The sequence below is a fragment of the Hyla sarda genome, chromosome 11 (assembly GCF_029499605.1).
Source record: "Hyla sarda isolate aHylSar1 chromosome 11, aHylSar1.hap1, whole genome shotgun sequence".
NCBI classification, from domain to species: domain Eukaryota; kingdom Metazoa; phylum Chordata; class Amphibia; order Anura; family Hylidae; genus Hyla; species Hyla sarda.
In genome coordinates, this window is record NC_079199.1 from 102,830,081 (window position 1) to 103,068,371 (window position 238,291).

Below are 238,291 nucleotides of genomic sequence, written 5' to 3' on the forward strand. Positions count from 1 at the left end.
CCATGATCACTGTAGGGATGGTATTGGGCAGGTGATGGGCAGTGCCTGGTTTCCTCCAGACATGATGCTGCCCCCACCATGATCACTGTAGGGATGGTATTGGGCAGGTGATGGGCAGTACCTGGTTTCCTCCAGACATGATGCTGCCCCCACCATGATCACTGTAGGGATGGTATTGGGCAGGTGATGGGCAGTACCTGGTTTCCCCCAGACATGATGCTACCCCCACCATGATCACTGTAGGGATGGTATTGGGCAGGTGATGGGCAGTGCCTGGTTTCCCCCAGACATGATGCTGCCCCCACCAGGATCACTGTAGAGATGATATTGGGCAGGTGATGGGCAGTGCCTGGTTTCCCCCAGACATGATGCTGCCCCCACCAGGATCACTGTAGAGATGGTATTGGGCAGGTGATGGGCAGTGCCTGGTTTCCCCCAGACATGATGCTGCCCCCACCATGATCACTGTAGGGATGGTATTGGGCAGGTGATGGGCAGTACCTGGTTTCCTCCAGACATGATGCTGCCCCCACCATGATCACTGTAGGGATGGTATTGGGCAGGTGATGGGCAGTGCCTGGTTTCCTCCAGACATGATGCTGCCCCCACTATGATCACTGTAGGGATGGTATTGGGCAGGTGATGGGCAGTGCCTGGTTTCCCCCAGACATGATGCTGCCCCCACCATGATCACTGTAGGGATGGTATTGGGCAGGTGATGGGCAGTGCCTGGTTTCCTCCAGACATGATGCTGCCCCCACCATGATCACTGTAGGGAGGGTATTGGGTAGGTGATAGGCAGTGCCTGGTTTCCCCCCAGACATGATGCTGCCCCCACCATGATCACTGTAGGGATGGTATTGGGCAGGTGATGGGCAATACCTGGTTTCCTCCAGACATGATGCTGCCCCCACCATGATCACTGTAGGGAGGGTATTGGGCAGGTGATGGGCAGGACCTGGCCTGAGATTTGCAGATTATCAGCATTTTACCATCTTATGTAAACTTTCGAAAAACATCCCCAATAAACTTGAGACGACACAGAAACACAGCGAGATATTGTTGCGAAGGAAATGATATTTACGGATCACATTATTACAGATTCCTATTGGTAAGAACATCACATACAGAGGGAGATTCCTTAGAAATACAATTCTACATATTCGGGTTGAAATGTACAAATACAATCTTATTTTTATTTTATATATATATATATATATTTTTTTTTTTTTACCTTAAAAAACTTTATTCGCATTTATTTTACTCCACAAAACGTTCTCGGCTGCTAAGAAAGGAACCGGTGACAATAATTCAGCATCAGGATTGTGATACACAAAGGACAAGAATACCTAACCCTAGGTGATAGTCACGCGTCCATAGATCGCGCGTGCGCAGTCTTTTTTATTTTTCAGCGTTTTCATTCGTTTTTTTTGCGCTGTGCATAAATTCTTATTGTAGCTATGACGATGATGGAGAGAACGGGAACAGATTTCGAGGAGATGTAGAATTATTGTGTAATAATAAGATTTAAAAAAAATAATAATTTAAATAAATCATAAAAAAAAAAATTTTTTGTAAAACTAAAGAAAATTGTCTGTACAAAAATATAAATTTATATTTTGTATTTTGTCTTATTTATGCCGAAAAAAGGCATAACTGTATATAAACTCTAGGATTTAGGTTTATCCCCTAAATGAAGTGTTTTCCAAAAAGTGTGTCTCCAGCTGTTTCAAAACTACAACTCCAAGCATGCCTGGACAGCCTTCGGCTGTCCAGGCATGCTGGGAGTTGTAGTTTTGCAACAGCAGGAGGCACACTGTTTGGAAAACACTGCCTTAACGATCGGGCCAATTTTTGTTCTTTCTTTCTGGCCTTTTAATAGCCATTTTTATATCCACATATGAGGGTTCGTTTTTTGCGGGACCAATTGTACTTTGTAATGACTTGGGATGTGAAATGGAAAAAAAAAAAATAACGAATTTTTGCAAATTTAGGTGGGCGGGGCTTCTTAGTTACGCCTTTCGTCGTGTGGTCGAACTGACTTGGTGATTATCCCCTAATTACAGGGGTATTACAACGATACCCAATTTGTATAGTCTACGGCATGACTAATAATTTTGAGAAACTCTAAGCTGGGACAACGAACCATCGGGCCACAATAGCGCCGCGGCCAGGAGATCCGACCCACTGCACCACCCAATGTTGGCTTTAACATGCGTTTAAATGCATCTAAAGGGTTAATAGCCGTCTGTGGCGATCACCGCATGTTGGCTATTAGCGGATGCCCCCAGCTACTGAAACCAGCTAGGGGGTCGCCTGAAACGGAGCGGAATTGAGTCAGGAATTCAAACCACACACACCCTTAGCAGCTCCATGAACGTTCAGAACCGCCACGGGTCACGAAGGGGTTAAAAATCCTTATTCGTCGGCCGCACATAGCCTTGTGTAATGGGGCATGTGGGTCCAAATAATAAGAGAAGTAAAGGGGCTCGTGATAGATCCAGTGATCGCTTACGAGTCCTTGGCTGCCCAATACCAAGCCAATCCCTGTGGTCTCCAGAGCAGTGTTCCTCAACTTTTGGATCTCCATTCTGGAGGCCAAAGGTTCTAGGGATATTGCTCTAGAGCAGGGACGGGCACAGACATTTTGGGGGGCGGGGCCTGAAGTGAAAAAGGGCACTTCTCATAATTATTTAAATGCCCACATAATGATGCCCCACTGACCAGTGTCAACAGGACAGGGGCTCAAGCCCCCTTTCTTGTCAATGTGTGCACGTCCCTGCTCTAGAGCAGCGGTCTCCAACCCAGTCCTCTAGGCCCACCAACACTTTTTTAGGTACTCCTTTGGAATAGACCAGGGAAAAATTCTAATCCTGGACTGCTGGGTTGGGGACCTCTGCTCTAGAGGTTACTGACATTGTACACTATATGGCAGTACAGTGTGTGATCATAGTGTTGGGGGTACTTTGATTTAGTTTATAATACTGTTCTATGGTATATACATATACACAGTGGTCCCTCAAGTTACAATATGAATCGGTTCCAGGATGACCATTGTATGTTGAAACCATTGTATATTAATACAGGTAAAGAGTACAGAACATGTAATACCTCCCTGTACTGTAGGGGGTGCTACCAGACACCAGTCAGTGCATGCACTTCAGTAATACAGGTAAAGATTACAGAACATGTAATACCTCCCTGTACTGTAGGGGGCGCTACCAGACGCCAGTCAGTGCATACACTTCAGTAATACAGGTAAAGAGTACAGAACATCTAATACCTCCCTGTACTGTAGGGGGCGCTACCAAACATCAGCTGCTGTATGCTCCACAGGAAGTTGTGTAATTCTTTACAGTCTGACCACAGTGCTCTCTGCTGACACCTCTGTCCATGTCAGGAACTGTCTAGAGCAGGAGAGGTTTGCTATGGGGATTTGCTCCTACTCTGGACAGTTCCTCACAGGGACAGAGGTGTCAGCAGAGAGCACTGTGGTCAGACAGGAAGGAGGTTCAAAAAGAACAGAACTTCCTGTGAAGCATGGAATAGCTGATAAGTACTGGAAGGATTACGATTTTTAAATAGAAGTAATTTACAAATCTGTTTAACTTTCTGGCACCAGTTGATTTACATTTTTTTTTCCAGTGGAGTACCCCTTTAAGGGGTATTCCTATCCCACAGGATAGGGGACAACAAATTAATTGGTGGGGGGGGGGGGGTCTGATAAAGTGATAAACTGTTCCAAGAGTGAATGGTGCCGACCAGGCATGCACAGCCAACATGATCTTCATTCTCTATGGGGCCGCCGAGCATTTCTAATTTAAAGGGGTATTCCAGGAAAAAACTTTTTTTTATATATCAACTGGTTCCAGAAAGTTAAACAGATTTGTAAATTAATTCTATTAAAAAATCTTAATCCTTTCAGTACTTATGAGCTTCTGAAGTTAAGGTTGTTCTTTTCTGGCTAAGTGCTCTCTGATGACATGTGTCTCGGGAAACGCCCAGTTTAGAAGCAAATCCCCATAGCAAACCTCTTCTAAACTGGGCGTTTCCCGAGACACGTGTCATCAGAGAGCACTTAGACAGAAAAGAACAACCTAAACTTCAGAAGCTCATAAGTACTGAAAGGATTAAGATTTTTTAATAGAAGTAATTTACAAATCTGTTTAACTTTCTGGAGCCAGTTGATATATATATAAAAAAGTTTTTTCCTGGATAACCCCTTTAAGTGCTTGGGATGGTTCCGTGCTGGTTCGCGCATGCGCAGTGTAAACCGTTCATTCTGGTCGGACTCCCACTTCCCAGCTTGGCGCTCCCTATGATAACGTCATCACATGGGAATGGGACTATGACAATGCCGTCTATTTCAGGTGTATTCAGGGACCTACTCTCACCAGTCTATATGTAGGTGGATTTTAGACCTTTTTGGGTTTTTTTTTAATGTAAAATAATTTTTCTTTTAATAAGGAGGAATAAATAACATGAAGTTGACTTATGAAAAGAATTAACCGTGGTTTAATGATAAAATCTAAAAATGGGATCTTCAGTAATAGATCCGCACCTTCTGGGTGTTGTATTTGCCGGTTTATAAGGCACATATACTGTATGTTAGCTAAGGTTTAAAGGGGTACTCCACCCTTAGACATCGTACAGTGACCGCCCGACCTACGATGGCCCCGACATATGATCATTTCAACATACGATGCTTTTGTATGTCGGGGCCATCGCATAAACGGCTATCCCACAGCGCAGACTGCTTCAGCTGCCCCCGGATAGCCGTTTACGGTGCCCCGTGTGGTCCGCTGACGATCACTTACCTGTCCTCGGGGCTCCGGCGCGTCCTCTTCGGGATCCCCTCCATCGTCGGCGCTCTCCATCGTCGTCATCACGTCGCTGCGCACGACGTCCCGTCATCCAATAGGAGCGGCGTGCGTAGCGACATGATGGCGGCGACGGAGAGCGAGGATGCCGGGGAAGCAGAGGCCTTGCCGGAGCGTCGGGGACACCCCGGGGAAGCGGCGACAGCGATGGAAGGCGACATCCAGGGCAGCGGTGACGAGCGGTGAGGGTCCGGAGCGGCGGGGACAGGTGAGTACAACTTCCTCTAACAGTGGTCTACAACCTGCGGACCTCCAGATGTTGCAAAACTACAACTCCCAGCATGCCCGGACAGCCGTTGGCTGTCCGGGCATGCTGGGAGTTGTAGTTTTGCAACATCTGGAGGTCCGCAGGTTGAAGACCACTGTCCTATACTTTACATTGCACGGATCCCTCAACATACGATGGTTTCAGCAAACGATGGTCCATTTGGAAAGGATTACCATCGTATGTTGAGGGACCACTGTATTCCTTATACAGAGGATAGGGGATAAGATGTCTGATTGCGGGGGTCCCACTGTTCAGGACCCCCGTGATCTCAGCTTTGGCACCCCAGGCATCCGGAGCATGGAGTGAACTTCGCTCCGTGCCTGATGACTGGCGATGCGGGGCGGAGGCTTGTGACATCACAGCCACGCCCCCAAATGCAAGTCTATGGGAGGGGGCATGGCGGCCGCCACGCCCCCTCCCAAAGACTTGCATTGAGGGGGCGTGGTTGCAATGTCACAAGTGGGGCGCAGCCGTGATGTCACGAGCCTCCGGAGCTCCACCCGATGCTCCAAACGAACGCCGGGTGCTGCAAGGAGATCGTGGGGGTCCCCCGCAGCGGGATCCCCCGTGTTCAGACATCTTATCCCCTGTCCTTTGGATAGGGAATATGATGTCTAGGGGCGGAGTACTCCTTTAAAGACCACCAAACTAGTGCAGATTGTAGAGCGGTGACCTGTTCTCAAATTATTTGTATGAAAATTTCCTTTCCCCCGAAATATAGAAAATAATTAACTATTTGTACATAACTCTGTCCGGGTTCTTTGCCCTCCTCATCACAGAACAGGGTATGGATGAAGCTCGGGTGTGGGGGGAGAACCAACTTTCTTTAAAGGGGAACTCCAACTTGTAAAACATACAAGTGTCTGATCACAGGGTTTCCGACCACTGAATCCCCCCACAATCTCCTGAACGGGACATGATTCACCTCCCTGAGCGCTATGGCCACCACTTTCCGAAATGAACTGGTTTCGGGAGTGACAGCCTTCTCATTCAAAGGGGTGCCAGAAAGTTAAACAGATTTGTCAATTACTTCTATTTAAAAATCTTGATCCTTCCAGTACTTATCAGCTGCTGTATGCTCCACAGGAAGTTGAGTAGTTCTTTCCAGTCTGACCACAGTGCTCTCTGCTGACACCTGATGCCCGTATCAGGAACTGTCCAGAGCAGGAGAAAACCCCCATAGCAAACCTATGCTGCTCTGGACAGTTCCTGACATGGACAGAGGTGTCAGCAGAGAGCACTGTGGACAGACCGGAAAGAACTACACAACTTCCTCTGGAGCATACAGCAGCTGATAAGTACTGGAAGGATCAAGATTTTTAAATAGAAGTCATTTACAAATCTGTTTAACTTTCTGGAGCCAGTTGATTTAAAAAAAAAAAATTCCAGCGGAGTACCCCTTTAATCCCTAACTGAGTCAGGACATCACTGCGGCCAGTGAATGACTAAGTGACCCCTCACTCCTGAGACCAGTTCATCTAGGAAGGTGGGGGCCGGAGTACTCAGGAAGGTGAGTCGTGCCCCATTCTGGAGATAGCTGGAGGCCCCCTGGTTGGGAAACCCTGGCATAAGCTATGGGCAAATCATGGTGGCCTAAGTGTCATTAAAGGGGTACTCCGGTGGAAAACTTTTTTCTTATATATATATATATATATATATATATATATATATATATAAATCAACTGGTGCCAGAAAGTTAAACAGATTTGTAAATTACTTCTATTAAAAAATCTTAATCCTTCCAGTACTTATTAGCTGCTGAATACTACAGAAGAAATTCTTTTCTTTTTGGAACACAGAGCTCTCTTCTGACATCACGAGCACAGTGCTCTCTGCTGACATCTCTGTCCATTTTAGGAACTTTCCAGAGCAGTATATGTTTTCAATGGGGATTTTCTCCTACTCTGGACAGTTGCTAAAATAGAAGTAATTTACAAATCTGTTTAACTTTCTGGCCCCAGTTTATTCAAATCAAATAAAAAGGTTTTCCACCGGAGTACCCCTTTAAAGTTCCTGTTTCTGAAGGTTGATGACCTCAAAATCTTTTCATTAGGAGTAAAAACAACTATAAAAGATGAAGAGTAGAGATGTTTTTTCTCAGCGATGCCCACAGGACTATTAGAAAAACCTTCTAAATGGTAAAGCAGTGTCTCCCAACCAGGGTGCCTCGAGGGGTTGCAAAACTACAACTCCCAGAATGCCCAGACAGCCTTCGGCTGTCTGGGCATGCTGGGAGTTGTAGTTTTGCAACCCCTCGAGGCACCCTGGTTGGGAAACACTGCGGTAAAGGAACCTTTCAGCTAATACAGCCGGAACTATGTTCATTAGTCCTCTTAATCCACACGTCAGGCATATCTGGTTCGCTGTTAGGTAGGACAACCGGGGGGTCGCCATCTTGGTTGGACTGGATTTTCCATAACATATTAGTCTGTTTCGAGGACGTAGGGGAATCGAACACGGTCTCCCTTAGAGCCAACCTCAACGTTTCTCTCTTCCCGTTCAAATGCCCCCTTTCGCCATGACAGGGGGAATCGGGGACGTCGAGAAAATCGGAAGAGCATCTGGTGGAGTCGGCCAGTTTCGAACTATGGTCGAAGTCGGTAAGACAAGTTTCGTTGGAGTCAAGGGCGTCGAAGGAACTGCCCACCGAACATAGGCACCTGGAATATTCGAACATACGGATGTTTCTCTCGGGAGAATAATTCACGGGACTGGAGATTTTCGGACTTTGTAAGGTACTAGATTGCTTTCGGCCATGTGTGTCGTGTACGTGGGTGTCATCCACCACGGATCCATTCCAGTTCTTGCTGTTTATTCTCTGGTAATCGCATTGACTGCACGCTTGTTCGCACCTCTTGGTCCTATCTTCAAAGCTACTTTGTCTGTAAGGAGAAGAGGTTTGGAAAGCAGGACAACCCTTTTTCCCCATTGTGTTCCCCTGGTAATCTTGATCTTCTTTTTGACTGTGTTGGGATCCTATTCTATGGCGCTTATTCTCCGACAACTGCATATCTTCCGATAGAATGGACGGGCGTTTGGAGAGCCTACTAGTTGTAGTACTGTTGTCGAAACTATCACTCAAGTTCCTGGCTAAAGGCTGAAGCTCGTATTGTTCATTTTCGGTGTTAGATTCCTGAACTTTCCTTAGCCGACTCTGTTTCTCATGCCCGCCGCATGTGTAGGTGCCGTTTAACCTGGGGTCATGGGGACAGTCCCTTAAGACATTGGTGCAAGGCCATAGTATTTGTCCGCAGTTCTTTTCTGGGCCAAAGAAACAGCAAAGTGACTGGAAGAAGAAGGTGGCGAAGCCACAACTAATGCATTTAATCATCATTATAAAAATTCCCAGTTTCCTGTATGCCAACACTGTGGCGGGCAGCATTATTACCCCGGCAGAAAACAACCCGAAGGCTCCCATTGCCGTGGCAGAACTCATTTGCTTTAAGGAGAACGCCACGCGGCTGAGGCGGTCAGAATGGGGACACAGATGGTAGGAAATGCAGTAGTTTACTGTGAAGTCCACGGAGAGGCCGACAGATGCCGAAACGAACAGGGATTCTACGACATTCAATTGCCACTCCAGAAGAACTAAAAGACCCACGGTCACCAGAACCGAGCCTCCAATGGCAGCCACTGAAAATAAACTGAGGAACACGTTCCATGTAGTTAGAAGGAGAACCACAAATGAAATCGCAACGGCAAAGCCGGTTATCATCATGATCTCGGTACTTAGTGTATGCTGGAGGTTAAACAGGGAAAGGTTGCTGGTAAACCATCCATTCTGCAGCCCTCGAGGGGCGTTCTTTAACTCATTCGTGAGCCATTGGTTTAAGGTGTTGTAGAATTTCCTGCTTATGCTATAGTTGAAACTGTAGTGATACGTCGTCTGGAATTCCAGAACCAAGGCGGTCAGGTTCCCTTTGGCGTTAAATCTGGGTCCTATGTCATAGGCCTCAGAACCGCCGCCGCCACCTTGTTCGGTCACCATCATTTTGATGCAGTGGAGAAACAAGTCTCTCGAATAAGGAAATGAAAATTGGTTACAGCATAGGTTATGGTCTTGGTCACTCTGCGAGCACTGCCGGCTTTCCATCCACTTGTGGAAGTCTTCCATGAAGCAGATGTTTGGCTTTTTGGTCTGATCAGAAAAGTAAAAACTTTGGTTTTTCACCTTTTGACAAAGTTCCATAAGCCATCGCTGATCCTCAGCGCTGTGGATGCTAAAAGTAGTGTCCCTGATGAGAGTCCCATTCATCTCTGGATTGAGATGGTCTCCATTGTCCACAGGCATAATCCCCCAGATAAGTGTTATGGACATATGTTGACCTTCTCCGTGTTCTTGGTGCTCAAACATGAACTGGTGGCAGTATTCGGCATCATATCTCTCGAATGGATGGCTCAGCCGAAACATCTGAACCGAAGACATGTCTGACGATGGCAGATTTAATTTTGGGCTCACACATGCGATATAGGCACCTCCTGCCGCCAGCGCGGCAAACCAACAAATCCAGATATACCGGAACTTTATCACTCCACACGGAAGGAGCTTTTCGAAAAGTAGTTTTGATGTTTCAGACAAGGTGCCGTGGACACTCTTAAGTTTTTGGTACAAACTGAAAACAACTCTTTTGTGTCCATTGCTGTTCCAGTATTCTTCAGATTTGTAAGCGCAGTTGACACTAATGTATCTCTCGTAAAGGACCATGGTGGCGGGCAGCCACGTTATCATAAACGCCATGTTTACCAGTACAGATGTTCCCATGTAAACAGAAAAGCAACGAATTGAGGTAACGCTACTCAGGTACCCGGCATAGAAAGAAGCTCCGGTTGTCAAACAAGATACCAACATAAGATATACAAAATGGTGCATAGTATGCTTCACCCAATGTAACATGCCGCCTGCTGAGTGTTGGATTTTGCTGAGATTCCACAGGTCGAAGAAGACAAAAGTGTGGTTGGCGCATAAACTACTGAGGATGATGATGGCGATCAGGTTGACAAAGGGAAAGAAAGTCATTCTGAAGACCAGTTTGTACAAAAAGAAGGAAATCATCAGTGAGCCGACAACCGACATCAGGACCATAAAAGTAATAAAAAAGGAACGTAGGTAAAAAGACATACTTATAAAAATAGACAATATTGCCAGGACAGGATACACGGTATCCAAGACAAGGTAGTGCTGGAAGAGTTTCTGCTTTATCCCCAAGTCCATTCCGGTAATTGCTGTAAAATTATCAAAAAGTTCCCAGGACTCCAGGTTGTCCATATAAATGTCCATCATGGAGGGTCCTTTTTTGGCTGGTGAAAACAACAAGCTGTACTTCAGTGATGGGACCTGGTAATCTGTGGTCTGGGGGCTCAAAAAGTCCCTGTCTACTAGAAAATGGAGCAGCTGGTACACTGCGCTGGATCGGGTGCACTTCTCAGGCACTTTGGCACACTGGGAATGTTTTTCCCGCTCTGTACTTGAACCTATGCAGGAAGGGGTGAGGGCTCCGCTGTAATAATTTGGCGCGCAGGAACGCAGCAGAGCCAAGGTGTGGGAAATGTCGCTCTGTGTGATCTCCAGGCACGATGTCCGGTTGTACATGACGGAGATGTAGTTTCCCAGAGACCAGCTGGGGCAGCATTCCTTCTTGTTGTTGCGCTCGCACAGCTCCGAGAAGGTGGGATGTGAACGGATCTGCAGAGAAGACAGAGAGAAACACTGATGTCATATGAAGAGAGAACAAAGAGATTCGCATCAATGTTAGTGGACCCTCTCTTTGAAAGGATGCACTTCTTTTTTTTTTTTTTACAATACTTGTCCCGCACAAAACAAGCCCTATGCGACTACATTAATGGGAACATAAAAAAGTTATGGTGTGTGTCTGGGCATGCTGGGAGTTAAAGGGGTATTCCAGGCAAAAACATTTTATTCCCTTTCCAAAGGATAGGGGATAAGATGTCTGATCACGGGGGGCCAGACTTCACAGACTTTGGACTCCTGCTGGCCTGGCAGAAAAAAATCAGGAAATGCAGTCTGAATTGCTGAGGGGGGGGAGGGGGGTGGGGGTGTTGGGTGCAGCCTTATCCAATCACAGCTCATCTCACACTGAACTGCTCCGGCTGTGTGTAGTAGAGTGAGGGAGGAAGTTCTCCCCTGTATGGCTTCAGATGATTCAGATGATGTCACGCCTGCTGGGGAACGCCCCCTTCCCAGTCTGTGAATCTGACTGAGCAGAAAATACAGAGCAATATCAAGGTAGAAAACTAAAAAATAATAAAAATAAAGGCCAGAGGTGGTTTATCATGATGGAGGCAGTGACCTGGGAGGATTATAACATTTAACAAGATCATGACAGGTAATCTTTAAGGTGGCTGTCTGTTCAAGATCAGCAGCATGAGACACGGCCACTTTAAATCAGTGAGCAGCGGTGGCTGCTGGGACTGAGGAGTGACAACCCTGATGTCAACTCGAGAAGCTGCTCAGAGGACATCACTCAACAGGCCCCCCAAGAGGCCAAGTCTGCAACTGACTTGACCCCCCAAGGCAGGGTAATGAAATGGCACAGTGGGTAATAAAGGGGGGTAATGAAATGGCACTGTGGGTAATAAAGGGGGGTAATGAAATGGCACAGTGGGTAATAAAGGGGGGTAATGAAATGGCACTGTGGGTAATAAAGGGGGGTAATGAAATGGCACAGTGGGTAATAAAGGGGGGTAATGAAATGGCACAGTGGGTAATAAAGGGGGGTAATGAAATGGCACAGTGGGTAATAAAGGGGGGTAATGAAATGGCACAGTGGGTAATAAAGGGGGGGTAATGAAATGGCACAGTGGGTAATAAAGGGGGGTAATGAAATGGCACAGTGGGTAATAAAGGGGGGTAATGAAATGGCACAGTGGGTAATAAAGGGGGGGTAATGAAATGGCACAGTGGGTAATAAAGGGGGGGTAATGAAATGGCACAGTGGGTAATAAAGGGGGGTAATGAAATGGCACAGTGGGTAATAAAGGGGGGGTAATGAATTGGCACAGTGGGTAATAAAGGGGGGTAATGAAATGGCACAGTGGGTAATAAAGGGGGGTAATGAAATGGCACAGTGGGTAATAAAGGGGGGTAATGAAATGGCACAGTGGGTAATAAAGGGGGGCAATAAAATGGCACAGTGGGTAATAAAGGGGGGTAATGAAATGGCACAGTGGGTAATAAAGGGGGGTAATGAAATGGCACAGTGGGTAATAAAGGGGGGTAATGAAATGGCACAGTGGGTAATAAAGGGGGGGGGGTAATGAAATGGCACAGTGGGTAATAAAGGGGGGTAATGAAATGGCACAGTGGGTAATAAAGGGGGGTAATGAAATGGCACAGTGGGTAATAAAGGGGGATAATGAAATGGCACAGTGGGTAATAAAGGGGGGTAATGAAATGGCACAGTGGGTAATAAAGGGGGGTAATGAAATGGCACAGTGGGTAATAAAGGGGGGCAATAAAATGGCACAGTGGGTAATAAAGGGGGGTAATGAAATGGCACAGTGGGTAATAAAGGGGGGGGTAATGAATTGGCACAGTGGGTAATAAAGGGGGGTAATGAAATGGCACAGTGGGTAATAAAGGGGGGTAATGAAATGGCACAGTGGGTAATAAAGGGGGGGTAATGAAATGGCACAGTGGGTAATAAAGGGGGGTAATGAAATGGCACAGTGGGCAATAAAGGGGGGTAATGAAATGGCACACTGGGTGATGAAGGAGGAAATTAAGTGGCACAATGGGGAGATCAAGGGGGAATTAAATGGCACAGGGGGTTGTAAAATTGGGGTTGAAGTGGCACAGTTGGTGATGAAATGGCATATTGGGGTAGTTAAAGCCCCATCCTGTGGATAGGGGATAAGTATGAATATTTGGAGTACCCCTTTAGGAAACAATACACCATATGGTACTGACCTTCTCCTTCTCTATACGGCACATGGACTGGATGGCCTGGAGGTTCCATAAACTTCCTGCGGTTTTGGACATGAACACGAGCTGCGAATAGCTCTTTGCTGAAAAAATAAATAAATAAAAAGATTTTTATAAAAAAATAATTTAAATGTTTTATTGGTTTTTCTTTTCAACAATAAAAAAAATCATAGAAAGAAAAATCTCATATTGAACAGTGAAAAATAGACAAGATAAAATCCTAACGTGGTTAAACCCGACAATTTCGATGGGACTGGCCGACCATCTAGTGTGGTGTTTCCCAACCAGGGTGCCTCCAGCTGTTGTAAAACTACAACTCCCAGCATGCTCGGACAGCCAACGGCTGTCCGGGCATGCTGGGAGTTGTAGTTTTGCAACATCGGTAGACACACTGGTTAGGAAAGACTGATCTAATGTGTATGGTGTCCTCCTCACTCTCCATTAGAGAAGAGTCGGGTGTGTTGGTGAGTCGGGTGTGTTGGTGAAGAGTCGGGTGTGTTGGTGAAGAGTCGGGTGTGTTGGTGAAGAGTCGGGTGTGTTGGTGAAGAGTCGGGTGTGTTGGTGAAGAGTCGGGTGTGTTGGTGGAGAGTCGGGTGTGTTGGTGAAGAGTCGGGTGTGTTGGTGGAGAGTCGGGTGTGTTGGTGAAGAGTCGGGTGTGTTGGTGAAGAGTCGGGTGTGTTGGTGAAGAGTCGGGTGTGTTGGTGGAGAGTCGGGTGTGTTGGTGGAGAGTCGGGTGTGTTGGTGAAGAGTCGGGTGTGTTGGTGAAGAGTCGGGTGTGTTGGTGAAGAGTCGGGTGTGTTGGTAAAGAGTCGGGTGTGTTGTTGTCAATAGGCCCCATCCTTTTGGTGACCAATGGTGGAAGTCTTCCTAGACGTTGGTTGGTTGTCGTGCCCCACCGTAGAACCAGACCATATGGTCCCGACATCGTCACATCTAACGTTCCACACATGGTCTCTTCCCACCCCAAGTGTCAGCACTTACATGGGGGTCCACAGAAGACGCCGTCTACTCCGTCTTTTTGATCCACCATTCTACGGTGACGGGTGTCCCTCTTGGTTATCTGGAACAGCTTCTCATTTCTTCTGATGAAGTCCAGGTTGTCCAAGCTGACAAAACGCATACAACCAAATGTTATATATCATCCTGCCATCACTCCTTAAAGGGGTACTCCGGTGAAAAAAAATATTATTATTATTTTATTTTTTTAAATCAACTGGCACCAGAAAGTTAAACAGTAATTTGTAAATTACTTCTATTTAAAAATCTTAATCCTTCCAGTACTTATCAGCTGTTGTATGCTCCACAGGAAGTTGTGTAGTTCTTTACAGTCTGACCACAGTGCTCTCTGCTGACACCTCTGTCCATGTCAGGAACTGTCCAGAGCAGGAGAGGTTTGCTATAGGGATTTGTTCCTGCTGTGCCATTTCTTCTCCTCTTCCTTATGAAGGAAGACTATGGTATATAGCATGGCGGATTTTCATTAGGGTGTGGACTACGCCCTCAAGCCCCGGCCCTTAAAGGGGTACTCCCGTGGAAAACTTTATTTTTTATTTTTTAAATCAACTGGTGCCAGAAAGTTAAACAAATTTGTAATTCACTTCTATTAAAAAATCTTAATCCTTCCAGTACGTATTAGCTGCTGAATACTACAGAGGAAATTCTTTTCTTTTTGGAACACAGAGCTCTCTGCTGACATCACGAGCACAGTGCTCTCTGCTGACACCTCTGTCCATTTTAAGAACTGTCCAGAGTAGGAGAAAATCCCCATAGAAAACATATGCTGCTCTGCACAGTTCCTAAAATGGACAGAGGTGTCAGCAGAGAGCACTGTGCTCGTGATGTCAGCAGAGAGCTCTGTATTCCAAAAAGAAAAGAATTTCCTATGTAGTATTCAGCAGCTACAGTAAAAGCATTTTTAAATATTACCACAGGTCAGATCTGAAAAAAATGGGGCCCGTTCATTAAAGGGGTACTTCTATTAAAAAATCTTCACCCTTCCATTACTTTTTAGCAGCTGTATGCTACAGAGGAAATTCTTTTCTTTTTGAATTTATTTTTTGTCTTGTCCACAGTGCTCTCTGCTGACACCTTTGTCCATGTCAGAAACTGTCCGGAGCAGCATAGGTTTGCTATGGGGATTTTCTCCTGCTCTGGACAGTTCCTGATACGGGCATCAGGTGTCAGCACAGAGCACTGTGGTCAAGATAAAAAAGAAATTAAAAAAGAAAAGAATTTCCTCTGTAGCATACAGCTGCTAAAAAGTACTGGAAGGGTAAAGATTTTTTTTTTTTATAGAAGTCATTTACAAATCTGTTTAACTTTCTGGCACCAGCTGATTAAAAAAAAAAAAATTCCACCGGAGTACCCCTTTAAGGTCCAAACCAGCGGCGTCCTTAAAGGGTTTAAAAATGAAAGGAGAAATCTGATTGATTGCTATGGGCATCTGCGCCAATCTTCCTCTAGACAGGTTTTGATAAATCCCCCGGGTGTTAGTCATCAGGACCTCCCGGGGGCTCCATAAACAGGTTTATAAAATCAATGGGGGAGATTTAGCCAAACCAGTCCTGAGGAAAAGTCACTGGGTTGCCCATAGCAACCAATCAGATCTCTGCTTTCATTTTTCAGAGGCCTTTTCAAAAATGAAAGCAGCCATCTGATTGGTTGCTATGGGCAACCCAGTGACTTTACCTCAGGACAGGTTCTGATAAGTCTCCCCCTATATCTATACATGAGAGCATTATTATAATTTCAATTATTTCACAGAAAAATTAATGTTTTGACGAATCTAACAATGATAAATAATTTATTTAGTCATGGAGTTACCCTTTAAGGATATTACTATAAGTAATCATGATACTAATTCCATTATATACCTGCTTTTCTCACCATGCGGATAGACAGACAGGACCTTTCTGTAGCCCGTGTTGCTTTGGATATTTTTCCACGTTGTTAGTTTGCTTCCGATGTCGGTATCTCTGGGCTCGAAACCCTGCAACGTTCCGGAGGAAAAAAAGATGAGAGCACTGTCGAAATGTCACTAGCCCGCGTAATTCGTCTACAACAGGGTTTTCTCCCAACCATGGTGCCTCCTGCTGTTGCAAAACTACAACTCCAAGTAGGCCCGGACAGCCATGCTGAGAGTTGTAGTTTTGCAACATCTGAAGGGCCACAGTTTGGAGACCACTGCTTTATAAAATTGTTCTGTTCATTTCAATGGGAATGGTGTAATTCCTTAAAGGGGTTATCCAGGAGAAAAAAAAACTTTTTTTTAAAATATATATATGAACTGGCTCCAGAAAGTTAAACAGATTTGTAAATGACTTCTATAAAAAAAATCTTAATCCTTTCAGTACTTATGAGCTTCTGAAGTTAAGGTTGTTCTTTTCTGTCTAAGTGCTCTCTGATGACACGTGTCTCGGGAACCGCCCAGTTTAGAAGCAAATTCCCATAGCAAACCTCTTCTAAACTGGGCGTTTCCCAAGACAGGTGTCATCAGAGAGCACTTAGACAGAAAAGAACAACCTTAACTTCAGAAGCTCATAAGTACTGAAAGGATTAAGATTTTTTAATAGAAGTAATTTACAAATCTGTTTAACTTTCTGGAGCCAGTTTATATATATATATGTATATATATATAAAAAAGTTTTTTCCTGGATAACCCCTTTAAACCCCCTGAGGAGGCACTGTAGGGAAATAGAACACTTTCTGCTGCGCTTCCTCAGTGAAAAATAACTTATCCCCTATCCAAAAGATAGGGGATAATTTATAGATGGGACCTCTGGGACCCCCGCGATCTCCTGAATGGGGCCCCGGCAGTCTGCCGTATGCGGCCGTTCTGACCCCGCAGGAAGCCGCGGCTGACACCCCCCTTCCATGTCTCTCTACCGCAGTGGTCTTCAACCTGTGGACCTCCAGATGTTGCAAAATTACAACTCCCAGCATGCCCGGACAGCCAACGGCTGTCCGGGCATGCTGGGAATTGTAGTTTTGCAACATCTGGAGGTCCGCAGGTTTGGAAACCACTGCTCTACAGGATACATAGAGAGGGAGTGTCGGCCGCTGCTCCGTGCGGGGTTCGGTAGACTGCTGGGGCCGCAGCGACCGGAACCCCCCCACGATCTATAACTTATCCCCAGCCGGTCACCGAGGGTCCCAGTAGAGCCATTGGGGGCCAAAACTTTTAATGAAGAACTTTTTTCCATAGCTCCAATGCATTCAAAATGGAAACAACTTGCAAATAATCTTGATGAACTATCCAAATTTTTATGTGTGAACAGATCTGATGCACACCAATGTATCGTCATGGTAACAGACTACGAAGTGTGTAGTCAGAGTGTGAAATCGTCACTCAGAAAGAACTGGGGAGGGGGGGGGGGAGACAGGTGGAAAGGATCATTAGACTACACAGGGTTAATAGTCTGTAACCATGGAGACACATTGGTCTGGGTGGGAGCTGTGTATGGAGACTGTCTGGGAGTTGTAGTTTTGCAACAGCTGGAGGCACACTGGTTGGGAAACACTGGTCTAAAAGAATCCTAAAACAACATGGATTCCTTAGAAACCGGTCCAGGATTGGTTACTATGGAAAAACATGGCAGCTCGTGTTCTGAATAAGATTGGTCCATCTGGGCTACCGTATTCAACTATGAAGAGACTAGATGGGTCTATGGGTTCGTTCACACCGGGGCAGCTTACACACGGATTTCCACACAGATTTTACCTCACAAATCCGCCATGAAATTCAAACTCAGAGCTGTGGATTTCGATGGGAAATCTGATGAGGATTGACATGTCGATTCTCTGAGGAGGATTCCGCGTGGAATGATTCCCTTAGGCCATGGTTTCAGTGGTAATCCTGCGCACAAGGTGGAATTTCCACAGTGGAAACATCTGTCGTGGTAATCCCGATTCCGGCCTCCGCCAAAAGAATTGACATGTCAGTACTTTTGGCGGGAACCCTCACGGAAATGCATTGTCGTCTATGGAGACGGCACGTTTCCCAGCATTCCTAGCGCCAGCATGTCACAGCCGGCACCCGCCGTGTTTTCCAGACAGACATTCTGTAAAAATTTCCCCGGTGTGAACACGACCTTACACTTCCGCAAACTCTGCTCCAAATCTGCTGTGACAAGGAATTGATGGCGATTTCTGTTAAGGATATTTGGGCGAGGAATTGAAGAGGATTTTGGCAAATTTGATGAGGATTTTTCCTTGTCAATTCCTCAGGAAATGTTTTGGCTCCTTTAGGCTAAGGGTCTATTTACACGGCAGAATTTCCGCACATCCGCACCAGTTCCGCTTCCGTATTCATTTGGGTGTTTTCTGGCTTGTGTGAAATCTGTGCGGAAACCGCATGCGGAAATTTAGAAGTGTGAACAGGAGTGCGGAATCCCATAAAAGTCTATTGGGCTTTAATGTCAGGTGGAATCTGTGCGGAAATTCTGCCGTGTGAATAGACCCTAAATTTCCCCATGTTTTTTTCTTTCTTTTCTTTCGTTTTTTCGTCCTGAAAAAAAAAAAACAAAAAAAAACCTGTCCTGCCGTTTGCCGCTCCCAAGATGCAGTTTCTGGAGGTCTCAGTGCATTTCTCTTTTCGGTCGTATTGCGGCGGTGAAAAGGACCATCCACCCTAAGCTACTCTAACTATTTTGATACACTACCGGTACGTGTCCCCTTAGCTGCGCTACGCTCTTTTCAGGAGGCTATTTCCCGGTTTATCTGTGATGCCCAATGACACCGTCGTCTCCCTTTGTCGGTAATGATTGGCAGTAAGTTTCTGGGAGGGTTGGGAGTTCCTGATGTTATTAAATATTATTGGGCTGCGCATTTACGCCATCTTGCAGCATGGTCTACGTATAATGTCTACAGTAAATGGATGGAATCAGAGAAACTGTGGTTGGCCCCGATCCATCCTAACTCCTTCCTGTGGCCTTTCCTCCCCCTTCCCCCATGAACCCTCTTTTGGGACCAATGTCGTTCTCTCTTATGTGTGGACTTATTGTTCTCAGCGGTTTTCGGCTCCTCTCCTCTTTCTCCCCCTTGTAGTCTTTTCTATATCCCCCTAATTTCTCTCCGGGATGGTCCTCCAGTATGGTTAGGGAATGGGGTTCCAGGGGTCTTGCTGGGCTGATGTTGTTGACCCCCTTTCACGTTCTCTCCTATCTTTTGATCTGTTAGGATTAAAAACCACGTAGGGAAGGGAGGGGAGGAGGGGGGGGGGACACACTACGGAATTCCCCCCCCCCCTTTCTCCCTCCCCCCTCCCCCCCCTCCCTTCCCTACGTGGTTTTTAATCCTAATGTGTGTTTTGATAGGATTTTCAAAATAACTGCAATTGTTTGGCAAAGAGACGCCATTTTGTCTGACTTGTTTTAGTCACTGCTGGTACCATTCATGCTGGTTGTTTTGTAATTTATTGGCTCTGTGATTTTGTGATGTCCCAGTACGGGATATAGTCCTGTCAGGTTGAGTCCCTCTGTGTCCTAGGGGCCCTCCTGCAGTGTCTCCCCCATAGTAATATATATATTATGTATAGTGTTATGTGTGTTATGTATAAAGGACCTTTAAGGACCTTTAAGTTAGTCACATGATAATGTGTTCACCTGATGTGTTTGTTACCCAGAGAGCACCAGCCAACCAGGTGACCTGCAGCTTGACCTATGGGCTTCTGGCTCCGCCCCCCTTTATAAGAGCGGCGGCCATTACAATCTCTCTCATAGATCCTGAGATATAGTAAAGACATCTCAGAGCCAGTGTCCAGCACATCTGGAGGCCTCAAGCCCCCTCCAGCCACATGTCAGTAAGTCAAGTCTATGTCTACTGTCACTACCTACAGTCAGGTCAAGTCTATAGTCAAGTCTATTATAGTCAGCGTGGCTGAACTAAAGTCTGTCAAAGTCACTACAAGTCCCAGCAAGCTGCGAGGTCCTTCTGTGTTACTGGTCACCTCTCTGGGATCCTGGCCGAGCTGTAAAGACTGTTACCATCTGTCTACCTCAGTAAAGCTACCGTTAACCCTAACCTTGTCTTGGACTCTTATTGCTCTGCCTAACCTAGAGATAGCGGTGCTCCCATTTGGGTGGTTACCGGGAAAACCACGCCCTGGCGTCACGAACATCTGCCCCTGGGCTATAACATCTGCCCCATACACCTCACCTTCACATCCGAGACACCACAATTTCTTTACCTTACTTGCTTGATTGTATATTTTTCTGTTTATGTAAAAACCTCAATAAAAATTTACAGTTGAAAAACAATTGATGCAGAATTTACGCCGTGTGAACGCGGCCTATGTCTCCTCTGATGCAACCCTTGTTTTCCAGGTGAAACCCGTCCTATAAAATGCCCATGTTTCCTATGATCGTATGCATTGTGACTGGGATACGCGCCTGCTTTCTGTCCTAAGCCTATAACATGTGTAGTCTCCAGCTGGAGAACGCTCACCATCAGAGGGTTGGAGAAATCTGGAACGTGTCCAACCAGGAGGCCTGCCAAAGTACACACCAGCATAAGGAGCGACCAGACGGCCAAGATTGGGAGAGGCCAGTCACTGATCAGCTGGAAGTAACTGCAGACAGATCACAAGAACGGGATTTACTGAGAAATAAGAACAGATTCTATACATTTATCCCCTGATGCAATGAGGGAGATCTATCAAAACCTGTGGAGAGGAAGTTGCCCAGTTGCCCATGGCAACCAATCAGATTGCTTCTTTCATTTTCAAAAGGCCTTGTTAAAAATGTAAGAAGCGATCTGATTGGTTGCTATGGGCAACTGGTCGACGTTTCCTCTGCACAGGTTTTGATAAATCTCCCCCCCCCCCATGTATATACATAACATTAATAGAATAAGACAACCTGATGCGACAACTGTTCAGAATAATCTTAGAGGGAAAATAATGGTTTCAAATCTGGTGCCAAAAAGTCATACAGAGTTTTAAATAACTTCTATTAAAAAAAAATCTTAATCCTTCCAGTACTTATCAGCTGCTGAAGTTGTGTAGTTCTTTTCATTCTGACCACACTGCTCTCTGCTGACACCTCTGTCCATGTCGGGAACTGTCCAGAGAAGGAGAAAATCCCCAGAGCTAACATCCCCTGCTCTGGACAGTTCCTGACGCGGACAGAGGTGGCAGCAGAGAGCACTGTGGTCAGAGAGAAAAGAACTATACAACTTCCTCTGGAGGATTCAGCAGCTGATAAGTACTGGAAGGATTAAGATTTTTTTTTTATATAGAAGTCATTTACAAATCTGTTTAACTTTCTGGCACCAGTTGTCCATTCAGGCCTTTTAGAGGCTTTCCGGCCATGCTTTATATTAGTGGTCTCCAAACTGTGGCCCTTCAGATGTTACAAAACTACAACTCCCAGCATGCCCAGACAGCCGTTGGCTGTCCGGGCATGCTGGGAGTTGTAGTTTTGCAACATCTGAGGGGCCACAGTTTGGAGACCACTGCCTCATATAATTGCTCTGTTCATTTCAATGGAAATGGTGTAATGCTTTATACCCCCTAAGGAGGCGCTGCAGGGAAACAGAACACTTCCTCTTAAATTACAGCCAGTCACTGAGGGTCCCAGTGCTATTGGGGGCCAAAACTTTCAATAAATAACTTTTATTTATTGCTCCAATGCATCCTAATTTTCATGCGGGGACAGATCTGATGCACACCAATGTGTCGTCATGGTAACAGACTACGAAGTGGGTAGTCAGAGTAGTCAGAATTCTCACTCCCACGATTCGTGATAGAAAGAACTGGGGAGGAAGGGGCGGGGAGGCAGGGGGAAAGGGAGTATTAGACTGCACAGGGTTAATAGTCTGTAACCATGGAAACACATTGGACTGGCTGGGAGCTGTGTATGAAGAATATCATCAATATGGGAATTGTTTACTGTAGAGTTGTAGATGGAGGTTTCATACGTACCTTTTTGGCATCCGGAACGCTTTATCATGTCTTCAAAAAGAATGAAACACAATATTAGTATAAAGAGATTCATAAAACACACAACGAGTGAAGAGAATAGTATAAAAGCGGCAATGCACAATACAATAGACATCTAAATGATGTAATAAGTGTATAAAATCCACATACACGGGTAATACATCCATATATACAGGTAATACATCCATATATACGGGTAATACATCCACATACACGGGTAATACATCCATATATACGGGTAATACATCCACATACACGGGTAATACATCCATATATACGGGTAATACATCCACATACACGGGTAATACATCCATATATACGGGTAATACATCCACATACACGGGTAATACATCCATATATACGGGTAATACATCCACATACACGGGTAATACATCCATATATACGGGTAATACATCCATATATACGGGTAATACATCCATATATACGGGTAATACATCCATATATACAGGTAATACATCCATATATACGGGTAATACATCCACATACACGGGTAATACATCCATATATACGGGTAATACATCCACATACACGGGTAATACATCCATATATACGGGTAATACATCCACATACACGGGTAATACATCCATATATACGGGTAATACATCCACATACACGGGTAATACATCCATATATACGGGTAATACATCCATATATACGGGTAATACATCCATATATACGGGTAATACATCCATATATACAGGTAATACATCCATATATACGGGTAATACATCCACATACACGGGTAATACATCCATATATACGGGTAATACATCCACATACACGGGTAATACATCCATATATACGGGTAATACATCCACATACACGGGTAATACATCCATATATACGGGTAATACATCCATATATACGGGTAATACATTCATATATACGGGTAATACATCCATATATACGGGTAATACATCCATATATACGGGTAATACATCCACATATATGGGTAATACATCCACATACAAGTGTAATACATCCACATACAAGTATAATACATCCACATATATGGGTAATACATCCACATACAAGTGTAATACATCCACATACAAGTATAATACATCCATATACAAGGGTAAAACATCCACATACAAGTGTAATACATCCATATACAAGGGTAATACATCCACATACAAGGGTAAAACATCCACATATACGGGTAATACATCCACATACAAGGGTAATACATCCACATACAAGTGTAATACATCCATATACAAGGGTAACACATCCACATATATGGGTAATACATCCATATACAAGGGTAATACATCCACATATACGGGTAGTACATCCACATACAAGGGTAAAACATCCACATATACGGGTAATACATCCACATACAAGGGTAATACATCCACATACAAGTGTAATACATCCATATACAAGGGTAATACATCCACATATATGGGTAGTCAATCACATACAAGGGTAATACATCCACAAATACGGGTAGTCATCCACATACAAGGGTAATACATCCACATATACGGGTAGTCATCCACATACAAGGGTAATACATTCACATTCAAGTGTAGTACATCCACATACAAGGGTAATACATCCACATATACGGGTAGTACATCCATATACAAGTGTAATACATCCACATACAAGGGTAATACATCCACATATACGGGTAGTACATCCACATACAAGGGTAATACATCCACATATACGGGTAGTACATCCACATACAAGTGTAATACATCCACATACAAGGGTAATACATCCACATATACAGGTAATACATCCACATACAAGGGTAATACATCCACATATACGGGTAGTCATCCACATACAAGGGTAATACATCCACATACAAGGGTAATACATCCACATATACGGGTAATACATCCACATACAAGTGTAATACATTCACATTCAAGGGTAATACATCCACATATACGGGAAGTACATCCATATACAAGTGTAATACATTCACATTCAAGGGTAATACATCCACATATACGGGTAGTACATCCACATACAAGTGTAAAACATCCACATACAAGGGTAATACATCCACATACAAGTGTAATACATTCACATTCAAGGGTAATACATCCACATATACGGGTAGTACATCCACATACAAGTGTAATACATCCACATACAAGGGTAATACATCCACATATACGGGTAATACATCCACATACAAGGGTAATACATCCACATATACTGGTAGTCATCCACATACAAGGGTAATACATCCACATATATGGGTAGTCATCCACATACAAGGGTAATACATCCACATATACGGGTAATACATCCATATACAAGTGTAATACATTCACATTCAAGTGTAATACATCCACATACAAGGGTAATACATCCACATATACGGGTAGTACATCCACATACACGGCTAATACATCCACATACAAGGGTAATAGGGTAATACATCCACATATATTGTAAGACCCCTTTTACAGCTTGTGCATTGGGCCCGGAGGCCCCCATGTAGAATCCATTTACCTTACAGTTACTACGTGGCGTTGCAGCGGCTGTTTCACCCTCTGTTCATTGTCCCACTGCTTCCAGATACAGCCAGTGGGCGGGTGGGAGACATCCGTAGAAGTGGTAACACTGGAATGGTCCTCATGTCCCGGCAGTTGCGGCACGGTGTAGCTTAGTTTGCGCTCTTGGTGGTTGCAGTGGCAGCACTTTTGATGCTGACGTGAGTCACATCCGCGGGGGGACAGCTGCCCGTTGGATCTGCTCATCGGTGGTTGGTGGTAGTGACTGGAGGTAGACAGACGGTCTCTAACGCCAGTGGGCGATTCCTTCGGGAAGCAGTGGTGGACCTTCTGCAGTGTGGCGGTGTTTGGCGTGAGGTTACCCAGAGCTATGTTCTCTTTTTCATTCCCTTCGTAATTTTCTTCATCGATCAGGTTTCTGGGAAGTAAAACCAGAAGAATTATCAGAGAAGGACGATGTACGATCTAAAGCCAACACCAAACATACAACACACTATCTAAAAACAGCCGGGCCTGAGACCCCGTACATATTATAGGGATATTCCTTGAAAACTGGCTCCAGAAAGTTAAACAGATTTGTAAATTACTTCTATTACAAAATTCTTAATCCTACCAGTTCTTATCAGCTGTTGAAGTTGAGTTGTTATTTTCAGTCTGTCCACAGTGCTCTCTGCTGACACCCCTGTCTGTCTCAGGAACTGTCCAGAGCAGGAGAGATTTGCTATGGGGATTTGCTGCTACTCTGGACAGTTCCTGACCTGGACAGAGGTGTCAGTAGAGAGCACTGTGGTCAGACAGAACAACTCAACTTCAGCAGCTGATAAGTACTGGAAGGATTAATATTCTTTTAATCTGTTTTTTCATGGAATACCCCTTTAAATACATCTGACATGGACTCTGTACACAGCTTGTTTCTCTACAGATCCGGCGCTGTGGCACGCCATTTCCTGCAATCGCTCGACTGTCATTATCATCTCCATTAAATGAAGTAGCGGCTGTAATTACACATTTCTGGAGCTTTCTCCGATGGGGATGAAGGCTCCTCTCTGGGACGGAGCGCGGTGCTGGTTTAGCTGCTAATCCAATGACTTCCTGACTCTGCGTGATGAGACAATCTACATCTGCCGGCGATGAGGGGAATAAACAATCCCGCCCCAGTAATCTCCTCGGTGCTCTGTCCGTAATCACCGCAGCACATGACCCCGCAGCAGTTCAGAGCTATTGGACTCCTGCCATTCGTACTATTTCTCACATATGAACACAAAGAAGCGCGCTCTAAGTGCCGTCATCCAGGTGGTGGATAACATTGTTCTAGGGTGAGCACTCACCTTGTTGTGTTGTGGGCCCAACACCATCGTAGACCTCACACCAATACTGGTGCGCAAACCAAGATCAGCCAAACGTCCAACCGCAACTCAGAAGCCTTGAGGGAAACCTTAGTAGACCAGAAGATCCTCGGAAGCCTCAGCAAGTAGATGGATGTCATGGAATGGCACCATTCCGTGACGTCCATCTACTTGCCGAGGCTCCCGAGGATCATCTGGTCTCATAAGTTTCCCTGTGAGTCTGTCCTTGTAACATTTGTCCTATTAGTTCCATATGAACACAAAAAAGGGCCGTCATCCAGTTTGTAGAAAATAATGTTTTAGGGTGAGTAGTACGCACCTTGTTGAGTTGTGCTCTGGGCCCAACACCAAGGTAGACCAATACTGGTGTGCAAACCAAGCAGGAGGTCAGAATCACAAACCTTGAGGGAAACCTCAGGAGACCAGACGTTCCTTGGAAGCCTCGGCAAGTAGGTTGACGTCACGGAATGGCATTTAATTATTTGTGCTGAAGTTGCCCTCTGCATGAGGAACCCCCACCGTAAATCTATATTCCCCTTTGACCAATAGGACAAATGCCACAAGGATAGACCCATGGGGAAAACCCAAGAGACCAGAAGATCATTGGCAAGTAGATGGACTTCATGGAATGGCACCTAATTATTTTTGCCTAAGTTGCCTTCTGCATGAGGAACCCCCATCATAAATCTATATTCCCAAAAGGATAGAGCCATGGGGAAACCCCAAGGAGACCAGAATATCCTCAGCAGCCTGGGCAAGTAGATGGACGTCACGAAATGGAGCACCCGTCCATGATGTCCACCTAATTGCTGAGGCTCCCAAGTTTCCCTATGAGTCTATCCTTGTAAAATTTGTCACATATGAGCACAGAAAAAGGGTGCTCTAAGTGCCATCATCCAGGTGGTAGATAATATCGTTTCAGGGTGAGTAGTATGAGCACTCACCTTGTTGTGGGCCCAATACAACGTAGACCTCACACCAATATCGGTGCGCAAACCAAGATAAGCCAAACGTCCAACCGCAGTGATCAATATTATCGGCGATCTTCCATCTAAGACCAGAGGAGAAGACCCCGGGATGACGGCCTGAGCAGGTAAGGGGACCTCTGTCCGCCATCTTGGATGATCGGATCCCCGTGGCAGTGCTGCGTGTGATCCGATCATCCATTCAAACGACCGCAAGATGCCATGATCTGTAGTGATCACTGCATCTGAGGGGTTTACTGGCGGACATCAGCGCGATCGCTGATGTCCGCCATTACAGGGGGGTTACAACTATTTATAGCGTCAGCTATTGTTACACTGTTTGCTATGGTTAAGTGTTAGGGGAAAATGTTTTTTTAGGCTGCGCTGAGCACACGGTGGAAACATCTGGCACGAAAATGAAAATCATGCGTCAATTTCCTCTGCGGGATCCGCTGGAAAATGCATTTCCGTGTATAGAGACGGCAATGCATTTCCAAGCGGTCCTAGTGCCGGCATGTTCTGCTGGCACCTGTTGTCTACGGAATGGATTTCCGGGAGGACATTCTGCCATGTGAACATACCCTATGATGGGTTCCAATGGCACCTAATGGACCTCGTTGAGTTATAACAGGTCCGCAGGGTTCTCCCCATGGTGTCCATTGTTGGAGTGCGGTAATGTTAGTGTCGGTATACACTGCGGTCTTCAAGTTCTCGTCATTTCACAGTGCTTCATCGACTTTTCGAGTGATGGTTTATTGACTATGTTAACTATATCTTTACAATATCATATGTGCCTTAAAGGGTTACTCCGGTGGACAACTTTTTTTTTAATTTTTTTTTAAATCAGCTGGTGCCAGAAAGTTAAACAGATTTGTAAATTACTTCTATTGAAAAATCTTAAAGGGGTATTCCAGGCAAAAACTTTTTTTTATATATATCAACTGGCTCCGGAAAGTTAAACAGATTTGTAAATTACTTCTATTAAAAAATCTTAATCCTTCCAATAGTTATTAGCTTCTGAAGTTGAGTTGCTGTTTTCTGTCTAACTGCTTTCTGATGACTCACGTCCCGGGAGCTGTGCAGTTTCTATGGGGATATTTTCCCATCATGCACAGCTCCCGGGACGTGACATCATCATTGAGCAGTTAGACAGAAAACTTCAGAAGCTAATAACTATTGGAAGGATTAAGATTTTTTAATAGAAGTCATTTACAAATCTGTTTAACTTTCTGGAGCCAGTTGATATATAAGAAAAAGTTTTTGCCTGGAATACCCCTTTAATCCTTCCAGTACTTATGAGCTGCGGAATACTACAAAGGAAATTCTTTTCTTTTTGGAACACAGTGCTCTCTGCTGACATCTCTGTCCATTTTAGGAACTGTCCAGAGCAGCATATGTTTGCTCTGGGGATTTTCTCCTACTCTGGTCAGTTCCTAAAATGGACAGGGATGTCAGCAGAGAGCACTGTGCTCATGATGTCAGCAGAGAGCTCTGTGTTCCAAAAAGATAAGAATTTCCTCTGTAGTATTCAGCAGCTAATAAGTACTGGAAGGATTAAGATTTTTTAATAGAAGTAATTTACAAATCTGTTTAACTTTCTGGCACCAGTTAATTAAAAAAAAAGTTTTCTACCGGAGTACCCCTTTAAATTAATCAGGGGAGTATACAGGAGTTTACACTAGAGCCCCGCTAGGGTACTTGACCACTAGTGGGCACAATTGCTAATACAGCACATTGTGTTACTTATGTTTTTCAGTGTAAACTGTAATCCTAGCAGACCTGGGGCCTCCAGTAGGTCCATGGCTGCCAAATGAATCCCTTGACCCTTGATTGCATTGTGGGGGCCCATTGGGGGGACAGAGGGCACCCACTGAATGTGGCATCTAAATGGTTACATGACAGAGTTATCTCCTATCCCAGCTGTTGCAGGTGGGTGTCAGCCGTAATACAGCGTGGGGTTAACAGTGATAAGGTGTAGTGCAGTGGTCTCCAAATGGTGGACCTCCAGCTGTTGCAAAACTACAACTCCCAGCATGCCCGGACAGCCAACGGCTGTCCGGGCATGCTGGGAGTTGTAGTTTTGCAACATCCAGCCGGACTCTAAAGTGGTACTCCGGAGGAAATAAAATGTTTACATATCAACTGGCGCCAGAAAGTTAAACAGATTTGTAAATTACTTCTATATACCAATCTTAAATCCTTCCAGTACTTATCAGCTGCTGTATGCTCCAGAAGAAGTTGTGTAATTCTTTTCTGTCTGACCACAGTGCTCTCTGCTGACATCTCTGTCCATGTCAGGAACTGTCCAGAGCAGGAGAGGTTTGCTATATGGATTTGCTTCTACTCTGGACAGTTCCTGACACGGACAGAGGTGTCAGCAGAGAGCACTGTGCTCAGACAGGAAAGAACTACACAACGTCCTGTGGAGCATACAGCAGCTGATAAGTACTGGAAGGATGAAGATTTTTATGTAGAAGTAATTTACGAATCTGTTTAACTTTCTGGTACCAGTTTATTTGAAAACACTTGTATGCCACTTGTTTGCCTCCGGAGTACCCCTTTAAGCCCAGTTGTTGTTCCGCCCACTGGACAGACACATAGAACATAACGTTCTGATCGCACAGGCTGGCACTAGGGAGACGCAGTGAATTTTCGGAGTCCTTCTGTAACGCCAGAAGTTGTTTATCATCGGCTTTATATCAAGCAAAGACTCTTTGAACGTTTTGGATGAGATATTAAAACCTCCCGACCGCAGATAGATTGCCTGGCAGTCGCTCCCCGATTTGGCTCGTGTGCCGGGATCCGCTCAAAAACTGTAATTAAGATCTGATTCTTCCTCTGCGGGCGGATAAAAATAACTCAGAGGGAAAATCTTCAGACCCCATTTAGATATTTAACCCCTTAACAACCGCTGTATAGTGTTTATATGGAGGTCGCTCAGGGGGCTGTCTAAATCAGTGGTCTACTGCCAGGAGCGACTGGGGAAGACAGGGAGAGTGAACCCTAAAAACACTCTCCCTGCCTACTTACCCATCCATCCTAACCGATGGATCGACAACTGGGTGCCGGTCCCTCCCTGAGCTAAAGTGCAGTGGCATAAAAACAGATAATAATGCACGAGCCAGAAACATTACAGGAACATAGAACACTATAAATACTGGACTCAGATAACTAACATAAACAGATAAAGTTAAGAGGACACAGATAAGTGAGTAAGCACGGAGGACACTATAGACCAGTGGTCTTCAACCCTAGGATCTCCAGATGTTGCAAAACTACAACTCCCAGCATGCCCGGACAGCCGTTGGCTGTCCGGGCATGCTGGGAGTTGTAGTTTTGCAACATCTGGAGGTCCGCAGGTTGAAGATCACAGCTATAGACCAATGGTAAAGCTCGGAGGAAACACTAATTCAGTGATCATGAACTCTATGATAAGTACATGTACTAACAAATAGGGATCGACCGATATCGTTTTTTTAGGGCCGATACGATAATCGGTGGAGGTTAGGGCCGATAGCCGATAACTTATACAGATATTCTAGTATAAGTTATCGGCTATTTATCCCCCCGCGACACCGCTGCAGATCATTGATTTAAAGCGGGCGCTTTAAATCAATGCACTGCAGTGGCTTTTGCGGTGCCATAGACCGCCGCCGCCACCACCCGCTTCTCTCCCCCTACCTGTCAGGGTGGTCCGGGCCATCCTTCCTTCCTGTAGTGTCCGGCGGCATTCCGGGTGGAGGGTGAACCGGTCCGGGCTGTCCTTCTTCTCCGGGGGGCTCCGGCCTAGTAAAGCAGCATAGACGCTGCTGCGCAGTGACGCCCGTGCGCAGCGACGCACCTGACGTCACGGCATAGCGGCGTCTATGCAGCGTACTAGGCTGGAGCCTGCCCGGAGTGGAGAAGAGCACACCCGGAGAAGAAGGACAGCCCGGACCGGTTCACCCTCCACCCGGAATGCCGCCGGACACTACAGGAAGGATGGATGGCCCGGACCACCCCCATTACGGGCAAAAATCCATACCGGTATACCGCCCAGCACTACGGTGGGGGGTGCAACGCTGTGTACATGTACAAGACTGAGCTGGAGTTATCTAGACACACACGCACTGGCACTGCCATTGGGTGAAAGGATAAAAGCTTTAACTATTCCCTAGCCAGGAAACAACAAACTGTTCAGACACAACCTAAATCCAATGGCCGTGTCTGAACGTAACCAAGACAGACATTACATCTACGTCTCCTACATGCACAAGTTGAGTTCTCCTCCCTCGCTAATGACCGTGGCATCAAAAGGGTTAAGCAGTCAGAGACCAACTATATTGTTCTGTGGTCAGTGCCCTGATTCCCAAAGACATCAGTAAGATAGGGATTGTGGGGCCCACTCATTCTTCTATATGGATGTAGAAGGACACCTGTGCAGGTACTGCTTTATGAAGGTGGCCATACATATAAGGAGGTTTGTTTGGCAGACAGCTATCTTGTCTTCCATGCTGCTGCAGCTACTAAGGGTTAACTTCATTTTTGGAGTTGTAGTTGTGCAACAGCTAGCGGCACTCTCGAGTATGTTTTATATCTCACCCCCAGAGTTGTATTCACAGCTTACACCGCTTAGTACTGCTCTATAATGTCTTCCATGCTGCTGCAGCTTCTAAAGGGTTACTACATTCTTGGAGTTCTAGTTGGGCAACAGCTAGCGGCACTCTCTAGTAAGTCCTATATCTCACCCCCAAAGCTGGATTCCCAGCTTACACCGCTTAGTACTGCTCTATAATGTCTTCCATGCTGCTGCAGCTTCTAAAGGTTTACTAAATTCTTGGAGTTGGAGTTGTGCAACAACTAGCGGCACTCTCTAGCAAGTCCTACATCTCACCCCCAAAGCTGGATTCACAGCTTACTCTGCTCATAATGCTCTATAATGTTTTCTATGCTGCTGCAGCTTCTGAGGGTTTACTTAATTCTGGGAGTTTTCAGTAGTGCAACAGCTGGAGGCACTTTGGTTGGGAAACACTGTAACAGATCAATGTAATAGATCAGTTATGTGGAAACACTGATCTATTAGGCCACCGACTCCTCGGGATACACTGGCAACCAATCACCCGGGTGGGTGGGCCGCAAAAACTGTTAAATAGGGCCCGGCTCCCTCATACGTAAATGTTCATTATAGGTCGGGAAGGGGTTAAAAATAGTAATACATGACAAAAAAAAAAAAAAAAAACATTCGCCATATTTGTAATGACCCACAGAATAAAGTCATTTTTACCCCAGAGCCGTAAAGATAAATTAAATCATGAAATGTCAGAACTGTTTTGGGTTCATGCATTTTATTGTAATATAATGTACGACGTCTCCTTCAAAAAATAAAGGGTGCCATTAGAAAGTAAAAAAATTTGTCAAAAAATTCGCTAAAAAATTCGCTAAAAAATTCGCAAAAAAAATTAATACATTTTTTAATTCGCCTCATGCGGCCCTGTTGCAAAACTACAACTCCCAGCATGCCCGGACAGCCGTTGGCTGTCCGGGCATGCTGGGAGTTGTAGTTTTGCAACAGCTGGAGGCACCCAAGGCCTGATGCTACCCAATCATCACCTTCCAGCAGAGTTGTGTTTGTGGCGCAGTCCTAATACGTGACCTCTGGACTGTGGGGACGGAGGCCGAGTAAACATTAAACCATCCACAGATTTCACCGGAAACACTTAAAACCTCCATAAAAAACAACCAGAGAGGAAATATAGGAAGAGATAAGGGGAAGACGACAGATCGCAGCCCCTGGAAACGAACGACGGGGAAGGAGAAATGTCCTATGTAAAGAGCCGTATACACTGGCCAAGTCAGATCTATACACAGTGACGTCTATACACTGAAGGGAGGAGAGGCAGCCATTCCTACAATAGATAGCCGGCTGAATGTATCTCATATAACTACATCATGAAGGGTTAATAAAGGGGTACTCCAGTATCAGTAAAATGTAATTAAAGGTGTGTTCCAGGAAAAACTTTATATATATATATATATATATATATATGTAAATATATGTATAGAGATATAGATATATCAACTGGTGCCAGAAAGTTAAACAGATTTGTAAATTACTTCTATTAAAAAATCTTAATCCTTCCTGTACTTATAAGCTGCTGAAGTTGAGTTGTTCTTTTCTGTCTGACAACCGTGCTCTCTGTTGACACCTCTGTCTGTCTCGGGAACTGCACAGAGTAGAAGAGGTTTGCTATGGGGATTTACTTCTACTCTGGACAGTTCCCGAGACAAGTGTCATCAGAGAGCCTCTTAGACAGAAAACAACAACTCAACCTCAGCAGCTCATAAGTACTGAAAGGATTAAGATTTTTTTTAATAGAAGTCATTTACAAATCTGTTTAACTTTCTGGAGCCAGTTGAAAAAGTTTTTTCCTAGATAACCCCTTTAAAGGACAACTGCAGTGGTATGACACTTATCCCCTATCCACAGGATAGGGGATAAGTGTTTGATTGCGGGGGGGTCCGACCCTGGGACCCCCGGAGATCTCCCTAACGAGGGTGCGTAGCGTTGACCTAGAGGTCGACGGTGACGCCCCGTCTCCTCCCCGTCCCCATACAGTTCTATTGGGGGAGGCACGAACGCTGCCTCCCACCTCTCCCAAAGAGATGTATGGAGGAGGCGTGCCGGCTACAACGTCATGCTGCGGCCAGCACGCCCCCTGCACGGGACAGCCCCGGCCCCGTACAGGAGATCACAGGGGGTGCCAGCGGTCGGACCCCCCGCGATCAAACACTTATCCCCTATCCTGTGGATAGGGGATAAGTGTTAATCACGCTGCAGATGTCCTTTAAATGAGAAAATAATCAACCCAGATATATCACTTACTTATATAGTGTTATGACAAATTGTACTGGCTTCAGCATGTTTTTCCTTCAATTACCCCAGACAGGAAGTTGTGTAGTTCTCTTATTGTCACTGTGGTGTTATCGCCGCAGCTTCCCGGCTCCTCCCTTTTTACTCACAGGAAGTTGTGCAGTTCTCTTATTTTTATTGTGGAGTTGTCTCATCAGCTTCTCCTATTCTCTTGACAGGAAGTTGTTTAGTCCTCTCGTTACAGTGTGGTGTTGTCTCAGCAGCTACCCGACTCCTCTCCTCCTGTTCTCCTGACAGGAAGTTGTGTAGTCCTCTTATTGTCAGTGTGCTGTTTTCCCTTCCCTCTCTCCCAACAGGAAGTTGTGTTGACTTCTCATTGTCAGTATGTTGCCTCAGCAGCTCCCTCTCTCCTGACAGGAAGTTGTGTAGCCCTCTCACTGTCAGTGTGGCATTTTCCCTCTCTCTCAACTGACAGGAAGTTGCATTGTCTTCTCATTGTCAGTGTGTTGTCTCAGCAACTGCCTTTCTTCTGATGTGAAGTTGTGTAGCCCTCTAATTGTCAGTGTAGTGTTGTCTCAGCAGCTCCCCGGCTCCTCCCTCTCTCCCAAGACAATGCATCACCCTTTGCTGTCTCAGGAGGCATTGCTGGATTTTATCTCTCACCTCGAGCCCTAAAGTCAATACCTCTGATTGCATGAGCAATCCCCATAGCAAACCTTTCCTGCAAACAGTTCCTTACACAGACAGAGGTGGCAGCAGAGAGCACTGTGGTCAGACTGGAAAGAACTCCACAACTTCCTGTGCAGCATACAGCAGCTGATAAGTACTGGAAGGGTTAAGATTTTTTAATAGAAGTAATTTACAAATCTGTATAACTTTCTGGCACCAGTTGATTCGAAAACAAAGAGTACCCCTTCAATGCCACTTTATACCCTAAAAGCAAGAGTATTCCCTTATATATCACAAACCCAACCCACTAAATGGATACAAGACCCCAAAAAAAGAACAAAAGGGAAAAAAAAAAAAAGACGGAATCAAATAAAAAAAGTAGAAAAGAAATAATAATAAAAAATACTTCTCCCCTAGTTGATGCCTGAAGCCCCTGCTATTGGCCTTATAAGAGCCGCATACATTCCTAATATATAATGTTATGTATCCCACACGGTAAACATCATAGACAAAACAAAAAAGCATAAAAAAAACACAATATTTCAGACAACAACAAAAATTGAGAAAAAATTGATCAGAAAGTACGATTTACTCCCAAATGGTGTTATTAAAAACAACAGATTACGGCGCAAAAATAAAGCCTCCACATAGTGTCATAAATGGAAAAAAAATCAAAAAGTCATAATATTAGAATAGTTTTTGGTTTAGTAAACTGTTACCTAACAAACAAACATAATACAAAACATAACAGAAAAAAACTGTATAAATTTGGCATCTCAGTAATAAATAATAACAAAGTAAAAATTCTAGGGTATATAGGGGGAGATTTATCAAAACCTGTCCAGAGGAAAAGTTGCCCATAGCAACCAATCAGATCGCTTCTTTCATTTTTTTTTTTAAAAAGGCCTGTGGAAAATGAAAGTAGTGATCGTATTGGTTGCTATGGGCAACTCGGCAACTTTTCCTCAGGTTTTGATAAATCTCCCCAGCACCATAAAATAACCCCAAATAGGGCAGAATTGCATTTTTTTCTCATCGGTCCTTTCATTCCTCACAGGCCTTTTCAAAAATGAAAGCAGCGATCTGATTGGTTGCTATGGGCACCTGGTCAGCTTTCTCTCCACACAGATGTTGATTAATCTCCCTCCCCCATATGTATTATGAGATGGAAAGATGAAGGAGCTTATGAAGCGTTCGGGCTGTCAGGACATGATGGGAGTTGTAGTTATACAAGAGGCCCAGGTAGGGAAACTAATGTATTATCTGATACATAACAGATATCGGAGATGGAAACATGGAGGTACTAGTGATGTATTATCTATACAGGAGAGGACGCGGGACGTAAGGGACATAAATGGGTGATCACAAGGCAGGGTGCAGAATGGAGAAAAGGGGGCACAGGGCAGTGCACGGGAGAAGGCACAGGGCAGGATACAAAAGTGGGAACAGGACAAGACACAGGACAAGACACAGGACAGGACTGAACACAGGACAGGACACAAGACAGGGCGGAGGACAAGACACAGGACAGGACACAGGACTGAACACAGGACAGGACACAGGACAAGACACAGGACAAGACACAGGACAGGGCAGAGGACAGGAAACAGGACTGAACACAGGACAGGGCACAGGACTGAACACAGGACAGGACACAGGACAGGGCGGAGGACAAGACACAGGACAGGACACAGGACTGAACACAGGACAGGGCACAGGACAGGACACAGGACAAGACACAGGACAGGACTGAACACAGGACAGGACACAGGACAGGGCGGAGGACAAGACACAGGACAGGACACAGGACTGAACACAGGACAGGACACAGGACAAGACACAGGACAAGACACAGGACAGGGCAGAGGACAGGAAACAGGACTGAACACAGGACAGGGCACAGGACTGAACACAGGACAGGACACAGGACAGGGCGGAGGACAAGACACAGGACAGGACACAGGACTGAACACAGGACAGGGCACAGGACAGGACACAGGACAAGACACAGGACAGGGCGGAGGACAAGACACAGGACAGGACACAGGACTGAACATAGGACAGGGCACAGGACAGGACGCAGGACAAGACACAGGACAGGGCAGAGGACAGGAAACAGGACAGAACACAGGACAGGGCACAGGACTGAACACAGGACAGGGCACAGGACTGAACACAGGACAGGGCACAGGACTGAACACAGGACAGGGCACAGGACAGGGCACAGGGAAGGGAAAAGGACAGGACACAGGACAGGACACAGGACTGAAAACAGGACAGAGCACAGGACAGGGAAAAGGACAGGACAGAGCACAGGACTGAACACAGGACTGAACACAGGGCAGGGCACAGGACAGGACACAGGACAAGACACAATACAGGGCACAGAAGAGGACACAGGATAGGACACATGACAGGGCAAAGGGCAGGACACAGGACAGGACCAGGGGAGGGCACAGGACTGAATAGGATACTGAATAGGACACAGGGTAGGGCACAGGACAGGGCACAGGGTAGAGCACAGAACAGAGCAAAGGAGAGGGCACAGGGCAAGACACAGGACAGGGCACAGGACAAGACACAGGACAGGGCACCGGACAAGACACAGGACAGAGCACAGGATAGGGAAAAGGACAGGACAGAGCACAGGACAGGGCACAGGACAGGGCACAGGACGGGACACAGGACAGGGCACAGGACAGGGCACAGGACAGGACACAGGACAGGACACAGGACAGGGCACAGGACAGAGCACAGGACAGGACAGGGCACAGGGCAGAACATAGGACAGGGCACAGGACACAGGAAAGGGCACAGGACAGAGCACAGGACAGGACACAGGACAGGGCAGAACATAGGACAGGGCACAGGACAGGGCACAGGACAGAACAGGACACAGGACAGCGCAGAACATATAACAGGGCACAGGACAGGACACAGGACAGAGCACAGGACAGGACACAGGACAGAACATAGGACAGGGCACAGGACAGGGCACAGGACGGGACACAGGACAGGACACAGGACAGGGCACTGGACAGGACACAGGACAGGGCACAGGACAGGGCACAGGACAGAGCACAGGACAGGACACAGGACAGGGCACAGGGCAGAACATAGGACAGGGCACAGGACACAGGACAGGGCACAGGACAGAGCACATGACAGGACACAGGACAGGGCAGAACATAGGACATGGCACAGGACAGGACACAGGACAGAACAGGACACAGGACAGCGCAGAACATATAACAGGGCACAGGACAGGCACAGGACAGAGCACAGGACAGGACACAGGACAGAACATAGGACAGGGCACAGGACAGGGCACAGGACGGGACACAGGACAGGACACAGGACAGGGCACAGGACGGGACACAGGACAGGACACAGGACAGGACACAGGACAGAACAGGACACAGGACAGCGCAGAACATATAACAGGGCACAGGACAGGACACAGGACAGAGCACAGGACAGGACACAAGACAGAACATAGGACAGGGCACAGGACAGAGCACAGGACAGGACACAAGACAGAACATAGGACAGGACACAGGACAGAACATAGGACAGGGCACAGGACAGAACTGGACACAGGACAGGACAGAACATATAACAGAGCACAGGACAGGACAGGACACAGGACAGAGCACAGGACAGGACACAAGACAGAACATAGGACAGGGCACAGGACAGAGCACAGGACAGGACACAAGACAGAACATAGGACAGGGCACAGGACAGAGCACAGGACAGGACACAAGACAGAACATAGGACAGGACACAGGACAGAGCACAGGACAGGACACAAGACAGAACATAGGACAGGGCACAGGACAGGACACAGGACAGGGCACTGGACGGACACAGGACAGAACATAGGACAGGGCACAGGACAGAACTGGACACAGGACAGGACAGAACATATAACAGAGCACAGGACAGGACAGGACACAGGACAGAGCACAGGACAGGACACAAGACAGAACATAGGACAGGGCACAGGACAGAGCACAGGACAGGACACAAGACAGAACATAGGACAGGGCACAGGACAGAGCACAGGACAGGACACAAGACAGAACATAGGACAGGACACAGGACAGAGCACAGGACAGGACACAAGACAGAACATAGGACAGGGCACAGGACAGGACACAGGACAGGACACAGGACAGGGCACTGGACAGGACACAGGACAGCGCAGAACATATAACAGAGCACAGGACAGGACACAGGACAGAACATAGGACAGGGCACAGGACAGGGCACAGGACGGGACACAGGACAGGACACAGGACAGGGCACTGGACAGGACACAGGACAGGGCACAGGACAGGGCACAGGACAGAACAGGACACATTACAGGGCACAGGACAGGGCAGAACATAGGACAGGGCACAGGACAGGGCACAGGACAGGACACAGGACAGAACATAGGACAGGGCACAGGACAGGACACAGGACAGAACATAGGACAGGGCACAGGACAGAACTGGACACAGGACAGGACAGAACATATAACAGAGCACAGGACAGGACACAGGACAGAGCACAGGACAGGACATAGGACAGAACATAGGACAGGGCACAGGACAGGGCACAGGACAGGACACAGGACAGGACATAGGACAGAACATAGGACAGGGCACAGGACAGGGCACAGGACAGGACACAGGACAGGACATAGGACAGAACATAGGACAGGGCACAAAGCATATACAAAGGGTCAGGGTGACATGGAGCTTTATTGGAGGGGTAGGGGGCACTGATGCAGGTATGGTAGGGGGCACTGATGCAGGTATGGTAGGGGGCACTGATGCAGGTATGGTAGGGGGCACTGATGCAGGTATGGTAGGGGGCACTGATGCAGGTATGGTAGGGGGCACTGATGCAGGTATGAGGAGGAAGCAAGGAGACACATCACACCCTGCAGATGGAGGAGAGAGCACAATGATGGGGGAATGGATTCTACCTGGGTTCCTCCCTGTGGCTGTCACTGCTGCTTCCTGCAGGCTCCTCATCCTGGCAATGGCGTCTGTCCATATTGTTCCCAGACAGGTTCACATCCAAGGCTGTATACACTGAGATGGGCAGGTGATCAGCAGCCCCCTACCCCCAGTGATCAGCAGGATGCCCCCATGAGATCAGCAGCCCCCTACCCCCAGTGATCAGCAGGATGCCCCCATGAGATCAGCAGCCCCCTACCCCCAGTGATCAGCAGGATGCCCCCATGAGATCAGCAGCCCCCTACCCCCAGTGATCAGCAGGATGCCCCCATGAGATCAGCAGCCCCCTACCCCCAGTGATCAGCAGGATGCCCCCATGAGATCAGCAGCCCCCTACCCCCAGTGATCAGCAGGATGCCCCCATGAGATCAGCAGCCCCCTACCCCCAGTGATCAGCAGGATGCCCCCATTAGATCACCCTCACGCTGCCCCCTCTCCTGACTAATCCACAGGATAATGGGGCTGGCGCTGTCCAGAGCATCTGTAGTGCTGACTGCTGCTGAGATCTGCCCGATGTGCTGTGTGCTGCCCCCGACTGAGGAGGAGGAGGAGGAGAGGAGGAGGAGGAGGAGAGGAGGAGGAGGAGGAGAGGAGGAGGAGGAGGGAAGCAGCTGCAGGAAGACCCTCTGCTAACCTCAGAGACAGGGCTACAGCCTATAGGACAGGGGGAGGCTGCTGATGGACAGGAAGGTCACCCCAATACCAGAGGAGACCCGGGAGACATTATTATTATTATACCGAGGGAGGAAACGTCTCCTGTATCCAGTGAGGAGGGATATTTATAGACAATGGGGAGATTTATAAAACCCGTCCAGAGGAAAAGTTGCTGAGTTGCCCATAGCAACCAATCAGATCGCTGCTTTCATTTTGCAGAGGCCCTTTTAATAATGAAAGAAGCGATCTGATTGGTAGTGATGAGCGGCATTGGCCATATTCGAATTTGTGATATTTTGCGAATATATAGATGAATATTCGTTTTATATTCGCGAATTTCGCATATTTGTTATATTCGCATATTTGTGTATTCGAGGAAGAAAACAGTGGGGGGGGGGGGGGGGGCAGCTTTCCTATTGGTTGCTAGGGATGTTGTTGATAACCTCTGACAAGTGTATTTGCATCATTCTAATTGGTCCACAAGTGAAAAGATGGAATATGCGGAAAAAAGTGAATATTCGTAATTTCGAATATATAGCGAATATATTCACAATATTCACGAATTTGAGATATTTGAGATAAAAATTTGAAATGCGAATATTCGCGCCAAACACTACTGATTGGTTGCTATGGACAACTCAGCAACTTTTCCTCTGGACGGGTTTTGATAAATCCCCCCCCCCCCCAGTGTATAATATATATGTGCAATAGATCATCAGCTGTACATGGACTCTGCTTATCTATTATATATCTCATATCTATTATCTATCTATCTATCTATCTCATATCTATCTATCTATCTATCTCATATCTATCTATCTATCTATCTATCTCATATCTATCTACCTCATATCTATCTATCTATCTCATATCTATCTATCTATCTATCTATCTCATATCTATCTATCTATCTCATATCTATCTATCTATCTATCTATCTCATATCTATCTATCTATCTATCTCATATCTATCTCATATCTATCTATCTCATATCTATCTATCTATCTATCTATCTATCTCATATCTATCTATCTCATATCTATCTCATATCTATCTATCTCATATCTATCTATCTATCTATCTATCTATCTCATATCTATCTATCTCATATCTATCTCATATCTATCTATCTATCTATCTCATATCTATTATCTATCTATCTATCTATCTCATATCTATCTATCTATCTATCTCATATCTATCTATCTATCTCATATCTATCTATCTATCTATCTCATATCTATCTATCTATCTATCTATCTCATATCTATCTACCTCATATCTATCTATCTCTCTCATATCTATCTATCTATCTATCTCATATCTATCTATCTATCTATCTCATATCTATCTCATATCTATCTATCTCATATCTATCTATCTATCTATCTATCTCATATCTATCTATCTCATATCTATCTCATATCTATCTATCTATCTCATATCTATCTATCTCATATCTATCTATCTCATATCTATCTATCTATCTCATATCTATCTATCTATCTCATATCTCTCTATCCATCTATCTATCTATCTATCTCATATCTATCTCATATCTATCTATCTATCTCATATCTATCTCATATCTATCTATCTCATATCTATCTCATATCTATCTATCTATCTATCTATCTCATATCTATCTCATATCTATCTATCTCATATCTATCTATCTCATATCTATCTATCTCATATCTATCTATCTAAATTGCAATAGAAACAGCACATCCAAAAATATATGGCAAGAAGAGAAAAGGGGTGCACGCATCTTCCGAACCTCGGCCCACTGGTTCTTCAATCCACAGAAAAAATGCCGGCAGCACACCACAGCTTGTATCAAAAAGGAAAGTAAGTTTATTCCATGATGTGATAGAGACTACGTTTCTCCAGCCTCACGCTGGCTTTCTCAAGTTTCTATTACAATTTTTGATACAAGCTGTGGTGTGCTGCCTGCATTTTTTCAATCTATCTATCTATCTATCTCATATCTATCTACATATCCAAAATACATGCAGCACACCACCGGATTCAATACAAAGTGAGGACGTTTATTCCATGATATATTACAGACAACGTTTCACCAGCCTCACGCTGGCTTTTTCAAGTGACAGGTGAGTGATAAGTGCACAGCGTGAGGCTGGTGAAACGTTGTCTGTAATATATCATGGAATAAACGTCCTCACTTTGTATTGAATCCGGTGGTGTGCTGCATCTATTTTGGATATGTGGATGAAGGAGCTAGCTGTCACGCCCCCTCCCATAGGCTTGTATTGAGGGAGCGGAGCGTGACATCACACGGGGACGGGGCCGTGATGTCACAATGCTCCGACCCCGTGATCGCCAGTGTGACATCACACTCCGCCCCTCAATGCAAGCCTATGGGAGTGGGTGTGACAACTGTCACGCCCCCTCCCATAGGCTTGCATTGAGGGGGCGGAGCGTGACATCACACGGGGGCGGGGCCGTGACGTCACAATGCTCTGGCCCCGTGATCGCCAGTGTGACGTCACGCTCCTCCTCCCTTAATGCAAGCCTATGGGAGGGGGCGTGACAGATGCCACGCCCCCTCCCATAGGCTTGCATTGAGGGGGCGGAGCGTGACGTCACATGGGTGTGGAGCTGTGACATCACAATGCTCCAGCCCCATGATCACCAGTCATCAGACCCGGAGCGAACATGCTCAGGGGACTAATTGTAACATGGTGCTGCGTGCAAGATCACGGAGGTCCCCAGCGCGGGACCCCCGCGATCAGGCATCTTATCCCCTATCCTTTGGATAGGAGATAAGATGTCTTAGCGCCGGAGTACCCCTTTAAATCTACCAATGATAGAGATACCAGTAGGAAAGTGGAGGAGGTTGTACACTTCAGATTATAATGCGAGGAGGGAGAAAAAGCATCCAAGTCTTCAGGGAGGGCAGATCACATAGGCTATTTAGTATCAAAGTGAAGATAAAGAGAAGAGCACAGCTGTGAAATGTACAAGAGAGAGAGAAGGAAGACTCACACAATCCTCACCATCAGTGTCTGTCAGCACAAGAGAGGAAGAAAGAAGCACATTGCATGAAGTTTTTGGACGCACGATCTGATTAAATAATATTATCCCATACAGAAATAAAGACATCGACAACCATAGATGTTTAGTTGCTGTAATCACAATAGAATTTTATTATTATGCTTTGGAAACAGATACATTTCAGAAGATAAAGGAACGGGAGGTATCATTGGGTATATATAGGTATTCAGAGATATCGGACTCTTTAGCACAAGTCTAGTGCTTATCTTTTCCTTGACTAAAGTAGGAAGAGGATGAAGTAGAGGATGTGGTAGAAGACTGTCCACTACCTCCAGTTTGGCTGCTGCCCCCTTGGATCTGTATTCCACTGGTTGTATCCTTTCCTTGAAGATATCCACTTCCCTGCTGGCTACTACCCTGACTCTGTCCTTGTTGAGATCCACTTCCCTGCTGGCTACTACCCTGGCTCTGTCCTTGATGGTGTGAACTACCCTGCTGGCTACTTCCTTGACTTTGTCCTTGAGATCCACTGCCCTGCTGGCTACTGCCCTGACTTTGTCCTTGCTGATATGTGCCTCCCTGCTGGCTGACGCTCACACTTTGTCCTTGAGTTGCACTTCCTTGCTGGCTACTGTTCTGGCTACTGGTTTGGCTACTGCCCTGCTGGCTACCGCTCTGACTACGTCCTTGATATGTAGCTCCCTGCTGGCCACTGCTCTGGCTACTGCCCTGCTGACTGCTGCTCTGACTTTGTTGAGATCCACTACCTTGCTGGCTACCCCCTTGGTATCCCACACCCTGTGGGCCGATACCTTGATTCTTTCCCTGCTGGAATCCACCAGCCTGCTGGGCACTGCTCTGATTTTGTCCTTGCTGGGATCCACTGGTTTGACCACTGGTCTGGCCTTGGGAATAGCTGCCCTGGTTCTGTTGACCACTGGTCTGACCTTGGGAATAGCTTCCTTGGTTCTGTTGACCACCGGTCTGGCTTTGGGAAGAACTGCCCTGGTTCTGTTGACCACTGGTCTTATCTTGGGAATAGCTGCCTTGGTTCTGTTGACCACTAGTCTGGCTTTGGGAAGCACTGCCTTGGTTCTGTTGACCACTGGTCTGGCTTTGGGAAGCACTGCCTTGGTTCTGTTGACCACTGGTCTGGCTTTGGGAATAGCTGCCTTGGTTCTGTTGACCACTGGTCTGGCTTTGGGAAGAACTGCCTTGGTTCTGTTGACCACCGGTCAGGCTTTGGGAAGAACTGCCTTGGTTCTGTCGTCCACTGGTCTGGGAAGAGCTTCCTTGGCTTCCTGAACTCCATGAGTTCTGAAAAAAGAGGCAGACATTTAGAGAACGTGCAATGTGGAATCAAAGTTGACTCTCCGTCTAGGAGATACAAGACTATCATAAAGTACTGATATAACAAACTAACATTCCTCCATTAAAGGAGATATCCAGTGGTGAAAAACGTATCCCCTATCCTTATCAGATCGCGGGGGGGTCCGACCGCTGGGGCCAGCCACGATCTCCTGTACGGGGCCCCGACAGCCCGCGGGAAGGGGGGATGTTGACCACCGCACGAAGCGGCGGCTGACACATCCCCTCAATACAACTCTATGGCAGAGTCGGAGTACTGCCTTTGGCAATCTCCGGCTCTGCCATAGGGTTGTATTGAGGGGGCGTGTTGGCCGCCGCTTCGTGCGGTGGTCAACACCCGCTATCTGGTCAGTGAGCCTGGCCCTCATACAGAGAGCCCCATCGGTCGGACCCCCGCGATCAGAAACTTATCCCCTATCCTTAGTATGAAGATACGTTTTTCACCACTGGACTACCCCTTTAAACAAACAGTACGCAGCCTCAGGTCATACTAATAGTTAATATGAAGTCTCACTTACTGAGCTCTGGTTGCTGCTGGAGGGCTGTAAGAAACGAGATATTAAGATGAAATGAAAGATTGGACTCATTGTTACATTCAAACCCACTATATCATAACTGTATCAATATTGTATGCATCTGCATTTGCTGGTTTATGCTGTATAGCGCCCTCCTTGGGTAGGGACTGCACCTGGTATTCTGATTCAGCTCCGAGGTACTCCGGTGGAAAACATTTCTTTTTAAATCAACTGGTGCCAGAAAGTTATACAGATCTGTAAATTACTTCCATTTAAAAAATCTTAATCCTTCCAGTACTTATCAGCTGCTGTGTGGTCTACAGGAAGTTGAGTGGTTCTTTCCAGTCTGACCACAGTGCTCTCCGCTGACACCTCTGTCCATGTCAGGAACTGTTCAGAGCAGGAGCAAATCCCCATAGCAAACCTATCCTGCTCCGGACAGTTCCTGACACACGGACAGCAGTGTGAGCAGAGAACACTGTGGTCAGACTGGAAAGAGCTACACAACTTCCTCTGGAGCATACAGCAGCTGATAAGTAATGGAAGGATTAAGATTTTTTAATAGAAGTCATTTACAAATCTGTATAAGCTTCTAGCACCAGTTGATTTGTAAACATTTCCTCCGGAGAACCCTTTTAGTGTCCGTCTGGATGTTGCAAAACTACAACTCCCAGCATGCCCGGACAGCCGTTGGCTGTCCGGGCATGCTGGGAGTTGTAGTTTTGCAACAGCTGGACAGTTCCTGACATGGACAGAGGTGTCAGCAGAGAGCATTGTGGTCAGGCAGAAAGGAAATTCAAAAAGAACAGAACTTCCTGTGGGGCATAAAGCAGCTGATAAGTACTGGAAGGATTAAAAATTTTTAATAGAACTAATTTACAAATCTGTTTAACTTTCTGACACCAGTTGATTTAAAAAAATAAAAAATAATAATGTTTTCCAGTGGAGTACCCCTTTTACCCATTAGCACATAGCACATTTCAAAGACTAATCTTGTCCCCATATAAGTTCAAAATCTTATCTCACCTTCTTGGAGGGGTTTGGTGCTGAAAAAGAATAATAAAAGAGTCAATATACAGACTAAAGCCACCATTTACAGCATATAGTTCGTCCTATGTGGATTAGGATCCCTTTATGGACCTTACCTCCTTCCATTTCTGTGGTTGGGGGTTTGTAGGTTCCTAAAAAGGATGGGCTGAAGAAAAGCTGTTGAGAAATGAAAAAAAAAAAGGGTTAAATATTATGCAAAAGTCATTAACCTTATAATACTATTATCAGTGGTGCGTAAATCTGTTTAGAATACATCAGGATGTAAAACCTATTCTTTTATCATCTAGACAACTTGACCCTTTTGCTGGGTATTGATTGATTACTTTTCGGCTCACTTTAAAGTGAGCCATTGTGAGTGTGCCTGGCCAGATTTAGGTAGTATTAAAGGGGTTATCCAGGAAAAAACTTTTATATATATATATATATATATATATATATATATATATATCAACTGGCTCCAGAAAGTAAAAGAGATTTGTAAAAGATTTCTATTAAAAATTTTTTATCCTTTCAGTACGTATGAGCTGCTGAAGTTGAGTTGTTCTTTTCTGTGCTCTCTGATGACCAGAGTAGAAGCAAATCTCCATAGCAAACCTCTTCTACTCTGTGAAGTTCCCGAGACAAGCAGAGATGTCAGCAGAGAGCACTGTTGCCAGACAGAAAAGAACAACTCAACTTCAGCAGCTGATAATTATTGGAAGGATTAATATTTTTAATAGGAGTGATTTACAAATCTGTTTAACATTCTGGAGCCAGTTGATATTAACAAAAAAGTATTTTCCTGGAATACTCCTTTAACCCACCAGTTTTGGCAGGACCGGCTGATCATCTAATGCATATGATGGCCACCTGACTCCCCGATTGCTGATATTGTGGGAGAAAAGCGTTGGGTATTCTGGACTTCAACTTGCCATATCCTTTTGTTTTCAGGGTATTCTGTTAAAGGTGTCTGGCAGCAGCTTTCTATCTATCCAGAATATATGCGTTTTTGATTAAATATATAGGTTCGGAAGGGATTGTAGAAAACATGCTATAGTAAATCCAATAATTTTGGCTTTAATGTTGGCTGTCCGGGCATGCTGGGAGTTGTAGTTTTGCAACAGCTGGACAGTTCTTGACATGCAACAGCTGGACAGTTCTTGACATGCAACAGCTGGACAGTTCCTGACATGGACAGAGGTGTCAGCAGAGAGTACTATGGTCAGACAGAAAGAAAATTCCAAAAGAAAAGAACTTCCTGTGGAGCATACAGCAGCTGATAAGTACTGGAAGGATTAAGATTTTTAAAAAGAAGTAATTTAATAATCTGTTTAACTTTTTGGCACCAGTAAAATAAAAAAAAGTGTTTTCCAGTGAAGTACCCCTTTAAATAAATTGTTCAATTGCTGTTAAAGGGGTACGCCGGTGGAAAACTTTTTTATTTTTTTTTTTTTTTATCAACTGGTGCCAGAAAGTTAAAGAGATTTGTAAATTACTTCTATTAAAAAAATCTTATTCCTTCCAGTACTTATTAGCTGCTGAATACTACAGAGGAAATTCTTTTCTTTTTGGAACACAGAGCTCTCTGCTGACATCACGAGCACAGTGCTCTCTGCTGACATCTCTGTCCATTTTAGGAACTGTGCAGAGCAGCATATGTTTTCTATGGGGATTTTCTCCTACTCTGGACAGTTCTTAAAATGGACAGAGATGTCAGCAGAGAGCACTGGGCTTGTGATGTCAGCAGAGAGCTCTGTGCTCCAAAAAGAAAATAATTTCCTCTGTAGTATTCAGCAGCTAATAAGTACTGGAAGGAATAAGATTTTTTAATCGAAATCATTTACAAATCTCTTTAACTTTCTGGCACCAGTTGATAAAAAAAAAAAAGTTTTCCACCGGAGTACCCCTTTAAAAAAAAAATTAAATAAAAAAAAAAAGTGTTTTCCAGTAGAGTACCCCTTTAAATAAATAGTTCCATGGCTGGTAAGACTAAACAGATGCTAGGGCATAAGATTGAACCTTTCCTTCCATATGTCGATCCAGAGGAAGACAAAGAACCCGAGACATCAGACCCAAGAAGCAGAAGAGCAGTCACCAGGCTGTCCCCTGAGGAAGTCACTTACCTTGAGAAGGCTGCAGTAGACTCTGAGGTCTGACGGTCCATGGAGCTCTATTTATACTGGGAGAATAGGTGGATCTAAAGACGATGGAATCCAGCCAAACTGAGGCGTGTTCTCCAAGACTTGACTGACACCACGATATTGCGGTATGATGTGTGTAAAAAACTCGTAAAAATTAATCGCTCGGCAAGGACAGAAATGGAGCAGCTGAAACAAGGCGGGGGTTAATAATAGTAATTTCGGCCGTGATTTAATTACTGTGATTATTTCAGGTCCTCTGCAGCCATAGACGAGATGTTATACCTGTCCCAGGTAAATACCGGAAATTAAATGGACATAAAAAAAATAATTGTAACAATCAACTTGTGTCCAAAAATAAGCTGTAAAGTATACAGTAGATTTCATAGGCGTTCAGCTCGGCATCCTGGGCACCATTTTTCAATGTTCCTTCAAAGCGTAAAGAGATCAATAGTTGTTACCACGATGACAAAGTTCTTGAAAGTTTTTCACATTTTTTTTTTAAACAAGGGATCAGGATGTCTTAAAATAAGCAATACTTACCTGCCTGATCCCCTGGTGATGCCCGTGTCTTCACTCCTCATCTCAACCCATAGGAGATGCCTGTTCAAACCATCAATTGTATCTTGTCTTAGCCATACCATTCCGATCAACAGGGGTCTGACTATAATTTTAGGTAATCCCATCAATCCATAAAAGGCAGGGATAGATGTCCCTGCAAAATAGTCCCCCCGGGCCCCCGCTAGGGTCGCCCCCTGGCTGGTACCTTACCGGCACAGCTGGTATTTTGGCCACCCTGCCAGTATTTTTATATTAAAATATCCAGCCAATCCTCCAACTCCCGGAAGGTTGCACCGTATACTATACCAGTGTTTCCCAACCAGAGCGCCTCCAGCTGTTGCAAAACTACAACTCCCAGCATGCCCGGACAGCCGTTGGCTGTCCGGGCATGCTAGGAGTTGTAGTTTTGCAAAAGCTGGAGGGACCCCTGGTTGGGAAACACTGACCTATTCTATATACTACTATATAGTCCAACATGCTGGGAGTTGTAGTTTTGCAAAAGCTGGAGGCACCCCTGGTTGGGAAACACTGACCTATTCTATATACTACTATATAGACCACACATGCTGGGAGTTGTAGTTTTGCAACAGCTGGAGGCACCCCTGGTTGGGAAACATTGACCTATACTATATACTACTATATAATCCAACATGCTGGGAGTTGTAGTTTTGCAAAAGCTGGAGGCACCCCTGGTTGGGAATCACTGACCTATACTATATACTACTATATAATTCAACATGCTGGGAGTTGTAGTTTTGTAACAGCTGGAGGCACCCTTGGTTGGGAAACACTGACCTGTACTATATACTACTATATAGTCCGACATGCTGGGAGTTGTAGTTCTCCAACAGCTGGAGGCACCCCTGGTTGGGAAACACTGACCTATACTATATACTACTATATAGTCCAACATGCTGGGAGTTGTAGTTTTGCCACAGCTGGAGGCACTTCTGGTTGGGAATCACTGACCTATACTATATACTACTATATAGTCCAACATGCTGGGAGTTGTAGTTTTGCAACAGCTGGAGGCACCCCTGGTTGGGAAACACTGACCTATACTATATACTACTATATAGTCCAACATGCTGGGAGTTGTAGTTTTCCTTTGGGGCAGCTGCTGAGTCACAGGTTGTATCAGGGCATGCTGGGAGTTGTAGTTAGTAACCAACTGTAACTCCCGAATTTAATATAAAACTAAAAAAAACAAAAAAAAAACGATCAAAAAGTCCCATCAAAACAAATATGCTCCTACTAAAAACTACAGATCAGGGCGCAAAAAATGACCCTCATCAGGGATGTGGAATTCCTATCGCCCGACGCCCAGGACATGCAGTTCCGAGCGCCGGGCAGGTGAATTTTTCCGCCACTTAGCCTGGCTTTGGGCAAGCAGGGCCGGACCTGACAAGCGTGGCGGCGCTCTGCAGTCTGTATGGGTTGGGCTCCGGACTCCTTCCCGCTCCATACTCTGCAGCCCCCGGCTGTTTTCAGTAGCCGGGGGCCGCCGCTAATAGCCAGCATGTGGCGATCGCTGCAGCTGGCTATTAACCCTTTAGATCGCCGCTGTCAAAGCTGACAGCGGCGTCTAAAGGGAGATGTGAACGCTCCCTGGTGGGCTAGTGGGGTCGATCGCCCCCCCCCCCCGCAGCACGATCGCGGGGGGAGATCCACTATAGAGGTAGCCGGAGGACTTACCTCTGCTTCCTCCTGTCCCGCTCTGTCATTGATAGATCGTGGCTGGACCAGACTCTATCAATGGATCACAGAGCACACAGATCAATGGAGTTCAATAGAATCTATTCATCTGTCTGAGGAATCTAATGATTCCTCCTATAAGTCTAATAAAGTGTAAAAAAATTAATAAATAAAGTTTTCATAAAAGTTAAAAAAAAAACACACCTTAACCCTTCCATGTTAAAAGTTCAAATCACCCCCTTTTCCTATATAAAAACATGTAAACATAATAAAAATAAACCTATTTGGTATCGCTTCGTGCGTAATTGTACGACCTATTAAAATATAACATTCTGTATCCCGTACGGTAAATCTAAAAAAAAAAAAAAAACACAGAATTGCTATTTTTATAATACGCCAGAAAAAAAGTTAAAAAGTGATTAAAAAGTCAGATCAATACCAAAACTGATTATGGCGCAAAAAATGAGCCCTCATACAGCCTGGTATGTGGGGAAAAAAAATAAAGCTACAGGGGTTAAAAAATGGCAATGAAAAAAAATGCAAAAAAGTCCAGAATTAGTAAAACATGACGTAAACGATACAAATCTGGTATCGCTGTAATCAGGCGCCTAAAGTATAAAACTAACGTTACCTCAACCACAAGGTAAATGGCGCAGAAAAGAAAAAACACCAAATCTGCTAAATTATCTTTTACTATTTCAATTTCACTTCACCTAATATATATTTTTTGGGTTCGGAGAATATGTTCTTGAAAAATTTAAAAGGTGTCATTATAGTAGGTAGTTATGGCTATTATAGGGCGAGGAGGAAAAAACGAGAGCGTAAAAGCGAAAATTGGCGCGGACAAGTGGATCGTCAGTAGATTTTGCTCCTTTTTAGTCCTGCGGACAAGTCGTTTTTTTAATAACATTTCCACACCCCTGATCACACAGGCCCCGTATAAGGAGAAATAAAAATGTTATAAGGGTCAGAATCGGACAACATTTCCCTGCAGATGTGTATCCTGTGATGTCACGCATATATAATTAATTATGCAAATTAGAAAGGCGGCAACACTAACCCCCGCAGTGAAGGGAATTGCAACAAAGCTCCATTCAACCGAATGAGACTGTTTTGTAATTCCCTGCGCAGGTGGCTGGGGGCGCAAATCAGCGAAAGATGCCCCCACAATATCAAACAGCCTGAGCCATTGTTAGGAATCCGGTCTAGTCTAAGCTTATACTGTCTAAGAAAAACAGGGTTTTCCTAAATCTGAGCCAAATAATACTGATCGTAGCCGTCACTCCCTGCCTATGAAGCGAGCGCAGCTCCTGGGCCTGCATACACTTACCACTCCAGGGTGGACAGACTGCCCAGGCATGCTGGGAGTTGTAGTTTTGTCAGTGGTTGCCAAACTGCCAAACTGTGGCCCTCCAGATGTTGCAAAACTACAACTCCCAGCATGCCCAGACAGCCAAAGTCTGTAAGAAGGTGTGTGATCAGGGCAGCCTATGGTAAATATCTTAAAATCTCATGTTTTTTGGGGAGGGCCCAAATAGAAAAACAGAGCTAATTTGTTTCAAAAACCTCTCCCCGTCTGTCTCCAGGTTGGAGGTGGTTCTGCAGCTCAGTTCCATTGAAGTGAATGAAGCCAAGTTGTAATACCAGCATCGACTAATCCCTCATGAGTCCCAGGCTGGACTAAACATACATTCTAAAACCCTTTGGAGGACTAACCCTCCTCAGGGACTAATACCCTTCTCTAGGGTCTCATTAAAACCCCTCTTTTATTGGTATGCTTTAAAACCCTATATTCTTCAATGGATTAACAATTTTTAAAACTTTCAGAGACTCTCTATAGTATACATTATGGAGATTATAGTACTGAACTACTGGGCTCTGCTCCTGACCTTAAAGGGGTACTCTGCCCCTGGCATCTTATCCGCGGTCCCGCTGCTGGGGACCCCGGGGATCGCTGCTGCAGCACCCCGCCATCATTACTGCGCAGAGCGAGTTCGCTCTATACGTAATGACGGGCCATACAGGGGCCGGAGCAGCGTGACGTCATGGCTCCGCCCCTCATGACCTCACGGCCCGTCCCCTTAATGCAAGTCTATGGCAGGGGGCGTGACGACCGTCACGCCCCCTTCCCATAGACTTGTATTGACGGGGGCGGGCCGTGACGTCACGAGGGGCGGAGCCATGACATAACGATGCTCCGGCCCCTGTATTGCCCGTCATTACGTGCAGATCGATCTCGCTCTGCGCAGTAATGATAGCGGGGTGCTGCAGCAGCGATCCTTTGGATAGGGGATAAGATGTCTAGGGGTGGAGTACCCCTTTAATACCAGTTACTGCTGGTTCATTAGGGGTTAAGGATGATAGGGATTGAAGGCCTCTCACTCCTTCTTAACTTCGGGGGTCTAACTTGCCCTCCGTATTGTCCCTATTCAGTAATCCTTCCCCATTGTCTTATATCATATTGCCCAGAGTTTTTACGGTCCCATGAGTTTCAACTTTTCATTGTAATGCTCCTTCCTATAGAGAGTCTCTGTCTAAAATCGTTTTCACCAGCCTCCCCAACGTTTCGCCAGATGACCTGGCTTTGTCAAGGGCTCTAGGCTGCATTATTATTATTTATTAACCCATTATTACATACGAAAAGAATAGAGCGATTCATGATGATCTAAGAAGAGCATTAAATAAAAAACAGCAACAAAAGAAAGATTGGTTATCAATATCCAGGCCCACAGGGAATTTTCCATGTGGAAATTGTTCCTGTTGCTTATTAAATTCAAAAGCTAAAGAAGTCACGCTAGGAGTAGAATTAAACAATTTTTGACATGTAAATCTAATTATGTTGTTTACTAGAGATGAGCGAACTTACAGTAAATTCGATTCGTCACGAACTTCTCGGCTCAGCAGTTGATGACTTTTCCTGCGTAAATTAGTTCAGCCTTCAGGTGCTCCGGTGGGCTGGAAAAGGTGGATACATTCCTAGGAAAGAGTCTCCTAGGACTGTATCCACTTTTTCCAGCCCACCGGAGCACCGGAAAGCTGAACTAATTTATGCAGGAAAAGTCATCAACTGCCGAGCCGAGAAGTTCGTGACGAATCGAATTTACTGTAAGTTCGCCCATCTCTATTGTTTACACCCTATACTGTACCTGCGGTCAGTTTTACATAGGGAAGACCATACGCCCATTGTATCTTCGCGTCCGTGAACATGTCAGGTCAATAACGACAGGTATTGGAGCAACTAGGTTAATAGGCCATGTAAGACTTGTTCACAATAGCGACGTTCAAGCTCTGCGGTTTGCTGCCTTGGAAAGGGTTAATCAGCCCAAAAGAGGAGGGGATGGGCACCGTCAGCTTCCAATCAAAGAAGCTCGTTGGATAGCCAAACTGAACGCCACAAGCGCTATTGGTTTGAATGATAGAACTGAAATAGTATTATAACAATCTAACATACTGTTACCTTTAACCCTCCAAGTATAATTATTAATAGGGATCCACCGATTATTAATAGGGATCCACCGATATCGTTTTTTTAGGGCCGATACCGATAATCGGTGGAAGTTAGGGCCGATAGCCGAAAACTTATACCGATATTCCGGAATAAGTTATCAGCTATTTATCCCCCTGCGACACCGCTGCAGATCATTGATTTAAAGTGGGCGCTTTAAATCAATGCACTGCAGTGGCTTTTGCGGGGCCAGAGACCACCGCCGCCACCACCACCCGCTTCTCTCCCCCTGCCTGTCCGGGGGTCCTGAGACCTATCACCGCCACCACTCCCCCCGCCGCACCGCGCCTAGGGGTGCCTCCAGCTGTTGCAAAACTACAACTCCCAGCATGCCCGGACAGCCGTTGGCTGTCCGGGCATGCTGGGAGTTGTAGTTTTGCAACAGCTGGAGGGCCTACTGTAGGTATAGTATATTATACAGACCCCTGACCATCCCAGAACCCTGACTCACCTTCCCAGTTGCTGCAGGGACCGTCCGGGGAGGGTGGTCCGGGCCATCCATCCTTCCTGTAGTGTCCGGCGGCATTCCGGGTGGAGGGTGAACCGGTCCAGGCTGTCATTCTTCTCTGGGGGTCCTCTTCTCCACTCCGGGCCTAGTAACACTGCATAGACGCCGCTGCGCAGCGACGCACCTGACGTCACGGCGTAGTGGCGTCTATGCAGCGTTACTAGGCCGGAGCCTGCCCGGAGTGGAGAAGAGGACCCCCGGAGAAGAAGGACAGCCCGGACCGGTTCACCCTCCACCCGGAATGCCGCCGGACACTACAGGAAGGATGGATGGCCCGGACCACCCCCATTACGGGTAAGTTTAATTTTTTTTATTGACTCGGAGGGTGGGGAAGGGGCACGACTGGTATAGCGGTATGGGCAAAAATCCTTACCGTGGGAGAAAAAAAAAATGGTATCCGGTTCATACCGGTATACCGCCCAGCACTACGGTGGGGGGTGCAACGCGGTGCGATGGGTCGGGGGGGGCGGTCGCGGTGCGGTGCAGCGGGTCGGGGGGGGGACTGTCGCGGAGCGGTGGGGGCGGTGCAGGGGGCGGGGCATTATCAGCTTATCAGATAATACCCAAAATCGTGTTTATCGGCCGATAATATCTGCCATACCGATAATCGGTCGATCAATAATTATTAACCCTCACATGAACTGCGAATTGTTTTTATCATGTTCTCCTGTTATCTATGTTGGCCGTCTTTTGGTTTGTATGTCACTATGGTAACGGGCATCAGGTGATATAAGCACTCCACACTCGGAAGTACGTCAGGGGCCGGAGGAAGCGCACTTTAGCGCGAATACGATCCGTTGCCCTACCCCCCCACGCCACAGCCCCTGTCCGCTCTCCCGTAGCGCTCCGGTACCTGATGTACGCTTGAATAAAGAAAAGACGTTTAACTGCATAATCCTGGGTGAGTGCTCCGTTCTTCTAATCTTACACTAGGAATTGATTATCCTACTTGTAGACGTGAGCACCACCAATATGCAGGACACTACACATCAGTAGTACATACGACCGCACGCTAAAACAGTGGGACACCAACTTAGAGGCTACAGCAGTGCCAAGGATTTGTCTTTCTTCTATCGTATACTACAGATGCCACGGAGGGAATAGTAAGCCCTCTGGCTACCTCAACAGCCATGATCTAAAGGGTTAATAGTCTGCTCCATACCTTCTTAAAGGGGTACTCTGCCCCGAGACATCTTATCTTCTATCCGAATAGGGGATAGGATGTGGCGACCCCTCAAGATCTCCGGCGAACTCTTCTCCATGCCGGAAGACGGGCGACCACTCGACTGTGAAAACGAAACAATAGTATTGGGCGCGAATATTCGCATTTGGAATTTTGATTGCAAATATCGCAAATTCGCGAATATATTCACTATATATTCGAAATTGTGAATATTCACTTTTTTTTCAGCATATGCGCATATGTGAACCAATAGTAAAGTTGTCGTCCCCTCACTGTTTTCTTCCTCGAATACGCGAATATAACGAATACGCAAAATTTGCGAATATAGGACGAATATTAGTCTATATATTCGCGAAATATCGGGAATTCGAATATGGGCAATGCCGCTCATCACTACTAAACAATTAGTACGTTTATTTATTTATTTATTTAATTCGTTTTTTTTTTTCTATTATTTATTTCAAAAGGAAACATACATTTTCCTGCTGTCAGGAAACCCCTTGAAGCACTTATAAAGGGGTTATCCAGGCAAATAAAAACTGAGCTGATTTCTTCCAAAAACAGTGCCACCCATGTCCTCAGGTTGTGTGGGGTATTGCAGCTCAGTTGCATTGAAGTTAATGGAGGCCAGTTGTAATACCCCACACAACCTGAGGACAGGGGGTGGTGCTGTTTTTGAAAGAAATCAGCTTCATTTTTCTATGACAGGATAACCCCATGAAGACTCAATCACTCAGGTCTCGGCACGCCAAGTGGTGAAAAGCTTCGTAGATGAATATGTCGCTGCTCTACGCACAACAAGATGACGCAACCGTTAATGAGAAGAAGAAAGGCATTCCGAGCGATTAACGTCCGAAATGGATGATTTATTTCTCATCATAGATGGAAATTATCAAAGAACTGAGCAAAAGTATTAGTTATAAGGGAACAGCTGCCAAGTCCTATGGAAGAATTTAATTAGCGGTGAGCAACCTGTGAGCAGGGCGTATGTGTATGACAGGACGGCCAAAATACACATCATTACCAGTGACATTGGATTGTAGAATTGTTTTAATTATGGCCAAATAATAATTAACCTGCAAACAGACACATATTAAAAACACACCTGATGGATCGTCAGGCGGGGTGGAGCTTTACGATGAAATGATTCGGGGCTGTACAGACAAGCACATGTGGCAGCTCATCATAACAGATTAGGGCATCAAAGGGGAGCGGGCAACAATGGTCTTATGGGGCTTAAAAGTTGTGGGAGGACATTTTTTGGCATCCTGTGCTACCGAATAATGCTTTATCCTTACACAATGGAGAAAAACGCAAAGTAGCATTGGCTACTTTTTCACCATTTCTAAATAAGCTGGCATTGGACAGCTTTGCGTAATGGAGGCGGGGAGCCGGCTAGCCGGCTCCCCGCCTTCATTTCGCAGAGCTGGTCAATGACAGCTTATTTAGAAACGGACCCAACTCCAGAATTACGGCACCTATAAATGTAAGTAACCAGCTTTTACGCTATTCACATATGGAAGCTCATCATGCAAGATAAGGCCTTAAAAGGGGAGCAGGCTACTAGGGTCTCATGGTGCTTAAGAGTTGTGGGAGGACATTTCTGGCATCCTGTGCTACCGAATAATGCTTTATCCTTACACAATGGAGAAAAACGCAAAGTAGCATTGGCTACTTTTTCACCATTTCTAAATAAGCTGGCATTAGACAGCTTTGCGAAATGGAGGCGGGGAGCCGGCTAGCCGGCTCCCCGCCTTCATATCGCAGAGCTGTTAAATGCTAGCTTATTTAGAAACGGCCCCAACTCCAGAATTACGGCACCTATAAATGTAAGTAACCATCTTTTACACCATTCACATATGGAAGCTCATCACATGACAGATAAGGCCTTAAAAGGGGAGCAGGCTACTAGGGTCTTATGGTGCTTAAGAGTTGTGGGAGGACATTTTTTGGCATCCTGTGCTACCAAATAATGCTTTATCCTTACACAATGGAGAAAAACGCAAAGTAGCATTGGCTACTTTTTCACCATTTCTAAATAAGCTGGCATTGGACAGCTTTGCGTAATGGAGGCGGGGAGCCGGCTAGCCGGCTCCCCGCCTTCATTTCGCAGAGCTGGTCAATGACAGCTTATTTAGAAACGGACCCAACTCCAGAATTACGGCACCTATAAATGTAAGTAACCAGCTTTTACGCTATTCACATATGGAAGCTCATCATGCAAGATAAGGCCTTAAAAGGGGAGCAGGCTACTAGGGTCTCATGGTGCTTAAGAGTTGTGGGAGGACATTTCTGGCATCCTGTGCTACCGAATAATGCTTTATCCTTACACAATGGAGAAAAACGCAAAGTAGCATTGGCTACTTTTTCACCATTTCTAAATAAGCTGGCATTAGACAGCTTTGCGAAATGGAGGCGGGGAGCCGGCTAGCCGGCTCCCCGCCTTCATATCGCAGAGCTGTTCAATGCTAGCTTATTTAGAAACGGCCCCAACTCCAGAATTACGGCACCTATAAATGTAAGTAACCATCTTTTACACCATTCACATATGGAAGCTCATCACATGACAGATAAGGCCTTAAAAGGGGAGCAGGCTACTAGGGTCTTATGGTGCTTAAGAGTTGTGGGAGGACATTTTTTGGCATCCTGTGCTACCAAATAATGCTTTATCCTTACACAATGGAGAAAAACGCAAAGTAGCATTGGCTACTTTTTCACCATTTCTAAATAAGCTGGCATTGGACAGCTTTGCGTAATGGAGGCGGGGAGCCGGCTAGCCGGCTCCCCGCCTTCATTTCGCAGAGCTGGTCAATGCCAGCTTATTTAGAAACGGCCCCAAATCCAGAATTACGGCACCTATAAATGTAAGTAACCATCTTTTACACTATTCACATATGGAAGCTCATCATGACAGATAAGGCCTTAAAAGGGGAGCAGGCTACTAGGGTCTTATGGTGCTTAAGAGTTGTGGGATGACATTTCTGGCATCCTGTGCTACCGAATAATGCTTTATCCTTACACAATGGAGAAAAACGCAAAGTAGCATTGGCTACTTTTTCACCATTTCTAAATAAGCTGGCATTGGACAGCTTTGCGTAATGGAGGCGGGGAGCCGGCTAGCCGGCTCCCCGCCTTCATTTCGCAGAGCTGGTCAATGCCAGCTTATTTAGAAACGACCCCAAATCCAGAATTACAGCACCTATAAATGTAAGTAACCATCTTTTACACCATTCACATATGGAAGCTCATCATGACAGATAAGGCCTTAAAAGGGGAGCAGGCTACTAGGGTCTTATGGTGCTTAAGAGTTGTGGGAGGACATTTTTTGGCATCCTGTGCTACCGAATAATGCTTTATCCTTACACAATGGAGAAAAAGCAAAGTAGCATTGGCTACTTTTTCACCATTTCTAAATAAGCTGGCATTGGACAGCTTTGCGTAATGGAGGCGGGGAGCCGGCTAGCCGGCTCCCCGCCTTCATTTCGCAGAGCTGGTCAATGCCAGCTTATTTAGAAACGGCCCCAAATCCAGAATTACGGCACCTATAAATGTAAGTAACCATCTTTTACACTATTCACATATGGAAGCTGATCATGACAGATAAGGCCTTAAAAGGGGAGCAGGCTACTAGGGTCTTATGGTGCTTAAGAGTTGTGGGAGGACATTTCTGGCATCCTGTGCTACCGAATAATGCTTTATCTTAATGCAAATGAAAAAAACGTAAAGTAGTATTAGCTACTTTTTCACCCGTATTTCAGGAGTTCAGTCTGTTTCTAAATAAGTCGGCATTGCGCAGCTCTGCGAAATGAAGGCGGGGAGCCAGATAGCTGGCTCCCTGCCTCCATTGTGCAAAGCTGCCCAATGCCAGTTTATTTAGAAACGCCCTGAACTCCAGAAATACAGCACCTATTAATGTAAGTGATCCCGCTTTTTACAGCTATTTACTCACACTATTCACATGTGGCAGCTCATCATGACTGATTAGGCCTTAAAGGGGTCTTATGGGGCTTAAGAGTTGTGGGAGGACATTTCTGGCATCCTGTGTTACCGAATAATGCTTTATCCTTACACAATGGAGAAAACCGCAAAGTAGCATTGGCTACTTTTTCACCCATATTTGTAGAGTTCGGGCCATTTCTAAATAAGCTGGCATTGAGCAGCTTTGCGCAATGGAGGCGGGGAGCCGGCTAGATGGCTCCCCGCCTTCATTTCGCAGAGCCGGGCAATGCCAGCTTATTTAGAAAAGGCCCGAACTCTAGAAATAAAGCACCTATTAATGTAAGTGATCCCGCTTTTTACAGCTCTTTACTCACACTATTCACATGTGGCAGCTCATCATGACTGATTAGGCCTTAAAGGGGTACTCCACTGGAAAACATTTTCTTTTAAATCAACTGGTGCCAAAAAAGTTTAACAGATTTGTAAATTATTTCTATTAAAAAATCCCAATCCGTCCCATGCCCCCTCCCATAGACTTGCATTGAGGGGGCGTGGTGTGACGTACGAGGGGGCGTGGTCATAATGTCACGACCCCTGCCGCCGGCACCCAGCGTTCTAAATGAATGCCAGGTGCTGCACTGAGATTGCGGGGGGTACCAGCTGCTGGCCCCCCGCGATCAGACATCTTATCCCCTGTCCTTTGGATAGGGGATAAGATGTCTAGGGGCGGAGTACCCCTTTAATATAAGGTTAAAGAAATAAAACAGGCATAACCTACATGTGTATAACAAGGCTGCAATTTGACTGTGATGGCCTTGTGTCCACGGGTAACTATATACAGGCGGGTACAATCACTGCAGAGCTATATATGCACCCAACCTGTCATTATATAATCCGGCCCTAGGAACGCACTACATCGACTTGTTGTGCATGACACATGGTATGGACTGTTTATAGAATGGATTGGTTTATGTTGGGCGTCTATCTGCAGAAATAGCAATTCAGCACTTACACTTATTATTAGAAATAGGCATCTCTCCAATAGCAAAGTAGGGTAGTGGAATAAAGTGATGTATGTGGCGGATATACTAGGAGCTGGGGATCATGAACGATTACTGAAGTGAAAAGAATGCACCAAGAATTTTAGGTTTGGTTATTAAACGGTTACTCCCATGGAAAACATTTTTTATTATTTTTATCAACCGGTGCCAAAAAGTTAATCCTTCCAGTACTTTTTAGGGGCTGTATACCACAGAGGAAATGTTTTACTTTTTGGATTTCTCTTCTGTCACGACCACAGTGCTCTTTGCTGACCTCTGCTGTCTATTTTAGGAACTTTCCAGAGCAGCATATGTTTGCTATGCCTCTGAAAAATAAAAGAAGCCATCTGATTGGTTGCTATGGGCAACTGGTAAACTTTTCTTTTTAAAATAATCTCCCCGATTGAGTTTAAAGGAGAAGTTGCATGGAAAAAAAAAAACTTGCGAGGTAAAGTTGTGAGGTAAAGATGTGAGGTAAAGATGTGAGGTAAAGTTGTGAGGTACCGTTGTGAGGTAGAGTTGTGAAGTAAAGTTGTGAGGTACAGTTGTGAGGTACAGTTGTGAGGTAAAGTTGTGAGGTACAGTTGTGAAGTAAAGTTGTGAGGTAAAGATGTAAGGTAAGGTTGTGAGGTAAAGATGTGAGGTAAGAATGTGAGTTAAACGTGTGAGGTGATGTTGTGAGGTAAAGATGTGAGGTAAAGTTGTGAGGTAAAGATGTGAAGTAAAGATGTGAGGTAAGATTGTGAGGTAAAGATGTGAGGTAAAGATGTGAGGTAAAGATGTGAGGTAAGGTTGTGAGGTAAAGATGTGAGGTAAAGATGTGAGGTAAAGATGTGAGGTAAAGATGTGAGGTAAAGATGTGAGGTAAGGTTGTGAGGTAAAGATGTGAGGTAAAGATGTGAGGTAAAGATGTGAGGTAAAGATGTGAGGTAAGGTTGTGAGGTAAAGATGTGAGGTAAAGATGTGAGGTAAAGATGTAAGGTAAAGATTTGAGGTAAGGTTGTGAGGTAAAGATGTGAGGTAAAGTTGTGAGGTAAAGATGTGAGGTAAAGTTATGAGGTAAAGGTGATGTATGTGAGAGATTTGGACACAATGCGCCACAATTGAGAGGTACTCTCAGGAAATAGATTGAACATAGTTATAAGCAGACATTAAAGAGGTACTCCACTGGAAAAAAAATATTTAAATCAACTGGTGCCAGAAAGTTAAACAGATTTGTAAATTACTTCTATTAAAAAATCTTAATCCTTCCAGTACTTATCAGCTGCTGTATGCTCCAGAGGAAGTTCTTTTCTTTTTGAATTTCCTTTTGGCCTGACCACAGTGCTCTCTGCTGACATCTCTGTCCATGTCCAAACCAGGATAGGTTTTTTATGGGGATTTGCTCTTACTCTGGACAGTTCCTAAAATGGACAGAGATGTCAGCAGAGAGCACTGTGGTCAGGCAGGAAGGAAATTAAAAAAGAAAATAACTTCCTGTAGATCATATAGCAGCTGATAAGTACTGGAAGGTTTAAGATTTTTTAATAAAAGTAATTTGCAAATCTGTTTAACTTTCTGGCACCAGTTGATTTAAAGAAAAAGTGGAGTACTCCTTTAAACCCATTAACCTCAGTGGGCTTACAGGTATAATGTCTCCAAACTTGATTGACAGGTTGCCAACATATACCAGGGATGAGGGCAAAATGGCATAGTCTGTATCAATAGCCGAGTCATGGCAGGCGGCCTGCCCTGACGCCCTGTGATTGGGGTGCCGACAAAATGCCCGGACAGCCAAAGGCTGTAAAGTTGTGAGGTAAGTTTTGAGGTAAAGATGTGAGGTAAAGATATGAGGTAAAGATATGAGGTAAGGTTGTTTCCCAACCAGAGTGCCTCCAGCTCTTGCAAAACTACAATTCCCAGACAGCCAAAGGCTGTAAAGTTGTGAGGTAATGATGTGAGGTAAAGTTGTGAGGTAAAGCTGTGAGGTAAATATGTAAAGATGTGAGGTAAAGATATGAGGTAAGGTTGTTTCCCAACCAGAGTGCCTCCAGATGTTGCAACACTACAATTCCCAGCATGCCCGGACAGCCAAAGGCTGTAAAGTTGTGAAGTAATGATGTGAGGTAAAGTTGTGAGGTCAGTTTTGAGGTAAAAATGTGAGGTAAATATGTAAAGATGTGAGGTAAACATATGAGGTAAGGTTGTTTCCCAACCAAAGTGCCTCCAGCTGTTGCAAAACTACAATTCCCAGCATTCCCAGACAGCCAAAGGCTGTAAAGTTGTGAGGTAATGATGTGAGGTAAAGTTGTGAGGTAAAGTTGTGAGGTAAAGCTGTGAGGTAAATATGTAAAGATGTGAGGTAAAGATATGAGATAAGGTTGTTTCCCAACCAGAGTGCCTCCAGATGTTGCAACACTACAATTCCCAGCATGCCCGTACAGCCAAAGGCTGTAAAGTTGTGAGGTAATGATGTGAGGTAAAGTTGTGAAGTAAGTTTTGAGGTAAAAATGAGAGGTAAATATGTAAAGATGTGAGGTAAACATATGAGGTAAGGTTGTTTCCCAACCAGAGTGCCTCCAGCTGTTGCAAAACTACAATTCCCAGCATTCCCAGACAGCCAAAGGCTGTAAAGTTGTGAGGTAATGATGTGAGGTAAAGTTGTGAGGTAAAGTTGTGAGGTAAAGCTTTGAGGTAAATATGTAAAGATGTGAGTGTTACGCCGAGCGCTCCGGGTCCCCGCTCCTCCCCGGAGCGCTCGCTTCTCTCTCTCCGCTGCAGCGCTCCGGTCACGTCCTCTGACCCGGGGCGCTGCGATCCCGCTGCCAGCCGGGATGCGATTCGCGATGCGGGTAGCGCCCGCTCGCGATGCGCACCCCGGCTCCCCTACCTGACTCGCTCCCCGTCTGTTCTGTCCCGGCGCGCGCGGCCCCGCTCCCTAGGGCGCGCGCGCGCCGGGTCTCTGCGATTTAAAGGGCCACTGCGCCGCTGATTGGCGCAGTGGTTCCAATTAGGGTAATCACCTGTGCACTTCCCTATATTACCTCACTTCCCTTGCACTCCCTTGCCGGATCTTGTTGCCTTAGTGCCAGTGAAAGCGTTCCTTGTGTGTTCCTTGCCTGTGTTTCCAGACCTTCTGCCGTTGCCCCTGACTACGATCCTTGCTGCCTGCCCCGACCTTCTGCTACGTCCGACCTTGCTTCTGCCTACTCCCTTGTACCGCGCCTATCTTCAGCAGCCAGAGAGGTGAGCCGTTGCTAGTGGATACGACCTGGTCACTACCGCCGCAGCAAGACCATCCCGCTTTGCGGCGGGCTCTGGTGAAAACCAGTAGTGGCTTAGAACCGGTCCACTAGCACGGTCCACGCCAATCCCTCTCTGGCACAGAGGATCCACTACCTGCCAGCCGGCATCGTGACAGTAGATCCGGCCATGGATCCCGCTGAAGTTCCTCTGCCAGTTGTCGCTGACCTCACCACGGTGGTCGCCCAGCAGTCACAACAGATAGCGCAACAAGGCCAACAGCTGTCTCAACTGACCGTTATGCTACAACAGTTACTACCACAGCTTCAGCAGTCATCTCCGCCGCCAGCTCCTGCACCTCCTCCGCAGCGAGTGGCCGCTCCTGGGCTACGCCTATCCTTGCCGGATAAATTTGATGGGGACTCTAAGTTTTGCCGTGGCTTTCTTTCCCAGTGTTCCCTGCATCTGGAGATGATGTCGGACCTGTTTCCCACTGAAAGGTCTAAAGTGGCTTTCGTAGTCAGCCTTCTGTCCGGAAAAGCCCTGTCATGGGCCACACCGCTCTGGGACCGCAATGACCCCGTCACTGCCTCTGTACACTCCTTCTTCTCGGAAATCCGAAGTGTCTTTGAGGAACCTGCCCGAGCCTCTTCTGCTGAGACTGCCCTGTTGAACCTGGTCCAGGGTAATTCTTCCGTTGGCGAGTATGCCGTACAATTCCGTACTCTTGCTTCAGAATTGTCCTGGAATAATGAGGCCCTCTGCGCGACCTTCAAAAAAGGCCTATCCAGCAACATTAAAGATGTTCTGGCCGCACGAGAAATTCCTGCTAATCTACATGAACTTATTCACCTAGCCACTCGCATTGACATGCGTTTTTCCGAAAGGCGTCAGGAACTCCGCCAAGATATGGACTCTGTTCGCACGAGGCGTTTCTCCTCCTCGGCTCCTCTCTCCTCTGGTCCCCTGCAATCTGTTCTTGTGCCTTCCGCCGTGGAGGCTATGCAGGTCGACCGGTCTCGCCTGACACCTCAAGAGAGGACACGACGCCGTATGGAGAACCTCTGCCTGTACTGTGCTAGTACCGAACACTTCCTGAGGGATTGTCCTATCCGTCCTCCCCGCCTGGAAAGACGTACGCTGACTCCGCACAAAGGTGAGACAGTCCTTGATGTCTACTCTGCTTCTCCACGTCTTACAGTGCCTGTGCGGATGTCTGCCTCTGCCTTCTCCTTCCCTGCTGTGGCCTTCTTGGACTCTGGATCTGCAGGAAATTTTATTTTGGCCTCTTTCGTCAACAGGTTCAACATCCCGGTGACCAGTCTCGCCAGACCCCTCTACATCAATTGTGTAAATAATGAAAGATTGGACTGTACCATACGTTTCCGCACGGAGCCCCTTCTTATGAGCATCGGATCTCATCATGAGAGGATTGAACTTTTGGTCCTCCCCAATTGCACCTCAGAAATTCTCCTTGGACTTCCCTGGCTTCAACTTCATTCCCCAACCCTGGATTGGTCCACTGGGGAGATCAAGAGTTGGGGGCCCTCTTGTTCCAAGAACTGTCTAAAACCGGTTCCCAGTAACCCTTGCCGTAACTCTGTGGTTCCTCCAGTAACCGGTCTCCCTAAGGCCTATATGGACTTCGCGGATGTTTTCTGCAAAAAACAAGCTGAGACTCTACCTCCTCACAGGCCTTATGATTGCCCTATCGACCTCCTCCCGGGTACTACTCCACCCCGGGGCAGAATTTATCCTCTCTCTGCCCCAGAGACTCTTGCCATGTCCGAATACGTCCAGGAGAATCTAAAAAAGGGCTTTATCCGTAAATCCTCCTCTCCTGCCGGAGCCGGATTTTTCTTTGTGTCCAAAAAAGATGGCTCCCTACGTCCTTGCATTGACTACCGCGGTCTTAATAAAATCACGGTTAAGAACCGCTACCCCTTACCCCTCATCTCTGAACTCTTTGATCGCCTCCAAGGTGCCCACATCTTCACTAAATTGGACTTAAGAGGCGCCTATAACCTCATCCGCATCAGAGAGGGGGACGAGTGGAAAACGGCATTTAACACCAGAGATGGACACTTTGAGTATCTGGTCATGCCCTTTGGACTGTGCAATGCCCCTGCCGTCTTCCAAGACTTTGTCAATGAAATTTTTCGTGATCTGTTATACTCCTGTGTTGTTGTATATCTGGACGATATCCTAATTTTTTCTGCCAATCTAGAAGAACACCGCCAGCATGTCCGTATGGTTCTTCAGAGACTTCGTGACAACCAACTCTATGCCAAAATTGAGAAATGTCTGTTTGAATGCCAATCTCTTCCTTTTCTAGGATATTTGGTCTCTGGCCAGGGACTACAGATGGATCCAGACAAACTCTCTGCCGTCTTAGATTGGCCACGCCCCTCCGGACTCCGTGCTATCCAACGCTTTTTGGGGTTCGCCAATTATTACAGGCAATTTATTCCACATTTTTCTACCATTGTGGCTCCTATCGTGGCTTTAACCAAAAAAAATGCTGATCCCAAGTCCTGGCCTCCTCAAGCAGAAGACTCCTTTAAACGACTCAAGTCTGCCTTTTCTTCGGCTCCCGTGCTCTCCAGACCTGACCCTTCCAAACCCTTCCTATTGGAGGTTGATGCCTCCTCAGTGGGAGCTGGAGCTGTTCTTCTACAAAAAAATTCTTCCGGGCATGCTGTCACTTGTGGTTTTTTCTCTAGGACCTTCTCTCCAGCGGAGAGGAACTACTCCATCGGGGATCGAGAGCTTCTAGCCATTAAATTAGCACTTGAGGAATGGAGGCATCTGCTGGAGGGATCAAGATTTCCTGTTATTATCTACACCGACCACAAGAACCTCTCCTACCTCCAGTCTGCCCAACGGCTGAATCCTCGCCAGGCCCGGTGGTCTCTGTTCTTTGCCCGATTTAATTTTGAGATTCACTTTCGTCCTGCCGATAAGAACATTAGGGCCGATGCTCTCTCTCGTTCCTCGGATGCCTCAGAAGTTGATCTCCCTCCGCAACACATCATTCCACCTGACTGCCTGATCTCCACTTCTCCTGCCTCCATCAGGCAGACTCCTCCAGGAAAGACCTTTGTTTCTCCACGCCAACGCCTCGGAATCCTCAAATGGGGTCACTCCTCCCATCTCGCAGGTCATGCGGGCATCAAGAAATCTGTGCAACTCATCTCCCGCTTCTATTGGTGGCCGACTCTGGAGACGGATGTTGGGGACTTTGTGCGAGCCTGCACTATCTGTGCCCGGGATAAGACTCCTCGCCAGAAGCCCGCTGGTTTTCTTCATCCTCTGCCTGTCCCCGAACAGCCTTGGTCTCTGATTGGTATGGATTTTATTACTGATTTACCCCCTTCCCGTGGCAACACTGTTATTTGGGTGGTCGTTGATCGATTCTCCAAAATGGCACATTTCATCCCTCTTCCTGGTCTTCCTTCTGCGCCTCTGTTGGCTAAACAATTTTTTGTACACATTTTTCGTCTTCACGGGTTGCCTACGCAGATTGTCTCGGATAGAGGGGTCCAATTCGTGTCTAAATTCTGGAGGGCTCTCTGTAAACAACTCAAGATTAAATTAAATTTTTCCTCTGCATATCATCCCCAGTCCAATGGACAAGTAGAAAGAATTAACCAGATCTTGGGTGATTATTTGCGACATTTTGTTTCCTCCCGCCAGGATGACTGGGCAGATCTCCTTCCATGGGCCGAATTCTCGTATAACTTCAGGGTCTCTGAATCTTCCTCCAAATCCCCATTTTTCGTGGTGTACGGCCGTCACCCTCTTCCCCCCCTCCCTACCCCCTTGCCCTCTGGTCTGCCCGCTGTGGATGAAATTTCTCGTGACCTTTCCATTATATGGAGAGAGACCCAAAATTCTCTCTTACAGGCTTCTTCACGCATGAAGAGGTTCGCGGATAAGAAAAGAAGAGCTCCCCCCGTTTTTTCCCCTGGAGACAAGGTATGGCTCTCCGCTAAATATGTCCGCTTCCGTGTCCCTAGCTACAAGTTGGGACCACGCTATCTTGGTCCTTTCAAAATTTTGTGTCAAATTAATCCTGTCTCTTATAAACTTCTTCTTCCTCCTTCTCTTCGTATCCCTAATGCCTTTCACGTCTCTCTTCTCAAACCACTCATCCTCAACCGTTTTTCTCCCAAATCTGTTCCTCCCACTCCTGTTTCCGGCTCCTCGGACGTCTTCTCGGTCAAGGAAATTTTGGCTGCCAAAAAGGTCAGAGGGAAAAATTTTTTTTTAGTAGACTGGGAGGGTTGTGGTCCTGAAGAGAGATCCTGGGAACCTGAGGACAACATCCTTGACAAAAGTCTGCTCCTCAGGTTCTCAGGCTCCAAGAAGAGGGGGAGACCCAAGGGGGGGGGTACTGTTACGCCGAGCGCTCCGGGTCCCCGCTCCTCCCCGGAGCGCTCGCTTCTCTCTCTCCGCTGCAGCGCTCCGGTCACGTCCTCTGACCCGGGGCGCTGCGATCCCGCTGCCAGCCGGGATGCGATTCGCGATGCGGGTAGCGCCCGCTCGCGATGCGCACCCCGGCTCCCCTACCTGACTCGCTCCCCGTCTGTTCTGTCCCGGCGCGCGCGGCCCCGCTCCCTAGGGCGCGCGCGCGCCGGGTCTCTGCGATTTAAAGGGCCACTGCGCCGCTGATTGGCGCAGTGGTTCCAATTAGGGTAATCACCTGTGCACTTCCCTATATTACCTCACTTCCCCTGCACTCCCTTGCCGGATCTTGTTGCCTTAGTGCCAGTGAAAGCGTTCCTTGTGTGTTCCTTGCCTGTGTTTCCAGACCTTCTGCCGTTGCCCCTGACTACGATCCTTGCTGCCTGCCCCGACCTTCTGCTACGTCCGACCTTGCTTCTGCCTACTCCCTTGTACCGCGCCTATCTTCAGCAGCCAGAGAGGTGAGCCGTTGCTAGTGGATACGACCTGGTCACTACCGCCGCAGCAAGACCATCCCGCTTTGCGGCGGGCTCTGGTGAAAACCAGTAGTGGCTTAGAACCGGTCCACTAGCACGGTCCACGCCAATCCCTCTCTGGCACAGAGGATCCACTACCTGCCAGCCGGCATCGTGACAGTGAGGTAAAGATATGAGATAAGGTTGTTTCCCAACCAGAGTGCCTCCAGATGTTGCAACACTACAATTCCCAGCATGCCCGTACAGCCAAAGGCTGTAAAGTTGTGAGGTAATGATGTGAGGTAAAGTTGTGAAGTAAGTTTTGAGGTAAAAATGAGAGGTAAATATGTAAAGATGTGAGGTAAACATATGAGGTAAGGTTGTTTCCCAACCAGAGTGCCTCCAGCTGTTGCAAAACTACAATTCCCAGCATGCCCGGACAGCCAAAGGCTGTCCGGGCATGCTGGGAGTTGTAGTTTTGCAACATTTGGAGGCCCTCTGGTTGGGAAACACCGTTCTATTGATCGCCTTAAATGTGTACAACTAGGCGCGCACGAGTCTGCAAGCAATTCTGAAGATCTGAGACTCCCTGCGCGTGCACTGTTATACCACAGACTAACCACGGGTCCGCCGCAGGGAGACAAGCCCTGCGCGTCAATCCATAGGAGGAGCGGGCATGATGTCGGCAGAGAGAGGCGTTGTGGACCTGGGGGATAGTGGACCCTGGACCATGTATAAAAGACGTGACAAATGCACTTTAGAAATATAAGGAATACATGAGGGTCTACGACTTACACGTACATGTCACATGTCGGGAAGGGGTTAAAAGGGGTACTCCGGCGGAAACATTTTTTTTTTTTTTTTTAAATCAACTGGTGCCAGAAAGTTAAACAGGTTTGTAAATTACTTCTATTAAAAAAATCTTTACCCTTCCAGTACTTTTTAGCAGCTGTATATTACAGAGGAAATTCTTTTCTTTTTGAATTTCTTTTTTGTCTTGTCCACAGTGATCTCTGCTGACAGAACTGTCCAGAGCAGGAGAAAATCCCCATTGCAAACCTATGCTGCTCTGGACAGTTCCTGACACGGACAGAGGTGTCAGCACAGAGCACTGTGGACATGACAAAAAAAGAAATTAAAAAAGAAAAGAATTTCCTCTGTAGCATACAGCTGCTAAAAAGTACTGGAAGGGTAAAGATTTTTTTTTTTTATAGAAGTAATTTACAAATCTGTTTAACCTTCTGGCACCAGTTCTAACCCTTTTAACCCCTTTAATTCTGGAACGCCCAATAAATAAACAATAATTTTGCTATGAAACTGCAGTGCGCTTCTATAAGTAAGCCGTCAATAGGAACAATTTACATCCCTCATGTTTATATAAATTGTGTTGTGTTGGCGGTAACCGTATCTACCGTATTTTATGTGACTTTTACCCCAATAAAGGTGTCAGTCACCTGTTGAGTCAAAACAAAAACACATCGTGGATTACAAGGCAAATATGACAGGTTTATGAGGCCGTAAACTACAATGGAGTAATGTAATCCTCGCTAATCGTCTTATTTCCTACCCGTGATCCATATCAGATATCACATTGAGAGTTTTAAAGGGGTACTCCGGTGGAAAATCTGATAATCTTTCTGAGTACTGTAGTCCTCCCATTCCCCGTATTACCTTGGTTGCCCGTCTTTGAACCCTCTCCAGCTCCACTATATATTTCTTGTACACTGGTGCCCAGTACTGTACACAGTATTCCATGTGTGGTCTGACCAGTACTGTACACAGTATTCTATGTGTGGTCTGACCAGTACTGTACACAGTATTCTATGTGTGGTCTGACCAGTACTGTACACAGTATTCTATGTGTGGTCTGACCAGTACTGTACACGGTATTCTATGTGTGGTCTGACCAGTACTGTACACAGTATTCTATGTGTGGTCTGACCAGTACTGTACACAGTATTCTATGTGTGGTCTGACCAGTACTGTACACGGTATTCTATGTGTGGTCTGACCAGTACTGTACACAGTATTCTATGTGTGGTCTGACCAGTACTGTACACAGTATTCCATGTGTGGTCTGACCAGTACTGTACACAGTATTCCATGTGTGGTCTGACCAGTACTGTACACAGTATTCTATGTGTGGTCTGACCAGTACTGTACACAGTATTCCATGTGTGGTCTGACCAGTACTGTACACAGTATTCTATGTGTGGTCTGACCAGTACTGTACACAGTATTCTATGTGTGGTCTGACTAGTACTGTACACAGTATTCTATGTGTGGTCTGACCAGTACCGTACACAATATTCTATGTGTGGTCTGACCAGTACTGTACACAGTATTCTATGTGTGGTCTGACCAGTACTGTACACAGTATTCTATGTGTGGTCTGACCAGTACTGTACACAGTTTTCTATGTGTGGTCTGACCAGTACTGTACACAGTATTCCATGTGTGGTCTGACCAGTACTGTACACAGTATTCTATGTGTGGTCTGACCAGTACTGTACACAGTATTCTATGTGTGGTCTGACCAGTACTGTACACAGTATTCCATGTGTGGTCTGACCAGTACTGTACACAGTATTCTATGTGTGGTCTGACCAGTACTGTACACAGTATTCTATGTGTGGTCTGACCAGTACTGTACACAGTATTTTGTGTGTGGTCTGACCAGTACTGTACACAGTATTCCATGTGTGGTCTGACTAGCACTGTACACAGAATTCCATGTGTGGTCTGACTAGTGATTTGTACAGTGGTAGAATTATTTCCTTGTCGTGGGCATCTATGCCCCTATTTATGCCCCCCATTATTTTTTTAGCCTTGCCAGCAGCTGCCCAACACTGGTAACTACAGCTAAATTTACTGTTAACTAAGACTCTTAAGTCCTTTTCCATGTCAGTCGTCCCAAGTGTTCTCCCATTTAACACATAATCCCCGCCCAGATTTTTCCTCCCCATGTGCATTACCTTACATTTATCAGTGTTGAACCTCATCTGCCACTTCCCAGCCCAAACCTCCAACCTATCCAGATCCATTTGTAACAGTGCACTGTCCTCTATAGTGTTATCTACTATACACAGTACACTGTCCTCTATTGTGTTATCTACTATACACAGTGCACTGTACTCTATTGAGTTTACCGCTTTACAGAGTATATTTATTTTTATTTTTATTTATATAGCGCCTACAGATTCCGCAGCGCTTACAATTATGGGGTACAAACAAAGACAAGTATCAGACATAATATTACACAATAACTATTCAAACAAGGGGTGTGGGGATATGTTGGGGATATGTTGGGGATATGTTGAGGATATATTGAGGATATGTTGGGGATATGTTGAGGCCAATTAGAGACTGTTATAGGCCTGTCTGAAGAGATGTGTTTTTAGGCCACGTTTGAAACTATGGATGTTGTTGTTGAGTCTGAGGGATTGAGGGATAGCATTCCAGAGAACCGGTGCAGCACAGGTGAAGTCTTGGAGACGGGAGTGAGAAGTTCGGATTATAGAAGATGTTAGTGTGAGATCATTAGCAGATCGGAGAGAACGTGTAGGATGGTAGACAGAGATGAGAGAGGAGATGTAGGGAGGTGCAGCATTGTGGAGGGCTTTGTGTGTGAGACTGAGGATTTTGTACTGTATTCTGGACTGAATTGGTAACCAGTGTAGTGACTGGCATAGGGAGGAGGCGTCGGTGTAGTGACTGGCACAGGGAGGAGGCGTCGGTGTAGTGACTGGCACAGGGAGGAGGCGACGGTGTAGTGACTGGCACAGGGAGGAGGCATCGGTGTAGCGGCTGGAGAGGAAGATGAGTCTGGCTGCAGCATTAAGGATGGACTGGAGAGGAGAGAGTTTGGAGAAAGGAAGGCCTATTAGTAAAGAGTTACAGTAGTCGAGGCGGGAGGGAATCAAAGCAATAATGAGAGTTTTAGCAGTTTCAATAGTGAGAAACGGGCGGATTCTGGAAATGTTTTTGAGATGCAGCTGACAAGAACGTGAAAGAGACTGAATATGGGGAGTGAAAGAAAGATCAGAGTCAAGTATAACTCCAAGACAGTGAGCCTCCTGCCCGGGAGTTATGGTAGTACCACATACCGAGATGGAAATGTCAGGGTTAGGTACAGTATCATTTGATGGAGAAAAAACAAGAAGTTCTGTTTTAGAAAGATTTAGTTTCAGATATAAAGAGGACATGATGTCTGAGACGGCAGAGAGACAGTCACTGGTATTCTGTAGGAGTGCAGGGGTGATGTCTGAGACGGCAGAGAGACAGTCACTGGTATTCTGTAGGAGTGCAGGGGTGATGTTGGAGGAAGAGGTATAGAGTTGGGTGTCATCAGCATAGAGGTGGTACTGGAAACCAAATCTACTGATAGTTTTTCCAATGGGGGATGTGTAGCGTGAAAAGAGTAGAGGACCTAGGACCGATCCCTGAGGAACCCCGACAGCAAGGAGAAGAGGAGAAGAAGTAGAGCCAGAAAACGAGACGCTAAAGAAGCGGCCAGAGAGATAGGAGGAAAACCAGGCGAGAGCAGAGTCCTTGAGACCGATGGAGCGGAGACTACTGAGGAGGAGTTGGGGATCCACAGTGTCAAAAGCCGCAGAGAGGTCCAAGAGAATCAGTAAAGAGAAATAACCATTGTTACGCCGAGCGCTCCGGGTCCCCGCTCCTCCCCGGAGCGCTCGCTACACTCCTCTCACTGCAGCGCTCCGGTCGGTTCCACGGACCCGGGGCGCTGCGATACCGCCTCTGGCCGGGATGCGATTCGCGATGCGGGTAGCGCCCGCTCGCGATGCGCACCCCGGCTCCCGTACCTGACTCGCTCTCCGTCAGTTCTGTCCCGGCGCGCGCGGCCCCGCTCCCTAGGGCGCGCGCGCGCCGGGTCTTTGCGATTTAAAGGGCCACTGCGCCGCTGATTGGCGCAGTGGTTCCAATTAGTGTTTACACCTGTGCACTTCCCTATATCACCTCACTTCCCCTTCACTCCCTCGCCGGATCTTGTTGCCTTAGTGCCAGTGAAAGCGTTTCCTTGTGTGTTCCTAGCCTGTGTTCCAGACCTCCTGCCGTTGCCCCTGACTACGATCCTTGCTGCCTGCCCCGACCTTCTGCTACGTCCGACCTTGCTTCTGTCTACTCCCTTGTACCGCGCCTATCTTCAGCAGCCAGAGAGGTTGAGCCGTTGCTAGGGGATACGACCTGGTCACTACCGCCGCAGCAAGACCATCCCGCTTTGCGGCGGGCTCTGGTGAAAACCAGTAGTGACTTAGAACCGATCCTCTAGCACGGTCCACGCCAATCCCTCTCTGGCACAGAGGATCCACTACCTGCCAGCCGGCATCGTGACAGTAGATCCGGCCATGGATCCCGCTGAAGTTCCTCTGCCAGTTGTCGCTGACCTCACCACGGTGGTCGCCCAGCAGTCACAACAGATTGCGCAACAAGGCCAACAGCTGTCTCAACTGACTGTTATGCTACAACAGTTACTACCACAGCTCCAGCAACCATCTCCTCCGCCAGCTCCTGTACCTCCTCCGCAGCGAGTGGCCGCTTCTGGACTACGACTATCCTTGCCGGATAAATTTGATGGGGACTCTAAGTTTTGCCGTGGCTTCCTTTCCCAATGTTCATTACACTTGGAGATGATGTCGGACCAGTTCCCCACTGAAAGGTCTAAGGTGGCTTTCGTAGTCAGCCTGCTGTCTGGAAAAGCCCTGGCTTGGGCCACACCGCTCTGGGACCGCAATGACCCCGTCACTGCCTCTGTACACTCCTTCTTCTCGGAAATTCGAAGTGTCTTTGAGGAACCTGCCCGAGCCTCTTCTGCTGAGACTGCCCTGTTGAACCTGGTCCAGGGTAATTCTTCCGTTGGCGAGTATGCCGTACAATTCCGTACTCTTGCTTCTGAATTATCCTGGAACAATGAGGCCCTCTGCGCGACCTTTAAAAAAGGCCTATCCAGCAACATTAAAGATGTTCTGGCCGCACGAGAAATGCCTGCTAATCTTCATGAACTTATTCACCTAGCCACTCGCATTGACATGCGTTTTTCCGAAAGGCGTCAGGAGCTCCGCCAAGATATGGACTCTGTTCGCACGAGGCGTTTCTTCTCCTCGGCTCCTCTCTCCTCTGGTTCCCTGCAATCTGTTCCTGTGCCTCCCGCCGTGGAGGCTATGCAGGTCGACCGGTCTCGCCTGACATCTCAAGAGAGGACACGACGCCGCATGGAGAACCTCTGCCTGTACTGTGCTAGTACCGAACACTTCCTGAGGGATTGTCCTATCCGCCCTCCCCGCCTGGAAAGACGTACCCTGACTCCGCACAAAGGTGAGACAATCCTTGATGTCCACTCTGCTTCTCCACGTCTTACTGTGCCTGTGCGGATGTCTGCCTCTGCCTTCTCCTTCTCTTCTGTGGCCTTCTTGGACTCTGGATCTGCAGGAAATTTTATTTTGGCCTCTCTCGTCAACAGGTTCAACATCCCAGTGACCAGTCTCACCAGACCCCTTTACATCAATTGTATAAACAATGAAAGATTGGACTGTTCCATACGTTTCCGCACGGAGCCCCTTCTAATGAGCATCGGATCTCATCACGAGAGGATTGAACTTTTGGTCCTCCCCAATTGCACCTCGGAAATTCTCCTTGGACTTCCCTGGCTTCAACTTCATTCCCCAACCCTGGATTGGTCCACTGGGGAGATCAAGAGTTGGGGGCCCTCTTGTTCCAAGGACTGTCTAAAACCGGTTCCCAGTAACCCTTGCCGTAACTCTATGCTTCCTCCAGTAACCGGTCTCCCTAAGGCCTATATGGACTTCGCGGATGTTTTCTGCAAAAAACAAGCGGAGACTCTACCTCCTCACAGGCCTTATGATTGTCCTATCGACCTCCTCCCGGGCACTACTCCACCCCGGGGCAGAATTTATCCTCTCTCTGCCCCAGAGACTCTTGCCATGTCTGAATACGTCCAGGAGAATCTAAAAAAGGGCTTTATCCGTAAATCCTCCTCTCCTGCCGGAGCCGGATTTTTCTTTGTGTCCAAAAAAGATGGCTCTCTACGTCCTTGCATTGACTACCGCGGACTTAATAAAATCACGGTTAAGAACCGCTACCCCTTACCCCTCATCTCTGAACTCTTTGATCGCCTCCAAGGTGCCCACATCTTTACTAAATTGGACTTAAGAGGCGCCTATAACCTCATCCGCATCAGAGAGGGGGATGAGTGGAAAACAGCATTTAACACCAGAGATGGACACTTTGAGTATCTGGTCATGCCCTTTGGCCTGTGCAACGCCCCTGCTGTCTTCCAAGACTTTGTTAATGAAATTTTTCGTGATCTGTTATACTCCTGTGTTGTTGTATATCTTGATGATATCCTAATTTTTTCGGCCAATCTAGAAGAACACCGCCAGCATGTCCGTATGGTTCTTCAGAGACTTCGTGACAATCAACTCTATGCTAAAATTGAGAAATGTCTGTTTGAATGCCAATCTCTTCCTTTTCTAGGATACTTGGTCTCTGGCCAGGGACTACAAATGGATCCAGATAAACTCTCTGCCGTCTTAGATTGGCCACGCCCCTCCGGACTCCGTGCCATCCAACGTTTTTTGGGGTTCGCCAATTATTACAGGCAATTTATTCCACATTTTTCTACCATTGTGGCTCCTATTGTGGCTTTAACCAAAAAAAATGCCGATCCCAAGTCTTGGCCTCCTCAAGCGGAAGACGCCTTTAAACGACTCAAGTCTGCCTTCTCTTCGGCTCCCGTGCTCTCCAGACCTGACCCATCTAAACCCTTCCTATTGGAGGTTGATGCCTCCTCAGTGGGAGCTGGAGCTGTCCTTCTACAAAAAAACTCTTCCGGGCATGCTGTTACTTGTGGGTTTTTTTCTAGGACCTTCTCTCCGGCGGAGAGGAACTACTCCATCGGGGATCGAGAGCTTCTAGCCATTAAATTAGCACTTGAGGAATGGAGGCATCTGCTGGAGGGATCAAGATTTCCAGTTATTATTTACACCGATCACAAGAACCTCTCATACCTCGAGTCTGCCCAACGGCTGAATCCTCGTCAGGCCAGGTGGTCTCTGTTCTTTGCCCGATTTAATTTTGAAATTCACTTTCGGCCTGCTGATAAGAACATTAGGGCCGATGCTCTCTCTCGTTCCTCAGATGCTTCTGAAATTGAACTCTCTCCTCAACACATCATTCCTCCTGACTGCCTGATTTCCACTTCTCCAGCCTCCATCAGGCAAACTCCTCCAGGAAAGACCTTTGTTTCTCCACGCCAACGCCTCGGAATCCTCAAATGGGGTCACTCCTCCCATCTCGCAGGTCATGCGGGCATCAAGAAATCTGTGCAACTCATCTCTCGCTTCTATTGGTGGCCGACTCTAGAGACTGATGTGGTGGACTTTGTGCGAGCCTGCACTATCTGTGCCCGGGATAAGACTCCTCGCCAGAAGCCCGCTGGTTTTCTTCTTCCTCTGCCTGTTCCCGAACAACCTTGGTCTCTGATTGGTATGGATTTTATTACTGACTTACCCCCATCCCATGGCAACACTGTTATTTGGGTGGTCGTTGATCGATTCTCCAAAATGGCACATTTCATCCCTCTTCCTGGTCTTCCTTCAGCGCCTCAGTTGGCTAAACAATTTTTTGTACACATTTTTCGTCTTCACGGGTTGCCTACGCAGATCGTCTCGGATAGAGGCGTCCAATTTGTGTCTAAATTCTGGAGGGCCCTCTGTAAACAACTCAAGATTAAATTAAATTTTTCTTCTGCATACCATCCTCAATCCAATGGACAAGTAGAAAGAATTAACCAGATCTTGGGTGACTATTTACGACATTTTGTTTCCTCCCGCCAGGATGACTGGGCAGATCTTCTACCTTGGGCCGAATTCTCGTATAATTTCAGAATCTCTGAATCTTCCTCCAAATCCCCGTTTTTCGTGGTGTACGGCCGTCACCCTCTTCCCCCCCTCCCTACCCCCTTGCCCTCTGGTCTGCCCGCTGTGGATGAGATTTCTCGTGATCTTTCCATCATATGGAGAGAGACCCAAAATTCTCTCTTACAGGCTTCTTCACGCATGAAGAGATTCGCGGATAAGAAAAGAAGAGCTCCTCCCATTTTTTCCCCTGGAGACAAGGTATGGCTCTCCGCCAAATATGTCCGCTTCCGTGTCCCTAGCTATAAGTTGGGACCACGCTATCTTGGTCCTTTCAAGATTTTGCGCCAGATTAATCCTGTCTCTTACAAACTTCTTCTTCCTCCTTCTCTTCGTATTCCTAATGCCTTTCATGTTTCTCTTCTTAAACCACTTATCATTAACCGTTTCTCTCCCAAATCTGTTCCCCCCACTCCTGTCTCCGGCTCCTCGGACATCTTCTCCGTCAAAGAAATTTTAGCATCTAAAAAGGTCAGAGGGAAAACCTTCTTTTTAGTGGATTGGGAGGGTTGTGGTCCAGAAGAGAGGTCCTGGGAACCTGAGGACAATATCCTGGACAAAAGTCTGGTCCTCAGGTTCTCAGGCTCCAAGAAGAGGGGGAGACCCAAGGGGGGGGGTACTGTTACGCCGAGCGCTCCGGGTCCCCGCTCCTCCCCGGAGCGCTCGCTACACTCCTCTCACTGCAGCGCTCCGGTCGGTTCCACGGACCCGGGGCGCTGCGATACCGCCTCTGGCCGGGATGCGATTCGCGATGCGGGTAGCGCCCGCTCGCGATGCGCACCCCGGCTCCCGTACCTGACTCGCTCTCCGTCAGTTCTGTCCCGGCGCGCGCGGCCCCGCTCCCTAGGGCGCGCGCGCGCCGGGTCTTTGCGATTTAAAGGGCCACTGCGCCGCTGATTGGCGCAGTGGTTCCAATTAGTGTTTACACCTGTGCACTTCCCTATATCACCTCACTTCCCCTTCACTCCCTCGCCGGATCTTGTTGCCTTAGTGCCAGTGAAAGCGTTTCCTTGTGTGTTCCTAGCCTGTGTTCCAGACCTCCTGCCGTTGCCCCTGACTACGATCCTTGCTGCCTGCCCCGACCTTCTGCTACGTCCGACCTTGCTTCTGTCTACTCCCTTGTACCGCGCCTATCTTCAGCAGCCAGAGAGGTTGAGCCGTTGCTAGGGGATACGACCTGGTCACTACCGCCGCAGCAAGACCATCCCGCTTTGCGGCGGGCTCTGGTGAAAACCAGTAGTGACTTAGAACCGATCCTCTAGCACGGTCCACGCCAATCCCTCTCTGGCACAGAGGATCCACTACCTGCCAGCCGGCATCGTGACAACCATTTGATTTGGCCATCAGAAGATCGTTAGTGACTTTGGTTAGGGCCGTTTCTGTGGAGTGAAGGGAGCGGAAACCAGACTGTAAGGGGTCAAGGAGAGAGTTCTCGGAGAGATAGCGGATAAGGCGGGAGTAGACCAAGCGTTCCAGGAGTTTGGAGATAAAGGGGAGATTTGAGACGGGTCGATAGTTGGCTGCACAGGACGGGTCCAAAGATGGTTTTTTCAATAGTGGGGTTATGATAGAGTGTTTGAAGGAGAAGGGAAAGACCCCAGAAGAGAGGGAGAGGTTAAAGATTTTAGTTAGGTGACAGCTGATAGCAGGAGAGAGAGACTGGATGAGGTGTGAAGGCATGGGGTCACTAGAGCAGGTAGTGGAGCGGGTGGAGGAGAGGAGCCTGGAAACCTCTTCCACCGTTACAGGCTTGAAAACTGAGAGTGATGAAGAGGAGACGTGGCTGGGAATTGGATCAGAACTTTTAGGGGACTGGGAGAGGATTTCATCACGAATGTCATCGATTTTAGTTTTGAAGTATTTGGCCAGATCTTCAGCACAGAGATTAGTGATTGGGGTCTGTACTTTAGGCCGAAGGAGAGAGTTGAACGTGTCAAAAAGGCGTTTTGGGTTGTTAGACAGAGAGGAGATGAGGGAGGTAAAATATGTTTGCTTGGCGAGATGAAGAGCGGAGTAATAGGATTTAAGCATGAATTTATAGTGCAGATAGTCTGAAGAAGTCTTCGTTTTCCTCCACAGACGTTCAGCACACCAGAGTTTAGTATCATCTGCCACTTCTCAGCCCAAACCAGGTACTTGGACCACTGCCTTCCGATGGTTGCGCCAATGGTTCATGTATTCAACTGTGTCCAGTCTTTTGCAATTTTTCCAACGCTTCAAGGGACAGTGCACTGAGGCCTGGGTACCCGGACCCCTGGAAAAGGGGGTTTCCGATTTTTTTGTAATTTCCATTATCAAAGTGACTCTGCACTAGCCTCTGAGACAGGTTCTTCGGCTTCCACGGCTTACCCAGGACACCTAGGACCGGGTACTCAGACCCCCCGCCTTCCATTGCCAGGTGTTTATGTGTTTGAGCGGATCAGACGACTGTTGGCTAGCTGCTAGTGAAGGTGGCCACCTTAAAGATGACGGCCATGTTTCCGCCCAATCTAAAGGGAATGGTGCAGAATAAATGGTGAGCACCATCCGTCTTTATTATAATCTCCACCGTGCAGGACATTGTATTCCTCCATCCTCCCTCGGGGGGCGCTGCGCTCCCCACCACCATGACGCAACCTTTTTAGGTAACCACAATCTACACAACAATGACTCTGTCCCATACATACAAAACCAACATCTTTCCAAAACATATGTGTAATAAAGGTATTTTTATAGATTTATTTGCTCTTTGACATCATTATGAAGAATGAGCAGTATGAACGGTTGATGTTATACCGTACAGTGATAGATGGGATAATAGGGACATGTCAGACAAATATTCAGCGACATTCCTGGGGTTTATGGGAGACAGAAGACTGGACATTGGATGGATTAGAATATCCATGACTCAGCGTAAGTCACCGAGGACGCCGGCCGTGAATCAGCCTCCAGGATAATAATCTGCCGCTACCTCCGCGGACAGAGATGTTCTGCACTTCTTGGTTTATAGCTGTCAATCATGTGAAAAACTACAGCTGCCAATCATATGCAAAACTGCAACTCCCAGCATGCCCGGACAGCCAACGGCTGTCCGGGCATGCTGGGAGTTGTAGTTTTGCAACAGCTGGAGGCACCCTGGTTGGGAAACACTAGTATGTGCAACATGGTATCGGTGAAGTATCTGGGCGCCATGTTTAGAAGCGGGGAAGCTACAGTCACAGACATCATTTCAACATTTAATTTATTTTTTTAACTCCGCCATATACATATTTTCAGTTTGCAATCTTATATTTTAGCCTAAAACCTTAACTTTTTTAAACTATTTGTGTTCAAAACTGCACACAGTTAAAACTCCCTCTATGGCCTAGAACCAGACCGGCACAACTGGCGCCCTACAGATGGTATAAAGCGACATTCCATTTTCTGTGGGATACACAAGGACATAGATGCGAATATAGATGTGGACAAAGATGCGAACATAGATGTGGACCTAGATGTGGACATAGATGTGACCATAGATGCGAACATAGATGCAAACATAGATGTGGACATAGATGCGAACATAGATGCGAACATAGATGTGAACATAAATGTGGACTTAGATGTAAACACAGATGTGGACATAGATGTGGACATAGATGCGGACATAGATGTGGACATAGATGTGGACAAAGATGTGGACATAGATGTGGACATAGATGTGACCATAGATGTGACCATAGATGCGGACATTGATGTGGACATAGATGCGGACATAGATGCGGACATAGATGTAGACATACATGTGACCATAAATGCGAACATAGATGCGGACATAGATGTGACCATAGATGTGACCATAGATGTGACCATAGATGTGACCATAGATGCAGACATAGATGTGGACATAGATGTGACCATAGATGCGGACATTGATGTGGACATAGATGTGACCATAGATGCAGACATAGATGTGACCATAGATGTTAACACAGATGTGACCTCACGAGCACCTACACCGCATTTCACTCCCCAATTCTTGGTGTCTTCCATTCAAGGAACGTAACAATCTGAGAATGTTGGCAAAGCAAGAACATCAATTATTATTCTGATTCCTTCTGAGGAATTCTCTTTACTCTGGCCCATAAGTATGGAAATGACTACATGGACAGGTAATGATGGGCGCTATAGAGCGTTAGTCAGAGGTTCACAGAAGGTTGGAGACAAGACGGGCAGGTCGGGCCGGTGCTTCTCTTTCATGGCTGCAGTAATCGATATGTAATGATGGTTTATGGCGTCTTGTAACTTGCTATATAAGGTTTATGCTCACGGTGATATTTTTAGGTCTAAGTTGTAGGGATCTGCAGTAGGAATCTATGGGCCCTGCTGGGCAGTAGGTCTCCAGTCTGGCAGATACTTTTGAGGTTGGATCTCTAAGGTCCACTCACTCGTTTTTACTTTACGTCACCGATATCCATTGGTTTACCAGATCTTAAAGGGGTACTCGGGTGGAATTTTTTTTTTTATAAATCAACTGGTGCCAGGTTCCTGACATGGACAGAGGTGTCAGCAGAGAGCACTGTACTCAGACTGGAAAGAACTACACGACTTCCTGTGGAGCATACTGCAGCTGATAAGTACTGGAAGGATTAATATTTTTAAGTAAAAGTAATTTACAAATCTGTTTACCTTTCTGGCAAAAGTTGAATAAAAAAAAAATGTTTTACATCAAACTAAAGGGGTTCTCCGCCCCTAGACATCTTATCCCCTATCCAAAGGATACGGATAAGATGTTGATCGCGGAGGTCCAGCAGGATAGATATACTATGGGGATTTGTTCCTACTCTGGACCAAAATAAAATGAACAGAGGTGTCAGCAGAGAGCACTGTGGTCAGACAGAAAGGAAATTCAAAAAGAAAAGAACTTCATGTGGAGCATACAGAAGCTGATAAGTACTGGAAGGTTTAAGATTTTTAAATAGAAGTAAATTACAAATCTGTTTAACTTTCTTGCTCCTTTTAACTTTGGATCCAAAGAAAAGGTTTTCCCCTACTGGGTGATGAAAGACGACCCTTACGGCGTCCATATAGAGCTCCATACAATGCACCTTCATCTATATACAGTATATACACTGCTCAAAAAATAAAGTGAACCCTGCGATAACACATCGTAGATCTGAATGAACTAATCGTATGAAATACTTTCCTCTTTACATAGTTGAATGTGACAACAAAATCACCAAAAATTATCAATGGAAATCATCAACCCCTGGAGGTCTGGATATGGAGTCACCCTCAAAATCACAGTGGAAAACCGCACTACAGGCCGATCCAACTTTATGTAATGTCCTTAATACAAGTCCCAATGAGGCTCAGTAGTGTGTGTGGCCTCCACGTGCCCGTATGACCTCCCTACAATGCCTGGGCATGCTCCTGATGAGGTGGAGGATGGTCTCCTGAGGGATGTCCTCCCAGACCTGGACTAAAGCATCCGCCAACTCCTGGACAGTCTGTGGTGGATGGAGAGAGACGTCCCAGATGTGCTCAATCGGATTCAGGGGAACGGGCGGCCAGTCCATAGCATCAATGCCTTCCTCTTGTAGGAACTGCTGACACACTCCAGACACATGAGGTCTAGCATTGTCTTGTATTAGGAGGAACCCAACCGCACCAGCATATGGTCTCACAAGGGATCTGAGGATCTCATCTCAGTACCTAATGGCAGTCAGGCTACCTCTGGCAAGCACATGGAGGGCTATGCGGCCCCCCAAAGAAATGCTACCCCACACCATTACTGACCCACCACCTAACCGGTCATGCTGGAGGATGTTGCAGGCAGCAGAACATTCTCCACGGCATCTCCAGACTTTGTCACTTGCTCAGTGTGAACCTGCTTTCATCTGTTAAGAGAACAGGGCGCCAGTGGCAAATTTGCCAATCTTGGTGTTCTCTGGCAAATGCCAAATGTCCTGCACAGTGTTGGGCTGTAAGCACAACCCCCACCTGTGGACGTCGGGCCCTCATTCCACCCTCATGGAGTCTTTTTCTGACCATTTGAGTGGACACATGCACATTTGTGTCCTGCTGGAGGTCATTTTGCAGGGCTCTAGCAGTGCGCCTCCTGCTCCTCCATGCACAAAGGTGGAGGTAGCGGTCGTGCTGCTGGGTTGTTTCTCTCCTCCACGTCTCCTGATGTACTGGCCTGTCTCCTGCTAGCGCCTCCATGCTCTGGACACTACGCTGACAGACACAGCAAACCTTCTTGCCACAGCTCGCATTGATGTGCCATCCTGGATGAGCTGCACTACCTGAGCCACTTGTGTGGGTTGTAGACTCCATCTCATGTTACCACTAGAGTGAAAGCACCGCCAGCATTCAAAAGTCACCAAAACATCAGCCAGGAAGCATAGGAACCGAGAAGTGGTCTGTGGTCACCACCTGCAGAACCACTCCTTTATTGGGGGGGGGTCTTGCTAATTGCCTATAATTTCCACCTGTTGTCTGTTCCATGTGAAATTGATTGTCAATCAGTGTTCTTCCTGAGTGGACAGTGGGATTTCACACAAGTGTCAGAGACTTGGAGTTACATTGTGTTGTTTAGGTGTTCACTTTATTTTTTCTGAGCAGTGTAGTATGGGGGCAGATTCATCAAAACCTGTGCAGAAGAAAAGTTGACCAGATGCCCACAGCAACCAATCAGGTTGCTTCTTTCATTTCTCAGAGGCCCCTTTAAAAGTGAAAGAAGCGATCTGATTGGTTGCTATGGGCAACTGGCCAACTTCTCCTCTACACAGGTTTTGAGGGCTGACTTTGCCTAAATGTTTCTGGTCACTTTCCATATACTGTCCCCTGTAAATAGTTTCTGTTCTGCTTAATATAGAATGTTCCGGATTGTGTTTCTGGGCCGGTGCGGTTGCGCTCTGTGCCGGAGTGGTTGGCTTGGTTCTCGTTGTAGGATTATACGTCATGTTCACTAAACTAAAAAGTCAAAGTGCAAGATGAACATATAAAATGTCACTTAGATCAGTGTTTCCAACCAGTGTGCCCCAGCTGTTGCAAAACTACAACTCCCAGCATGCCCAGACAGCCGTTGGCTGTCCGGGCACGCTGGGAGTTGTAGTTTTGCAACAGCTGAAGGAACGCTGGTTGGGGAACACAGATCTAAGTGACATTGTATATATTCATCTTTTACTGCCTCTCCTGTCTGCTTAGGACCAGACCAGTGATGTGAAGATGGAAGATCATATTACTACTCATTAGATAAGGCAGCAGAAAGCCTTTCTCAGTCACAGTAGTTTCCATCAGAACAGGTTCTCTGCTGCCTTATCTGAGAATCACTTCCTGCTGCTATAACATCTAATAAGTATTAATTCAATACATAATTAAAAGATTTAAAAAAATATATATAAAATAAAAATAAATGCCCCTTTCCCAATAAAGCCCTGTATTGTCTTGTAAAAAAACCAAAACTATACATCATATGTATTGTCACGTTTGTAAGGATGTGCGCTAGAAAACAATATTGTTATTTATGCTGTAAAAAAAAAAAAACTATTTTGGTTAAAAAAATGGAATAAAATTTATCAGAAGGTAGCATGTACCTAAAAAATCTAAACAACCCCAACCCTGCGTCATTAAGGGGTTAAACTACATTATTGCTTTAATCATGCTCCTCAGCATAATACGTTGATCTATCTATCTATCTATCTATATATATATATATATATATATATATATAGATATATTTACTACAGCGGCACCTAGTGGTGATTTTGTATAACTACAGTTGTGAGTTTTTTCCATTTATATTTTTTGCTTAATAAATGACACCATTTTTTTTTTTAACATTTTCTCTTTACATTACTTAGATAGTATTTGTTATGTTTTACGACTTTTCTAAGAAAAATCACTTTTTAATCCATCCTTTATTTTGAAGGTGAGATGACCGGGGGCAATCCTGGCATTGTTTATTTTTGTTGGCCTTTCTAGACATCGCCATATAACTTTTTTTTTTTTCTTTTTAGTGAGTGGAGTAGATGTCTTTCGGATTTTTAATCTTTGTATATTTAAAAAAAAAAAAAAATTCTTTTTTCTTTACTCTTTAACCCCCATAGGAGATTCTAGCACCTTGTACATTAAACTTTGATACTTATGTATTATCATTTTACTGATCACCTGTTATATCTTATCATCACCCAAAATAGATATCAATCAGTATTGATGTCAACATAGTATCTCCTAGGGCAGTGTTTTCCAATCAGGGCAAAACTACAACTCCCAGCATGTAGTAAACCCTAAGAAGCTGCAGCAGCATGGAAGACATGATAGAGCAGTACTCAGCAGCGTAAGCTGTGAATCCAGCTCTGGGGGTTGGATACAAAACTTACTAGAGCAGTGTTTTTCCACCAGGGTGGCCCCAGCTGTGGCAAAACAACAACTCCCAGCATGCCCGGACAGCCGAAGGCAGTCCGGGCATGCTGGGAGTTGTCGTTTTGCAACAGCTGCAGGCACCCTGGTTGGGAAACACTGCCCTAAGGGATTAGCTATATCATAGACACTATTTGCATTTATAGAAGGCAATGGTCTCAAAACTGTGCTCCTCCAGCTGTTGCAAAACTACAACTCCCAGCCTGTAGTAAACCCTAAGAAGCTGCAGCGGCATGGAAGACATGATAGAGCAGTACTCAGCAGTGTAAGCTGTGAATCCAGCTCTGGGGGTTGGATACAAAACTTACTAGAGCAGTGTTTTTCAACCAGGGTGCCTCCAGCTGTTGCAAAACTACAACTCCCAGCATGCTCGGACATCTTTCGGGTTTCCGAGCATGTTGGGAGTTGTAGTTTTGCAACAGCTGCAGGCACCCTGGTTGGGAAACACTGCCCTGAGGGATTAGCTATATCAAAGCCACTATTTGCATTCACATAAGGCAATGGTCTCCAAACTGTGCTCCTCCAGATGTTGCAAAACTACAACTCTCAGCATGCCCAGACTGCCCTTGCCATGCTGGGTATTGTAGTTTTGCAACATATGGAGGGCCACAGTTTGGAGACCACTGATATATGGAAACCATATTAATTTCCCCACCATAATAAATACCAGTACTGTATACTGTTCACTACATGTCATGTACACAGTGGTTGAGCGCCACCTAGTGGCTGATCTAACAATACACTGGTCAGTTCGACATAGTTTCTATAAAGCGTCCCTGTCAATAAAGAAAATACCTTGGACTTATCCTGCGGACAGGACTCTTACAACAGCTGCTATGTCGTTCCTTTGTGTTTGCGACAAGCTATCGGTCACCATACAATAGCAGATGATCATACGTCTCTGTGCACCCGTCGTACGGATGCAGCAACTCATTAATAAAGTATTTTCAAGTGTTTTTTTTATTTTATTTTTTACTTTGGTGCATGTTCCAATAATATAGTATTTTCAATTTTATTTATTTATTTATTTATTTTTTACTTTGAAATGTTCCAATAATAAAGTATTTTCAATTTTATTTATTTATTTATTTTTTACTTTGAAATGTTCCAATAATAAAGTATTTTCAATTTTATTTATTTATTTATTTTTTACTTTGAAATGTTCCAATAATAAAGTATTTTCAATTTTATTTTATTTTTTTATTTTTTTTACTTTGAAATGTTCACATAATATAGTATTTTCAATTTTATTTATTTATTTATTTTTTACTTTGAAATGTTCACATAATATAGTATTTTCAATTTTATTTTACTTTTACATTTTTATTTTTTATTTTTTTTACCTTGGCACATGTTCACATAATATAGTATTTTCTATTATATATATATATATATTTTTTATTTTTATTTTTTTTTTACTCTATGGCACATGTTCACATAATATAACATTTTCAATTTTATTTTATTTTCATTTATCTTTTTACTTTGGTGCATGTTCACATAATATAGTATTTTCTATTTTATTATTTCAAATTTTTATTTTTTTTTACCTTGGCACGTTCACATAATATAGTATTTTTAATTTAATTTAATTTTTATTTTTTTACTTTGGTGCATGTTCACATAATATAGTATTTTCTATTTTATTCTATTTGTTTATTTATTTTTTATCTTAGCACATGTTCACATATTATAGTATTTTCTATTTCATTTTTTTTTATATATATATTTTTTTTTACTTTGGTGAGTTTCTGCCATGGTAGATCATCATTACATCCCACATTTAAAGGTTCATTCCATTCCAAACAACTCCCTGTTGGTCGCTCAATGGCTCCTTCAGCAATGACGCGTCACGTTTATACAACATTCACCTTTTCTCCATTCTATACGTTTGATTGGTAAATGTCAGTAGAACAGGATTCTGTTATATATACATTGGGCTGATAAAATCCCTTGTATAAAGATTATTTTTATATTCTCTATTTACTCTAGAAATAGATTTTTCTTGATCATCGTAAACCTGGGATCAGCATATATCTACCCCTAAAGGGGTTGTCCAGTACAGTAAAATATCATTTATTTAATTCCCTCATGTAATGATAAATATATCTTCCCAAGCAAGTATTTATAAGTAGTGCACCGATGCAGAGCTTAAAGGGGTACTCTGCCCCAAAGGATAGGGGATAAGATGTCTGATCGCGGGGGTCCCGCCACTGGGGACCATTGCAATCTAGCATGCAGCACCCACCTGTGTGCACCAGGAAGCGCTGGACGCTCTCAGTGTTATACCTCCCGACCATGGGGACGGAGTATCATGACGTCACGACTCCGCCCCCGTGATGTCACACCCCACCCCCTCAATGCAAGTCTATGGGAGGGACCTGACGAAGAGTGGAATCCCCTCTCAAAACGTGTTGTCCTGCAAACTCGGCTATCTGTGTAAACTATGTAAAAAAAAGAAAATGGCAGCAACACACTTGGTCAACAAAATGGAGGCTCTTAGCGCACTTATTGATCAAAACGTGTCCCCCCCCATCCACCACGCGGAGGTGGCCTCATATCGGATTGGACCCTAACACAACTACTGAGCCTAACACTCATAACACTCACCTCTGCTGGGCATACAGCCTCTGACTGGGTGACATGTTGGATCCACTATCAATCCAAACCACCTCCTGTGAAATAGGGGAGGGGATGCACGGCTACAGAGGGAGTCACTCCCCCCAAATTGCACAGCAAAAACAAAAAAAACAAAAATGTAGCCAGCACCTATACCCAATACACGTAGGCTCAGTATTTGTGTTAGGGTCCCATCCGATGTGAGGCCACCTCCGCGTGGTGGATGGGGGGGGGGGGGGGGACACGTTTTGAACAATAAGTGCGCTAAGAGCCTCCATTTTGTTGACCAAGCGTGCTGCTGCCATTTTCTTTTTTTTACATGTTTTGTACTTGGCAGAGCAGCGTGCGCCCGTGTATTGGGTATAGGTGATGGCTACATTTTTGTTTCTCTTTGTTTTTATCTGTGTAAAGTAATTTGCCTCTGTATAACTTATACTCTGGTGAATAAAAAAAGTTTTTCACAGTAAACTGCCTGTGAAAACTTCTTCTACATCCCAGTAAAGCGCCGATCCCGCATGTCGGAATATTGGGATAACCCCCGCTAGGGATTCCTGCAATCTGCCTCCAGCTAGATGCCTCTTCCCAATGAAATAAGCCAAGACCAAGCCTCCATGTATAGGAGGAGATCAGGAGATATCATAAGGGAGTACTGAGCCTGTGAGCGGCAACGGCCGAACATCAATACAGGAAGAAAACAAAAAAATCACTCATCCTTTATAGGGTTAAAATCAACCAGGAAACGAAAAGTGACTTGTAGAGGATCCTCCCATTCTTTACACTCCTCGTCTTCTACATTCTCCAGAGATTCTGTAATTCTACACCGTACACCAGTAAGACGTTCATCTCCTTTTTACGCTGTACAGTGACCCCCCGACCTACGATGGCCCCGACATACAATCATTTCAACATACGATGCTTTTGTATGTCGGGGCCATCGCATAAACGGCTATCGGATACGTTTACGGTGCCACGTGTGGTCCGCTGACGATCACTTACCTGTCCTCGGGGCTCCGGCGCGTCCTCTTCGGGATCCCCTGCATCGTCGGTGCTCTCCATCGTCGTCATCACGTCGCTGCGCACAACATCCTATCATCCAATAGGAGCGGCGTGCGTAACGACGTCATGGCGGCGACGGAGAGCGCGGATGCTGGGGAAGCTGAGGCCTTGCCGGAGCGTCGGGGACGCGGTGACAGCGATGGACGGCGACATCCAGGGCAGCGGTGACGAGCGGTGACGGTCCGGAGCGGCGGGGACAGGTGAGTATAATCTCCAATACCAGTGGTCTTCAACCTGCGGACCTCCAGATGTTGCAAAACTACAACTTCCAGCATGGGGCTGGAGCATTGTGACATCACGGCTCCGCCCCATGTGACATCATGGCTCCGCCCCTGTGTGACATCATGCTCCGCCCCCTCATTGCAAGCCTATGGGAGGGTGCATGACAGCTGTCACGCTCCGCCCCCTCAATGCAAGCCTATGGGAGGGGGCGGAGCGTCACACAGCTGTCACGCACCCTCCCATAGGCTTGCATTGAAGGAGCGGAGTGTGACGTCACATGGGGGCGGAGCCGTGACATCACAATGCTCCGGCCCCATGATCGCCAGTCATCAGACCCCGAGCGAACATGCTCCAGGGACTGATTGTAACGGGGTGCTGCGTGCAAGATCAGCAGCGGGACCCACGCGATCAGGCCTCTTATCCCCTTTCCTTTGGATAGGGGATAAGATGTCTTAGCGCCTGAGTACCCCTTTAAGAACGTGTCACATCAGGTAGTAAATAGTGTTGGGTGCGAATATTCGCATTTTGAATTTTTATCGCAAATTCGCAAATATTGCGAATATATTCGCTATATATTCGAAATTACGAATATTCCTTTTTTTTCCCACAGAACCCATCACAGTGATCATCATCCTCCCCGCTTCCAGCTTGTGATCTAATGAACGCTCCAATACTAGTTACTGTGTGAGACTGCGGAGCGCAAATATTTCGCATATTCGCATATTCCTTCTTTTAGCTTGTGGGCCAATGAGAATGATGCAAATACACTTGTCAGAGGTCATCAACATCCCTATCAACCAATAGGAAAGTTCCCCACCCCTTCACTATATAAGATTCCTTCATGCAGCGTTTTCTTTTGTAGTTTCATGTGCAATTACGCGAATAGGCAACGAATACGCAACGAATATAACGAAAACGCGAAAATCGCAAATATAGGACAAATATTCGTCCATATATTCGCGAAATATGGCAAATTCGAATATGGCCAATGCCGCTCATCACTAGTAGTAAACATTGCAGCCCTGAACTGACCCCAGCCACAGTCTCTACATCATTCGATGATCCAGTGGCCCCCCAACTGGGCGATGGCCCCTACACTGGACTATGTGCTTAGAGGTACAGGGGAGGTCAGGTCAAAACCAAATGTACACATAAAAGACCAAATTAGAGTGCTAAACAGGAAAACCAAAAAAAGCAAAGCAGTACAGAGACAGAGACAGAACAAATGGGCTGGGGGACAAAATGGGTAACATCAGGCCCAAATCGGCAGGAACAATCAGAGTCAGGGGACAGGCAAACGATCCTAATTCAGGGAAAGCTGAGTAGTATAGAACTCTAGTGAAGGCTAAAATAGACCATAACAAAGTAAAGAGAGGCATGGGACACTGGAGCCAGCTGTGATTGGCCTGGCATCCCAGCCTCCTGATTGGCCAGCTCTCCCTGCCCATTGTACAATGTTTCCAGCGTGGGGGGAGGGGGTGGGGATGGGTTTCATGTAAGCTCCTGATAGAATGTGACAGATTTATCACAATGGATTACGCTGTTTAACATATTTTTTGTGTCGTGTCCCAGTACAGAATGTGCTTCTGTACAGTTCCCATACAACCACATCCTGGCGTCACGAACACTAGGGTTAACAACATCTTGCCCCAGGGGTTAATACCATCTGGCCCCACCACCTTCATCTCTTCTTCTTATTCTTACAGATTGGCTCATAATAATCTACCAGACGCTTCCTGCACCCGGATGGCATCTAGAATAAGCAAGAACCAGAAGATACTTGACCTGTCTCGTAACCGTCTATCTGATCCTGACTTCAGGGACTTGGTGGACGCTCTGTCCAGTCCTGACTGCAGGATAGAGGAATTACAGTGAGTATAAGAGATGTGTACAGGACTGAGACATGTGGGGCACAAGTAGGGCTGCCACCTGGCTGGTATTTTACGGGCACAGCCGGTATTTTGGCCACCCTGCCGATATTTATCCAACCCATCCTCCAACACCCAAAATGTGGCACCATATACTATACCAGTGTTTCCCAACCTGAGTGATTCCAGCTGTTGCAAAACTACAACTCCCAGCATGCCCGGACAGCCAACGGCTGTCCGGGCATGCTGGGAGTTGTAGTTTTGCAACAGCTGGAGGCACCCCTGGTTGAAAAACACTGACCTATACTATATACTACTATATAGTCCAACATGCTGGGAGTTGTAGTTTTGCAACAGCTGGAGTTACCCCTGGTTGGGAAACACTGACCTATACTATATACTACTATATAGTCCAACATCCTGGGAGTTGGAGTTTTGCAACAGCTGGAGGCACCCCTGGTTGGGAAACACTGACCTATACTATATACTACTATATAGTCCAACATGCTGGGAGTTGTAGTTTTGCAACAGCTGGAGGCACCCCTGGTTGGAAAACAGTGACCTATACTATATACTACTATATAGTCCAACATGCTGGGAGTTGTAGTTTTGCAACAGCTGGAGGCACCCCTGGTTGGGAAACACTGACCTATACTATATAATACTATATAGTCCAACATGCTGGGAGTTGTAGTATTCCTTTGGGGCAGCTGCTGTATCAGGGCATGCTGGGAGTTGTAGTTAGTAACTAACCTCAACTCCCGAATTTAATTAAAAAAAGCGATAAAAAAGTCACATCAGAACAAAAATGGTTCTGTTCTGTTAAAAACTACAGATCGGGGCGCAAAAAATGACCCTCATACAGGCCCCGTATAAGGAGAAATAAAAAAGTTACAGGGGTCAGAATAGGACAAAATTATCCCCGAATATGTGTATCCTGTGATGTCACGCATATATAATTAATGATGCAAATTAGCATGGCCGGAATTTTTTTTTTTTTTAAAGGTGGCGACCCTAGGCACAAGTTATACAGGGATTTTATTCTATTTTATGCTCCATTGTTATGTCTATAAGTCAGTCGTCCAGAGTCCGGTTACTTTAAAGTGTACCTGTCGTCAACAAAAACTTTTGATATAATGGTGATAATACCAATATATTAATATTTATAATATACATTGGTTAAAAAATTTGTATAATTTTGGGGTGAAAAATTCTGTCCCTGCAGCCATTGCATGTGTGTCTCTGTGAGGAGTCCAAATACAGGAAGTGAGGGCAGGACAAGCAGGGCTCTGTGCAGGCTCCTGGCTTGTCAATCATACTGATGTGTGAGCCCGGAGTGTGTCACAGAGCGTTAGTGCACAAAGTCTTACTTGTGCTCAGTGTACAGAGCCCCGCTTGTCCTCAGTGTACAGAGCCCTGCTTGTCCTCAGTGTACAGAGCCCTGCTTGTCCTCAGCGTACAGAGCCCTGCTTGTCCTCAGTGTACAGAGCCCTGCTTGTCCTCAGTGTACAGAGCCCCGCTTGTCCTCAGTGTACAGAGCCCTGCTTGTCCTCAGTGTACAGAGCCCTGCTTGTCCTCAGTGTACAGGGTCCTGCTTGTCCTTAGTGTATAGGGCCCTGCTTGTCCTCAGTGTACAGGGTCCTTCTTGTCCTCAGTGTACAGAGCCCCGCTTGTCCTCAGTGTACAGAGCCCTGCTTGTCCTCAGTGTACAGGGTCCTGCTTGTCCTCAGTGTACAGAGCCCTACTTGTCCTCAGTGTACAGAGCGCCGCTTGTCCTCAGTGTACAGAACCCTGCTTGTCCTCAGTGTACAGAGCCCTGCTTGTCCTCAGTGTACAGAGCCCTGCTTGTCCTCAGTGTACAGAGCCCCGCTTGTCCTCAGTGTACAGAGCCCCGCTTGTCCTCAGTGTACAGAGCCCCGCTTGTCCTCAGTGTACAGAGCCCTGCTTGTCCTCAGTGTACAGAGCCCTGCTTGTCCTCAGTATACAGAGCCCTGCTTGTTCTCAGTGTACAGAGCCCTGCTTGTCCTCAGTGTACAGAGCCCCGCTTGTCCTCAGTGTACAGAGCCCCGCTTGTCCTCAGTGTACAGGGCCCCGCTTGTCCTCAGTGTACAGAGCCCTACTTGTCCTCAGTGTACAGAGCCCCGCTTGTCCTCAGTGTACAGAGCCCTGCTTGTCCTCAGTGTACAGAGCCCTACTTATCCACCCTCACTTCCTGTATTTGGACTCCTCATAGAGACACACATACTATAGCTGTAGAGACAAAGATATGCAAATTTTTTAACCAATGTATATTACAAATATACATATAATGTTATTATTTACATTATATAAAAAGTTTTTGTTAACGACAGGTACACTTTAAGCCGCCATATTTTGGTTTCTGGGCACAGCTTGTCAGAAGAGACTCCGCCATGAGTAGGGGAAGTGTTCTTTATATTTGGAGGGGCACAGCCCTCTTTGTCAGGTATGTGACACCCCAGTAAAGGTGGTGAGTTAACATTTTAAAGTGTGTGTGTCTCTTCCAGTAGTTAGGCGTGTACTGCAGACAGGTCCCGGCACATTCCTTTACTAGCCAATATACAGGAGGGACGGCAAAGGTTTGTATTAGGGTGTAGCAGATTGGCTCATTTTTCCACTTTTTTCTCTGATCGACTCCTAATACCCGGCCAAAGTTACCAACCGATGAGGGCGACTCACGTACAGATTTGGTTCTGATTGGACAATTTCTTTTGTCTCCACTACTACTGTACATGGGAAATGGGCCTTGAATTGTGCAAAAATTATTCTTATGCAGCTCCTCACCCACTTGATTTATGAAGTGACCCCGTGCCCACCACGTGGTGGTGGCTGCGTTTCGGGCTCCTCCAAAGCCCTATCCAACCAACCAACCAACCAACCGTATGTAGAGCTTGTGCGACCTAATCTCAGCCGTCTTCAGCAGAAAAGGATGAGATCAAATTGACCCTTATTGTCGAAATTGGGCAAGGCCTGCCTGGATAAGGGGGAGATAGAATTTGGGGATGACGTTCCTCTTGACACCTCTGTCACAAGTTTCACTGTCCTCTCCACTGTAGTATTTATTGACAGACCTCCCTGGCACTGTGTTATCAGGCAGGGAACGCTTGTCTATGAGTCGTGGTGCTGCTATCTGGATTATCCTTTTAATCATTTCAGTATAATCCTTTAAAGGGGTACTCCGCTGCTCAGCGTTTGGAACAAACTGTTTTGAATGCTGGAGCCGAGAGCTTGTGACGTCATAGCCTCGCCCCCTCATGACGTCACTCCCCGCCCCCTCAATGCAAGTCTCCCATAGACTTGCATTGAGGGGGCGGGGAGTGACGTCATGAGGGGGCGGGACTATGACGTCACAAGCTCCCGGCGCCGGCTCCAGCACCCGGAACAGTTTGTTCCGAACACTGAGCAGCGGAGTACCCCTTTAAAATTAGCAAAATTCAAGGCACATTTCCCATGTAAAAGATAAAGCTCATAGTGGAGTCAGAAGATATTGTCCAATCAGAACCGAATTTTCCCGTAAATTGCCCTTATGGGTTGGCACCTTTTTCCAGGTATTAGGACTCGATCAGGAAAAAAAGTGGAAAAAAATGAGCCACACTACTGTGTAGTTCATCCATTTATAAAGCTTTTAGGATTGTATAATATAATTGTATTAAATGGGGAATACAGTGTACTTGTGACCACCGACAGTAGTTTTTATAATTGTTACGACCCTATTGCTACCGGTCCCTTGCTTGCAGACGTTCGGGACATTTTCTCTCCACATTCACAATCTACAGATTTTATACTAACGCTCTGTGGACGTCACCATCATCTCTTCTTCTTATTCTTATAGTTTGGATAGAAATGATCTACAAGACACTTCCTGCATCCAGTTGGCATCTGTAATAAGGAATAACCCGTCCCTCAAGAAACTTGTCCTGTCTGATAACAATCTGTATGGTCCTCACTTTATTGACTTGGTGGACGCTCTGTCCAGTCCAGACTGCAGGATAGAGGAATTACAGTGAGTATGAGAGATGTGTACAGGTCATATATTTTATCCCTTTTTCTGTCATTATCTCTTTTATCTGTTTGTGTTGGGTAAAATGTTTTAATGTCTGTTCTGTGCTGTTCTGAATGTCCCCTTGCATTAAACCTGCCACTTAATTGTCTGGCATGATGATGGACTTTCCTTTCTAAAGAACCGGTGTGGCAAACACTCGAGTATATTTGGGGATGCTGTTACAGACATAAGGAGGATGGTGACTGGCCGAAGAAACAAACTGTTAGTTGCTATAGGTTAGCGCTATATAGATGATACTAACTTATGTGTTTCTCTACAAGAAAGTCAAGGTAGGGTAGTTTCATAGGGTAAACCTTAGATGGATGGACTTATGTATATAAGTAGGGCTCATAAACAAATTGAATTCATTATTAATACGGCTCCACAAGAGAAAAATGTCGTCTATATAACGCCCAGAGTCCAGAATAGGACCTTACTGATCAGCGTAACTGGGTGCACAGGTCTGCCCATACCTGTCTCGTCTTTTTCTTACAGTTTGGATAGAAATGATCTGCCTGACACTTCTTGCACCCAATTGGCATTTGGAATAAGGGAAAACCAATTCCTAAGAAAACTTGTCCTGTCCAGTAACCATCTGTATGGACCTCACTTCATTGACTTGATGGACGCTCTGGGCAGTCCGGCCTGCAGGATAGAGGAATTACAGTGAGTATAAGAGATGTGTACAGGACTGAGACATGGGGGTGCACAAGTTATACAGGGATTTTATTCTATTTTATGCTGCCCACCATTGTTATGTCTATAACATAAACTGAACATATTGGAGGAGGATGGGACAACATATCCAAATGTATGACATATTTATACATTTTACATGAGACAAGGCAATGTCTTCAGCCTTAAAGGGGTACTCCGCCCCTAGACATCTTATGCCCTATCCAAAGGATAGGAGATAAGATGTCTGATCGCGGGGGTCCCGCCGCTGGAGACGGAGGCTCGTGACGTCACGGTCACGCCCCCTCAATGCAAGTCTATGGGAGGGGGCGTGACGACACACAGGGGCACAATAAATCACTGAGTTATGAGATTCCATAAAGTGAGGACATCAATCAGGGATTCTGTATCTCTAGACCATAGATCTGGGCTCAGTGGACATTTCATACATCTGCCGCCATTCCTGACGTCCAGCACACAAGAGGCGGCTTCTAGTGATGACATTTAAGGATTTTACTAACAGTCGGGGACATTTTCTCTCCACATTCACAATCTACAGATTTTATACTAATACTAATGTGGACATCACCATCATCTCGTCTTCTTATTCTTACAGTTTGGATAGAAATTATCTACAAGACACTTCCTGCACCCAGTTGGCACTTGGAATAAGGGAAAACCAGACCCTGAAGAGACTTGACTTGTCGACTAACAATCTGTACGGTCCTCACTTCAGTGACTTGATGGATGCTCTGTCCAGTCCAGACTGCAGGATAGAGGAATTACAGTGAGTATAAGAGATATGTACAGGACTGAGACATGTGGGGCACAAGTTATACAGGGATTTTATTCTATTTTATGCTCCGCACCATTGTTATGTCTATAAGATAAACTGCTGACTGCGCCTTGATATAATCACCCATGGGTGCACTATGCACTCAGTGGTCCTGAGCCGGTTATTTTAGGGCGGCATATTTTGGTTTCTGGGCACAGCTTGTCAGAAGAGACTCCGCCATGAGTAGGGGAAGTGAAAATCTTAATCTGTGCCTGGGGTGGTAGCATACAAACAAAAAGAGAAGGGAAAAAGGTACCACAGAAGGCACCTAGTGTGTTACCCCAATAATAAAAAATAGGCAAAATGTATTATGTTCACCTGGAGTGCAATGCAAATGCGCATATCACCCAAACTTAGTGGGTACAAAGTAGAAGTGAAGTCCAGAGGAATTGCTGAGCCGTAGGGATGTGCAGACAGATGGCAGTCCGTCTAAATGGGAAGGCAGCAGGTTAATGAAAAAGTCCCTCTATAGGCGCTAAATCTCGGTAAGGAAATCACAAGTACAAGCTGGTGATAATAAATGTGTAGTTTAATCGCCAATGACACGTTTCGGGTATAAGCACCCTTCCTCAGATTGGCATCTGCGATGCCAATCTGAGGAAGGGTGCTTATACCCGAAACGCGCCATTGGCGATTAAACTACTCGTTTATTATGATTTCCTTACCGAGGTTTAGCGCCTACAGAGGGACTTTTCTATAAACCCGCTGGGGTGGTAGCAGGCTGGTATTATTAGGCAGGAAATTGCCCCCAAAAAATGATCAGATTGCTGGGGAACCTGCCGTCAGATTTTACCTTATATCATGCGATAGCAACGCGTTATGTATAGTAAAATCTTTATACTCCCCATCCCCGGGAGACATTCCTGCCAGCAGGGATGGTGAGAATACAAAGTTTTAAAGTATCCCCACCGGTCCAGTAAGTAGTCCCCTGGGCAGGAGCTATACTCACCTAGCCCCATCTTCTCCGACTGTAATCACGCCCCCTCAGCATAACTGACAGCTCGGGCACGGCCTGCGTCACCGCTCTGCTCCGTCTGCTTATGGAGCATAGCGGTGATGCAGGCTGTCAATTACACTGAGGGGGTGTGATTACAGCCAGAGAAGATGGGGCTAGGTAAGTATAACTCCCTGACCAGGGGACTACTTACGGAGGAGGACACTTTTAACCTTCATATCCTCACAATCCCTGTGGGCAGGAACATCTCCCGTGAATGGAAAGGGCGAAGATTTTACCACATATAACGCATTGCTACACATTATATGTGATATAATCTGATGACAGGTTCCCTTTAAAGGGGTACTCTGTCCCTAGATATCTTATCCCCTATCCAAAGGATAGGGGATAAGATGTCTGATCGCGGGGCTGCTGCTGCTGGGGACCCCCGTGATCTCGGCTGCGACACCCTAGAAATCCGGGGCACGGAGCGAACTTCGCTATGTGCCGAAAGACTGGTGATGCGGGGCGGAGGCTCGTGACATCACGATGCAAGTACTCTCTGGAATTGGTATAGGCAGACAGCTGAGGAAGGCTCCCACACCGAAAAAAGACCTTGTACCACACTATGGCATAATAAATCTTCACTGTGCATCACTGGTGACTGCCGGGTTTCATCTTTTTTTCTACCTGTGGCTTTACCCCACCTCGTGCACCACCGCAGATTCCATGGAAGTGCCGACATATTACTACATTGAGTTTCTCACTATATTCCGGCCTCTTGCACTGTTGGCTGGCACCTCCTTAGCCCCCAGTTTCTTAATCTTTCTGCCAGCTCACCAACTCAACCCTTGATGGAAAAAGCTTGGGCTAGTTTATAGCTCTATTCCTTGGGGAGGGCCACCTGAGGTCAGAGGTTAAACGTAACAGATTTTACACTAACGCTCTGTGGACATTACCCACATCTCATCTTCTAATTCTTACAGTTTGGCTGAGAATGATCTACAAGACACTTCCTGCACCCAGTTGGCATTTGGAATGAGTGATAACCAGTCCCTGAAGATACTTGACTTGTCTTATAACAATCTGTCTGGTCCTCACCTCAGTGACTTGATGGACGCTCTGTCCAGTCCGGCCTGCAGGATAGAGACATTATAGTGAGTATAAGAGATGGTTTTCCTGATTCCCAGCTCCTCTCTTCTGCTCTGTCAGTTTGCCTGACACAAGCATTGAGCACTAAAGAGCAGCCTTCCTCCATGCTCTCCTACGCTGTGTACAGGACTGAGAGGGAACAAGTTATAGATAGAATTTATTTTATTTTATGCTCAGTCTATGGGATAAAATCAGACACTTTACCTATCAAATAGCAAGAATTTTAAAAACCTGCAAGAATTTGTTACATGAACCCTTCCATGGTTACACGGCTATTACTCAGACTCTCTTGATTTCAGGGGACAGGACCAGACCTGGGTTGTTTGCCAGCAGTACTCACAACTAGACTTCCTTTCGCTTACTTCTCTGGCCAATCACAGGACAGCACCTACTCCTGTTTGCTATGCTAAGACATAGTGCTGGAGAAAGTGTACTGGACTAAATAGGGTTGCACTGTGGTAGGGGATGATTTACTGTAACATATATATATATATATATATATATATATATATATACCAAAATATGGAAAAAGTGAAAGGGTTTGGAGTCTTTTAAATTCATTACATATATATTTCATACCAATGTTGTGGACGTGTCACAAACATCTTATCATCTTACCACAGTTTGGTTGAGAATCATCTATCAGACTCTTCCTGCACCCAGTTGGCATTTGGAGTAAGAGATAACCAGTCCCTGAAGAAGCTTGTCCTGTCTAATAACCGTCTGTCCGGTCCTCACTTCAGTGACTTGATGGACGCTCTGTCCAGTCCAGACTGCAGGATAGAGGAATTACAGTGAGTATAAGAGATGTGTACAGGACTGAGACATGTGGGGCACAAGTTATACAGGGATTTTATTCTATTTTATGCTTCACACCATAGTTTTGTCAAGGATATAAACTATAAAGGGTTTATGTAGTTAATTCCTCCTGAGTTTGGCTGATGCGTCCTTCATTGATGTGACGACGCCCGGGCCAATCAGGGGGCTTGGACAATAAGCCTATTACATCCGGCCTTGGCGTCCACGTCTTTCTTAGGTGGTCTATGTTACCTCACCCAGTCTGTTATCTCTTTGCTTGTTTTTAAAGTTCAATTTCAACACTATCTCCTGTCCGGTGTTTTGCCGTGTATTCTGACCCCCGATTGTTCTAGGACTACTCTTCTGCAGTATCTGTACTGCTGCGCTCTCCCCGATACCGACATGTCCTGTTTGACTTTGATTTTCCGTTTGTATGTGCATTCCCTGTCTGTCTTTTTTTTTCTGTGCTGTTGTAAGTTAACCCTTTTGTTTCCTGACCTTTCTTCTCTGTTCTGTACTGTGGTTGTTTTTTACTTTCACTTTATTACGCCCAGCACTTTAGTAGCGTAAGGGACTAACACTGTTGTTGGGGCCACACTTATCCCTGCCCGGTGTGACATAAACTGGACAAAGTGGATGTGGTGGTATATGCAGATGTGTGGGGAAAATGTATTTACACGGCCACCAATTGGTGAAATTAGTCTGTCACGTAGAAGGGAAAAGTAGGCACATAAGGATTCTGCCCATCTGGTACGGTTGTACTTTTCCAGATACAACATTAGTAGACACTTTTATTAGAACAAAATCAATAAGTTAATTCATTCCTTTAGTGGTAGCTTGACTGGCGGAATATAATACATAAGGGTAAAGGAATCGCGTGAGGATCTCAGGAATTCATAGAAAGCCACTGACGTATGTAAGTGCTCCACATGTCAAGTATATCAGAGTATCTTTATTCCAGACATCACTTTCCATGGTTGGTTTGACCTAATACAGTGGTCCCTCAAGTTACAATATTAATTGGTTCCGGGACGACCATTGTATGTTGAAACCATTGTATGTCGAGACCATATCTCTATGGAAACCTGGTAATTGGTTCTGAAGCCACCAAAACGTCATCCAAAAAAAGGAAAAAGTGAGAATTAAAGATAAATAAGTAGATAACTAATATAGATAAAGTAAATCCTTACATATAAAAGTAAGAAAGATCCGCTGGGAACTGTAATCGCTGTCTATGTCAGTGTTTCCCAAGCAGGGTGTCTCCAGCTGTTACAAAACTACAACTCCCAGCATGCCCGGACAGCCGAAGGCTGTCCGGGCATGCTGGAAGTTGTAGTTTTGCAACAGCTGGAGGCACCCTGGTTGGGAAATGCTGGTCTATGTAGAGGACAGGAGCTTCTTCAGGGTCCTGTACAGTACACAATGTTCTAAAAAGTAAAATGGAGTCGCCCTCACCTGGTGTTCAAAGGAGCAGCTAACCCTGGTACAGGTAAAGAGTACAGAACATGTAATACCTCCCTGTACTGTAGGGGGCGCTACCAGACACCAGTCAGTGCATACACTTCAGTAATACAGGTAAAGAGTACAGAACATGTAATACCTCCCTGTACTGTAGGGGGCGCTACCAGACACCAGTCAGTGCATACACTTCAGTAATACAGGTAAAGAGTACAGAACATGTAATACCTCCCTGTACTGTAGGGGGCACTACCAGCCAGTCAGTGCATACACTTAAGTAATACAGGGGTTTTACCAGTAAAATGTCCATTCTGATTGGTCAGTTCTTCCTGCCATTGACACGTTTCACAGATCTGGACTGTCCGTAGCATTGTGTGTTGAGTCTGGTTTCAAGTTACAATGGTCCAGAAAAGACCATTGTATGTTGAAACTATTGTATGTTGAGGCCATTGTAAGTTGAGGGATCACTGTAATTAGAGTCAGTGTATATATCATACATCTTGACGTCCAGCACACAAGAGGCGGCTTCTAGTGATGACATTTATGGATTTTACTAACAGTCGGGGACATTTTCTCTCCACATTCACAATCTACAGATCTTATACTAACGCTCTGTGGACGTCCCCATCATCTCGTCTTCTTATTCTTACAGTTTGGCCAATACTGGTCTACAAGACACTTCCTGCGTCCAGTTGGCATTTGGAATAAGGGAAAACCAGACCCTGAGGAAGCTTGTCCTGTCTAATAACCATCTGTCTGGTCCTCACTTCAGTGACTTGATGGACGCTCTGTCCAGTCCTGACTGCAGGATAGAGGAATTACAGTGAGTATAAGAGATGTGTACAGGACTGAGACATGTGGGGCACAAGTTATACAGGGATTTTATTCTATTTTATGCTTCACACCATAGTTTTGTCAAGGATATAAACTATAAAGGGTTTATGTAGTTAATTCCTCCTGAGTTTGGCTGATGCGTCCTTCATTGATGTGACGACGCCCGGGCCAATCAGGAGGCTTGGACAATAAGCCTATTACATCTGGCCTTGGCGTCCACGTCTTTCTTAGGTGGTCTATGTTACCTCACCAAGTCTGTTATCTCTTTGCTTGTTTTTAAAGTTCAATTTCAACACTATCTCCTGTCCGGTGTTTTGCCGTGTATTCTGACCGCCGATTGTTCTAGGACTACTCTTCTGCAGTATCTGTACTGCTGCGCTCTCCCCGATACCGACATGTCCTGTTTGACTTTGATTTTCCGTTTGTATGTGCATTCCCTGTCTGTCTTTTTTTTTCTGTGCTGTTGTAAGTTAACCCTTTTGTTTCCTGACCTTTCTTCTCTGTTCTGTACTGTGGTTGTTTTTTTACTTTCACTTTATTACGCCCAGCATTTTAGTAGCGTAAGGGACTAATACTGTTGTTGGGGCCACACTTATCCCTGCCCGGTGTGACATAAACTGGACAAAGTGGATGTGGTGGTATATGCAGATGTGTGGGGAAAATGTATTTACACGGCCACCAATTGGTGAAATTAGTCTGTCACGTAGAAGGGAAAAGTAGGCACATAAGGATTCTGCCCATCTGGTACGGTTGTACTTTTCCAGATACAACATTAGTAGACACTTTTATTAGAACAAAATCAATAAGTTAATTCATTCCTTTAGTGGTAGCTTGACTGGCGGAATATAATACATAAGGGTAAAGGAATCGCGTGAGGATCTCAGGAATTCATAGAAAACCACTGACGTATGTAAGTGCTCCACATGTCAAGTATATCAGAGTATCTTTATTCCAGACATCACTTTCCATGGTTGGTTTGACCTAATACAGTGGTCCCTCAAGTTACAATATTAATTGGTTCCGGGACGACCATTGTATGTTGAAACCATTGTATGTCGAGACCATATCTCTATGGAAACCTGGTAATTGGTTCTGAAGCCACCAAAACGTCATCCAAAAAAAGGAAAAAGTGAGAATTAAAGATAAATAAGTAGATAACTAATATAGATAAAGTAAATCCTTACATATAAAAGTAAGAAAGATCCGCTGGGAACTGTAATCGCTGTCTATGTCAGTGTTTCCCAAGCAGGGTGTCTCCAGCTGTTACAAAACTACAACTCCCAGCATGCCCGGACAGCCGAAGGCTGTCCGGGCATGCTGGAAGTTGTAGTTTTGCAACAGCTGGAGGCACCCTGGTTGGGAAATGCTGGTCTATGTAGAGGACAGGAGCTTCTTCAGGGTCCTGTACAGTACACAATGTTCTAAAAAGTAAAATGGAGTCGCCCTCACCTGGTGTTCAAAGGAGCAGCTAACCCTGGTACAGGTAAAGAGTACAGAACATGTAATACCTCCCTGTACTGTAGGGGGCGCTACCAGACACCAGTCAGTGCATACACTTCAGTAATACAGGTAAAGAGTACAGAACATGTAATACCTCCCTGTACTGTAGGGGGCGCTACCAGACACCAGTCAGTGCATACACTTCAGTAATACAGGTAAAGAGTACAGAACATGTAATACCTCCCTGTACTGTAGGGGGCGCTACCAGACACCAGTCAGTGCATACACTTCAGTAATACAGGTAAAGAGTACAGAACATGTAATACCTCCCTGTACTGTAGGGGGCACTACCAGCCAGTCAGTGCATACACTTAAGTAATACAGGGGTTTTACCAGTAAAATGTCCATTCTGATTGGTCAATTCTTCCTGCCATTGACACGTTTCACAGATCTGGACTGTCCGTAGCATTGTATGTTGAGTCTGGTTTCAAGTTACAATGGTCCAGAAAAGACCATTGTATGTTGAAACTATTGTATGTTGAGGCCATTGTAAGTTGAGGGATCACTGTAATTAGAGTCAGTGTATATATATCATATATCTGCCGCCATTCCTGACGTCCAGCACACAAGAGGCGACTTCTAGTGATGACATTTATGGATTTTACTAACAGTCGGGGACATTTTCTCTCCACATTCACAATCTACAGATCTTATACTAACGCTCTGTGGACGTCCCCATCATCTCGTCTTCTTATTCTTACAGTTTGGCCAATACTGGTCTACAAGACACTTTCTGCGTCCAGTTGGCATTTGGAATAAGGGAAAACCAGACCCTGAGGAAGCTTGTCCTGTCTAATAACCGTCTGTCCGGTCCTCACTTCAGTGACTTGGTGGACGCTCTGTCCAGTCCTGACTGCAGGATAGAGGAATTACAGTGAGTATAAGAGATGTGTACAGGAGACATGTACAAGTTATACAGGGATTTTATTCTATTTTATTCCATTGTTATGTCTATAATCTGCTGACTGCACCTTGATATGTGACGTCTCTCCTGATGTCTGACTGTCCGGTCTCCTCTTCTCCACTATGTCCTGAGGTCGGGACCTTTCCACAGACATGACTAGCTATAAGCCTGTCATTTATAGTACAGTGGTCCCTCAAGTTACAATATTAATTGGTTCTGGGACAACCATTGTATGTTGAAACCATTGTATGTTGAGACCAGAACTCTATGGAAACCTGGTAATTGGTTCTAACGGCACCAAAATGTTATCCGGAAATAGAAAAATAAGTAGATAACTAATTTAGATAAAGCAAATCCTTACATATAAAAGTAAGAAAGATCTGCTGGGAGCTGTAAATCACTGTCTATGTCAGTGTGTCCCAAGCAGGGAGCCTCCAGCTGTTGCAAAACTACAACTTCCAGCATGCCCGGACAGCCAAAGGCAAACACTGGTCTATGTAGAGGACACAATGTCCTAAAAAAGTAACATGGAGCCACCGTTACATGGTGTCCAAAGGAGCAGCTAACCCTGACGCAGGTAAAGAGTACAGAACATGTAATACCTCCCTGTACTGTAGGGGGCGCTACCAGACACCAGTCAGTGCATACACTTCAGTAATACAGTTAAAGAGTACAGAACATGTAATACCTCCCTGTACTGTAGGGGGAGCTACCAGACACCAGTCAGTGCATACACTTCAGTAATACAGGTAAAGAGTACAGAACATGTAATACCTCCCTGTACTGTAGGGGGCACTACCAGATACCAGTCAGTGCATGCACTTCAGTAATACAGGTAAAGAGTACAGAACATGTAATACCTCCCTGTACTGTAGGGGACGCTACCAGATACCAGTCAGTGCATACACTTCAGTAATACAGGTAAAGAGTGCAGAACATGTAATACCTCCCTGTACTGTAGGGGGCGCTACCATACACCAGTCAGTGCATACACTTCAGTAATACAGGTAAAGAGTACAGAACATGTAATACCTCCCTGTACTGTAGGGGGCACTACCAGACACCAGTCAGTGCATACACTTCAGTAATACAGGTAAAGAGTACAGAACATGTAATACCTCCCTGTACTGTAGGGGGAGCTACCAGACACCAGTCAGTGCATACACTTCAGTAATACAGGTAAAGAGTACAGAACATGTAATACCTCCCTGTACTGTAGGGGGCACTACCAGATACCAGTCAGTGCATGCACTTCAGTAATACAGGTAAAGAGTACAGAACATGTAATACCTCCCTGTACTGTAGGGGATGCTACCAGATACCAGTCAGTGCATACACTTCAGTAATACAGGTAAAGAGTACAGAACATGTAATACCTCCCTGTACTGTAGGGGGCACTACCAGACACCAGTCAGTGCATACACTTCAGTAATACAGGGGTTTTACTAGTGAATGCCCATTCTGATTGGTCGGTTCTTCCGGTCATTGACATGTTTCACAGATCTGGACTGTCTGTACATTGTATGTTGAGTCTGGTTTCAAGTTACAATGGTCCAGAAAAGACCATTGTATCTTGAAACTATTGTATGTTGAGGCCATTGTAAGTTGAGGGATCACTGTATTGTGTATATAAAATATCAGTTCATGTTGTGCAGAAACGAAACCTTTGTTCTAATCATATATTAGTCCTTAGGCCATAAAAGGTCTTTTCAGATTTTCACTAGATCTTGCGCCAGTTTTCTGTACAATACATGAACTGGTATCACGGAGCTCCAGTCCCTGATGTGTGGAGCTTCCAGGTTTGGGAATGTGACGTTACAGGACTGCTATGCCCATCAGCAGGTCTGGGGCAAGGATTTTTGCCACCCTAGACAAAGGCTAATTTTGCCGCCCCTTGACCCCGCCCAATCGCTCCTTCCGATGTATGGAGGCGCGCGCAGTGTCAGGGTGTTGGACGGACCTGCCTCGAAGGTGGTGCTGCGCTCCGCCAGAAGGCTAAAAAATGCTGATTATTTTAGTACGGGTGGGGGTAGCGTGGTTTTGCTAACTTTATTGCAGCGGGCAGAGTGGCGCCCCCATCAAGAGGGCGCTCTAGGCAGCTGCCTATTTTGCCTATAGGCAGAGCCGGCCCTACCCATCAGTGATTAGTTGAGTAGGCTTATGACATCACGTCCCGAAACCTGCAAATCTGCACATCCTTTAAACATCCCCCTCTTCTCCGTAGTGAAATAGGTGGTAACAATCTTCCAAAAGAGGGTGGGGGGATCTTAGGTTTATTCCTAGGTTTGTACTTCGTTTTTGACACAATAATAACTAAAATATCTGTGGAGGAGATCTCTTTAGGGTGGCGTTTCCCTCTCCCTTAGAGTGCCTCTTTACAGTGAAAAGCAGTGTGAGGGGTTCGGCAGATACCTCTCCAAATATCGGCTTGTCGGTTGTAGCACTCACCGGGAAATCAATGGTTTAGGTAGGAGAACAATCTTGTTATGAAGAATACTTTCTTTATTATTTAAAGTGGATACATCAGAGGACAATGCGTTTCTGGAGGATAACTCCTCTCTTAGTCAGGAAAAAACGAAAGTCCATTTTTGGAGTGGTTTCTGCTGAACCCCTCACACTGCACTTAACTGGTTCCCACCGGCCTGGACTGGACCTGGTATCAACAGCCAGCAGCTTTCAGCTACCAGACTTAAAGGGGTACTCCACCCCTAGACATCCCGCAGGTCCGGCCGTTGGGACTCCCGCGATCTCCCTGCAGCACCGGCTTTCTGAACATTATGTTCAGAACGCTGGGTTCGGGTGGCTGTGGTCGTGGCGTCACGCCCCACTAAAGATGTCACGCCACACCCCCTCCATTCATGTCTATGGGAGGGGGCGTGACGTATGTCACGCCCCCTCCCATAGACATGAATGGAGGGGGCGTGGCATGACTTCACGATAAGACATCTTATCACCTATACTTTGGATAGGGGATAAGATGTCTAAAATCGGCAATTTTATTAAGGTCAATAACAGTGTTGTGTCTGCAGCACCAAAAGGTGAGTACCTCTTCTCTATATTTCCTATCCAGAAAAGCGTTTCAAGGATAATGGCACCATATAGCGGCCTCTCAGTCTCTTTTTTTTATTTCGGCATATCATATCCCTTTACAAGGTGCATATCTGTGGGGGGAACATGGTGCCAGCTACGGAACACTACCAAGTTGTGACCTTTATTACTCCTCATCAAGTCTCTATACAGAAAAGGGATAGTGATGCCAGGTCTGGAAAGATTGTAGAGATCCCATCCTCAGGACGATCACTTTGAAATGGATCGGAAACCGATCCGGTATCAGTTGAGTACCTGCCCCCTTCCTAATTAGGTGTCAGAATCAGCATATCCACGAGAAAAGGAAATCACACGCAGTTCAGTAAATGATACTTCCTGTACAGTAACGCCCCGACATGCGATGGCCCTGACATATGATCAAATCAACATACGATGGCCTCTCAGAGGCCATCGCATGTAGATGTCAGCATCGACATACGATGCTTTTATATGTCGGGGCCATGGCATTAACTCCTATCCGACAGCGCAAAATGCTTAAGCTGCTCTCGGATGGCAGTTTAAGCATCCCGTACACGTTCACTTACCTATCCACGCTGCTCCGGGTCCAAGTCGCGATCCTCCGGAGTTTTCTGCATCTTCGCCGGGGTCCAAGCCTCGCTTTCCGGCGTCGTTATTACGTCGCTGCACATGCCGTCCCGGCGCCACAATGTGATAACGTCACCAGAAAGCGAGGCCCGGACACCGGAGAAGATGTGGAAAAAGCCGGAGGATCCCGAAGAAGACGCCGGAGCAGCGGGACAGCATCGGGAGCCCCTGGGAGACCATCGGGAGTGATGAGGACGCGGTCCGGAGCGACGGGGACATGTGAGTATAACTTCCTATACTTTACTTTGAACGAATCCCTCAACATACGATGGATTCGACAAACGATGGGTCGTTTGGAACGAATTACCATCGTATGTTGAGGGACCACTGTATTTAAAACAATTACAAGGGTTTTTATAGTCTATAACACATCATGAACAACTGTCCTTGTGATTGGTTTATTCCATCTGTAGGCGTTCCTCACCCAGCACGTGGTCTTATCATCTTGGGTGTAGTCTCTCTGGAAGCACCATCTTATACACATTGGCCCTCATTTACTAAGAGTGTTGTGTAGGTTTCTTTGTGGGTTTTAATTCCCTACAATTTATTTTCAATTAGGTTTTTTTGTGAAAATGTCGGGAACACGCCCCTTTTCGAAGACCACGCCCCTTTCCCCAGCTGTCACACCCCTTTTTCGGGTTTTCTTAGCAAAATGGAGAGTTAGTCGGGGTTTTTTCAATTCTGGCGCAAAATCTGGTGAAAAATCTGACGCAGACAGAATTTCTGGCACAATGTGACAAAATCTGGCGCACAACCCGACAAAAATTGTCGGGTTTGAAATAGTAAATGAGGACCATTGTTTCAAAGTGAGTTAGTGAGTGGCCATTATTTTAGCAAGCATATCCTGAAATAGACATTTTACCTCATCCACCTCAACTTCACTGACTAATGTAGGGCCAGTAGAGAAGAGAATCCTTACAAAGTCACTAAAACTGGAGGTTGTGATTTTTGTTCTAGCTTGGAGTATAATGAATTGTCCGAAAACGAGAAAGAAGCCTTAAAAGAGCTGGAAATACACAAACTAAACCTGAGGATAATTTACTGAACAGAGAAGAAGCCGGATTTCTATTGGCGATGAGAAAATAACCGGACCTGTAATGTAGAACAAAGCTTCGTTTGAACCAGGATTCGTGGCGCTGATTAGGACACAGGACTCACAGGATCTGGATAACATCCGTCAGACTTTATTACCAATAATGCAACGCGTTTCGCTGTGCATGTGCAGCTTCTTCAGGCAGGACCTGTAATGGGCAACATTTCTATAGAGATCCAGTATTCAACGTGTTTCCTGGGTAATGTCACTGATCTGTAGAAGGTGAAGGAACATCTTTTATTATAATAAAGGTTGATGTATACTACCGTCATATATGGTGCCCTCGCCTCATATATGGTGGCACCGCCCTCTCCTGTCCTGCATATCTTTCTTGGTGCTGGGAGACCACCTATAAAAATGTAATTCTTAGAAGTGCTTAAAGGGGTACTTCGCCCCTAGTCATGTTATCCCCTATCCAAAGGACAGGGGATAAGATGTCTGATCGCAGTTGTCCCGCTGCCGGGGACCCCCACGATCTCCCTGCTGCACTCGGCGTTCCTTTAGAGCGTCAGGGCCGCACCCCCCTCAATGCAAGTCTATGGGAGGGGGGTGACGTCACGAGCCTCCGCCCCGCATCGCCAGTCATGCGGCACGGAGCGAACTTCACTCCGTGCACCGGATGTCTGTGGTGCAGCAGCCGAGATCGCGGGGGTCCCCAGTAGCGGGAACTCCCCGATCAGACATCTTATCCCCCTATCCTTTGGATAGGGGATAAGATGTCTAGGGGCAGAGTACCCCTCCAAAGGATAGGCGAAAACATTTCTGATCATGGAGGGTCGGGCCGCTGGGACCCCCACAATCCCCGGGCCGACCCCACCCTCTTTTGAAAGATTGTTACCATCTGTGTTACTACAGGGAGGAGGGCGGTGTTTGAAGTATGTTAAAAATCACATAAGAATTGTGAGACCACCGTCACACACCGGTACAGACACTATATTATGAACTACACTGACTTTACAGCCCCTGCAGCATCGTCAAATAAAAAAATTCCTAGAATACCCTTTTAAATAACTCCCCTTTTCCCAATTCCCTATAAAAAATACCGTATGTAAATATGATTAAAAAAACATATTTGGTATTGCTGCGTGCGTAATTTTCTAAGCTATTAAAATATAAAATTATTTATCTCGTATGGTGAACGTTGTAAACATAAAAAAAACCTCCAAAATTGTGTTTTCTTTTTAAATCACATAATACCCCAGAAAAATATACATCAAAAGTCTGATCAATACCACAATACCATAGTAAAAATTACAGATCACGGCGCAAAAAATGAGCCCGGTAAATAAAAAAATTTATAAAATACCGTATTTATCGGCGTATAACACGCACCTTTTAGGCTAAAATTTTTAGCCTAAAGTCTACCTGCTTATACGCCGATAAGCCGCTGCAGTTCAATGATTTGAAGCGGGCGCTTTAAATCAATGAACTGCAGCGGCTTTGCAGGTGCAGAGACCGCCACCGCTGCCGGCTTCTCTGCCCCTGCCTGTCCTGGGGTCTAGAGCCCTGCTGCCGGCCCTTCTCTCCCCCTGGCTATCGGTGCCGCTGCCCGTTCTCTCCCCCTGACTATCGGTGCCCCATTGCCGGCGCCGATAGCCAGGGGGAGAGAAGCGGCGCCGGCAATGGGGCAGCGTCGCCGACAGACAGGGGGAGAGAAGGGGCAGCGGCACCCATTGCCGGTGCCGCTGCCCTGTTGCCTCCCCCATCCCCGGTTGTATAATTACCTGTTGCCGGGGTCGGGTCCGCGCTGCTTCAGGCCTCCGGTGTGCGTCCCCTGCGTCGTTGCTATACGCTGCGAGACGCAATGACGTCACTCGTCATTGCGCCGCGCCGTGCAGTGCATAGCAACGACGCATGGGACGCACACCGGAGGCCTGAAGCAGCGCGGACCCGACCCCGGCAACAGGTAATTATACAACCGGGGATGGGGGAGGCAACGGGGCAGCGGCGCCGGCAATGGGTGCCGCTGCCCCTTCTCTCCCCCTGGCTATCGGCGTCGGCAATGGGGCGCCGGCACCGATAGTTGGGGGAGAGAACGGGCAGCGGCGCAGATAGCCAGCGGGAGAGAAGCGGCGGTAGCAGGGCTCTAGACCCCAGGACCGGCAGGGGGAGAGAAGCAGGCAGTGACGGCCCCTCTCCCCCTGCCTTTCCTGGGGGTGTATCGGGGTATACGCATGCACACACACACGCACCCTCATTTTACCAAGGATATTTGGGGGAAAAACTTTTTTTACCCAAATATCCTTGGTAAAATGAGGGTGCGTGTTATAGGCCGGTGCGTGGTATACCCCGGTAAATATGTAATAGTGGTCAGGACATGGCAATAAAAAAAAAAATAATAATAATTATAATTTCTAAAAAGTTTAGAATTTTAAAAAATTTGTAAAACATGATGCAAACTATACAAAGACATTACAAAGTACAAAAAAATAAGCCCTTATATGGGTGTGTAGATGAAAAAATTGTTATGGCTATTAAAGTTTGAGGAGAAAAAAAAAAACGAAAGTGCAAAAACGAAAAATTGGCCTGGCCATTAAGGGGTTAAAGGGGTACTCTGCTAGGGAGCGTGGCATGACATCACATGGGGGCATGGCCGTGATGTCACGACCATGCCGACCACTCCAAGCGTTCGGAACAAAATGTTCCCAACGCTTGGAGTGGTCGGCAGGATCGCGTCATCACGGCCATGCCCCCATGTGATGTCATGCCACGCTCCCTAAATGCAAGTCTATGGGAGGGGGAGTGATGGCCGCCACGCTTCCTCCCGTAGACTTTCATTGAGGGGGTGTGAAGTGACGTCATACACAAATTCACACTTACACTATATATGCCAGTGATTCCCAGCTAGTGTGCCTCCTGCTGTTGCAAAACGACAACTCCCAGCATGCCCGGACAGCCGAAGGCTGTCCGGGCATGCTTGGAGTTGTCGTTTTGCAACAGCTGGAGGCACCTAGGTTGGGAAACACTGCTATATGCATACACCATGCCAACACTATGCACACGTACACTATATGCACACTTACACACACTTATCTTCTACGCTTGGTCAGTAGTCACCACAGATGCCACCATTACCACAGGGCAGCAGGTTGGGGGTGGAGGCCATCACCACAGATTAGGCAGTAGTACCCCATAAAGAACAGGAGGGGGGTCAGCTCAGTTTTCTCTTGTGATGTACACCCCTCCCTTTCCTTCTTCTCTGGGACCCCACACTGAAGGAGAAGGCGAGAAGCCGAGCAGGGAACATGAGGAAGGGGAGCAGCTGAGGAGGGAGCCCCAAACAAAGTAAGTAAACACTGCTGTCCCCCCCCCCTCCTTGTAGATGGAGATGGGTCACATGGTTGCTGAATACACTACTGCACCTCGGTTCAACCTCCTGTGTAAAATGTGTCTCTAGGAATTTATATGCCCCCCCTGATATCTTCCTGGAGTCTTCACACTGACTGTCATGAGCCGCCATCTTTCCTGTATCCCAGAGTTCAAGGTGTGAGGTAAAGAGGTGAGGCAAGGTTATGAGATAAAGTTGTGAGGTGAAGATGTGAGGTAAAAAATGTGAAGTAAAGTTGTGAGGTAAAAAATGTGAGGTAAAGATGTGAGGTAAGGTTGTGAGGTAAAGATGTGAAGTAAAGTTGTAAGGTAAAGATGTGAGGTAAAGATGTGAAGTAAAATTGTGAGGCAAAGTTGTGAGGTAAAGATTTGAGGTTAGGTTGTAAGGTAAAGTTGTGAGGTAAGGTTGTAAGGTAAAGTTGTGAGGTAAAAAATGTGAGGTAAAGTTGTGAGGTAAAATTGTGAGGTAAAAATGTGAGGAAAAGTTGTAAGGTAAAGATGTGAGGTAAAATTGTGAGGTAAAGTTGTGAGGTAAGGTTGTAAGGTAAAGTTGTGAGGTAAATAATGTGAGGTAAAGTTGTGAGGTAGAGTTGTGAGGTAAAGATGTGATGTAAAGATGTGAGGTAAGGTTGTAAGGTAAAAATGTGAGGTAAAATTGTGGGGTAAAGATGTGAGCTAAGGTTGTGAGATAAAGTTGTGGGGTAAAGATGTTAGGTAAGGTTGTTAGATAAAGTTGTGATGTAAAGATGTGAGGTAAGCTTGTAAGGTAAAGATGTGAGGTTAAGGTGTGAGGTAAAAATGTGAGGTAAAGTTGTGGGGTAAAGATGTGAGGTAAGGTTGTTAGATAAAGTTGTGATGTAAAGATGTGAGGTAAAAATGTGAGGTAAAGTTATGAGGTAAAGTTGTGAGGTAAAAATGTGAGGTAAAGTTGTGGGGTAAAGATGTGAGGTAAACATGTGAGGTAAAATTGTTAGGTAAACATGTAAGGTAAAAATGTGAGGTCCTATCAGCGCTCCAATGCTGCAGCCAGCCATGGCAGGAGCGGCATTGAACAGTATATGCAATTAGAAGACTGCATGTAATAGTCTCCTATGGGGACAAAAAAAAAGTGTACATTTAAAGAGGTACTCCGCCCCTAGACATCTTATCCCCTATCCAAAGCATAGGGGATAAGATGTCTGATTGTGGGGGTTCTGCCGCTGGGGACCCCTGCGGTCTCCCTGCTGCACCTGGCATTCATTTAGGGAGCTGGAGGCTCATGATGTCATGGCCGTGCCCCGCTCGTGATGTCATGGTCACGCCCCCTCAGTGCAAGTCTATGGGAGGGGGTGTGATGGCCATCACACCCCCTCCCATAGACTTGCATTGAGGGGGCATGGCTGTGATGTCACGAGTGGGGTATGACCTTGACGTCACGAGCCTCTGCCCCGCATTGCCATTCATCCAGCACGGAGCGAAGTTCGCTCCGTGCACCAGATGTCTTGGGTGCCGCAGCCGAGATTGCGGGGGTCCCAAGCGGACCCCTGTTATCAGACATCTTTTCCCCTATCCTATCCCCATCGTATCGACCTGCAGAATAATGATAACATGTCATTTCAACCATAAAGTGCACTGCGAAGAATAATAGCCCCCCTCCCCAAAAAACTAATTTTGTTTTTGTTTTGGTTGCGCTGTGGAATTAGTGTTATCACAAAGTACAACTTTTCCTGTATACATCATGCCCTGATATGGCCGCGCAGTTGAAAATATCAAAGAGTCATGGCTATTAGGTGGAGAGGGGGAAAAATGAAAAATGGCTGCATCATGAAGAGGTTAAAGGGGTTATCCAGGAAAGAAACTTTTTTTTATATATCAAATGGCTCTAGAAAGTTAAACAGATTTGTAAATGATTTCTATAAAAAAATCCTAATCCTCTCAGTACTTATGAGCTGCTGAAGTTGAGTTGTTCTTTTCTGTCTAAGTGCTCTCTGATGACACCTGTCTCGGGAAGCAGAGTAGAAGCAAATCCCCATAGCAAACCTCTTCTACTCTGTGCAGTTCCCGAGACAAGCAGAGATGTCAGCAGAGAGCACTGTTGTCAGACAGAAAAGAACAACTCAACTTCAGCAGATGATAATTATTGGAAGGATTAAGATTTTTTTAATAGAAGTAATTTACAAATCTGTTTAACTATCTGGAGCCAGTTGATGTATGAAAAAAAGTTTTGTTCCTAGAATACCCCTTTAATGTATTTGCTCTTCGTTGTAGTTCTGTAGATGAAGCAGAGTTGTATAAGTTCTGTACAGAGTGCAGTGCGGCTGGAGATACCTGTAAGAGCCTGGGATGTAAAGAGTTACACAGAAAGTGAAAGCTTCTCCAGTCCAGCATCAATTCACCCTCTCCTCCTCCCTCCTCTCTCTTCCTCCCTCCTCTCTCTTCCTCCCTCCTCTCTCTTCCTCCCTCCTCTCTCTCCTCCCTCCTCCCTCCTCTCTCTTCCTCCCTCCTCTCTCTTCCTCCCTCCTTCCTCCTCTCTCCTCCCTCCTCTCTCCTCCCTCCTCCTTCCTCCCTCCTCTCTCCTCCCTCCAGCCTCCTCCCTCCTCTCTCCTCCTCCCTCCAGCCTCCTCCCTCCTCTCTCCTCCCTCCTCTCTCCTCCTCCCTCCTCTCTCCTCCTTCCTCTCTCCTCCTCCCTCCTCTCTCCTCTCTCCTCCTTCCTCTCTCTCCTCCCTCCCTCCAGCCTCCTCCCTCCTCTTTCTTCCTCCCTCCTCTCCTTCCTCCTCTCTCCTTCCTCCTCCCTCCTCTCTCCTTCCTCCTCCCTCCTCTCTCTTCCTCCCTCCTCTCTCTTCCTCCCTCCAGCCTCCTCCTCCCTCCTCTCTCCTTCCTCCTCTCTCTTCCTCCCTCTTCCTTCCTCCCTCCTCTCTCCTCCCTCCTCCTTCTTCCTCCCTCCTCTCTCTCCTCCCTCCTCCCTCTTCCTCCCTCCTCTCTCCTCCCTCCTCTCTCTTCCTCCCTCCAGCCTCCTCCCTCCTCTCTCCTCCTTCCTCTTCCTCCCTCCTCTCTCGTCCTCCCTCCTCTCTCTCCTCCTTCCTCTCTCCTCCTCTCTCCTCTCTCCTCCCTCCTCTCTCTTCCTCCCTCCAGCCTCCTCTCTCTTCCTCCCTCCTCTCTCCTCCCTCCTCCCTCTTCTCCCTCCTCTCTCCTCCTCCCTCCTCTCTCCTCCCGCCTCTCTCTTCCTCCCTCCTCTCTCTTCCTCCCTCCTCTCTCCTCCCTCCTCTCTTTCCTCCTCCCTCCTCCCTCCTCTCTCTCCTCCTTCCTCTCTCTTCCTCCCTCCAGCCTCCTCCCTCCTCTCTCCTCCCTCCAGCCTCCTCTCTCTTCCTCCCTCCTCTCTCCTCCCTCCTCTCTCCTCCCTCCTCTCTCCTCCTTCCTCTTCCTCCCTCCTCTCTCTCCTCCTTCCTCTTCCTCCCTCCTCTTTCCTCTCTCTTCCTCCCTCCTCTCTCCTCCCTCCAGCCTCCTCCCTCCTCTCTCCTCCCTCCTCTCTCTTCCTCCCTCCTCTCTCTTCCTCTCTTCCTCCCTCCTCTCTCTCTTCCTCCCTCCAGCCTCCTCCTCCCTCCTCTCTCCTCCCTCCTCTCTCCTCCCTCCTCTCTCTTCCTCCCTCCAGCCTCCTCCCTCCTCTCTCCTCTCTCTTCCTCACTCCTCTCTCCTCCCTCCTCTCTTTCCTCCTCCCTCCTCTCTCCTCTCTCTCCTCCCTCCTCTCTCTTCCTCCCTCCTCCCTCCTCTCTCCTCCTCCCTCCAGCCTCCTCCCTCCTCTCTCCTCCCTCCTCCCTCCTCTCTCCTCCCTCCTCCCTCCTCTCTCCTCCTCCCTCCTCCCTCCCCTACTGGTCTGTGCAGTGAGGTCATCAGAAGGCGCCTGTTATCTCCCTCTATAGAGAGAATGCCCAGGACACAGGAGACCTCCCTGTGATATCGCAGACCACCAGGACATCACCCTCCATTCATCACACATCAGAGACCCCCGGGTGAGACGTCACTTCTATGATTTCTATAAGATCCCAGAACTAGACCTCCGGCACCTGTCCCATAGATCACATGGATCCTGTACAGCAGTGGTCTCCAACCTGTAGACCTCCAGATGTTGCAAAACTACAACTCCCAGCATGCTCGGACAGCCAACGGCTGTCCGGGCATGCTGGGAGTTGTAGTTTTGCAACATCTGGAGGTCTACAGGTTGGAGACCACTGCTGTATAGAGTTACCACCTTTCTTGTAAGAAAAGTACCGACCATGCTCATTTGCATAACTAATTATATATGCGTGACATCACAGGATACACATATGCGGGGGATCATTTTTTCCTCTTCTGACCCCTATAACTTTTTTCTTTCTCCTTATACGGGGCCTGTATGAGGGTCATTTTTTGCCCCCCGATCTATAGTTTTTAACAGGATCGTTTTTGTTTTGATGGGACTTTTTGTTTGCTTTTTTTTTATTTTTATTAAATTCGGAAGTTGAAGTTAATTACTAACTACAACTCCCAGCATGCCCTGATACAGCCTGTGGCTCAGCAGCTGCCCCAAACTAAAACTACAACTCCCAGCATGTTGGACTATATAGTAGTATATAATATAGGTCAGTGTTTCCCAACCAGGGGTGCCTCCAGCTGTTGCAAAACTACAACTCCCAGCATGTTGGACTATACTGTAGTATATAGTATAGGTCAGTGTTTCCTAACCAGGGGTGCCTCCAGCTGTTGCAAAACTACAACTCCCAGCATGTTGGACTATATAGTAGTATATAGTATAGGTCAGTGTTTCCCAACCAGGGGTGCCTCCAGCTGCTGCAAAACTAAAACTCCCAGCATGTTGGACTGTATAGTAGTATATAATATAGGTCAGTGTTTCCCAACCAGGGGTGCCTCCAGCTGTTGCAAAACTAAAACTCCCAGCATGTTGGACTGTATAGTAGTATATAATATAGGTCAGTATTTCCCAACCAGGGGTGCCTCCAGCTGTTACAAAACTACAACTCCCAGCACGTTGGACTATATAGTAGTATACAGTATAGGTCAGTGTTTCCCAACCAGGGGTGCCTCCAGCTGTTACAAAACTACAACTCCCAGCACGTTGGACTATATAGTAGTATATAGTATAGGTCAGTGTTTCCTAACCAGGGGTGCCTCCAGCTGCTGCAAAACTACAACTCCCAGCATGTTGGACTATATAGTAGTATATAGTATAGGTCAGTGTTTCCCAACCAGGGGTGCCTCCAGCTGTTGCAAAACTACAACTCCCAGCATGTTGGACTATATAGCATTATATAGTATAGGGCAGTGTTTTTCAACAAGGATGCCTCCAGCTGTTGCAAAACTACAACTCCCAGCATGCCCGGACAGCTAAGGGCTGTCCGGGCATGCTGGGAGTTGTAGTTTTGCAACAGCTGGAGGCACTCTGGTTGGAAACTACTGACTGCACCCCCTGAATCTCCAAATCTCCGATTTATTGTGCAAAAAAAAAAAAAAAAGTGTTTTGTAATAATTGTAGCTTCTAATTGACTGCGTGGTGTGAATACGCCCTTTTTCTCTTGTATTAGGCTGTGTTCACACAGTGCAGTATTGGGTCACACAGTGCAGTACTGGGTCACATAGTGCAGTACTGGGTCACACAGTGCAGTACTGGGTCACACAGTGCAGTACTGGGTCACACAGTGCAGTACTGGATCACACAGTGCAGTATTGGGTCACACAGTGCAGTATTGGGTCACACAGTGCAGTATTGGGTCACACAGTGCAGTATTGGGTCACACAGTGCAGTATTGGGTCACACAGTGCAGTATTGGGTCACACAGTGCAGTACTGGGTCACACAGTGCAGTACTGGGTCACACAGTGCAGTACTGGGTCACACAGTGCAGTACTGGGTCACACAGTGCAGTACTGGGTCACACAGTGCAGTATTGGGTCACAGTCACACAGTGCAGTATTGGGTCACATAGTGCAGTATTGGGTCACATAGTGCAGTACTGGGTCACACAGTGCAGTACTGGGTCACACAGTGCAGTACTGGGTCACACAGTGCAGTACTGGGTCACACAGTGCAGTACTGGGTCACACAGTGCAGTACTGGGTCACACAGTGCAGTACTGGGTCACACAGTGCAGTACTGGGTCACACAGTGCAGTACTGGGTCACACAGTGCAGTACTGGGTCACACAGTGCAGTACTGGGTCACACAGTGCAGTACTGGGTCACACAGTGCAGTACTGGGTCACACAGTGCAGTACTGGGTCACACAGTGCAGTATTGGGTCACACAGTGCAGTATTGGGTCACACAGTGCAGTACTGGGTCACACAGTGCAGTACTGGGTCACACAGTGCAGTATTGGGTCACACAGTGCAGTATTGGGTCACACAGTGCAGTATTGGGTCACACAGTGCAGTATTGGGTCACACAGTGCAGTACTGGGTCACACAGTGCAGTACTGGGTCACACAGTGCAGTACTGGGTCACACAGTGCAGTACTGGGTCACACAGTGCAGTACTGGGTCACACAGTGCAGTATTGGGTCACACAGTGCAGTATTGGGTCACACAGTGCAGTACTGGGTCACACAGTGCAGTATTGGGTCACACAGTGCAGTATTGGGTCACACAGTGCAGTACTGGGTCACGAGTGTAAACACTGCAGGTCTGCGATGCAAATGGAACACGTAAACTCCACCTTCAGAGGAAACAATCCGGAGCAGTGGTTCCCAACCTTTTTTGCCGAGTACCCCTTGGCAGCCCATTCCCAAGACTGCACCCCCCTCCCCAGTTTAATTTGGCTTTTCTTTACGCAATATCCTCTCCCTGGGCCCCTGCTCCTCTCCCTATCTGACAGGGTCCTAACGGTCTATTCACACGGCGGAATTTACACATGTGGAATTCTGCCTTAAATGGAAGCCCAATAGACTTCTATGGGATTCCGCACTCCCATTACACTTCTGGAGTTATAATGGGAATGAGGAATCCCATAGAAGTCTATGGGCTCTAATTTGAGACGGAATTCCCCAAGCGGAAATTCTGAAGTGTGAATGGGAGTGCGGAATCCCATAGAAGTCTATGGGCTCTAATTTTAGATGCAATTCCCCAAGCGGAAATTAAGAAGCGTGAATGGGAGTGCGGAATACCATAGAAGTCTATTGGGCTTTCATTGAATTCCGCATATGAAAATTCTGCCATGTGAATAGATGTTGTTCCACATGTTGCTGTGACCAAAAATCCATCATCAATGTATTTTTGGTGACTTTGATGCTGCAGGGTGACCGTGTTCATCAGCCATGATACATACAAAGTATCATTATCCGTCTCTAATCGAGAATTGTTTCTCATATTCTTCTGTTTTGTTACTTTTAGAAGCCACAACAATGGGACAATTTCCTACGAGATACGGACAGGAAGGTCAGTATGATGCTTTTGGTGTCAGTAAATGTCATTTTTCGGATGAGGCTGATGCAACATTGGCCATGAATCGCACCGTAACCTGTTTGTTTTTGGAAAAGGCACAGGAGACCTCGCAACCGTTCAAAAAATTCAGAAACTTTTTTTAAATTTTTTTTAGTGTACGTTCACACCACAGAATCCCACGGACTGAATTCCGCAAGCAGAATTCCGTGATGTGAAGTTAACATTAGTGTGAATGGATCCCCACCCGTTCACACTGCAGAATTTCAGCAGCGGACAATTGCGCTGCTGAAATTGTTCAGGGCAAAGAAAGAACATGTTCATTCTTTGCGTGGATTCCGCGAGCACTGCGCAGCCATCAATGGTGACGGCTCAGTGCCCCGCGGCCCTAGCGGCGAAGTATTTTCTGCGGCGGCCGCCAGATGGAATCTCCGCTCGCGGAATTCAGCAACCGGAGATTCCGCAGTGTGAACGCGCCCTTATAGGGATGTGTTGCATTACTGGCACAAATACTGTGGTGTGAGAGACGCCAAAGGCCAGATTCAGACCAGCGCAATATGGACACAATTTAGCATTTGTATTAAGGTCATGAGGTCACGGGGGTCACGAGGTCACGGCCACGCCCCTTCAATGCAAGTTTATGCAAGTCCCATAGACTTGCATTGAGGGGGCGTGGCGTGAGGTTACGACCCTGAAAGCTGGATCCACATCTGCCTTTGTGTTCTCCGCCTTATTTTCATTCATCTAATCTGTTCAGGCAGCAGTAAAATGGTAATTAAAGGGGTACTCCGGTGGAAAACATTTTTTTTTTTTTAAATCAACTGGTGCCAAAAGTTATATAGATTTGTCAATTACTTCTATTAAAAAAATCTAAATCCTTCCCGTACTTATCAGCTGCTGTATGCTCCACAGGAAGTTGTGTAGTCCTTTCCAGTCTGATCACAGTGCTCTCTGCTGACACCTCTGGCCGTGTCAGGAACTGTCCAGAGCAGGAGCAAATCCCCATAGCAAACCTCTCCTACTCCAGTCAGAGGTGTCAGCAGAGAGCACTGTGGTCAGACTGGTAAGAGCTACACAACTTCCTGTGGAGCATATAGCAGCTGATAAGTACTGGAAGGGTTAAGATTTTTATATAGAAGTAATTTACAAATCTGTATAACTTTTGGCACCAGTTAATAAAAAAAAAAAAAAATAAATATATATATATATATATATATATATATATATATCACCAGAGTACCCCTTTAACTGATCCTGTTGCTGTCCGGGCATGCTGGGAGTTGTAGTTTTGCAACATCTGGAGGTCCATAGTTTGGAGGCCACCGTATTACACCCATTATAAAGCCCAACATTTTCTCCTTTTTGGCCACTATTTGGTGGTAGGAGCCAACTGGATGAGAAAAGACATTTACTGCTATTACTAAAAATCTTATATTTTATTTTAATACTTATTTTTTTATATTTATATATTTTTTTATTCTTTGCATCAGAAAAGTTACACCAGCTGTTGTCTACGTATGAGATGAGTGACCTGAGAAATGTCTATCAATATCTCACCAATGACCTCGTCTATATTGTCCAGTCTTTGGAAACGGAGTTCCTCCTAAAAGAAATGGCTTCTTGGAATGTCCTTAAAGTCCAGGTAGGAGCAACATTAAGCCACTTCTTATGGGGGTGTGCACATCAGTTAAAGGGGTATTCCAGTGAAAAACATTTTTTTTTCATATCTAATGGCTACAGAAAGTTAAACAGATTTGTTAATGACTTCTATTAAAAAATCTTAATCCTTACAGTACTTATCAGCTGCTGAAGTTAAGTTGTTCTTTCCAGTCCGACCATAGTGCTCTCTGCTGACACCTCTGTCTGTCTCAGGAACTGTCCAGAGTAGAAGCAAATCCCTATAGCAAACCTCTCCTGCTCTGGACAGTTCCTGACACGGACAGAGGTGTCAGCAGAGAGCACTGTGGTCAGACTGGAAAGAACAACTTAATCCTTGCAGTACTTATCAGCTGCTGAAGTTAAGATTTTTTTAATAGAAGGAATTTACAAATCTGTTTAAATTTCTGGAGCCAGTTGATATATAAAAAAATTGTTTTTTACTGGAATACCCCTTTAAAGGGCTATTCAAACGGATGGGGAAATTCTGCTTGCAAAATTCCGCCTCAAATAAAAAGTCCATGGACTTCTATGGGCTTTAATTTGAGGCAGAATTCCACCAGCGGAAATTCCACCGTGTGAATAGATCCTAAGGCAGAAATAAATAGGTTCTCTCCTCCTGGTCTTAGTCTGTGTTACAACAGCCCATGGCCAGTCCATGAATCCTGGTGCTTGTCTTTTCTTCTCCATTCCTATACATTGGAAAAAGGGTTAATGTGACTGTCTGATGCCATGGTGTTTGTAGAGCCTCGCAAAATTCCCAAATTCCCATAAAAAAGTTCCCCCTATGGTTGCATCAATTGTGCAGTATATAAAGCCTAAATTTTCCTTATAAGGGTACGTTCACACGTACGCAGATTTGATGCGCAGGATTTTCTGCTGCAGATTTCAATGTAAACTAAATGACTGAGCGCAGCTTCAAATCTGCAGTTACAAATCCTGCGCATCAAATCTGCGCAGGATCCTGTACGTGTGAACGCACCCTTACCGTAGTTATCGGCGTATAACACGCACTGGCGTATAACAAGCACCTTCATTTTCACAGGGAAATTTGAGAAAAAAAATTAAATGTAAAATAAATGACTTGGAAGCTCTGCACTATATGCCTCATCATCCCCCCAACTTTGATCCCCCCTGCTCCTCATTGTGGTTCTCCCCCCCCCCCCCCCCGATTCCATGTGCCTCCTTTCCCCTGTGATCCCCCTTGCCTCATCATTCCCCTCCTGCTCGTTATCCCCCTACTGCTCGTTATCCCCCTCTGCTCGTTATCCCCCCCTGTTCGTTATCCCCCCCTCTGCTCGTTATCCCTCCTCTGCTCGTTATCCCCCCCCCTCTTGCTTGTTATCCTCCCCTGCTCGTTATCCCCTCCTGCTTGTTATCCCCTCCTGCTCGTTATCCCCTCCTGCTTGTTATCCTCCCCTGCTCGTTATCCCCTCCTGCTTGTTATCCTCCCCTGCTCGTTATCCCCTCCTGCTTGTTATCCCCCCCCTACTGCTCGTTATCCCCCCCCTCTGCTCGTTATCCCCCTCTGCTCGTTATCCCCCCCTGTTCGTTATCCCCCCCTCTGCTCGTTATCCCTCCTCTGCTCGTTATCCCCCCCCCCCTGCTTGTTATCCCCCCTGCTCTTTATCCCTCTGCTTTTTATACATTATCCGGCCGAGTTCCAGCGGCTCAGGTCAGCGGCGGGTCTTGCGAGGCTGAGCGGCAGGTATGTCGAGGACAATAGTGTCTCCTGCCGGCTCCTCTGCAAAGTGTCAGGGACATCACTCCTCATTCCCTGAAGTCGCTGCTGGTCAGAGTGGCTGCAGCACCAGATGCTTGTTAAAGTCCAGCAGCCCGGCCGCGGCTTCTTCAGAACAGCCGCGAGCGGAGGCTGCAGGGAATGAGGAGTGACGCTGTGCAGAGGAGCCGGCAGGAGACATCACTCGTTCTTGACATACCTGCCTCACAGCCTCGCCAGACCCGCCGTCTGACCTGAGCCTGCCGGAGCGCGGCACGTTAATGGATTAATAAAAAACATAAAATGCAGAGCAGGGGAGAAGTGTTTGCCCGCAGGAGCCGCTGCTGGTCACTGTTTTAACGTTTATCGGCGTATAACACGCAGGTAGGGTTTTTGCCATAAATTTAATATTGAAAAGTGTGTGTTATACGCCGATAAACACGGTATTTACAATGGTCCCGCACAATCTTCAACTCCAGTGTGGGGAAACACAGGCCATGCTGGGTGGTGCTGTTGTTGAAGCAGCCATACCACACTCTGTAACGTTTGAATCACACAAACCCCATTCATCTGAAAAGGACTAGTACACGGAACTCAACTGAGCAGGGTACAGGTGCCTTAGCAACAGCACCGCCAGCCTAGCCTGAGTCTATGCTAGTGCTCAAGATCACTTGGGATGGCAGTATTGGCCTTACACTTTTAAAGGGGTCTTCTACTCTGGCTTATTAGCTCTTTCTGCTGCTGTCTGCTCACACTTCCGGGATTGCTGGTGGAAGGGCTGGGGTCAGAGGCAGGTCATCTGCTTCTGTGTCTGACAGCTCCCAAGCTAAAGGGTTATGCCTGCAACTGTCAGATATGACAAATGGGTCGAGATAAGCCCGAGCAGGTAGCCTGATGTGCAATCAGGAGCTCCAGCCACTGGGGGGGAAGTCAACCCTTTTTCTTAAGCAGAGCTGGTGGACGGGAACCGAAAGAAAAAGATATTTACAGAACCAGAACATTATGCTAAATGAAGCCAAAATGCAAACTTCTTTACTCTGCCATGCTCTACATGTAGAGACAGGATTAAAGGGGTTCTCCGCCCCTAGACATCTTATCCCCTGTCCAAAGGATAGAGGATAAGATGTCAGATTCCGGGGGACCACCGTTATCTCTCCTGCAGCAACCCCTGTCATGAGCTGCGCGGAGTGAAGTTCGCTCTGTGCCTGATGACAGGCATTACAGGGGCCCCCTCCCATAGACTTGCATGGAGGGGGCGGGGTTGGACCGCGACGTCACCTCGCAGTCTCGGAAGCAGCGCCCAGCACAGAATGCCGGGTGCTGCACTGAGATCGGGGGCTGCACTGGGATCGGTGGGGCCCCTGCGGTCATACATCTTATCCCCTATCCTTTTGGTTAGGGGATAAATGTATAAACCTGGAATACCCCTTTAATGGCCGACAGGTTTGTGGTGGGTCAGTCAGTGGATATGTCTTTTTGTTTCCTTCCAGACCAGAACATGACTGTCTTATCCTTGTATTGTAGAAGTACGAGGAGCTGAGAAAAGATCTGGACTCGTTTGCTTTTTCCGAGAAGATGGTACAAGATATTTTGGATCAAGGTCGAGAGGCCATTTTAGCCTTTTGGGAATGTCTCTACGAGATTTATTGCTTGAACGCATGTTCTAATTTGTCATGTCTCGTGTATGAGCTAGGACATTCTGGTAAGTCTATTATTTAATATATATAATTATAATAATAATAAAATAATAATAATTAATAATAAAATAACTGTCTAAATGCCACAGCTATAATTGATTTAAAGGGGTACTTCAGTTAATTTTTTTTTTTTTTAATCAACTGGCACCAGAAAGTAAAACAGATTTGTAAATTAAAGGGGTACTCCACTAGCCGCGTTTGGAAGTAAATGTTTTGAATGCTGTTTTCACGCTGCCGGGGTCGGTCTTGCCCCTCCTGACATCATGGCCATGCCCCCTCAATGCAAGTCTATGGGAGGGGGCGTGACTGCCGTCACGCCCCCTCCCATAGACTTGCATTGAGGGGGCAGCGTGAAAACAGCATTCGAAACATTTACTTCCGAATGCTGGCCAGTGGAGTACCCCTTTAATTCTATTAAAAAGTCTTAATCCTTCCAGTACTTATCAGCTGCTGTAGGCTCCACAACAAGTTGTGTGCTTCTTTCTGGTCTGACCCCAGTGCTCTCTGCTGACACCTCTGTCCATGTCGGGAACTGTCCAGAGCAGGAGCAAATCCCCATAGCAAAAATATCCTGTTCTGGACAGTTCCTGACATGGACAGAGGTGTCAGCAGAGAGCACTGTGGTCAGACAGAAAAGAACTATACAACTTCCTGTGGAGCATACAGCAGCTGATAAGTACTGGAAGGATGAAGATTATTAAATAGAAGTAATTTACAAATCTGTTTAACTTTTTGGCACCAATTGATTAAAAAAAAAAAATAATAATAATAATAATAATAATTCCACACCGGAATACCCCTTTAATGCAGGGTTTTCCAGCCAGTGTGATTACCAGTTGAACGTGTATACTGAATGGGTCGAGGCAGTGGCACTTGCCGGGCATTGGCACATCTGCCAGAAGACGCCCCTGACATCAGGCCTGCTGATATGTCACATGTCCCTGCCCTAGCTGCCCGCCAAAGAGTAGCGGAACAGTTAGAGAGGAGGAGATCAAGCCACCAGCATCGGCATTTTGCAACAGCTGGAGGCACACTGATCTAGTAGGTTAAACTGCGAGACTGGACTGTAATCTAGTCCTGACAGCTACCAATGGATTCAGCTCCTGTACCTGTTCCTTATGTCCCCATCACATTCATCGTATACGTACAAAGAATAGGGGGGCAAAGGGGTCAGTACAGAGACTTTACATATCTTATATTTTTCTATTTAGGTGACACTTTGATGCAGCAAATCCAACAGGATAAACATGGACATTCTTTATCGTCAGAGTTAAAAGGTAATGGATATGGGGATGTGGCAGACTGAGCCTGTCACTTTTACCCAAAGCTGGGTGTCAGAGCTTAAAGGGGTACTCCACTGGCCAGCGTTCGGAACCAGGGCCGGTGCAGGGATTTTTGCCACTCTAGGTGAATGCTTATTTTGCCGCCAGTTGACCTCGCCCATTGCTCTTTAATACACCTGCTTTTACTACTGGGGTGACACACTGTAACAAACCTCCCCCTCATGTAATCATCTTACTACTGGGGTGACACACTGTAACAAACCTCCCCCTCGTGTAATCATCTTACTACTGGGGTGACACACTGTAACAAACCCCCTCCTCATGTAATCTCCTTACTACTGGGGTGACACACTGTAACAAACCTCCTCCTCATGTAATCTCCTTACTACTGGGGTGACACACTGTAACAAACCCCCTCCTCATGTAATCTCCTTACTACTGGGGTGACACACTGTAACAAACTTGAAGGGGAGGGTATGGGTAGATGAAGGGGAGGGTATGGGTAGATGAAGGGGAGAGTATGGGTGGATGAAGGGGAGGGGTCTGGGTGGAGGAAGGGGAGGGGTCTGGGTGGAGGAAGGGGAGGGGTCTGGGTGGATGAAGGGGAGGAGTATGGGTGGATGAAGGGGAGGAGTATGGGTGGATGAAGGAGAGTGGTATGGGTGGATGAAGGGGAGGGGTGAGGGGGGGATGAAGGGGAGGGGGATGAAGGGGAGGAGGATGAAGGGGAGGGGTGAGGGGGGATGAAGGGGAGGGGTGAGGGAGGATGAAGGGGAGGGGTGAGGGAGGATGAAGGGGAGGGGTGTGGGGGGATGAAGGGGAGGGGTGAGGGGGGATGAAGGGGAGGGGTGAGGGGGGATGAAGGGGAGGGGTGAGGGGGGATGAAGGGGAGGGGTGTGGGAGGATGAAGGGGATGGGGTGGGAGAATGAAGGGGAGGGTTGAGTGGGGATGAAGGGGAGGGGGATGAAGGGGAGGGGTGAGGGGGGATGAAGGGGAGGGGTGAGGGAGGATGAAGGGGAGGGGTGAGGGAGGATGAAGTGGATGGGGTGGGAGAATGAAGGGGAGGGGTGAGGGGGGATGAAGGGGAGGGTTATGGGTTATGACATTCAATATTTCTCAGCCATGATTCTTTTTTTTTTTTTTTTTTTTTTTTTACAGATCTCCAGAAACATCACAAACAACATCTTCTTGGAAACATTCAGAATGTAGTCAACAGGAGGAGATCGACCTCTAAGCCTGAAATGCGTCATGGTGACCATTACATGGATATGATCGTTCTTTATGTCGATCACTTTCGGAGACGTTCTCAACATGAACTTGTAGAGAGCGGAGTAAAACATGAGAGCTATCTGCATAAGAATGTCCAGCATTGTGTGAATGAATTCATCTCCATTGATCGGCTCTTCCGATGGTCGCAGCGCTTCAAGTGTGTTCCGCATTCGGTGATGATAACCGGAGCAACGGGAGTAGGGAAGACCACCCTAATAAAGAAATTAGTCTATGACTGGGCGCACGGAAAAATCTATCAAAGGTTTTCTTTTGTCTTTTTCTTCAGATTTCGAGAACTGAACCGATTGGATAAGGTCAGCTTGGAGACAATGATCCTTCAGCTCCACCCACATCTCCAGAGCCATCTTACAAACATCTTACAGTCCCCAGAGAAAATTCTGTTTATATTTGAAGGATTAGATGAAAGTGTCCACCAAATGAATTTTAGGTCTCACCAGCTCTGCACTGATATGAGCCAAGTAGAAGACGTTGGTTTGATTGTGGTCAGTTTGGTGAGACAGTCTCTCCTGAAGGGGTGCTTCGTGATCCTGACCAGCAAAACGGCGCGAGTGACTCGGAGAGACGCCCCCGCTTTCATGCGCATAGCTGAAATGACAGGACTCAGCCCTAAAGACAAAGAAATGTTCTTTCAGAATTATTTTAAAGAGAAGACGTTGTCCGACCAAGTGTTAAGTTATGTGAAAAACAACGGGGCCATATACAACTTCTGCTATAACCCAGCGTTCTGCCGCATAGTCTGTGAGGTATTGTCGGTGCATTGTAAAGACCAACCAATGGATGATCACAACTTGCCGAAAACGGTGACACAGTTAATGGCGGGTTTTGTTGGCAAAATTCTGTCTGGTCAGAAGCAGAATAAAATTAACTTTCGCAAACTGTTGGCATCTCTTGGGTGGATGGCGGAACATGGTCTTTCCAATAATATTCGTGATTTCGAGGAGAACGTTCTGGACAAGTTTAAAGTAGATGCCACCTCCGATCTCCTGCAGTATTTTATGCTAAAAAGTGGTAATCCTCCAAATGTCACCTTTTCCTTCTTACACCTTTTCCTCTCCGAATTTTTAGCTGCTTTAGTCCATTATACTCAATATTCTGCCGAGAAACTGAATAAATTACTGGAGAACGCCAATTCATCTAAAGATTGCCATGATGAGATATTTCTCTGTTTCCTCTGTGGTCTTGCGGACCAAGCCACGAGGGATACTCTGAAACCTTATTTGGGAGACTTGTCCTCGAGAGCCATCGTACGCGCAGTCAAGTGTGTGTCTACATGGCTGGTCCAACAATCCAGTAAGGAGGCTCAGAAACTGGAAGAACTTCAGTATGACAAGAGGAAATGCCTCACCATGTTTTACTACCTCTTCGAAACTCAGAATAAAAATTTAGTCAAGGAGGCTCTTGGGTCATGTAAAAGACTGACGCTGAAATCTGTCCTCCTCACTCGTCTGGACTGCGCCGTGTTGTCTTTTGTCCTTGAATCATGCAAAGAGATCGAAGAGCTTGACCTGGACGACTGTACGCTTCACACTGACTGCTTGGGGCAATTCACTGCACATCTGCATAATCTGAAAGACATTAGGTACACTTTTAAACATCTTAAACATTTTTAAACCACTTTCTCCTTAAAGGGGTACTCCGAACGCTGGAGCTGGCACCGGGAGCTCGTGACCTCATAGCCCAGCTTAGTATTAGACCTCGTGGCCAGAATGGAAATTGCTTCATTTCTGGATAATTAAAAAACATAATAGACAGCAAAATGGAAAAAAACAACAACACACATTTCCTTTCAGCAGGTGTTTTCTCTGACGATGAGTTTTGTTCTTCATCCATCGTAGACCACTATAAAATCTTCTTCCAGAATCTGCCAGACAAATATTTTGGGCTCCTTGCTCCTGCACCCCTTCACCCCCTATACAAGTTCCCCATCTGTATATCCGCACACAGCAGTTCGGACTCCCCCTCTGTTTGAATATAGTATTTTGGCCAACAAGTGACCCATTTAGTAATGAGGTCCCCACATTGTGCCCTCATATTAGTTAGGCCCCTTTGTGCTCCAGTATCCTAGTTAGGCCCTCTGTGCCCCAATATCGAATTTTGGCCAACCTCTATGCCTCCATATATTAGTTAGCCCCCCTCTATGAACCCATATAGTAGTTCTATTGAGCCTCTATATCCTAGTCATGCCCCTCTGTGCCTCCATATAGTATTTATCCCCTTATGGACCCCCATTACGTAGTTGAGCCCTTCACTCCTGTGATCTTTGGGGTATACAGCAACCTGTCGAGGTTGGTAGAAAGAGACCAATTCCGGTGAATCAGCAATAATAGTAAAATAGGAACTTCTAAAATACAAGGTAAAGACATTTTAGGTTTAGCACAACAGAACGGAGGTGACGACTATTCTGGACTAATTTCTGGTTAAAAACCCCCCCATAGTTTTCACTTTTTCAGCACATTAATTGATTAGAGTCAATCCTTTTTGTATCTTTCCCCAAAGTCTAGCTCCAGGGGTGGTGTAGGGAAATACCTTATCACTTCGTGATGCCAGGACACTGTTGACTTATATGCCTCTGGTGCTGGGACACCACATAGAAATGTCACATGTCCTTATAAGGGTCTATACACACGGCAGAAATTCTGCCTCAAATTAAAGCCCATAGACTTCTGTGGGATTCCGCACTCCGTAAGCGGAAATTCAGAAGTGTGAATGGGAGTGCGGCATCCCATAGAAGTCTATGGGCTTTAATTTTAGGCGGAATTCCGCAAGCGGAAATTCTGCCGTGTGAATAGACCCTAAGGGTCGAGTTTACTATTGTACAGATTGGACTTCCTGAAACATCTCATGGCGAAAAAAGATGTGTCCCGCCAGAATGTGCACCTTGTACTATGTGTAATGTATTCTGTCTCTTTTTGCCCGCAGACTTTTGGGTGTTAAGATGGGAAATGATGGGATTCAATCTGTTTGTCCTGCATTATTACATCCGGAGAGCAAAGTTCAGAGTCTGTGGTAAGTTCTTTATATATTTCATCCGTCTATTCTTTGTTGCTGTTCCCATTTAGTTATTGCCATGCCGAATTACATTAACTACTATAATACTGCTCCTCTATACAAGAATATAACTACTATAATACTGCTCCTATATACAAGAATATAACTACTATAATACTGCCCCTATATACAAGAATATAACTTCTATAATACTGTCTCCTATATACAAGAATATATCTACTATAATACTTCTCCTATATACAAGAATATAACTACTATAATGCTGCCTCCTATATACAAGAATATATCTACTATAATACTGCTCCTATATACAAGAATATATCTACTATAATACTGCTCCTATATACAAGAATATAACTACTATAATACTGCTCCTATATACAAGAATATATCTACTATAATACTGCATCCTATATACAAGAATATAACTATTATAATACTGCCCCTATATACAAGAATATAACTACTATAATACTGCCTCCTATATACAAGAATATAACTACTATAATACTGCTCCTATATACAAGAATTTAACTACTATAATACAGCTCCCTATATACAAGAATATAACTACTATAATACAGCTCCCTATATACAAGAATATAACTACTATAATACTGCTCCTATATACAAGAATATAACTACTATAATACTGCTCCTATATACAAGAATATAACTACTAGAATACTGCTCCTATATACAAGAATATAACTACTATAATACTTCTCCTATATACAAGAATATAACTACTATAATACTGCTCCTATATACAAGAATATAACTACTATAATACAGCTCCCTATATACAAGAATATAACTACTATAATACTGCTCCTATATACAAGAATATAACTACTATAATACTGCTCCTATATACAAGAATATAACTACTATAATACTGCCCCCTATATACAAGAATATAACTACTATAATACTGCCTCCTATATACAAGAATATAACTACTATAATACTGCCTCCTATATACAAGAATATAACTAGTATAATACTGCTCCTATATACAAGAATATAACTACTATAATACTGCTCCTATATACAGGAATATAACTACTATAATACTGCTCCTATATACAGGAATATAACTACTATAATACTGCCTCTATATACAAGAATATAACTACTATAATACTGCCTCCTATATACAAGAATATAACTACTATAATACTGCTCCTATATACAAGAATATAACTACTATAATACTGCTCCTATATACAAGAATATATCTACTATAATACTGCATCCTATATACAAGAATATAACTATTATAATACTGCCCCTATATACAAGATTATAACTACTATAATACTGCCTCCTATATACAAGAATATAACTACTATAATACCGCTCCTATATACAATAATATAACTACTATAATACAGCTCCCTATATACAAGAATATAACTACTATAATACAGCTCCCTATATACAAGAATATAACTACTATAATACTGCTCCTATATACAAGAATATAACTACTATAATACTGCCTCCTATATACAAGAATATAACTACTATAATACTGCTCCTATATACAAGAATATAACTACTATAATACTGCTCCTATATACAAGAATATAACTACTATAATACTGCTCCTATATACAAGAATATATCTACTATAATACTGCTCCTATATACAGGAATATAACTACTATAATACTGCTCCTATATACAGGAATATAACTACTATAATACAGCTCCCTATATACAAGAATATAACTACTATAATACTGCTCCTATATACAAGAATATAACTACTATAATACTGCTTCTATATACAAGAATATAACTACTATAATACTGCTCCTATATACAAGAATATAACTACTATAATACTGCTCCTATATACAAGAAAATAACTACTATAATACTGCCCCATATATACAAGAATATAACTACTATAATACTGCCCCCTATATACAAGAATATAACTACTAAAATACTGCTCCTATATACAAGAATATAACTACTAGAATACTGCTCCTATATACAAGAATATAACTACTAGAATACTGCTCCTATATACAAGAATATAACTACTAGAATACTGCCTCCTATATACAAGAATATAACTACTATAATACTACCTCCTATATACAAGAATATAACTACTATAATACTGCTCCTATATACAAGAATATAACTACTATAATACAGCTCCCTATATACAAGAATATAACTACTATAATACTGCTCCTATATACAAGAATATAACTACTATAATACTGCTTCTATATACAAGAATATAACTACTATAATACTGCTCCTATATACAAGAATATAACTACTATAATACTGCTCCTATATACAAGAAAATAACTACTATAATACTGCCCCATATATACAAGAATATAACTACTATAATACTGCCCCCTATATACAAGAATATAACTACTAAAATACTGCTCCTATATACAAGAATATAACTACTAGAATACTGCTCCTATATACAAGAATATAACTACTAGAATACTGCTCCTATATACAAGAATATAACTACTAGAATACTGCTCCTATATACAAGAATATAACTACTAGAATACTGCCCCTATATACAAGAATATAACTACTATAATACTGCCCCCTATGTACAAGAATATAACTACTATAATACTGCCCCTATATACAAGAATATAACTACTATAATACTGCTCCTATATACAAGAATATAACTACTAAAATACTGCCCCTATATACAAGAATATAACTACTAAAATACTGCCCCTATATACAAGAATATAACTACTATAATACTGCCCCTATATACAAGAATATAACTACTATAATACTGCCCCTATATACAAGAATATAACTACTATAATACTGCTCCTATATACAAGAATATAACTACTATAATACTGCCCCCTATATACAAGAATATAACAACTATAATACTGCTCCTATATACAAGAATATAACTACTATAATACTGCCTCCTATATACAAGAATATAACTATTATAATACTGCTCCCTATATACAAGAATATAACTACTATAATACTGCCCCTGTAGATATGTCTAAGTGAATAGAAAATAAAATAGTACTGAATGCAGGTAAAACTTTACTTTGTTTTGAAAGTGTATAAATTATGGGTAACTTTTGGGATATTATACTGTATTACACACCTGTATATGGTAAAAAAAAATAATCTTTGCCCCCTTGTGACATCACGCCCCCTCAATGCAAGTCTATGGGAGGGGACGTTGCAGCCACCATGCCCCTTCCCATAGACTTGCATTGAGGGGACGTGGCCGTGACGTTGTGACTCCCACAGCCCACACCCAGCGTTCGGGACAAAATGTTTTGAACGCTGGGGCAGTGCAGTTGAGTACCCCTTTAACCCCTACCTTATGGGTAATTGAAATCCTTAATTTTTTTTTCCAAGTCCCTATTATTATTTCCACATAATTGTGTCCATCCGATGAGATCAAAGCTCTGACAGAAATGTTCGTTCTCTACAGGTTGGGTTGGAATAAACTGACCGACGTTTCGTGTCTTTATTTGTCATTAGCAATAAGGAATAACCGGTCCCTGAAGATCCTGGACCTGTCTAATAACGCTCTGTACGGTCCTCACTTCAGTGACCTGATGGACGCTCTGTCCGCTCCAGCCTGCAGGATAGAGGAATTACTGTGAGTATAACACATCCTGTAGCCTAAAGATGGGATTGGGGCAGAACTCCGCTCCGTGATGACTCCGGATGACTGGTGATGCAGGGCGGAGGTTCGTGATGTCACGACCACTCCCCGTTTGTGACGTCACGGCCACGCCCCCTCAATGCAAGTCAATGGGCATTCACGCTCCCCTCCCATAAACTTGCATTGAGGGGGCGTGGCATAGACGTCACAAGTCTCCGGTGCTGCATCCGACGCTCTAAACAAAAGCCAGGTGCTGTAGGGAGATTGTGTGGGTCCCCAACGGCAGGATCCCCGCAATCAGACATCTTATCCCCTTTCCTTTGGATAAGGGATAAGATGTCTAAGGGCAGAGTACCCCTTTTAAAGGGGTTCTCCGGTGCTTAAACATCTTATCCCCTTTCCAAAGGATAGGGGATAAGATGCCTGATCGCGGGATTCCCGCCGCTGGGGACCCCCGGGATCATGCATGCGGCACCACGTATGTAATCAGTCCCCGGAGCGTGTTCGCTCCGGGACTGATTACCGGCGACTACAGGGCGGGTGGCATGTGACGTCACGCTCCGCCCCTCAATGCAAGCCTATGGGAGAGGGCTTGATAACTATAAAGGTGAATCCAGATCGTCCAAGTATAACATTGGTAACAGCGTAAGACCAGACCCTGCAGCTGCTCCTAGCCTTGTGGAAAGCAATCAAGTAGAACAGACCTCCCAAAAAAAAGGCAGGATCAAAGAGGCACCGGGAATCCTCTTAGTGCAAAGGAACTTTAATACCCATCATGCAACGTGTTTCGGGGAACTTCCGCTTCATCAGGCATATTGGGAACAGGGAAACACACTAGCATTTATTGTAAAAATTAACCCTTAGTCAAAATATAAATATATATATATATATATATATATATATATATATTACAACATATTTGTATAGAATATATATTACAAAATATTTGTATAAAATGTAAGAACCAATACATATCACCGGGCATTCTCAATCATCTCATTTAAATGGGCACTCTCCTTCAAACTAATTTTTGCACTCCTTATGGTAAATAAAAAATCTCTCTAATGTACTTTGTTTAAAAAGATTATGTTTTTTATGTTTTATTTGTGTTTAAAAAAGCTGCCACTAGGTGTCTCCCTACTTGTCCAGAGCAAATTCCCCCCCATCTCTTGCACAGACTTTGGACTCCTGCTGGCCTGGCAGAAGTCCAAACACAAGAAATGCAGTCTATAGTGCTGAGGGTGTGGGTGTGTGCAGCCTTAGCCAATCATAGCTCATCTCACCGTGAATTACTCTGGGCTTTGTTTAGCAGAGTGAGGGAGGAAGTTCTCCCCTGTATGGCTTCAGATGATGTCACGCCTGCTGTGGAACGCCCCTTCCCAGTCTGTGGACCTGACTGAGCAGAAAATACAGAGCAATATCAAGGTGGAAAACTAAAAAAATAATAAAAATAAAGGCCGGGGGTGGTTTATCATGATTGGGCAGTGACCTGGAAAAATTATAAAATTTAACAAGATCATGAGAGGTTCTCTTTAACCTGACATCTATGAGTCCACTGTGTGCTTTGTTTAGGCTGCCTAAGAAAATGCATATGAAAGGGACAGTTCCTCTTTTAGTTTAGGAAGGGTTAAAGGTGTTATTCAGTGTTAGATAAAAACAAAATGCTGCGGTATTGTGTGGTGTGGCGGTATAGTGTGGTGTTAGGGGGATAATAGGAAAAAAATTGCATACTTACCTTACCTCGGTCCTCCACTGTTCCCCCCCCCCCCCCCCACATCTCCTGTTCAGTCCCTCAAACTTTTCCCTTCTTCCTGTTTTCCAGCTTTGGGCAGGTCCTGCCCACTCAGCCAATCACCGGTCACAGCAGGACACCTCTCAGGTCAGTGACTGGCTGAGAAGGCAGGTCTTATACTCAGCTCTTGTCTCAGAAGCAGAAAGGAGAGAGAAGATTGGGGAACTGGACAGAGCCAAATGGGAGCTGTGAGGGATAGGTAAGTATGCCTTTTTTTTTTTTCTTTTATTCTTTTTTTTTGTTCCCTACGGAGTACTCCTTTAAACTGCACAGATCCAGCCCAAGTGCCAGCCAACACGACAAAGTACTAATACCGCTTATGACGATCACATTCACTGTGTTTAAAAGGTCAAACCATATCGACGAAATATTTCTTTTTACTCCTCTTCTTTTATCCAGTTTGGATTCTGCCGGATTGACGGACATTTCCTGCATCCAGTTGGCATCTGGGATAAAGAATAACAGATCCTTGAGGAAACTTCACCTTTCCAGAAACGTCCTTATTGGTCCTCACTTCGGTGCCTTGGTGGCCGCTCTGTCCAGTCCGACCTGCGGGATAGAGGAATTAGAGTGAGTAAAACAAATACTTTAGATATGAAGGACATTGACTGTAAATGTATTGACTGTAAATAGATTGACAGGTAGCCAAGCACTGTACTCCACTTCTCTATTTACTCAGAGGAGTAACCCCGTTCATATGGTCAGTGGGGGTCCCAGCACTAAGACCCCCTACAAATCAGATCACTTATTCTGTGAAAAGATAAGATATACTCTTGGATTACCCCTTTAAGGGGTACCCCGGCCCCAAGACATCTTATCCCCTATCCAAAGGATAGGGGTTAAGATGTCTGTTTGCGGGGGTCCCGCCGCTGGGGACCCCCCGCAATCTAGCATGCAGCACCCACCTGTAAGTACTGCCGGAAACGCTGGAGGTTCACAGTCTTTTGCCTCCCGACCAATGGGGACGGAGTATCGTGACGTCACGACTCCACCCCCATGTGACGTCACGCCCCGCCCCCTCAATGCAATTTTTTTTTTTTTACAGAATAGCTGGATAATTTTCTTTATTTATTTTTGACTGAATGAATTGATCTTTGTATCATTGTGTTTGTAAACTTACAGGCTCTGTAGCATTGAACTTACAGATGAACATGTTCCATTACTGGATCCACTAAGTAATAACACCCACCTCACCCATCTGGACCTAAGCAGCAATTTATTGACTGATGCAGGTGCCGGTCACATCAAAGAACTTATCCTGAAGTCATCCAGTCTGAAAGAGTTCAGGTAGGAGGACAGAGGACTTCTGTACTGAAAGCATACCTGCCCTCACTTTCCTGCTCCTCCCCTGTCCTCACTTTCCTGCTCCTCCCTTACCCTCACTTTCAGGCTCCACCCCTGCCCTCACTTTCAGGCTCCACCCCTGCCCTCACTTTCAGGCTCCTCCCCTGCCCTCACTTTCAGGCTCCTCCCCTGCCCTCACTTTCCTGCTCCTCCCTTACCCTCACTTTCATGCTCCTCCGCTGCCCTCACTTTCCTGCTCCTCCCTTACCCTCACTTTCATGCTCCACCCCTGCCCTCACTTTCAGGCTCCTCCCCTGCCCTCACTTTCCTGCTCCTTCCTTACCCTCACTTTCATGCTCCACCCCTGCCCTCACTTTCCTGCTCCTCCGCTGCCCTCACTTTCCTGCTCCTCCCTTACCCTCACTTTCATGCTCCACCCCTGCCCTCACTTTCTTGCTCCTCCCCTGCCCTCACTTTCTTGCTCCTCCCCTGCCCTCACTTTCCTGCTCCTCCGCTGCCCTCACTTTCCTGCTCCTCCCTTACCCTCACTTTCATGCTCCACCCCTGCCCTCACTTTCCTGCTCCTCCCCTGCCCTCACTTTCCTGCTCCTCCCCTGCCCTAACTTTCCTGCTCCTCCCCTGCCCTAACTTTCCTGCTCCTCCCCTGCCCTCACTTTCCTGCTCCTCCCCTGCCCTCACTTTCAGGCTCCTCCCCTGCCCTCACTTTCCTGCTCCTCCCCTGCCCTCACTTTCCTGCTCCTCCCCTGCCTTTAAATTCATGCTCCTCCTCTGCCCTCACCTTCCCTCACTTTCCTGCTCCTCCTCTGCCATCACTTTCATGCTCCACCCCTGCCTTTAATTTCATGTTCCTCCTCTGCCATCACTTTCAGGCTCCTCCTCTGCCATCACTTTCAGGCTCCTCCCCTGCCTTTAAATTCATGCTCCTCCTCTGCCCTCACATTCCCTCACTTTCTTGCTCCACCCCTGCCTTTAATTTCATGCTTCTCTTCTGCCCTCACTTTTATGCAGATGTTGTTTTTTATGGGTCTAGCTTCTGTATTTCACTCACAAATTACTCTGTTCTACTGCTCACTCATTCTGACATCTACAGCTCAGGAAGGGGCGTGTACCAGGCTTTCACCATGCATTCACTTCCTCCCTGAGACTGCTGTGCTGTGTCTTTTCATCCAATCACTGCAGGCAAAAAAATGTTTTACACCAGAGTACCCCTTTAAATTATTTTACTGTCACCTTATCTCCCCAACAACAAAAGGATCTAGTATGTTGAAATCGAGTGAGTTTTTTTTATTTTTTGTTTAAATCAACTGAAACAAATATGTAAATTACTTTTATTTAAAAATCTTAACCCTTCCAGTACTTATCAGCTGCTGTATACTACAGAGGAAGTTGTGTAGTTCTTTCTAGTCTGACCACAGCGCTCTCTGCTGACACCTCTGTCCAAGACAGAAACTGTCCAGAGCAGTATAGGTTTGCTGTGAGGATTTTCTCCTGCTCTGGACAGTTCCTGACACGGGCATCAGGTGTCAGCAGAGAGCACTGTGGACAAGACAACAAAAGAAATTCAAAAAGAAAAGAATTTCCTCTGTAGCATACAGCTGCTAAAAAGTACTGGAAGGATAAAGATTTTTTTTTATAGAAGTAATTTACAAATCTGTTTAACTTTCCGGCACCAGTTAATTAAAAAATAAATAAAAAAATTAAAAGGTTTTCCACCGGAGTACCCCTTTAACCACATTCTATTAATTCTATTTTATTGTATTGCAGCCTCTGTTTTAATCATAGAATGACCCCTGAAACGCGACAAAGCCTAAGGGACCTGAAAGTCCACAAACCAGACCTCTTTGTCTTTATCGATGGATGACGGATGGATTTTCAGATACTGCATGAAAAAAAAAAAGACAAAATGGAACTCAAATCCCAGAGTTTCTACAACAGCTGTATGTGAACCGACCCCGAGAGGAGGACGAGGCTTCCCTAATATTCATGGCTAATATCAGTCCTCGACACTGGACCAGGTTAGACTGTGGTTAGTGCTAAACAATGCACCACGTTGGGTCGATATAGGAAACTATCTACACCCTCATTATTGTTAGCGAGTTGTTGGCGCCCAATGACCTCCAGTCCTTACTTGACCATAATGGCGGTGTTTGGTTTACATAAACAACCACTTTACACTAAAATCTTCCACTGGTAATACGACGTACAATACCTGACCTCAATCACGTAAAAATACCATTACAGTGGTTCCTCAACTTACAATGGCCTCAGGTGTCAATATTTTGGTGTTACCTTGAAACCAGACCCAACATACAATGTACAGACAGTCCAGATCTGTGACACTTGTGATTGGTCGGAAGAACCGACCAATCAGAATGGGCATTCACTGGTAAAACACCTGTATTACTGAAGCGTATGCACTGACTGGTGTCTGGTGTCCCCTAGGGATGGTACTTCTATAATAAAGTTTTTTTTTTTTGGCTTTATGCCCATAATCTGTGGTTATTATTTATGTTTTGACCCTTTAAAGAGGTACTTGGGTGCTGAGCGTTCGGGACAAAATGTTCTGAACGCTTAGAGCCGGCAAGGGGGCTCGTGATGTCACCGCCTTGCCCCCTCGTGATGTCACGCCCCACCCCCTCAATGCAAGTCTATGGGAGGGGGCGTGACAACTGTCACGCCCCCTCCCATAGACTTGCATTGAGGGGACTGGGTGTGACATCATGAGGGGGCGGGGCGGTGATGTCACGAGTAGCGTTGAGCGAACTCACAGTAAATTGGCTCATAGCAAACCTCGCAGCTCGGCTGTTGATTACTTTAATCTGCGTAAATTAGTTCAGCTTTCCAAGGGCTCTGGTTGCCTGGAAAAGTCCAGAATGACAGTCTTAGGTCTCCTAGGTCTGTATCCACCTTTTCCAGGCAACTGGAGCCCTTGGAAAGCTGAACTAATTTACGCAGACTAAAGTAATCAACAGCCGAGCTGCGAGGTTTGTTACGAGCCGGTTTACTGTAAATTTGCTCAACGCTACTCGTGACGTCACCGGCCTGCCCCCTTGTGATGTCACTCCCCGCCCCCTCAATGCAAGTCTATGAAAGGGGGCGTGACGGGAGGGGCATGATTACTTTAGTCTGCATAAATTAGTTCAGCTTTCCAAGGGCTCCAATTGCCTGGAAAAGTCCAATATGACAGTCTTAGGTCTCCTAGGTCTGTATCCACCTTTTCCAGCCAACTGGAGCCCTTGGAAAGCTGAACTAATTTATGCAGACTAAAGTAATCACAGAAAAGGTGGATACAGACCTAGGAGACCTAAGACTGTCATCCCCGACTTTTCCAGGCAACCAGAGCCCTTGGAAAGCTGAACTAATTTATGCAGAATAAAGTAATCACAGAAAAGGTGGATACAGACCTAGGAGACCTAAGACTGTCATCCCCGACTTTTCCAGGCAACCAGAGCCCTTGGAAAGCTGAACTAATTTACGCAGACTAAAGTAATCAACAGCCGAGCTGCGAGGTTTGCTATGAGCCAATTAAGTGTAACTTCGCTACTCGTGACGACACCGCCCCGCCCCCTCGTGACGTTACGCCCCACCCCCTCAATGTAAGTCTATGGATCACGCCCCCTCCCATAGACTTGCATTGAGGGGGCGGGGCATGACATCACAAAGGGGCAGGGCAGTGACGTCACGAGCCCTGATGCCGGCTCTAAACATTTTGTTCCGAACGCTCAGCACCGGAGTACCCCATTAAACCACTCTGGGGATTTTTTGTTTTTTTTATTTATATTCCCCTTAAAGGGGTACTCCGGTGGAAAATTTTTTCCTCTGTCTTTTTTAAATCAACTGGTGCCAGAAAGTTTGTAAAAAAGATTTGTAAATGACTTTTATTAAAGAAAATCTTAATCCTTCCAGTACTTATTAGCTGCTGAATACTACAGAGGAAATTATTTTCTTTTTGGAACACAGAGCTCTCGGCTGACATCACGAGCACAGTGCTCTCTGCTGACATCTCTGTCCATTTTAAGAACTGTCCAGAGTAGGAGAAAATCCCCATTGAAAACCTATGCTGCTCTGGACAGTTCCTAAAATGGACAGAGATGTCAGCAGAGAGCACTGCGGTCATGATGTCAGCAGAGAGCTCTGTGTTCCAAAAAGAAAAGAATTTCCTCTGTAGTATTCAGCAGCTAATAAGTACTGGAAGGATTAAGATTTTTAATAGAAGTAATTGACAAATCTGTTTAACTTTCTGGCACCAGTTGATTTAAAAAAAGAAAAAAAAGAGTTTTCCACCGGAGTACCCCTTTTAATACCTGACTAGTCAGACATCTCGGATGGATTGTACAGGCCGTGTGGCATCGGTACCAGCCTCCATGCCCTCTTTGCTTCCCTCAGCCCTGCCAGGCTCCCTTTTTGTTTCTTTATCTTGTTGTTTAGTTATTTACTAGGCCTTTATTACTGCCTCCATGTCGAGAAGTACAGAATTTCGTTAGTCTAAATTTGTGCGCACAGAACGCGATAATTATTTCGGGAGGAGGCGGACCCTGTTGGACTAAATGTTGGCGTGCGGGAAATGAATCGTGTTCTTATAATTTAATATTGTAAAGTGTTGACTTTCTATTTCCAATAAAAAGAATGTTTAAAAAAACACAAGTTACTAACGTGATCCCGACTCTTTTTCCTCGGGTTTTGCGCCCAAATTGTTTCGTACGTTCCATGCGACACAATTTTCAACCCAAAAAATCCAAAACCCTCCATTGTACAAGAAATACCTGAAAAGGGGCGTGGTCACGGGAGAAAGTGGGCGTGGTCACGACAGTTTTGAAAAATCCCAACATTTTTACTAAGGTTTCCACAGAAAATGTGGTGGATTTAACCTGTTAATGGCCATGAACGTCCTATACTCATCCATGTGCCGTTAACGGTATATGGTGCGGGCTTCCAACTTGAGCCCGCGTCATACAAGCCTGCCCCCAGCTACAAGAATTATTGTAGCTGGGGGCCAGCGTTAATAGCCGACATGTGCAATCGCCGCGGCTGGCTATTAACCCTTTACATCACCGCTGTAAAAGTTGACAGCGGCATCTAAAGGTGCCTTTATCCAAAGTCCAAAATAGCATATTTTTGGTCACTTTTTATACCATAAAAAATGAATAAAAAGTGATCAAAAAGTCCGATCAAAACAAAAATGGTACCGATAAAAACTTCAGATCACGGCGCAAAATATGAGCCCTCATACCGCCCCGTACGCGGAAAAATAAAGTTATAGGGATCAGAAGATGACAATTTTCCTGCATGTAGTTATGATGTTTTGCAGAACTACGACAAAATCAAATGTGGCGTTGGGGTGTTGCAATGATGCTACAGGGTCTGGTGGTATTAAGCCTTGGTTTGTCGTGACGCCAGGATGCAGTTGTTCTGTATAGGAGGCCCTGCCGACAACCGGCCCAGTAACGGCAGGATAGTAAATGGAATGTCCACAGCAGGGTCTATGAGATAACTGGAACTTTTACTTAACTTCTTGTGCAAACAGTCTTTACAAATATACAGTTTGTCTTGAGGTAACCGGGATGCAGGTTCCTCAACGGCTTCGCTGGGACTAATAGTCTTGAGCTTTAAGCAGATCACTGTGCTACTAATTATATGATCTGAGTTGAATAGTAGTCACAAGGAATTGGTAGATAGAATTTTATAACTCACGGTTTTAGTGGCTTTGGCCTAGTTGAGATGAATTGAGATTTGCTGATTGTGCTGGCTTTGTAGTCAGGAACAAGAGAGAGAGAATTTAGTGACTACAGCCCCTTATAAACTAAGGAGGCTGGACTAATCCCATTGGCTGCAAAGCCTGTAGGTCCTGAACCCAGAGAACTCTGGGCACATCACATGACATCATCACATGGCCCAGGAAGGTCCTATACATTTGTGCAACCATTACAATAGATCACATGACCTAGGAAGGTCCTATACATTTGTACTACCTCTAGATCAGTGGTTCTTAACCTTGTTGGAGGTGCTGAACCCCCCCCCCCAGCTTCATATGCGCATTCACCGAACCCCTCTTAATTGGAAAAATAAAATATATGATTTTTTCAAATTCAAAACATAGGAGGTATATATTTATACCCAGGAGGTATATATTTATACCTAGGAGGTATATATTTATACCTAGGAGGTATATATTTATACCTAGGAGGTATATATTTATACCTAGGAGGTATATATTTATACCTAGGAGGTATATACTTATACCTAGGAGGTATATACTTATACATAGGAGTTATATAAGTATATATTTATACATAGGAGGTATATACTTATACATAGGAGGTATATACTTATACATAGGTGCACAAAATGAACAAAGCCATTAAGACACATTAGGCAGGCAGTGTTCCCCCCCACATTAGGCAGGCAGTGTTCCCCCCCACATTAGGCAGGCAGTGTTCCCCCACACATTAGGCGCAGGCAGTGTTCCCCCACATTAGGCAGGCAGTGTTCCCCCACATTAGGCAGGCAGTGTTCCCCCACATTAGGCAGGCAGTGTTCCCCCACAGACTTACACCCTCCAGCCATATACAGTGTTTGCCTGTGTACTGCCCACTTCAGTGCTCTGACCACCGCTCCGGCTATAGCAGTAGGTCTCGGGACCGGTGGTCGGAGCACCAAAGATGACGTCCTGCTGATGACTTACCACTGCTCTGGACATTTCCTGAGACAGACAGAGGTGTCAGCAGAGAGCACTGTGGTCTCAGACAGAAAAGAACTACACGACTTCAGCAGCTGATAAGTACTGCAAGGATTAAGATTTTTTTTTATTAGAAGTAATTTACAAATCTGTTTAACTTTCTGGAGTGAGTTGATATGAAAAAAAAAGTTTTTCAACCGGAGTACCCCTTTAATGGAGTACTGAAGTGAAATATAACTTATCCCCTGTACAGTGCCCCGGCAGAAGTGGGCGTGCCAACCCCAGCACAAAGTGGTGTCCGACATGCCCCCTCCATGTATCCCATAGGGGGCGTGTTGGCTGTGGCTTCCTGTGAGGGTCTGCATGCCAGCTTCTTATGGACTGTTGGGGCCCCGTGCAGTAGTTTGTGGGGGGTCTCAGCGGTAGAAGCCCTGCGATCTATAACTTATCCCCTATCCTTTGGATAGGGGATAATTTTGTTTTTACTGGAGTACTCCTTTAAGAGGCCAATATCGCTAATAAATTCATCCTTCATTAGGGTCACTAGGGGTCAACTAGTTTCCAACCTCTCCCTGTGCATTAGGATCTTCCCGTAGCCCAGTGGTCTTCAACCTGCGGACTTCCAGATGTTGCAAAACTACAACTCCCAGCATGCCCGGACAGCCAACGGCTGTCCGGGCATGCTGGGAGTTGTAGTTTTGCAACATCTGGAGGTCCGCAGGTTGGAGACCACTGCCGTAGCCTTTATTACTTCACAGTACACGGTAAATTACAATAAATAAAACAGGATTATTACACAAACAAACAATAATAATAATATATTATCAACACATAATAATCAGTAAGAACAATGCAAAGTGAATTCGGTGACAAGAAATCGAAATCACCAAACAGGCGATAATTATCATTATTTACATATGTCGTGTGTGATAAATCTCCGGGAGCATCCATGGTCAAGTATATTGGGAAAAGTTACAAAATAAGACATCACACAGCTCCTCCATATGGACATGATGACATCACACAGTTCCTCCATATGGACATGATGACATCACACAGCTCCTCCATATGGACATGATGACATCACACAGTTCTCCATATAGACATGATGACATCACACAGTTCCTTCATATAGACATGACATCACACAGTTCCTCCATATGGACATGATGACATCACACAGTTCCTCCATATGGACATGATGACATCACACTGTTCCTCCATATAGACATGATGACATCACACAGCTCCTCCATATAGACATGATGACATCACACAGTTCCTTCATATAGACATGACATCACACAGTTCCTCCATATGGACATGATGACATCACACAGTTCCTCCATATGGACATGATGACATCACACTGTTCCTCCATATAGACATGATGACATCACACAGCTCCTCCATATGGACATGATGACATCACACAGTTCCTCCATATGGACATGATGACATCACACAGTTCCTCCATATGGACATGGTGACATCACACAGTTCCCCCATATAGACATGATGACATCACACAGTTCCTCCATATGGACATGATGACATCACACAGTTCCTCCATATAGACATGATGACATCACACAGTTCCTCTATATAGACATGATGACTTCAAACAGTTCCTCCATATGGACATGATGACATCACACAGTTCCTCCATATAGACATGATGACATCACACAGTTCCTCCATATAGACATGATGACATCACACAGTTCCTCCATATAGACTTGATGACATCACACAGTTCCTCCATATGGACATGATGACATCACACAGTTCCTCCATATAGACATGATGACATCACACAGTTCCTCTATATAGACATGATGACATCACACAGTTCCTTCATATGGACATGATAACATCACACAGTTCCTCCATATAGACATGATGACATCACACAGTTCCTCCATATAGACATGATGACATCACACAGTTCCTCCATATGGACATGATGACATCACACAGTTCCTTCATATGGACATGATAACATCACACAGTTCCTCCATATAGACATGATGACATCACACAGTTCTTCCATATGGACATGATAACATCACACAGTTCCTCCATATGGACATGATGACATCACACTGTTCCCCCATATGGACATGATGACATCACACAGTTCTTCCATATGGACATGATGACATCACACTGTTCCCCCATATGGACATGACAACATCACACAGTTCCTCCATATGGACATGATGACATCACACAGCTTCTCCATATGGACATGATGACATCACACAGTTCCTCCATATGGACATGATGACATCACACAGTTCCTCCATATGGACATGATGACATCACACTGTTCCCCCATATGGACATGATGACATCACACAGTTCTTCCATATGGACATGATGACATCACACTGTTTCCCCATTTGGACATGATGACATCACACAGTTCCTCCATATAGACATGATGACATCACACAGTTCCTCCATATGGACATGATGACATCACACAGTTCCTCCATATGGACATGATGACATCACACAGTTCCTCCATATGGACATGATGACATCACACAGCTCCTCCATATGGACATGACGACATCACACAGTTCCTCCATATGGACATGATGACATCACACAGTTCCTCCATATGGACATGACGACATCACACAGTTCCTCCATATGGACATGATGACATCACACAGCTCCTCCATATGGACATGATGACATCACACAGTTCCTCCATATAGACATGATGACATCACACAGTTCCTCCATATAGACATGATGACATCACATAGTTCCTCCATATAGACATGATGACATCACACAGTTCCTCCATATGGACATGACGACATCACACAGTTCCTCCATATGGACATGACGACATCACACAGTTCCTCTATATGGACATGACGACATCACACAGTTCCTCTATATGGACATGACGACATCACACAGTTCTCTATATAGACATGATGACATCACACAGTTCTCCATATAGACATGATGACATCACACAGTTCTCCATATAGACATGATGACATCACACAGTTCCTCCATATGGACATGACGACATCACACAGTTCCTCCATATGGACATGATGACATCACACAGTTCTCCATATGGACATGATGACATCACACAGTTCCTCCATATGGACATGACGACATCACACAGTTCCTCCATATGGACATGACGACATCACACAGTTCCTCTATATGGACATGATGACATCACACAGTTCCTCTATATAGACATGATGACATCACACAGTTCCTCCATATGGACATGATAACATCACACAGTTCTCCATATGGACATGACGACATCACACAGTTCCTCCATATGGACATGACGACATCACACAGTTCTCTATATGGACATGATGACCTCACACAGTTCCTCCATATAGACATGATGACATCACACAGTTCCTCCATATAGACATGATGACATCACATAGTTCCTCCATATAGACATGATGACATCACACAGTTACTCCATATGGACATGACGACATCACACAGTTCCTCCATATGGACATGACGACATCACACAGTTCCTCCATATGGACATGATGACATCACACAGTTCCTCCATATGGACATGATGACATCACACAGTTCCTCCATATGGACATGACGACATCACACAGTTCTCTATATAGACATGATGACATCACACAGTTCCTCCATATAGACATGATGACATCACACAGTTCCTCCATATGGACATGATGACATCACACAGTTCTCCATATGGACATGACGACATCACACAGTTCTCCATATAGACATGATGACATCACACAGTTCTCCATATGGACATGACGACATCACACAGTTCTCTATATAGACATGATGACATCACACAGTTCTCAATATAGACATGATGACATCACACAGGTGGAATGATGGGGGTTGTAGAAGGCAGCATACAGCAGGCAGTGGTGGACTGGTGGGAGTTGTAGAAGGGTAGGGGTGGTGGTAGTACTGTCTAATCAGTAGCATCACAAAAGGTGTAAATCCCTTACTAATCTGTGCCTGATTTACTTTAACAAATATGAATTATTCCAAGTTGTCCGCTTGCAACGCTGAACACTCTCTCTGATGTTATACTAGAGGGGAAGTATCCCTGGTTATTGGAAGATGCCGGTATTTACATCCACACAGAGGTATCAGAAGACGCAGGGGCTTTTTCCAGGTGTTTCAAAAATTCTCCCATTTTGTGAGTTGCAACAGGATTGGTACCGGTGACTCAAAATAATGCAGAACCTGACGACAGGTTTTTAAAATTTGAAAAAAAAAAAAATGAAACAAAATTCTCCCATTTTGAAAGTTGAAGGATCTTGAAGAACTGCTAGACACTAAAGAATTGCATTCTAAAATTTCTGAGAGTTGCAATAGGACACTGAAGATCCTGTACACAGTAAAAAAAAAAAAATTGCTTTGGAAATTTGTGATAATTTGACAAAAATTATATGAAATTCTCCTTTTTGGAGTTGCACTAGGATATTGAAATACTATGACTAAATACAGAAAAAACATGAAACTGGTACTTAGTAGAAGGTAGTCACGCCCCCTCCCATAGACTTGCATTGAGGGGGCGTGGTCATGTATTCACTAGGGGCGTGGTCGACCCCCACAGCGCGAAAACAGCATTTGGAACATTTAGTTCCAAACTCTGGCCAGTGGAGTACCCCTTTAAACCCACCGCTGTGCTGTGTCCTATTTGCCTGGGAGCAGAATGACACATACATGTAAGAAATGATTGGGTAACCTAGGGTCATGTGATCTTGCTGATAGTTGCAAGGTATGCTGGGCTACCCTGATGTCATCTCACTTTTCCCGGAACTTCCTTCTTTCATTTATGCTCCAAAACACCAGAGAGCCAATGGATGTATATAAGTGTTTATTGTCAACCACAACAACGGCAACCATTCAGCGGATACACAAAACCATTATCAAGCGTATACTAACACTAAGACTGGTGACATCACTACAACTAGTGACATCATCAACAAAGGCCAAACAGTCATAATGAACAAGATAGACAGTACAAAGGTCAATGATCGTGTGACATACCGAAGAAAGAAAGATAATATGGATATAAACCTGTATAGGAAAATGGTATATACAAGATATAAGTTGGCAGTAATAGGGATGGGGCTGTATACAACCAGTTGGGGTGATATGGATGGCGTCCTGAACACTGTACTGTGCACGGCCTCAATTGTGTATAATCCGTGTGAGGCGCATGTACAACAGGACCTGATTTCTGCAAAAAAAATTTCCCACATTCTGAACTTAAATCTGGCTTCTCTGCTTTGTGCATTTTCTACTGATGATCCCTAATTATAGCTTTAGGAAAAAAAGATTTCTAACACTATGAATACTATGTTTTCCCTGTGTGACTGTGCTCATGTCCTACAAGTTGTGATATATTTGTGTAAAACGTTTCCCACATTCTGAACATGAAAAATTTAAAATGGCTTCTCCCCAGTATGAATGCACTCATGTACAACAAGATGTGATTTCCTAGTAAAACATTTTCTACATTCTGAACATGAAAATGGCTTCTCTCCAGTATAAATGCGCTTATGTATAACAAGATCTGATTTATGTATAAAACATTTTCCACATTCTGAACACGAGAATGGCTTCTCCGTATGAATGCGCTCATGTGTAGCATGATGTGATTTCTGTGTATAACATTTCCCACATTCTGAACATGAAAATGGCTTCTCTTAAAAGTGACTGCGCTCATGTACTACAAGACATCATAATCTGGTGTAGTAAGGGGTGTGAGATGCAGGGCAGATGGAATTACCCTAGGGGCAGATGGCATTAACCCCTTGTAGCCGTGACGCCAGGGCGTGGTTTATCCTCAATACCACCCGAAGGTATACCGCTGGATCCTGGGGCAATAATGACTCAGACGCCAAGTTACGGACAATGGTAGCTTTACTGAGTGACAGAAGGAACAGTCAATACAGTGTAGCCAGGCCAGCAGAGGGGACCAGTGACTTCAGAGACCTTAAGGGCTTGCTGGGACTTGCAGTGGTTTTGGACAATTTAATGCAGACCACGTTGACTTGACAATAGAGGACAGCGACTTGACTTGACTGGAGACAGACTAAGCTGTGACTGTAGTTACTTGTAGACTTGTATCTTGTGGCTGTAGACCTGACTTGAGGCTCCTATGACTCCAGACTCTTAGGCTCGACTGCACCTCAGCAAAGACTCAGGAACTAAGAGAGAGAAGAGACTCCTCCCAGGGCTTTTATAGGGGAGACTTTTTATCTTATATGAAGGATAGCCTTATACCTATCCCTATCTTATATGAAGGATAGCCTTATACCTATCTCTATCTTATATGAAGGATAGCCTTATACCTATCCCTATCTTATATGAAGGATAGCCTTATACCTATTCCTATCTTATATGAAGAATAGCCTTATACCTATCCCTATCTTATATGAAGGATAGCCTTATACCTATCTCTATCTTATATGAAGGATAGCCTTATACCTATCTCTATCTTATATGAAGGATATCCTTATACCTATCTCTATCTTATATGAAGGATAGCCTTATACCTATCTCTATCTTATATAAAGGATAGCCTTATACGTACGTATCTCTATCTTATATGAAGAATAGCCTTATACCTATCCCTATCTTATATGAAGGATAGCCTTATATCTATCCCTATCTTATATGAAGGATAGCTTTATGCATATCTCTATCTTATATGAAGGATAGCCTTATGCCTATCTCTATCTTATATGAAGAATAGCCTTATACCTATCTCTATCTTATATGAAGAATAGCCTTATACCTATCCCTATCTTATATGAAGGATAGCCTTATGCCTATCTCTATCTTATATGAAGAATAGCCTTATACCTATCTCTATCTTACATGAAGGATAGCCTTATACCTATCCCTATCTTATATGAAGGATAGCTTTATGCATATCTCTATCTTATATGAAGGATAGCCTTATACCTATCCCTATCTTATATGAAGAATAGCCTTATACCTATCTCTATCTTATATGAAGAATAGCCTTATACCTATCCCTATCTTATATGAAGGATAGCCTTATGCCTATCTCTATCTTATATGAAGAATAGCCTTATACCTATCTCTATCTTACATGAAGGATAGCCTTATACCTATCCCTATCTTATATGAAGGATAGCTTTATGCATATCTCTATCTTATATGAAGGATAGTCTTATACCTATTCCTATCTTATATGGAGGATAGCCTTATACCTATCCCTATCTTATATGAAAGATAGCCTTATACCTATCTCTATCTTATATGAAGGATAGCCTTATACCTATCCCTATCTTATATGAAGGATAGCCTTATTCCTATCTCTATCTTATATGAAGAATAGCCTTATACCTATCCCTATCTTATATGAAGGATAGCCTTATATCTATCCCTATCTTATATGAAGGATATCCTTATGCCTATTCCTATCTTATATGAAGGATAGCCTTATACCTATCTCTATCTTATTTGAAGAATAGCCTTATACCTATCCCTATCTTATATGAAGGATAGTCTTATGCATATCTCTATCTTATATGAAGGATAGCCTTATACCTATCCCTATCTTATATGAAGGATAGCCTTATACCTATCTCTATCTTATATGAAGGATAGCCTTATACCTATCTCTATCTTACATGAAGGATAGCCTTATACCTATTCCTATCTTATATGAAGGATAGCCTTATACCTATCCCTATCTTACATGAAGGATAGCCTTATACCTATCTCTATCTTATATGAAGGATAGCCTTATACCTATCCCTATCTTACATGAAGGATAGCCTTATACCTATCTCTATCTTATATGAAGGATAGCCTTATACCTATCCCTATCTTATATAAAGAATAAGACAGCCCCTTTAATAGTCTCTATAAGGAGATCCCCGTGTTGTTCACCACTTACTCACCAGGGAGGATGTCCTCAGGATTGTCTCCTCCTGGAGGGTCTGATCTTCTTCCTCTGGATCAGTCACCTCTGATTCCTGATATAGAAGATGAAGACATTACAGAAGATTTATTTACATTATAGAGACAAGTGACGTCATCCTGGAGGCTCCTGGGAAAGATCAGAACCTCAGAGATCAGAGGAGGGGTCAGGTCTGGTTATAGAGAGATGGCCGTACACAGTGCAGGGCTCACGGTACTCACTCAGCTTTCCCAGATTCCTGTAGAGAATATCTGTCTGGTAAAGCAGCCATATTGGAGCTCTTCAGGAGACTGGGAAAGCTGGGTGGCATGCAGTTTACAGTGCCGAGCTCTCAGTAATCTCTCAGTTTTCTAAGTCTTCTTATCTTTGTGGTAAAGCAGGGTCAGGCTCCTCTCACACTGACGTGTGTGCCGGGCGGTGTGACGGCGTTAGACGATAGCGGGAAAACAATGTGTGCATGCGCCGTTCTCCCGCTATCTTCTGGTGGAATAACGGGATCCTCTGTGCCCATTATTACTCCCGTTAGGCTGCGTTACAATAACGGACGTGAATGGCAAAAGAAAAATAATATAGAGTCCGTAATTTCCGTTTCTAACGGAGCCTCGAGTGTAGTGTGAAGGTAACCATAGGCTGCTAGTCCTCCCGACTCTCCTCACTGCGCTGCCATGTCCCCTCCCTGCACTCCTCACTGCACTGCCATGTCCCCTCCCGACACACCTCACTGCACTGCCATGTCCCCTCCCTGCACTCCTCACTGCACTGCCATGTCCCCTCCCTGCACTCCTCACTGCACTGCCATGTCCCCTCCCTGCACTCCTCACTGCACTGCCATGTCCCCTCTCTGCACTCCTCACTGCACTGCCATGTCCCCTCCCGACACACCTCACTGCACTGCCATGTCCCCTCCCTGCACTCCTCACTGCACTGCCATGTCCCCTCCCTGCACTCCTCACTGCACTGCCATGTCCCCTCCCTGCACTCCTCACTGCACTGCCATGTCCCCTCCCTGCACTCCTCACTGCACTGCCATGTCCCCTCCCGACACACCTCACTGCACTGCCATGTCCCCTCCCTGCACTCCTCACTGCACTGCCATGTCCCCTCCCTGCACTCCTCACTGCGCTGCCATGTCCCCTCCCTGCACTCCTCACTGCGCTGCCATGTCCCCTCCCCGCAATCCTCACTGCGCTGCCATGTCCCCTCCCTGCACTCCTCACTGCACTGCCATGTCCCCTCCCGACACACCTCACTGCACTGCCATGTCCCCTCCCTGCACTCCTCACTGCACTGCCATGTCCCCTCCCTGCACTCCTCACTGCACTGCCATGTCCCCTCCCTGCACTCCTCACTGCACTGCCATGTCCCCTCCCTGCACTCCTCACTGCACTGCCATGTCCCCTCCCTGCACTCCTCACTGCTCTGCAATGTCACCTCCCTGCACTCCTCACTGCGCTGCCATGTCCCCTCCCTGCACTCCTCACTGCTCTGCCATGTCCCCTCCCTGCACTCCTCACTGCGCTGCCATGTCCCCTCCCTGCACTTCTCACTGCGCTGCCATGTCCCCTCCCGCCACTCCTCACTGCGCTGCCCTGTCCCCTCCCGCCACTCCTCACTGCGCTGCCATGTCCCCTCCCTGCACTCCTCACTGCGCTGCCATGTCCCCTCCCTGCACTCCTCACTGCTCTGCCATGTCCCCTCCCTGCACTCCTCACTGCGCTGCCATATCCCCTCCCGACACTCCTCACTGCGCTGCCATGTCCCCTCACTGCACTGCCATGTCCCCTCGCTGCACTCCTCACTGCGCTGCCATGTCCCCTCCCGTCACTCCTCACTGCACTGCCATGTCCCCTCCCTGCACTCCTCACTGCACTGCCATGTCCCCTCCCTGCACTCCTCACTGCGCTGCCATGTCCCCTCCCTGCACTCCTCACTGCGCTGCCATGTCCCCTCCCGGCACTCCTCACTGCTCTGCCATGTCCCCTCGCTGCACTCCTCACTGCGCTGCCATGTCCCCTCCCGTCACTCCTCACTGCACTGCCATGTCCCCTCCCTGCACTCCTCACTGCGCTGCCATGTCCCCTCCCTGCACTCCTCACTGCGCTGCCATGTCCCCTCCCTGCACTCCTCACTGCGCTGCCATGTCCCCTCCCTGCACTCCTCACTGCGCTGCCATGTCCCCTCCCTGCACTCCTCACTGCGCTGCCATGTCCCCTCGATGCCCCCCCGCACTGATGTCTTCTCCCCCCCCCCCCCCTCGGCCCACAATAAATCTTCACTAGTCGACATATATGTAACAAGTGACCAAGTTTAATAGAAATAATATCTCCAGCAGTTTAGAACTGATACTGATATACATATATACACATATATTTATACACACACACGCATTATATATATATACGCATACACACACACGCATTATATATATATATACGCATACACACACACATGATATATATACATACACACACATATAGCACTACTCTGTACAGCGCCCTCTGCAGGGAGAGATGACTTCTGGTCAGGAATAGTGAGTATTGTCCTCCCACCTTATCTCCTGCAGCAGGGCAGGTCTGCAGCTTCCTATCTGGGCGCTGTCCCCTCACATGTCACAGGGCCTCATTAACTCTTTGTGTACTGTGCAAAATGTAAAGAGTCCAGGGTCCAGGCCTTCTTCATACACACCGCAGTGCACACCGGGCAAAGCACAGAAGGGGAACATCAGACATAGGGATAGTGGAGAAGAAGGGAACATCAGACATGGGGCTAGTGGAGAAGAAGGGAACATCAGACATGGGGATAGTGGAGAAGAAGGGAACATCAGACATGGGGATAGTGGAGAAGAAGGGAACATCAGACATGGGGCTAGTGGAGAAGAAGGGGAACATCAGACATAGGGATAGTGGAGAAGAAGGGAACATCAGACATGGGGATAGTGGAGAAGAAGGGAACATCAGACATGGGGCTAGTGGAGAAGAAGGGAACATCAGACATGGGGCTAGTGGAGAAGAAGGGAACATCAGACATGGGGATAGTGGAGAAGAAGGGAACATCAGACATGGGGCTAGTGGAGAAGAAGGGGAACATCAGACATGGGGCTAGTGGAGAAGAAGGGAACATCAGACATGGGGCTAGTGGAGAAGAAGGGGAACATCAGACATGGGGCTAATGGAGAAGAAGGGAACATCAGACATGGGGCTAATGGAGAAGAAGGGAACATCAGACATGGGGCTAGTGGAGAAGAAGGGAACATCAGACATGGGGATAGTGGAGAAGAAGGGAACATCAGACATGGGGCTAGTGGAGAAGAAGGGAACATCAGACATGGGGATAGTGGAGAAGAAGGGAACATCAGACATGGGGATAGTGGAGAAGAAGGGAACATCAGACATGGGGCTAATGGAGAAGAAGGGAACATCAGACATGGGGCTAATTGAGAAGAAGAAAACATCAGACATGGGGCTAGTGGAGAAGAAGGGGAACATCAGACATGGGGCTAGTGGAGAAGAAGAAAACATCAGACATGGGGCTAGTGGAGAAAAAGGGAACATCAGATATGGGGCTAGTGGAGAAAAAGGGAACATCAGACATGGGGCTAGTGGAGAAGAAGGGAACATCAGACATGAGGCTAGTGGAGAAGAAGGGAACATCAGACATGGGGCTAGTGGAGAAGAAGGGGAACATCAGACATGGGGCTACTGGAGAAGACGGGAACATCAGACATGGGGCTAGTGGAGAAGAAGGGAACATCAGACATGGGGCTAGTGGAGAAGAAGGGAACATCAGACATGGGGCTAGTGGAGAAGAAGAAAACATCAGACATGGGGCTAGTGGAGAAGAAGAAAACATCAGACATGGGGCTAGTGGAGAAAAAGGGAACATCAGACATGAGGCTAGTGGAGAAGAAGAAAACATCAGACATGGGGCTAGTGGAGAAAAAGGGAACATCGGACATGGGGCTAGTGGAGAAGAAGGAGAACATCAGACATGGGGCTAGTGGAGAAGAAGGGAACATCAGACATGGGGCTAGTGGAGAAGAAGGGAACATCAGGCATGGGGCTAGTGGAGAAGAAGGGAACATCAGGCATGGGGCTAGTGGAGAAGACGGGAACATCAGACATGGGGCTAGTGGAGAAGAAGGGGACATCAGACATGGGGCTAGTGGAGAAGAAGGGGACATCAGACATAGGGCTAGTGGAGAAGATGGGAACATCAGGCATGGGGCTAGTGGAGAAGAAGGGGAACATCAGACATGGGGCTAGTGGAGAAGAAGGGAAACATCAGACATGGGGCTAGTGGAGAAGAAGGGGAACATCAGACATGGGGCTGGTGGAGAAGAAGAAAACATCAGACATGGGGCTAGTGGAGAAGAAGAAAACATCAGACATGAGGCTAGTGGAGAAGAAGGGAACATCAGACATGGGGCTAGTGGAGAAGAAGGGAACATCAGACATGGGGCTAGTGGAGAAGAAGGGAACATCAGACATGGGGCTAGTGGAGAAGACGGGAACATCAGGCATGGGGCTAGTGGAGAAGACGGGAACATCAGGCATGGGGCTAGTGGAGAAGAAGGGGAACATCAGACATGGGGCTAGTGGAGAAGACGGGAACATCAGGCATGGGGCTAGTGGAGAAGACGGGAACATCAGGCATGGGGCTAGTGGAGAAGAAGGGAACATCAGACATGGGGCTAGTGGAGAAGAAGGGAACATCAGACATGGGGCTAGTGGAGAAGAAGGGAACATCAGACATGGGGCTAGTGGAGAAGAAGGGAACATCAGACATGGGGCTAGTGGAGAAGAAGGGAACATCAGACATGGGGCTAGTGGAGAAGAAGGGAACATCAGACATGGGGCTAGTGGAGAAAAAGGGAACATCAGACATGGGGCTAGTGGAGAAGAAGGGAACATCAGACATGGGGCTAGTGGAGAAGAAGGGGACATCAGACATGGGGCTAGTGGAGAAGAAGGGAACATCAGACATGGGGCTAGTGGAGAAGAAGGGAACATCAGACATGGGGCTAGTGGAGAAGAAGGGAACATCAGGCATGGGGCTAGTGGAGAAGAAGGGAACATCAGGCATGGGGCTAGTGGAGAAGAAGGGAACATCAGGCATGGGGCTAGTGGAGAAGACGGGAACATCAGACATGGGGCTAGTGGAGAAGAAGGGAACATCAGACATGGGGCTAGTGGAGAAGATGGGAACATCAGGCATGGGGCTAGTGGAGAAGAAGGGGAACATCAGACATGGGGCTAGTGGAGAAGAAGGGAAACATCAGACATGGGGCTAGTGGAGAAGAAGGGGAACATCAGACATGGGGCTGGTGGAGAAGAAGAAAACATCAGACATGGGGCTAGTGGAGAAGAAGAAAACATCAGACATGGGGCTAGTGGAGAAGACGGGAACATCAGACATGGGGCTAGTGGAGAAGAAGGGAACATCAGACATGAGGCTAGTGGAGAAGAAGGGAACATCAGACATGGGGCTAGTGGAGAAGAAGGGAACATCAGACATGGGGCTAGTGGAGAAGAAGGGAACATCAGGCATGGGGCTAGTGGAGAAGAAGGGAACATCAGACATGGAGCTAGTGGAGAAGAACTGGGGGACCCTGCAGGGATTATTGTCCAGGGGTGAAGATGGAGAAGCGGTCTGTGGCGGTGACCACCCCTGTACTCGCTGATCAGTGTAATACTCTCCTCCATACAGCACATAGGGGCAATAAATACAGGGTCAAGTCCTGGGGGAAAAAAAGGTGGGAACCCAAAAATTTAACATTCCCCTTCACATGGCTGATTTCGCACATTTGGCGGGCACTAGGACCACTCGGAATGGCGCAGTCTCATTTACAAGCAGGATCCGCAGAAAGGTTTGACAGTTTAGTATCTAAAGAGTTAAATTGTTTTCCAACCAGAGTGTCTCCAGCTGTTGCAAATCTACCACACCCAGCAGAAGGCTGTCTGGGCATGCTGGGAGTTGTAGTTCTGCAACAACTGTTTGGGAAACACTGCCTCACATATTGTGAATCACAGGCGGACATTCCGCACGTGTCGTCTCATTTACGAGCAGAATCCACAGGAAGGATCAGACGCGTCTATTCTTTCTGCGGACGCCGGAATTGGGATTTGCGCAGCGGAAACATCTGCGGGAAATTCTGCCGTGTGCACGACACCACAAGAATCGCTTTAAAAACAATTCCACCGTGTGAACATAGCCTTATCAGTGTATCGTTACACCAGTGTTTCCTGACCAGGGAGCCTCCAGCTGTTGCAAAACAGTAACTGTACCAGTAAACTATTAAGCTCCCCCCCCTCCATACATCCTGAATAAAGGCAGGGAGGGGGGGGGGGACACACGGGAACAGGACCCCCATGTTGGATCTCACTTTTCTCCCTGGTTATTATCTTCACAGGTGCGGCAGGTTTGTCGGACGTTCTTGCCGATTGGCCTCACCGTCTGTGGACTGGACCCGGCAGAGTGCCCCCGCTCCTCTCCCAGCAGAGTGCCCCCGCTCCTCTCCCAGCAGAGTGCCCCCGCTCCTCTCCCAGCAGAGTGCCCCCGCTCCTCTCCCAGCAGAGTGCCCCCGCTCCTCTCCCAGCAGAGTGCCCCCGCTCCTCTCCCAGCAGAGTGCCCCCGCTCCTCTCCCAGCAGAAGCAGCGTCATGGAGTCCGCGCTGAGGCGGCTGATTCTGAGGGAGAAGCTTGGCCCCGCAGATGTCTGGAGGGTCCACAGACCCTCCTTTTGGGGGGCCGGCAGTATGGTGAATCCTTATCTCTCTGGTCCTGCTGATGGGCTCTCCGCAGAGAACATTGAGGCGGAGTGATGTTATCTGAGGAGCGGCAGCAATGTCTGTCAGGGAAGGAATGAGATATCAATGGTGGAAAACAGACATGGTCGCACATCTACAGCTGCCACAAAGATCCTGTGCTTCTCAGTACACACACATATATATATATTGTAAAAGAGGTTACACGTGCACTCACCGGTGTTGGGATTCGTAGTATTCCGGACTATCCGTTCATGCTGTGATGAGGTGAGAAGAACTCCAAAGCTGCAAATGAGTTTATTTAAAAAAAATGTCAGACATTCGGGGGCCCTCTTGTTTGACTGGGTGCCTGGGGCCCGGAGCACAAACTCCAAGAGCAGGATTGTTAATCGCTACAGGACGGGCAAGCACTGGCTGTGCTCGGGGCCCCAAGCAATTTCTTGGTTTGCCTGTCCTGTAGCGACGGGCCTGCTCTCCGTCGCCGTCATCACGCCGCTCCTATTGGATGACTGCGTGCGCGACGACGTGATGACGACGAAGGAGAGCGCAGGGGATCCCAGCACGGAGAAGACACCGAGGAGGCAGGTAAGGTCCCTCCCGGTGTCCTGTAAGCTGTTCGGGATGTTGCGATTTCACCGCGGTGGTCCCGAACAGCCTGACTGAGCAGCCGGGTTAGTGTTATTTTCGCTTCAGACGCGGCGGTCAGCTTTGATCGCCGCGTCTGAAGGGTTAATACAGGGCATTACCGTGATCGGTGATGTCCTGTATTAGCCGCGGGTCCCGGCCATTGATGGCCGCAGGTATTCGCCGTATAAGACGCATCAACTTTTCCCCCCCCCAGCTTTGGGGAAGAAAAAGTGCGTCTTATACGGCGAAAAATACGGTACATGACGTGACGGAATAATAAATGATGGGGTCTAATGGACAGTTAGGACCAGACAGATCATTACAGGACTTTATTTATTCAGAACAATATTACGTTACGCACTTCACAAATGAGATTTAAAAAAAAAATACGCAGCGCAAAAATAGCTGTTCGTTAGTAATCTTACAAAACGAATGAACACGACCATATTCTGGGGCCAATAGCCTTAGTGTGGCCCCTCTGTCTGTGGTGTCAGGGGGTCTGGAAGAATCCTTAGGCCTGGGACCATAGAAAAAGTGTTTGTGAACAGAGGTAGAAGTGGGGGAGAGTCATCAAAACCAGGGTAGAGGAAGAGCGGGGCAGTTGCCCATAGCAACCAATCAGATTTCTTCTTTCATTTTTAACAAGGCCTTTGAAAAATGAAAGAAGCGACCTGATTGGTTGCTATGGGCAACAGGACAACCTTTACTCTGCACAGGCATTGATAAATTTCCCATTCTGTCTGAAATGTACCTTACAAGTCAAGAAGAATCACAGAATTTTTGACTGAAACTTAAATGGGCACTGTCGTTAAAGGGGTACTCCGCTGCTGAGCGTTTGGAACAAACTGTTCCGAATGCTGGAGCCGGCGCCGGGAGTTCGTGACGTCATAGCCCCGCCCTCTCGTGACGTCACGCCCCCTCAATGCAAGTCTATGGGAGGGGGCGTGACGGCTGTCACGCCCCCTCCCATAGACTTGCATTGAGGGGACGGGGCGTGACGTCACACAGGGGGCGGAGTCGTGACGTCACGATACTCCGTCCCCGTGGTCGGGAGGCATAAGACTTGGAGCCTCCAGCGCTTCCTGCAGTGCTCACAGGTGGGTGCTGCATGCTAGATTTCGGGGGCCCCCCCGCGATCAGACATCTTATTCCCTATCCTTTTGATAGGGGATAAGATGTCTATGGCCGGAGTACCCCTTTAATGTTCTCTGTACGGTGTGTAAAGGGGAGAAGCGAATTTGGAGCTTTGCACCAGAAAAAGCGAACTCCAACCATTCAAAAATAGATTATGCTCAGCGTTTAGGACAAACGGGAGCTCGTGATGTCATATCCCCGCCCCCTCATGATGTCTCATCCCGCCCCCTCAATGCAAGTCTATGGGAGGGGGCGTGACGCCCCCTCCCATAGACTTGCATTGAGAAGGCAGGACGTGACATATTTAGGGGCCGGGGATATGACATCACAAGCTCCGGCACCAGCTTTAGCATAGACTTGCATTGAGGGGGGCGGGGCGTGAAATCATGAGGGGGTGGGGCTACAACATCACGAGCTCCCGGCACTGACTCCAGCGTTCGGAACAGTTTGCTCCAAACGCTGAGCAGAAGAGTACCCCTTTAAATTATTTGTATATTGCCCCCGAGCGCTACTGATAACACCACTGAACCAGTCACCCTGATATGTCTGTGGAAGAGAAAAAAGGAGACCAGAGGGGGGCGCCTTGTGTGATACCGTATACAACACAGCAATAGGGGGTCAAGATAGACAAACCCCTAGGTAGTGACTGCTCACCTGAGAGCAAGTAAGAACTTGCGTATCAACCCACACTGGGGTTACCAGGAGTTGTAGAGATGGTAGGACTGCTGCTAAGCCGGAGGTCGCAGGAGAAGAGGAACAACCAATCCTGATGGAACTTAGGTATGAAGAAAAAAAGACCTCAAAAGGCTCTGCAGATTCCCAAAAAGTAAACCAAAACAGATGTGGTGGTAGTACAAAGCACTGGGAGGTTTATTGTAATAGATACAATAAAATACAGATTACGCGTTTCGGGGGAGCCACCCCCTTCTTCATACTCTGATCCGAAGAAGGGGGTGGCTCCCCCGAAATGCGTAATCTGTATTTTATTGTTTTATCTGTTACAATAGACCTCCCAGTGCTTCGTACTACCACCACATCTCTGGTTTGGTTTACTTTTTGGGAATCTGCAGCGCCTTTTGAGGTCTTTTTTTCTTCATACCCTGATATGTCGAGATCTGATATTTACTTTCAACCCACCCTAGACCCCTGTGATGTCATATATGATGTAACATTGAGGAAGGTCATCAAGAGGAGACCCCAATTGTCTCAGCGTCATTGCCACATACACCCATGTTTCGGCATGTACCGTTTTTTCCACCCCAAATTTAAGAGGTGTCAGTAGACCCATCTATTCACACTCATATCTGGTCATCTTGTTTGGGGAAATCTTCAGCCAGCCGATGGGTTCTGATCAGGGCTCAAGTCCTGCAGGAACGCATGGGAACTGAGTTCCTGCACTTATTCCATAGCAGGAACACTGTTCCCATTAGGAGGAGTCATTCAGGACCAGCTTAGAAATCTTGGGTGAGTTCCTACCCTTTTTCCCCAGGACTTGACCCCTGGTTCTGATCCATCCTCATGTCATGTACTGAAGGTTTCCATGGTTCCTCGGACAATCTTCCTTTGCCGTGTGTAGGAGGTGACGTCCCATTGGATTAAAATTACCATAAAAGTGACAAAACTGGAGGAAAGTCATCTGAGGAGGAATTCAGCTTCCATCTTAAGGCTTTAGTGCTAAGATATTTCTGAAATTCATTCTGCAAGGGAAAAACACATATTTGGTGAAGAGTTGACTGATGCGTGAAACATGTATCCATAATACATGAAACAGTTCTCTATCTTCCCCTCGATATTATGAAAACCAGCTGAAGCTGACTGTCTCTAGCGCCTCCAAGGGGCAAGATCCCGGAAATATCTAGCTACACATGGGTCCTCTTCTTTTCGCAGGAGATTCTGGTCTGACCGATAATCACCTGTCATGTTTTGAGACTCTTTAAAGGGGTACTCTGGTGGAAAACAATGTTTTTTTAAATGAACTGGTACCAGAAAGTTAAACCAGTTTGTAAATTACTTCTATTAAAAAATCTTAATCCTTCCAGTACTTATCAGCTGCTGTATGTGCATGCTATACAGGAAGTTCTTTTCTTTTTGAATTTCCTTTCTGTCTGACCCACCATGTCATTGAAGGACCCAAAGTTAAAGGGGTACTCCGCTACAAAACATTTTTTTAATCAACTGGTGCCAGAAAGTTAAACAGATTTGTAAATTATTTCTATATAAAAATCTTTACCCTTCCAGTACTTATCAGCTGCTGTATGTTTCACAGGAAGTTGTGTAGTTCTTTCCAGTCTGTCCACAGTGCTCTCTGCTGACACCTCTGTCCATGTCAGGAACTGTCCAGAGTAGGAGCAAATCCCCATAGCAAACCAATCCTGCTCCGGACAGTTCCTGACATGGACAGAGGTGTCAGCAGAGAGCACTGTGGACAGACTGGAAAGAACTACACAACTTCCTGTGAAACATACAGCAGCTGATAAGTACTGTAAGGATAGGATTTTTAAATAGAAGTAGGGGATAAGATGTCTAGGGACGGAGTACCCCTTTAATACCGTGATATCGTGGCTGTCCTTGCCCCACTTCGTCATGTACCTGAGCTCCTCCAGGTTGCGGGACGTCCTCATTTGCTCCATTAGTCGGTCGGTGTCTTTTATGTAGTTCCGGTTCAGATCCAGACACCTGAGGCTCCGACTGTTCTTCAGCAACTCCAGAAATGAGACGTATTCATCTGTCAGCCCGATACTCTGCAGCCTGGGGGGAAAAAACAATAGGAGGATAGGGGATAAGATGTCTGATTGGCATTGGGGACCCCCGAAATCTCTTGCGTGGCACCCCAGTCATCCGTGTACTCCGTTCCGTGTCAGATGACTGGTGACTGCAGCTGCCACGCCCCCTCCATTCATGTCTATGGGAGGAGGCGTGACTGCTACATAGTAGCCGTCACGCCTCCTCCCATAGACATGAATGGAGGGGACGTGGCGTGACATTACGAACGTGGTAGCTCCAAGCTTCCATGTTCTCGCCGCCGCCGGCGGCCCGAGATCGCAGGGTTTCCCTGGTGGTCAGACATCTTATCCCCTATACTTTGGATAGGGGATAAGATGTCTTTGGCCGGATAACCCCTTTAAAGGGACTCCCCCCTCCCTATACCACAGGAATGAACCAACCAGTAATGGAGCGGAGTGTTAGTGTAGCATGTGGTACGGTGTATAGCTTAGGGAACCTGTGCTGTATATTGTACTGTCATGCTTTGTGCGATTGTAATTTATTGTATGATTTGTAATGACGAATAAAGCTCTTTCAATACCCTGGATAGGGGATAAGATGTTTTTCGGCGGAGTACTCCTTTAACACTGTCTATGAAGGAAACTTGGTAAATTCTCTAATATTTGTTCATGATGGACAGTGAAGACCAGGGACGTGCACAGACATTTTGGGGGGCAGGGGGGTTAAGTATAAAAATGGGCTGTTCATTTACCTTGATATTACTTAAAGAGGAGGCATCAAAAGGGCAGGGGTTCAAACCCCGTTTCTAGTCTTTGTGCGGATATCCCTGGTGGAAACATCTGGAACATCTAGATCAGTGGTCTCCAAGCTGTGGCCTCCAGGTGCCGCAAAACATATAGGAGTCCAGAGTTATGAGACCACTGATCTAGGAGAACTCAGCTGGTAAACTTCATGGAACGTTCAAGAACTTCCACCAGACAGTCAACGGCCACCATTGGAGACCAGTGATTTAGGAGGACTCAGCTGGTAAACTTCATGGAACGTTCAAGAACTTCCACCTGACAGTCAACGGCCACCATTGGAGACCACTGATCTAGGAGGACTCAGCTGGTAAACTTCATGGAACGTTCAAGAACTTCCACCTGACAGTCAACGGCCACCATTGGAGACCACTGATCTAGGAGAACTCAGCTGGTAAACTTCATGGAACGTTCAAAAACTTCCACCAGACAATCAACGGCCACCATTGGAGACCACTGATCTAGGAGGACTCAGCTGGTAAACTTCATGGAACGTTCAAGAACTTCCACCAGACAGTCAACGGCCACCATTGGAGACCACTGATGTAGACGATCATTCTCATATTTTCCATGCCCTTCTATTCACCTTTTTGAGACAAAACGACTCTTCTTAAGACTGCACATCAGTTATGGGTTCCCCTTTACGTCCCTATAGATGTTATACTCACTGTAATTCCTCTATCCGGCAGCTTGGACCAGACAGGGCGCCCATCAGATCCCCAAAATGAGGACCAACTAGGTTGTTATAGGACAAGTCGAGTGTCTTCAGGGACTGGTTCTTGCGTAGCGCCATTGCCAGATGTGCACAGGCTCTGTCTGTCAAGTGGACATCTCTCAAACTGCAAGGAACATAAGTTGGTGTATTATACCCTGCTCCAAAAAATAAAGGGGACACTAAGATAACACCTCCTAAATCTAAATGAACTAATCGTATGAAATACTTTCCTCTTTACATAGTTGAATGTGACAACAAAATCACCAAAAATTATCAATGGAAATGAAATGTATTAACCCCTGGAGGTCTGGATATGGAGTCACCCTCAAAATCACAGAGGAAAACCCCACTAAAGCATCCGCCAACTCCTGGACAGTCTGTGGTGGATGGAGCGAGAAGTCCCAGATGTGATCAATTGGATTCAGGGGAACGGGCGGCCAGTCCATAGCATCAATGCCTTCCTCTTGTAGGAACTGCTGACACACTCCAGCCACATGAGATGCCTGATGAAGCCGCGCTTGTGCGGTGAAACGCGTTGCATTTTAATAAACCTTTTATACTCACCTGATGTGCCTGTTCCGAGTCAGCGCCGCAAAAGACCCACCGCACCTTTGAAGTCCATTTGTCTCTATAGGACTGTTATAGCAGTGCCGGTCATCTGTTTCGTTGGTATCCTATTTTTTCTTGTTTCTCTATAGGTCTGGCTTGTTGTTACACATTAAAGGGGTACTCTGCTGCTCAGCATTTGGAACAAACTGTGACGGCTGTCACACCCCCTCCCATAGACTTGTATTGAGGGGGCGGGGCTATGACATCACGAGCCCCCAGCGCCGGCTCCAGCGTTCGGAACAGTTTGTTCCAAATGCTGAGCAGCGGAGTACCCCTTTAATTGTTTCTACAGTATATAATCAGATGAGATGCCTTATACTCACATCAACTCCTCTATCCTGAAGGAAACACTGGACAGCGCCTCCATTAACTCCGTGAAGAGAGGGCCGACCAGCTGACTCCCACCCAGGTTAAGCTTCTGGAGAGATTGATTTCTCGATATAGTAGAAGCCAATTGGATACTGGACCTGTCTATCTTCGTGCCATTACAGCTCAATCTACATAAAAAAAAACGAAAAAATAAAATAAAATTAATAAAATGTATTGATCTATCACAGGTGCATGTACTTTTTATGCCCAAATATTCCAATTTATAATAAAATAATAAAAATATTTCCAGACAATGCCGGGCAGTAGTAGCCGTGGTTATCTTGAGTAAGTTAAAGGGGAACTCCACTGGAAATGTTTTATTTATTTTTTTGTTTTTAATCAACTGGCTCCAGAAAGTTAAACAGATTTGTAAATTACTTCTATTAAAAAATCTTAATCCTTCCAGTACTTATGAGCTTCTGACGTTAAGGTTGTTCTTTTCTGTCTAAGTGCTCTCTGATGACACGTTACTTCTATTAAAAAATTTTAATCCTTCCAGTACTTATGAGCTTCTGAAGTTAAGGTTGTTCTTTTCTGTCTAAGTGCTCTCTGATGACACGTTACTTCTATTAAAAAATCTTAATCCTTTCACTACTTATGAGCTTCTCAAGTTAAGGTTGTTCTTTTCTGTCTAAGTGCTCTCTGATGACACCTGTCTCGGGAACCACCCGATTTGCTTCTACACTGGGCGGTTCCCGAGACACATGTCATCAGAGAGCACTTAGACAGAAAAGAACAACCTTAACTTCAGAAGCTCATAAGTACTGAAAGGATTAAGATTTTTTAATAGAAGTAGTTTACAAATCTGTTTAACTTTCTGGAGCCAGTTGATATATATAAAAAAGTTTTTTCTGGATAACCCCTTTAATCCTTCCAGTACTTATTAGCTGCTGAATACTACATAGGAAATTATTTTCTTTTTGGAACACAGAGCTCTCTGCTGACATCACGAGCACAGTGCTCTCTGCTGACACCTCTGTCCATTTTAAGAACTGTCCAGAGAAGGAGAAAATCCCCATAGCAAACATATGCTGCTCGGGACAGTTCCTAAAATGGACATAGATCTCAGCAGAGAGCACTGTGCTTGTGATGTCAGCAGAGAGCTCTGTGTTCCAAAAAGAAAATAATTTTCTCTGTAGTATTCAGCAGCTAATAAGTACTGGAAGCACTCTCTGCCTCTAGCACTGTGCAGGCGCACTGAGGAGGCAGGCGGCGGGAGCGAGCACTTACCAGGATTACACGCTGCGGCACGCACAGGGTATAAGCTAAGATGCGCATGCGCTGGGACCTGTGTGTCCATCACACAGCGGTCCCAGTGCTGACGTACAGGGGATAGGTGTGTCGGCGGCGGGGAATAGCGAACCTTGCGCCACGCCTATCCGACTGTGTGCGGCTACTATCAAAAAGGTTTTTTGGGGTGATAAAAACTAAGGTAAAAACACTACTGTATACAAAATCTACACACAGTACAAAGGCCGTGTAGAGGTTATATAGCCCCAAGTCCATGACAGTTGCACTTTAAAGGGGTACTCCACTGGAAAACTTTTTTTTTTTTTTTTTAAATGAACTTGTGCCAGAAAGTTAAACAGATTTGTAAATTACTTCTATTAAAAAATCTTAATCCTTCCAGTACTTATCAGCTGCTGCTATGATCCACAGGAAGTTCTTTACTTTTTGGATTTCTTTTCTGCCTGACCACAGAGCTCTCTGCTGACACCACTGTCCATTTTAGGAACTGTCCAGAGTAGGAGTAAATCCCCATAGAAAACCTCTCCTGCTCTGGACAGTTCCTAAACTGGACAGAGGTGTCAGCAGAGAGCACTGTGGTCAGGAAGAAAATAAATCCAAAAAGTAAAGAACTTCCTGTGGATCATAACAGCAGCTGATAAGTACTGGAAGGATTAAGATTTTTTTAATAGAAGTCATTTACAAATCTGTTTAACTTTCTGGCACCAGTTGTTTTAAAAAAATAAAATAAAAATGTGTCCCAGTGGAGTACCCCTTTAATACCTCCGTACCAGTGATGTCCATACTGTGGCCACAGACTGGAGACCATAGAGAGGAGATTTCCGCTGGTGACTTTCGTAGACAGTTTTCAGACTTTCCCCAGACCAACAACACACGGTCCTTGGTTTAGGACGAATCCCGTGCGTCCCGGTCCAGACATTGACGTTTACTCAGGAGTCAAGTCCTGGGAAAAAAGTGTGGGAACCCCCCCCAGATTTCCACTCAAGGACCGGTCCTGCAGGACTTCTGCTAATGGAAAGAGAGTTCCTGCTGTAGAAAAAGTGCAGGAACTCCGTTCCCCTGCGTTCCTGCCGGACTTGAGCCCTGCGTATACTCACGTTAGTTCTTCTATCCTGCACGTTGGCCTTGACAAGGCTCCCATCAACTCTCCGAACTGAGGCCCCTCCAGACCATTATCGGACAGATCGAGGGTCCGGAGATTGTGGCTCCGACTTATTAGAGAGGCCAAATGAGAAGACGAACCGTCCGTCAGGTCACAAGAGATCAGACTGTCGAGGCAAAGCAGATCAGACGTAAAAGATGGCCGAGAAACAATGTCTACCTGAGATTTCTGCTGTCTATGCTCCACTTCAGCTGACCAGGCCCACTTAAAGGGGTACTCTACTGGGAGTTTTTAGTTTTTTTAAATCAACTGGTGCCAGAAAGTTATACAGATTTGTAAATTACTTCTATTAAAAAAGCTTAATCCTTCCAGTACTTATTAGCTGCTGAATACTACAGAGGAAATTATTTTCTTTTTGGAACACAGAGCTCTCTGCTGACATCACACAGTGCTCTCTGCTGACATCTCTGTCCATTTTAGGAACTGTCCAGAGCAGCATATGTTTGCTATGGGGATTTTCTCCTACTCTGGACAGTTCTTAAAATGGACAGAGATGTCAGCAGAGAGCACTGTGCTCGTGATGTCAGCAGAGAGCTCTGTGTTCCAAAAAGAAAATAATTTCCTCTGAAGAAATCAGCAGCTAATAAGTACTGGAAGGATTAAGATTTTTTTTAATAGAAGTAATTTACAGATCTGTTCTGGCACCAGTTGATTTAAAAAAAAAATAAAATAAAATAAAAAGTTTTCCACCGGAGTACCCTTTAAAGGGGTACTCCGCTGGAAAACATTTTTTTTTTTAAATACACTGGTGCCAGAAAGTTTAACAGATTTGTAAATTACTTCTATTAAAAATTCTTAATCCTTCCAGTACTTATTAGCTGCTGAATGCTCCACAGGAAGTTCTTTTCTTTTTGAATTTCTGTCTGACCAAAGTGCTCTCTGCTGACATCTCTGTCCATGTCAAGAACTGTCCAGAGTAGGAGAAAATCCCCATAGCAAACCTCTACTACTCTGGACAGTTCCTGACATGGACAGAGGTGTCAGCAGAGAGCACTGTGGTCAGACAGAAAATAAACTCAAAAAGTAAAGAACTTCCTGTGGAGCATACAGCAGTTGATAAGTATTGGAAGGATTAAGATTTTTTTCATAAAAGTAACTTACAAATCTTTTTAACTTTCTGTCATCAGTTGATTTAAAAAAAAAATGTTTGCCAGTGGAGTACCCCTTTAATTTGTTTTATTTTTATTTTTCTATTTTATGAATTTATTTTTATGCAAAAATGTTTTTAAATGAATCCTCGTCCGACACGTTGCGCTCAGCTTTCTATATGAAATATATCAAATACAATAGAAATATATAAAATACATCAAATACAATAAAAATAAAATACATAAAAATAACAACATAAAAAAATTAAAATAAAGTATAAATAAAAATACATAAATAAAAACAAACTACATAAATAAAAATAAAATACATAAAAATATAAAAAACAAAAAACAAAAATAAAATACAAAAATAAAAACAAAATACATAAATAAAAATAAAATACATAAAAATAAAAAATACATAAAATATATAAAATACAATATAAGTGGGGCTCTAGCCCTGTTTTGAATCTATGTGTTCACGTCCCTGTCCAAGGTTAGGTGGGGGACACCGGACATCCCTTGCACTAGCACTTTAGCAGAGGTCTGTATACTGTATTCCAGTGGTCTCCAACCTGCGGACCTCCAGATGTTGCAAAATTACAACTCCCAGCAGGCCCAGACAGCCAAAAACCTGTTTGCCCCCTCCAGAGGATCCACACTGATCATGAAAGGTAAATCAAGGCTTCCCTTTTGCAAAACTTCAACTCCCAGCATGCCCGGACAGCCGTTGGCTGTCCGGGCATGCTGGGTGTTGTAGTTTTACAACATCTGGAGGTCCGCAGGTTGGAGACCACTGCTGTATTCATTACTTACCTCCATCGTGCCCCATAGTTACTTGTTGGATGTGTTCACCGTGGGATGATGCAATATGGCCATATACTGTGTCTTATCTGTCGTACCGCCATATAGTTGACTATCTTTATAGCGCTCATTGTGTAATGTGTAATCCTCAGTGTTAGGTGTCAATGTTGTCTGTAATTATTATATTGGAGTGATGTAACCTACATCGTCATTACTATTATACAGTACGAGATATATAAACCGTTCTGTATCCCAGAGACTCACAGGGCTGGGGCAAGGATTTTTGTCACCCCGGGACCCCGCCCATTGGCTCCACGCTTTGCCCCTCCCCACCTTACTACTGGGGTGACACACTGTAACAAACCTCCTCCTCATGTAATCACCTTACTACTGGGGTGACACACTGTAACAACCCCCCTCCTCATGTAATCTCCTTACTACTGGGGTGACACACTGTAACAAACCTCCTCCTCATGTAATCACCTTACTACTAGGGTGACACACTGTAACAAACCTCACCCTTATGTAATCTCCTTACTACTGGGGTGACACACTGTAACAAACCTCCTCCTCATGTAATCTCCTTACTACTGGGGTAACACACTGTAACAAACCTCCTCCTCATGTAATCTACTTACTACTGGGGTGACACACTGTAACAAACCCCCTCCTCATGTAATCTCCTTACTATTGGGGTGACACACTGTAACAAACCTCCTCCTCATGTAATCTCCTTACTACTGGGGTGACGCACTGTAACAAACCTCCTCCTCATGTAATCTCCTTACTACTGGGGTGACACTCGGTAATAAACCTCCTCCTCATCTAATCTCCTTACTACTGGGTTGACACACTGTAACAAACCTTCTCCTCATGTAATTACCTTACTACTGGGGTGACACACTGTAACAAACCCCCTCCTCATGTAATCTCCTTACTACTGGGGTGACACACTGTAACAAACCTCACCCTTATGTAATCTCCTTACTACTGGGGTGACACACTGTAACAAACCTCCTCCTCATGTAATCTCCTTACTACTGGGGTAACACACTGTAACAAACCTCCTCCTCATGTAATCTACTTACTACTGGGGTGACACACTGTAACAAACCCCCTCCTCATGTAATCTCCTTACTATTGGGGTGACACACTGTAACAAACCTCCTCCTCATGTAATCTCCTTACTACTGGGGTGACGCACTGTAACAAACCTCCTCCTCATGTAATCTCCTTACTACTGGGGTGACACTCGGTAATAAACCTCCTCCTCATCTAATCTCCTTACTACTGGGTTGACACACTGTAACAAACCTTCTCCTCATGTAATTACCTTACTACTGGGGTGACACACTGTAACAAACCCCCTCCTCATGTAATCTCCTTACTACTGGGGTGACACACTGTAACAAACCTCCTCCTCATGTAATCTCCTTACTACTGGGGTGACACACTGTAACAAACCTCCTCCTCATGTAATCTCCTTACTATTGGGGTGACACACTGTAACAAACCTCCTCCTCATGTAATCTCCTTACTACTGGGGTGACACACTGTAACAAACCTCCTCCTCATGTAATCTCCTTACTACTGGGGTGACACACTGTAACAAACCTCCTCCTTATGTAATCCCCCTTACTACTGGGGTGACACACTGTAACAAACCTCCTCCTCATGTAATCTCCTTACTACTGGGGTGATACACTGTAACAAACCTCCTCCTCATGTAATCTCCTTACTACTGGGGTGACACACTGTAACAAACCTCCTCCTCATGTAATCTCCTTACTACTGGGGTGACACACTGTAACAAACCTCCTCCTCATGTAATCTCCTTACTACTGGGGTGACACACTGTAACAAACCTCCTCCTTATGTAATCCCCCTTACTACTGGGGTGACACACTGTAACAAACCTCCTCCTCATGTAATCTCCTTACTACTGGGGTGACACACTGTAAAAAAACTCCTCCTCATGTAATCTCCTTACTACTGGGGTGATACACTGTAACAAACCTCCTCCTCATGTAATCTCCTTACTACTGGGGTGACACACTGTAACAAACCTCCTCCTCATGTAATCTCCTTACTACTGGGGTGACACACTGTAACAAACCTCCTCCTTATGTAATCCCCCTTACTACTGGGGTGACACACTGTAACAAACCTCCTCCTCATGTAATCTCCTTACTACTGGGGTGACACACTGTAAAAAACCTCCTCCTCATGTAATCTCCTTACTACTGGGGTGAACCACTGTAACAAACCTCCTCCTCATGTAATCTCCTTACTACTGGGCTGACACACTGTAACAAACCTCCTCCTCATGTAATCTCCTTACTACTGGGGTGACACACTGTAACAAACCTCCTCCTCATGTAATCTCCTTACTACTGGGGTGACACACTGTAACAAACCTCCTCCTCATGTAATCACCTTACTACTGGGGTGACATTCGGTAATAAACCTCCTCCTCATGTAATCTCCTTACTACTGGGGTGACACACTGTAACAAACCTCCTCCACATATAATCTCCTTACTACTGGGGTGACACACTGTAACAAACCTTCTCCTCATGTAATCTCCTTACTACTGGGGTGACACACTGTAACAAACCTCCTCCTCATGTAATCTCCTTACTACTGGGGTGATACACTGTAAAAAACCTCCTCCTCATGTAATCTCCTTACTACTGGGGTGATACACTGTAACAAACCCCCTCCTCATGTAATCTCCTTACTACTGGGGTGACACACTGTAACAAACCCTCCTCCTCATGTAATCTCCTTACTACTGGGGTGACACACTGTAACAAACCTCCTCCTCATGTAATCTCCTTACTACTGGGGTGATACACTGTAACAAACCCCCTCCTCATGTAATCTCCTTACTACTGGGGTGACACACTGTAACAAACCCTCCTCCTCATGTAATCTCCTTACTACTGGGGTGACACACTGTAACAAACCTCCTCCTCATGTAATCTCCTTACTACTGGGGTGACACACTGTAACAAACCTCCTCCTCATGTAATCTCCTTACTACTGGGGTGACACACTGTAACAAACCTCCTCCTCATGTAATCTCCTTACTACTGGGGTGACACACTGTAACAAACCTCCTCCTCATGTAATCACCTTACTACTGGGGTGACATTCGGTAATAAACCTCCTCCTCATGTAATCTCCTTACTACTGGGGTGACACACTGTAACAAACCTCCTCCTCATGTAATCACCTTACTACTGGGGTGACATTCGGTAATAAACCTCCTCCTCGTGTAATCTCCTTACTACTGGGGTGACACACTGTAACAAACCTCCTCCTCATCTAATCTCCTTACTACTGGGTTGACACACTGTAACAAACCTTCTCCTCATGTAATTACCTTACTACTGGGGTGACACACTGTAACAAACCCCCTCCTCATGTAATCTCCTTACTACTGGGGTGACACACTGTAACAAACCTCCTCCTCATGTAATCTCCTTACTACTGGGGTGACACACTGTAACAAACCTCCTCCTCATGTAATCTCCTTACTATTGGGGTGACACACTGTAACAAACCTCCTCCTCATGTAATCTCCTTACTACTGGGGTGATACACTGTAACAAACCTCCTCCTCATGTAATCTCCTTACTACTGGGGTGACACACTGTAACAAACCTCCTCCTCATGTAATCTCCTTACTACTGGGGTGACACACTGTAACAAACCTCCTCCTCATGTAATCTCCTTACTACTGGGGTGACACACTGTAACAAACCTCCTCCTTATGTAATCCCCCTTACTACTGGGGTGACACACTGTAACAAACCTCCTCCTCATGTAATCTCCTTACTACTGGGGTGACACACTGTAAAAAACCTCCTCCTCATGTAATCTCCTTACTACTGGGGTGATACACTGTAACAAACCTCCTCCTCATGTAATCTCCTCACTACTGGGGTGATACACTGTAACAAACCTCCTCCTCATGTAATCTCCTTACTACTGGGGTGATACACTGTAACAAACCTCTTCCTCGTGTAATCTCCTTACTACTGGGGTGACACAATGTAAACAAACCTCCTCCTCATGTAAACCCACTTACTACTGGGTGACACACTGTAACAAACCTCCTCCTCATGTAATCTCCTTACTACTGGGGTGACACACTGTAACAAACCTCCTCCTCATCTAATCTCCTTACTACTGGGGTGACACACTGTAACAAACCTCCTCCTCATGTAATCTCCTTACTACTGGGGTGACACACTGTAACAAACCTCCTCCTCATGTAATCTCCTTACTACTGGGGTGGCACACTGTAACAAACCTCCTCCTCATGTAATCTCCTTACTACTGGGGTGACACTCTGTAACAAACCTCCTCCTCATCTAATCTCCTTACTAATGGGGTGACACACTGTAACAAACCTCCTCCTCATGTAATTTTCTTACTACTGGGGTGACACACTGTAACAAACCTCCTCCTCATGTAATCTCCTTACTACTGGGGTGACACACTGTAGCAAACCTCCTCTTCATGTTATCTCCTTACTACTGGGGTGACACACTGTAACAAACCTCCTCCTCATGTAATCACCTTACTACTGGGGTGACACACTGTAACAAACCTCCTCCTCATGTAATCTCCTTACTACTGGGGTGGCACACTGTAACAAACCTCCTCCTCATGTAATCTCCTTACTACTGGGGTGACACACTGTAACAAACCTCCTCCTCATGTAATCTACTTACTACTGGGGTGACACACTGTAACAAACCTCCTCCTCATGTAATCTCCTAACTACTGGGGTGACACACTGTAACAAACCTCCTCCTCATGTAATCTCCTTACTACTGGGGTGACACACTGTAACAAATCTCCTCCTCATGTAATCTCCTTACTACTGGGGTGACACACTGTAACAAACCTCCTCCTTATGTAATCCCCCTTACTACTGGGGTGACACACTGTAACAAACCTCCTCCTCATGTAATCTCCTTACTACTGGGATGACACACTGTAACAAACCTCCTCCTCATGTAATCTCCTTACTACTGGGGTGACACACTGTAACAAACCTCCTCCTCATGTAATCTCCTCACTACTGGGATGACACACTGTAACAAACCTCCTCCTCATGTAATCTCCTTACTACTGGGGTGACACACTGTAACAAACCTCCTCCTCATGTAATCTCCTTACTACTGGGGTGACACACTGTAACAAACCTCCTCTTCATGTTATCTCCTTACTACTGGGGTGACACACTGTAACAAACCTCCTCCTCATGTAATCTCCTTACTACTGGGGTGACACACTGTAACAAACCTCCTCTTCATGTTATCTCCTTACTACTGGGGTGACACACTGTAACAAACCTCCTCCTCATGTAATCTCCTTACTACTGGGGTGACACACTGTAACAAACCACCTCCTCATGTAATCAATCAGGGGTTTTGGCATGGTTTTTCTGGATGGGCGGGTGCTTCAGATGCTGGTTTACTTTATTGCTGTGGCAGAGAGGCGCCCCCATTAAGAGTGCGCTCTAGGCTGGTGCCTATTTTGCCTATAGGCGGAGCCGGCCCTGGAGACTCATATACACTGAAGAAGTCGTATACTCACGTTAGTTCCTCTATGCTACATGTTGGTTTGGACAGAGCCTCCACCAAGTCACTGAACCGCGGTCCTGACAAGTTGTTATACGACAGGTCGAGTTTCTTCAGGGACTGGTTTTTAGTCACAGCAGAAGATAACTGAGGACAGCAATCGTGCGTCAGACTGTTACTGCTCAAGCTGGTAAATAAAGATGCAAAACATATGTATTATAAACAGTGAACGAAACTACAAAAAAAAAACATATATTCATATATGTATATATACTTCGTGACTTAAAGGGGTACTCCACTGCTAGACATCTTATCTACTATCGTAAGGATAGGGGATAAGATGTCTGATCGCGGGGATCCCGCTGCTGGGAACCCCCCATGATCTCCTGGAGCACCCGGTGTTATAAACAAACAAAAGCGGGGTCCCATGGCAGTGGTCATGACATCACGGCCACACCCCTCGTGATGTCATGCTAAGCCCCCTCCATTCATGTCTATGGGAGGGGGCGTGTCGGCAGACACGCCCCCTTCCATAGACATGAATGGAGGGGGCGTGATGTGAAGTCACAAGGGGGCCTGACCGTGACCTCACGATCATGGCCTCCGGCTCCTAGGGTTCTTAACAAAATGTATGGAGCACTGGAGTACCCCTTTAAATATATTGGGAACACACATTACACTGCCATTTTGTCAGACCAACCAGGTGTTCTCAGGTGCTCTACCTACACCAACATACCAAAGTCTTACCCCAAATTGACTTGTGACAGGGCCCGGAAAACTAGAAAAAAAACTATACTAACTGCAGCAGCCCCCTATACCTGCCACCATGTCTTCTATTTACTGTTTTACGCTGGATGGATTTTTCTCCGCGCATTTAAGGAGTTGTCCGAAGAAAAAAAAATCCTTTGTATAGTGTCAAAAAATATATTAGAGCAATTTACTAATATAATGTTATTAGCCGTAGTGCACAGGTCTCCCCCTTGTAGCTGTGACCTGTGACCTCACAGGCTGTCAAAGCAGTTTGTTCCGTTCCTCCTCCCCCCTCCCCTCCTGTATGTTCAGGACAAGACCAGTGATGTGAAGGGGGTGGGAGCTGGTATTCCTGCTCATTAGATTTATGACTCATTAGATAAGGCAGCAGTGTGACTGAGAGAGCTTCCTGCTGCCTTATCTAATGAGTCATAAATCTAATGAGCAGTAATATGATCTTCCCCCTCTTCACATCACTGGTCTCATCCTGAGAAGCCAGTAGGGTAGAGGGGAGGGGGGAGCGTGCAGACTGCTTTCACTGCCTGTGAGGTGAAGTCACAGCTACAAGGGAGAGAGCACAGATGATGATGACAGATCTGGGCACTATGGCTAATAACATTATATTAGTAAATTACTTTATTATATATATTGAGAACATACACAGGTTGTTTACTTTGCTGGATAACCCCTTATAGAGGCAAGGAAACTCATTATATTGTATTCTGTTTAATGGCACCTAACAAAGGAAACCTGCTCCCCAAAATATAGATATGTTTATAATTTATATTTATGAATTATATGTCTCTGATTTGGGTTAGAAAGATGGGCGAATCGAAAATATGTCACAACTTTGGAACTCCAAGGTGGACCCCGGTGGGTTATGCTCCACCAAATATTGACTTTTCCTCCACAGATGGTTCTTATGGAGCATCTGGATGTGTCTAAAAGAATGAAGAACTACATTAAAGGGGTACTTCACCCCTAGACATAGGATAGGGGATAAGATGTCTGATTGCGGGGGTCCCGCCACTGGGGACCTCTGCGATCTTGAATGCGGCACCCCAGACATCCGATGCACGTAGCGAGCTTCACTCCGTACCAGATGACTGGCGATACGGGGCGGAAGCTCGTGACGCCAGGGTCATGCCCCACCCGTGACGTCACGGCCATGCCCCCTCAATGCAAGTCTATGGGAGGGGGCGTGACGCAGTCATGCCCCCTCCCATAGACTTGCATTGAGGGGGCATGGCTGTGACGTCACGAGTGGGGCATGACCCTGGCGTCACGAGCCTCCACCCCGCATCGTCAGTCATCCAACACGGAGCGAAGTTTGCTCCGTACACCGGATGTCTGGTGTGCTGCATTCGAGAATGCGGGGGTACCCAGCGACGGGACCCCCGCAATCAGACTTGCATTGAGGGGGCATGGCCGAGACGTCACGAGCCTCCGGCGCTGCACCCGACTCTCTAAACAAACGCCAGGTGCAGCAGGGAGATTGCAGGGGTCCCCAGCGGCAGGAACCCCCACGATTAGACGTCTTATCCCCTATACTTTGGATAGGGGATAAGATGTCTAGGGGCGGAGTACCCCTTTAAAGTGTCATCATGTAAATATGTTGGCAGGTATTCTCTATGAGTTCCTACTGAGAGTGTTTGTTATGGAAACTTGATTTCCACGGTTCTAGATCATGTCCTTTGGGTCTGTCCGCCAGTTCACAACAGATTTTCGAGTATTAAAGGGGTATTCCAGGAAAAAACTATTTTTTTTTTAGATCAACTGGCTCCAGAAAGTTAAACAGATTTGTAAATTACTTCTATTAAAAAAATCTTAATCCTTCCAATAATTATCAGCTACTGAAGTTGAGTTGTTCTTATCTGTCTGGAAACAGTGCTCTCTGCTGACATCTCTGCCTGTCTCGGGAACTGCACAGAGTAGAAGAAGTTTGCTATGGGGATTTGCTTCAACTCTGGACGGTTCCCGAGACAGGTGTCATCAGAGAGCACTTAGACAGAAAAGAACAACTCAACTTCAGCAGCTTATAAGTACTGAAAGGATGAAGTTTTTTTTTTTTTTTTATAGAAGTAATTTACAAATCTGTTTAACTTTCTGGAGCCAGTTGATATATATAAAAAAAGTTTTTTTCCTGGATAACCCCTTTAACTTACCTCAACTTCTGGATCCTGCAGTCTGTTTGATTTAATGCAGAACATATGAAGTCGACATCTCCATCCTTTAGATTGTTGTCACGAAGGCTAAAATACATAAAACACATTACGTTACCGGTGTGACCTTCTCCAAATAGGTACTAAAAAACTTTATTTATATATATATATATATATATATATATATATATATATATATATATATATACTGGCTCCAGAAAGTTAAACAGATTTGTAAATCACTTCTATTAAAAAATCTTAATCCTTTCAGTACTTATGAGCTGCTGAAGTTGAGTTGTTCTTTTCTGTCTAAGTGCTCTCTGATGACACTTGTCTCAAGAACTGTCCAGAGTAGAAGCAAATCCCCATAGCAAACCTCTTCTACTCTGTGAAGTTCCCGAGACAAGCAGAGATGTCAGCAGAGAGCACTGGTGCCAGACAGATAAGAACAACTCAACTTCAGTAGCTGATAATTATTGGAAGGATTAAGATTTTTTAATAGAAGTAATTTACAAATCTGTTTAACTTTCTGGAGCCAGTTGATATAAATAAAAAAGTTTTTTCCTGGAATACCCTTTTAAGATAAAAGAAAAGGCAAATGGGAAAAAAGTCACCGAACTGTATATGGAGTAGACGTCAGTGTACCAATACTTCAATGATTTGGGTTAGAAAGATGGGCAAATCTAAAATATGTCCCCGGTGCTATCTAAAAAGATAAAGATGTAGAGCTAAGGGCAAAACATTTCTAAAGTATTCTCTAAAACTGATGTAAAAAACTCTTCGCAACGACATGATACCCAAAATATTAAAGGGGTACTCGTCTAGAAAATATATTTTTTAAATCAACTGGTGCCAGAAAGTTAAACAGATTTGTAAATTACTTTTATTTAAAAATCTTAATTCTTCCAGTACTTATCAGCTTCTGTATATTGCGCAGGAAGTTCTTTTCTTTTTGAATTTCCTTTTTGTCTGACCACAGTGCTCTCTGCTGACACCTCTGTCCATTTTAGGAACTGTCCTGAGTAGGAGCAAATCCCCATAGCAAAACAATCCTGCTCTAGACAGTTCCTGACATGGACAGAGGTGTCAGCAGAGAGCACTGTGTTCAGACAAAAAGGAAATTCAAAATGGATAGAACTTCCTGTGCAACATATAGCAGCTGATATGTACTGGAAGGATTAAAGGGGTTATCCAGGAAAATAACTTTTTTTTTATATATCAACTGGCTCCAGAAAGGTAAACAGATTTGTAAATTACTTCTATTAAAATGTTTTAATCCTTTCAGTACTTATAAGCTTATGAAGTTAAGGTAGTTCTTTTCTGTCTAAGTGCTCTCTGATGACAAATGTCTCGGGAACTGTCCAGTTTAGAAGAGGTTTGCTATGGGGATTTGCATCTAAACTGGGCAGTTCCCGAGACACGTGTGATCAGAGAGCACTTAGACAGAAAAGAACAACCTTAACTTCAGAAGCTCATAAGTACTGAAAGGATTAAGATTTTATAATAGAAGTAATTTATAAATCTGTTTAACTTTCTGGAGCCAGTTGATATATATATATATATATATATATATATAAAGTTTTTTCCTGGATAACCCCTTTAAGATTTTTAAATAGAAGTAATTTATAAATCTGTTTAACTTTTTGGCACCAGTTGATTTAAATAATAATGTTTTCCAGAGGAGTACCCCTTTAAACTAGATGTCCTCTTCTGATAAAAAGAAAGAATCTTCTTACCTGAGGTCCTTTACAGTATGTAGAGCTCCACACAGTCTTTCCAATCCCTCCCTTTGAATACTACACGATTCTAGATTGAGTCTTTTGGTCTCTACACAAGATTCTAGAATAAATGGAAATACGCTGCAGTCTAGCGGTGTCAAATGTACGTAAGAAAAGTCGAAACATTTGCCCGATCCCAAAGATTCCAAAATGAGAGCCTTGTTTCTGGTCTCAAAAAGATAGACAAATGCCCCCAGGAGCCTTCGGTTGTCATCTTTGTATTCGTTCTCCTTCCAGGTCTCATGGATGGTCTGTAGAAGCCACTCAATAAGAATCTTTGACGTTTTGGTAGAAAACTCCCCCAAATAGTCTTTTAAAAAGGACGCGGTGGTTGTATCCGATAGGCCGCAGAGGAAACGAACAAATATGTCACCGCGGTTATCGTCAAAGAGTTGGGTTTTCTTCAGTGACTTATGGAGTTTCTCTGGGTTATAGTCCATATAGTGGACCAGAGCAGCAAAGAACTCCTGAATAGTGAGGTGTAGGAAGGAATAGGTTGGAGGTTGGTCGGCCTCGATGAGAAAACTTGATAGTAGAGGAGACGAAGCGTCAACATGGAAAGATCCCAGATCCAGACCATCGAAAATAATCAGGTGATTCATGACTCCATGTTCTGCCAACCATCCGATGGACTTTAGAAGATTCTGAACGTCATCTTTGTGCAGACTGTGGTTGGACAGAATGTTGGCCACAAATATCGCGAAGAGTTGGGTCACTGTTCTGGGTAAGAAGGTCACCGACTGACCACTACTTGTCTGGAAGCTTTTGGATAATACGGTACAGATGATCCAGCAGTAGGACGGGATATAACAGAACGTGTACAACGTGTCGTTCTCCTTCACATATTTAAACATTTTATTAGAAATGTCCTCATTTTGGAAAAACCCTTCGAAGTATTGTTTCCTCTCCTTGGGATAGAAGCCCATGATCTCGGACACCCTCTGAAAAACACCCGTACCTACCGATGCCAGTTTGGTTGGGCGACTGGTCATTAAGACGTAGCAGCCGGGAAGAAGGTACTGTTTGACCAAACTGACGACCACCACACCGAGACCATCCGCCTGTCTTACGTTGGTCAAGAGTTGATCGGACCAGAAATCCATTTGGTGAATCGTTTCATCCAGGCCATCGAATATGAAGAGCAGTTCTTCCGGCTTCTGTAAGATCTTTCCGAGATGATTCTGCAGGTGAGGGTACTCCCGAAGGATCAGCGTCTCCAGACTGACCTCCTCCAGGTGATTCAGTGTGCGGAATTTGAAGAAGAAGACGAAAGCAAATCTCTGGTAGAGTTTCCCGGTCACCCAGTCGTAGACAAACTTCTGCATGAGCGTGGTCTTCCCAACGCCCGGAACGCCCTTCACCATCACTGTATGCGGCGCATGCCCGATTTGGTGACACCATCGGAACAGCTTGTTGGGGACAATACGTTCCATGGTGGTTCTTTTATCATACATGCACTTCTCGTGTTTTATCCCGGTCATTATCAGCTCATTCTGAGGTTGTAGCTTTCTTTGGTCACTCGAGACAACCACGATGTTGACGTAGCGCTCAGAGATGTAGAAGATTTGCGAATCCAAGGTGGACCCTGGGGGTTTGTGCTCCACCAAATATTGACTTTTCCTCCACAGATGGTTTTTATGGAGCGTCTGGATGTCTAAAAGAATAGAGAACTACATTAAAGGGGTACTCCACCCCTAGACATAGGATAGGGGATAAGATGTTGGATTGCGGGGTCCCGCTGCTGGGTACCCCTGCGTTCTCGAATGAGGCACCTCAGACATCCGGTGCATGGAGCAAACTTCGCTCCGTGTTGGATGACTGGCGATGCGGGGTGGAGCATCATGACGTCACGGTTACGACTGGCTCGTGACATCACTTCCACGACCCGCTCGTGACATCATGGCCACGCCCCCCAATGCAAGTCTATAGAAGGGGGCGTGACGGACGTCACGCCCCCTTCCATAGACTTGCATTGAGGGGGCATGGCCATGACATCACGAGCGTGGCGCGGCCATGACATCACAAGCCTCCGGCGCTGCACCCGTCGCTCTAAACGAATGCCGGGTGCAGCAGGGAGACCAGCAGCGGGACCCCCGCGATCAGTCATCTGATCCCCTATCCTTTGGATATCTATTCGTTCTGATGCCATTGGCGGAGGTCTACCGTTACATTATCAGGCTTCGTTCACACGGAGGTCTTTACCTTTCAGCTCTGTAAACAGACATGGCCCGTGTTTATCCAGAATCATCTGTTCTATAAGGTGGTCACCTACAATATACAATATATTGTCACACAATGGACACGTTGTCGTAGCAGATCTTGTGTTGCCATCTTTTATTGGAAGGTCTGGGGTTGGTTTGTTTGCCCATATCATGCTCGCTCACTAGTTCTACATCACAATCTGTTTCTTCCAGCACAGCTTACTTGGTCATGTGATCACCAGTCTGACTTTCTTAATCTTTCAGTGTTGATGGTAACAACAGGATTTCATTACTGATTCTGACTTCCTGTGATCTACAGGACGACATCATCACCTACCAGATCCCCTTCTAATAACTTCTAGACCCCTCCAAGGTCTTATCTTATTTTTATGGGATCAGAATAAGTATAAATTACACAACTCGTCTCCAGCTCTGTCTGTATACTGCTGCTATCTCTATGGGATCAGGATATATAGTAGTTATACACCTCCCCTCCAGCTCTATCTGTATACTGCTGCTGCTATCTCTATGTGATCAGGATATATACCTCCTCTCCAGCTCTATCTGTATACTGCTGCTATCTCTATGTGATCAGGATATATAGTAGTTATACACCTCCCCTCCAGCTCTATCTGTATACTGCTGCTATCTCTATGGGATCAGGATATATAGTAGTTATACACCTCCCCTCCAGCTCTATCTGTATACTGCTGCTGCTATCTCTATGTGATCAGGATATATAGTAGTTATACACCTCCCCTCCAGCTCTATCTGTATACTGCTGCTATCTCTATGGGATCAGGATATATAGTAGTTATATACACCTCCCCTCCAGCTTTATCTGTATACTGCTGCTATCTCTATGGGATCAGGATATCCTGTATAGTTGTTATACTCCTTTTCAATGTTCTATAATAATATCTTATGCTGCACTATATAACAAAAACATTTAGTAAAGATTTTTAGAATGCGTCTTTAAATAAGAAGAGGACAATGACAGTATAATAGTCACCTGTCTGAAGGATTTCATCCAGTATTGTCACAAGGTTGGGATCGGAGCGTCCAATGGCTACAGAGAAGAGGCATTCCCAGAACCCTATTACACCTTTCCTTCCCTTTTGGAAAATATTTTGTATCAATCTCTCCGAGAAAATACTGGGGCAGAGGTCATTCCTCATTTGTATATAAGACTGAAATCCAGAAAATATCAATAAATAATATGAAATATAATAATACTAATTAATAAATGATGTAATATAGCTTTGTATATAGGAGACAGTATTATAGTAGTTATATTCTTGTACATAGGGGGCAGTATTATAGTAGTTATATTCTTGTATATAGGAGCAGTATTATAGTAGTTATATTCTTGTATATAGGAGCAGTATTATAGTAGTTATATTCTTGTATATAGGAGCAGTATTATAGTAGTTATATTCTTGTATATAGGAGCAGTATTATAGTAGTTATATTCTTGTATATAGGAGCAGTATTATAGTAGATATATTCTTGTATATAGGAGCAGTATTATAGTAGTTATATTCTTGTATATGGGAGGCAGTATTATAGTAGTTATATTCTTGTATACAGGAGCAGTATTATAGTAGTTATATTCTTGTATATAGGAGCAGTATTATAGTAGTTATATTCTTGTATATAGGAGCAGTATTATAGTAGTTATGTTCTTGTATATAGGAGGCAGTATTATAGTAGTTATATTCTTGTATATAGGAGCAGTATTATAGTAGTTATATTCTTGTATATAGGAGCAGTATTATAGTAGTTATATTCTTGTATATAGGAGCAGTATTATAGTAGTTATATTCTTGTATATAGGGACAGTATTATAGTAGTTATAGTCTTGTATATAGGAGCAGTATTATAGTAGTTATATTCTTGTATATAGGAGCAGTATTATAGTAGTTATAGTCTTGTATATGGGAGGCAGTATTATAGTAGTTATATTCTTGTATACAGGAGCAGTATTATAGTAGTTATATTCTTGTATGTAGGGGCAGTATTATAGTAGTTATATTCTTGTATATAGGAGGCAGTATTATAGTAGTTATATTCTTGTATATAGGAGCAGTATTATAGTAGTTATATTCTTGTATATAGGAGCAGTATTATAGTAGTTATATTCTTGTATATAGGAGCAGTATTATAGTAGTTATATTATTGTACATAGGGAGCAGTATTATAGTAGTTATATTCTTGTATATAGGAGCAGTATTATAGTAGTTATATTCTTGTATATAGGAGGCAGTATTATAGTAGTTATATTCTTGTATATAGGAGCAGTATTATAGTAGTTATATTCTTGTACATAGGAGCAGTATTATAGTAGTTATATTCTTGTATATAGGAGCAGTATTATAGTAGTTATATTCTTGTATATAGGAGCAGTATTATAGTAGTTATATTCTTGTATATAGGAGCAGTATTATAGTAGTTATATTCTTGTATATAGCAGCAGTATTATAGTAGTTATATTCTTGTATATAGGAGCAGTATTATAGTAGTTATATTCTTGTACCTAGGAGCAGTATTATAGTAGTTATAGTCTTGTATATAGGAGCAGTATTATAGTAGTTATATTCTTGTATATAGGAGCAGTATTATAGTAGTTATATTCTTGTATATAGGAGCAGTATTATAGTAGTTATATTCTTGTATATAGGAGCAGTATTATAGTAGTTATATTCTTGTATATAGAAGCAGTATTATAGTAGTTATATTCTTGTATATAGGAGCAGTATTATAGTAGTTATATTCTTGTATATAGGAGCAGCATTATAGTAGTTATATTCTTGTATATAGGAGGCAGTATTATAGTAGTTATATCCTTGTATATAGAAGCAGTATTATAGTAGTTATATTCTTGTATGTAGGAGGCAGTATTATAGAAGTTATATTCTTGTATATAGGAGAAGTATTATAGTAGTTATATTCTTGTATATAGGAGCAGTATTATACTAGTTATATTCTTGTATATAGGAGAAGTATTATAGTAGTTATATTCTTGTATATAGGAACAGTATTATAGTAGTTATATTCTTGTATATAGGAGCATGTCACGATGCCGGCTGGCAGGTAGTGGATCCCCTGTGCCAGAGAGGGATGGCGAGGACCGCGCTAGTGGACCGGTTCTAAGCCACTACAGGTTTTCACCAGAGCCCGCCGCAAAGCGGGATGGTCTTGCTGCGGCGGTAGTGACCAGGTCGTATCCACTAGCAACGGCTTACCTCTCTGGCTGCTGAAGATGCTGAAGATAGGCGCGGTACAATGGAGTAGGCAGAAGCAAGGTCGGACGTAGCAGAAGGTCGGGGGCAGGCGGCAAGGATCGTAGTCAGGGGCAACGGCAGGAGGTCAGGAACACGGACTAGGAACAGACTAGGGAACGCTTTCACTAGGCACTAAGGCAACAAGATCCGGCCAGGGAGTGCAGGGGAAGTGACTAGATATAGGGAAGTGCACAGGAGGGAGCCAATTAAGCTAATTGGGAAGATTGGGCCAGGCACCATCATTGGTGCACTGGCCCTTTAAATCGCAGAGACCCGGCGCGCGCGCGCCCTAGGGAGCGGGGCCGCGCGCGTCGGGACAGGACCGAGGGAGAGCGAGTCAGGTACGGGGACCGGGGTGCGCATCGCGAGCGGGCGCTACCCGCATCGCGAATCGCACCCCGGCTGAAGGCGGGACCGCAGCGCACCCGGTCAGTGGATCTGACCGGGGCGCTGCAACAACGAAGATGAGGCGAGCGCTCCGGGGAGGAACGGGGACCCGGAGCGCTCGGCGTAACAGTACCCCCCCCCTTGGGTCTCCCCCTCTTCTTGGGGCCAAAGAACCTGAGGAAAAAAAACTCAATTTTTCCGTGATGAGGTCCGATGCAAATTAGGAGGGGTTCTGTGTGGAAACGTACGAGACAGTCCAATCTTTTATTGTAAAAACAATAGATGTAGAGGGGTCTGGCGAGACTGGTCACAGGAACGTAGAACCTGTTGATGAGAGAGGCCAAAAAAAATTTTCCTGCAGATCCGGAATCCAAGAAGAGCATAGTAGAGAAGGAGAAGGTAGAGGCAGATATCCGCACAGGCACAGTAAGGCGTGGAGAAGCAGAGTTGACATCAAGAACTGTGTCACCTTTGTGCGGAGTCAGCGTACGTCTTCCCAGGCGGGGAGGACGGATAGGACAATCCTTCAGGAAGTGTTCGGTACCGGCATAGTACAGGCAAAGATTCTCCATGCGGCGTCGTGTCCTCTCTTGAGGTGTCAAGCAAGACCGGTCAACATGCATAGCCTCCGCGGCGGGAAGCACAGGAACAGATTGCAGAGGACCAGAGGAGAGAGGAGCCGGAGAGAAAAAACGCTTCGTGCGAACAAAGTCCATATCCAGGCGGAGCTCCAGACGCCATCCGGAAGAACGCATGTCAATGCGAGTGGCTAGATGAATGAGTTCATGTAGGTCAGCAGGAGTCTCTCGTGCGGCCAGAACATCTTTAATGTTGCTGGATAGGCCTTTTTTAAAGGTCGCGCAGAGAGTCTCACTATTCCAGGACAACTCGTAAGCAAGAGCACGGAACTGAATGGCGTACTCGCCAACGGAAGAAACACCCTGGGCCAGGTTCAGCAGGGCAATCTCGGCTGAAGAAGCTCGGGCAGGTTCCTCAAAGACACTTCGAATTTCCGAGAAGAAGGAGTGTACAGAGGCAGTGACGGGGTCATTGCGGTCCCAGAGCGGTGCGGCCCATGACAGGGCTTTTCCAGACAGAAGGCAGAACACGAAAGCCACCTTAGACCTTTCAGTAGGAAACTGGTCCGACATCATCTCCAAGTGCTGGGAACATTGCGAAAGAAAGCCACGGCAATACTTAGAGTCCCCATTAAATTTGTCCGGCAAGGACAGGCAGAGGCTAGGAGTGGCCACTCGCTGCGGAGGAGGTGCAGGAGCTGGCGGAGGAGATGATTGCTGAAGAAGTTGCGAATGTTGGTGCACAATGGTGGACACTTCCGACAGCTGGTGGGTTAGATGGGCGATCTGTCGGGCGATATCAGAGACAACTGGCAGGGGAACCTCAGCGGGATCCATGGCCGGATCTACTGTCACGATGCCGGCTGGCAGGTAGTGGATCCCCTGTGCCAGAGAGGGATGGCGAGGACCGCGCTAGTGGACCGGTTCTAAGCCACTACAGGTTTTCACCAGAGCCCGCCGCAAAGCGGGATGGTCTTGCTGCGGCGGTAGTGACCAGGTCGTATCCACTAGCAACGGCTTACCTCTCTGGCTGCTGAAGATGCTGAAGATAGGCGCGGTACAATGGAGTAGGCAGAAGCAAGGTCGGACGTAGCAGAAGGTCGGGGGCAGGCGGCAAGGATCGTAGTCAGGGGCAACGGCAGGAGGTCAGGAACACGGACTAGGAACAGACTAGGGAACGCTTTCACTAGGCACTAAGGCAACAAGATCCGGCCAGGGAGTGCAGGGGAAGTGACTAGATATAGGGAAGTGCACAGGAGGGAGCCAATTAAGCTAATTGGGAAGATTGGGCCAGGCACCATCATTGGTGCACTGGCCCTTTAAATCGCAGAGACCCGGCGCGCGCGCGCCCTAGGGAGCGGGGCCGCGCGCGTCGGGACAGGACCGAGGGAGAGCGAGTCAGGTACGGGGACCGGGGTGCGCATCGCGAGCGGGCGCTACCCGCATCGCGAATCGCACCCCGGCTGAAGGCGGGACCGCAGCGCACCCGGTCAGTGGATCTGACCGGGGCGCTGCAACAACGAAGATGAGGCGAGCGCTCCGGGGAGGAACGGGGACCCGGAGCGCTCGGCGTAACAGAGCAGTATTATAGTAGTTATATTCTTGTATATAGGAGCAGTATTATAGTAGTTATATTCTTGTATATAGGAGCAGTATTATAGTAGCTATATTCTTGTATATAGGAGCAGTATTATAGTAGTTATATTCTTGTATATAGGAGCAGTATTATAGTAGTTATATTCTAGTATATAGGAGCAGTATTATAGTAGTTATATTCTTGTATATAGGAGGAAGTATTATAGTAGATATATTCTTGCATATTCTACTATTATAGTAGTTATATTCTTGTATATAGGAGCAGTATTATAGTAGTTATATTCTAGTATATAGGAGCAGTATTATAGTAGTTATATTCTTGTATATAGGAGCAGTATTATAGTAGTTATATTCTTGTATATAGGAGGCAGTATTATAGTAGTTATATTCTAGTATATAGCAGGCAGTATTATAGTAGTTATATTCTTGTATATAGGAGCAGTATTATAGTAGTTATATTCTTGTACATAGGGGCAGTATTATAGTAGTTATATTCTTGTATATAGGAGCAGTATTATAATAGTTATATTCTTGTATATAGGAACAGTATTATAGTAGTTATATTCTTGTATATAGGAGCAGTATTATAGTAGATATATTCTTGTATATTGTTGAGGTATTACAATTTTCTTACCTTTATGTCAACCGTTTTCCGAGACTCAAGTTCAGAATAAAGACTGAAGGTGTCCATAGTCTCTATGATGAAGACTAAATCCTCTTTGAAATATTTGTAAATCTTCCTCACCTTGTGATCTTCATACTTATACAGTTTCTCTAATACTTTTTGGATATCTTCTAGAGAATAGAGAAGGAAATATAAAATGAATACAAGGAGTTTATAGATATATTCTTGCAATTTATTTATTAATTTAATTAATTAATACATTTTTTATTTATGTGTGTATATTAATAAATGATCTACCTTTGCTGCATTTTACATTACAGCAATGACTCCCAGCATGCCTGGACATAGATAGATAGATATGAGATAGATAGATACAGTGGGAATCAAAAGTTTGGGCACCCCAGGTAAAAATTTGTATTAATGTGCATAAAAAAGCCAAGGAAAGATGGAAAAATCTCCAAAAGGCATCAAATTACAGATTTGACATTCTTCTAATATGTCACCAAAAGTTATATTTTATTTCCATCATTTACACTTTTAAAATAACAGAAAACAAAAAAACGGCGTATGCAAAAGTTTGGGCACCCAACAGAGTTAATATCTTGTACTGCCCCCTTTAGCAAGTATCACAGCTTGTAAACGCTTTTTGTAGCCAGTCAAGGGTCTTTCAATTCTTGTTTGAGGTATCTTTGCCCATTCTTCCTTACAAAAGTCTTCCAGTTCTTTGAGATTTCTGGGCTGTCTGTCACGCACTGCTCTTTTAAGGTCTATCCATAGATTTTCAATTATGTTGAGGTCAGGAGATTGTGACGGCCATGGCAAAACCTTCAGTTTACGCCTCTTGATGTAATCCCCTGTGGATTTCGAGGTGTGTTTAGGATCATTATCCATTTGTAGAAGCCATCCTCTCTTTATCTTCAGCTTTTTCACAGATGGCATCAAGTTAGCATCCAAAATTTGCTGAAATTTTATTGAATCAATTTTTCCTTCTACTCGTGAGATGTTCCCTGTGCCACTGGCTGCAATACAACCCCAAAGCATGATTGATCCACCCCCATGCTTAACAGTTGGACAGAGGTACTTTTCATTAAATTCTGTTCCCCTTCTTCTCCAAACGTACCTTTGCTCATTCCGGCCAAAAAGTTCAATTTTAACCTCATCGGGCCACAGAAGCTGTTTCCAAAATGCATCAGGCTTGTAAATATGCTGATTTGCAAAGTTCAAACGCTGATTTTTGTGGTGAGGACGTAGAAGAGGTTTTCTTCTGATGACTCTTCCATGAAGACCATATTTGTACAAGTATCTCTTTATAGTGGAATAGTGCACCACAACTCCAGTGTCTGCCAGATCTTTCTGGAGGGATTGTGCAGTCAAACGTGGGTTTTGAATAGTTTTTCTCACAATCCTGCGAGCTGTTCTGTCTGATATTTTTCTTGGTCTTCCAGATCTTGCTTTAACTTCCACTGTTGCTGATGACTGACATTTCTTAATTACATTCCGAACAGAAGATATTGACATCTGAAAACATTTTGCTATCTTCTTATAGCCTTCTCCAGCTTTGTGAGCGTCAACTATTTTCAGTTTCAGATTTCTAGACAACTGCTTAGAAGAACCCATGGTGCTGATTGTTGGGGCAAGGTCAGATGAGTCTGGGCATTTAAAACCTTTGAGATTGACATCACCTGGTCTTCCCAGATGATGATTGAGAACAATCCATGACACTGGCAGGTCTCAGCTTTGCAAAGGGGGCAGTACAAAATATTAACTCTGCAGGGTGCACAAACTTTTGCAGACGCCATTTTTTTGTTTTCTGTTATTTTGAAGGTGTAAATGATGGAAATAAAATGTAACTTTTGTTGACATATTATAAGAATGTCTAATCTGTAATTTGATGCCTTTTCGAGATTTTTCCATCTTTCCTTGGCTTCTTTATGCACATTAATACAAATTTTTACCTGGGGTGCCCAAACTTTTGATCCCCACTGTAGATATGAGATAGATAGATAGATATGAGAGATAGATAGATATGAGATAGATAACTAGATATGAGATAGATAGATAAATATGAGATGGATAGAAATGACATATATAGATAGATATGAGATAGATATGAGATATATAGATGTTAGATATATAGATAGATAGATATGAGATATAAAGATAGATATAAGATAGATAAATAATACAGATAATTCACTCACCCTCTCTTATAATTCGTTCTGATCCCTGATCCATCTCTTGCAGGTCTAGTGTAGACTGAGGCCTATATAGGACAATATTCAGCCTTGGATTCTATCAGTCCTGGTTATATGAGTTGTCGTCTTCTCCTCCAGTATCTTCATCTCTATGTATCTGTGTCGTGTCCTATCAGATCCGTTGTCTTCTGGTGTCATAGATCTATCCTTGTGCCCACATCAAGCTGAAATACCCCAAATCTGCCTCTGGGGTCAGGACGTCTTTTGTCATATTTTGCCCCAAAACAGAGCAAAAAGAAGCCGACGTCCTAGATGGGAAGTCATCGACTTGAGAAGGTGAATGGAATGAATGAATATTACTGGGGTGATGGGACGTCCCATAAGACGAGGTCACATCTCCCATGTTCTTATCTACGAGATGGCGAGGGATCGGCCTCCTCTCTCTAAGGTTTTATGGTAGGCACGACTATCTTTATGGTGACGTCTCATTGTTGACCTTTGATTGATGGTTAAAGTTTTAGACGCAAAACCTGTTAACATTTATCTAATGGTGGAAGCCATAATGTTATCTATATCTATAGACTCAGCTTTATCCTCACAGTCTGTGCGGCTTCTGTAGTTTCAAATGTAAGAGATTAAAATATGCAAAATAACTAAAGCCAGTACTACCCCAAAATAACTAAAGCCAATACTACCCCAAAATAACTAAAGCAAATACTACCCCAAAATATCTAAAGCCAATACTACCCCAAAATAACTATAGCAAATACTACCCCAAAATAACTAAAGCCAATACTACCCCAAAATAACTAAAGCCAATATACCCCAAAATAACTAAAGCCAATACTACCCCAAAATAACTAAAGCCAATACTACCCCAAAATAACTAAAGCCAATACTACCCCAAAATAACTAAAGCCAATACTACCCCAAAATAACTAAAGCCAATACTACCCCAAAATAACTAAAGCCAATACTACCCCAAAATAACTAAAGCAAATACTACCTCAAAATAACTAAAGCCAATGCTACCCCAAAATAACTAAAGCCAATATACCCCAAAATAACTAAAGCCAACACTACCCCAAAATAACTAAAGCCGATACTACCCCAAAATAACTAATCCCACACTACCCCCAAAACAACTAAAGCCGATACTACCCCAAAATAACTAAAGCCAATATTCCCCCAAAATAACTAAAGCCGATATTCCCCAAAATAACTAAAGCCAATGCTAACCCAAAATAACTAAAGCCAATACTACTCCAAAATAACTAAAGCCGATACTACCCCAAAATAACTAAAGCCAATACTACCCCAAAATAACTAAAGCCGATACTACCCCAAAATAACTAAAGCCAATACTATCCCAAAATAACTAAAGCCAAATACCTCCCCTAAGTGAGAGAATGTAGACCCATTTTGTTGCCGAACCTGTCATACTGTTACTTTTTAAAAGTGAAGACCTTGAAGAAAGCTTTTGTTTGCCGAAATGCGTCGGTCTGTTTTTACCACAATTTTGACTTCTATCATGTTTTTATATTGAAGAAAGAATTACAGTTTTTGTATTTTACCCATGCTGGGGTCCGGAAGTGCAGAGGATCTCATGCTCCTGAGTGAGTGAAGCCTGTTTCTCTACTTTTTAAAAGGTTAAAGGGGTACGGCATTGCCCCAGCCTTCGGAACATTTTGTGGGCTGTTGGGGTCGTGATGTCACGGCCACGCCCCTCGTGATGTCACGCCACAGCCCCCTCAATGTAAGTCTATGCCCCCTTCCATAGACATGAATGGAGGGGGCGTGGTGTGACGTCATGAGGGGGTGTGGCCATGACGTCCCGACCACTGCCGCAGTTCTAAACAACACCAGGTGCTGCAAGAGATCGAGTGGGGCCCCAGCAGCAGGACCCCCACAATCAGACATCTTATCCCTATCATTTGGATTGGGGATAAGATGTCTAGCAGCAGAGTACCCCTTTAATGGGAAAGATAAATTCCAGAGGAAACCCACCTCTACCCACTGCAGGCTGTTACCATTGCTCAGAAGAAGGAGTCAAGTCCGGGAGAAACAAAATTGCCCAATGAGCTATGTTGGATGTGCAGAAGAGCAAATGCATGAGCACCAGGTTGTCCTCAAATCTGTTAGTGGATCACCCCAGTGGTCAGAACCCAACCAGATCACCTCCCCCCCCCCAACAGATTGTTATCCCCTATTCTGTGGATAGGGATAAAGTTACAACATGGGAAACCCCTATTTACACCATACTGATAGCTCCCAGCTCCACAGTAATGTTCACATGTGTTACGCCGAGCGCTCCGGGTCCCCGCTCCTCCCCGGAGCGCTCGCTACACTCTCCCCACTGCAGCGCTCCGGTCAGATCCACTGACCCGGGGCGCTGCGATTCCGCTTCCAGCCGGGATGCGATTCGCGATGCGGGTAGCGCCCGCTCGCGATGCGCACCCCGGCTCCCGTACCTGACTCGCTCTCCCTCGGTCCTGTCCCGGCGCGCGCGGCCCCGCTCCCTAGGGCGCGCGCGCGCCGGGTCTTTGCGATTTAAAGGGCCACTGCGCCGCTGATTGGCGCAGTGATTCCAATTAGTGTGTTCACCTGTGCACTTCCCTATATCACCTCACTTCCCCTGCACTCCCTTGCCGGATCTTGTTGCCATTGTGCCAGTGAAAGCGTTTCCTTGTGTGTTCCTAGCCTGTGTTCCAGACCTCCTGCCGTTGCCCCTGACTACGATCCTTGCTGCCTGCCTCGACCTTCTGCTACGTCCGACCTTGCTTCTGTCTACTCCCTTGTACCGCGCCTATCTTCAGCAGCCAGAGAGGTTGAGCCGTTGCTAGTGGATACGACCTGGTCACTACCGCCGCAGCAAGACCATCCCGCTTTGCGGCGGGCTCTGGTGAAAACCAGTAGTGACTTAGAACCGATCCACTAGCACGGTCCACGCCAATCCCTCTCCGGCACAGAGGATCCACTACCTGCCAGCCGGCATCGTGACAGTAGATCCGGCCATGGATCCCGCTGAAGTTCCTCTGCCAGTTGTCGCTGACCTCACCACGGTGGTCGCCCAGCAGTCACAACAGATAGCGCAACAAGGCCAACAGCTGTCTCAACTGACCGTTATGCTACAGCAGTTACTATCACAGCTTCAGCAGTCATCTCCTCCGCCAGCTCCTGCACCTCCTCCGCAGCGAGTGGCCGCTCCTGGTCTACGCCTATCCTTGCCGGATAAATTTGATGGGGACTCTAAGTTTTGCCGTGGCTTTCTTTCCCAATGTTCCCTGCATCTGGAGATGATGTCGGACCAGTTTCCCACTGAAAGGTCTAAGGTGGCTTTCGTAGTCAGCCTTCTGTCTGGAAAAGCCCTGTCTTGGGCCACACCGCTCTGGGACCGCAATGACCCCGTCACTGCCTCTGTACACTCCTTCTTCTCGGAAATCCGAAGTGTCTTTGAGGAACCTGCCCGAGCCTCTTCTGCTGAGACTGCCCTGTTGAACCTGGTCCAGGGTAATTCTTCCGTTGGCGAGTATGCCGTACAATTCCGTACTCTTGCTTCAGAATTATCCTGGAATAATGAGGCCCTCTGCGCGACCTTTAAAAAAGGCCTATCCAGCAACATTAAAGATGTTCTGGCCGCACGAGAAATCCCTGCTAATCTACATGAACTCATTCACCTAGCCACTCGCATTGACATGCGTTTTTCCGAAAGGCGTCAAGAGCTCCGCCAAGATATGGACTCTGTTCGCACGAGGCGTTTCTTCTCCTCGGCTCCTCTCTCCTCTGGTCCCCTGCAATCCGTTTCTGTGCCTCCCGCCGTGGAGGCTATGCAGGTCGACCGGTCTCGCCTGACACCTCAAGAGAGGACACGACGCCGCATGGAGAACCTCTGCCTGTACTGTGCTAGTACCGAACACTTCCTGAGGGATTGTCCTATCCGTCCTCCCCGCCTGGAAAGACGTACGCTGACTCCGCACAAAGGTGAGACAGTCCTTGATGTCTACTCTGCTTCTCCACGTCTTACTGTGCCTGTGCGGATGTCTGCCTCTGCCTTCTCCTTCTCTACTATGGCCTTCTTGGACTCTGGATCTGCAGGAAATTTTATTTTGGCCTCTCTCGTCAACAGGTTCAACATCCCAGTGACCAGTCTCGCCAGACCCCTTTACATCAATTGTGTAAACAATGAAAGATTGGACTGTACCATACGTTTCCGCACGGAGCCCCTTCTAATGAGCATCGGATCTCATCACGAGAGGATTGAACTTTTGGTCCTCCCCAATTGCACTTCTGAAATTCTCCTTGGACTTCCCTGGCTTCAACTTCATTCCCAAACCCTGGATTGGTCCACTGGGGAGATCAAGAGTTGGGGGCCCTCTTGTTCCAAGGACTGTCTAAAACCGGTTCCCAGTAACCCTTGCCGTGACTCTGTGGTTCCTCCAGTAACCGGTCTCCCTAAGGCCTATATGGACTTTGCGGATGTTTTCTGCAAAAAACAAGCTGAGACTCTACCTCCTCACAGGCCTTATGATTGCCCTATCGACCTCCTCCCGGGCACTACTCCACCCCGGGGCAGAATTTATCCTCTCTCTGCCCCAGAGACTCTTGCCATGTCTGAATACGTCCAGGAAAATTTAAAAAAGGGCTTTATCCGTAAATCAACCTCTCCTACCTCCAGTCTGCCCAACGGCTGAATCCTCGCCAGGCCCGGTGGTCTCTGTTCTTTGCCCGATTTAATTTTGAAATTCACTTTCGGCCTGCCGATAAGAACATTAGGGCCGATGCTCTCTCTCGTTCCTCGGATGCCTCAGAAGTTGAACTCTCTCCGCAACACATCATTCCTCCTGACTGCCTGATCTCCACTTCTCCAGCCTCCATCAGGCAAACTCCTCCAGGAAAGACCTTTGTTTCTCCACGCCAACGCCTCGGAATCCTCAAATGGGGTCACTCCTCCCATCTCGCAGGTCATGTGGGCATCAAGAAATCTGTGCAACTCATCTCCCGCTTCTATTGGTGGCCGACTCTGGAGACGGATGTTGTGGACTTTGTGCGAGCCTGCACTATCTGTGCCCGGGATAAGACTCCTCGCCAGAAGCCCGCTGGTTTTCTTCATCCCCTGCCTGTCCCCGAACAGCCTTGGTCTCTGATTGGTATGGATTTTATTACTGATTTACCCCCTTCCCGTGGCAACACTGTTATTTGGGTGGTCGTTGATCGATTCTCCAAAATGGCACATTTCATCCCTCTTCCTGGTCTTCCTTCAGCGCCTCAGTTGGCTAAACAATTTTTTGTACACATTTTTCGTCTTCACGGGTTGCCTACGCAGATCGTCTCGGATAGAGGCGTCCAATTCGTGTCTAAATTCTGGAGGGCTCTCTGTAAACAACTCAAGATTAAATTAAATTTTTCTTCTGCATATCATCCCCAATCCAATGGACAAGTAGAAAGAATTAACCAGGTCTTGGGTGATTATTTACGACATTTTGTTTCCTCCCGCCAGGATGACTGGGCAGATCTCCTTCCATGGGCCGAATTCTCGTATAACTTCAGAGTCTCTGAATCTTCCTCCAAATCCCCATTTTTTGTGGTGTACGGCCGTCACCCTCTTCCCCCCCTCCCTACCCCCTTGCCCTCTGGTCTGCCCGCTGTGGATGAAATTTCTCGTGACCTTTCCATCATATGGAGAGAGACCCAAAATTCTCTCTTACAGGCTTCATCACGCATGAAGAAGTTCGCGGATAAGAAAAGAAGAGCTCCTCCCATTTTTTCCCCTGGAGACAAGGTATGGCTCTCCGCTAAATATGTCCGCTTCCGTGTCCCTAGCTACAAGTTGGGACCACGCTATCTTGGTCCTTTCAAAATTTTGTGTCAGATTAATCCTGTCTCTTACAAACTTCTTCTTCCTCCTTCTCTTCGTATCCCTAATGCCTTTCACGTTTCTCTTCTTAAACCACTCATCATCAACCGTTTCTCTCCTAAATCTGTTCCTCCCACTCCTGTTTCCGGCTCCTCGGACATCTTCTCCGTCAAAGAGATCCTAGCATCTAAAAAGGTCAGAGGGAAAACCTTTTTTTTAGTGGATTGGGAGGGTTGTGGTCCAGAAGAGAGATCCTGGGAACCTGAGGACAACATCCTAGACAAAAGTCTGCTCCTCAGGTTCTCAGGCTCTAAGAAGAGGGGGAGACCCAAGGGGGGGGGTACTGTTACGCCGAGCGCTCCGGGTCCCCGCTCCTCCCCGGAGCGCTCGCTACACTCTCCCCACTGCAGCGCTCCGGTCAGATCCACTGACCCGGGGCGCTGCGATTCCGCTTCCAGCCGGGATGCGATTCGCGATGCGGGTAGCGCCCGCTCGCGATGCGCACCCCGGCTCCCGTACCTGACTCGCTCTCCCTCGGTCCTGTCCCGGCGCGCGCGGCCCCGCTCCCTAGGGCGCGCGCGCGCCGGGTCTTTGCGATTTAAAGGGCCACTGCGCCGCTGATTGGCGCAGTGATTCCAATGAGTGTGTTCACCTGTGCACTTCCCTATATCACCTCACTTCCCCTGCACTCCCTTGCCGGATCTTGTTGCCATTGTGCCAGTGAAAGCGTTTCCTTGTGTGTTCCTAGCCTGTGTTCCAGACCTCCTGCCGTTGCCCCTGACTACGATCCTTGCTGCCTGCCTCGACCTTCTGCTACGTCCGACCTTGCTTCTGTCTACTCCCTTGTACCGCGCCTATCTTCAGCAGCCAGAGAGGTGAGCCGTTGCTAGTGGATACGACCTGGTCACTACCGCCGCAGCAAGACCATCCCGCTTTGCGGCGGGCTCTGGTGAAAACCAGTAGTGACTTAGAACCGATCCACTAGCACGGTCCACGCCAATCCCTCTCCGGCACAGAGGATCCACTACCTGCCAGCCGGCATCGTGACAACATGCATCAACGTCTTCAGGACACAGACACACGTGAAGGTGGCACTCTCTCAAAGATCTTGGACACCAGGCTAAGCAACCAGGAAATTCAGTATTTAAGTGAGTAATTGTACTATTTTATGTTAAGTTATAGTATTATTGACTTTTATTCTATGATTACTATAATTTTTTTACATTTTAGTTCATTTGGTGTCTCTCCGACAACCCCCATACCTTGTGACTGTAAGGAAACGGAGGTCAGAAGAGTCGGACTCATTCCATACTCATCCACCACGTATCTGGTCCAAGGACGGAAAAAAAAAGTCTGACGTGACCCCCGCGATCAGACATCTTATCCCCTATCCTTTGGATAAGGGATAAGATGTCTAGGGGCGGAGTACCCCTTTAACACTTGAGGAGGCAGTTTTACTTTCCACAACAAGGTAGTATTGTATGGACACGTGGTGACTTCACTGACCACTTTCTATACCGGTTACAGCACATTGGGTCGGACATCTCACCATTATACCGGAGCATCCTCCAGTAGACCCAAGGCTCTGACACCATAATGAAGACCTAATACGACAAGGCACCCGAGGGGTCTCATCAGAAAAGAAAAACATTTGGATTGGATTTCGGAGACATGTAGTAGAGTCTATGGGGGAGATTTATGAAAACCCCGTCCAGAGGAAAAGTTGCTGAGTTGCCCATAGCAACCAATCAGATTGTTTCTTTCATTTTTGAAAAGGCCTCTTCCAGAGGCCTTTTCAAAAATGAAAGAAGCAATCTGATTGGCTGCTATGGGCAACTCAGCAACTTTTCCTCTGGATGGGTTTTCATAAATCTCCCCCTATATCTTATGGGATGATCACAAATAACCGATTAGACCTCATAGAGGTTGTGTCCTTCTGATGGACCTTTATATCTTCTGCAAAGATGGAGGCTGAGCCCTCAGGATCATTTCCATTCGTGGGCCTAAGAAACTTCAGTCCGTTACCGGTGCCCATCCAGACTCCGCCCCTCTACATCCGTCCGCACCTTCCATTTCTCAGGACTGTTGACAACTGTGCAGGTTGGATCAGCCATGACAGTTCTACAGTTCTCTCCCATCCACTTGAATGGAGTTAACCCCCTCCAGTCCATCAGTAACCGCATTTACATTGTTGGGCGCCTTCTTCTTCTGTGTATATTAAGCAATGATGGCCAAACCAGGCTTCAGGGCTGTTAGTTGTCTCAGAAATCCTTCTTTTTCCTTCGTGATATCATTTACCTCAATCCTGCAACAAGGAAAACAGGGAAGTCATTTCGATACTAAGTCATACGATTTAGGGCAACACTCAAAGACTAAAGGGAATGTGTAATGTCCCAGTACAGGACATGGTCCTGCACTACACTTAGGCCCTGTCCGGTTGAGGTGGTAGTGCTGCCTCACAGGGATCGGTGGCTGGTGGATGATCCAGACCGATATATGAAGCCAAATACTTGGAAGCGAGGAAAGCTGGGTTCTGTCGGGCGCAATGCAGCAGTAACAAACTTGCATCAAGGTTATGATGTGTAACGGAAATAAGTTTTATTCGCCAAAATACACAGACACGTTTCGAGGTTTAGTACGTATGGTGCCATACTCACATTGAGAAAGAGGAACTAAACCTCGAAACGCGTCGGTGTCATTTCTGTTACACATCATAACCTTGATGCAAGTTTGTTACTAGTGGATCGCGCCCGACAGAACCCGGCTTTCCTCGTATTTACATTCTAAATTTATGACACTGATAGATGTTGTTAGGCCAAGGAGACACCTTTCATATGTGATTCCATAACGTGGATGCGTTTATTCTCTGGGGACAAGTGTCATAGAGGCGTTCCCGAGCCCCTGAAGTGCTAAGCACTGGAATGCCTCCTCGCTCCCCCTCCCCTCCCAGTCCTTGCTTGATTGACAGTCAGCTGGAAGCCAAACTTTGTTTACAAATTAATCTTGTTCCTACAACATACATACCAATAGTTCCCAGGTGTAAGATATTGAAATAGGGCTTGACTTTCAGCTGACTGTCAATTAGGGACAAGGATGGGGGAGGCGTTCCAGCCCTTTGCCCATATCCAGATCATTGCTTTGTTTTCCTCCCTTATGGCCAAACCTGATAACCAGGTCAAAAACAGCTGGACCAAGCTAAAAATATTTTTGGAGAGAAAGAGCACTGTGGATAGGGTTCTTCCCTAGGAATCAGAGTTGCGGAGAGTGGCACTATAAGGACTCCCCCAGCTGGACTTACCTTATTTCCTTCAGGTTTGGTGAACTCAGTATCAGATCCTGGATATGTTGAGCGCTGACGTCCGTGAGGAAATTATGGCTGAGGTCGAGGTGGGTGAGGTTTGGGTTCGAGGACAGGGACATCAGGTATGGAACATATTCATCCGTGAGTTTTATCTGACTGAGACTGTGGGAAACAGATAACATTCAGGAGACATCAAGTAGAAGCATTAACCCTTCACCACCCTATGATTTCTGTATTTTTGTAAGTGAGATCCTTTAGCAGCAGATCTATCAGCAGATGGCTTACTCAAAGGCGAGGTCCATAAATGTCTCCCGAGCTACTGGTTGTGGACCACTCCTGTAATGGTTGCTCCCACCCTTCCCAGAAACTAAGAGGTAGCTGTATAAAGGGGATAAAACCCTGACAAAATAAAGATTTAATGTGACTACTCACGACAAACATGATATGGTGCAGGTTGGACAGGAGAGAGTTGTCATCAAATCGGAGAATTCTGGACCAGCCAGATTGTTCCGGGACACATTGAGTTCCATCAGGCCCCTGTTCTCACTTAATGCACATGCCAATGCAGAGCATGATGCCCATGTTAAGGAGTTATTCCTCAATCTGTGAAAAGAATATAGAAGATGCCTGTTATGTATCTAGATCAGTGGTCCCCAACCCAGTCCTCTAGGCCCAACAACAATCCGTTTTTTTTTTTTTTTTTTTTAGTTACTCCACTGGAATAGAATGGAAAAAACTTCAAACCCTGGACTGTTGCTGGAGCCTTGAGGACTAGATTGGGGACCTCTGATCTAGATACTCCAATTTACTAATTGTGGCTTCTCAGTGGAATAGGACAATAATCCGTCGGTGTCATCAACAAATCAGAATGAAGGTTCTTCTCACCTCAGTACTTTTACCCTGGAGTGTTGGGGAGTTATGACCTTGTAAATTATCTGCATATCACTGTCTTTCAGGTCATTGTTTGAAAGCCTAAACCAATACAAAAGAAGATTAATGAAGATAGATAATACAGCTATACACGTATTATACAAATAAACAGTATGAAAGTTAAGGAAAAGAACAGTGCATTAAAGGGTTAACAAAAAACAGAACAGCAATAGAAGCACTAAAAGAGAACGCACAAACAACCGTATAATCTGGGTCAAACAAGCCACGTTGTTAAAAGAGGAAGTGGTGCGGTACAAAATCAAAATGCAATAGAGTAGTCAGGAAACAGGCCAAGAATATACACAAGGTATACAGAGAGATAGGTAATACAGCTATACACGTATTATACAATTTGCTGCCTGTTGGAAAGGTACCTGTACACATTAGGTTAAATTAATGGAAATGCATGATGGCAACCAAAACTATTATTCATCAGGTGAAATTTAACAATAAGCTATTGTTTTAGCTGACAGTCATTGTCTAGAAACAAGTCATCCATGTTTGAAATTGAATTTGAGAAAGGTCTTGTCAGGCTGGGCAGGGATAAGTGCAGCTCAGAACTTACTCTTTTTCACTGCCATTTGGGGTCCCCACCTCCTCATTAGGGGAGCCCTCACCATGGACGCCATCCCTACACTACTAAAGCACAGGGCATAGCGATTTTAAAATAGCAACAACACACTATGAAAGTTAAGGAAAAGATCAGTGCATTACAGGGTTAACAAACAACAGAACAGCAATAGGAGCACTAAAAGAGAACACACAAACAACCGTATAATCAGGGTCAAGCAAGCCAAGTTGTTAAAAGAGGAAGTGGTGCGGTACAAAATCAAAATGCAATAAGAGTAGTCAGGAAACAGGCCAAGAATATACACAAGCTATACAGAGTGCAGTATAAATTGGCCAGCTCAGGATGGTGTGGAAGCTAAAGCCAGACACGATTGGCTAGTTGTCATTGGGAGTAACTTCTGAGATGCACATTACATGTAGTGTAAAGTAACTTTCATAGTTTTGTTGGTGGAATCGATTTGACTTCTTACCTGAGTTCCGTAACTGTGTGTAGAACTCCAGATAGTCTTTCCAAGCCTTCGCTTTGAATGAAACATCTGTCTAGGTTGAGGCTGTCAGTTTCTCTACAGGATTTGAGGATAAAGGCCAAGATGGTGCAGTCCACAGGGGTAAGGTGGCATTCTGAAAAGTCCAGTTTTCCATGAGACCCTATTGTACTATGGACAAGTTGTTCATTGCGAGACTCAAATAGATACGTCAGTATGTTCATTATCTCGCGAGGATCTGCTTCCGGCCTCCACCTTTCTTTAACTTCCTGGCTGAGCCATCTAATAACCGTCTCAGAAGCAGAAGGTTTACCATCTAGGTGACTCCTCAGAGGAGATATAGTTGTACCATCGGAGAGGCCACAGAGAAATCGGAGGAACATCTCACCGCGACCATCCGAAAATGATCGTGCTCTTTCAAGTGATGATAGTAATTCCTTTTCAGAATAGTTCAAGAAGTGTGATAAAGCCGAGAAGAACTCCTGAAGGGTGAGATGTAGGAAGGAGTAGGTAGTGGTAGTAGGATTGCGATAGGTTTCACTTACAAAAGCGGATAGTATTTTTGACGTACTGTCCACCTCAAATGTTTCAAAATCTTTACTATCAAAAGTAAGAATGCGATTCATTATGCCATGTTGTGCCATCCTACCAATGGAATTCATGAGCTCCATGGGGCTTTCAGTATCCGTGCAATGGTTAAGAAGGATGTTGGCCACATAAGACACAAAAAGTTGCGTCACTGTTTTTGGCTTAAATGAGCTCTGTTGATCGTTATTTATCGCCTTGGACCTGAATAATACTGTACAGACGATCCAGCAGTATGATGGGATATAACAGAACGTGTACAACGTGTCGTTCTCTCTCACATACTGAAAGGCCTTTTCCGACAATTCCTTATCTTGGAAAAATTGCTCAAAGTACATCTTTCTCTCGTTGGGGAAGAAGCCCATGATCTCAGAAACCCTTTGAAAAATACCAATGTCAACAGAAGCCAGTTTGGTTGGTCGACTGGTCAAGAGTATCGAAGACCCTTTGAGAAGACTTTGTCTCACCAAACTAACCACAACTACTCCAAGGTTGACCGTCTCTTTGGTGTTAAAGCATATGTTTTGTGGCCCAAACTCAATGTTGTGAACACTTTCGTCTAGACCATCGAAGATGAAGAGCAGCTGTTCTGGATACCGTAAGATGTTGTCCAGTTGGCTATGTAGATCTGGATATTGTTCAAGGATCATCTTATCCAAACTGATCTCATCGTATCTATTTAAATCCCTAAATTTAAAGAAGAAAACAAAAGAAAACCTCTGATAATGTTTCCCATTCACCCAGTCATAGACAAACTTTTGCATTAGCGTGGTCTTCCCAACTCCAGGTACGCCGACCATCATGACGGCGTGTGGTATGCAAGCAGATCGGTGGCACCAGCGGAACAGCCTGTTAGAGGAGATCCGCTCCATAGAGCTGTACTTCTTTCTCAGATAATGCTCATGTCTCCCCCCAGTTTCTATGATCTCATGTTGTGAACTATTCCTGAACTGATGAGTAGAGACGACAACTAGGTCCAAGTAGCCAGACGAAATGTTACAGCTCCGTATCGGCTCCACAAGTCCCGGTGCTCTGTGTTCCTCTAAATTCATGGTTATTTCCAGTAGGTTTTTCTTGTGTCGATTATGGATATCTATAAATAAAATTATTTCAGAATAGAATTAATTTTAAATTGAGATGAATTAAAGGGGTATTCCGGGCAAAAACATCTCATCCCCTATCCAAAGGATAGGGGATAAGATGTCTGATCGCAGGGGGGGGGGGGGCATTTCTTGGACCCCCCAATCTCCCTGCAGCACCCGCATCCGGGTTTCTGGGACTGGGGATGTGACGTCACACCACACCCCCTCCATTCATGTCTATGGGAGGGGGCATGACAGCCATCACGTCCCCTCCCATAGACATGAATGGAGGGAGCGTGGCGTGACATCACATCACGTCCCCAGTCCCAGAGACCCGGAGGTTTCCGAAACTGGAGATGCAGCCCCGCATAAAATGCGGGTGCTGCAGGGAGATCGTGGGGGTCCAAGCAGCGAGCCCCCCGCGATCAGACATCTTATCCCCTATCCTTTGCATAGGGCATAAGATGTTTTTGCCCGGAATACACCATTAAGATAAGCACAAATACTACTGATCATATATGAGGGATACAAAAAAAAGGGGAAATTTACTAATATTGCTGTTCACACGATGGTCTTAAATGGTTATCCCCCGAAGGGTGACTTTAGTACTTACCTGCCAGACAGTAATGGACAAGCTTAGGAAGGATCCGTGATTGTGGGCTAAATGGCTGGGTTGTGAGTTCACCATAACGCTGCTGCTTTCTTCTTGTGAAATGGCTATTTCCTTTGGTGTTCCCTCCCTCCAACTACAATTCCCAGGATCCAGGTCACTTTTTCCCTCCCACACATTAGTCACGTCACCCATTACAGCACAACTGAGCTCCCTTCCATGCTGTGCTGTGCATGAAATTACAATTCCCTGCAGCCCTGTTGAGAATAATCTCCCTCCCACCCAGCGGTCGCTCCACCCATTAAAGCACACACAGGCTCCCTTTCAACACCTGACTAGTGATGTCATGTCTCGAGCCACACTGCAACCTGGGAAAAGCCGAGACAACACTCATGTTTTATGCTGCTAAAAGTGAACAAGTGGAGAAAAGATCACATAAGAATTGTAGGACTCTGCCCCTAGACATCTTATCCCCGATCCAAAGGATAAGATGTCTGATTGTGAAGGATCTGGCCTCTGGGACCCCCACGATCTCTGGACCAGCACTGTGGCATTCTGGACACTGAAGCTAGAACATAGCCCTCATGCCTCCTCCCATAGACATGAATGGAGGAGACATGATGGCTGTAGTTCTGGCACGGAGAGGAGTTCGCTCCGTGCAGTGGATGACTCGGGTGCAGCGGAGGGTCCCAGAGGCCGGGGTACCTCTTTAAGCCTGCAAGGTGTCTCTCCTGCTCTTTTGGATCATGGCCCTAGGGGTTGTCCCATCCCAACAATTGATTGTTTCTGTCAACCACATAGACATTGGATAAAACTTCAGGAGGACTTCACTTAACTCTTCCTCACCATATTTGGGATCTGAGGAGGAATATGGGACCTGGGGCTTCATTTCTAGTGATCCGTGGTGGTCCCAGTAGTGGAACCCAGGATGCCTGATCAACCAAGGGAAACCTATTTAAGTCAGTTCAGAAAGTTTATAAATTGCCCCTAAATTTACCATTTAGTTGACGTAATTCATGTCCCGCTTCATCCAGATTGATCAGGGACACTAGGGAATCACCTGGAACAAATAAACATGGAGGAGGTAACCAAAACCAAAACCAGTGGTCTCCAACTGTGGCCATCAAGATGTTGCAAAACTTCAACTCCCAGCAGCAATGGCGGCCGTCTGTCAGGAGTCCAAAACTATAGGACACTCTTTAGTGGAGACTATTTTATCTACTTAGATAATAAAAATAATGGGTGCAAATAATGACGATAGGCCAAACATTATGGTGTCTTGTAAGAAGAGAAGAAAACGCTGCTTTGGTCTCATAGATGAACGTTTTCGGTGGTTCTGAGGTCATACACTTAAAGGGGTATTCCGGTGGAATGTTTTTTTTTTTATCAATTGGTTAAGCAGATCTGTAAATTACTTATATTAAAAAATCTTAATCCTTCCAGTACTTATTAGCTGCTGAATACTACAGAGGAAATTATTTTCTCTTTGGAAGACAGAGCTCTCTGCTGACATCATGACCACAGTGCTCTCTGTCCATTTTAAGGACATGTCCAGAGTAAGAGAAAATACCCATACAAAACATGCTGCTCTGGACAGTTCCTAAAATGTACAGATGTGTCAGCAGAGAGCACTGTGCTCGTGATGTCAGCAGAGAGCACTGTGCTCGTGATGTCAGCAGAGAGCACTGTGCTCGTGATGTCAGCAGAGAGCTTTGTGTTCCAAAAAGAAAATAATTTCCTCTGTAGTATTCAGCAGCTAATAAGTACTGGAAGGATTAAGATTTTTTTTAATAGAAGTAATTTACAAATCTGTTTAACTTTCTGGCACCAATTGATAAAAATAAAAAAAAAAGTTTTCCACCGGAGTACCCCTTTAATACATGGTAATCTTTTTATCCTGGAGACCCGTTCTATCTAACACATATCATATCATGGCTGTTACCTTGGTTGAATTCACTCAATATTGCAATGAGATTAGGATGCTGGGAATAATTCTGTAGGACGTAGAGGCTTTCCCATAGGGCCAGAACGGCATCTCGACCCATGTTCTTAATATCTTTTATCAGACATTCAGAAAGTACAGGGGCTCCTAATGTTTTCTCCATCAAAAGGTAATCCTAAAAAAGGATAGAATGAAAAGCGGGATCATTTTACAACATGACAAATCCTTAACATGGTCCTGGAATCATAGTCAGGTTCTTTAGGAACGACAAGAGGGGCCCAAAATGTCTCCACCACCCTGGGCCTCCACCCTCAGGTAAGGCTAGTTTCACACGTCCGTTTGCATCGACCCGTTAAAGGGGTATTCTTCCGAACTGTTTTGAACGCTGAAACTGGCATCAGGAGCTCGGGATGTTATAGCCCCGCACCCTCATGATGCCATGTCCCGCCCCCTCAATGCAAGTCTATGGGAGGGGGCCCCCTCCCATAGACTTGCATTAAGGGGGCGGGGCGTGATGTAATGAGGGGGCGGGGCTATGACATCATGAGCTCCTGGCACCGCCTTCGGTGTTCGGAACAGGTACTCCGCCCCTTGACATCTTATCTCCTATCCAAAGGAATGAAGGTCAGGTGCAGCAGGGAGATCGCGAGGGTCTAAACGAACATCGGGTGCAGCAGGGAGATCGCCAGGGTCTATATGAACACCGGGTGCAGAAGGGAGATCGCGAGGGTCTAAACGAACACCGGGTGCAGCAGGGAGATCGCCAGGGTCTATACGAACACCGGGTGCAGCAGGGAGATCGCGAGGGTCTAAACCAACACCGGGTGGAGCAGGGAGATCGCCAGGGTCTATACGAACACCGGGTGCAGCAGGGAGATCGCGAGGGTCTAAATGAACACCGGGTGCAGCAGGGAGATCGCGAGGATCTAAACCAACACCGGGTGGAGCAGGGAGATCGCCAGGGTCTATATGAACACCGGGTGCAGAAGGGAGATCGCGAGGGTCTAAATGAACACCGGGTGCAGCAGGAAGATCGCCAGGGTCTTTATGAACACCGGGTGCAGAAGGGAGATCGCAAGGGTCTAAATGAACACCGGGTGCAGCAGGGAGATCGCGAGGGTCTAAATGAACACAGGGTGCAGCAGGGAGATCGCAAGGGTCTAAACGAACACTGGGTGCAGCAGGAAGATTGCCAGGGTCTTTACGAACACCGGGTGCAGAAGGGAGATCGCAAGGGTCTATATGAACACCGGGTGCAGCAGGGAGATCGCGAGGATCTAAACCAACACCGGGTGCAGCAGGGAGATCGCGAGGGTCTAATCGAACACCAGGTACAGCAGAGAGATTGCGAGGGTCTATATGAACACCGGGTGCAGAAGGGAGATCGCGAGGGTCTAAATGAACACCGGGTGCAGAAGGGAGATCGCGAGGGTCTAATCGAACACCAGGTACAGAAGGGAGATTGCGAGGGTCTATATGAACACCGGGTGCAGAAGGGAGATCGCGAGGGTCTAATCGAACACCAGGTACAGCAGGGAGATCGCGAGGGTCTAATCGAACACCGGGTGCAGCAGGGAGATCGCGAGGGTCTAATCGAACACCGGGTGCAGCAGGGAGATCGTGAGGATCTAAACCAACACCGGGTGCAGCAGGGAGATCGCGAGGGTCTAAATGAACACCGGGTGCAGCAGGGAGATCGCAAGGGTCTAATCGAACACCGGGTGCAGCAGGGAGATCGCAAGGGTCTAATCGAACACCGGGTGCAGCAGGGAGATCGCGAGGGTCTAATCGAACACCGGGTGCAGCAGGGAGATCGCGAGGATCTAAACCAACACCGGGTGCAGCAGGGAGATCGCGAGGGTCTAAATGAACACCGGGTGCAGCAGGGAGATCGCAAGGGTCTAATCGAACACCGGGTGCAGCAGGGAGATCGCAAGGGTCTAATCGAACACCGGGTGCAGCAGGGAGATCGCAAGGGTCTAATCGAACACCGGGTACAGCAGGGAGATCGCGAGGGTCCCCAGTGGCAGGACCCCCATGATCAGACATCTTATCCCCTATCCTTTGGATAGGGGATAAGATGTCTAGGGGCCGAGTACCCCTTTAAAACAAAAATAAGATACCCTCTTATGGAGCGGAGGAGTCCACAGGTCCTCTCTACAGAGTAGTTATGGGTTGGATACAGGTCTGGAAACTTAGACCCTTGTTCATCAACTCAAAAAGTGTTGTAAAATGTTACTAACTCATTGTACTGTATTAAAAAGAACATTTCTCTCACCGGCTCCAGGGGCACATTTCGGGAATTCAGCTCGCTCAAGAGGTTTTGAGTGTCCAAAATCTCCACTATGTGTTTCAGGTCATTCCAGAAGTAGTCGTAGAGGATCCTCAGACTGCACATCTCATATCGAGACAGCTGATGGCGGAACTTCTCAAGGTCGTCTGGAACATTAGAAAGAGTCCACAATGAATGTTTAAAGGGAATGTGTCACCATTTTATTTATTTTATAAATAAAATTATTCTACAAAGATAAAGCATTTCATGTATGTATTTAGTTTTAGGACAATGTCATTTTCATGTTATTTATTAATAAAGTGTGTACTGGGGGCGGCCATTACTGTAGCCTCTTTGGGGTGTGTCACTTCACAACACCTACACAGATGCTTTATGGCAGGCACAGGGCATAGAAAGTTAAGACTGAGAGTGTCTCATAGAAAAGCATTGACTGCTAACTGCACATTAGGTGAAATGAAAGGGGGAGCCGGCACCATTTTCTTGAACCCCCTGAGGAGCAGTGACCTATCAAGAGACATCTAGTCTGTTCTTTACCACTCTTCAGACACCAACAAAATGGCGACAGTAGAATTGAAAAAACTACAAAACCCCCTCTCCTTTTGAGGAGGAAGGTAGTAGATGGGCGAGGTCTAATTTGCAGCAGCCAGACAAGTTGCTTTCTTTCACCAGATTCCTCATGTTAGCTCCCTCTGCTGGTCAACAGTAGGAAGTATGACAAGTTATTATTTAATTTTTCATATTTTGTGACAAGGATTTTTTTTAAAAATATTTCTAAAGATCTTTAAAAAATGAAAAAACATTATTTAACCTCAAAAAAAAGAATCACATTTGGTGACACTTTCCCTTTAAGTGTATCTTTTACTTTATTTGTTTTAATAGTGTCAAGTATGGTGGCAAACAGAGATCCTGCAGCTAAAAACTGAAGCGGTAAGAAACAAAAAGAGAGTTGAGAATCTCAAGCTCTTTGGTGATAACTATGAGGGGCTACCGGATCATTCCAGAAACAGCCCTATATCGGGCCATTGGTTGTGTTAGGTTTTAGCTCTACTGAAGTCAATGGAAATGAGCCCCAATACTGAGCACAACCTGTAGACAAATGTATCTGGAGGAATCCATCCCGCTGATGGGCTCCTGATCCTGAGGACACCGCGGTAGTGCCCCTGTGGTCCCCATGATGAGGGTGATGTTCCCTGACGCTCATAACGCCCGTTACTATCTTCACAATATGTTACCGGGGGGACTATACTGACCGTCGGTGATGACTCTTGAGCATCTTGCCTCCATGTCTTCTCCTCAGCTATAAGATGTCTTCGGATGTCCGTCCTATATACCTGTCCAAACAAAGTGGTAGATGTTCATGGTGTCACCGTGTATAACAACAGCCAATCGGTCACTTCTTTACTTGTTTGTAGACATAATATAGAGACTGTGAAGACCAAAATACAGAGCATTCCAGGCTTTTCATGTTAGTGGCGACCATGGGGCCGGAGTATCGTGATGTCACGACTCCGCCCCCGTGTGATGTCACCCCCCGCCCCCGCTATGCAAGTCTATGGGAGGGGGCGTGACGACCGTCACGCCCCCTCCCATAGACTTGCATAGCGGGGGGTGATGTCACACGGGGGCGGAGTTGTGACGTCACGATTCTCCGGCCCCATGGTCAATACAAGATTGTGGGAGTCCCCAGCGGCGGGACCCCCGCGGTGAGACATCTTATCCCCTATCCTTTGGATAGGGGATAATATGTCTCAGGGTCGAAGTACCCTTTTAAGGTTGTCAACCAGGGGAAGCACCCAGCCAGCCGCCGTCAACAGCCGACGGGCCTATCAGCCTTCCGCCTCCACTTACCTCTCCTGTACCGCCAGATGTGACTTAAGCAAAGCAACACCATACAAGAAGAATCATACATTAAATAAGGAAAAACGACCTCTTATAAAAATTCTTTCTTTTTTTATTTATTTTGTTCATAAAATTTTTTTATTTTTATTTTATTTTTTTACTTTTTTTATGTATATATTTTTTTTATATAAAGGAGGGTACAAAAAGAAAACCAACAGAAAAACAAACAGGGGCGGGAGGGGGCGGGGATCTGTCTCCTCTGGCAGCTGCAGCAGGTAGGCTGAAAAAGGACCTGGGAGGGGAGGATCACCATACCCACAGTCCGTGGCCCCTAGACCTAGTCGGCCCGGCGCCAACCAGTTTGGCGACACGCTTCTCGTCATACCACTACGTGCACGTATCACGTTGGGTGTTTTACAACACACAATATGGTATCAAAATAGGTCACATAGCCCAGTAAATCTCTATTGGATTGTGTCTGGAGTATTTTAGGAACATAGAATGTACCGGCAGATAAGAACCATTCGGCCCATCTACCCTGCCCAATAGAAGATCCCTACAGCCGGTCCTGATGGATGCGGGACCGGACAGATCCTCAATGTGCCTTCTCGTATACGGACCTCCATATATGAATAGATAGGAGTTGTAATGTGAAGGTCGTCTCCTCTACAACCACTTGCACGGGAGGAATTTCTTTTCCACCACCTGTCAAGAAACTAGAATGTGGACCTCACAGCCGGACTCCAGAGGGGGAGGGGTTATGTCTGGGCATGGGCGGAGCCTGATAGAGCTCTACTGACGTCATCTAAATAAGGACTGGTCCAAGCCGGGCTGGTCAGATGGTCAGAAGAAGAACAAGCACGGACCATGAGGAGCAGCAGTAGATAGGGGGGCACCCTGCTTTGGTGAGATGAGGCCAGGGTGGGGGATTGGGGCACAGTATTTGGTGGGGTGATGATAAGGAGGCACAGTATTGTGAAGGAAAGATGATGAGGAAGCACACTGTGCCGTCTCCTCCTCATCCCCCCTCCCAAAACAGTGCCAAGCTGGCACGCTGGGAGTTTAATAAAAAGCAATAAAAAAGTCACTTAAAGGGGTACCCCACCCCCTCATGACATCACGCCCCGCCCCCTCAATGCAAGTCTATGGGAGGGGGCGTGACAGCTGTCACGCCCCCTCCCATAGACGTGCATTGAGGGGGCGGGGCATGACGACATGAGGGAACGGGGCTATGACGTCACGAGCTCCCGACTCCAGCGTTCAGAACAGTTTGCTCCAAATGCTGAGCAGCGGAGTAATTCTTTAAGAACAAAAATAAATAAGCCCCGTAAATATAGCCCCGTATATAGAAAAATTGATTAGCTGCTGAATACTACAGAGGAAATTCTTTTCTTTTTGGAACACAGAGCTCTCTGCTGACATCATGACCACAGTGCTCTCTGCTGACATCTCTTGTCCATTTTAGGAACTGTCCAGAGCAGCATATGTTTGCTATGGGGATTTTCTCCTACTCTGGACAGTTCTTAAAATGGACAGAGATGTCAGCAGAGAGCACTGTGCTCGTGATGTCAGCAGAGAGCTCTGTCTTCCAAAAAGAAAATAATTTCCTTTGTAGTATACAGCAGCTAATAGGTACTGGAAGGATTAAGATTTTTTTAATAGAAGTAATTTACAAATCTGTAACTGGCACCAGTTGATTTGAATTTTTTTTTATTTTTTTGTCAATCAGGACCCCGATGCCCCCAGGGATTTCCCAGTCGGACCCCGATGCCCCCTGGGATTCCCCTATCTCCTCCTACCCTTGCACTTTTCCCAGAACCTCCTCCTCTGTTCACCACCAGGGCGGCCGCCCCTCCCCACATGGGCTTGGTCATGGGGGTTACCCCGACTTTATAGAATAAATGCCATAAATGCCCCATATATATATATATATATATATATATATATATATATATATATATATATATGGAATTAAATAAACTAAAATAAGAGAATTACAAGTGAAGTTATTGTTACCGTCTCTTCCTCCTATTCCTGAAAGTGAAACTAAACAGGGACAGCGAGGGGGCGAATGACAAAACTGCTTCTGGTTAACTATTTACCGACCGCCTCGGAGACAGGTTTAGCGTTCTTAAGGTGGAATGTTCTCCATAGACACTGACATATAGCTTTATATACACCCAACGACACGGCAGTGTTTCCCAATCAGTGTGCCTCCAGCTGTTGCAAAACTACAACTCCCAGCATGCCCGGACAGCCTTTGGCTGTCAGATCTATACGTTTCTTGGCTATGCCTGTACCTACGTAGAGGAGGACAACCCTTCAGGTGGCGTTTCCTCCGAGTAACCACAACGCTGGCTGTGTAGGGGTTAAAGGGTGACTCCGGTGGAAAAAACAAATGTTGTCAAATGAACTGGTGCCAGAACATTCTACGGGTTTGTAAATTACTTCTATATAAAAATCTTAATCCCTCCAGTACTTATCAGCTGCTGTATGCTCCACAGGAAGTTCTTTTCTTTTTGAATTTCCTTTGCAGTCTGACCACAGTGCTCTCATATCAGGTCAGGAACTGTCCAGAGCAGGAGACAATCCCCATAGGAAACCTCTCCTGCTCTGGACAGTTCCTGACACGGACAGAGGTGTCAGCAGAGAGCACTGTGGTCAGACTGGAAACAAACTACGCAACTTCCTCTGGAGCATACAACAGCTGATAAGTACTGGAAGGATTAAGATTTTTTTTTATATAGAAGTAATTTACAAATCTGTATACATTTCTGGTACCAGTTGATTTACAAACATTTGTTTTCCACTGGAGTACCCCTTTAAGGATTTTCAGCTAGTAGGTCAGCGGCTCATAGTATGTTCCTGAGAAACCTGTCCAGCCAAACCTGTTATACAGAAGGAGCAACCCCATGTTAAAGGGACAGTAACTTCTACAGTCCAGGGGTATTCCAGGAAAAAACTTTTTTTTATATATATCAACTGGCTCCAGAAAGTTAAACAGATTTGTAAATTACTTCTATTAAAAAAAATCTTAATCCTTTCAGTACCTATGAGCTGCTGAAGTTGAGTTGTTCTTTTCTCTCTAAGTGCTCTCTGATGACACCTGTGTCGGGAACCGCCGGATTACTGGGGATACAGGGCGAAGGCTTGTGACATCAAGGCCACGCCCCCTCAATGCAAGTCTATGGGAGGGGGCGTCACGCCCCCTCCCATAGACTTGCATTGAGGGGGGCGTGGCCATAATGTCACGAGTCTCCGGCGCTGCACCCAACGCTCTAAACAAATGCCGGGTTCAGCAGGGAGATCAGGGGGGTCCCCAGTGGCGGGATCCGCCCCCCGATCAGACATCTTATCCCGGAGTACCCCTTTAAGTATTGGACACGTCACCATTTCTCTCACTAAATATATTTCCAGGCGCTATTGACATGAAATGTTCCCCAGATGTTGGTAACAATCCCAGTAATCCATATATATATATATATATATATATATATATATATAATCCAGACATACAAAGAATCCAAAACTAATAAGATCAGAAACGAAAAAGGAAAAAGTATTGAACACATTAAGAAAGGCAGGTGCAAAAAGGACTGGAAAGCCAAGACAACAGCTAAAAATCTAGAGTTCTGTAGTGAATGATCTCTTATTCTCTATCTAAGGGATAGGGGACAAGGATAGGATAGATTTCGGGGGGCATGGCAGTCTGCTGCTAGGGGGCGTGCCTACCCCGCACTGAGCAGTGGCTGGCATACACGGAGGGGGCGTTTCAGCCGCTGCTTCTTGCGGTGCCCGGACAGTGAAGTGGCAGCCACATGCTACAAACATGGATGTACATAAAGCGGTTTTCGGGGAAATAATATTGATAGCCTATACTTAAAGGAGTACTCCGCTCTGAACATCTTATTCGCTAGCCCCTTCCGTGTTTGTGACGTCAAGCCACGCCCCCCTTCCATTCATGTCTATGGGAGGGGGCGTGATGGCTATTACATAGCCATCACGCCCCCTCCCATAGACATGAATGGAGGGAGTGTGGCGGCTGGCATCACCGGTCATCGGGCACGGAGTGGAGATCGCGGAGGTCCCCAGCGACGAGACCCTCGGGATCTAACATCTTATCCCCTATCCTTTGGATAGGGGATAAGATGTTTTCAGCGGAGTACCCCTCTAAGACAGGTCATCAAAGTGTGATCTGCTTCATTCTTTGCAGTCTGTTGTACCGTAACCTAACATAGCGCCCCTCATGTGTGTGTGGCAGCGTCTGGTACTGCAGCTCAACCACGACTTACTTCTACACGATTAAACTGAGGCGCGGCACCTAGAATGACATTAAAATCTCAGGGTCACTATAACTATGACAGGTCCTCTTTAAACAAGAAATGTGACCACGAGCGGAGTTCCCCTATTCGGCTCCGACCATCTGGTCACATGTTTAACCATATGAAGGGGAGTTTACGTTCTCCTTCTACAAGTCTCCTGAAATCTCCGGGGATTTTTTAATGAAACTATTGGAAGTTTTGGAGGATTGCGCCAGAGAGTGAATAGTCAGGAGGCTTCGTGTTCTCCCGGTCACAAGCAGAACGTCCCCCGCGGTGTGAGGATGGGGGCGCCACTGGTGTCCATGGTTCTTCTCATACAAACCGGTGAGTGTGATGGGAACCACTATGGGATATAATGTTCCCGGGGGAGACATAATGAGGTGTCCCAGCGCCAATAGCTGTCCAATTAATTCTATTATATGTTATGTGACTGTACCTTTAACCCCTTGGGGACAGAGCCCATTAGGACCCTAAGGACGGGAGCATTTTTTTTTTAAATCTGACCTCTATCACTTTTAAAGGGGTACTCCGGTGAAAACATTATTTTTTTTTTTTGGTGCCAGAAAGTTAAACAGATTTGTAAATTACTTCGATTAAAAAAAAAATCTTTATCCTTCCAGTACTTCTAAGCAGCTGTATGCTACAGAGGAAATTATTTTCTTTTTTGTCTTGTCCACAGTGCTCTCTGCTGACACCTGATGTTCGTATCAGAAACTGTCCAGAGCAGGAGAAAATCCTCATGGCAAACCTGGACAGTTCCTGATACGGGCATCAGGTGTCAGCACAGAGCACTGTGGACAAGACAAAAAAGAAATAAAAAAAGAACAGAATTTCCTCGGTAGCATACAGCTGCTAATAAGTACAGGAAGGGTAAAGATTTTATTAATAGAAGTCATTTACAAATCTGTTTGACTTTCTGGCACCAGTTGACTTATAAAGGCCTAAAAAAAATCGGAGTACCCCTTTAGTAACTCTGGGATGCTTTTACTTATAAATTTAAAGGGGTACTCTGGTGGAAACCTTTTTTTTTTTTTGTTGTAAGGGTGCCAGAAAGTTAAACAGATTTGTAAATGACTTCTATTAAAAAATCTTTATCCTTCTAGTACTTATTAGCAGCTGTATGCTACAGAGGAAATTCTTTGATTTTTGAATTTCTTTTTTGTCTTGACCACAGTGCTCTCTGCTGACACCTTGGTCCGTGTCAGGAACTGTCCAGAGCAGCATAGGTTTGCTATAAGGATTTTCTCCTGCTCTGGACAGTTCCTGATATGGGTATCAGGTGTCAGCAGAGAGCACTGTGGACAAGACAAAAAAGAAATGCAAAAAGAACAGAATTTCCTCGGTAGCATACAGCTGCTAATAAGTACAGGAAGGGTAAAGATTTTATTAATAGAAGTAATTTACAAATCTGTTTAACTTTCTGGCACCAGTTGACTTATAAAGACCTTAAAAAATCTTTATCCTTCCAGTACTTATTAGCAGCTGTATGCTACAGAGGAAATTCTTTGCTTTTTGAATTTCTTTTTTTGTCTTGTCCACAGTGCTCTCTGCTGACACCTCAGTCCGTGTCAGGAACTGTCCAGAGCAGCATAGGTTTTCTATGAGGATTTTCTCCTGCTCTGGACAATTCCTGATAAGGGCATCAGGTGTCAGCAGAGAGCACTGTGGACAAGACAAAAAAAGAAAAGAATTTCTTCTGTAGCATACAGCCACTAAAAAGTACTGGAAGGGTAAAGATTTTTTAATAGAAGTCATTTACAAATCTGTTTAACTTTCTGGCACCAATTTATAAAAAAAAAAAAAAATAAAAAATTTCCACCGGAGTACTCCTTTAAATTTATAAGTAAAAGCATCCCAGAGTTACTAAAGGGGTACTCGGAGTAACCCTTTAATTCCGAGAAAGTTTTTTCGTGACATATTCTACTTTATGTTAGTGATGAATTTTCTTCGATACTTGCATCATTTCTTGGTGAAAAATTAAAAAATTTCAGGAAAAATTTGAAAATGTAGCATTTTTCTGACTTTGAAGCTCTCTGCTTGTAAGAAAAAGGGACACGGCAAATAAATGACATATTGATTCACATATACAATATGTCTACTTTGTTTGCATCATAAAGTTGACAAGTTTTTACTTTTGGAAGACACCAGAGGGTTCAAAGTTCAGCAGCAATTTTCCAAATTTTCACAAAAATTTCTAAATCAGAATTTTTCAGGGACCAGTTAAGTTTTGAAGTGAATATGAGGGTCTTTATATTGGAAATCCCCTATAATGGACCCCATTATGAAAACTTCACCCCTCAAAGTATTCAAAATGACATTCAAAAAGTTTGTTAACCCTTTAGGTGTTTCACATGAGTATCAGCAAAGTGGAGGAGAAAACCCAAAATCTAATTTTTTTACACTAACATGTTATTGTAGCCCCATTTTTTTCATTTTTGCAAGGGGTAAAAGGTAAAAAGGCCCCCCAAAACTTGTTATTCATTTTCTCTCGAGTAAGGAAATACCTCATATGGGGATGTAAAGTGTTCTGCGGGCGCACGAGAGGGCTCAGAAGGGAAGGAGCGAAAATGGGATTTTGGAAAGCGAATTTTGCTGAAATGGTTTTTGGGGGGCATGTTAATTGAGAGAAGTGAACCCCATGTGACCCTGCCTGCCAATGATAACCCCAAAAGTCTCCCTTGTATAGTTTAGTGGGGGAGGAGTTTCCCAGTCTAGTGTAAGCTGAGCTACAGTGTGGCTCAGGTGTGCTGTGTGTCGTGTGCTCTGAGGAGAGGCCTTGCTCAAATCTAATCCCTCAGCTGGTCATCCTTCAAGAATTACTTTCGTGTCAGCGGAACAGTCTTCAGTACCTTGGCAGGACCCTACCTATCTTTAGTCTTAAGTCAGTAAAATTCTATCCAGTGAAAGAACCACAATTCCCAGCAAGGCGACAGGGCTTCCAAGGGCTTACGCTACACTCTCTTCACCTAAAGCCGGCTGTATGTGTATTACCATCTGCACCCAGCTCAGTAAAGACAGTTATCCGTAACCTGACGTCGGTGTGTTCATTTAATCATTGTGTCTGGCCCAGGAGAAGCTGTCCACAATCTCAGACCGTGTAGAGGATAACAGTGCCCTGGCATCACGAAGTGATCAGTTATCTACACCAACACCACCCTGTGTCACCACACAGCAGAATATAGTTAAAGGGGTACTCCGCTGCTCAGCGTTTGCAACAAACTGTTTCCGAACGCTGTACCGGGAGCTCGTGACATCATAGCCCCGTTCCCTCATGATGTCACGCCCCGCCCCCTCAATGCAAGTCTATGGGAGGGGGCTTGACGGCCGTCACGCCCCCTCCCATAGACTTCATTGAGGGGGCGGGGCGTGATGTAATGAGGGGCAGGGCTATGACATCACGAGCTCCCAGCGCCGGCTCCAGCGTTCAGAACAGCTTGTTCCAAATGCTGAGCAGCGGAGTACCCCTTTAATAAGGAGGAGGTCCTTACAACGTTCTACAGACACACGTGGAAGGGGGTAATAATTTTTGTTGGCAACGCTGGTCCTAGAAGTTGGTGTGGGCCCTCAGTAAAGTTGTTGTTTCTTTGCACAGGCTTCATTTGTGGAACTGAAAAAGTGACCCCGATCATAGGAATGAAGGGAGGAGCTGTACATCTGCCGGCCACAGTGCCGGCCGAATTCAGTACCAGAGACGTCTTCTGGAGACATCTGTCACCCACCGACCACTTGGTGGCTTCTTTTTCCCGGGGATCCATCGACACAAACTATCAGTCCCGCTTCTACGGGAGAGTTCGGCTTCTTCACAACTTTACTTTGGTTATCCTAAACCTAGAACTCAAGGATACCGGGATGTTCACCTGCCAAATGGTGGACAACAATGGTCACATGAGGCTTCACCGGTTTCACCTTACAGTCTACGGTGAGTAGTCACATAGTTGATCTAGTAGGTTATATATGTTGAGATGACATTGACATCCATGTAAGTTTTGACCCTCAAAGTCCATATATTTTGTCCTAGAAGTGGTGGCCGTGCCAGAGGTCCAGGTGTATACTTCCAGAGGAACCGTGGATTGTTCTATGATTTTGGCCTGTAATACATCCATGGGAAGCAACGTGACATACAGTTGGGTGACCGACACTGGGCAAGGGCTTCCTCTAAACAGAACCCATACATTACACCATGATAGTCGCCTGCTTAGGGTTCTCCTCACTCCAAGTGACCAAAATGTGTCCTTCACGTGTATCGTAACCAACATGGTCAGCCAAGAGAAGACAGCCGTAGCACCATGGACCCATTGCTTTGGACAACAAGGTAAGTCAGTCTTTTCTTCATTCTACTTCAACCATGAAAACCAACACCTCCAAATATAAATGATAACCTAAATCGGGCTTAGATGAGTAATAAAGTGTTACCCTTCCACCCATTTCCAAAGATCATTATGTATCTCTAGGCTGATAGAACACATGGTGGTGGTAGACATTGAGGTGATGGTAGTGCCAACACTATGGTAGAAAGAGTAACAATGTAAATATAAAAACCAAGGGCACTCACCTGTTAAGCATAACTTTTAGGGTAGGGTCACAAGTAATGGATCTGCCGATGACCGACTTTAGAGCGAGCCCCCTGCCTGTGCCCGTGAGTCCACTCATAGCAGCAATCTGTTTACTCACAGACATCACGGCGGCTCCTCTGCTCCCTGAGCAATGACGGGAGCGGCTGTGACATCTGAGAGTAAACCAAGCATGCGTGTGCAGTTTACTACAGTCCCACAGTGTGCTCGTAGCAGATTGCTGCTATGAGCAGACACACGGGCGTAGGCAGGGGGCTCACTCTAGGGCCGGTCATCGGCAGATTGCTGCTACGAACGGACACACAGGCACAGGCAGGGAGCTCACTCTAAGGTCCTCATTGGCGGATTGCTGCTACGAGCGGACACACGAGCACAGGCAGGGGGCTCACTCTAGGGCCGTCATCAGCGGATTGCTGCTACGAGCGGACACACGGGAACAGGGAGGGGTCCCACTCTAGGGCTGGTCATCAGCGGATTACTGCTATGAGCAGACACAAGGGCACAGGCAGGGGGCTCACTCTAGGGTTGGTCATCAATGGATTGCTGCTACGAGCGGACACACGGGCACAGACAGGGGGCCCACTCTAGGGCCGGTCATCAACGGATTGCTGCTACAAGCAGACACACAGGCACAGGCAGGGGGCTCACTGTAGGGTTGGTCATCGGAGAATTGCTGCTACGAGCGCACAGGCAGGGGGCCCACTCTAGGGCCGGTCAACGGCAGATTGCTGCCATAAGCAGACACAAGGGCACAGGCAGGGGGCCCACTCTAGGGCCGGTCATCAACGGATTGCTGCTACGAGCAGACACACAGGCACAAGCAGGGGGCCCACACTAGGGCCGGTAATTAGCGAATTGCTGCTACGAGCAGACACACAGGCACAGGCAGGGGGCCCACTTTAGGGCCGGTCAACGGCAGATCTGCAGTGTAAAATACACTGTGGATCTGTTATGTGTGACCTTACCCTTAATCTTCAGCAGTCAGGGCATTGTTGTTTCGCTACCTGTTCATGAACGCTTTCTACTTGGACTGTGTTCACATGTGAGCACCGCGCATTTACATTATTTGTCCTGCACGACACTTTATCATATAGGGTGGCCTTCTCAGTTTTAGGATGTCCAGTGGTGCCCCCCGCAGTCTCTTCTATGCCTAATGTTTCCTTACTATGATAGAAAGGTCACATTTTTGTTCTTGCTATGATGGTCTCAGTCTGTAGGGCAGCGTTTCCCACCCTGGTTGGTAGAAATCATTTACAAATCTGTTTAACTTTCTGGCACCAGTTGATTTAAAAAAATTTTAAAAAAAGTTTTCCACCTAAATACCCCTTTAATCCTATAGAATTGATCTTTAGAATTCTAAACATTTTTCTACATATGATTAAATATTAACTACTAAGTAGTTGTACATTTCCTAAATGTCATTTATTTGGACCATTTTTCTCTCCCGCAGGATCGGAGGCCGGTGTCTCCAGCAGGAAGGTCTTTTTGCTCATCGGGATCTTTCTTGCCGTCACATTTATTCTCATGTTGTTCTTGGTTTTCTTGCTGACCAGAAACTCAAGTAAGAGAATGTCCGTAATAATAATCTGGCTCCATATAGCTTATAATTCTATCATTAAAGAGTACCTGTCGCCAAATAATACTCTAGTGTTCCTTGTGTAATGTAGGAGACACTTTCCCCATCATTTGCTTTTAAAATGATCAGCAGAAATATTTTTGAAATGTAATATAAAAAACAGCCACTAGGTGGCTCTTTTCTGTTCCCTGCCACAATTAATACAGTGAGTTTGGTCTCCTCCCGACCTGGCAGGAGTCCAAACTCAGGAAGTGTTTCTCATGGAGCTTGATTGACAGCTGCACAGAAAGTGAAAGCTCCTCAGATTCTCATTGAATACTGCACAGACTGAAATATACACAGGGGGAGATTTATCAAAACCTGTGCAGAGGAAGAGTGGTGCAGTTGCCCATAGCAACAAATCAGATTGCTTCTTTCATTTTCCACAGGCCTCTAAAGAGGCCTGTGGAAAATGAAAGAAGCAATCTGATTGGTTGCTATGGGCAACTACACCACTCTTCCTTTGCACAGGTTTTGATAAATCTCCCCAACAAAGCCTGAGGTCTTATATTCATCACAGCTCTGCAACCATGTGAAGGCGGAAGTGGTCCCCCAGCAGGCTTCAGTGATGTAATGCCTGCTGGGAAACGCCCACTTTCTCCTGCTGGGAAATTAGACTATTGTTTATTTTGTGACAGGTACCTTTTAATATAATTTGGTGTGGTTATCTAGGAAATGGGTAACTATTAGTTCAAAATGGCGCCCAGCTCCAAACACCGTGTCCCTTAACTTCCACTCAGCTATTCCGAGCAGTATACTTATACAAGTCTATGAGACTCTGGCCATTCCCCATACCATTCACTTTTAGCTGAGTAAAGTGGAAGTGAAAGGACACTATGATTGGAGCCGGGCGCCATTTTGAAATAATAATTACTCTTTGAACCATGGCATCTACGAGGTGACCTTATAGAGATGACATGAGGACTCATTTATTGGTGTTTCTCCACCCTATAGACTTGGTTGAAGCAGAAGTCTTTGGGGTGTCCTGTGAATTTCAGGGGGATCAGGAGACCATCTATTGGGTTTGTTGGCCTCCTGACTCTCCAACAATGGCAAATGTCAGGAGAGAGAAGGGTCCGGTGTTTCAGGTTTCAAATCTTGTACTAAGGGAGGATAAGTCCCCGCCAGAGGTCCCTATCATTGTCCCCTTCACCCCTGAACCTAGTGTGAGGGTGTTTGATGGGATCGGCAGAGATAATGATGACTAAATGACCAGTTCCAGGTGATACCATGTCTATGAGGGCGGGGTTCTTTCCTTTCTGATTCTCGCTTTAGTTTTATTAAAGGAGTACTCCCCCCCCTAGACATCTTATCCCCTATCCCAAGGATAATGGATATGATGTCTGATCCTGCCATTGGGGACCCCCACGATCTCAGCTGCGGCAACCTAGACATCTGGTGCATGGAGCGAATTTTGCTCCGTGCCGGATGACTGGCGATGCAGGGTGGAGGCTTGTGACGTCCCAGCCATGCATCCTCAATGCAAGTCTATGGGAGGGGGCGTGATGGGCGTCACGCCCCCTCCCATAGACTTGCATTGAGGGGGCGTGGGCGTGACATCACGAGCGGGGCCCGGCCTTGATTTCACGAGCCTTCGGCGCTGCACCCGACGCTCTAAATGGACACCGGGTGCAGGGACCCCCGCGATCAGACATCTAATCCTCTATCCTTTGCATAGGGGGATAAGATGTCTAGGGGCGGAGTTCCCCTTTAAGGGAATTAACCCGTTTTTTTCTGCACCCAGGAAAATATGACCTGAGAAACAGGAAAGAAACAACAGATGAAGAGACAACGTTACGACACAATGGAGACACCGGACGGCAGGAAGGAGAATCGAGACTACAGATCAGTGATGAGAGAGTCCTACAAAGAGAGACGTCTCTATAGCTATGAGAGGCTGAGGACAAAAAGAGACATCTGTGGATCACCATCCGATACAAGACGTGACCGCGGACTCATAGTACAGACGGAGAGAACTGCAGATATGTGTATCTAAGCCTATGATGTGTGATACTGTGTCAGCTGAGCTCTGTATCCATCACATGGGATTCCGTCTTCTGAGCCTGTGTATCTAAGCCTATCATGTGTGATACTGTGTCAGCTGAGCTCTGTATCTATCACCTGGGATACCGTCTTCTGAGCCTGTGTATCTAAGCCTATCATGTGTGATACTGTGTCAGTGTGTCAGCTGAGCTCTGTATCTATCACATGGGATACCATCTTCTGAGCCTGTGTATCTAAGCCTATCATGTGTGATACTGTGTCAGCTGAGCTCTGTATCTATCACATGGGATACCATCTTCTGAGCCTGTGTATCTAAGCCTATCATGTGTGATACTGTGTCAGTGTGTCAGGTGAGCTCTGTATCTATCACATGGGATACCATCTTCTGAGCCTGTGTATCTAAGCCTATCATGTGTGATACTGTGTCAGCTGAGCTCTGTATCTATCACATGGGATACCATCTTCTGAGCCTGTGTATCTAAGCCTATCATGTGTGATACTGTGTCAGCTGAGCTCTGTATCTATCACCTGGGATACCGTCTTCTGAGCCTGTGTATCTAAGCCGATCATGTGGAATCCGGGTGGAATACAAGGTAGATTCAGGGCAGCTGTTATGGCCCAAGGGGCAGATGGTATTGACCCCTTCTTGTCGTGACGCCAGGGTGTGGTTTAGCCTTAACCACCCGAAGGTAATACCGCTGATCCTGGGTTAGGTCGGGGCAATGAAGACACCAACGCCAGATTAAGGATAATGGCAGCTTTACTGAGGCAAGACAGGTGATATAGTCTTTGCAGTACTGCCAAATATCCCAGGGAGGTGACCAGTGACACAGGGGGACTTGCTGGGACTTGCAGTAGTTAGACTGACTTTAGTGCCGGCCACGGTGACTACAGATGGACGTGACAGAGATGGTGACTGACAAGATGACTTCACTTACTGATGACGACTTGTGGCTGCCGGACTTAAGGCTTGAGGCCTCCAATACTCTGGACACAGACACTGAGACAACTGCACTGGACCTCAGCAGAAGTAGCAATGTGCTAAGAGAGAGATTGCAGCCCCTCCCCTGGTTATATAGGGGGCTGTGCAAGGAGCCCATAGGTCACTTGGGGGGTCACCTGGTCACTGGAGCCCTCTGGGTAATAATCATGTGGTACAAACATTTAAAGCACCAGTACATTAAATGATGCAAACCTATATACATAATGGGGGTATGCTATAGGGGAGCCCTGGGGACATGCAGGGACTCTGCCTGACAGGACAGGAGGACAGTACGGGGCCACATCATCCCGTACTGGGACATCACAGTGTGATACTGTCTCAGGGAACCACGCAGCACTACACCCCCCCCCCCCCCCGTGATATTTTTAGCTGTTTTTGGGATCTGTATATTGATGGTTTTGTTATTTTGTCTCATGTTTAAATAAAATACATCTTTATTTTTCTATTATAAATGTTATTTTCTTCATGTTCTAAATCTACAGATCAGTCGATGGGTTAATAAATGCACAAGTAGTGTTCAGCGTCACGGAGCAGCCAGTGAGGGGAATTTTAGGGAGGAAACAATATGGCGTAAAAATGATTTATTATATAAACTACAAACAATTGATGTCTCCTAATAGGGCGCCATCTAGTGGAAGAACGTGATATTAAGCTTGTGGAGAAATCAAATTTTTTGGGGAGGAATTCCCATTTATTGGGTTCCAATATTTAGGAGAATTAAGAATTTAGAGGCAAATTTATTATTTGTTAATAAAAATTAAAATCAGTAAAGCAAAAAACACCATGACAAGAATGGGGGTCTGGTCCAGGCAGAGTTATCAGAGGATTTAGAAGACTCATGGCATGGGATGAAGGCTGGCATGCTCACTTAAAGGGGTACTGCTGCCAAAATGAACTTATCCCCTATCCACAGGATAGAGGATAAGTAGCTGATCACGCAGGGAGTGGGGTGGGGATCCGACTGCTGGGACTCCCCCGATCTCCGGAACAGGACCCCGGCTCTCCGAATGAGAAGCGAATGTCTCCCGGTAGATGCCATGGGCTCCATTAATTTCTATGAAAGCACCGGTGATGCCAAAGTGCTGGACTCGGGTCTTTTTGGCGCTTTTCGGCAAAGTCTGTGGAAGTGGTTTGTTGCCACGACAACCATAAAAATGCCATGGTTCTGATGCAATGTTTTAAAGGGGTACTCCGCCCCCTAGACATCTTATTCCCTATCCAAAGGAAAGGGGATCAGATGTCTAATTGCGGGGGTCCCACCGAGCAGCACCCGGCGTTAGGTTAGAACACCGGCAACAGCACCGGAGGCTCGTGATGTCCCAGCCACGCCCCCTCAATCAAAGTCTATGGGAGGGGGCATGGCAGCCATCACGCCCCCTCCCATAGACCTGCATTGAGAGGGAAGGTGTGACATCATGAGGGGGGGGCGTGGCTGTGACACCAGCGCCGCATCACTAGTCATCAGGCATGGTGCGAAGTTCGCTCTGTGCACCAGATGACTGCGGTGCCACAGCAGAGATCGTGTGTGTGTGGGGGGGGGGGGGTCCCAGTGGCGTCAAGTTTAGCGGAGAAAAAAACGGTGCAAGAACTGTTTTTTTTCTCCGTAAAAAACTTGCTAAATTACTGCAGGGGTCAGGACGTCACGCCACGCCCCCTCAATGCAAGTCTATGGGAGGGGGCGTGGCGGCCGCCACTCCCCCTCCCATGGACTTGCATTGAGGGGGCGTGGCGTGATGTCATGAGAGGCGTGGCCGTGACTTCACAACCACCACAGCCCACACCCTGCGTTCGGAACAACATGTACCCCTTTAACAGGACGCGACGCAAACGGCAATATAAACCGAGCCTTATAACGTCAACCTTGTTCCAGACTTATTACATCCTTCTGCTTTAAAATTCCAATTTTGGCGCAGGCCTCCGCCTTGATGACGCCACCGGAAGATACCAACTTCTCTTCACTAATCACTTCACTAATCACCGAGGAATTATCAGCACCCAGTAGGGCTGGTGCAGGGATTTTTGCCACCCTAGGCGAGAGCTAATTTTGCCGCCCCTTGACCCGCCTATTGGTTCCGCCCTTGGACTCCACACCTTACTACTGGGGTGACACACTGTAACAAATCCTCTCCTCGTGGGGCGGATGTATGGAGGCGCGTGCCATGTCAGGATGCTGGATAGACCCAACCTACTTGTCTAGCCTCATATGTGGCACTGCGCTCCTCCAGCAGGCTGAAGAATGCAGATTATATTGGTACCGGGGAGTTTGCACTGGTGGTGCTGGCTGGGCGGGTGCTTCAGATGAGTGGCGGGTGCTTCGGATGAGTGGCAGGTCCTTCAGATGAGTGGCAGGTGCTTCGGATGAGTGGCAGGTCCTTCAGATGAGTGGCAGGTCCTTCAGATGAGTGGCAGGTGCTTCAGATGAGTGGCAGGTCCTTCAGATGAGTGGCAGGTGCTTCGGATGAGTGGCAGGTCCTTCGGATGAGTGGCAGGTGCTTCGGATGAGTGGCAGGTGCTTCGGATGAGTGGCAGGTGCTTCGGATGAGTGGCAGGTCCTTCGGATGAGTGGCGGGTGCTTCAGATGAGTGGCGGGTGCTTCGGATGAGTGGCAGGTCCTTCAGATGAGTGGCAGGTGCTTCGGATGAGTGGCAGGTCCTTCAGATGAGTGGCAGGTCCTTCAGATGAGTGGCAGGTGCTTCAGATGAGTGGCAGGTCCTTCAGATGAGTGGCAGGTGCTTCGGATGAGTGGCAGGTCCTTCGGATGAGTGGCAGGTGCTTCGGATGAGTGGCAGGTGCTTCGGATGAGTGGCAGGTGCTTCAGATGAGTGGCAGGTCCTTCAGATGAGTGGCAGGTGCTTCGGATGAGTGGCAGGTCCTTCGGATGAGTGGCAGGTGCTTCGGATGAGTGGCAGGTGCTTCGGATGAGTGGCAGGTGCTTCGGATGTTGGCTGGCTGCTAACGTTCATGCAGCAGGCAGAGCAGCGTCCCCCATGACGGGTGCGCTCTAGGCGGCTGCCTATTTTGCCTAGAGGCAGAACCGGCCCTGGCATCCAGAGAGAGCCGGGGTTCTCCATACACCGGCAGCTCATCACCCGCCATGTCCCCCCCCCCCATGTACCCAGAGCTGCCATAAAGGTCTGCACACTCCATCGGCCCGCACATCAGCCCCTTGGCGATCGCATCTTGTGCAAGTACCAGAGGACCGGCTCAGAATGTGTCTGGTGAGCGGCGCCATTATATGGAATTTGCAGATAAGTGGTGATTGTGCTTACAGTAATATCGCTATTTCACGAAATATACATATGGCCATTAAAGGGGCACTCTACTGCTAGACATCCAAAGCATAGTGGATAATGTGTCTGATCGCGGGGGTCCCATGGGATCTCTGTTGCGGCACCTCAGTCATCCGGTGCATGGAGCGAACTCTGATCTGTGACTAATGACTGACGGTCACAGTGGCCACGCCCCCTCCCATAGACATGAATGGAGGGGGTGTGGCGTGACGTCATGACCACGTAAGCCCCAGGCTTCCGAGACCATAACACTGCAGTGCCAGCCCGGAGATCGCGGGGGTCCAAGCAGAAAACGGATAACCCTTCTGCAGTACAAAAAACCCTCTAATGCATGTACCGTATCTTCCTATGACCTTATATATATTGTGTGAGGTATCATTACTTTATTGTTTAATTATGCTGATTATCTCTTCTGGCAAGTTAAAGTTTTTTTTTTTTTTTTTTTAGATCAACTGGTGTCAGAAAGTTAAACAGATTTGTAAATTACTTCTATAAAAAAAATCTTAATCCTTTCAGCACTTATCAGCTGCTGTTATGATCCACAGGAAGTTATTTTCTTTCTGCCTGACCACAGTGCTCTCTGCTGACCCCTCTGTCCATTTTTGGAACTGTCCAGAGTAGGAGCAATTCCCCACAGAAAACCTCTCCTCCTCCAAACAGTTCCTAAAATGGAGAGAGGTGTCAGCAGAGAGCACTGTGATCAGGCAGAAAGGAAATTCAAAAAGAAAAGAACTTCCTGTGGATGATAACAGCAGCTGATAAGTACTGGAAGGATTAAGATTTTTTTTTTAACCCCTTCAGGACGGAGCCCATTTTGGCCTTAAGGACCGGAGTGTTTTTTGCACATCTGACCACTGTCACTTTAAACATTAATAACTCTGGAATGCTTTTAGTTATCATTCTGATTCCGAGATTGTTTTTTCATGACATATTCTACTTTAACATAGTGGTAAATTTTTGTCGATACTTGCATCCTTTCTTGGTGAAAAATCTGTAAATTTGATGAAAAATTTGAAAATTTAGCATTTTTCTAACTTTGAAGCTCTCTGCTTGTAAGGAAAATGGATATTACGAATACATTTTTTTTTGGTTCACATATACAATATGTCTTCTTTATGTTTGCATCATAAAATTGACGTGTTTTTACTTTTGGAAGACACCAGAGGGTTCAAAGTTAAGCAGCAATTTTCCGATTTTTCACAAAATTTTCAAACTCAGTATTTTTCATGGACCAGTTCCGGTTTGAAGTGGATTTGAAGGGTCTTCATATTAGAAATACCCCATAAATGACCCCATTATAAAAACTACACCCCCCAAAGTATTCAAAATGACATTCAGTCAGCGTTTTAACCCTTTAGGTGTTTCACACGAATAGCAGCAAAGTGAAGGAGAAAATTCTAAATCTTCATTTTTTACACTCACATGTTCTTGTAGACCCAATTTTTTTATTTTTACAAGGGGTAAAAGGACAAAATTTTTACTTATATTTGTAGCCCAATTTCTCTCGAGTAAGCACATACCTCATATGTCTATGTAAAGTGTTCGGCGGGCGCAGTAGAGGGCTCAGAAGGGAGGGAGCGACAAGGGGATTTTGGAGAGTACGTTTTTCTGAAATGGTTTTTGGGGGGCATGTTACCTTTAGGAAGCCCTTATGGTGCCAGAACAGCAAAAAAAAAACACATGGCATACCATTTTGGAAACTAGACCCCTCGGGGAATGTAACATGGGATAAAGTGAACCTTAATACCCCACAGATGTTTCACGACTTTTGCAAATGTAAAAAAAAAAAAAAAAATTTTTACCTAAAATCCTTGTTTTCCCAAAATGTTTTTATTTTTAAAAAGGGTAATAGCAGAAAATACCCCTAAAAATTTGAAGCCCAATTTCTCCCGATTCAGAAAACACCCCATATGGGGGTAAAAAGTGCTCTGCTGGCGCACTACAGGTCTCAGAAGAGAAGGAGTCACATTTGGCTTTTTGAAAGCAAATTTTGCTCTGGGGGCATGCCGCATTTAGGAAGCCCCTATGGTGCCAGAACAGCAAAAAAAAACCCACATGGCATACCATTTTGGAAACTAGACCCCTCGGGGAACGTAACAAGGGGTTAAGTGAACCTTTATACCCCACAGGTGTTTCACGACTTTTGCATATGTAAAAAAAATTTTTTTTTTTTACCTAAAATGCTTTTTGTTTTCCCAAAAATTTTACATTTTTAAAAAGGGTAAAAGCAGAAAATACCCCCCAAAATTTGTAATACAATTTCTCCCGAGTACGGCGATGCCCCATATGTGACCCTAAACTGTTGCCTTGAAATACGACAGGGCTCCAAAGTGAGAGCGCCATGCGCATTTGAGGCCTAAATTAGGGATTGCATAGGGGTGGACATAGGGGTATTCTACGCCAGTGATTCCCAAACAGGGTGCCTCCAGCTGTTGCAAAACTCCCAGCATGTCTGGACAGTCAACGGCTGTCCGACAATACTGGGAGTTGTTTTGCAACAGCTGGAGGCTCCGTTCTGGAAACAGTGGCGTACCAGACGTTTTTCATTTTTATTGGGGAGGGGAGGGGGGCTGTGTAGGGGTATGTGTATATGTAGTGTTTTTTACTTTTTATTTTATTTTTTGTGTTATTGTAGTGTTTTTAGGGTACAGTCGCACGGGCGGGGGGTTCACAGTAGTTTCTCGCTGGCAATTTGAGCTGCAGCAGAAAGTTTGCGGCAGCTCAAATTTGCAGCCAGATACTTACTGTAATCCTCCGCCCATGTGAGTGTACCCTGTACGTTCACATTGGGGGGAACATCCAGCTGTTGCATAACTACAACTCCCAGCATGCCCGTTGGCTGTCGGTGACTGCTGAGAGTTGCAGTTTTGCAACAACTGTAGGCACACTGGTTATGTATCACGGAGTTTGTGACCTAACTCAGTGTTTCACAACCAGTGTGCCTCCAGCTGTTGCAAAACTACAACTCCCAGCATGTACGGTGCATGGTGTACGGTGACTGCTGAGAGTTGTAGTTTGCAACAGCTGGAGGCACACCGGTCGTGAAACACTGAGTTAGGTAAAAAAAAAAACTGAGTTTCACAACCAGTGTGCCTTCAGCTGTTGCAAAACTACAACTCTCAGCAGTCACCGACAGCCAACGGGCATGCTGGGAGTTGTAGTTATGCAACCAGCAGATGCACCACTACAACTCCCAGCATGCACTTTAGCTGTTTGTGCAAGCTGGGAGTTGTAGTTATACAACAGCTGAAGGTACACTTTTCCATAGAAAGAATGTGCCTCCAGCTGTTGCAAAACCATAAGTCCCAGCATGCCCATAAGGGAATGCTGGGAGTTGTGGTGGTCTGCCTCCTGCTGTTGCATAACTACAGCTCCCAGCATGCCCTTTTTGCATGCTGGGAGCTGTTGCTAAGCAACAGCAGGAGGCTGTCACTCACCTCCAACGATCCAGACGCTGCAGGTCAGTCCCGCCGCCGCAGCTGCTCCTGGGGCCCCGATCCCAACAGGGGCGCCGGGGATCGGGGTCCCCAGCACCGGGGGTCGTCTTCCCGCACCCGCTCACGTCCTCCAGAAGAGGGGCGGAGCGGGTGCGGGAGTGACACCCGCAGCAGGCGCCCTGATTGGTCGGCCGGTAATCCGGCCGACGAATCAGGGCGATCGTGAGGTGGCACCAGTGCCACCTCACCCCTGCAGGCTCTGGCTGTTCGGGGCCATCAGAGACGTCCCCGAACAGCCAGTAATTCCGGGTCACCGGGTCACTGGAGACCCGATTGACCCGGAATCGCCGCAGATCGCTGGACTGAATTGTCATAATGACCCCCCATGGGCGATATGCCGGGATGCCTGCTGAACGATTTCAGCAGGCATCCGGCTCCGGTCCCCAACCGGCTAGCGGTGGGGGCCGGAATTCCCACGGGCGTATGGATACTCCCTCGGTCCTTAAGGACTCGGGATTCAGGGCGTATCCATACGCCCTATGTCCTGAAGAGGTTAATAGAAGTAATTTACAAATCTGTTTAACTTTCTGGCACCAGTTGATTAAAAAAAAAACGTTTTTCAGTGGAGTACCCCTTTAACCCATTCTGTGCTGCCAAAGGATGTCTATGAATGATGGTTTTGTTATTTTGTCTCACGTTTAGATCAAATACAACTTTATTTTTCTATTATAAATGTTATTTTCTTCATTTTCTAAATCTACAGATAAGATAAACATGGTTGATAGATGCACAAATAGCGCTCAGCGTCATGGAGCCGCCAAAAAGGGGAATTTTTGGGAGGGAACAATATGGCGTAAGAATAAATTTGTTACATCAACTGTGACGTCTCCTGATATGGCGCCCTCTGGTGGAGGAAAGGGACATTGAGCTTGTGGAGAGATCTCATTTTTTTTTGTGAAATTTTTATTTATTCAGTTCTAACATTTAGGGAAATTAAGAATTTAGATACAAAATTATTATTTGTTAATTTAAAAAAAAAATTCAGTAAAGCAAATAACAACATGACACAAATGGGGGTCTAGTCCAGGCAGAGTTATCAGAGGAGAATAGCAGACTCTTGGCTTGGGTTGAGTGCTGGCATTCTCCCTTAAAGGGGTACGCCGATGGAATACAATTTTTTTCATATCAACTGGCTCCAAAAAGTTAAACAGTTTTTTAAATTACTTCTATTAAAAAATCTTAATCCTTCCAGTACTTATCAGCTGCTGTATGCTCCACAGGAAGTTGTGTAGTTCTTTCCAGTCTGACCACAGTGCTCTCTGCTGACACCTCTGTCAATGTCAGGAACTGTCCGGAGCAGGAGAGGTTTGCTATGGGGTTTGCTCCTGCTCTGGACAGTTCCTGACACAAACAGAGGTGTCAGCAGAGAGCACTGTGGTCAGACTGGAAAGAACTACACAACTTCCTCTGTAGTATACAGCAGCTGATAAGTAGTGTTGAGCACAAATATCCGTAATGTGATTTTTTTTATCGTGAATATCATCACTTTGGGATTTCGCAAATATTTTGAATATAGTGCTATATATATATTTAATGACGAATATTCTTTTTGTTTTTGTTTTTTTCACATGCAAATTTTTATGCGAATTTTCCATGCAAATTTTCGCATGGAAAAGAAAAGTGAACGAACATAGTGAATATGCGAATTTTGCAAACATGGGACGAATAATCGTCAATATTTTCGTGAAATATCGCGAATTCAAATATGGACCCTGCCGCTCATCACTACTGATAAGTACTGGAAGGATTAAGATTTTTTAATATAAATAATTTACAAATTTGTTTAACTTTCCTGCATCAGTTGATGTGAATGAAATTGTTTCCCACCGTAGTACCCCTTTAAGTATAAGATATTGAGATTTGGAAAGAATAGTAAGATATTTGCGGGTACCCCTGTTCCATATAGTCAATACATTCCCAAATAAGTTTGCGAAGGGCGCCATAACGATTCCAAACGTCTCCAGTAACTTCAAACAAGTCTTGGGTTCTAGTCTAAATTTGTTTCCATTGATTCACTAAAACAGTCCCCAAGAGCAGATGGTGGGGGTCACATGGTCAGAGACCCCCATATCAATGGGATGGCCATTCTTGAGTTGGAGAACCAGTGACAGGTTCACACCAGGACCAGGTTCAGGATCCAGACTGATCATGAAAGGTAAATCAAGGCTTCCCTTTTGCAAAACTTCAACTCCCAGCATGCCCAGACAGCCACACACCTATCTGCCTCCTCCAGAAGATCCAGACTTATTATGAAAGGTAAATCAAGGCTTCCCTTTTGCAAAACTTCAACTCCCAGCATGCCCAGACAGTCAAACACCTATCTGCCTCCTCCAGAGGATCCAGACCTATCATGAAAGGTAAATTACTTTCAATAGTTTTTAATTGAAATATTTATTATTATTTTTTTTCACATTTTTTTTTTAACATAAAACATGATGCGATATACAGTCGCCAACATGGCGTAATCTGGTAGCAAACTGGTAAACAGTAACCAACAAACATCCTGATGACATCTACAAAGATCAGAGGCATAATAGCAATCAGTTCACAAGTATAAAAATGCAGAGGCGAAAGCTTCAGAGGTGCAGGAATACAGGCGCTGGCCAAGAAGGGGACCAGTGAAGTCGGGTAGATATCAAAAAGCTTTAATCCAATGCGACGCGTTTCACCGCGCTTGCGCGGTGAAACGCGTCGCAATGGATTAAAGCTGGTGAAACGTGTCGCATTGGATTAAAGCTGGTGAAACGCGTCGCAATGGATTAAAGCTGGTGAAACGCGTCGCATTGGATTAAAGCTGGTGAAACGCGTCGCAATGGATTAAAGCTGGTGAAACGCGTCGCATTGGATTAAAGCTGGTGAAACGCGTCGCAATGGATTAAAGCTGGTGAAACGCGTCGCATTGGATTAAAGCTGGTGAAACGCGTCACAATGGATTAAAGCTGGTGAAACGCGTCGCATTGGATTAAAGCTGGTGAAACGCGTCGCAATGGATTAAAGCTGGTGAAACGCGTCGCATTGGATTAAAGCTGGTGAAACGCGTCGCAATGGATTAAAGCTGGTGAAACGCGTCGCATTGTATTAAAGCTGGTGAAACGCGTCGCAATGGATTAAAGCTGGTGAAACGCGTCGCATTGGAATAAAGCTGGTGAAACGCGTCGCATTGGATTAAAGCTGGTGAAACGCGTCGCATTGGATTAAAGCTGGTGAAACGCGTCGCAATGGATTAAAGCTGGTGAAACGCGTCGCATTGGAATAAAGCTGGTGAAACGCGTCGCAATGGATTAAAGCTGGTGAAACGCGTCGCATTGGATTAAAGCTGGTGAAACGCGTCGCATTGGATTAAAGCTGGTGAAACGCGTCGCAATGGATTAAAGCTGGTGAAACGCGTCGCAATGGATTAAAGCTGGTGAAACGCGTCGCATTGGATTAAAGCTGGTGAAACGCGTCGCATTGGATTAAAGCTGGTGAAACGCGTCGCAATGGATTAAAGCTGGTGAAACGCGTCGCATTGGATTAAAGCTGGTGAAATGCGTCGCAATGGATTAAAGCTGGTGAAACGCGTCGCAATTGATTAAAGCTGGTGAAACGCGTCGCAATGGATTAAAGCTGGTGAAACGCGTCGCATTGGATTAAAGCTGGTGAAACGCGTCACAATGGATTAAAGCTGGTGAAACGCGTCGCATTGGATTAAAGCTGGTGAAACGCGTCGCATTGGATTAAAGCTGGTGAAACGCGTCGCAATGGATTAAAGCTGGTGAAACGCGTCGCAATGGATTAAAGCTGGTGAAACGCGTCGCAATGGATTAAAGCTGGTGAAACGCGTCGCAAGGGATTAAAGCTGGTGAAACGCGTCGCATTGGATTAAAGCTGTTTGATACCTACCTGGCTTCACTGGTCCCCTTCTTGGTCAGCGCCTGTATTCCTGCACCCCTGAAGCTTTCGCCTCTGCATTTATGTCGATTCCAGGAAGGCTGCAGACCCAGTTCACTATACTACAAACGCAGATCCTTGTTGTGTGGGAATTTGCACAACCTGGCAGGGTGAGCCTTCATTTTTACCCTCCCTTCTCACGCACCTGTGATCCCGTTGATTCTCCACAAAGGGAGCGCCTGTTTTTCTTTTGTTTCACAAGTATAAAGAAGTAATAAAGATGAACATTGAACATCCCATCGACCTGCTGATTCCCCTAAAGTACGAGACGGTCAAAGACCATAGTCAAGGCCTAAATAGTGGATGACAACTGGATGTATAATCGTGACTTCAGAGTAGGCACTTACACGTGTAGAGGGTTATACCTAAAATGATATTAGTATTATTAAATATCCCGAAGAACGCCGCGCTTCCCATCTTTTACTAAACATATTAATCGTTCCCGAACCTCAGGACAGTATTTTTTCAAAGGAGTAATAGGAGACTTCCCCAGATTAGGGATAGATAGTTTGGCAGAAATACATATTTAAGGAGTAGTCCAGTGGTGACCCAGTGGTGAAAAACATATCCCCCATCCTAAGGATAGGGGATAAGTTTGAGATCGCGGGGGGGTCCGACCGCTGGGGCCCCCTGCGATCTCCTGTACGGGGCCCCGACAGCCCGCGGGAAGGGGGCGTGTCGACCTCCGCACGAGGCGGCGGCCGACACGCCCCCTCAATACAACTCTATGGCAGAGCCGAAGCGCTTCCTTCATCAATCTCCGGCTCTGCCATAGAGATGTATTGAGGGTCCGTGTCGGCCGCCGCTTCGTGCGGAGGTCGACACCCGCTATCTGGGCCGAGATCCGGGGCCCCGTACAGAGAGATCGCAGGGGGCCCCAGCGGTCAGACCCCCCGCGATCTCAAACTTATCCCCTATCCTTAGGATGGGGGATATGTTTTTCACCACTGGACTACCCCTTTAAGCGGAACAACTCTCTGAGGCTAGGGGAGATACTATCTAGGTTCACAAATAATAAGACCCTGTCGGGGGTCCAAGCTACTGTACAGTGGAACAAGGATTCTATTAGATTCCGACATTCTTCCCAGAAGGTTTGTATCTTTGGACAGGACCAGAGGATATGTAGAAGGGAGCCCCGACAACCACAGTCTCTCCAGCAGAGATCCGATGTGCCAGGGTGGGCTTTGGCGAATATCAAGGGGGTAAAATACCATCTCAGAATCGTTTTCTATGCACTCTCTAAATGTGTTGAGCATTGAAAAGCTTTGTGAATGGTACTAAAGGATTTGCCCCAGTCATTTTGGGTGAGAGATCGATTTAGGTCTCGACTCCACAATCTGATTGGGTAAGAGAAGTGACAGAAATCTGTGCCCAGTAAAGCGGAGTATATTAATTAGAGATGAGTGAACTTACAGTAAATTTGATTCGTCACGAACTTCTCGGCTCAGCAGTTGATGACTTTTCCTGCGTAAATTAGTTCAGCTTTCAGGTGTTCCAGTGGGCTGGAAAAGGTGGATACAGTCCTAGGAAAGAGTCTCCTGGGACTGTATCCACCTTTTCCAGCCCACCGGAGCACCGGAAAGCTGAACTAATTTATGTAGGAAAAGTCATCAACTGCCGAGCCGAGAAGTTCGTGACGAATCGAATTTACTGTAAGTTCGCTCATCTCTAATATTAATTTAAAGGGCTAGTCCAGTGGTGAAAAACATATCCCCTATCCTAGGGATAGGGGATAAGTTTGAGATCGCGGGGGATCCGACCGCTGGGGCCCCCTGCGATCTCTCTGTACGGGGCCCCGGCTCTCCGGTCAGATAGCGGGTGTCGACCTCCGCACGAAGCGGCGGCTGACACGCCCCCTCAATACATCTCTATGGCAGAGTCGGAGATTGCCGAAGGCAGCGCTTCACCTCTGCCATAGAGTTGTATTGAGGGGGCGTGTCGGCCGCCGCTTCATGCGGAGGTCGACACACCCCCTTCCCGTGGGCTGTTGGGGCTCCGTACAGGAGATCGCAGGGGGCCCCAGCGGTCGGACCCCCTACGATCTGCAACTTATCCCCTATCCTTAGGATAGGGGATAAGTTGTTCCCCACTGGGTCACCACTGGACTACCCCTTTAAGGCCTGGTTGATCAGAGGAAAGAAATGTGATAATGTTGAAGCTGTTGGTAGGAATGGTGGGTGACAATGAATCTAAAAAGTGACGTATCTGCAAGTATTTGTAAAAATCCCAAGGGGAAATAGGAAACTTGAACCGTATGGAGCCAAATGGTAGCAAAGTTGCATTTTCGATCATATCCCCCAATACGAGTTATTCCAGCTGTCCTCAGATCTAGATCAGGAATATATGACTGCATAAGAGAGAGATGGATGTCTCCCTTGTGTGCCGGCATTTGTCTGGGAGCTAGATGTACCGTATTTTTCGCCGCATAAGACGCACTTTTTCTTCCCCAAAACTAGGGGGAAAAAGTCGGTGCGTCTTATACGGTGAATACACCCCTATCGCGGCGGTCCCTGCGGCCATCAACGGCCGAGACCCGCGGGTAATACAGGACATCACCGATCGCGGTGATGCCCTGTATTAACCCTTCAGACGCGGCGATCAAAGCTGACCGCCGTGTCTGAAGGGAAAGTGACACTAACCCGGCTGTTCAGCGATTTCACCGCGGCGGTCCCGAACAGCCCGACTGAATAGCCGGGTTAGTGCTTACAGGACACCGGGAGGGACCTTACCTGCCTCCTCGGTGTCTTCTCTGTTCAGGGATCCCCTGTATGGCTGGCGCTCTCCTTCCTCGTCATCACGTCATCGCGTACGTGCGTCGGCGTGCGTAACGACGTGATGATGGCGACGGAGAG

The 238,291-nt window shown here is 45.8% G+C and overlaps 7 protein-coding genes and 1 long non-coding RNA gene across 23 annotated transcripts; 3 read left to right on the forward strand and 5 right to left on the reverse strand.

Annotated features, from left to right (window-relative positions):
* Nucleotides 1-7,400: 7,400 nt before the first annotated feature.
* DISP2 (dispatched RND transporter family member 2) lies at nt 7,401-39,550 on the reverse strand. 2 transcript variants are annotated; one of them, XM_056546856.1, is made up of 8 exons: nt 39,344-39,550; nt 24,534-24,953; nt 22,011-22,040; nt 20,534-20,657; nt 15,964-16,079; nt 14,072-14,196; nt 13,076-13,173; nt 7,401-10,831 (listed from the first exon to the last, which is right to left on the reverse strand). In XM_056546856.1, exons 1-8 carry the CDS (start codon nt 39,412-39,414, stop codon nt 7,445-7,447), a joined length of 4,371 nt encoding a protein of 1,456 aa, XP_056402831.1. In that variant the 5' UTR covers nt 39,415-39,550; the 3' UTR covers nt 7,401-7,444. The 2 variants fall into 2 exon arrangements, with proteins under 2 accessions (XP_056402831.1, XP_056402833.1); XM_056546858.1 differs by lacking the exon at nt 39,344-39,550 and adding an exon at nt 25,541-25,955.
* A 3,623-nt stretch (nt 39,551-43,173) lies between these two features.
* Nucleotides 43,174-112,857, reverse strand: LOC130295776 (hornerin-like). Of its 4 annotated transcripts, XM_056546873.1 has the most exons (6): nt 96,316-96,455; nt 48,086-48,385; nt 46,079-46,139; nt 45,960-45,979; nt 44,937-44,960; nt 43,174-44,367 (listed from the first exon to the last, which is right to left on the reverse strand). In XM_056546873.1, exons 3-6 carry the CDS (start codon nt 46,086-46,088, stop codon nt 43,306-43,308), a joined length of 1,116 nt encoding a protein of 371 aa, XP_056402848.1. In that variant the 5' UTR covers nt 46,089-46,139; nt 48,086-48,385; nt 96,316-96,455; the 3' UTR covers nt 43,174-43,305. The 4 variants fall into 4 exon arrangements, with proteins under 4 accessions (XP_056402848.1, XP_056402849.1, XP_056402851.1 ...); XM_056546874.1 differs by lacking the exons at nt 48,086-48,385; nt 96,316-96,455 and adding an exon at nt 112,744-112,857; XM_056546876.1 differs by lacking the exons at nt 48,086-48,385; nt 96,316-96,455 and adding an exon at nt 95,590-95,613.
* LOC130294984 (ribonuclease inhibitor-like) lies at nt 62,301-109,860 on the forward strand (the record flags this gene model as incomplete). Its single annotated transcript, XM_056545141.1, has 10 exons — nt 62,301-62,326; nt 91,621-91,785; nt 95,633-95,803; nt 96,338-96,508; nt 97,134-97,304; nt 99,273-99,443; nt 100,062-100,232; nt 102,347-102,517; nt 104,732-104,902; nt 109,583-109,860. Coding segments are annotated over 10 exons (1,476 nt in total), but the record flags the coding sequence as incomplete, so codon positions are not given.
* Nucleotides 112,858-112,868: 11 nt separating the features above from the next.
* On the forward strand, nt 112,869-140,496 carry LOC130295774 (NACHT, LRR and PYD domains-containing protein 14-like). Of its 10 annotated transcripts, none has more exons than XM_056546863.1 (12): nt 112,869-113,003; nt 116,942-117,031; nt 120,402-120,446; nt 121,940-122,091; nt 125,350-125,527; nt 126,734-126,799; nt 127,965-129,675; nt 131,016-131,102; nt 134,587-134,757; nt 136,955-137,125; nt 137,678-137,842; nt 139,625-140,495. In XM_056546863.1, exons 3-12 carry the CDS (start codon nt 120,413-120,415, stop codon nt 139,719-139,721), a joined length of 2,832 nt encoding a protein of 943 aa, XP_056402838.1. In that variant the 5' UTR covers nt 112,869-113,003; nt 116,942-117,031; nt 120,402-120,412; the 3' UTR covers nt 139,722-140,495. The 10 variants fall into 10 exon arrangements, with proteins under 10 accessions (XP_056402838.1, XP_056402839.1, XP_056402845.1 ...); XM_056546862.1 differs by lacking the exon at nt 112,869-113,003 and adding an exon at nt 113,199-113,217; XM_056546864.1 differs by lacking the exon at nt 116,942-117,031 and having other exon boundaries at nt 112,878-113,003.
* On the reverse strand, nt 137,063-160,513 carry LOC130295777 (uncharacterized). The gene is made up of 4 exons (XR_008848982.1): nt 160,269-160,513; nt 159,498-159,565; nt 152,498-152,572; nt 137,063-137,104 (listed from the first exon to the last, which is right to left on the reverse strand). It is a non-coding gene; the product is annotated as an uncharacterized LOC130295777 (long non-coding RNA).
* A 1,586-nt stretch (nt 160,514-162,099) lies between these two features.
* LOC130295773 (NACHT, LRR and PYD domains-containing protein 12-like) lies at nt 162,100-194,000 on the reverse strand. Its single transcript, XM_056546859.1, has 12 exons — nt 191,723-194,000; nt 189,531-189,691; nt 184,064-184,241; nt 183,053-183,118; nt 180,809-182,504; nt 179,076-179,162; nt 176,177-176,347; nt 168,604-168,774; nt 166,213-166,386; nt 165,234-165,404; nt 163,631-163,789; nt 162,100-162,738 (listed from the first exon to the last, which is right to left on the reverse strand). Exons 1-12 carry the CDS (start codon nt 191,754-191,756, stop codon nt 162,702-162,704), a joined length of 3,105 nt encoding a protein of 1,034 aa, XP_056402834.1. The 5' UTR covers nt 191,757-194,000; the 3' UTR covers nt 162,100-162,701.
* A 5,425-nt stretch (nt 194,001-199,425) lies between these two features.
* On the reverse strand, nt 199,426-213,224 carry LOC130295775 (NACHT, LRR and PYD domains-containing protein 12-like). 2 transcript variants are annotated; one of them, XM_056546871.1, is made up of 10 exons: nt 213,206-213,224; nt 210,619-210,699; nt 209,354-209,514; nt 207,076-207,250; nt 206,131-206,193; nt 202,842-204,534; nt 201,757-201,843; nt 201,304-201,474; nt 200,869-201,033; nt 199,426-199,875 (listed from the first exon to the last, which is right to left on the reverse strand). In XM_056546871.1, exons 2-10 carry the CDS (start codon nt 210,650-210,652, stop codon nt 199,788-199,790), a joined length of 2,637 nt encoding a protein of 878 aa, XP_056402846.1. In that variant the 5' UTR covers nt 210,653-210,699; nt 213,206-213,224; the 3' UTR covers nt 199,426-199,787. The 2 variants fall into 2 exon arrangements, with proteins under 2 accessions (XP_056402846.1, XP_056402847.1); XM_056546872.1 differs by lacking the exons at nt 206,131-206,193; nt 213,206-213,224 and having other exon boundaries at nt 210,619-210,775.
* Nucleotides 213,225-215,765: 2,541 nt separating this feature from the next.
* Nucleotides 215,766-224,478, forward strand: LOC130295534 (SLAM family member 8-like). 2 transcript variants are annotated; one of them, XM_056546363.1, is made up of 5 exons: nt 215,766-215,853; nt 219,122-219,448; nt 219,548-219,841; nt 221,551-221,661; nt 223,460-224,478. In XM_056546363.1, the coding sequence occupies exons 1-5, from the start codon at nt 215,811-215,813 to the stop codon at nt 223,600-223,602; spliced, it is 918 nt and encodes a 305-aa protein (XP_056402338.1). In that variant the 5' UTR covers nt 215,766-215,810; the 3' UTR covers nt 223,603-224,478. The 2 variants fall into 2 exon arrangements, with proteins under 2 accessions (XP_056402338.1, XP_056402339.1); XM_056546364.1 differs by having other exon boundaries at nt 219,551-219,841.
* The last annotated feature ends 13,813 nt before the right edge of the window (nt 224,479-238,291 follow it).

Coding starts and splice junctions, on each gene's coding strand:
- DISP2 (XM_056546856.1), bottom strand. CDS start 39,414: ATGGACAGACGCCATTGCCAGGATGAGGAGCCTGCAGGAAGCAGCAGT. Junction 16,080..20,533: donor ATTTCTCCAACCCTCTGATG/GTGAGCGTTCTC, acceptor GGAACGTTGCAG/GGTTTCGAGCCCAGAGATAC. Junction 10,832..13,075: donor GCCGTATAGAGAAGGAGAAG/GTCAGTACCATA, acceptor TCTTCTCTGCAG/ATCCGTTCACATCCCACCTT.
- LOC130295776 (XM_056546874.1), bottom strand. Junction 44,961..45,959: donor CACCAAACCCCTCCAAGAAG/GTGAGATAAGAT, acceptor CGTTTCTTACAG/CCCTCCAGCAGCAACCAGAG. Junction 44,368..44,936: donor CCAGCAGCAACCAGAGCTCA/GTAAGTGAGACT, acceptor CTCTTTTTTCAG/AACTCATGGAGTTCAGGAAG.
- LOC130295774 (XM_056546860.1), top strand. CDS start 113,124: ATGCCCCCCCTGATATCTTCCTGGAGTCTTCACACTGACTGTCATGAG. Junction 126,800..127,964: donor TTTATCGTCAGAGTTAAAAG/GTAATGGATATG, acceptor TTTTTTTTACAG/ATCTCCAGAAACATCACAAA. Junction 134,758..136,954: donor TGCAGGATAGAGGAATTACT/GTGAGTATAACA, acceptor TCTTTTATCCAG/TTTGGATTCTGCCGGATTGA.
- LOC130295773 (XM_056546859.1), bottom strand. CDS start 191,756: ATGGATCAGGGATCAGAACGAATTATAAGAGAGG. Junction 176,348..179,075: donor TGCAGGATCCAGAAGTTGAG/GTAAGTTAAAGG, acceptor TTTATTTACCAG/CTTGAGCAGTAACAGTCTGA. Junction 165,405..166,212: donor TTCAGGATAGAGGAGTTGAT/GTGAGTATAAGG, acceptor TGTTCCTTGCAG/TTTGAGAGATGTCCACTTGA.
- LOC130295775 (XM_056546871.1), bottom strand. CDS start 210,652: ATGGAGGCAAGATGCTCAAGAGTCATCACCGACG. Junction 207,251..209,353: donor GAAATGTGCCCCTGGAGCCG/GTGAGAGAAATG, acceptor ATCCTTTTTTAG/GATTACCTTTTGATGGAGAA. Junction 201,475..201,756: donor TCCAGGGTAAAAGTACTGAG/GTGAGAAGAACC, acceptor TTCTTTTCACAG/ATTGAGGAATAACTCCTTAA.
- LOC130295534 (XM_056546363.1), top strand. CDS start 215,811: ATGGGGGCGCCACTGGTGTCCATGGTTCTTCTCATACAAACCG. Junction 219,449..219,547: donor GTTTCACCTTACAGTCTACG/GTGAGTAGTCAC, acceptor ATTTTGTCCTAG/AAGTGGTGGCCGTGCCAGAG. Junction 221,662..223,459: donor CTTGCTGACCAGAAACTCAA/GTAAGAGAATGT, acceptor TTCTGCACCCAG/GAAAATATGACCTGAGAAAC.